This window comes from Mytilus trossulus, chromosome 14 (genome assembly GCF_036588685.1).
Source record: "Mytilus trossulus isolate FHL-02 chromosome 14, PNRI_Mtr1.1.1.hap1, whole genome shotgun sequence".
In the NCBI taxonomy this organism is placed as follows: domain Eukaryota; kingdom Metazoa; phylum Mollusca; class Bivalvia; order Mytilida; family Mytilidae; genus Mytilus; species Mytilus trossulus.
The window spans coordinates 31,158,496-31,407,808 of NC_086386.1; the positions used below are offsets into that span (position 1 = coordinate 31,158,496).

At 31.8% G+C, this 249,313-nt stretch overlaps 5 protein-coding genes across 9 annotated transcripts; 3 read left to right on the plus strand and 2 right to left on the minus strand.

Moving 5' to 3' along the window:
- Positions 1-39,079: 39,079 nt before the first annotated feature.
- On the minus strand, positions 39,080-52,321 carry LOC134696178 (delta(14)-sterol reductase LBR-like). The gene is made up of 8 exons (XM_063557837.1): positions 52,232-52,321; positions 48,155-48,276; positions 46,322-46,499; positions 44,753-44,953; positions 43,703-44,089; positions 42,260-42,340; positions 41,290-41,412; positions 39,080-39,404 (listed from the first exon to the last, which is right to left on the minus strand). Exons 2-8 carry the CDS (start codon positions 48,239-48,241, stop codon positions 39,244-39,246), a joined length of 1,218 nt encoding a protein of 405 aa, XP_063413907.1. The 5' UTR covers positions 48,242-48,276; positions 52,232-52,321; the 3' UTR covers positions 39,080-39,243.
- An 11,264-nt stretch (positions 52,322-63,585) lies between these two features.
- Positions 63,586-175,046, minus strand: LOC134697661 (arginine--tRNA ligase, cytoplasmic-like). Its single transcript, XM_063559945.1, has 15 exons — positions 175,005-175,046; positions 171,931-172,056; positions 170,585-170,773; positions 169,499-169,588; positions 168,148-168,326; positions 167,416-167,599; positions 165,525-165,654; positions 163,723-163,827; positions 162,795-162,973; positions 161,601-161,710; positions 81,734-81,839; positions 79,096-79,209; positions 78,142-78,200; positions 74,382-74,629; positions 63,586-63,816 (listed from the first exon to the last, which is right to left on the minus strand). The coding sequence occupies exons 1-15, from the start codon at positions 175,044-175,046 to the stop codon at positions 63,707-63,709; spliced, it is 1,971 nt and encodes a 656-aa protein (XP_063416015.1). The 3' UTR covers positions 63,586-63,706.
- On the plus strand, positions 92,085-134,212 carry LOC134695683 (uncharacterized). Of its 4 annotated transcripts, none has more exons than XM_063557032.1 (2): positions 92,085-92,188; positions 130,564-134,212. In XM_063557032.1, exon 2 carries the CDS (start codon positions 132,430-132,432, stop codon positions 134,179-134,181), a length of 1,752 nt encoding a protein of 583 aa, XP_063413102.1. In that variant the 5' UTR covers positions 92,085-92,188; positions 130,564-132,429; the 3' UTR covers positions 134,182-134,212. The 4 variants fall into 4 exon arrangements, with proteins under 4 accessions (XP_063413102.1, XP_063413101.1, XP_063413099.1 ...); XM_063557031.1 differs by lacking the exon at positions 92,085-92,188 and adding an exon at positions 96,804-96,940; XM_063557029.1 differs by lacking the exon at positions 92,085-92,188 and adding an exon at positions 106,415-106,519.
- A 297-nt stretch (positions 175,047-175,343) lies between the features above and the next one.
- Positions 175,344-187,429, plus strand: LOC134695636 (A-kinase anchor protein 17A-like). Of its 2 annotated transcripts, none has more exons than XM_063556951.1 (5): positions 175,344-175,458; positions 178,321-179,165; positions 181,571-181,719; positions 182,550-182,790; positions 185,309-187,429. In XM_063556951.1, the coding sequence occupies exons 2-5, from the start codon at positions 178,401-178,403 to the stop codon at positions 185,606-185,608; spliced, it is 1,455 nt and encodes a 484-aa protein (XP_063413021.1). In that variant the 5' UTR covers positions 175,344-175,458; positions 178,321-178,400; the 3' UTR covers positions 185,609-187,429. The 2 variants fall into 2 exon arrangements, with proteins under 2 accessions (XP_063413021.1, XP_063413022.1); XM_063556952.1 differs by having other exon boundaries at positions 175,361-175,450.
- Positions 187,430-228,387: 40,958 nt separating this feature from the next.
- LOC134696223 (uncharacterized) lies at positions 228,388-240,779 on the plus strand. Its single transcript, XM_063557900.1, has 7 exons — positions 228,388-229,345; positions 229,834-230,076; positions 230,748-230,867; positions 233,755-233,918; positions 234,766-235,202; positions 236,187-236,424; positions 240,330-240,779. Exons 1-7 carry the CDS (start codon positions 228,446-228,448, stop codon positions 240,715-240,717), a joined length of 2,490 nt encoding a protein of 829 aa, XP_063413970.1. The 5' UTR covers positions 228,388-228,445; the 3' UTR covers positions 240,718-240,779.
- The last annotated feature ends 8,534 nt before the right edge of the window (positions 240,780-249,313 follow it).

Sequence of the window (249,313 nt, forward strand, 5' to 3'; positions counted from 1 at the left end):
TTATGAAGAACATCAATTTCAACTCATCTATGACTTGCAAAACTTAAACAGAACTTTTCATGTCAAACCGTTTGAACAAACCACATCTTCCTATATCTTATTAAGGTACTTTGTGACAAGCAACATGATAATAACATTAAATGTAAGAATATGACTCATGATGCAGATCTTTGGATTGTGTTTGTCTTTAGTAGTCATAGTAAATGGCGTAGATACATATCTATTAGTGTTACTGTACTTATTCATCGTTAATCAACAGTGCAAACAGGTTCATTTTAAATCTGAAAATATGGAACATAGAACAGTGTAAAGGATTTCTTTGGGAGGATGTTTGTTATTTGTTACTCTTTTTGCATGTTTTCTACAACAGGTTGTATCTCATCGTCTAGGCTTTTTGGAATACACAAAGGACTTTCATTAAAAAAAAATTACCAACAAGATAAAGTTTTCATGAATAAAGCTTCATTAAAGCAGATACCATCAAAGCAGGAGAAGAAGCATCCGATTCAGGGCAATTTTATAGTCTTTGAGTTTGAGTTTGAGTTTGAGCATGGTATAATCGGTGTAAAAAATGAATGTAAGAAGAAGTTGACATAGATCCTACAGACCATGCAGACTATGGTTGGGAAATTTCCTAGGAAAACTTCGTCCAATTTTGATGCAACTTTACTCCTGCAACTGATAAAAGTTTTACCATTATGAGAGGCAACTGTAAGCGAAACTGCAACACCAAATGATGTGTTTAGACAAAATTGTCTTCAGAAGTGTTCGGTAGGTTGCGGTGGTTGTGGTTTGGATCGTTCTAATTCTGTTCTTATTGCCAAATCTGACTTCACTGGTGAAAAGATATTTGTTGTATACAGAAAACTATGGAATAATCTTTTAAAAAAATGTTTCCATGTATCTTGTCATTTACTTTTAAATCATTATCAGTTTTGGTTAATGAGACTTTTTACCTCTCATTATGCATGGTCAACACGCTGCTCAGTTTCAAAATAAATAGCTTTCAACAACACTAGTATATATTGATAGGGGATTAATTGAGGAATCAAAATAGCAAAAAAATAAAAAATAGGGGTCAATGTGGTTGTTTTTGAAATATTAGCCATTAGAATTTTGGCGGGACAATGTTCTCTCTTGATGTTTCATAGCTTTATCATTGGCCAGATAAAGTTCTCAAAAACTATTAAAAAATAAATAAGATTTTGTAAGACTTTTACAAATGGCTTATAATTATGCATGTAAATGATTTATAAAAAGAAAAATGGGGGTCGATGGGCATTTTTTTAAGGCATCTAATGGATAAAACCAGAGTTTTTCGAAATCTGACAAAAATTCCAAAACATGACAAGCAAACATCATTAAAATCACTTGTTGGTTAACATAGTATGAATTTAAGCATTGCACTTTTTCATATAAAGAATTTAAATTAATGTTCACTAACATCTTAATTGATTTCTGAAAGACTATGGATTTTATCAGTTTTTTCCAGTTTTTGACAATTCTGGGCCAAATTTAGCTTTTTTCACCCAAAATCAGCTATTTTCAAATTTGTTTAACTATGAATTTTGTTTGATATGATTATTATTCTATTAAGATTTGAATTTTCTATTTTTAGAGTGAATTAAAAACAGTTAGAATTCCAAATTGGTGTTTTTCCAATTTTTAACGATTTTTTGATGATTTTGCTATATTTTACCCAAAATCACCATTTACTAAAATAAGTATTGCTGTAAAGTTTTGGAATGGTTAGAATAAAGGTTTTTGTCTTTTTTAAACTATCAAATGAACCTCTTTTACCAATGTTTATATTTTTGCTGTCCTGTTTGTAATCAATTCAGGCTTTGTAAATCTCAAATTCCAACAAAAATCGGATGTTTTCACCTAAAAATTCATGCTTATTAAAAAAAACCTATTTTTTTATAATTTCATTTTATAAACACTGTATAACCTGTTGTAAAACTTTTTATTTGAAATGATTATCATCAATAATCAATGTTTACCCAGCTTTTCCCAGTTTTTCGCTATTTTTGTCAAATTTTGCTATTTTTAACCCAAAAAATCCATTTTCCCACTCAGATATTTTGGTAGACTTTTAGTATGTTACAAAGAAAGCCTTTTAGAATTGAAAAATACCAAAAATAATTCTGTTGCAATTTTTTTGAGGTTGGCCATATTTTTCATCTATTTTGACTAGACTATATGTTCCACATTCCATATGCACGAAGAACATACTAAGACTCGAATATCAAAGACTATAATGTACTTATGTACAGTCATGATACATATTCTACGCTTTCCATGTGTAGAAATAACTTATATCACAATACAAAAAGACAAAAAGACAATGCTCTCTCTCTCTCTCTCTCTCTCTCTCTCTCTCTCTCTCTCTCTCTCGCTGTCTTAGTCAGATTTGTTCATTGTTAAAAGGTTGAAAGAATCTTAAACATAAATACAATTTTATCTTTATGACTCATCTATTTTGTCCAAAAGCTATGTATAAGTTCCAATAATAGGTCGAATATGTCAATTTTTACACGTAAATTTCAGCATATTGACATTTAAATTGAACTTTCTGTACTTTTATATCTTGATATGCGGTATGGGTGAATTTTTGAAAGACTTACGGTTGCCTATAAATGATAACTTCTGCGTCATTCGATCTCTGGTGGATGTATACGCAAGGCAATTCTACCACATCTTTTTACATGTCTTACTTTCATATTATAAATTTGCAAATATAGAGAACACATTTTTAAAAACCGTTCATGATATTACAACTTTAAAACTCGTACATTTAAAGGATTTTACCATTCCCTCATTTTGTTATAAATTGAATTTCAATATTTTTCAACGAAACGCTGTGAAACGCAGGGAATTTACTTCAGCGTGATGTCTTGAAAAAATCCTTTTAACACTTTTTAAAACGAGTTTTAACCTTCTCAGACTTACCAAAACATTATGAAGGGTTCAAAAACATGAGGCTGTGTGTGATAAAAAAGGGAACTATACTTAGATATTTATTTTACAGACCAATTTTTTTTTCAAAGAATGTTCTCAATTTTTTTGGAAGTTGAATGTTGCCTACAGTGTTGTCAGTTATTAATTTTTGAAAATGATATGAAAGTTTTATAAACAGTGACTTGATTGTTAGTGTTGCTATCCACCAATTGCAACTCTTTCAAAATTTTGACCAAATTGCAATTTGTTTTATTAAACCAAATTGTTCAACTAGTCGGAATATTGAACAAATTGTTCATTCAGAATCTGAAAGTGCAAGATGATAAAATGAAACATCCTTACAATCCTATGAGACTTTAACTCCACTTTAATGATGTTGTGACAAATTCAGTCTATCAGTTTGTATAGGTAAATTATAGTCATTACCATGCTTAAGGTGAAATTTATTTAAAATGATATCTGGTTCTTATGAATATAGAATACTTTTAGAAAGAAAAACTATATGAAAGTTTATTTTGGACATTTTTTATAGCAATTCAAAATAACAAGTTCACCTTAAGCATGGTAATGACTATTATATACCTATACAAATTGATAGACAGAATTTGTCACAACATCATTAAAGAGGAGCTAAAGTCTCATAGGATTGTAATTATGTTTTATTTTATCACCTTGCACTTTCACGACTTAATTGTGGTATTTTTACAGCAGTTGGTTCAAATTTCTGACCAGTTGAACAATTTGGTTTAATAAAACAAATCGCAATTGGGTCAAAATTTTGAATGAGTTGCAATTGGTGGATAGCAAAACTAACAGTCAAGTCACTGTAAATTTAAGTGCACAAGTAGGCATGTTTACAATATAAATTAAAGCAAGAGGGCTTCAATATGCAAGTTAATAGCCATCTTTTTGGTAAATGTAGCCGGACAAAATGTTTTTTTGTGTGATTCATTTATAGGACAGGCCTTTTCGTCGTTTATATGTAGTATCCATCAACTTTCATGTGAATCAACTCAGTTAAAATGTAGTAATCGGTAATAGAAATCGGTAAACATAAGATTTCTATTCTTGTATATATATATATAAAATCTTCAACGTGCTTGAAAATATGCCGCTAGAATAATACAAGAAACTAATATAAAATTATTGATGATAGATTTTATATGGAAATAATAACATTTGGATTCATAGAATGTTCATCAATTGGTAAATTTCCTAATATTGCAAACCAACGGCGCCACATATGGTAAGAGTACTTTGCAAAAAAAATTACATTTGTAATGTACCAGATGAACGTTTGGATAATTTATGTATCTTTAGTGATGTTTTGGGCCAAAATATGTGAAAAATCAAACAACTTTAACAGCTGTATTCACTCTTTTTATCATATGTACACAGAAATAAGAGAAATATCATTTTTAAAACTAGTCTTGTTTGCACTCTAAAATCGATGTCTTCACTTCGGATCAATGTTCAGACAGCACAATACATCTTACATGAACACATAATTTGCTGCAGAACCAATAATATTTTTTTGAATGCAGAAATTTAAAAGAAAAAAACATTTATTGATTTTCCAAAACCACAATACAAAATCAGAAACATCTTGTATAATCCAGAATAAAATCTTTTTTTGTTTTATAGGTGATTACAAAAAAATATGAACCAATTATCATTACACAGCTCGTTCTAATTCCATATGCTGTGGTCTGATATTTTTCTCAATAATAGGGCTCTTCACGGTTAGTTCCGCCATATTGGATAGGGGGCAGATTTTCATAATAGAGGTAAAAATGGTGTAAAAAATACGGGAAAACATCATTAAAACAGACCTGTTGCTTGGAAACACACATAGGATTTCCCACACTTTCATACTATTTCCACCTTCTTCCAAAAAATCTGCCCCCTATCCAATATGGCCGAACTAACCGTGAAGAGCCCTATTATGAGTTTGACTGTCCCTCTGGTATCTTTAGTTCCTCTTTTATGTTGATCGTAAACAATGAATTTCTTTCAATTTGATGTAGCTATGAAAACACAAAAATAACATCATTTGAATTGCCAAAAAGTTACCAAAAATTTGAATATTTAAATTGAGGGAACTTTTTTTTATGTTTTTTCGATGGTGTTATTTTATCTATGATCTTGAAGTATTTAATATGTGTTTACTATTTGATATGTTTTTACTATAAAATATGTGTTTACTATTTATCCATTCGCTCTTTTTAAAACACTATCACAAGTTGATTGACCGTAAATCTCTATCAGTTTCACAGATACCGACGTATAATTTTCGTAAGCACAAATTCCTAGGACAAGTTGTTCTTACCCTTCCGAAACACATGAACATATTGCTTGTTTTTTTTTTTGGTTGGTTGGACAGGTGTTGCTCAGTGTATATGTCTATGTCGTGATTTGTAGACTATAATTGTTCGTCTTTTCGTCGTATATTTTCTGCCAATGCGTTCTTATTTTGTCTTCCACATATGAGTTTGAGTACCACTTAGATATCACGCTCAGCACAGTTTGAATTGTCATTGATATGGTTATATTTATAAATTTACTATTTAGGAATTTTGGTCGTCAATGCTCTTCAACTTCGTACTTTATTTGGCCTTTTGAACCTTTTTGGATTCGAGCGACACTGATGAGTCTTTTGTAGACGAAATGCGCGTCTGGCGTATATACTAAATTTAGTCCTGGTATCTATGATGAGTTTATTTATCATATACAGCATTCTTCTGCTTAGACTTGACAGTGAATGATCCCTTAACGCTTGGACATGTAACATTTCTTTAACTCGGTTCTAAACTTTACATCAAAATAACTGTATATAAATGGATTAACTATGTGGTTGAGAAAAACGAAATGTGCAAAATACGTCCAAGCAAATGTTTCGCTCTTCGTTAATTTTATGACATTAAAATCTCCTATTGCATAAGCAAGTATTAAAATACACAGAGAAGGTATATATGATAAAATATCGGCGATAATTATAGCAAAAAACATGATTGTTATTCTTTTTTTGACGAGATCTTTCCTTTTTTCTAAATATCCAACCGGTTTAACTTCATTGTTTGGAGACATTATTTCTTCAGTATTGGTGGTATTATACAAAGAAGTTTCAGTAATTGCACCATCTGGAGATTGCTTTCTATTAGAGCTAATGTTTGAGAGTTCCTTTATCTTGAACTTCGGCATTGTCATACCAATTCCGCTTGTTTTTATTTGTTTTGATACAGACTTTTGTGTATTGAAATCGATGGAACATGTCTCTGTTGACTGAGAAGTCGATTCTGTATTAGATGACGTATCTTGGTGTATGTTATATTTATTTTTCGACATCCTTCCAGAAAATGATACTTGTATTCTCCTTATAAGAGGAATGAGGAGCACTGCAGTTATTGTGATATTGACCAAACTGATCAATCCAAGAAGTCCAAAGTAAGCTGTTATGTTTGGTGAATTATCGACGGCATAATATTTACAAAGGGTCGTTTGAACAGTATGATTCAGAAATATATCATCCGTTGTTTTAATTCCTGATATTGCTAAAAGCGGTGCAGAATAAAGCAATGAAATAAAACCAGCAATTGCAAACCATACCTTTTTCCAAAATAATGTCATTTTTGGCCCGAAAGGTCTGCATACTAAAAGGTATCTTTGAATACAAATTACCAATAGAATGTGTCCTGAAAATCCTGCCATGAACGCTTGTAAAAAGGTGAGAATCTTACAAACTATGTCACTTGGATGATTAAAGTAGAATGTGTTGTCCATTATATAGAACGGACAACTTACAAAGCATGCAACCAAATCCACAATTGCCAATAGAGGAATAAAATAACGCTCACCTCGTTCCTTAATTCGACAAAGGTAGAAAAATATAACTACACTGTTCCCAAATATGCCTATAATCGTTCCAATGACGATGCAAATTGAATTGCTGACATAAATATCCGAATATCTATTCCGGAGGATCTCGCCATAATCAGTATCATTAATCATGCTTGCCTTCATGATTTCGTTTGTATTTGCATACACATGAAACTCTACGTCTAAATACTATACATGTTAGTGTTAATATGCACACCTTTCAGTGAAGACGTTTATAGACACTGCGTCATCAATTATGTAATTATTCGAGTTTTTTTGTTAAATCTTTCTCTTAAATTTCTGTTTCTCATTGTTCTATTTGACAGCGGTCTCAAAATAATAGCTACTAAAACAATTGTTGAAAGGTAATTTATGTAATTCACTAGCTTACAAAACAATAGCTCAACTAAACTTCCTGTTTTTTCAAAAATATCTCAAAATAGGTATACATGTATATAGAATGTTATAGTTGCTTCCTTATGCACATTTGTCGCCAGAGTATTCATTATCAATCCCCACATGAAATGGGATATTTAGAAATCTTAATCATATAAATACAATTGATTCAGATTTTTGTTTTGTTTTATTACGAATGGTTTCTTCTCATAACTATTAGTTTTTTTTGTCTGCAGTGTTGCTTATATAAAGATAAAATAATGAATATTCTTGACATAACTCTATATTTATAAATGAATAATCACACATATTTAATAAGGTATATGCATTAAAAAGAGTTGGACTATTTCTTTATACTGTTTACCGGATTTCTGAACTAAAGTTGAGGAATACTATCTTCATCAATGTATTACATGTATATCATTGTATGTGCTTGCGAATGCGAAATTATAAAACCACCGTGATTAATGAATCATTTCAATTGTCGTATATCTAAAATTGGGCTACTGTATTAGGTAAACAATTTGACGTCTAAAAAATGGAAAACAAATAAAAAACTAGATGCCACAATTACTAAAAAATGAGCGTAAACAAGCTGTTGGTATGGTCAGAGCTTGGATGACGCACGCTGATGTCTCAAATATTTTTGATGGGATAAGAATAACAAGATCAAGACTGATGATTTGTATAAGGCAAACTAGCTTAACGAATGCTGAACGACATGTCGACAGACCACTTGAGACATCAAAGCATGAAGACCGTGCGATACGATTTTTACACCTGCGCAATCGTATATTAAATGAATACAACCACGTTGGAGACTGCATACCTGATTGCATATCCTGTTTACAGATGAGTTCGTATTTGCTTTCTGTTGTAGTGATGGACGCATTAGAGTATTATCTTCAGCAAGATGGACATTTTCAGACCATTGTGTCATGGAAACTGTTCATTTCAAAGGCGGAAGTGTGATGGTATAGGCTGCAATATGTCAAATGAGTGTATTATTGTCACTTTATTTATTTTCTTTGGTTTCATCTTCTGACCTAAGACTCGGACTTCTCTTGAACTGAATTTTAAATGTGCATATTGTTCTGCGTTTACTTTTCTACATTGGCTAGAGGTATTGGGGGAGGGTTGAGATCTCATTAACATGTTTAACCCCGCCGCATTATGCGCCTGTCTCAAGTCAGGAGCCTCCGGCCTTTGTTAGTCTTGTATTATTTTAATTTTAGTTTCTTGTGTACAATTTGAAATAAGTATGGCGTTCATTATCACTGAACTAGTATATATTTGTTTAGTGGCCAGCTGAAGGACGCCATTGAGTGCGGGAATTTCTCGCTACATTGAAGACCTGTTGGAGACCTTCTACTGTTGTTTTTTTATATGGTCGGGTTGTTGTCTCTTTGACACATCCCCCATTTCCATTCTCAATTGTACACATAGTTAAAAGTCGTTTTGGAAAACTCTTTTGGAAATAGGAATGAAATTATTTGCCCTATTAGTCCATCAGCTGGTAGGGCAAAAATTCAATTCTGTGTTACACCCCGGGGTACCGCATTTTTTTGGTATAAATTTAAAGAGTAAAATATGAAGAAGGAAGAGGTGTTAGACTTTTGAAAAAGTGTCCAAAAGGGGTTAAAAGGGGAATTATTTAAGGGTATATCAAAAATTTTGTTTTGCACATATTTACAGAAAAATGTAAAACTAACCAATAATTCAGTACTATTCTTTTTATTAAATGGAACAAATCATATCTTATTAAAACGCAGGCTAATTTTCAATTAATTCTTAAATCGTAGAGGACCAAGAAAAAAGGGGGAGGGTAATTTCCAAAATTCATGATTTTGAATGAAAAGAAGCAAAAGTACTAATTTTCTTGATAAAATGGTATATTTTTTTATATTGAAACATAGTGCATAATGTAACTACAATGTAAAGGCTGTTGAAAAAAACATTTAAAGGTAAGAAACAATAACATAGAATCAACGACAGACACTAACATAGGCAACTAGAAATGCACGATTCTGTCACAAATTTATACATCATATTCATGAAATAACTTACATATTAAAACACACAAAACTGTCAGGGTTTCTATATCTCTATCTTTTAAAAAAAAATTGACAACCAAATCACTACATTTTAAGGTCACGCAGAAGGTCAATCCATAGAATCATCATCAGTTTGGTCACCTGCATCTACCGAATTATCATTATCACCATTTCCATCATATTCGTCTTCATCGTTAGCAATATCAACGTTTTGATAATCCTTATATCTACAAGCTTTCGAGCATTTACATACAGATATCTGTTCAGGATAAACCTTGTTGAACACTTGAACATCTGTTGTTGGCACAAACAGCTTTAAATGAACAGCACTTCAGAATTATTAAAGCATCTAACGCTGGTGGTTGGTCTAGCCAATTGATACTGATCAAATCGTTCTAAACAATACAACTATAGTTGTTTAGCAACAGACCAGTGTTGTGTTTAAGAGCAGATTTCCAAATCTTCGTCTGAAAGTTGGATGGTTTAATGTGCTTTAACATTGCATTTTTTTTGGGGGGGGGGGGGGGCAGTAGATGACAATAAATCTTTTTTGGTTGCATTTCAAAACGTTCTGATCTTTATTCATTGATATTTTTAATTTCGTAGCCATATATAGAACACGAAAACCTCTCGAGTGTTTTGCCAACTCTTCGTCAACCTCTTCAAAATTTCACCACGATGGAATAGACCTTCCAAAAACACATAACGTGTCAAAAAGCCGAATAACTTTGCTTTTTTTCCTTTACTTGACAACACACTTACAGAATCACAACCTGTACTGCCGTGAAATCCTGGCAGTTTTCTACCAACATTCTCACCAATCTAACAGTGTTAGAATTGATATGCAACTGTGAAAATAGTAAGCCAATACTTCCACATCAATGTCAGAAGGTTTTATAACAATGGAGTCGTAACTTTTGTCAGCTGCATATTTTTGCATTAAGAAACATTTTGTAATCGGCTTCTTCCTGTTTGATTTGAGATAAAATCATTCTACGCTATTTCATTTCCAACATTTATTTTGTGGCACATACTTCCATGTGATACAAATAAATCAATACATTCAAGTGTAAATCTATAGAATTATTTACTCTTTTCCGAACCAAAGAATTCAACAAGAGCAACTTTGTTTTCCCCAACTAACAAACATTTCTTCCATTCCATGCAAAAAGAAAACGAGTGTGATGGTCTAGAACTTATCTTAATGATTTGCCCCCCAAAGGACCTGCTGTTTTAGTTTTTTAATGGATATTGTTGGATACTAATCAGTGACAAAATCAATGCGGAACCTCTTTTCGAAACTAAAAGGATGGTTTTTAAAATAACAATTGCCAAATAAAAAAAGTGCTTGGTATCCTAGTAATGGGTTGAATAACTGCCATGTCATCAAATATCCACATGCTTTCCTAAGGAATGACCATTTTCTAAAAGACCATCCGGGACAGTTGTAATTTTCATTACATGTGTACCATCAAAGTTTGCAAGATTCATTGGAAGAGGACCTAATTCAAACTGGAGAGCCTTTTGCGCAACCAACTATCTTGTCTGGGCTATGACAAGCAGGCGACATTTTTTGCAGTGTCTGAAACAATTTTATAACATCAGTTTTGTCTCGCTTCATTCGAGTTTTTTTGAAGTTTTTTTTGTGCGGATGTTTCAGGGTTACCCATTCCTACTAAATCTCGAATTTTAAGGATATTGAAGCTCTTTCCACTGCTGGTGGAAGTTTCGTCCCCGAGGGTATCACCAGCCCAGTAGTCAACATCTGTGTTGACATAAATATCAATAATCTGGTCATTTATATAAATTTCCAGTTTATAAAACTTTGATTTGTTCGAAACACTAAGGATGATCTTATCCCAGACATAGACTACATTAGCCGTATTAGGCACAACTTTTTGGAATTTTGGATTCTCAATGCTCTTCAACTTTGTACTTGTTTGGCTTTACAAATATTTTGATATGAGCCTCACTGATGAGTCTTATGTAGACGAAACGCGCGTCTGGCATACTGAATTATAATTTTGATACCTCTGATAACAATTTCATTTACATTTAACAACCAACGCTTAACAGAATCTTTATTTAAACGGAAAACAACAAAGCCATTTTTTTGTATCTCTTAGAAACCTAAGAACATAAAAAGTATGGCCAATTCTCATAACTGACTATTTGACGTTCATTCAAAGCGACGTTTGTCGATTGAATGACTTAATAATTTTGAGTCAATCACTACATAGCTTAAACACAAAATGTAATCAAGCACACTTTTATTGAGTTCGATAGAGTGCACCTTTTCTGAACGCAAAAAAAAACCTACTTAATTTGTACTTTTTCAGTAATATTTTTTTATGCATTCACTTTATAAAATAATTTGTCTCACCAAAACATCATAAATCGACATTTAAATGTGTGTTTTCAGTTGCAAATTGATAATGCTTATGTGTGAATGCATTGTACATGTTGTATACTGAATCAAAGATGGTAATTTGATGATTTCCGTAATTAAACGAGTATTTGCACGTACATATATTTTATCAAATATTTCATATTTTAGACGATATATAAATACTGCAAATGATTGAAACATTACATTGTATAATGATTAATTCTAAAGTTTAATTAACTAAAACGGGTAAATGTATAACGAATTTCTTTATGAAAGGAAAAAATATGCCTTTATTTTAACCCAAATAATCGGATTGTTTGTAATGTAAAAAACTTTTTTTTAAAACAAAAAATCTTCAGAGTAACATTAAATATGATAGTTTTGTATCTGTTTTAGTTGTTTACACCTTTACTTTATTATTTTTTTAGTCGCTTTATATAAAAATATTTAATTAAAAATTACTTAGTCGTGATTGCTAAATGAGGGGACCATTGAAAGGGACGTTTTTAAACCTCTTTTGGACACTTTTTTTTAGTCTAACACCTTGTATTTTATCAATAAGATAATGAAGTTAAATTCTATCAAAAAAAATCGCGGTACCCTGGGGTGTAACACAAACTCCTTAACTAGAGCGCTTTTGAGAACTAGCTGATGGACTATATTGTTCTGTCTTTCATTCAACAACGCGATTTTAACCATGTTTACCAACAGGATAACGCTAGATATCACGTGAAATGGATATGTATGGATTGAAGAAAACCGTATTCGAGTTCTCTCTTGTCCAGCATTATCACATATTCTTTCTCACATAGAACATTTAAGATCAATTCGACAGACGAATTCGAGGACTGCAAAATGCCCCCGCATACGCTACCAGGTTTGCGTTTAGCTTGCATGCCGGAATGGAACTATATCCCCAAACATACACTATCACCTTGATTGTATCTATGTCGTCTTTTGTGTAAAGCTTGGGTTGCTGCGTGGTAGTCGCGTAATAATGTATACTGAAAACATGGCTGGTGTTTGATATTGATTATCTAAAACATCCTGATTAAAATAGTAGTTGTATATGAATACAGTTCATCAATTTATTTTTCATACAATATTGTTAAGTGCTAGGTTATGTAAGTCTAAACAAACATACGATACATACTTTATTAATATTTTTAGTGCAAAAATAGTATTACACTTAGAATATATATATCTGGAGGGGGACTTTGACATTACTTAAACTGTTTATTTGAAACGAAATTTAAATTTAATATATAATGAGAAATTTGGAAAAATAAATTTGTCGCTTTTCTTTTACGGTTGCGGAGGAGATCTGATAACAACAAAAGCAGTGTTTGGGGAGATAGCTCTTACAAAGAAAAGTGTTCAGTTAAACAGGGTCGGTTTCAAAAGCGTATAGGCTGTATGATATCATAAACAAAAAAACTAAGATACATCTTTTGAATCATTTTTATACCGCAAGAAAAAAATTAGGCGGAAGAAAAAAAAATAATCAAAACAAATTCAATAGGTCTTTCCGCAAGGAAAGGTGAAAAGACCTAATAATAATAATAATAATAATAATAATAATAATAATAATAATAATAATAATAATAATAATAATAATAATAATAATAATAATGATAATGATAATAATAATAATAATAATAATAATAATAATAATAATAATAATAATAATAATAATAATAATAATAATAATAATAATAATAATAATAATAAACATATATGCACAAAAAATATGGATTTGTTTAAAATTAAGGTTTATCTGCACTCTGAAATAAATTGGTTTCCGCAGTTCGGAGTAATCTGCAGACAGCAATGTCATTTATCTTACAGGAAAACATAACCTGTTGCAGAACCAAACGTATTTTGTTTTATTCAACATTTATGTGTTGAGTTTTAAAAATAAAAATAGATAAACAGCCCGTTATCAAATAGCTTGGTATATATTTTTTTATATAATTGTAATGATACATATGTCAGAATTAAAAATACTTGGAACCAACTTAAAATTATGAATTCGTTCCAATTCTTCATTTCTTCACCCCTAATAAATAGGTTGTTATGTCACATAATAATTTCGACGTACAAAATAGTGGTCTAAGTGCATGTGGCTAGGAACAAACATAAAAACCGACAAACTTTTCATTTACATTGTCACTGTGCTTAAACGGCCGTGGGTAACTTAAGTTACCCACAGCCCAAGATGGCGGACTCTAAACTTGTTGAGATGATAGTTGATACGAAATCTACTTTTGCAACGTTTTTCATGATCTATGTAAATATTGATAGGACTTTTGAATAAAGAAATCACTTACCATCACTTCAAATTTGTTAATTTTGACTTCATTTTAGCGCAAGGCTAACTTTTGAAAAATGCATAAGATGTCCGTAACTTATAAGTAAAAAATAATCAGACTGTCCGTAACTTTATTTTCGGATGTGGGTAACTTTTTTTCAAAATTGTAAAAATTAACAATTTCAACACTTAAAGGACAATAAACACTATCAAACCCCTTATATTATTACATAGATTTATACAATAACAATATGCTTCAAACTAAACAAGAGAAAAAGCAAACCAGAGTGTCGCGGATTTTCCGTTAAATTTTTAAAAAAATATTCCCGGGATAAAACGGGATCTTACGGTACGGCAAAATTTATCTAACATTCTTCTAGCTTTATAGATTGTTCACTAATGAGTCCTTGGTCGGTATAGCCGCGGAAAAAATGATATCCTTTCTGAATTGTTAGCCAAAAAAGTATGGTCTCTTCACTATATCTAGTGTGATGTGTTGTTGATTGTGAGAAAAAAAAAGTGCCAATATCTAGGAATAGATGGAAAGCTATATTGTTGAACAGGATTTAGTTTATTATAGCAAAAAAAGTAGATTAAAAATATTCTAAAAGTTTCACTGACCTCGGGGATTTAATAAGATAGGGTATCAAATCAAACACATCTTCTTGAGAGGTTTGGACTGATTCATCTATGTATTTCTGCTAAGGATTGACCTCCGAACTTGTTCTCCTAAGGTCATTTTCATATGTTCACTATTAATGTAATTTCTACAGTTGGAAATGGTGAGATTTATAACCTGCATGTCATGATTTATCATCTAAAACTTTTTATAAGGGACTTTCCTTTTTGTAATTTTACTTTTTAATGCCTGTACCAAGGCAGGAATATGACCGTTGTTTTCCATTCGTTTGGTGTGTTAACTTGAGCTTTTGGCTTTGCCATTCTCTAAAAGACTTCCCGTTTGAATATTCCTAGAAGTTCGATATTCTTTTTATAAATTCATCTACGAATAAAGATTCTTCGAAAGTTACCGACATCATGCTAAAGTTACGGACGTCCCTATTGGTACAAGGAAAAAAGTTACGGACAAAATGTTTTGAAGTTACGGACATCATAAGTGTTTTGGAAAATCGTGCTGTAATCGTTTATTTTGTAGTAAAAAACCACGTTTTACATTGCAAAGTTTCCCTAAAAGATTTATATAACTTTTTAATTACTGAACATTTCTTTTGTATGCATGGTATTGTAATTATATAGGAGCAAACTTCCTAACCGAAGCCAGGCGGCTCCATCTTGGGCTGTGGGTAACTTAAGTTACCCACGGCCGTTTAAGCACATTGATTGTATAATAATGAAACATTACAATAGCCAACAAAATAGTAAGGAAACGTATCAAGTGCATTCGAGGATGACATAACACCCTTGCTTTGCAGCTTTCAATAATGCGTTAAACAAATTTTCCTAATAAACATATTAGAGTATTTTTGAAAGGGTGTTTTTGCATACGTATCACGATTTGGTTGACCGTCATTACATATTTATTTCACAGATTCCGAAGGATGAGTTCAGATGTCGTCAGCACTATTCCGTAATATTATTAATTCGTATATTTCGTATAATTCGTATGAGGTCGATACAGGATATATCGACCCAAAGAAGTATATCGACCTCGGACTTCGTCCTCAGTCAATATACTTCTTTCAGGTCAAAATATCCTTGTATCGACCTCATACAAAGGCTGTATTTGTATAATGTTTTCTTTGAATATAATATCGCGAAAGGAGACTTATCATCGCACTAGTACTTATATCAGAAATACAACCGTGGTATCATGTTCGTCACGTTATTCGTGTCCTTACAGAACACATTATACCACTCCTTCTTATTTTGGTTGGGTTTGTGTTGCTCAATCCCTCGTTTATCGTGTTTTGTAGACTATCGTTTTCGGTATTTGCAAAAGCGTTGTCAGTTTGTTTCTCACTTATGAACGTGAATGTTTACGAATGTCCCTTTGGTATATTTCACCTTTTAAAATTTCTATTTTAAATAGATTGAATCCTACAAATAAAGTGTTGACTTTGAATGATCACTTAACGTTTGCACATGAAACATGTTTTCAGTTCAGTTCTAAACTTTACATCGAAATAACTATATATAAAGGGGTTAACGATGTAGTTGAGAAAAACAGTCCGGGAAAGATACGTCCAGGCAATTGTTTCACTCTCTGTACTCTCTGTTAATGTTATGTAATTAAAATCTCTTATAGCATAGGCAATTATTAAATAAACCAAAGAGGGTATATATGATAAAATATAGGCGAAAATTATGACAAAAAACATTACTATTATTCTTCTCTTTGCGGAGTCGTTTCTAGTCTTTGAAATGCTCTCCCGTTGGATTTCGTGGTTCGCAGCCATTGTTTCCGCAGTTTTAGTGGTATCATTGAAAGATGTATCATTTGTACCAGCATCTGTTTGGTTTGTTGACCGACATAAAGATTGAGTTTTAGATGATATTTTTCGGTTGCGGTTACTTTTTGCAACTTTTCGAGACAAAACGACTTGTATTCTGCTTATAACTGGAATATAGAGCGCAGCAGTAATTGTAATAATAGCCACTATGACTAAACCAAGAAGACCAAAGTAAACTAATATTTTTGTTGAAGAATCTCCGGCATAAAATTTACAAACTGTGGTTGCAACTGTGTGATTTAGAAAATGTTCATTTGTGGTTATATTTCCTGATATGAATAAACGAACGCAAACACACAAGCAAGTGCAAACGACATCTTTTTTCCAAAATACTGTCATTTTTGGACCGTAAGGTTTGCATACTACAATGTAAGATGTATCTCTGAAAACAAATTACCAATAGAATATGCCCAGACAATCCGGTAACGAACACTTGTAAAAATGATAGAATCCTGCAAACTATGTCACTTGGATAATTATAAAAGAATGTGTTGCACATGACCATGAACAGGGAACATACTAAGCATGCACACAAATCCACAATGGCCAACAGAGGAATAAAATAACGCTCACCACGCTCCTTAATTCGAACCAAGTAGAAATATATTACGGTAAGGTTTCAAAAAAATCCTATAATCGTGCCTATGACGATTAAAACTGCATTACTAAGATAAATTCCCGCATCTCTGTCACGGAGGACTTCACCATAATCTGTTTTATTAACCATATTTAACTTTATATATTATTGTTCTTTATGTAAACATGAAGTTGTATGTCTATATACTTTAAATTTTTATGTTAAAATACTTCATTTTTTCTGAACTGCTCATGGACACTGCTTCAACAAATTTGTAATCATTTGATGTTTTCTTTTCAACGCATTTTTTATATATATTCTGATTGTTCTTTCTATGAAACTTTCTAAAAGAGGGACGAAAGATACCAAAGGGACAGTCAAACTCATAAATCTAAAACAAACTGACAACGCCATGGCTAAAAATGAAAAAGACAAACAGAAAAACAATAGTACACATGACACAACATAGAAAACTAAAGAATAAACAACACGAACCCCACCAAAAACTAGGGGTGATCTCAGGTGCTCCGGAAGGGTAAGCAGATCCTGCTCCACATGCGGCACCAGTCGTGTTGCTTATGTGATTACAAATCCGGTAAATAGTCTAATTCGGTAGGTCAAATTCATGAAAGGGAAGGTGATTGTAGTTACGACGTAAGGAACATATTCGATATCATTTGTGAAATGGTTATTCCATAACGGTCAACCAACTCGTGATGGCGTCCGTAAAATTTACGAAGGGATGATTTCAACTTCACCATTTGGAACTCTTGATTTAATAGCTTCCTTGTGAGCAGTAACCCTCTATCAAGAAAATCATGATAGGAAATGCAAGCACGGGAATATCGTATCAATTGAGAGATATATACCCCGTATGCAGGTGCTGCTGGAATGTTGCTACTTAGAAATGGAAAGTTCACAATTGGAAAGCTGAAATCATCTCTTTTGTCGTAAAGTTTTGTCTTCAACCGACCCTCATTGTCAATTTCTAGATGTAAGTCAAGATATGAAGCTGACTTAACTGTATCTGTAGTATCCTTTATCTCCAATTCGATGGGATAGATGCGTTCCACATAGTCACCAAATTTTTTAGTGAAAGAACGTCATCTATATAGCGGAAAGTAGAGTTAAAGGATATCGCTAACTTCTTATCTTTCTCCCTAAGAAGTTCCTGCATGAAGTCAGCCTCATAATAATAAAGAAACAAGTCAGCAAGTAGAGGGGCACAGTTTGTTCCCATTGGGATGCTGACAGTCTGTTGAAAAACACGTCCTCCAAACGTAACAAATATGTTGTCAATCAAGAAATCAATCATCTTGATAATATCGGTTTCAGAGAATTTTTTGTTTGAATCAGAGTGATTCTTTACAAAGTAGGATTTATCCCTCCCTAAGACAAGATACTTGTATCTACGTTGGCCATTCTTTTTTATGAAGCAAAGTAATACCAACTCTTTTAATTTGTCTTTAAGTTTGGAATGTGGAATACTTGTGTAAAGAGTAGAGAAGTCAAATGTTTTAATACTGTTACAAGATGAAAGAGAGTTAGATTGTATGTACTCTAAAAGATCTTTGGAATTTTTAAGTATCCACATCTGATTCACGCCACCTCTAGAATAGGCAGTTTCACAATAACTTTGAAGCCCGTCTTTGATTGCTGATAAAATGGATGTTAATAATTTAGAAAGAGGTTTTGTGGAGCACTTGGAAGACCCAGCAATATACCGCTGTTTGTAAGGACACTTATGTAGTTTAGGTATCCAATACAGTGATGGAAGATCCAGTTCTTCATCTTTGGTTGAAATACCAAAGGAACAAAGAACAGACCTATGATTATCCAGGATTTCCTCTTTGGTAAGTGTCGTGAGGGTATATGTTGAGTTTCCAAGTGAATTGTCTATACCTAATTCGTTTATCAAGCAATTAATGTAATGACTTTTACAGACAAAAACGATGTTATTTGGGGCTTTGTCTGCGGGGACAACAACATATTTATCATGGAGGTCGGATAGGTGTTTAGCAACATTTGGGTCTTTAAAGATTGACGTAGCATGGGCATTGATGGACCCATTCAGTTTCTTAATTCTGATTTGTATTAAGGACCTCACTGCCTTTATCCATTCGGATAGAGTGTCTACGTCTTCCTTCTCGCGCTTAGCCCATTGCCTGGCATAATCCTCGACTGAATCCATCAAAATTTTAAAGTTGTATTTTCAATTGATGGATTTAAGCTCACGATATTTCGGACCTTTCGATAACACGTTTCGTAGAGAAGTGTTATTAACAATGTTAAGGTCACTGGTAATAACGTGGCCAGCAGGATTATATGTGAATTGGGAACTAGCACAAGTGCAATCAGGAGGTTTAGACTTGAAGTCGTCAATATCGAGATCCTGCAAAACGCGTTTGTAATTGAAAATTTTAGTTGCAATAGGTTTGGTATAGGTATAAGAAATTATTGGTACAGACTGGTCTTTAAAATAAGGAGGTATTTTCGATTGAATTAATTTATGATGAAGGATATTGCCAAGGTTGACGCCATCGAGACCTTTGTTGGCAAAGGAAAGATTTAGAAAAGATCTTTTCTCTTTTTCATCTTTTCCAATCCGAACTGGTTTGAAAAGTCTGTGACTTGCAATATCCGAAATTATAGCTTGAAGTTTGTATTGGTTTGAATGAGGGTTTGTAACAGTGGATTCCAAACATAAATTGAACAGAGAATGAAGTTTTGAAAGGTGTAATGAATAAAGTTTCGTGCGAATGTGATGAATACCTAACGGTTTTTGTGTGAATGGCAGCAAGTCATTAATAGAGACATCATGCAGAGAGGGTGATGTATAATGACGATGACCATGACTGCGTCTACGTCGAGGAGTCGAGTCGAAAATATTCATCATATTCACCGAGTTACACGAAGGACTAGATAGAATACCTCTACCATCAATTTTGTCATTGCAGCCATACGGTGTTGCAGTTCCCAATTGTCTAATCCAGTAGTCTTCTTTTTGTCTACGGAGAGTCGTTGAAAGATTAGGATTGTTAGAGCTATGGTATATCTTTTCGATAATGCGAACTGTCATAGAAACGATGGAATGATCGGGCTGATTGAAATGCTGGTATAGAATGTCGTTAGCATTGAGGTTAATGTCTGATCTATGACCGCACATCCGTTTGTTTAGCCTTCCTTTCGTTTCACCGACGTATACCAATCTGCAAAGGTTGCACTCTAATCCGTAGACGACATTTATCGATTTACAATTCAGATCATCGTAACTTCTGGTAAAATATGACTTCTTGGTCAAATTGCTAGTGAATTCAGCATCTGTAATTAAAATAGCACAAGTTTTGCAGCCTTTGGTCTCACATTTTGAAATGCGACAGTGTTGAACTGTGTCATCAAAAACCAAAATGTCTTTAAGGAGAACTGAACATGACTGTATATGTGTAATGTTGCTGTTGTCACTAGGACGATGATCTGAATGAGTCGTGTTTGGGATATTTGTCATGTCTGGTGATGAGGGGACACCTGCCGTATCAGACGACACCGTGTCCATGGTGACGTCTGTTTCGGACCTTTTTATACTGGGCGACGTCCGAGCCAGTTTCCTGTTAGTTCTTCGTAAGTTCATGCAATTGTAGTTTTGCTACTGGGCCGATGATGTCCTCGGGGACAAATTGTCCACCAGCAGAGACATCGACCCAGTGGTAATAAAAGAGGGACGAAAGATACCAAAGGGACAGTCAAACTCATAAATCTAAAACAAACTGACAATGCCATGGCTAAAAATGAAAAAAGACAAACAGAAAAACAATAGTACACATGACACAACATAGAAAACTAAAGAATAAACAACACGAACCCCACCAAAAACTAGGGGTGATCTCAGGTGCTCCGGAAGGGTAAGTGTTATCACGAACGAAACAATAATTTAATCAACTTCCCGTCATTCAACTACCAACAATATGGAGTGGGACTTCCGGTAGTACTAGTATTCATGAAGTGGTGATTTTCTACTCTCCGCCTTTTTTTTATTGGAAAAACAGTTAATAAGTTTATGTGAGTTGTAAGTAGGTCTTACAATAAAAACAATAGATGACACAGAAACAATTCTTTCTTTTTTAATAACATATATCTGATAAAAAGTCTTTTAGTGCCACAAACTTTTTTTTGAAAGATCATTCGAGTTGACTGAAATCTATTACTTGTGTAAACAGAGGTCAGTGATCGGAGTCAGAATCGAGAACCGATACTTGAAGTCTATTTTGACGATATTATACTGATATAGCTGAAAACCATGGACCCCAGGGAAAAAGAAAGGTATGAGACATAAATAAAATGTACAAATCAAAGTATGTGTCCGAATGCTTTGCCAGTTTGCTCCGTAAATTAGAGGGGAATATTGAAATTCTGAGAACAAAGTTCAAGGTACTAAGGGACAGTGTTGAAAACCTTGAGTCGCATGCTTAACTGATGGAGGATAGAATTAAAGATGTGCATGACACACTCTTACCTGAAATTGACAAAAAAATATCAACAGAAGAAACGGAACGGTTACACTTGAGTATTTTGACCGAAAATGAAACATTTTTGATAACTGGTGTGAGCGGAAAACCCTTGGCCGAGATGCATAAAGTCTTTGAAAAAACTTAAGAGATACCTAAAGAACGCATCGAAAAAATGCTATTTCAGGCCGTGCATAGGCTAAAAATGTACCAGGAAGAGGAAGACAAAGAGAAAGATCATTGGTCGCTTCAATAGTCTAATAGATCAAGACGAAGTTCTGGACACTGGGATGAAATCAAAATGTGGAAGTGGTTATAGTGTCGTGCCCGATGGGCTGCCGTCTGTTGCAGATCTTCGATTTAATTTTTTGAATAAAAGACGTGCGCTGCCTTCTTTTAATCAGAGGAAAGTTCATATAGTGTACATTAAAGAGCATTCGTTTGTCATACTGAAAAAGAAGAGATCATCATAAACTTTTCAGCAGACCTTCTGATGTAGAATAATTAACTTTAACTGAATTAAACCAAAAAAAATATGTAAAAAAACTCATTAGAATTCTCATAGTAACATTTTGTTTATTATTGTTGTATGTAATTACTTTATTTTTTTCTACGTTGATAAATTGTATGTCGCGGTTTATTCGCAAATGGCTAATTTGCATATTAGGTAACTGAGGTAGCATGTACAAACTGAACCTGATGTTTTGACTCAAGCAGACAAAAACACGCATAATACATTATTGTGATTAATATTACCCAATCTTAACTAAAGAAACACTTCATATGTGCCTTTCGAGAGAATTTGGATAAATGGTATTCAAAATACACACTCTTTTCGAACTCGTCTAGAAGGTGACAATAGTTTTTATAAATTTTTGAACGTGGTCACTGGCGGTTTATCATAAAACACATATGACATGATACATATTATCACATCTAGTAATACTGTTTCACTTTTATGAATTAAGAGCTCCACATGTAAGTATCAGGTCACTAAAGAGTCTTTCAAACCTGTATTATCTTTAAAGAAACATATCCACCTAAGAGACGAGTCATAATAAGCTAAATGCAGAGTTATCTGCTTTCAACTTGAAAGACAACAAACAAGGGGGAACCCCTGTTAACAAAAACAAACAGTTAAACTTCCGATCCTCAAAATTAAACATAAAACAACTTGAACTGGGAAATAGATTTAGAGATATCTACATCATACATAGGGTTACAAAACTTTCTGTTAGAGGCATGAAGAAAGAGAAAAAAATATTTTGATTAAAACTAGATTTTGTTTATACAAATAGCTGGGGAAGAAGGAATCCCTCTTTATTTTAGTTATCAAAAAAAAAGTTGTATTACCATGAAATGGGAGAACTTTGTTGGTTATTGTTTAAACGGTTGGGAAAACGCATTTTATTTCTTTTACATCTCTCTTTCCTATTTCTACTTTATTTTTTCTGTATTGCTCTGAATATGTTTATTGACTATAATTTTTAAACATATATCCTTCACAAATGTTAATGATATAAAATATGGGTAGTTTGAAAATTGGTTGCATATTTAAAATTGTAGGGACATGTTATCTAATAAAACAAAAAGAAGACATATATTTAGTAAATGTAGAGAAAATTAAGATTGGTTTTCTTGGTAGAAACTGATTGTAAACAAGGAACTTGAAAATTATTGAGTTGGGATATGAAATAAAATTTGGGTCGCATACCACGAGCAATAGGGGGTGTGGCTATCTCGTTTAGAAGATTTTTTTTGTGAAATTTTTGGCTAGAAAGAAGATATTGAAAATTTTGGTAATACTTCAGTAAAAGTGGGGGTTGATACGAAAATACCACAAAAATATGATATGGATACTTTTTTTTTATGTCTGGAACTACTTAGATCATCAATAAAATATGAAAACAACATTAATGGTATTAAGAATAAAAATTCTAAATTTTACTCAACCAGTTTGCTGATGATTCTATTTTAATCCTGGAAGATAATGCTGAATCTCTTAATGTTCTCTGAATAAGATAGAATTGATTTACTCATGTTCTGGTCTGAAGGCTAATTTCTAAAAAAAAACAAGTTATATAGATTGGGACAGAAAGGGGCTGTGGTGAGGAGCTAATCACAATTGAACAAATAATATGGAACCATTCAGGAAATTTCAAACTCCTAGGCATTATATACTGTTTGTCAAAAGTTGATATATGTGTTGATAATTATTAGATAAAAATCAAAAAGTAAAAAATCTCTTAAGTGATAGGCCATTTAGAAATATTACTATACATTGAAAAATTGTAGTTGTAAAACTCTTGCCATTCCAATTCTAATTCAATGTTTACACTGGTTTACCAGATCCATCCTAAGATAAATTAAAGCAGATACAAGCTATGCTTCACAGATTTGTGTTATGGTAGAGGGGACAAAATTAAAAGAAATATACTTATCTCAAATCACGAGGATGGCGGCGTAAAAAGCCACATACTGAATCCTTAATAAAATCACTTAAGCTATCCTGCGTTTAAATTTTTTTAACACCACATATTATTATTCATCATAGAAGGTGTTTTCAATAAAATTGAAAAGAATTTAAGTCTTTTAGACAAAATGTTATTTCATCATGGGCTCATTGTGTGAACCTGTGACCACATCCCCTAGTGACGTCTTGTCTCAACCATTATTTTAAAATGAAATTATTATGATTGATTTTTTTTTTATAATAGTTGGATAAAGAATAATATATCTTTCATAAATGATCTTATTAAGGAAAAAAGAGAAATTTACAATCTTGATGAATTTATTAAAAACTATAATATAAAAACAACTTTCCTAGAGTTCTATGACCTAATCTCTGCACTTCCAAAGGAATGAAAAAATGTTATTCATTCACAAGTATTTTCAAACTAAATACTTTCAGTCACAAAATTGTAACCGCCATAAAAACGATGGATAAAGTATCAAAACATTTTAATTTTCTATTATATAAAATAAAGAAAACCCCATCTCGTATACAAGAATGGTTTAATTTACCATTAGAACTTAGAAGCATTCACATATCATTCATGAAAGTACCAATGTAGGCCTATCGTTTGCCAAGATAAAAACATAGATTCGTGTGGCTCTTTTGGGTATGGCCAATCAAACACTGTAGATTCGCACTTAACTCCTCAACTGACCCCAAACACTTTTCAACCCTGAAGTTGACAAAAAATGTGCATTCAGCTTTCATTGTTTTTTTGCTCTAGTTTGTATCCATCTATCAAAAATTATTAATTACATAATTATCTTCCAATCAGAAACGCAGATGCTTTCAGTTTAATACAGAAAGCTCTTCTCCAAATAAGCGGACTCTGATGACGTATAACTATTTACTGAATTTGAAGTCTTATTAATATAATCCCATATCAAATCATGAAAATCCTGAAGATGCAGTGCACTTTGTGTTCAAAAGAGACTACATTGATCATAAGTTTAACCGAAGCTGTTTAATAATTATCACAAAATATCAATCGGACAAGAAAATTTATATAAATCTTCAAAGAAATATATTCATTTATTCCGGTCATGCTACCAAAGTAAGTATTTACTCTGATAGTATTGACAGTATTGAGTGTATTCTGGATGCAGACACTAATATCAATAAAGCATTGTTCTCAAAAATAAAGATAAGCTTTTGCAGTACCAACAGGTATTTATTTAACAAAAATTGAAGGTACAAACATGCAAAGAAAGTTAATAATTAACGCATATTTTTTTATATTTGAAACTTTTAAAGATAAAGTGACTATGATTGCTCATTAAAATTTGTCCATGCAACATATTTTCAATTCTGTTCTAAACTTTACATCAAAGTAACTATATATAAAGGGATTCACTATATGGTTTAGAAAAACGAAGCGTGAAAAATACGTCCACGCAAATGTTTCGCCCTCTGTTAATGTTATTACATTAAAATCTCCTAATGCATAAGCAAGTATTAAAATAAGCAAAGAGGGTATATATGATACAATATAGGTAATAATTATGACAAAATACATTATGGTTATTCTTCTTTTCACTACATCTTTTCTAGTCTTTGAATTTACTTCTGGGTTAATTTCATTGTTCGAAGGTACTTTATCCTCAGATTTCGTGGTATTATGAAAAAAAGTATCATTTTGTACATCATCCAGAGATGGCTCTTTATTGGCTCTTATGTTTAAAAATTTCTTCTTTTTATAATTCACATCAGAATTTGAAATGCACTTCGTTTCACCAATTCCACCTGGTTTAATTTGCTTTGGTACATAATTATGTGTACATGAATCAATTGCACAGGTCTTGTTTGACTGAGGAACCGATTCCGTGTTAGATGACGTATTGCTGTCTTGGTTTATGTGATAAACATCTTTCCACTTCTTCCTGGAAAAAGATATGTTTATTCTTCTTAATACAGGAATGAAGAGTGCAGCAGTAATAATGATATTTACCACACTGATCAAACCAAGAAATCCAAAATATGCTGTAATTGATGTTGAAGTATCTTCGGCATAGTATTTACAAAGCGTTGTTTGAACTGTATGATTCAGAAACAATTCATCCGTGGTTTTAATTCCTGATATTGCTAAAAGCGGAATAGTATAAACTAACGACAAAAACAAAGCAGTTGTAAACGATACCCTTTTCCGAAATAACGTCATTTTTGGCCCTAATGGTTTGCATACTAAAAGATATCGTTGGACACAAATTACTACTAAAACGTGTCCTGAAAATCCTGCCACGAACGCTTGTAAAAATGTAAAAATCCGACAAACTATGTCACTTGGATAATTATAGTAGAATGTGTTGTCCATGATATAAAACGGGCAACTTACAAAGCATCCAATCAAATCGACAATAGCCAACAGTGGAATGAAATAACGCTCACCTCGCTCTGGAATTCGAACCAAGTAAACAAATATAACGACACAGTTTCCAAAAATGCCTATCAGCGTTCCTATGACGATACAAATTGAGTTGCTAAGATAAATGCCAGAATATTTTTCTCGGAGGATCTCACCATAATCAGTATTATGCCTCATTCTGAACTTTATATATTTTTACGCCCTTCAACCAAAAATGCACCTGTACGTCTATAAACTATGCATGCCTGTGTTAACAAGCATCCTCTTTCTGGACGACTGCTTCAACAATTATGTAAGTTTTTGATGTTTTCTTTAAAATTTCCTTTTAAACTATTATTTCTTTAACTTCTTTACATGATTGAACAATATGAAATCATTCTCATTATGATAATAGGATTGTTACGCGAACTTCCTGTAATGCAACTCTACAATATGAGGACAGGTAAAAATCTATTATTCTAACGTTACTTCCTGATGAAAAGATGTCGTTAAATTTAATTCTTTCATATAATGGAAAGTTTAGAATGATTTAAATGACAATATAACTATATATCCCTTTAAAAGATTTCCAATTTGATGTTTTCTTATTTCAGTTCAACTTGAATAAAATTGAGTGCACAAACATATGTTATTCAACCTCTTCCTTTACTGCTTATATATGACATATATCTGTAGTCAGATGGTTAGTAAAGTTCGGAAGATAGATTCCTTTTCTAATGCTTTTAGAATAATGGCATTTTTTTATGTTGGCAGTGACTTATTTATCAGCAAGAAAACAAGGCGATCCCGAAAGGGCGAGCTGATATTCGAGCTGATGAAGTTATTATAAAAATACGGTCATAATTCTTCTGATCGGCAATTTATTTTAACTGTAGTTTATTTATTCATCGCATGTTTATTTTGTTTCAGAATGTTTCATTTTCATCAACTCTCCTGTATTTCAGGACGCAGAATAAGCTTTGTTAATCTGTCTTAAGTAAAATCATTTATTGTTTGCTCTTATGAGGTCAGGTTATTTATTCTCAAAATCTTCCTATCCAACCTCTGAATAATGAAATTGTCATTCGGAATTCTATTTTTTTTTTATGGAAATGAACCTTTATTTTAAGTTCGGCTATTGTCTTGTAGAAATGTATTCTATATATAACTACTAATATCTAAATCTACGTTTTTTATGGTGTGTACATTGTATGTCTTTATTTTCTCCTCTGAAACTGACACTAAATTTTGACTGTTCATTTTTTTTTCTTTTACACTTGACCTTTTAATAATTTTTCTATCCGTCCTCGAGTTTATTTTTATTTTGTTTGTTCATATTTTGTTTAGCAAATCTCTATGATTCACGTTTACAATATAATCGCATTGTCATAAGTTGATAAAACATTTTTCGGTTAAATTTGAATTTTAATTCTTCTTTAGAAAAGAAAACCGCAATAAGGAAATAAAAAGAAAATATAACAAAAATACAGAATTCTAAGGGAAATTCAAGATAGAAAGTTGTTTAAAATGATAAAATCAAAAGCTCATACATATATAACTAACTTGATAAAGGCATTTACTTATGTAGAAAATGGGGGATTAAATCTGGTTCTAAAGCTATCTAAACCTCTCACTTGTAGGGCAGACGCACAAATACACTTCTCATTGTTATTATCTAGATTTGACATTTGCTCACTTCAAGTGTCAAAATGGTTAGTGATAGACATGTTAATCCATTAATGCTCATTTCAAATTATGGTAAATTATACGAGGATTTGTGTGACATTCCCATATAATTCTATTATATTGACAACAATGTGTAAGTAAACAAACTAAAGATAATTGGTAAAAACGTCAAGAATTAGGGAACAGCAGTCAACATTGTAATACAATAGTAATTAGCATAAAAGAAAATAACTGTTTCAAAAAAGAAACACAAATTTACATATAGAGAAAGTACATAAGTAAAATGAAAGACGAAAAACTAAAAAATCACCCTAGCACAATATCACAATGGCGGGCTGTATAAGTACCAATCCACGTCATGATAAAGCACATGTGGAACAGGATCTGCCGATCCTTCCGAAGCACTTAAGATTCCCCCAGTTTCGTTCTCGGTCTTTATTTTTCTATGCTGTATTTTGTGTACTATTGTTTGTCTCTCTTTTTCTTTTTAGCCATAGTATTATCAGTTTTGTTTCGAGTTTGACTGTCTCTCTGGCATATTTCACCCCTCTTTTAAGCTGTGTATATGAAACATGCAGTACTGCACTATAATATGAACAGTAAATTTTTGAATCAGTTTCATAATGCAATGCACATTCAATACAGGAATATATTATCCTATCCAACTTCAGAAATATATTTTAAATAGAATTTAAATGCTAAAAATAAAAAAAAATAAAACATTTTAGGCCTTGGTTAACGTTTAGTGTTTTTGTAGAGAGAGAAAAAAAGATATGTAAAAGTCTACCCCTATAACTAATAATAGAACACTTGTAAAATCTGATATAATGTTAATTCTATAAATGTACGACATTTTAATTCTAACTACTACTGAAGTATATTTTGAAAGATCAGTTTCTTTTTGGTAAATTATAACGACTACGTTCCACTACGTTTACAAGTAAAAAATGTCTTTAACTTTCTTCTGAACTTGACATCGAAATAACTATATATAAAGGGATTGGCGATATGGTTAAGAAAAACGAAGCGTTCAAAATATATCCAAGCAATTGTTTCGCCATGTGTCAAGGAAATAAAATCTGAATCGTCAATCGCATAAGAAAGTATTACTATAGTCAAAGAGGGAATATATGATAAAATATAGACGAGAATTATGACAAAAAACATGACGGATAATCTTCTTTTTACGGATTCGCTTTTTCTTTTAGAATAGCCATCCAGTTTGATGTCTTTATCCTTGGACACTATTTCTTCAGATTTGATGTTTTTTCTGAGAGTGGTATCCATTACTACCTCATTCTGTGTTTGTTCTGTATTGGAGCATTTGTTTACACTTTTCTTTTTTCTACACTCGTTATTATGCTTTAATTCATTTTGCGTTGCCTCAATTGTGTTGTGTTGTGTTGGATTAGATACAGAATGTTGTAGATCGGAATCGATTGAACTTGTCTGTGTTGGTTGAGATGCCGATTCAATATTTGATGACGTATTTCCATCTTGAATGTTGTAAGATATACTTTTTGTCGTCTTCCTAGATAACGAAATGTGGATTGTTCGTAGAACTGGAACGTAGAGTGCTGCAGTTATTATGATATTGGCCACGATGATCAACCCTAGAAAACCAAAGTAAGCTGTGATTTTTGCAGAAGTGTCCACTGCAGAAAATTTACAAATCGTTGTTTGAACTGTATGATTCAGAAAGTTTTCATCGGCGGTTTTAATCCCTGATATTCCTAAAAATGGTGCTGAATAAACGAATGAAAATGAACAAGCAGCTGTAATAGATATTTTCTTCCAAAATAACGTCATATTCGGCCCAAAAGGTTTGCATACCAAAAGATATCTTTGAACACATATAACTAAAAGAACATGCGCTGAAAATCCCGTCCCAAATACTTGCAAAAATATCAAAATCCTACAGACTATGTCATTTGGATAATTGTAAAAGAAGGTGTTGTCCATTAAAATGAAAGCGGAACTTGATAAACATGCAAACAAATCCACTATAGCCAACAGAGGAATAAAATAACGCTCACCTCTCTCTCTTATTCGTACCAAGTAGTAAAATATAACGACACAGTTCCCAAGAATGCCTATAATCGTTCCAATGACGATAAAAATTGAGTTGCTGAGATAAATGTCCGAATATCTGTCTCGGAGAAGCTCGCCATGATTAGTACTATTCATCATGCTGAATTTTATTTATAAATATGCTCTTCAAGTAAATTAAATTTGAAGCTGAATGTCTCTATAATATGCATGCCGGTGTTCACAAACACCCTCTTTCAACGCTAAGGACACTGCTTCAATAATTGTGTTTTCTTTTCAACTATTCTGTCGTTTATTTCTATTCATAATTGTACTATATGAAACCGTTCTAAGTGGTATAGAGAATAAAACAATTGTAAAGGTAACTTCCTGATATAGACATTTCCTTATGCAAAGTATTCGTTACATCGAAAGTTAAGAACGATTCAAATGAACATACAAGTATTTATTAATTTACAAAAATATCTCATTTTATGTGAATTTTAATTAGTTCAATTTGAATAAACATTGAGTGACACACACATTAGGTTATCCAACTTTGTACTATTAATTCTAATATATCTGCAGTGAGTACATATGTAGTTGGTTGGTATTCTCTGTGAGGTTATATATTATTTTCTCATATGTACTGCATTACTTTAACAAGACAAGCTTTAAATATCATATAAATCCAATAGCCTATAAATTGCATTTCCATTAAATTCACCAGTGTAAAGATGGTATTGCGCATCAATAGCAAAGAAGCAAAGAAATTAAAAAACAAACAAGTATACAAAATTTTACAACATTTATCTATAAAAAGATATACTACGTAAAGCTGTGCATAGTTATACTTCATTTTAAATATGTACCAGATATATAAAAAAACAATATTCTAATGCAATTTGGATGTTACAATTTTTTTCATTGGCTACAAGTTGCCGTCAAATCCACAGTTGACCAGGCGTAACTAAGGAGGAACCCGCCATGTTGAATTGATTGACTCAACAAATGTTCGATTACTACTATATAATCGAAAATAGAACTAAACGTATCTCGAATTCGCCGTTTTAATGTAATTTTATCCGAATTTAAAGCGTGCAGGTAACGTAATAACCTCCAGTTTGTATGTTTTCATTTGTATGACGTCACGTGTAGCCATGACGTCTTTGTGCCAAAATCATTCATGAAGTTTTGCGGATTTTTATCTATTTGTCAAATTAAGACATTTTTTCAAGTTATATCGTATTTTTTCAAATTATTCGTACCTCAAACTTAACTCAAATCAATTAATAAAAAACATGTTTTTTAGTGTTCTTATTTAATTTGACACTCACGAATTATAAACACCTACTCCTTCTAGTAAGGCTCTTCCAGTAATCGATATAAGACCAGGGATGGGGTAATTCAAAATGTAATGGTAATTAAGTGTAATGCATAACAATTTTTCATGTAATTGAATGTAATGTGTAATTGAGCATTTTTTTAATTACATGTAATGGTAATATAATTAATTACAATGAAAAAAGCAAGTAATGCTCAATTACTTTTAAATTACATTTCAATTACATGCACTTTGATGGTATTGATGATAAGTATTTGTGTTATATTTTGTATAAATTATATTTATTTTTTGAATATTGATATCACATACTCTCTGAAATTTATTCTGAAGTTGTTATATTACTTATATGACAAACAGATTTTTTTCTGAATAGTCTTATAACTTGAAAAAATAAATATGTTTTTAAGAAAGATCTTTAACTATAAAGATTGAAAAGTAGTTCATCGCCTTGTTAAACAAAAAACCCAAAACTGTGTGAAAAATCTTTATGAGAGTTTATTAAGATTTTAAATTTACTGCACACAATCATTTTGTCAAATTAGTATACACAAAAGGATTAAGGAGATAAAAATTAACAGTTGTAAAACAAACAGCTATTAATCAGATTAAAATGTCCAGGGGCAATGCCAATATTACATTTATTTTATCTAATTAGCAAAATATTGCTAAGATTTAGACATTATATACTAAACATTATTTTCAATGTTGTGATAAGTATACCTTTTAATAATTATTAAGTTATTTTTTTTTAATTTCTTTTTTTCTTTATGTAATGTTTTATTTAAATAACTTCATTTCTGAGATATCAAAATACCCCTTAATGTATTGGCAAGTTAATTATGAACAAATTTCCTCTTCTATCAACAAATCTTCTGATTATTGAAGTATAATAGATTTTATATCTCCATGTTCTGATCAAGTAATATATGCCACATTAGCTCCTATAGAAGCTAGTACTTTTGAGAATTGCTGTCAAAGTGATCAGACCAGAGAGATGCAGACTAAATGACAAAACATTAAAATTACTCATGATTATCAAATACAACGCTTGAACTATGTTTACATGAATATTTTACACATGCATTATACACACATGTATAACATTGGTAAAAAGTTATTATGATGAAATGTAATGTGTAATTTAATTAATTACTTTAGTAAAGTAATTGTAATTTAATTAATTACATTTCAAAAACTGTGTAATGTGTAATTAGTGTAATTGACCATTTTTGCAATGTAATGTGTAATTTAGTTAATTACATTCCAATGTAATTGACCCCAAGTCTGTATAAGACAGCATAATAAATTATAGTTAACATCTCCTAAACAAGAAAAAAAACTTTCTTGATTACCGTTATACTTAAGATATTCCATCATTTAGCATTACTCTACTAAAATTCAGAAATTCTTTTTGTGAAACAGATTGCATCTGACGACAAGTTTGATATACAGAAAAAAAACAATCGTTATTCAACCGAGTAAAATGTTCCTCCCTTCCAAAACGATGTTTTTGTAACTCTAAGACAAGTCATATCTTCACATTCAGTATTATTTTGTTAAAATTTGAAATGTATTATCAATTTGATATTAGATAGCCTAACCTTGAAGACAAGACGCTTTGAAAATACAGCTAGCTGTAGGAGTCAAAGATCAAAAGACTCTTTTAAGTGAAAAGTGGCCACTATTTTCTCCTTCTATAAACGATTTCCTAATACTAGTCAGTTCAAATAAGTCATTCAATTAATTTTGAATGTACAAATGAGTGTTGATTCAGGAACATAATTATACATTTTTGATGCCTTGTTTTAAAAAACAAAGTACATATATAAGCTAATATAAACATATAAATTCGTGATTCCCTTTGTATTACCCACGAATTTCAAGAAAATCCAACGAATTATAATGAATCCACAGAAAAACAAACTGAAACAAAGAACGGAATATTAGTCGTTGTAAATGACGGTTGGTAAAAAGTAAAATCACAAAAATATATATTCCAGATATTTGAAATACTAAATAAATGTATAATGGGTGAGTGATTTAAAAAAAAAAAATTTTCGTTTGTTCACTTAGTGGTAGATTGTAGATAAGTTATCTAGAGGTTCAAGACAAAACATTTTGTTGATGTATTTCTTTCTTCCATACTATTTGTTAACCTTTTCACCCTTCCAGTTCACCTGGATTTATGGTGAGGTAAGTGGTGGTCAGTATTCAATGTAATAAATTGTTCGGGCTGTTTGCATTTTTCTTTTAATCGTTTTCCTTTTTGGAAACAGTTATGTCCTTCCCATTTGATTTCCAATTACCCCCTGAATCTCCTCTCGTATTTTGTGCAATGGAATAATCAGCATTTTTATCATCTTATTGGCATTTAAAACACCTTTTGAACTCTTCCTTGAATTTAAAATCAAAGTACCCGTAAATAAAGGGATTAGCAATATGACTTATCAGCACGAAGCGCGCGATAAAAAAAGCACACGTTTTACTCTTAGATAAAGTAACAAAATTAAAATCTGCAATAGCATATGATAAAATTAGCATGATGATTGACGGAATATAGGCCAAGACACAAGCAATGATTATGACGAAAAACATAATATCAATTCTTCTTTTAACTGAATCTCGTTTAACATTACAAGAGTCGGTATTGTAACGCTCTTTTGATTCTCCTTCATTCGATTAGCTATGTATAGTTTTCTCTGAAGATTGACTTGATTCGGCTATATCTTTTTGCTCGGTTTTGGTCATCAAATTATGCTCAAGCTTAAAAGGAGAATCATTATTTGTTTTTAAATTAGAATCTGTCATACATCTTTTATGTTCTTGAATATCAATTTCATCGATTAGACAGGATGATTCACCGATGTCTTTTTCGTTCCGTGCTTGCGTTACCTATATATTCGATTCGGTGTTTAATTCTGTTGTGCATGACTTCATCGAATTGGAAATCGATTCTTTATTGGACGTTAGGTTTTTTGCATTTATTTCTTTAGATATCTTCGATTTCACAGATGTCAGAGGAGTACTGTTGAACTTTTTAACACTGAACAATATTTGTATTCTCTTCAAGACCGGTATATATAGAGCAACAGTTATAACTATATTAGATATCATCAATAATGTAAGAAAACCGAAATAGGCGGTTATTTGTGCTGATGTTTCAACTGCTGAAAATTTACAAATATTAACTGGTACTGTGTGATTCATGAAAATCTCGTTAGATGTCTTTAATCCTGAAATGCCTTACAATGGTGCCAAATGAATTAAAGCAAATAGAGAAACAAATGCAAAAGACGTTCGTTTCCAAAACAATATCATCTTTGGCACAAAAGGTTTGCAGACTAAATGATATCGTTGAACGCATATAATTACCAGAAAATGAGCTGAAATTCCTGGAACAAATGTTTGTGAGAATGTTAAAATTCGACAAATGATATCACTTAGATAATTGAAAAAATATTTATAGTCCATTATATAAAACGCTGAACTTGTAAAACATGCTACAAAATTCACACTAGCCAACAATGGAATAAAATAGCTTTCGCCTTTTTGCTTTATTCGGAAGAAGTAAAACACGATTGTTATTCAATTTCCAAATATACCAATAACTGTTCCTAATATGATAAGTAGTGTACTACACAAATTCAGACCGCTGTACCTATTTCGGAGAATTGTACCAAAGTAAACGTTATCCTCCATTTTTAAGAATAAGGTAAAGATGAAGTGATATTCAAGCGTCTTTAAACTAATATAAAGTCTGAGTTGATTTTATGCAATTAGACTAATTTATACTGCGTAATTTTTAAGTTCAACGTTTACCACTTCCTGAATAACATAATGTAAAATACTTTGTGATTACAACTGATTGAAGTACATTGCACATTACTTCATTTCATTTACAAATGAGAATTTTATATATTTGTCAAGTAGTACAATATTCACATTTTGGTAGAAATAAAAAAGTTCAGTTTACTTATTCTGGTAGCTAAGGAAAATCGGTTTACAAAATGACAAATAATAGTTCATAAAAAAAATAAACATTTGACAGAAAATTGTAGATCAAACTGCAGATGTCTATGACAATTAAAACACACTCAAATCGTGCCTTAAAAGGATAACATTTTATAAATATTTTAGCATATATTTAAAAGCATCTGTGAACCATTACAAGGAAATATTTATTTCATACAAAAAAAAAACCCATTAAGGCATATCAAAATGTTGCTCTTATCTACATTCTGACTTGAAACATACACATGGAAATGTATAGTTTTGATGTGCGATGAAATTAAGCAGTCCTACACTCTAATATAAACGGTCGTTTTTATAAAATGGTAATGTTAAATCTATTCAAACTTAAGCTTGTTATTCTATCTTTCTTTGGTGCGAACTGATTCTTTTTTTACTAGTATTATGGTTGCCGTTGATTGTGTTTACAAATAAAGAATGTCTTCAATTCTGTTTTAAACTTAACATCAAAATAACTATATATAAAAGGATTCACTATATGGTTCAGGAAAACAAAGCGTGCAAGATATATCCAAGCAATTGTTTCGCTCTCAGTTAATGTAATGAAATTAAAATCATTAATCGCATAGGAAAGTATTAAAATTATCACAGCTGGAATATATGATATAATATAAGCAAGAATTATGACAAAAAACATGATGGTTATTCTTCTTTTTACGACGTCATTTCTTCTTTTCAAACTGCCATTATGTTTAATTTCATTGTCTATCTCCATTATTTCTTTCGGCTTGACGGCATTATTAATACGGTTGTTCTTTACTAAATCATTCTGAAATGACTCTTTATCAGAAGTCACATTTACGAATTTGTTTCTACACATCTCATTAGACTTAGAATCATATTCCGCCGCGTCAACTTTTATTTGGTCTGGTGGGTTCGAAACTGAAGGTTGTGTACCAAAATCGATTGAACTTGTCTGTGTTGGTCCAGTGGCCGATTCAATATTAGACGATGTATTTCCATCGTTGATTTTGTAAAAAACACTTTTCGTCGTCTTTTTAGATAAAGACGTGTGTATTTTTTGTAGAACTGGAATGTAGAGTGCTGCAGTTATTATGATATTGGCCACGATAATCAAACCAAGAAAACCGAAGTAAGCTGTAATTTTTGTAGAAGTGTCCACTGCAGAAAATTTACAAATCGTTGTTTGAACTGTGTGATTCAAAAACTGTTCATCACTGGTTTTTATCCCTGATATTCCTAAAAGGGGTGCAGAATAAAGTAACGGAAACAAACAAGCAGCTGCAAATGATATCTTTTTCCAAAATAATGTCATCTTTGGTCCGAAAGGTTTGCATACTAAAAGGTATCTTTGAACACAAACAATCAATAGAATATGCGCTGAAAAGCCTGGAACAAACACTTGCAAAAATGTCAAAATCCGACAAACTATGTCATTCGGATAGTTGTAAAAGAAGGTATTGTCCATTATATAGAACGAAGAACTTGTTAGGCATGCAACCAAATCCACAATTGCCAACAATGGTATAAAGTATCGCTCACCTCTCTCCTTTATTCTAGTAAAGTAGAAAAATATAACTGAACAGTTTCCCACGATACCAATAATTACTCCAATAACGATTAAAATGGTGCTGCTAAGGGATATATCATTATATCTGTTTCGGAGAACTTCGCCATAATCAGTATTATTATCATTCATGCTAATTCGATACGTATTTTTTATCCTTAAACGTAAAGATGTACATACATGTATAAGTCTATTTCACATATTAGTAAGTGTAATACGACTTCCTCTTTCCGCGTGATTGATTTTGAAACTGCGTCAAATATTTACTTTTCATTAATGATTCGATCTTCCTTTTATAGTTAAAATAATTATCAAATACATTCAATAAAAACGTAATTCAAAATATTATTACATTTCATTTTGATTTACAGGAAGACTTTTTTTATAACTATGGTGAAAGTATATGACTTCTTTTAAATAAGTTAGTAATATACATATCGTGAAGTATTGGCAAAATATTGAGAGCTTTTTTTTATTTTATCTATCTTAGGTTTAAGGTCAATAACTGGTGTTTTAAAACTATTTATTAGTAATAACTATATGAAATATATGAAGGCTTCAGAACAAGTACTATTGTAAGTCATATTCACAGGGCATAGATTGTTACAAAGATTCAGTCACTCTGAAAGTGTCGAAGACATTTGTAATATAAACCTCTGATATACGTTTTTTTTTTATGAAATTCTAGCAATAATGTACACATGAAAATACAGACAATGCAAATTTCAATATAATTATATGTTTCATAACAAATGAGAATTTGATAGCCTTAATATCAACCCTCGTTTCTCAATTTCTTATCAGCTGTTAAACCTATTTCTCTTATGATCAAAACTATAAATAAAAAATTCCACGTATCGTTGATCTAGTCTTTTGCATATTCCAGTATGACGTCATGTGACCATTTCAGGTGACACTTAAACATCGGACATTTCAAGACGTTTTTACACTTCTTAATGTAATAACATTTGATAAAGAGAAGATTGTCAGGTGACAAGTGCGAGTGTGCTGTATAACATTGAAAAACTCTCAAATGTTCTTTGCCATGGAAGAAATGCACATCGTCTTAACCTTTGAAACTCATCTATGACCTAGCGAATAGCCAATGAAAATTCCGTTAAAACGTAGTATGATGCTTGTTAAGCCAATAAAAAAATACAGATTTTCGTATCACTTTGTCGTTTCACACTTTGTATGTGTGATACGTGAAATATCTTTTCATGCAAGTTAATATATAACAGGCCAAAACCATAAGAGAATCAATATTTCAAAAGCGCTTAACTCATTTAAAAAAAGTAATTTGCACTTTAAGTTGTTATTGCAAATACGAACATATGATTTAAGTTTCATTAAATTCTAACAAAATTGTACACATTAGAGCGCTAACAATGCTACTTTACATATATTCAATGTTTTCAAGGAACATACTTATTTGATTAATTTTATATTTACATTGTGGTCATTTGTTCATCAATATATCATCGTCATTTTGCTTAGTATTGTTTGTTTTAATGTTACCTTTTATGACATCAGACTCGAACTCTGCGTATTGCGGCATGTTTGTTTTTTCTACATAAGCTAGAGGTATAGTTTGAGGGTTGAGATTTCGCAAAACTTGTTTAGCCCTGTCGTATTTTGTGTCTGTCAAAAGTGCGGGGCCTCAAAGTCTTTATTAGTCTTGCATGTTTTTGGGATGTTTTTTTTAGTTCATATATATGTTTTGTAGTTTAGTATGTCGTCAGTTTTCACTGAACTTGTTCGCATTTTTGTTTAGCCGAATTGGTGGTATTTGATAGTGGTCTTCTTTGGTCGGGTTATCATCCGTTTGATACATTCTCCATTCCCATTTTCAATTTTTATTTTTATAAACAGACAAGCATTTTTAGAAAAATGCATAAGTGACTTATTTTTATGTTTTGGAAATAATAAGAAATATCCTCTTCAATAAATTTTCCAGAATGTAATTCCTACATGTAGGTCTCAATAAGCGATCACCAAAATACTTAAAATAAAATACTGGATTTATCTACCCAGGAATACACTGGCTGTGTTTGGCATAACATATTCCAATTTATGGTTCTCAATGCTCTTTATATTCATTCTTTGTTTGACATATGCCATTTTTTTTATTCCTTTTTAAACGGAACTTGTGTCTTGCGTCAAAATTATAATCCTGATATTTACAATGCGTTTATTTACATCAAATTTTGTTCTCCAATCAAATGTTACATTCCTTAAAAGATATAAGGGATAACTCCCCATTTGACACGCTTGCAGTATCTTTCCCAATCATCGCCGTATTTGTTTTTACATTCCTCAAAGTCCAGTCGTTCTCGCTGCAACAACATTGATACAATCAAGAATGCGTTCAAGTGAGGAAGTACATTAGTGAAACCTGAAAAAGAAAATTTACAAAAAAATGTACGGGGCTGTTTTACTTTTAAATCTTAATCTTATCATGTTTCATATTCCATTTCTGTTTCAGCGTGTTTGAGTGTGAAAGGCAAGATCTTTCATTCATTTAGACATTATGGAATTTGTACCGTGGGGTACCAAATGTATAACAGTATTTACTATTTCTTCCAGAAAACCCTAGCTCACCCTGGATGTTGGTGAGATTCGTTTTGCAACTTCTTACGGGTTTTTATGGTGTGCTTTGTTTACTAATGTTTGTCCTTTTGTTTCATTTTAGTCATTTTCGCCCGTTACATTTTCGTCTCTTACATGATAAAACCAAATTTGTATATTCGTTCTGAAAATGTGCTGAGATGATTCAAGTTTATAATGTTATCTTTGGCAATGTCTTTGAACGAATAAAGGTTTATAGTATAATAAAAAGTTATATCAACGACTTTTTCAAAGTTGAATTATAAAGCCATGGCAACACACAAAATCATGTGAAAATAATTGCTATTTTCCTAATTTTGTAATTTTAGTTTCACAAAGAAAACTTATTTTGAATACCTACGAAAGAGACAATTATATAGTTTTCCTTTGAGTTGACGGTCATATTCATTAGGCAACTTCTTAGTTATCCACGATTCCAAACTATTCTGAAAGTTGGTATTGTGATTTGCTGAATTACTCAAAACCTTTATCTGAATTCATGGACTGTGTTCAGAAGTTTTGTTGCTCTTATTGAAATCATATTACAAAAGAATTTCACAATTCTCTACAGTTATTCTTCGATGGTATCAGGGTTATTATACTTTGATGCCAAAATGGCACAAAAGCTTGCTTCCTTCAGACTACTGATTTCGTATTTGCACATATTTTAGTAGGGATGTACAGAATAATATTATTTGCACCGGAGAACTTGGTTAGATTATCAGTTTAAATCGAACGTTGAAATTGATTTCAGTAGCTGTGAGTACACATCGATTGGTACTCTAATTAGTTATCAAAGGTACCAGGATTATAATTTAGTACGCCAGACGCGCGTTTCGTCTACATAAGACTCACTAGTGACGCTCATATCGAAATAGTTATAAACCAAACAAATACAAAGTTGAAGAGCATTGAGGATGCAAAATTCAAAAAGGTTGTGCCAAATACGGCTAAGACATTTCTATTTTTGTAAATTGATTTTATGATCAGCATGATCATACACTTCAACTGAATCTAGCAGTTTAATGTTTTTGTTGCTCTGTAACACCGTGATGCCCAAGTACAGTAGGGTAAACCTTCACAGGCACATTTAAGAAAGCCGTACTCTTTGTTCCTTACTGAGTGATTGCCGTTGATTCCTGTCGATCATAAGTTTTTTTCAGTATATAAAAAAAAAATCTTTTTGAAAGAATTTGATTTTTTTGTACTTGAGTTAATTGGTTTTACTTAGTGTTGAATTATGTGATGTGTCATGTAGTTTTTGACATCCTTTTCATTTGACCCCAGTAATTACGATATTGTTTTAATTGGTAATCATATCGCATCTCTTGTTTTTCTTGTACAACAAATTACTCATCACACAATATTCATGAGATAATATGTTGCTTAACTTATTCAGCGATGGACGAAATAAGGGACATAATTGATCGTACTGATAATAAAAAGTAAAATCACAAAAAACTCTGAGGAAAATTCAAAATGGAAAGTCCCTAATCAAATGGCAAAATTAAAAGCTTAAACACATCAAACGAACGGATAATAACTGTCATATTCCTAACTTGGTACAGGCATTGTCTTATGTAGCAAATGGTGGATTGAACCATTAATAATGTAAAACCATTTATTTCCCTACACAATCAATCACCGATAAGAATAAATAGATAAATACAAACCTGCAGCAAAACTCATAGCGACATGCATAATTATATCTCCAAGGTAGTTAGGGTGACGAGATATTCCCCACCATCCAGATACCAACAAGTTCGTTTTAGATGCAGTAGTAATAGTTTCATAATCTAAAAAAGTACAAATTTAACAACAAAGATAGGAATTAAAAACGAACAAATAACAGATTTTTTTTTTATAAAAATGCAATAGTTGTGATATATTCAGAAAAATAATTTTGCAGTTACTCATCCAAAGCTGTTTGCACATACATTGGTGTGCATTTTAGCAAAGTAAGAACATGTCTCAAACTGTTTCAGGTATGTTTTTTTCCTACATTTATGTAACTATATTCATATATAAGTTATTGAACGTTAAAATTAAAATATGATATAGTTACCTTTACCTTGTAATTTATGTCATTTGGTCTCGAGGAGGTATCTCATAGGCAATCATACCACATTTTCTTTTTTTTCTATTTACTGCAGGGGTTGTTACTCGTGCTGTGATGATACACTATAATGTGAACCCGTGTCTGTAGTGTATGTCCTTATATGTTTACAGTTATTTTCGCTTGTGAGAAAACTGCCAAACCCCGCCGCATTCTGTATGTGCCTGTATTGTTTCTTATTGTACGTGGGTAGACACTATTTATTACTATATCAATGGGATATGCTTATTTGTCAGGGAATAATTTTTAATTTAGCTATGATAATTTCACCTGCTGTATGCACTGGCATTATCAGGGTGTTTTTTTTACATATAGGTTTAATATCCCTTTGATATCGTTTGCCTCTCATGCGTAAATGCAAGTTTTGCATATCATTTTCTGCGCTTATAAAGTTGATTAACAGGTTAACATGACAACTCTATCAGAACAACAGCACATACTCATCTTGATAAGAATAAAGAAGTTGGGGGCTTGTAAAAAGCAAATTTTGCCTAAGCAGCTGTGATTATAACTAAGGTTTATTATACCTTTGAATCTTGGATCATTTGGATTTGCTCTGAACTGAGATTTCTCGTTGTTGCTGCTTCTATATGTCCAGTATCCTAATACTTAATAAATAATAAAATGAGGTGAATATTTTATTACCTAATCTTAAAGATTACAACTTTCAGTTACATATACGTTAACTTAAACATAGTTGTTGATAGTGAATTAGGATACAACTTATATTAATCCCTTTCCACTTTGCGGGTTCGAGTGCTCCCTTGTAGTCTCCTCTTTTTCGAAATCTACAAGGATGTATTTAAACGTGTAACAGATATGGCTCAAATATATTTTTGTACGTGTTAACAGTGTAATATAAAATACATTATTTTGTATATATAATTTACTTCTAATGAATAATGTTGCTTTCTTAAGAAATTGGCACATATTTACCTCATCATTTTAAGTCTTTTTTATACCAAGTTGTTGTATTTGCCAAGGTTAGGTTTAGAGTTCCCCTACTTCATTGTATAAACAATCAAGATAAGGCATTATTTTCGATTAATGAGTTTGACTGTCTCTCTGGTGTCTTTCGTCCCTCTTTTAAACCAATGAGATTTAGTACTTTGACACCCCCTACCAACCTTACCCATCCGTGTTATCCACAGGTTATTTTTCCATATAGCCCGAATACGATTTGGAATACCAGCCAGTTGTTTAAAGTATAATCACAAAAATACTGAACTCGGAGGAAAATTCAAAACGTAAAGTCCCTAATCAAATCGCAAAATCAAAAGGTCCAACACATCAAATGAATGTATAGCAACTGTATCATTCGTGACTTGGTAAAATAATTTTCTTAAGTACAAAATGGTGGTTAAACCTGTAATAAATGCTAGTATATAATGTGTATAACTTTATCAAATCCTTCAGTTGATATTATCACTGATGACTAAATATATAGCATCTCGTTTCAAAAGAGGAGGTAGGGTGTTTAATTCCTAATGACATAACTCTTTTTAAAAGATGTCACAGACGTCTGTAAGTCAATGTATATGTAATCCCCATTAAAAATTCAAAAAACAGATATCCTAACTGAAAAGCAAATCATTTTACAAATAAAACGCAAGAAAAAAATACCACCTTAATTAAATCTGGTCTCTTATTGATAAGTAACTAATACAAATAGTTCACTACGACGATCTTCCGTATTGAGTTTGGATTTTAACCCTCTTTCAATGGAAAACATAAATTCTCCCTTTTTTCTCACTATCACATGATATTAACAAAATAAAAAGATAGTGAATTTAAAGACATGTTATGTGTCGAATTATTGTTTCTAAAATAAAATTACACTGAAAACGGTATTAATCCCTACATTATTTATGATAAAAATACAACAAATCATATTAATACTTTAAAAAGTAAATAGTTATCAAAGGTCAAGGATTAAAATACGAACAACAATGACAATGGCATAAACTTACAAAAGAATACGGCAATACACAGCAAACAGTACCATGGAAGCTCAAATTTAGTTGTTCCAACATAGCTGACTACCAAACCATATTCAAGTGGAATTCCAATCAAATAGACTAGCAAAGTAATGCCACACCCATCTCGACTCATCTCTCGGATGTACACGATATTCGATTCATTGTACAGATTATCAGCCGTATATACAAGTACCATTGCAATAGCCAAGAGGAGTGTGTAGTTGGTCGTCTTGTTGTCCTCATAATACTTAGCCAAGACGGAAAAATTCAAAAGTGCTAATGCACTCATGCCTGTTCGGGCAAACACAAATTTCAAATCTAAGAAACCTATGCGAGGACTTATAGATTTTCCAACTAGCCAATCTTCGAGTATGTTTCCTGAAATGCAATAATTATTATTGATCTATGCATGGTTAATATATATATGAAAAGGTTTTTTTTCTACACATGCAATCCGATGATACATTCGACATAAAAAAAATGTTTAAACATTTCTACTTTCAGAAATATGAAAATAAGTTTGTCAGTACATCGAATTATACTGTTTACCGGGTTTGTAATAACATGAGCAACACGACGGTGTGACATGTAGAGCGGGATCTGCTCAACCTTCAAAAGTGCCTGGGATTACCCCAAGTTTTTGGTGGGGTTCCTGTTGCTTAGTCTTTAGTTCTGATTGACGGTCTTGTGTACTATCTCTAGTCTATCATATGTCTGTTTATCTTATTCTTTTTTGGTCATGACAGTTTATATAAGATCTATGAGTTTGAATGTCCCTCTAATATATTTCCCCCCTCTTTTAAATGTATCAAATCCCCTCGATTAAAAAAATAAGCACTTGCTCACAGAACATTTTACAGAAAATAAAATTTCAGTATTTTGTCTAAAAAAAATAATTTTCTACATACCTTTATCTAGAAATATTTCATCTGCACAAAGCTTAAGACTATGCATAACATGATTTTGAGAATAATGGTTTTAATAGAATGCATAAATGTTTTGTGAGAATGAAAATAATTATATGTTTAACTACAAACTTACCCCTATTCGCAACTGGGTTGATGCTGTATTCAGGCAAGTTTTCTGTTTTTTGTGTAAAAAGTAGTATAAAACTAATTAAAAACTGTACCAGACAGGCTATTGTCACAAGCTCTGTTATCTTCTCAAATATAACAGCAACTTTAAACCCACATAAAGTGGCAATTAGGAAACCTATTATATTGACCACCATCGAAAAGAAACCTGCATAATATAGAATAGATTTATATGTACATGTTATACAATGAGAACATGCAGGCTACACAGCTACTTTTGCATACTAGGTAATATTTCTGTACTAAAATTTGTAGTACTGGAAATCTACTTTTAATATTTAGTACTATTTCTCTACTTTAAAATTATTGTAATATTAAGGTTCTTGTATTTTCCTGCACTTGATTTGTACTTGAAATATTGGTACAAAAATAATACCAAAATTGATCACAGTATTCCATGTTTGAACATCATAACTTTATGAGATTTGAAGAAGACAAACTTTCAAAATGCTGAAAATGTAACCATGCAAAAAAAATCTGTAGTACTTAAATTTTAAGTACAAATCAAGTACTGTAAAATACAGGTACCTAAATATAACAATAATGTTAGAGTAGCAAAATAGTACTGAATATTAAAAGTAGATTTCCAGTACTACAGATTTTTGGTACAGAAATAGTACCTATGCAAAAGCAGCTGTGTATACCAAACAAAATCAACCGCGGAAATATATAATGTATCGTTCCCTTTTAAAAAGGGTTAAAGGTAGTACATGATAATATTTAATCCTAAAATTATACCGAATGTCAAGTTCGAAAAGCAAATGAAAAGACAGAAAAATCAAACAAAATTATTCAGCAAAAGCAAAGGAAACCCATTTAAGGTGTTAGACCTTGGTTCAGGGAGATAACTCTTTAAATCAGTTATGTCTTTGTAGAAGTACAGTTTCATCAACGTATTTTAAGCATTTACCTGAAACAGATTGAAAATAATCTATGTCACATAGAAGCTTAGATTATATTTATGAAAATGGTTGACACAAACGTACTGATGATTTTAAGAGTTATTTCCCTTAACCTAGTTCTACCTCCTTAAAACAAAGTTATACCTAGAGATAAACTCAGGCATTCATTGTGAACAGATCTCTAAACAATATTTGGATTCCATATCTAGATGCTACTTACAGCACCTACAGAGTAGTTTGTTCAAAGTAACAGGGAAGGTCGGTATTTGTTACCAATAAAAAAAAAGATGTAGTTCATACGGGAAAGTATTTCGTAAGTAAAATGGCTGTAGTAAATATATGAAAATCTTTCTCGGGTAAAATTACATAGTGCTCATAAATGGTCAGACAGGTGTGCTTAATGATAAATGTTTTTCTCTTATGTATCGATAGCATACTCCGTCAGGAAAGGTTTTGTTTTGTCTTCTTTTTCATCATTTATTTGTTGTCATAAATTGTAATTGAATCTTGAGTTCAATTCATATTGATAAAAGTTAAAGGAACAAATTTTAATACATTTAAGCAATGAACACGTGTATAAGTTATGGTCACTACATTTTGAAAATTCAACTGACCATTAAGTCGATAATTCAGTCGCTTTCCTTGTTTCAGCACGGGTCCCTGAATAACTTCTCCAACATTAACCAGATATAACATCCATTGACAAAGTAGCCATGCGATATATACAACAGAGACATACAGATCCAACCTTGGTCTCCAGTTTGTTGGAAATGATAGCAAAGTATAATTTTCCTAAAATACATGGTAAAAATCTGAATTATTTACATGTTAAAATAATAAATCCAGTTTTGTAAAAAAAAACACCACTAATTCAAACAAAATATATTTTCTGAAACTAACATTTTCTCCACGCTAGATTTGTTTATTGACAACATATTTGCAACGCTTGAATGGAAGATTATTAAAAAAAAAACAATCGGCATTCTAAGTTTGGAGCCTGTGCCACTCTTCTAGGCTCGTAACTTTTTTCAATGAGACTCACTTCATAGTATAATAGGAACATCGTGAGAAGTAAGCGGAGAAGTTATAGCAGTATACTTTAACTTTACCTTCCGCTATATAGATGATGTTCTATCACATAATAATCCACAATTTGGTTACTCTGCTGAACGCATCTATCCTATCGAACTCGAGATAAAAAATACAGCAGATACAGTCAAGTTTGTCAACTATCTTGACTTACATCTTGAAATGGACAATGAGGTTCGGTTGAAAACAAAACTGAACGACAAAAGAGATTATTTCAGCTACACAATTGTGAACTTTCCATTTCTATGTAGCAACATTCCGGCGTCGCCTGTATACGGAGTATATATCTCCAAGTCGATACGTTATTCCAGAGCTTGTACTTTCTATCATGATTTCCTTAATATAATATGTTGCAGCTCACAAGAAAGCTATTAAACCAAATGGTGAAATTGAAATCATCCCTGTGTCAGTTTAATTGTGCTATCATGATTTGGTTGATCGTTATAAGGTTATGATATCTGTTTCACAGATGATAACGAATATGTTACAAATGTTAAAGCTTCAATCCCGTACCATTTCCCCGAAAGCGACCTATACCGAATTAGACTAATTCACGGGTTTGTACTAACATGAGCAACACGACAGGTATCACATGTGGAACAGGAGCTATCTACTCTTTCGGAGCACTTGAGATCACTCCCTGTTTATTTTCGAATTATGGGTTTAGATGTTACATGGAATATTTCTTCTCTCTTTTGTAGCGATTTAATCCAAGTGCTTGTAAGCACTGAATGGATGGTAAAGATTACATCCAATTTGCAGTTGACGCTTAAAAATTATACGTTGTAAAGATGTCATTGATTTCAGACTTCGAAAACCATTTTATGGATTTAAGATATCGTTCTTGGTTTGTTGGTATTTTTAATTGGTGCAACAACAATTATGAACAAGGAAAGATAATTCCAATTCTAAAGATTTAATTTACTTAACTAACGGTATATATATGTCAACTATGCACACATTGTTTATAGTAACTTAAATGTCTCCAAGAATATATTTCATTGATTTTCTGAAAACGAACATGGATATGACGCTTACTCGGAGTGTCGTATGTGGTCAATACACGATTATTTGTTTCTCTCTCTTAAAAATAGTGGAAAGGGCTGGAAACTTTTAAAGTAACATATAGGGATTTTTATCGAATGATAACAAGATAACCGACTTCATAACGACAGATTGTTGGTTGACGTAATCCTACATTTGTAATAACAAAATGGATATAAGCATTTGATGCATTTTCCAGAAAATATCTTCCCTTAAAAGTTCTTTGGTATTTTTCAGCTAAGGAAACTTACAAATAATATTAAAATATCAGTTTGAATTAATTACATATATTGTATACACGGTTTGGTACTTACAGATTCCATTTTTGCAGCAATATAAAATGGAAGGACTAGTCCCATCAATAGCATTGGAACATTCTCTATTATGATTGAGGACACCATTCTCAGTATAATTGCGACACCAATAATTCAATAATCTAAAATACGAATGAAATGGTGTGCAGGTTAAAAGTCGTCTTTCATGCGGAAAATGCATCCGGGTGTCATTCATATTGATATTGTCGAGGAATAAATACTTTGATAACGTCGACAGAAAAAGTCACATCAAATAAAACTCTTTTTTATTTGTTGGGTTAATTAATGGAGAGAAATTCGTTAATATGGGTTTATAATGTTGGTCAATCTTTATTTTCTTTGCACAATCTTAAAACTGCCCTTGTCTTTGTCTGTTTTCCAATTGATTTACTCATGTGAAAATGTCCGACAAGTCAATCAAAATGTGTTTTTAGTATTTACAAATGTTCAAATATATGTATCGTTTATATGAATACAATATTAAAAAAGACTGGGATTCAAGAATATGACAATAAATTCCGTCTCATACATAGTACCTACAACCAGTTTTTCGGCTTTTGTAAGACCCACTATGCATCTGTAAGATCCTGTAATTGCGAAAGAGAAAGTCAAACGAATTCGAAAAGCTTATTAGTGTGAGGCAAAAATAGTTAAGAAATGGATGAACCAGGCTTTACCAGAGCAGATTTCTTGATCGAAAAGATAGTTTACCCGGAGGAAGCTTGATAAGATCGACTCAAAACTATACATATCCGCGTACACTTGTAAATAGTAAAAATAGTTACCACGTAGCACAATGTAGCATGATATCAAAGTTTTATTTTATATTGCTTAAATAGTCTAGTTAATGTCATCGTTAATAATTATTCTTACGTATTTAAAAGTATAAATCCTGTTAAAATCTTATACCTAAATTTTGATATATTTTAAAAATGTAACATAAATAGCCCCCACTAGAAATAAGCCGTATGGCTTTCGTCATATTCATGGGCAATCCAGATTTTGTATCAACAATTGTTTTAAGATGTTTTATGATTTTAGTATGTTTACATTTCTGCAATTGTTATATACTACTTATGTTATGTTTAATGCTGATATTTCAAATTGATAAAATAAATCTTACAATTGTCTACAAAAAACCTCATAAGTAAAATGACACCGGCTTCTATACTTTTCTACTTTAAAAATTGTATGTTGTCATTAACGGTTGAATTTTAATAAATTTGAGATAGAATGCAAGCTTAACGAGAATTGTGTTATAACGTTACAACTAAAATATTTCTACAAATATTTTAATTGCCAGCATGCATAAAAACCTATATCGACTCTTTTTTTTAAATTTTATTTGGAATATCATAATCTATTAATAAAGATGGTACAAAAAGGTATAATTATACTAAAGGCTGAGGTTCACAAAGTAGACTGTGCAGGGGACTTTCTCAAAAGATTGATTTTAGGTTTAAACCGGTAAAATTTAAACCCTAGGCTTTGTGTTGAGCACCCGCTGTCCTTCACTCGTGTTACAAATTGAAAAATGTTTTAATTTAGGATGTGGCAGTTAGTGAGCCATCGAAAGCAATTATCATTGTCTGAAAGCATTTCTTGTGAGTATAGGCTGTCATAGGCGAACCTCTGTGCGGGGTAGGATGTTTTTTGATATAACAAGTTTACGTTGTATGCCAGTTTAAATTTTCTTTTTTCCTTACACAGTTCTTTGAAAAGTTCGATCTGTCGCTCCATTTATCACGCACGTAGCCTACAGTTTGTTCTCTCTAATGCCTCAAAATGCTTCCAATGACTTTGATAATAGTCATTAACTTATATATGATAGTATGTTCTACATTGACTAGATACTCCAATAGTGGCTATTATATTAATTGTTAAATTATATTCTTTAAGCCTGTGTTTTAACTCGAAGGTTGTAAAATGAAAATGATAGGGTAAGTTTTCTGGTAATTTAAAACACCCACGCTCGTGGTGACCTAACCAAGTGTAACGGAACAGAGGAAAAGCCAGAAAAACGAAGCATTTGATAAGAAGAATGGGAATAATGATACAAACACAAACACAGGGACAAAACAAATCCACACTGAAACAAGAGAAAAACGAGGAACACGGACCACGAAAAAAAACTGAAGCAAGCATTAATTTGGGTTGTTGTCTCTTTGACACATTCCCCATTTACATTCTTAATTTTATTAATTCTAGTATCTTTTAAACTACAATGCAAAATGAGTGAAGTTGTCACTGGAAACAAAATGTTGATATTGAAGTTCCTTTAAAACAATCCCGGTTGAACAAAAAATACGAAGGCTTAAGCAAAGATAAAACGAAAAATTTAGCAATGTTTCCATTTGTTAACAGGTAATGTGTATAACTCCAGAACGGTTAAAGCTACACCAACAAAATTCGAACTTGATCTGTATTTTGTGTCAAATAAGTTTTACCGTGCCTTTACGTATAAGTTTCGGAACATTTGGTTGAGGCTAACTAAAGTTACCGTGAGAACTGAAACGAAAAATTCAGCAATTTTTATGTTAATAAAAGGGCATAACTCAAAATAGTAGATGTGATGCACCTAATTTCAAACCTGATCTGTATATTGTGGTATTAAGCATTGAATATATATGTTTCATAACCTTTTGTTGAGGCAAACTAAAGTTAGAGAACGGAAACGACAAATTCAGAAATTTTTCCATTTGTAAAGGGGCATAACTCTCGAAAGGTTCAAGGGAGGTCACCGAAACTCAAACTTGATCTAGTTGCGGCAAACTAAAAGTTAGAGAACGGAAACCAAATTTGGGACATACGTACAGACGAACACGGATAAAACTTAATGCTCCTCCGCTACTGTGATGGCATAAAAAAATAATTATTAAGTAATTCTGAAATTGATTAATGAAAAGTAAAATCTCACATTATTATATTTAATAGCTTCAAAGCTTTTCTCCTTTGTTGGTTGCTTCAAATGTATCATGCATGCATGACTTATTTTCCAAATGCATAAAATCATAAAATAATCGACGAAGTACATGTAAGTCATGCGAGTACAAACTAATAGTTCCAGAAAACTAAAATGGACACCGAAATGTTCTTTTCTTTTAGTCTGTCCACAGTAAGAAATAATACATGTATATAATTAGATAAATGATCATCACTTGCAGTTTGAAATCATTAAGAAAAAACAAATGTCATACAAGAACCAGAAAAGGGGGGTTTTGATGAGCATGGCTAGATCGATCTTGCAAATTCCGAAAATCTCATTTTTCACTTTGACCAAAATTGAGTACAGAAATTACATCGTTTCAATGATCGATGACCGGACAAATCTGAAGCAAAACATTTATATATATATAATATATATATATTATCCGGCGAGGGAAGAACCAAAAATTTGCGAAAGCAAATTTACAGATCTAACATTGTTGGGTTGATGTTTAGACGAGTTGAATATATATATATTATATATCCCAAAAGTTCGGTGCCGCACGGTTGCTTTAAAGTCGGTCGATGGTCGCTTCAAAATTGTTCGGTGGAATTACTTCAAAGTCGTTAACTAGGTGTCTTTAAAGTCACTCGCCAACAATTGATATAGCTTAAACAATACAAGGGTTTTAAAAGTTTAAAGAGCATACGGATATATAATAATCTTGAATACACACTGTTAACAAAATATAAAAATAGCCACGATTTAGGTTACCTGATTGTATACACTTTAAGATAAGTGTACATACAATGATACATGTGTTTGCAGACAAAATTTCTTATTGGTCAGCAAGAAAGTACGAAATGGATGTTTGCATGCTGATGGGAGTGAATTGTTTGGGAGGATGGCGTTAGAGTGAAGATAGGTCGTTGGAGGGTTTGGTTGACATTTGCTTTGTCTGTTTATACTTATCTCGAGTTGCGGTCTAATGCTTTTAAAAGCACTTGAACCAATTTGTGTGTGATAATCACATTACATTAATTGTCTTGTTAAATACTGCATGATAACGAATCTAAAACATGTGTAGACAGACATTCTGACAGATAAGAATGACAAACTTGTTGTACAAAAAGTAAATAAACTTCACTTACCGTATAAAAAATATTGAACTGACGCTTTAGCGTAGAAGGGTCATCTCAAAGTTGTTTAAAATAATTATTTAAAAGTAATACATACTTGAGATACTAGCTCGTGATTGGATAATTGGTTATTTGAGAACTATACAAAAGTATTTTTTTCAACGGTGAAATACATGAAAGAGTCCATATGTAGTTTGTATTCGGTCATATTCATTATAAAAATTTATTTGGACACAGCAAATTCTTTCAAGTGTTTATTCTATTGTGTTATACATGTTAATTGAAATAAACTAATTTATTTTATGAGTATTTGTATGTGATGATTTATCTGAATAATATAGTTTTAACTAGCGGATTGCTGAGTGTCTATGTTTTCCAAATCAAACATCACTAAATTCGTAATATCAGAAGTCCATTCTGGTAATATGTATATACATGATATATATATGTAAGTATTTCACCAATTAAAATGATGTCCAGGTCAAGTCCAGTTAGAGAGTGTTCATTTGGTTAAAATTATTTGACACTTAACATTGCATGAATCCAAATTCATCAATTTACATTGCTATAGTAAGGGTCGGGTTTGGGGTGGGTGGGTGGGATATGAGGAAAACAGTGGATCTTAATATCTGATATTTTCCATGTCCCTACCTTGAGGAAGGGATATAAAATTTATACCCACTTTAGGGGCGGATCAAGCGATTATGGGGTTTCAAACCCAGGATAAAAAGGGGTCCAACTTGTTAGTGATTTCCACGTGTATTTGGAGCATTCGGTTCCACTAAAAAAATAAAAATTCTTTCTATATTTATAATTTTCTACAATGTATACCATACATCAGGTCTTAACAATCCATAACTAGTCGATACCCTTTTGTACTATCCATACGAGCCCCAATTGAAAAAAGAAGTTGGCCCAAAGAAGGGGGTCCATGTCCCAAATACCTGTGGTAACTTTAGGGAAAATCTTTGGATACATATTACAACGAAGAGTATTGAAATAAATGCCAATGAGACAGATATCAAATAGGCCACCATATGACCTTCTTCAGAGATAATATTAAGTGGAAGTAAGCAATTATTTACCATCGTACAGCCAGCAACAACGAGCAAAACTCAAAATATATAGTCAGCCATAAAAGGACTGTCATAAAAGAATGTTCATAAACAGTTCAAACGAGAAAGCAGTCTAAATTATAACAAAACAATTTACGAAAAACAAATACATGTCGGACGGAAAATCCTTGGAGATTGCAGAAAAGCAGCAAACCCTGCAATGAGGTACAAACTTGTAAACATGTTGTAAAATTAATGTTCATCATGACAAAAGACACTCCCATTCCAGCAGACAATATCCCGTAATTTAAACAGCAACGGCTTCGAATTTCCAACACAAAGAACAGAAGTGAGGAATCCAACACAACAATTTGAAACAGTATTTCTGTTTGTTTATCCAGGGACATTCTATAGCATACACTGTCCAACATCCTGTTTAGTTTGGCTAATACTTTCTCACTAGTGGCTTTGAAGAATATGATTTTTATGCTTTGGTAAATTCATCATCGGACTTCTCTTGAATTGAATTTTAAATGTATGTATTGTTATGCGTTTACTTTTCTACATTGGCTAGAGGTATAGGAGGAGGGTTGAGATCTCATTAACATGTTTAACCCTGCCGCATTTTTGCGCCTGTCCCAAGTCAGGAGACTCTGGTCTTTGTAAGTCTTGTATTATTTTAATTCTAGTTTCTTGTGTACAATTTGAAAATTAGTATGGCGTTCATTATCACTGAACTAGTATATATTTGTTTAGGGGCCAGCTGAAGGCCGCCTCCGGATGTGGAAATTTCTTGCTACATTGAAGACCTGTTGGTGACCTTCTGCTGTTGTTTTTTTCTATGGTCGGGTTGTTGTCTCTTTGATACATTCCCCATTTCCATTCTCAATTTTATTTCATGAGAGGAAAAGAGCTTACATTTCTTGTGAGTTCGGTCATAATGAATTGCTTATAGATCTTTCAGATCATATTTGATTTTAAAAGTTTTCATCTAAATCAATGATAAATGTCTGACATTGCTGCGTTTGATTTAAATTATTCTTCACCAAGATTGCTCAGAACTAAAATTGGAAGAACAAAACTAAGTTGCCGTGAATGGCTAAATGACTAAAAATGAAACGATCAAAACTGTCTTATCATCTATGACTGATAAAAATGTAATTCATACATTTTTGTAAAATCTGTTTAAAATTAAAAAAAACTTTGCTAAGCAAATGATGCTCTTGTGACTTGCGAATAGTAATCTCAAATGAATATTCTCTCAATAAAATTCAGCACTGCAAATATAAGAAGCCAACCGTGTACAAATGCAATAACAGTAAACTAATAAATTAACTGTCCAGGAAAAAATAAAGTTGTCTTTCTTTGTACAAAAATACAAAGTACAGAATGAGGTATTACATATTTCTGGAACTGGCCAGGTCAGTAACTGCTAGTAGTTCTTTGTTAATATATGTAGCATTGTCATTTTGCTTAGTTTCTTTTGTTTCCTATTCTGTCATAGGCCTCAGAAGTCTTTAAAACTGTGCAGTTGTTTTCTTACATTGACTAGAGCTATAGGGGAGGGTTGAGATCTCGCTAAACATGTTGAACCCCACCACATTTTTGCACCTGTCCCAAGTCAGAAGCCTCTGGTATTGTAAGATTTTTAATCTTAATTCAGTTATATTTTTTTGAGTTTAGTATGACGTCCATTTTCACTGAACAAGCACTCATTTTTGTTTAGGGGCCAGCTGAAGCCAGCCCATGTAGGAATTTCTAGCTGTGTTAATGTTGAAGCCTTATTGATAGCATTCAGCTTTCAAAGGTTAATTAACATGTAGGGCTTGTGCCACATATTTTCAATATTTATATGCCTCATATTTATAAGTGTTTAAATATAGCTTATACTAAAATTATGTTTTTTCCCTCATTTCACTTCCTCAGAATACTTTTTGACTGCACCATAGTTGTGTTTCTATTTGATGAAGCATAGAGATTATATCTGGGAGAACCAGTAGGTAAATAAAACCAGATGCTCCGCAGGGCGTAGCTTTATACGACCGCAGAGGTTGAACCCTGAACGGTTGGGGCAAGTATGGACACAACATTCAAGCTGGAATCAGCTCTAAATTTGGATTGTGATTAAATAGTTGACACAGCATAGGTTTCTGACACAGAATGAATGTGTTCTAATGAAATTAATGTTTTTGTTTTCTCTTAGAGCAATTCACTATGCTGTTGAATATTATTCCTCTCAAAAAAATGTTTGAAGAAATTTTCTTTTTATTTATGAAATTTCAAATGAGAAAATTGAACCCAATTTTTTTTAATCACATCCCCCTTTCCCTTATTCCAAAACTAATCTCAATTAAAATTTCTAATGGAGTTTGCAACAATTACTACCCATTTAAATACATCATAAGATATTTTAAGATGTAAAAAAACTGCTTGTTATCACTGAATGGTAAAGATTATTTTAATTTATCAGTTGGTAGTAAAAAGTGAATATACATTGTATATTGTATATAACAAAGATTTAAGTTGATTCTGGACAAAGAAAGATAACTCCAAATAAAAAAAATTCTTACAATTAGATATTTCTTGCTTACTATTCTGGACAAAGAAAGATAACTCTAATTAAAAACAAAATTGCTATTTCACAATATTTTGCAATAAGATATTTCTTGCCATTGCGCAATACTGTGTAATTGAAAAGACTTGCTATTGCACAAAACTTAATATAATAATTTAAGATCCTGATTTGGACCAACTTGAAAACTGGGCCCATTATCAAAAATCTAAGTACATGTTTGGATTCAGCATATCAAAGAACCCTAAGATTTCAATTTTTGTTAAAATCAAACTAAGTTTAATTTTGGACCCTTTGGACTTTAATGTAGACCAATTTGAAAACAAGACCAAAAATGAGGAATCTACATACACAGTTAGATTTGGCATATCAAAGAACCCCATTTATTCAATTTTTGATGAAATCAAACAAAGTTTAATTTTGGACCCGGATTTGGACCAACTTGAAAACTGGGCCAATAATCAAGAATCTAAGTACATTTTTAGATTCAGCATATCAAAGAACCCAACTGATTAATTTTTTGTCAAAATCAAACGAAGTTTAATTTTGGACCCTTTGGACCTTAATGTAGACCAATTTGAAAACGGGTCCAAAAGTGAAAAATCTACATACACAGTTAGATTCTGCATATCGAAGAACCCCAATTATTCAATTTTGATGAAATCAAACAAAGTTTAATTTTGGACCCTTTGAGCCCCTTATTCCTAAACTGTTGGGACCAAAACTCCCAAAATCATTACCAACCTTCCTTTTATGGTCATAAACCTTGTGTTTAAATTTCATAGATTTCTATTTACTTATACTAAAGTTATGGTGCGAAAACCAAGAAAAATGCTTATTTGGGTCCCTTTTTGGCCCCTAATTCCTAAACTGTTGGGACCTAAACTCCCAAAATCAATACCAACCTTCCTTTTGTGGTCATTAACATTGTGTTTAAATTTCATTATGTTCTATTTACTTAAACTAAAGTTATTGTGCGAAAACCAAGAATAATGCTTATTTGGGCCCTTTTTTGGCCCCTAATTCCTACACTATTGAAACCAAAACTCCCAAAATCAATCCCAACCTTTCTTTTGTGGTCATAAACCTTGTGTCAAAATTTCATAGATTTCTATTAACTTAAACTAAAGTTATAGTGCGAAAACCAAGAAAATGCTTATTTGGGCCCTTTTTGGCCCCTAATTCCTAAAATGTTGGGACCAAAACTCCCAAAATCAATACCAACCTTCCTTTTGTGGTCATAAACCTTGTGATAAAATTTTATAGATTTATATTCACTTTTACTAAAGTTAGAGTGCGAAAACTAAAAGTATTCGGACGACGACGACGCAGACGACGACGCCAACGTGATAGCAATATACGACGAAATTTTTTTCAAAATTTGCGGTCGTATAAAAAAATCAATGAACATTAAATATCTCCTCAAAAGAGGTTTGATTTGTGCAGGAACATATATATTGATATATAGATATACTGTTCCCAGATTTGGGAGATTGCTGAATTATCAAAGTGTAACCTATAGACTTAGAGGAAAATTTGAACTGTGAAATTTGTTATTGTTATATTGGGATTTATTGCAAACTAAAAACTGTAAAATGTGTTTGTTAATGATAAAACTATTCTGGGATGCCTAGAGGAAACCCTAGAGGAAACCCTAGAGGAGGAAACCATTCTGGGAAGCCTAGAGGAGGAAACAATTCTGGAAAGCCCAGAGGAGAAAAGAGGAAACGTACACAACGAAATTCTAAAAAAACTGTGAGTGATTCTTCGTCATCAGACCAGACGAGTTTCCTCGATAAAAGAAAATGTACGAAGGTAAAAAACAATACACAGTCCTATTTGTCGTCAAATGAAAACAACTCAAGTAGTAGTTTCAATCAAAACTTTCCGATGAATAATTCCAATCAACAATACACAGGCCCAATGGCTAGTTCGCCGATAGGATACTCACCCTTCCAACCTTTCCAAACATATCAACCGTACCCCCCACCACCTTTAGCTCACGTTACGCCCCCGCCCAATATACAGGGGATAGAACTTACACTTCAAGAAATGTGTCAAAGGATGGCCAACATAGAAACAAAATTAACAACACTTGACAAAATAGAGTCTCGATTAAACAAAATGGATACAAAACGAAATTATAGACTGTAAAAAGCGCATTAGCACATTAGAACAAAGTGCACAATTCTTGTCAAATGCACACGACGATCTGAAAGGTTTGAAATTAAAAGTTGACACTATTAACTCTGGTGTAGAATTGACGAAAAATGAAAACAAAGAAGTTCGTGATAAACTGGTGGATATTGAATCCCAAAATCTAAAGCAAAATTTAGTATTTTTTGAACTTGAAGAACCTAGTGTAAACAACGAAGGAGCTGAGGGGGGTGCAACGGGCGATAAGGGGGGGTGCAACGGGATCAACATCTGATGAAAACTGTATAAACAAAATTTTGGATTTCTGTGAAAACAAACTGAAAATAGAAAACGCAAAAGACAAAATTACTTTGGAAAAAGCGTATCGATTAGGAAAAAGGAAAAATGGCGCAACAAAACCAAGACCAATTGTGGTGAAATTTAGAAAATTCGAGGATCGTGAAATGATTCGCAGTGTTTCAAACCGTTTAAAAAACACAAGTTATGGCATAAGCCCACAATATCCCAAAGAGGTTCTGGAAAGACGGAAAAAATTGGTACCCATCATGCTCAAAGAAAGGAAAAAAAACAAGAAGGCTTATATTGTCGGAGACAAATTGTATGTTAATGGTGAGCTATGGAAGGAATAGGAGGTAGCGGAGAATGATTGTGCTAAAAATAGTGGTTCCTTGAAAATTTGCTCTTGGAACATATCAAAAGGGTTAATCCGGAAATTATCAGATAGAAATTTCTTAAATTTAGTGAATAGATATGATATACTGTGTCTAAATGAATGCTGGCTTAAATGCCCCGATGAATTTGAAATGAAAGGCTACGAAAAAAATATTGTGTATAGAGAAAAATGTAAAGGGGGAGGTGTAGTTATTTTTTATAAGAAATAAGAAATGGTTAACCCCCCACACTACTTTATTGAAATGTTGTGCTGATAGTATGATCTGGTTAAAAATTGACAAAAATATATGTTTAAATGATTTAGATTTGTATATTTGTGCTATTTATATGCCGCCTGATAAAAATGTAGTTTACCGTAAATATGATATAGATGTCTTTGATATACTGCAAGAAAATATCGAACATTATAGTACATTAGGAACTGTGGCTGTGATAGGAGACTTGAATGGACGAGTAGGTTTAAAAGCAGACAATATAGTTAATGATACATTAGATAAAGAACTGATTAACAGTATTTCTTTTATTGACTATGTAAATGATAGTAATATTTGTAATAGGAAATCTGAAGACATTAAACCTCCAAATAGTTTTGGTCAGCGTATATTGCAGCTATGCCAGTCGTCCGGCCTACGGATATGTAACGGCAGATTCGGAACAGACAGTGGGAAAATAACATTTAATAATAAAAACGGTAGTAGCGTTATTGATTATTTATTGTTTACACATAGTGAAATGTTTAATTGTTTAAAATCGTTTTATGTTGAACCATTTAATATGTATTCATGTCATGCTCCAATAGTAGTTGAATTGTACCTTAAGGGTAATAATCAGTCTTACGGTCAATGTCATTGTAATAAAACTAAGTTCAATGTATTTAACTGGAATGAAGGGTCAGAAGATGATATCAGAAGTAAATTGATACTCAACACACAAAAGTTTGATGATCTACTGGTAAATTTTGACGAAAACAGCGATATTGATACGTGTGTAGAAAGACTTAATAATCTTTTAACTGATATATATGAACAGTATACGAAATCTGAAGTAACATTCAAAGAACAGTGTGAATCTTGTGAAAATGGCGATAAAGTTCATAAATCTAATGCAGACAAGCCTTGGTTTACTGATGAATGCAAAACATTATATATACAATATCAAAATGCATTAGACAGTTTCAACAAATACCGCTCGGATGAAAACAGAATTAACTTTAACCTTGCTAAACAAAAGTATAAGTGGTGCGAAACAAGACTTAAAAGACATTATAAGAACCAACGAGGAAATATGCTGTCGTCACTAAGGAAGAAAAATCCAAAACGCTTCAATAAGAATTTTAAAAAACGTAAAAAGCGCGTGATAAATAACATTTCATTGGATCAATTCGAGGAACATTTTAAAAAACTTATGTCTAAACCTCCTGATGTGAATGTTGGAACGAGTGACACCCCGGAAACAGTTTTTGAGGAACTAGATCTTCCGTTTACAGAAAAGGAACTTGATTCGTGCATCAAAAAGTTAAAAAGAGACAAGTCGACTGGTTATGATGATATAATGAATGAGTATATACTTTTCGGTAAAACTCTATTGAAACCTGTACTTTGTAAACTGTTCAACAACATTTTATGCTTTGGAAATTTCCCTGAAATATGGGTGAAATGTATTTTAATTCCTATTTTTAAGAAAGGAAACCCTGACGATCCTGGAAACTACAGAGGTATTTCGTTGGTGTCGCATTTAGGAAAACTATTTACGTCGTTGATTAATTCAAGACTTATAACATGGTGCAAGATTAACAACACTCTGACAGATGCACAATTTGGATTCCGTCCTGGATACGGCACTTCTGATGCCATCTTCTGTCTTCATTCCTTGATATCTAAGTCATTAAGAAAAGGCAAACGCTTATATTGTTGTTTCATTGATTATATTAAAGCCTTTGATAGTGTTTTTCATGTAAAATTGTGGTTGAGATTAGTTAGATGTGGCGTTACTGGTAAACTTCTTACTGTAATTAAATCTATGTATTCTAAATTGAAAACTTGTATAAAGTGTAATGGAAAAATTTCAGATTTTTTTAAATGTAATACTGGCTTGATGCAAGGGGAATCTTTATCCCCTTTATTATACTCGTTGTATGTCAATGATATGGAAGTAGACCTAATCAGTAATGGCTGTCAGTCATATGAATTGAAATCCTTAAATTTATTTTTACTTATGTACGCAGACGACACTGTTTTATTCAGTGAGAACATAGATGATCTGCAAAATATGATAAATACTGTAAATTCTTCGGCAGAGGAATATGGTTTATACATTAATATGTCTAAAACTAAAGTTGTAGTGTTTAGAAATAGAGGTAGTGTAAAAAGTCAAGAAAAATGGTTTTTGAATAACAACCAAATAGATATATGTGACAGTTTTGTATATTTGGGTATTCTTTTTAATTATAATGGCAGTTTTTTACATACTCAAAAAATGTTAGCAAATCAAGGAAGAAAAGCTGTTTTTGCATTATGTAGTAAAATTGTAGATGAATATTATAACTGTGAAACACTACTGTCCTTATTTGATACCTATGTATCTAGTATACTTAATTATAGCTGTGAAGTGTGGGGTAATCATAAAGCTGGTGATATAGAGAAAGTACATTTATGTTTTTTAAAACGAATTCTAAAGGTTAGAAAAACTGCTGTTAATAACATGGTTTACTGTGAATTGGGACGTTATCCAATGTATTATGAAAGACAAAGAAGAATGATTCAATTTTGGTTCAAATTATTAAATACTGATAACTGTATACTTAAAGCATGTTATGAAGATATGTTGGAGAGTTCATTTAAAAAACCCAATGACAAATCGAATTGGGCTTGTTCAGTCAAAGATATATTATGTAGTTATGGTTTTCATGATGTATGGCTAAAACAAAGTGTAAATAATGTTGATATATTCATACATGAGCTAAAACAAAGAATGAAAGATACCTTTATTGCTGATGCTAATTCTTTTTTTAATAATTCATCAAAATGTATACTTTATAGATATATATATGACACAGATATACTGCAGTTTTATTTAGATAGACCTGTTAATCAAATATATAAACCTTTTATATGTAAATATCGTATCTCCGCACATAGCCTCAATATAGAAACAGGCAGATATTACAATGTAGATAGAGAAAATAGATTTTGTACTATGTGCACTAACAATATTGTAGAAGATGAATACCATGTTATTCTAGAATGTAATAGATATAGTGATGTAAGAAAACTATACATTAAGAAATATTATTGGCAATATCCATCCACTTTTAAACTTATACAGTTGTTATCAGTTCACAATGTAAAAGAACTTAATAATTTAGGTAAATTTTTGTTTAATATTGAAAAAATTCGTAATATGTAGTTGTATTATTTATTTATCATATGAATTTTTGTCTCATTCTCCGCCATGCATGTATTGTGTATAATTGTTGTATTTATATTTCACTGATGCATTCAAAAAATATTGTAAAATTGTATATTCTATAAGCTGTATTGCTTCTGAATAAAGTATTATTATTATTATTAGTCTGTAAATTATCACCTTTATTAATTAACCAAAAATGACCTTTTAATCTATAGGCAAAATGAAAAAAACAAGTATGGAAAAATGTTGGAATACACAAAAATGGAATTAGGAGCAGCAATAACACTTTATGGTAGTTTTGGCATTACAAACTTTAAGGTTGTTTATCCCTATTTTCCTTCAATAGTAATACAAGTTATAAATATGCCCATGTTGAAAGCAATAAATTTGGTGAAAACAATATTTATTATGCTTGTATAATCAGTGGGTATAATCATCTCAGGATGTTACCCTTTCCAATGATTTCAACAGCAATTTACACTTTTGTGATGAAATTATGTTAGTGAGTTCAGGGTAATCATTTGTTTCAATTAACACAAAATACATGTAGTTAATGAAAAAATCATGTGTAAGTTATTGCTCTTTGAACTGTGGCAGAAAGTATAATTCCAGTGCACTTTGGATAATAAGGCGATTCAAGCAAATATGAAATAATGGATAAGATTGGTTACAACTTTACTACATTATATTGTGAATTCATTTATTTTTTGTGAGTTCAATTTTTGTTGATTGAGGAAAACTTCCATTTTTGTGGCTATTTGATTTCATGGTTTTGCCAATCTTGGCATACAAAGCCTACAGAAAATTTGTGATTTGTGGTTCACCAGTCCTCACAAAAATTGGTATCCAAAGGATATAATGAATCCACAGTATTGGTCTCATAAAAAAAGTAAAATAACCAAAAACACCAAACACCAAACGAAAAAAAATCAAAGGAAAGCCTTTAATCAAGTAGTAAAATTAAAACCTCAAACACAACAAATGAATGGAGAACTGGCATATTCGAGACTGGGTACAGGCATTTCTTTATATAGAAACTGAAAATGGTGGATTGAACCTGTTTTTATTACTAGCTTAAACTCTCATTTGTATAACAGTCGTACAATTTTTTAAAGATTTTTAAAAACAAGGTTAAAGACCAATGACAGAACAAAGCAGGAATTTACATAAGTGGTCTAAGTAATTCATATACTATATCACTAGTCTGTCAACACTGAGGTCCAGGGTTTGAACCAAACAATAGACAGGAGTGTCGGATTCCAATATTAATTGACTAGCATTGCCAGTTTCCGGTTGAATGTTGTGGTTCTCTCCATGCACTTCTGAAGACTACGCTTCCTCCACCAATAAAAACTAACAGCTTCATGCAATAATTTCAATAACTAAGCACCACAATCAATCAAAGACAATACACATTTGTTCTGAAGGATAACTGACAACTCAACCAAGACCATAAATAATATAACCAACATGTTCAAACTAAAATAATAAAAAGTCTTAAACAAATGTAAGCACATTTTACTGATATGTCATGCTTAACTGCACATTTTGACAAGAAAATTTTAATAATTTATCAGTTTAAAATCTGTTCATGGTTGGCAAATGTTTTGTACTGTACAGGAGTTACATCCTTTCTAGAGGTTTAATTCCTAGTAAGTGGAAACCTGCAGCAATAACATTAGCAGTAGCTTCACACAACAACAGACGATTCATGTTTACATTCACTATTTTACCTGCAAGAGAAAAATAAAATCTGGTAACACAAATGAAGCATGTTAACCTATAAAATGTAATATAAAGAAACAAGAGATTATAACTGTTCCCAGATGATATATTTTGTAATTTTGTGTTGATGAGTTGCTGTCTTATACAGTATACCCTGCATCTAATTCAATTACAAATGACTATAAATTTGAACAGTACATTGTTTTACATTGTCTTATCGGGGCCTTTTATAGCTGACTATGTGGTATGGGCTTCGCTCATTGTTGAAGGCCGTACGGTGACCTATAGTTGTTAATGTTTGTGTCATTTTGGTCTTTTGTGGATAGTTGTCTCATTGGCAATCATACCACATCTTCTTTTTTATATGTCAACATATAAAAGAAAATTCAGCCATTCTCAGTTGTAATTATCTCATACAATGTCGACATAAAGATATAATAAAACATTCAATGACACAGAGATATGTCCAATATGGCAGTAAAATGAAAGCAGCAATTTGATGAACTGTAACATCCTACCACCTTCATGTACTCAGTCTATTAACTTTAAAGTACATATGTACTTTTAAAGATTAAATATTAATAAAGTCAATACGAATCAACAAACAATTTACTTTAAATTCAAGAGAATAATGACCTTCAAATATCCTTGCAAATGAGGTACATCTGTTCAGATTTTAATCAAATAAAATTACAAAGTACTTTTAAAAGCATGTTCAGTAGAAAATCTAAACATTTCAATAATTCATTAGCATCATAAAAAATGTTACTACATGTAATAGAATTGGTATTTGTTAAGACCACATTTTATTAAAATAATACTTAACATTCAAATTTTAGAGTCACAGGAGCATGACTAGAATGAAGGCACCTAATTTACTGCAAGTAGATAGGATATATTCCAAATATGATGTATCATATGTACTTATCTATATCAGGATCTAATAATAAAACTTTGAATGAGAGTTGGCAAATATGCCACTAAATTGACAGCTATATCTGCCTTAAGGATATTCATTGGTAACAACTTATTAGCCTTGATACCAAAAAAAAAATGGAACTGGACAATATCCAAGGGAAATATATTTTGAAACTTAACATTGAAAATTTATTCAATCACTACACCATGTCTTAGAGTGCCTCAAAATGGTAGCCAAACTGAAATGTACTAATAGTGATGCAACTTTATACAAAATATCATTGATCTATAACAAGTTGTTTTGCTCAAATTGACTTTTAGCAAAAAACATATCATTGAAAATTGCTAATTAATTCAGTCATAGAATCAGGAACTAGGTAGAAGGGACTCAAAACAGTTGTCAAACTGATACATACTAATACAATGTAGTATGCAAATTTATATTTATAGTATATCAAGTACTTCTTATCATATTAAAATAATTTTAACAGCTTAGAAAACTAAACAATTGTTTGCTGTCATTGGAGAAGCAATCCAATGTAAGTTTTGCTTTCCACAACTTTCGTCATATGCAAGACAATAAACTGGCTATCACTTTCAGGCACATTTATCAAACGTATTCAAAAGAGAATATTCTTGCCAACACAAGTTCTTTTTGGTTAAATTTTTAATCAGATACATAAACTAGAGGCTCTAAAAAGCCTGTGTCGCTCACCTTGGTTTTTGTGAATATTAAACAAAGGAGGCAGATGGATTCATGACAAAATTGTGTTTTGGTGATGGTGATGTGTTTGTTCATCTTACTTTACTGAACATTCTAGCTGCTTACAATTATCTCTATCTATAATTAACTTGGCCCATTAGTTTCAGAGAAGATTTTTGTAATAGATTACTAAGATTATGAAACTAGAGGCTCTCAAGAGCCTGTGTCGCTCACCTTGGTCTATGTGCATATCAAACAAAGGACACAAATGGATTCATGACAAAATTGTATTTTGGTGATGGTGATGTGTTTGAAGTTCTTACTTTACTGAACGATTTTGCTTCTTACAATTATATCTATCATGAACTTTGCCCATTAGTAACAGAGAACTATATTTGGTAAAAATTTACATAAATTTACCAAATTAATAAAAATTGTTAAAAATTGACTATAAAGGGCAATAACTCCTTAAGGGGTCAATTGACCATTTAGGTCATGTTGACTTATTTGTAGATCTTACTTTGCTGAACATTATTGCTGTTTACAGTTTATCGCTATCTATAAAAGTATTCAAGATAACCAAAAACGGCAAAATTTCTTTAAAAATTACCAATTGGAGGGCAGCAACCCAACAACCAGTTGTCCAATTCATCTGAAAAATTCAGGGCAGATAGATATTGACTTGATTAACAATTTAACTTCTTGTCAGATTTGCTCTAGATGCTTTGGTTTCATAGTTATAAGCAAAAAACTGCATTTTACCCCTATGTTCTATTTTTAGCCGTGGCGGCCATCTTGGTTGAATGGCCAGGTCATCGGACACATTTTTCAAACTAGATACCCCAAAGATGATTGTGGCCTAGTAGTTTCAGTGGAGATTTTGTAAAAGATTACTTAGATTTATGAAAAATGGTTAAAGATTGACTATAAAGGGCAATAACTCCTAAAGGGTCAACTGACCATTTTGGTCATGTTGACTTATTTGTAGATCTTACTTTGCTGAACATTATTGCTGTTTACAATTTATCTCTATCTATAATAATATTCAAGATAATAACCAAAAACAGCAAAATTTCCTCAAAATTACCAATTCAGGGGCACAACCCAACAACCGATTGACCGATTCATCTGAAAATTTCAGGGCAGATAGTTCTTGACCTGATGAACATTTTTATCCATGTCAGATTTCCTCAAAATGCTTTGGTTTTTGAGTTATAAGCCAAAAACTGCATTTTACCCCTATGTTCTATTTTTAGCGGTGGCGGCCATCTTGGTTGGTTGACCAAGTCACGCCACACATTTTTTAAACTAGATACCCCAAAGATGATTGTGGCCAAGTTTGGATTAATTTGGCCAAGTAGTTTCAGAGGAGAAGATTTTTGTAAAAGATTACTTTAATTTACGAAAAATGGTTAAAAATTGACTATAAAGGGCAATAACTCCTAAACGGGTCAACTGACCATTTTGGTCATGTTGACTTATTTGTAGATCTTACTTTGCTGAACATTATTGCTGTTTACAGTTTATCTCTATCTATAATAATATTCAAGATAATAACCAAAAACAGCAAAATTTCCTCAAAATTACCAATTCAGGGGCAGCAACCCAACAACCGATTGACCGATTCATCTGAAAATTTTAGGGCAGATAGATCTTGACCTGATAAACATTTTTATCCCATGTCAGATTTCCTCAAAATGCTTTGGTTTTTGAGTTATAAGCCAAAAACTGCATTTTACCCCTTTGTTCTATTTTTAGCCGTGGCGGCCATCTTGGTTGATTGACCAGGTCACGCCACACATTTTTTAAACTAGATACCCCAAAGATGATTGTGGTCAAGTTTGGATTAATTTGGCCAAGTAGTTTCAGAGGAGAAGATTTTTGTAAAAGATTACTGTAATTAACTAAAAATGGTTAAAAATTGACTATAAAGGGCAATAACTCCTAAATGGGTCAATTGACCATTTAGGTCATGTTGACTAATTTGTAGATCTTACTTTGCTGAACATTATTGCTGTTTACAGTTTATCTCTAACTATAATAATATTCAAGATAATAACCAAAAACAGCAAAATTTCTTCAAAATTACCAATTCAGGGGCAGCAACCCAACAACCGATTGACCGATTCATCTGAAAATTTCAGGGCAGATAGATCTTGACCTGATAAACATTTTTACCCCATGTCAGATCTGCTCTAAATGCTTTGGTTTTTGAGTTATAAGCCAAAAACTGCATTTTACCCCTATGTTCTATTTTTAGCCGTGGCGGCCATCTTGGTTGGTTGACCGGGTCACGCCACACATTTTTTAAACTAGATACCCCAATGATGATTGTGGCCAAGTTTGGTTTGATTTGGCCCAGTAGTTTCAGAGGAGAAGATTTTTGTAAAAGTTAACGACGACGGACGACGACGACGACGACGGACGACGGACGCCAAGTGATGAGAAAAGCTCACTTGGCCCTTCGGGCCAGGTGAGCTAAAAATGGTTAAAACTTGACTATAAAGGGCAATAACTCTTAAAGGGGTCAACTGACCATTTCGGTCATGTTGACTTATTTATAGATCTTACTTTGCCAACATTTATTATTATACCTTACATATATTCTAAACAATTCTATTGGGTGAAACATTATCACGTGACATGGAATAGTTCAGTTGTATTTCAATCAATTGCAAGGAAAGACGAATAACCCTAAAAATTTCCACCATTCACCGGCGAATAACCTTTTGAGATTGTTGATTTGTACTTGAGTTATCTCCCATGATAATGACGTCACAGACGTAAATAAACAAAATGGCAGCGTTCACGTTACACTTGAAGCTCACCGAGAGAAGAAGAAGAAGAAGAGACGAGGAAGAAGAGACGAGAAAATAAGGCATTAGACATGAATAGAGTGCCAGCAGCTGATGATAGCTCTTCTGGAGTAACGGTCCTTTTCAGGGCCATCAATATTTTTTTACAAAAGATTTTACTTTTGTTGTACATTCTAGAAATTCTAGAACACAAATGTATTTTCAACTGACGTCAACTTGTCTTTGACTTTGTTATGTAAAACATATAGAAAGTGTTCGAAAGGCCTTTCTATTGTAAGTTTGGTATAATAAATCAATTGTGGCCCCTTAGAATCGATAAAATATCCAAAATTGTCAACCCTTGAAAGTTATTTCACTTCAGGCTGCGCCCTCATTGAAATAACCTTCTCGTGTTGACAATTTTGGATATCCACCTCTCCAACAGGCCATAATTGTATATAGTATTTTAAAGTTTATCTCTATCTATCATAATATTCAAGATAATAACCAAAAACAGCAAAATTTCCCTAAAATTACCAATTCAGGGGCAGCAACCCAACAACAGGTTGTCCGATTCTTCTGAAAATTTCAGGGCAGATAGATCTTGACCTGATAAACAATTTCACCCAGTCAGATTTGCTCTAAATGCTTTGGTTGTTGAGTTATAAGCCAAAAACTGCATTTTACCCTATGTTCTATTTTTAGCCATGACGGCCATCTTGGTTGGTTTGGCAGGTCACGCCACACATTTTTTAAACAAGATATCCCAATGATGGTTGTGGCCAAGTTTGGTTTAATTTGGCCAAGTATTTTCAGAGGGGAAGATTTTTGTAAAAGTTAACAACGACGCCAGATGCTAAGTGATGAGAAAAGCTCACTTGGCCCTTCGGGGCAGGTGAGCTAAAAACAGCAAAATTTCCTTTCATTACCAATTTAGGGACAGCAACCCAACACCAGTTTGTCTGATTCATCTGAAAATTTCTGGGCAGATAGATCTTCACCTGATGAACAATTTTACCCCATGTCAGATTTGCTCTAAATGCTTTGGTTTTTGAGTTATACGCCAAAAACTGCATTTTACCCCTATGTTCTATATTTAGCCGTGGCAGCCATCTTGTTTGGTTGGCCGGGTCACGCCACACAATTCTTAAACTAGATACCCAAATGATGATTATGGCCAAGTTTGGCTTAATTTGGCCCAGCAGTTTCAGAGGAGAAGATTTTTGTAAAAGTTAACGACGACGGATGAGCGACGCCAAATGATGAGAAAAGCTCACTTGGCCTTTTGGGGCAGGTGAGCTAAAAATGAAATCACTAAAATCATTGAAATCTTTGGAGAAGACGTTACAGTACTAAGTTGAAAAACTTTGAGTCTAATACATTTTCCATTTTTGAACAAAAAAATATGTTGAAATTGTTGAAATTTTGAATGCTTTTTTTCAAAATTACAAGGGGCAGACAACTCCCTTATATTTTAAAATAGATAAAAAACCTCAACTGTCATAAAAAATCTGTATCTGTGTTTCATTCCTGATGTTCAATTTTTAATAATGGCAGCAGCCAATGTTATTGGTGTTCAGGATACAATCATGACATACAACAGTCAAACAGGATTGAAACCATGTTTGTTTATAACTGGTACAATTATTTTCCATAAGTTATTTGACAAGAGCTCAGACTTATTGCTGAGAGCAAGTGGGTCAAGCATCATTGAAATACAAGCCAGTCTTTGTTTTGTTTCCAGGATTATTGAGTACAAAATTGATACAGATTTGTAATCTAGAAAAAATGTTATTAAATGAAAACCGAAGTGTTGGAAGTGTTGACCGGTGATGAAATATTGATTGACCCACACTTTTGTAACAGAAATTTGTCTACAGGGTAGTAAACTTTACACTAAATTAGTCACAATTCTTAGCATGTCAATCACATTTTTATGTCTAATCCAATATTTCTTTAGAATAAGGAAAATATGTGTCAACAGGTTTAGACTGCTTATACTTAAATCTGAACCAGCTTTATAATTACATATTCTATATAAAAATCTAATTTAAATACAATAAATTTGAGTCTTTATTTCTTATAAACCTGCTTCAAGCAAAAGATTTTCAACTGTGCCCTGAATAAATGCACTTCACTTCAATGTATATAATAAAATCAATGTCTATATCTAGGAAAATTTCTTTACTAAAATGTTAGCAATTATAATATAGAACCTTAAAGAGCTTTGATATTTTATCTTCTGTTTTCAATGTCTATATCTAGGAAAATTTCTTTACTAAAATGTTAGCAATTAGAATATAGAACCTTAAAGAGCTTTGATATTTTATCTTCTGTTTTCATATTTCTTAGCTGATTCATACTTTCCAAGGTTGGTTTGAGTATATGATTATAATTTTTATCTCAAGTTCTTTTTTGGCCGAAATTCTATTATGACGTCAATATTTTCTTGCTTTCAACTGAATTTCTGCTTATTTCATCACAATAAACAAAACCATGTCACAAAGAAAGATAAAATCTGCATTATATTGTTAGACAGAATTCCTCCATGAAGTCTTGTGCAATACCATATTGTTACACTTAAGGGTATTAAATTCATGTTTTAAATTTAAAATTGAACCGTTTGAAGTTGAGGATCTCTTTCAAACATATTTTTTGGCTCCTAAATGGACTACCATATAACACTTCTTTTCTAGACAACATGGAAAATAAGAACAATTTAACAGCTATTAGAATGCAACATCTTTGAACTGCAAAGAGCAATCAATGCTACAGGAAATGTTTAGAAGTTGAAGGGAAATATGCCATCTGACTTGAGATAAAATTAAAAAAAAATATTGTGAGATAGTTAACTTAAACAAATCTTGCTTTAGGGACATGTAGTTGTAACCTGATTACACCGTAGACAGTACAAATCTAATTGTTACCATTAAAGGGATATTTTCTGAAATATTCCATTATGAAACCTCTCAAAATCTGTCGTACTCATAATGGTAAGTGTACTTTAATGGAAACAAATCCTTTTGACAGGAATGACCACAGACAGTCTGTAACTCGTAAGATAAATACAATATGGCATCATTTTACCGATCGTCAGAACAACTGTAATATTTATCATCGAGGAATGAGGTCAACAAATAGATATATTTTATCTGCTGATTTTAATACATGAGCTGCATCCGATAGAACTGGAAGTGCAAGTGCAAGGATAGATGTACATAAGACTTTGATTGATTTTGGAACATTTAAATACGAAATAAAAGAATTTTAGTCTGTTTTATAGGTTGACTTTGCTTAAAAGATTGAAAACAAATTTAAGACTACAATAGATTAACATGTATTAATATTTGTTGGCTATCCAATGCAGTTCTCATGTAATAATCAAAATATTTAGAGCATTTTCGCTCTGATTTAATTATCCAAGCAATTTACAATGTCATGAGATCAACTCATACAACTAATGCAAAGATATTATGAAATAGATGACTAGCAATATAAACCTTCATCTGTTGAGCAAATAAATTAACACAAGTAAAACTGATCATGCTTAACTGTATTTCTTTTGACAATCTAGCTTAAGAAATGTCCAATTTGTTCAGCATTAAATGACAATTATGTAAATATAGATTCTTACATTGATACCAGTGGATTATCGGATTTATCCAATCGAGATAGTTAAATTATCAATTTTAAAGTCCGAGCCGCCTCGGCAAGGACTTTAAAATTTATAATTTAACTATCGAGATTGGATAAATCCGATAATCCACGAGTAACTATTTAAGAATCTGTTTCTCTAATGATTAAAAAGACATTTTCTTTTTTTGTTAACCGAAAATCCCCTTCGAGTGCCTTTCACATTGCACGAAGTTGTCAATTTCATTAACACCTGTTATCGTTTTTTGATTCATTCAGTTAGCTAAAAAGGTCATGACCCTCAAAATCATCCAATGATCTTTTGAGATCACCAGCAACCACACGTTGATTACATTTTTTTATACAATGGGTTCGGAAAGGGATAAATTTCCATAGAGTTAGAGAAACCAAATATAAATGTTTACCAATTGAAAAGTTAAAACGAATCAAAGAGAAGTAAGCTGATCATATAACTAATAGTTAAATTAGTCAACTTCCCTCATGTCAGTTTTATCATGCAGTATTAAAAGCTGTTGTTTTTATATTTTATTTTTATGAATGTAGAAAGATCGATAGGAAATTATTCCTTACTGATATTCAAACACATGCAATATTAAAACAGGTCTTTTATCATTTATTACGGAAGCAAGAAAAATGAGTTTTGTGATATATGAAACACATGCATCTTGTAACATTTGTTATTAGTAATCCAATTTTAAGTTTTTCCAACGATAACTTGTGAAATTATGTCAGCAGAAACAAAGATGTTTGAAAAATATTTACTTGGTATAAGACGGTGATGACATGATATTCAATAAACCTAATTACAAAAATATTTTCAACATCAATTTCCTAGAGTTCAAAATTTTTTGGATAAAAATTACGGAAAGTTGGGTTGATTATCATGTCAATGTTTTCTAAATAAATATCATCACAATTTTTCATTTACGTAAGCACTATTAAGTGCACAGCATGCATGTAAAAGATGATAATACATTTTAACACTTGACAAATATAACAGCACTGACAGCTTTTCTCCTCATCAGTAATAAAATTGTCTTTAGAAAAACCCCACAATGGTTGAACTATAAATGGTTGATTCTTTTTCAATTGTCTTATTAATGCCTTATATTGTACTATGCTCCTTGTGAGCCCTTTTAATGGAAATAGAACATCTTCTTCTAAATGAATCACCTATTAAGCAAATTGAGTAACTACGCATCACACGATATTGCAGGCTAATCCAAAAGGTAAAAAGGAAATATACTACTGAGCACTAACCTCAGAGAGTTATTTTTTATGAAATATTTATTTCTAATGTGTCTCACAGCAATTTTGAAAATCATAAAATTTTTGTTATATAAACACATGAAACAGGCAAATTTGAAAATTGCAGTATAGATGATGACGTCACTCATGCTAGTCCAGAAAATCATGACGCCTGTTGAGGGTGTTTAAAATAGTTGCAGGAAGGAGTCAATGCTAATGTTAAACACAAAATTACAGTCCAAAATCGTCTTTTGAAAAAACCCACCATAGTAAAACTGTAAAAGAATCAGCTATTATAATTAAGCAAATTAGATATAACTACACATCACATGGTATTTCTCATTCCAAAAAGGAGATATACAACTGTGAAACCCACTAACCTAAGAAAGTTATTTTTGATGAAATAATTATTTACTATGTGTCTAAAAGCAATTTGAAAACCTTAAAATTTGGTTCCATTAGCAGGCAAATATGATAATTGTAGAATAGATGATGACGTCACTCATGCTAGTCCAGATAATCATGATGCCTGTTGAGGCTTTTAAATTGTTGCAGGAAGGAGTCAACGCCAATGTCATAATCAAATTACAGTCTTAAGTTGTCTTCAGAAAAAAACAACACATTCAATAAGTGAAACTATAATGAATCAGCTATTAAAAAAATTAGGTAACTAAGCATAACACGACATTTCTCAATCCAAACGGTTATAAAGGAAATACACTACAGAGAAACCCACTAACCTCAGAAAGTTATTTTTGATGAAATAATCCTTTATTATATATGTCTCACAGCAATTTTGAAAATCATTTAACTTTTGTTCTATAAATGGGCAAATTTGGATATTTTAATATAGGAATTCAGTTGTTGATGATGTCACTTATGCTGAGCCCAAATAATTATGACGTCTGTGAAGAATGTCTCAAATAGTTGCAGGAAGGAGTCAACCTTAATGTCATACACCTAATTGCAGTCTTAACACAGTAGTGAAAATAGAAATGAATCAAGATATTAAGCAAATATTTAAGTGAAATTTTATGTGGAGAAAACTCCAAGCAGGATACGATTGGCAATAATCAGAAATCAAACTTCTAATTTCTTAAAGTATTATCTATATGCAGCTATTCCTTAAATTTTATGTATGAAACCATATTTTTTTCCCTTCCATAACTTAATCTGTAAATTAACAGCACACGCCATAACATGACGTTGTTTTTTTACAAGGTTGACAATAAACTTATCTATATCTCAAACAAACCTGTCTGTCTGTCCTTTTCTATGCAGTAGCAGACGTCATAAAATTCTGTAAATGTATTAGATGTTTCATACAAGTATTCACACAGTGTGTGTAACATGAGATCATCTAAACACTTCAGTATTATTTCTGGGAAACGTAGAAGACATTTAGCAAGTTTCCATTCCTTCTCATGGTCTAGTTGTATCTTATCCTTTATTGCAGCTTCCTTTAACTTTTGTTGACTGACATTGGCATTCCTGGCAATTGACCTTGAAATAAATGAGAAAGATAATTTAGAAAAAATTGGCTGTAGTTTTCAATTAGAACTGGATGCATCTTTTTAGTGATGTTTCCTTTACATGATGACAAGGACCTGTAAGTATAAATGTAAATGTATTTGGTTCACAAGTCAAAGGAGTATGTTCGATAAGGTCCTAAAATGGCCCACTTTTTTAGCGTAAATTTCAAATTCGGATTTATCGACCAATATTACGATAAAGTATAGCTAATACATTGACTAGCTACGATATAAACCTTTTTGTTGAAAATTTTACGTCTCTGCGTTTCACTATGACGTCACAAGTTGTACTAATGTTGATTTTTCAGGAAAAAATCAATGAAAATGGGTAAATTTCCATAGATTATTGGACAGGAACCATAGAGCGCATACGTCGACAACAAAGATCTTTTAAAACAATGTTTGTGAAGATATTTCACATGTCTTATTTGAATCTTAAGCTTGTCGACGCCTGCGCTCAATGTTTCCTGGTCCTTTATTTGGTTAAAATCCAGCTGATTTTGTCAAATTTCACCAAAATCCCTTATCTTGACCTTTTTTGGATGTAAAAATCAACGTGTTAGAATTAAACTTTGACAAAAACTGTTCTGTTTAACTTTCTAACATGTCTTAAAGGCAACTTAAAACATGTATTGTCTTGTTACTATGAACTTTATAATTGGGGCCAAATATGGCCCTTACCGAACTTACTCCTTTGATTTTAAAAAATGGCATAAAGTAGCCAAAAATAAATGAAACAAATAATGGTTGATCTTTTTTATCTTTCAAAGTTACACTACTTGTACAGAAGCACACATTACATTTCCAATTAAAAAGTTTTAAATAATAATATGAATGGTGTAAACTAAAAGGGTAAGCACCTCTGATATATACTTAAATATCATTTATCATAGAAGTTAAGAACTATAGGATATAAATGGAAATCATAGTTTACTGTCAGTCATAATACTGTGGATTCATTATTTTTTGTTAGATAAAAATATTCGTTGGTTTCATGGGTACAATTTAACCATTCATTCCAATGTTCAATGAATAACGTATTTTTAATAGGCTTTATATACTGAGATTTGCAAAACAACGAAATCAAATTTCCACAAAAATTAAAGTTTCCAGCAATCCACAAAAATAAATAAATCCATAGTTAACTGTAGTATACAATGGTCACCCACAGGACTGGACTAAACTGACCCTATAAGAGAGAGATGAATTGAGGTTTAAAATTCATAGGTATTAGAGGTCGATTTAGGAGGGGGGGGGGGCAGGGGCCCTTTTTTGGAAAAAAATTGGTTACTTTTATAGGGAATCACTGAAGCGTGACTGAAGCAGGCCCCCTCTTAGGCAGTCAGTAGGCCCCCACTTATGAAAGTTTCTGTATCCCCATTGGGTTTACCTATGGTATGGGTTTTTCTCATTGTTCAGGTGGTACTGAGTGAGTGACCTAGAGTTGTTTATTTGTGTGTCATTAATGTTCTTTAGTTATCTCATTGCATTTGCAATCATACCACATATTATTTTTATATCTACAGGGGGATAAGAAGAGAATGCTCTAAAAAGACATGTGTATGCTTAATAATTCTAAGGTGACCTTTATAGCAAGTAAGGCTGATTATTTTAAAAATAGCCCAAGGTTTCCTTAATGTTATGAGAAACTGTAAGAGTTTACTAAAAGTTATTCCCCTAATTAATGTACATGTAACTTTCTACATTACTGCAGTATCTGAGAAAAACTTTCCAAGCTCAGTTTCAAGATTATGCAAAATTAAGTCAATATTCATGGGCACCATGATCATACTATGTCAAATTTTCCAAACAACTTTTTTTTCTATAATTTTCTAATCAATATCTCTAAGCTGACTATGCGGTATGGGCTTTGCTCATTGTTGAAGGCCGTTAGGTGTCCTATAGTTGTTAATTTCTGTGTCATTTTGGTCTCTTGTGGAGAGTTGTCTCGTTGGCAATAATACCAATTTTCATAGATTTTGACTTTTAATGCCAATGTAATGGGAAATTCACTTCCTACTTTCATGTTATTTTAGTGGGGAAAAGATAAAATATCATTCCAGGCACAACAAGGGAATATATCAATATCCTTAAAACTGAATGGAAACACGGTTTTGTCCAGATTAAGAATTAACCAGTTTGGGAGACATCTTTGGACTAACATCTATACTCTCCTTCAGACAGTGTAAAACAATGACCCCCCAGGGTAAAGTGATCCTCTTGAATCCCTTTTAACAGTAATCAGACTATTTCCTACCTAGATAAGACATAATGGATACTTTAAGCTTGATATTGATGCATGACATTTACTGCTTGTAGAGCCAAATTCCATAAAAGACAATCCCAGATAGTTTATGTACATGGAAAATTAAAATGACATCTACAGCGTTATGATTTTGGGGTAGTGGGTCAATACAGAGCTTTGTGTACATATTGACATACTTATTAGTAAAATGAATATATGACCTTTTGCTTAAGATGATTTATGAGGGTTTGGGTGGGGTTAAATGATTAAAGATTAATGCCCTTAAAAAATGAAGATTAGAGAATAACGGGCAAAAAAAATAGAAGATTAGAGAAAAAAGGGGTTAATATTTTGAAGATTAGAGAAAAAAGGGGTTAAAATTAAATGTTTACAGAATAACAGACCCTCCATCCAGACCCTCAATTACATACACTGTGACCTCAATTTTCTTGGGAATGAATGAATACTAGGGATAGATCAAAGAATAAGGGACAATATCTTCCTAATAAATAATGATTTGTGAATTATACTTCCCAGTAATCAACTATCTACAACATTGAAATACTAATAAATTCAAATATTAATTAAAGCTATAAAAGGCCATCAGTCATTATATAATGTGAATCAGTTCAAAAGAAAATAGAGAAATTTTATTATGATTTTATATTTTTTTTTCCATACAGGTATTTATAAATCTGTTGGTTTTTCAGAGATTAAACAGGAAAAACACATTGCTTTGTCAGTAGAAAACTGGAAATTCCTGCCAACCAACCCACAATCATCTGAATGGAATAGCCCTCACCATTGTTTATTAATATTTGCAAATTTGAGAAAAAAATCCCAGAATTTACAATTGTTGATATCAGTTGTGCATTTATTTTTACAGTATGAATCTGCTTGAACGATATTGTTTTCATACTTGAACACATCGTTTATAGAGGAAAAAAACATTTGAAATTGTTGATAAACATTATACTGGGAGGATAACATCATTAGAAAATAAGGGCATTATCCCCACGGGCTTAGTATATATCTGGGATTTTGATTGGTTTACGCACGTCGTTACTAAACCCATAGCCCCAGGGTGTTGCTAACCCATATCCCTGGACGTTGCTTACCATTATCCCGGGGAACTTCAAGTCTCATGGTGTACTGGGGTACTTCAGGGTGTTAAAATATCCATATCTATGAATATGAACGTAGATAACTTATAATATCTTCCTAATAAATCCTCTCACCTTATTCTAACATAAGCATAAAGTAAATATGCAGCTGTGTTTCCTCGATCATCCAACATCTGTTAAAGTAAAAAAAAATATATAAATCCAAAAAATAACTTTTTTACTCTTTGCTCACAGCTAAGGGCCATAACAGAATTTTACCCATGGTAAGCATCATGGAAGCACTTTTGTTTAATTTTTACTTTGAATTTATAAATTTGTGTGCCTGGCATTTCACACACAACAATGTAATTTGTTTCTTTTTAGACAAAATCTTTTACAATAATACATGTTTAATATGAATTAGAGAATGTTCAGTATTCCCCAAAAACAGTATATTATTTCCCATGGTAATTTTTTCAACTGTTCATTAGTTTCAATATTTTAACTCAAGTGGTACTAGTAATCATGATTGTGGCCATGTTTGATAGAATTGGCAAAGTAGTATTACTATTACAAAAAGAGAATAATTCTAAACATTCAAAGATGAAAAAGATGAGACTGATATTTATGACGTTAGTGTTCAATAGTTGTCATTTGCCGGTGTGGTTCATTAGTGTTTCTTGGTTTTCCTGTTTGAATTGTTTTACACTTGAATTTTTTGGGACCCTTTATAGCTTGCCAAGGCTCAATATTTAAGGCTGTACATTGACCCATAATGGTTTACTTTATACAAATTGTGACTTGGATGGAGAATTGTATCATTGGCACTTATACCACTACTTTATATACTGTAAACCAACTTACTTTCACAGATACTTTATTTCACGTTTTACCCTTTCTTGACCACTTCGCGGATATTTAATTTCACGATTTTCTGATTAACTTGATGAAGTTTCATAAGGACAGATCCAAAGTTTACATATTGGCGACGGTTTATATTCGCGTTATTTTTCTACTCGCGAAAGTGTCGAAAATAAATCGCTCACGAAAATAAGTTGTTTTACAGTATCTAGATCCAGTGATACATACTTTGTCAAATGAGAATACATAGTCATTGGTTCGACTGTGTGATAGATCAGCGTATTTAATGCAACCATAAGCAACATTCTCCTTAGCTGCTTTAAACTGTTCTTTGGTTAACTCCTAAAAAAGAAACAAAAATTAACAGTACAAAACAAACAAATTTATCCAGAGCTTCTTAATTTTAAAGATAAAAGTTTGTTTTGAGAAGAATGGAGATGCTTATTATGAAGTCTTTGTTTATAAGTGTGTCAAGGTGCCCTTTAAAAATCTTAAAAGAGAAGTCATCAGCGGGTTGTTAGTCATTTTTTAGTTATTTTTTAAGTGGAAATGGAAATGACTATCAATCAAGGTGCCACCCACTTTTTAGACCTGACTTAAACTTAATGTCCTAAATAATCTTCCATGTTTTCCCCAGCATTGATAACCATCTAATAACCAATTAATCATCTAGAAACATGTTACCATTCTGTGTTGTTTCCTTAAAAATACCGCAAAACATGTAAATATTTAATCTGTTTACAGTGAAAATAGTAACTCCTTTGTCTTGTAGATGTGACATGATCAATGCATCAAGCCTTATAGTATGTAGCTTAGTTGCACTCAGAATCATAAATTTCTTTAAAACAAATTAAAGCTATCTGGTGTGAGGTTTTGTATTCATATTTTGAACAATAATTACATTAGATGTATGTTTCATTATAATACGTTATTCTGATTGGCTAATTGCACATCACATGTTAATTGCATGAAACAATAACATTTCATTCATTATGACAGGAGGTCCCACAATAAAGTGCACAGGTGAATTTAAAAATTAAACTTCATGAAAATTGTGTTTTTATAATCCTAGCTAAAAAATGTAATTATAAGAATTGAATGCTTCTTTTTGTAACTTTATAGGGTTGTAAAAGAGTTGACTGTGCATACATTTTTAGAATGAAGCGCTTCCGCGCTTCATGCAAAATGTACTTAGGTCAATGCTTTTACACCCAAATAAATTTACAAAGAGAAGCATTCAATTCTTAAATAAATTATCTTTTTTCTTTAATAAACTAAGGACACAGAGCTGTGTCTTACTGGTGTCATTTTGATGGTGAAATGTTAATGTGAAAATTAAACTAAGTAACTAGTTTGAAATGTCAATGAACTATATATGAAGGTACAAAGTCAAATAATTTGTGATGACATAACATAAGGCCTACACTAATACAACTGATTATCAAATATCATTAGCTTATCATAAGATTGGCTCCCCTTGAACTTGCCTTATTACAAACTATACATAGGTCTAGTCTAAAGTTTCAAGGTTAATAGACCATGTTGCAGAGAGCATATTTGCATGATGGTTGACAAAATTCTGACATTCACTTTATTTGAACTTTGATGGATAGTTGTCTTAAGTTCATTGGCAATCATGCCACATCCCCTCATTTTTATATAGCCAAATAATCTCGATGCATATCATTTATCATTGACTTTGTCCACTGTTAAGAAAGGTATTGAATTTCAAGGAAGTGTACTGTCTTTTTAAGCCAACAAAGGAAACTTTCCATCGATTGAATAAATACAAGAGTTCAAATGGAGGCCAACTTTAGGCTTTTTTGTATTTAATACAGTATTATCAGCAGCAAATACTAATATTGTCTCATTGGCACTCATACCACAATTTCTTGTATCTATTCAAGACTTTGGTTTGACCCAGCTTGGGATCAAATACAAGGCTGCTGGCACTTGTCAAACATACTACTAAGATACAACAAAGGCAGTATCAAATACTTAACAAATTTACATAAATATAGAATTGCTGCTAACTTTTAATAATAAATTTTTGGTTAACTTGTTGCTTATAAAGGTCTACTTTTAATGAAAATCAATTATAAAGTCAAACTCTCATGTTTTTCTACTGTATTGCCATGAGAAATTTGAACTTTGTATGCCTAATAATTTCACAAAAAACACAGAATTATTTTTCAACAGAAACAAATTGATATTTACATTTAACAAGACACTTCCTATAAATCAGACATACAGATACTATTATTATTTCATCTTTGGTCAAACATTATTTCACTCTTGTTTTGAGTGCAAAATGTGTTAAATCAATAGTAAATAATTTATTCTGAATGCAACTTGTGTTTTGATTGTCTGAAAGTTTTTTGTCTATCAGCTTATAGAAATAATTGTATCATGTGACAGTGATATCATCAATATTTTTTCCTGTTTTACTCACTTAAAATGGAATTCAAAATTAAATCATAAGAAATGACTGTAATATCTTTCCTTTTCATTTGCTATAATTGTCTCAAAAATGTGGTGCACTTTTAAATAAACATCTTTGCAGGTTATAATCCAGTGTGTAACACATTTTTTATGTCATTTCTTCATAAACAGAACAGATATCAGTTATACTTTTAAGACTGAATTACAGGGATAAATTTTTAATGTATCTTCATTTGGTATCATCACTTCTGGTTTTTCTATTTTTTATGTTTTGTTTTATGTTTTGTTGTTTGTCTGTCCATTATTTTTTTTTTTGTCATGGCCTTTTCTCAGTTTTTTCTTTTGAGTTTGAATATCCCTTTGGTATAACTTGTCCCCTATTTTCTATATCTTTTTATTTTGTTTATCAAATAAACATTTTCACCTTGTCTCTCCCTTTCTCTATCAACTTTTGTTCTGCCCTTTTCAGACCTTCATCCAATAAATCGACCAATCTGACTGTTTCTCCAGATCTTGTCTTTAATTTCTTTCTGAAAGTAAAAATCATCTCTCAATATCTTGCAATGTCTGAAAGGTCAATATGTTTTACATTCCTTGTGAAAGATTTTTGAATGGCAACATTGTTTTTTTTAAATTTTCATACGTTAATTATTTGATTGATGTCCTGAAATAACATACTGGTACACAATATCAGCTCATGCATCATATGAATTAAAAAGACAACATGAACTGGATGCTTTATACCATTAATAATCCAGTTTTCATTTGTTATAAAGGACAACGGAGCTTCATGTTTGAGGAAAAAACAACTGGTTTAGAACCAATGCTAATATTAAAACAAGATTGTATAGTTCTGTATATTGTATTGTATTGTATTATAAGTATTGTATATTGAAAAATTCAATGAATTCAATCCCAATCCATCTTTACAGAGCCTTCATTTTGATTAATCAGTTAGAAAATAATAGAAGAATCGTAGATAGAAACTCAGTTTATACCTAGAAGGCTAATTGTAATCCTTCTTATAAACTACTTTTATTAACCTCATAATCAGCAATAATTTTCAACTGTTGGAAAATCCAGAATAAAACAATTAGTCAACAATATATGATTGATTGATAGTTGGAGTTGAACACCACTATCAGCACAATTGGCTTGTAATGTGAGTTTACCTTTCATTTTACCAGTTATTATTGGTAAAGGAAACTTGAGTGCCCGGAGAGAACTACTTTAGAATCCTTCCACAGACAAACCGGCAATTCTCAAGTCTATTTAGATTGGAGTATTGAATACATCAGCCATCAAGGTTTGAACTGAGAACTGAGCCTCAGTTTTGAAAGCCTAGTGATTGCTGCTACTTAGAAAATTCAGTTATCAGCAATATATTATTCTGATTGAAAGATGCACTACAGGAAAATAATGACAGATTCCAAAATTCAGGGTCAGAATGGAAGCCTCAAAATAGTTCTTAAGAAACATTAAACACTTTGAAATTCCTACTACATTCCATTCTCAATTTTACAATGACATAAAAATTGTAGCAAATGATAAAACGGTGAGTCTTTTAATAATAGCTCTGTCAACATAAATTGTCACAGCAAAAAAAAAAAAAAGAAGCAATATACACTTCTATTTTCTGTAACTTGACATAATTTAGATATTAAAATAGTTTGCAATATTAATATGTTTTCAGTAACACAGAAAAGATCTGACATGAATTTTTACTCAGCCTTATTAGCTGCATGCACAGAATACATAAACAATCAGATTTATGGCATTCAGTTTGTCATATAATTCATGGACAGATTTTATCTGATGGGCTTTTGTTATCTTTAAATACTCACAACCAATATATAAATAAAATAACCACTTTTCTGTACATTAAAATACATTACTTAAGCATTTAGCATTTACAGACTGTCTGAACTTTCCATATGTTGTTGAGTAACTATATCCATTAATGCTAATACTATATTTTCTTGCTAATGGTGTCACTAGATTGGAAGCAATGTCTATATAACAATTCATCTGAATAAGACAGAGTTTTTACAATAAAATACTGTAGTCAGACAAAATTTCAGTTTAATATCTTTGCAGTACAAATGCGTTATAAAATTGAGTATGGAAATGGGGAATACATCAAAGAGAGAACAACCCCACCAAAGGGCAAAAAACAACCAAAGGCCACCAATGGGTCTTCAATGATAGGGAGAAAATCCAGCACCAAGAGGTTGGTCTCTGAGCTTGAGCTTGAACTTGATCGAATCAAACATCAAAATTTATACAATTAAACTCTTCCTTCATTCCAAACTCAAACATAACATTTGTTGATGCATACATCATGTGAAATTTGGACTTATATTCTTGAAGTTCCATGAAATCTTTAAAAGATCACTTTTAAAATTCATTTTTTTTTTGGCCTCCAGTCAGTTTTTCATTATCAGTTTCAAAAGTACAAAACTACTTTACCATTTATCAATGACAAAAATAGACAAATCTCATAAAAATTGAATTGTCTTCACAATGAAATCGTAAGTAAGATGATGGCTAACATCAAAGCAATTCCAGAATAAATGACACTCCAAGATAAATGTCCAGCTTAGACATGATTTATGCATAAACAAAAACTGATATTTACATTTTGATTGATAAACATTATCAGAAGTACTTCAGAAGAATATTAAGTAGAGCAATATGACTTCTATATAAACACATTTCCATCCCTGCATATAAAAATAACACTTCTATTTTCAGTCTATATCTCTCTCTCTCTATTCTCATCAAGCTCTTGGCCTTGACAATTGTGAACAGCTTTCAACTTCATGACTGTTGTGACACTATTATAGCATTTGATTTACTATTTATGTTCTACTCTTTGCAAATATCTGAGAGAAACTTACAATTTTCTAAGTTTGTAATTGAAGGATTTGATGATGATTGCTATAAATCCCAAAAGGAGTAGAAATTGGTACATGTAACGTTATTGTCCTATTGCAAAGTAGAAACAATCTAGTTTATTGTTTTTTTATCTCACATTTGAATTTAAATCTCTAAAAATTTTAAAAAATGTTTGACAATCTGTATTATCTACAAGTCTACATTAGCACAAAATAGAAGAATTACAACTTAAAGGGTGTTCTCAGTAATGACAGAAAGCTTTAGCAATTAGCATTTAATGCTGAAACAGACAAATATATCAGATGTGTCAATACAATATGCCAGAAAGTAACATGGATTTGTTTGCTAAAACATCTACCATGAAATATATTGAAGAACATCAATCGATATAAACTAGTTATTATAAGTACAAATATTTCATGTATACCGGTATTAAAGTCCTCTTTAAAATCAACATGGTAAACTGAAGATGCTTTAAAATTTGTAAATGATCATAAATATTTTATTTCTGTAAGTCTTTTTAACAACAACCAATTATTATCTTATATCAAGAGACTGTCAGAGAGACAGCAAACCAGATTTTCCTGCAGAGATCACACCCTAAACAGTTGAGCAAGAATAGACACAAAATTTAGGCTTAAAACAGCTCTCAATTTGAATTATGATTAAATATTTGATACAGCATGGGTTTTTTGTCTGTCTGTCCGTTGTCAACATGTCAGGTGATTAACACAAAAATACTTTTTTTGCATACAACTTTGATGAATTGTTTATATCTTTCGAGGTGAGCTCCCTTTTATTTATTTTTTATAAATTTAAGATTTTACGTTTCCAAAATTGTCATTATTGAACTTAACCTCCATTTTGTCATCAGTAGCACCATATTTCTATTTGAAAAGCTTTTGTTGAATGGTTCATGAGTAAATGCATGACACGACTCGGACTGGGAATGCTATTTTTAATTCTTTCAAGAACCATAACTCCTGAATGGTAAAATTCAAAATTGTCGTTATTGACCTCCATTTTGTTGTTGGTAACAACATAATAAAAGCTTTTGGTTGAACAGTTCATGATAAAATGAATGGACAACATTTGGATGCTGCCCGCTGTACATCCCCAAATAAATAATAGACATTTTCGTGGAAAGTAAATTGGTTAATAAAATGTATCTTCATAAGAAATTAAAAGTCAATTACATATTAAAATTTTTATTATCAAATGAACAAAAATTGGTGGTAATAGGTAAAACTAATCCCCTGAGTTCAGGTGAGCTACAGAAAAGTGGTGGTTATAGGTAAAATCATAGCCTGATTAAAGGTGAGCTATAGATGATATTCTAAACTTTTGTAATAACTGGTGAACAGAAAGAATTTTATTAGATTTCTCATATGTAGCGTACGTATGTCTTTATATTTCCTGAAGAAATAAATAATTCAAGTGTCCATCTTTAATACATATGGCTTGATGACTTTCATGGTCTTCTTTACAAAGAGAAAATAACCACTGGTCAGATTTCTTAGGATTGAACAGTTCTCTATTCTACAATAATAGTTTCTCCGTTGACAGCCGTAAATATAAAGATTATCCTTACAGCCACATATAACCACAAAGAACCTTATAGAAATCCTATTAAAAGTGTGATACGGTTATATTCTATGTAATAACGTCTAATTGTTGTTCCAAAGATCCTCAGGAAATTATCTTTCTGCAAGACAATCTCTTTGGTAAATCAATGTCTTCCAAGGTCAAAACACAGTTTCCCATATTGCAGTATTTTCAATTTATCTCCGACATTGCAGTATTTTCAATTTATCTGCGACATTGCAGTATTTTCAATTTATCTCCGACATTGCAGTATTTTCAATTTATCTCTCGCTGGAAAGTGCAGTAATAAGTGATATTAACAAGAAGTATTCTGACAGTTTTATTTTCATTGTCAAATTGCAATCTGTAAAGTTCAATAGCTTTAAGTGAAATTGGTCAACTACAACAGTTAAAATAGGTTAAAAATTTGGTTTCGTTATTTCGTCTAAAAATAGGAATCATCATCTGTCATGTACATTGTGTGCACTGCTGTCAAGTTCTGTTGAACATCTTTAATGCAATAAAAACACCAAAAAAAGTCTATTACCTAAGATCAATATAATCCTGAAAAAATATATTTCACTCAGATCTTTTTAGTGTTTAAACTTAGGGAACTTGTTTAAAATCAACATTTTTTAATTATAATTATACAAACAATGACTCTTCAATAGATTTCAAATAACACCATTAAAAATTAAACAAATTGCCAATAAATCATCGGAGCTCAATTTAGGCAAAACTTATATTCACTTACAGAAGCCAGTCGAAGTGTATCTAAGTTTTTCAAAGTCAATTAAACTATATTTTATCTTAATTTACCAAAACAAAAGACAATTATTGTTATATTTCGTATTCAGAGAAAACAATTATCTAGTAACAACTAAATATCAAAACCAATTGTGCGTCAAACATTTTCTCTTTACAAACATGTAAGTGCATATGACATTAAACCCAGTGCATATATCGATTACTAATCTTTATTCTTTATTATTGCACCTAATGGTGCATATCATTTGACACATAAATATCAATTTCATCCTTTTCATTAAAAAAAGGGGGAAAAAAGGGGGAGGGGTGTTTCCTAAATAATAATTTATAACAGGCAATTTACTCCTTATAAATTTATACATGTCAGTTCACTTTTAATTTTAACATGTCTTATTAAGGAGGTTATATGAACTCCTTAAGTCTTATGAATAATATTTATAATATTGTCTGTAACACAGTGGATGCTGGACATTGTCCATCATATGTCTAGACCATCACTGTCAAATTGTCAAACAATATCAAAGAGATGTCCATCTGGCATCACTTAATTAACTAGCCTACATTTGTATCATGTAGTGAGGGCTCTTTATAATCTGTCTTTGTCAGTATTACCTACAGTGTCTAGTGATGGACAAGGCTGCTCAATGGATGACATTATGTGTCCAGTGATGGACAAGTCTGCTTGGATGCCATTATGTGTCCAGTGATGGACAAGGCTGCTTGGATGCCATAATGTGTCCAGTGATGAACAAGTCACTTATCTGATTTTAAAATGTATGCAGTGATGGACCAGACTTATTAGATGTCATCAGGTTTCCTGTGATAGACCAGACTTATATGATATAAATAAGTGTCCAGTGATGGACAAGACTGATTTTTGTCTTTGTAAAATCCACTATATCTTTTTGTGTCTTTTTTATTGGTTTGCTTGATTATTTGGATTGCTGTCTAAAAATGACAGTCACGAACTCACCTCAACTTGATTGACGACTGTTTGCTCAATATCCAGTGGCAAATATCTCATGAATTCGTTACTGTTTATGTAAAAACTCGAGAAACCTTTGGATGTTTGTAAAATCTCAAGGCATGGATTTTTTTTTGTTATACTGGGCATTTAAATAATTTCATTCTATACCTTTTTGGTTATTATTATGCACAAAGAGACTATAAATAACATACAAAAGGATCCAACAGCCCCATAAATTCAAGTCCTGGACAAATGACCCAGTTAAAGAAAAAAAATCTTGATTAATATGTCATATGAATTTGTTAGATACAATTTAATACCACTACCATATGCCTGAATATTGACTTGATTTTCCGTTTTTCCCTAAACTCATAAATCTGTGATCAAATCTGAGCAACAGCTGCATGAATTTAACACTAGAACAAAGATGTCACTGTCTATATATGGCTTTGACTAAATATAGTGATAATAAATAAGACAAATATAGTTAAACCAGTATAAAAAGGCTAAAAGACTTCATAACTTGATAAAATACAGGAATCGGGGAATTCATGAGGAAAATTTTCTAATTTTTTCAAATAAATTTTGCCATAAGCACATTGAGTTCTCTTACTTTTTATTTCTCACATTGAATTGGTAACAATTGAACGAAAACCACATAACACAGTATGGTCATATACAATGATGGAAAACACACCAAAAATACCTTTTGTGGACTTCCTCACTAAACTTTTTACTTTCAAAGAACATTTTCCTCTGTCTCTCATTACCTGATGCAGCTTTTTCAAACAGAAAAAGCTTTCAAGGCTATTTGAACAGAGCAAACATGCGCGTAGCTACGTTTACGTCAAAACGCCCGGGCGTACACTTGAATTTGGTAAAAAAAATTATTTTCATATAAATAAAAATAAAAGAATTGGGTAACAGTACATCAATCTTTTAAGTCTCTCTCCAATGGCTTGCAAATGCGAATAAAAGTGACGAAAATTAGTATCATATTATTTCTGTCAAATTCTAAATCTACCGTTAATTCTATACTCTCGCTCCTTTAATTTTTTTTTACAGCAATTCATTATGAGCTAAGATTTGATATGTGGTTTTCATTTTTTGTCGAGCCATTGACATTTATATCGCGAAAGTGAGCTATTTTGATTGCAAATTTCGTCGGCGGTGCCAAAATGATAACTATGTACTATATACATGCAGGTTCATTATGTTGTTTTAGTTTTAAGATATCAATAACTTTGTCAAACATTTGTGAAATTTTACGGAAGCTGGACAAAAACTGTTTATGCCCAAACGAGTATCCAGAGCATAATGACGAAATTGTATATGATTAGTTTTCACATTTTTTATAGAAAAAAAATGATTACTTTTTGCACTTACAGTCTAACGTTAAAATCTATTACATATCAGTTACTTTGTTGAACCTTCGTCGAATTCAATTAAACTTCCTTAACGTGTTTTTTTTCATAGTCAATTTCAAAAGCCAATTTTTTTTCGTTCATTTTCAGATTTTACGCATTTAAGTCAGACGATCTGGCCACCGTTAAATAACATATTGCACAGAGAGGCAAGCTTTCAAATACTTGTAAGACCTTGTAACGTTTCTACATCATATGCAGAAGCCATCGCTGTGCTAGGTTCAATTTTCAGATGAAACCATTTTACGAAAGAAGTCGAGAACACTTTTCTTCGATTGATCCATCTTGTTTTCATAAAGTAAAATAATCCGCAATGAAAGACCACGTATACTGCTTCGGTAATGATTGAAGGTTATCCACGGCTCCCTTTAATCATATTTTAAGGTAAATGGTTTGGACGCGTTACGTTTACTCCAAATTAAGCCAAAGACCGTCATTGTATTCTAGATAGATTTTAAACACAATAAATAGATTAAACATAAAAAATAAATTACTTTGAATCTAAAAAATGTTGTTATTGATGAGTTTTCAATGACAGGAATTTTATGACATTCTCGATAATTCTAAAACTTCCAGAGGCTTGTCCCTGCTTATCAACTTCCAGCAGGTTCTTTGGCCTGGAACCGCTTGGGCCGTCAGGCCCTTTTCCGAGGTTCGGGCGTACACGTAAAAATGACCTAGCTACGCCACTGGCAAAGTAATGGTAATGATAAGCTCTAAATAAATATAAGAATATTAAGGGGTAATTCATTGATTGTCGATGTTGTAGTGCCATTTTTAAGAACCATGCACTTTTGGCTATTTTGTGGCGTTCAGTTTGTTATGGTGGATACCTGGAGTGACTGGAAAAAACACTGGTGCTCAATAGGAAAACTGACAATCTAAGTTAATTAACATTGGATATTTGTGCACCTGCAAAAGTGGGGTTCCAACTCACAACCTCGCAGTGTTGACTCAGGCCAAATATCCTCAATAGAAATTGAAAGTGACAAAGTTTATACAACTGCACACCAAATATCATTTACTGTTCACTAGTGTTCCTCAATAACTGCATGACCTAATCAAAAACTAATACCTGTAAACTAAGTTTCAGAGTCAATGGACCATGGCAAAGGGGGTGGGGCTAAATATTCTTGTAATGAGATATATAATACCTATGCTAACACAACTGCTTACCAAATATCATTGACCTCCCATAAACTAGACCTAATCACACAATCACAAACTACAATTTTGTAATACATTGTTGATGCTGACCATGCTGAAAAAACAACACAACTATATATATGCCTCTCTTTTTGACTCTGTCATCTTTGGCAATACGACAAAAATTCCAACAAATTTAATACAAATATTTTGTCCATCATTAACAGGGGTGGCTAGTGATTACAGTGGTCGAACTTCTTAGACCCTATTAAGGTGTAAGTGTGTATATATTATTAGTACTTTAATGGAGATTTTGGACATATGGCAATGGAAATAGATCATGTGGTAATTTGAACATAAATAAAATTAAAGCTAACACACATCAATTCTTTCATTACCATGAAGAAGCTGGCTGAGAGTCCATATGATCATCAATTCGATCATCATACCAAAACGAGTACGTTCCTCTCAGTTGTGATAAACCATTTTTTTTTTTTTTTAACCTATATATTTAAGCGTCTCATTTACATTTTTCCAATTATCATTCATGTGGTATTGACAAGTATTATATAACTGAAGTAGTCTACTAAGTCTTATTAACCAATTTTTATAACATACAAATTTTTAACCAATTCTGCTGCATCTGTGCTTTAAAAACTTAAAAAAAGATTGTCTATAGAATAAACATGCATACAATTATTATTTGACTGACTGAGTCTGTATGATGTTAACCTTCATTATAAATTCTACTCTTGTTATAAGACTCTAATATCTATCATAATAGAAATTGGTTCATGGTTAAGATGTATGTGACTAAATATATAAATAGCTATCTTGAAAACACTGCAGCAATTTGAAGCACTTTATAAATACTTGTAAATCACCCATGTTATTTATTTATATAGCAGTGTATATTTACACTTCACTTATTCTTTATTTATGTAGCAGATAAAACATAATAAGTAGGACTGATTCTGTGCTACTGGAGGTGAATGTAAACAATGGCAAAAGAACAGAACACAACCGTAGATCAAATTTTCATGTGCATATAATATTCAATACCAGTAGTTGGTATAGTTTTGAAAGAAATTGTTTTTTTAACAGTCAAAAATTAAAAAAAACAGACTAACAGACAAAACAATCAAAACACACTTACATAGCAAAACCAAAGACTAAGCAACTTAAACCCCACCAAAAACTTGGGGTAAACTAAGAGCTCGAGCTGAGTAGATGAAATGGTAAGCAAATCCTGGTCCACATGGGTTATATACATATACATGTAATTTTTCAAACTCCAATTGATGTTTTCATAAAAAAATCATTGAATATCATTTGTAAATGCTCGGTCAATGGCTATAAATTGATCGACTCTGCTTGGTTCTGGCTGAAGGTCAAATCAAAGATGTGGAAATTGGTATTTTTTCTGATTCTCTGCTGACCAACCAGGCTTTAGGAGCCAGAGAAAAATTTGATTGTCCTGGAGTCAAATCAATGTTTCCAGGTAGGGTGACAATTTCAAATTGTTTACTCGTAGACTGGTTAATTTATTGTGAACTTCACAGAATAAAAATCTCTACATGTTCAAAGCAGGATTTATAATCATATCAGTAACATCATCCTCTGAGTTCTAGTCCTGATATACTTGTAACATTATGTATGCAATTACAGTCTTTTGATGAGATACATATTTGGTTTAATTGATGTTTGAAAAAAAATCATATTAACCTCGGCCATTGGCCTCTGTGAATATCAGTTTTTCAAAAGCCAATACAACCAAATATATACTTCATCAAAAGACAGTAATTGTATAATGTTCATGTTGAAAAATTGTTGCATTCTTCCCTTCATCTCCTCTAAAATAATCCCCAATCATTTAACCTTTCAGAAAGGGACACCACCACTACATTAAAGCTATAAACTAAAGCAGATTGTCAGGCAAACTTATGGAATCTAAACAAATAACTTGATAATTCTCACTGTTAATGATAATCTCTTACTACTTAATGTGATTATAAGTGAGAGATAATTTAGCCTGTCAATCAATCAGTATTATCTCCATCTTAACTGAAGCTGTGAGATAGAACAATGAAAGGTAAGTTATTAATCAATTATTAAGACTTAGCAAGGTTAATTTATAAATCATATTTTTTTAATTGATTTGTGTAATTCTATATTTTGTTTGATGAAATTGTTGATTTTTTTACATTGATATCGTTTCAACAAAAGACTTCAGAAACATATCCTTAACAAAACTATTTTTTTGTTTGAAAATGGTTTTTAAAAATCAAAGAGTTATAACCTAGAAAAGATGATGAAGCTATGCTATTCTTGACAAATATAGTGGTGTGGGGTTTGCTCATTGTTGAAGGCCATACAGTGACCTATATATATAGTGGTTAATTTCTGTGTCATTGGGTCTCTAATGTGAAGAGATGTCTTCATTCAGAAAATTTACTGATAAAATTAAAGAGTGAGGGGAATAATTTGGAGATTGAATTTAAAAACAAGACCAATTCAAGCAAGCATTTCTTCTCTTTTGATAAAAATAATGAATAGATCTTTTAATATGAAAATTATTTTTTCTTTAAATTTCTGACAATAACTTTAAATAACTGTTATTTTTTTAATTTTTGGCCGACAAACTTATCAATCATGCGATCGTTCTGGTAAACCTAATGAGTATCATCACTCCAATAAACACAAAGCATTTAATGACAATCCAGAAATAGACTGTTCTGATGTTGTTAAATAATATATATAAATGATCACATTGTTATAAAACTGAACTTGAAACACAATTTTTTCAATATTTAAAACCCAATTCATTAACACAACTAAGGTGAATAAACCCTGAGGATCTGGTAGGCAATCAAACTTTATAACTTAATTTTCACTATTGCTCTGAAAAATGTCATTGGATCAGTGAAGCAATTGAATAAATACCACTAGAGATTCTACACAACATATTTCAAACAACCACTCTTTCTTCAAAAAGCATCAAGGTTCTAAAACACCACACCAAACATAAGAGTATTATATAAGGCTTTCCTTTCATTTTAATATTAAGAAATGTGGTATTAGAATCAATTTCCCAATGAGACAACCCCCAACAGATACCAAATGATGTAGAAGTTAGCAACCATAGGTCTACCATGTACTATGCTCCAATTTCTTTATAGGTCTTTTAAACTAAATATTACTATTTTGTCTAAAAAAAAATTTTTTAAAAAGTTTTGTATTTTTAAGCCGCAAAAGCGGGGGGAAAAAAATAGCACAACAAAACAACACACATACGCATAATACAGTACAGTCACATTTGCATATTATTTTGGTCAATTGTCCTCTTTTTTATTTATAGAAATTAGTTCAACAGACAAAAAGTTCTGCATTATTGAAAAACACAACAAAATGCAGACAAAATTTGTAAAAAAAAAAAGTATACAGGTACCTGTATTAGGATATTCAATTATTTAAAGTACACTCACATATTGTGTTTAGTTGTACAAATACTTTTATCATATGAAAAAGAAACCGATGAGTGTTGTGTTTGGCTGATCGCAATGAAGCAGATCATTCAATATTCCACAATCAACGCATTATTGAAAAACACAACAAAATGCAGACAAAATTTGTAAAAAAAAAAAGTATACAGGTACCTGTATTAGGATATTCAATTATTTAAAGTACACTCACATATTGTGTTTAGTTGTACAAATACTTTTATCATATGAAAAAGAAACCAATGAGTGTTGTGTTTGGCTGATCGCAATGAAGCAGATCATTCAATATTCCACAATCAACACAATCACAAGATTCAGATAAGGCTTAGAAGTTTCTGACATAAAAATGAAGAAGAAATTAAGGAGGTTAATTATGTTCAAATTTTTAGTAAATACCCAATTGAAAGATTCTTTATTCTAAATCAAATAAATAGATGGATTATAGCTATAGGGTTTTACTTCTACGTAAACCTCTTGAAAAAAATCTATATTATTTCCAGAATCTATCCCATTTTAAAATATTTTGTAACAAGAATGTGTCCAAAGTATACAGATGTCTCACTGACGCATTATCATTTTCCATGTTCAATGGACTATGAAATTGGATAAAAAATCTAATTTGGCCTTCAAAGTAAAAGATCAACCAATGGGGAACATGTGTACTAAGTTTCAAGTTGATTAGACTTTAACTTCATCAAAAACTACCTTGACCAAAAACTTTAACCTGAAACTCACACTTTTAATTTCTATGTGCAGTGGACCATGAGAATGGGGTCAAAAGTCTAATTTTGTTTTAAAATAAGAAAGATCATATCATAAGGAACATGTGTACTAAGTTGCAAGTTGATTGGACTTCAGCTTCACCAAAAACTACCTTGACCAAAAACTTTCACCTGAAGTGGGACGAACGGACGGACAGATAGACGAACGAATGGAAGGATGCACAGACCGGAAAACATAATGCCCCTCTACTATCGTAGGTGGGGCATAAAAACAAAAAATGATTATTAATGGAGACCAACTTAAATAGTTTATTACTAAAAGTTCTGCATCATCAGATTTTATTATAAAATAAAATAAGAATCCCTTGAATACCATTAAATAAAATATTTGACAATATGACAATGTTTGATTAATATTTGACAATATTTGATTAATATTTGACAATATTTGATTAATGCTAAGTTTGGGTCAAATTCAATGTCAGATTTCCTTATAAGGTTATTGACGGGTGAACTGTCTGTCTATTGCTATAAGAGGGCCAGATAAACATGTACTAAATAGTTATTTGTTATTGCCAAAAATGGATAGATAAATATAACTTTTTTAAACTTTAGAAGCATCACTATGACTGTTACACTTAAGGTCAAGGTCACTATAGGGATCAGAATTTTCACCTAAAATCAATAGGTCAGGAGTCATAGAAAAATTTAACATTTTGTAAAAACATATTTCCATACAGAACTCATAAGGAGTCTAAATTGAATGTAAATACATTTACTATGCAATCAGGGGAGAAGTGGACTATCCTAAAAAAGATTAAACTTTCAATAACAGGAAAATAAATCATTTCTAAAATAAAAATAATGTTGGTAATTTTGTATGAAGAGTTTCCTGCTCTTTATCTCAACATGTATGTTTTATAAATCATTAGTTATACCAAACAATTTAAAAATCAATTATAAATACATTAGCTTTTTATTATGGCACAGAATGAAATCATTTCTGCTATAAAATAGTTATATTTTATTGTAATGTCATAACAATCGGTTTCTGCCAGATGTACATTTCATACACAAATCTGTTGTATTCAAGCTAAAAAAATGTTTTATAGTAAGACTGGAAAATTTCCCTTGACACCTGACTTTTCATCTTTTTGGAAATTAATTACATTCATGGTTATCAGCTTGCATTATTCTTTATCACAATGTTTCCAGATTGCAATTTTTTTAAACTGGAATTCGTTCCATCAATATGATTGCACTAAATAGATTCTGTAGAAACTTAAAATAACAGAATTAATGGCATATCAATATATAAAGAGTTAAAGACATCCAATAGAGCTCACCAACTGGACACATTTTTTTGACTGACTTGACCATGTTGACCTGCTACTGAGCAGTCTTCTGTTGCACATACTTTGTTAAATCATGGTATTTGCAGAGAAGAAACAAATAAAGTCATTGCTCTTAAAGAGTTAAACTCAAGGGACTCTATCCTCATCTCCCAAAAATTAAGCAAAAATTAAATGGGATTGTGTTTATAGGACACCAATGAGTGCCCCCACTGATATCGAGGCACTTGCATTTAACATTATAATGGGAAATACCGGATGATAAGAATGGCAAAAGTGATATACTACCTAAATTCATACTTGATCTGATTTTGTTGAATAAATAAGCATTATAGTGTATACATAAGTTTCAAAATGTTTGGTTGAGGCTAACTTAAGTTGAAGAAAACAGAAACCAAAAAATCAATTATTTTTTTAATTTGTAAAGGGACATAACTCGAGAAAATAAAATTGATGCCACCAAAATTTAAAACTTGACTAGTGTTTTGTGGTATTATAGCTTTATATATAAGATTCAAAACATTCAGCAGAGGCAAGTTTTTGTTTGAAAATGGAAATGATTTGTAGAGGGGAATAACTCTAGAAAGGTAAAAGTGACGCCTGAGCTATCAAATTCAAAATGATCTGTGTTTTGTGGTTATAAGCAGTGTATAATTTTTGTAGGCAAGCTTAAGTTAGGGGGAAAGAAACCAACTTACCGGGACATACAGAAGAACATCATTATACAAACAGACAAGCCCTTTTAGACAAAATTACCACTACCCTAGAGAAAGCAGAAGAAAAAGTTCAAAATTGCTTTAATTTCATAATCTTTGAATAAATGATCAGATAATATTAATTGGTCTCTGAATGAAGTCCATTGATTTTTTTTTTTGTTCTCAGAAATGCTCCAGATTTTTGAGATGGTAATGTTGTCAAATATCAAGTGATATATTGCTTTTTACATGCAAGTGACAAAGTTTTTGTAAAAAAAAAATCTGAATATATTATAAAAGATGATAAAGATATATTCAACCAGTATTCTTTTCAATCATAGTGATGAAATTACGAATTAAACAAATATGTATCTATGAATAATAACCAAAAGGAAGCACTTAAGTTATAACAACTTGAGATGATGAGTGTTATACATACAATATAGCAGTATTTGTAAATGACATTAGAAGCTTTTAATTTTTATGGATTTGTGGTGAGTTTTTTTGAATTCTTATTGACAGAGCATATATGTAATGGGCCACCACTAAAACCCCATTATCTGATAAACACAAAGGTACGTATAATGGGGGTACCTTCATGTTGGAAATTGGTAAAATATCATGCAAAATGTTAAATTTTGTCCACAAAAAAACCTAACAGTACCCGAGTAAATATTTGAGACCTCTGACGAATCATAATAAAAATGCTTTGAAGACCCATTGGTGGCCTATGGCTGTCACGTCTGATCTATGGTCGGGTTGTTGTCACTTTGACACATTCCCCATTGCCATTCTCATTTTTTTTTTATGATTCCCAATAAAATTTTACTTGTAGCATTTCAAAATGTACCGTCATATTTGACTTAATAATTTTGTAAAATAAGATGGAACCAGATTTCTACCACACTGTGTCAAACATTTTTTTCTACAAAATAGACTTGTATAATTGTATAACTAAAATAGCATTGACACAATAATTTGTCAACACCTACCAATATTTTGAATTTTGAAACTTGTTAATCCCACGTAGATTCTATTCTATTGTGAACATTGTGTCAGACAGTGAGATACTTTGAGAATATAATGATGCAATTATTGAAATTCTATCTTCAAAGCTGCAAAGTCAGATGGACAGTCACACTTAAATATTCCTTGGAGGTTCTGTTAGATTATTGTAGTGTTATAAAAGGCTAATTATAATAGCAATTTATATTCTGAGCACAAACCTTTGTACACTGTGTGTTTGCTTAATTTTATGTTCTGTTTTGAGAGCTATTGTTGGTCTTATTGTAGTCATTTCTATGGCTATGATCTTTTGTCTGGCCTTTTTCAACTGAAGGATTATAATACACGGTCTGGATATCTTTTATCTTCAAAAAGGGGTCAAGCAGTATTCTCACTATCAAATTGAATATTAATGTTTTCAAAATCTGAAGGTGTTATACTCCATGACTAATAATAGCTGACATTAGTGGCAGAATTATATAAATTGTATATTGTGGATTCATTTATTTTTGTGGGTATCAATTTTCGTGGATTGAGGAAAACCAGCATTTTCGTTGGTATTTGATTTCGTGGTTTTGCAACGTCCTGCTTAAAATATCCTATAGATAATTTGCCATTCGTTAGACATTTGAATTTGTGGTCCCCGGGTATCCATGAAATCCCAGAAAATTGGTATCCAACATAAAATAATGAATCCACAGTCTGTATGAGTTTCAGTTGTGAATCATTGCAAAAGTAGCCAGATATAAAGTAAATAGGGTGGTGAGTGTTTAGGTTAGGGTTTTTGAATAATTAGTTCCATTTTGAACATTACTAAAACAAAACATTGTGTATAAGCTATTTGTTGAATATATAAGATTCTATGATGCTAAAAAACACAAAATATAGGAAAATTGCTACATTGATCTCTCAAATATAAATCAAACTTGATCTTCAAAATCAGCAACTCCCCCTCTAATAAAAATCTCCTCTCAATGTGCAATCCCCTGAAGAAAAAAATGTTTTGAAAGTCATCAAAGTAAACATATTTTGCCTTCAACTTAACTGTATCATAAATCTGCATGAATCAATCAATGTATGAACCATTCCCAATAATTAACAATATTTTATAAAGACTCTGATAATATCGGTTTGATAATTAGGCAATGAATTTAAGTGGTGTCTTAAAATATCCCAATTTATACCCCATGTCAATGTTTCTTGAAACAAAAATGCTGAGATGATTGTCCTTATTTAAATTAAGCTTAATCTGCATCTTATTGTGGAAACTAAAAACTGCATCCTTAACAGCATGACTCTCTGCATCTTACAGAATATAAGATTCATATGCCAGCACAGAGTATTGATTTTCTTTCAAACCCTATGAGAAAGATATAACATGCAGTTGTTATCGCCATGGTGAAATATAACATTTTTGAAAAATCAGATTAATATTTAAAATTAAAAAAAAATAAGTTATTATGAACATACTATCGATATATTAACCATAATGGAACTTTTAAAACCTTTTAATCTCCTTGATTAATTGGTTTAAAAGGAAATTCGATTACTACAGTTAATCTTGTTCTAGTTTAACTCTCAGGCATAGAGGCAGACAGAACCACTGAATAAGCTGTTAACAAATTTTTAAAGATAAGTTAGCATTGGGAGTAAATTGCTATAAAATGTCCATAAAATGCAGGAAAGCCTGAATCTGCTACTTTTTTTATTATAATTTTGGTCTACTAATTGACCAAAATTTGAAAAGTATGGAAAGGGGTCACTGGAAGTTCTAGTGAGACTAAATGAAGAGAATTCCATATCTAAATATTCAGTTTTTGACATTTAAAAAGTGAAATTTTATTAACTAGTGATGACCTTAATTGATCTTGGAAAAATAGAGCTCAGAAATAAAAAAAAACGCGACATTTTCAAAGTCCAAAGCCTAAAATCTGTACAATTCAGGGGAGAGGAACCCAGCGTTAGCTTGATCTGCTACTTATCCTTGTAGATGTCCCTTACTAGAAATCAGCTTATGCTTATTTGGTGGCAAATAATTCATTCATATTAAAGTCATATGAAACCTCAAATTAAACCAGATGCTCCGCAGGGCGTAGCTTTATACGACCGCAGAGGTTGAACCCTGAACGGTTGGGGCAAGTATGGACACAACATTCAAGCTGGATTCAGCTCTAAATTTGGATTGTGATTAAATAGTTGACACAGCATAGGTTTCTGACACAGAATGAATGTGTTCTAATGAACTTAAAATTTTTGTTTTCTCTTAGAGCAATTCACTATGCTGTTGAATATTAATCCTCTCAAAAAAATGTTTGAAGAAATTTTCTTTTTATTTATGAAATTTCAAATGAGAAAAATTGAACCCAATTTTTTTAATCACATCCCCCTTTCCCTTATTCCAAAACTAATCTAAATTAAAATTTCTAATGGAGTTTGCAACAATAACTACTCATTTAAATACATCATAATATATTAAGATGTAAAAAAAACTGCTTGTTATCACTGAATGGTAAAGATAATTTTAATTTATCAGTTGGTAGTAAAAAGTGAATATACATTGTATATTGTATATAACAAAGATTTGAGTTGATTCTGGACAAAGAAAGATAACTCCAATTAAAAAATATTCTTGCTATTGCACAATATTGTGAAATTAGATATTTCTTGTTGATTCTGGACAAAGAAAGATAACTCCCATGAAAAAAATTCTTGCTATTGCACAATATTGTGAAATTAGATATTTCTTGCAAACTATTCTGGACAAAGAAAGATAACTCTAATTAAAAAAAAAATTGCTATTTCACAATATTGTGCAATTAGATATTTCTTGCCATTGCGCAATACTGTGCAATTGAAAAGACTTGCTATTGCACAATACTTAATATAATAATTTAAGATCCTGATTTGGACCAACTTGAAAACTGGGCCCATAATCAAAAATCTAAGAACATGTTTGGATTCAGCATATCAAAGAACCCCAAGATTTCAATTTTTGTTAAAATCAAACTAAGTTTAATTTTGGACCCTTTGGACTTTAATGTAGACCAATTTGAAAACAGGACCAAAAATGAAGAATCTACATACACAATTAGATTTGGCATATCAAAGAACCCCATATATTCAATTTTTGATGAAATCAAACAAAGTTTAATTTTGGACCCCGATTTGGACCAACTTGAAAACGGGGCCAATAATCAAGAATCTAAGTACATTTTTAGATTCAGCATATCAAAGAACCCAACCGATTCATTTTTTGTCAAAATAAAACTAGTAAGTTTAATTTTGGACCCTTTGGACCTAAATGTAAACCAATTTGAAAACGGGACCAAAAGTTAAGAATTTACATACACAGTTAGATTCAGCATATCAAAGAACCCCAATTATTCAATTTTGATGAAATCAAACAAAGTTTAATTTTGGACCCTTTGGGCCCCTTATTTCTAAACTGTTGGGACCAAATCTCCCAAAATCAATACCAACCTTCCTTTTATGGTCATACACCTTGTGTTTAAATTTCATAGATTTCTATTTACTTATACTAACGTTATGGTGCAAAAAACAAGAAAAATGCTTATTTGGGCCCTTTTTTGGCCCCTAATTCCTAAACTGTTGAAATCAAAACTCCCAAAATCAATCCCAACCTTTCTTTTGTGGTCATAAACCTTGTGTCAAAATTTCATAGATTTCTATTAGCTTAAACTAAAGTTATAGTGCGAAAACCAAGAAAATGCTTATTTGGGCCCTTTTTGGCCCCTAATTCCTAAAATGTTGGGACCAAAACTACCAAAATCAATACCAACCTTCCTTTTGTGGTCATAAACCTTGTGTTAAAATTTCATAGATTTCTATTCACTTTTACTAAAGTTAGAGTGCGAAAACTAAAAGTATTCGGACAACGACGACGACGACGACGCCAGTATGATAGCAATATACGACGAAAATTTTTTCAATTTTGCGGTCGTATAAAAAAATGATGCATATGTTTTTCATAACTAAATGGATAGTATTGTCTGAAGATAATTAATTCTTTAATTTGTCCACATTTAGAAAAAAGTTAACGTTTTTTAATTGCTTCCAGGAAGCAATTTGCCAACATATTTTAGGAACGCAGGTGACCTTAGCTTGACCCTCTTGTAAAAATCTGGTGATCACAATATGCATGGATCTGTCATTGAAATAAACTATTACCAAATTGTACATGTTATACACATGCTCAATATCCATGCTTCTTTGTTGATTGTTTACTATAAGGTGACAATCTGTAAACTACGATTTCAAAACACGACAATTAAGTAGTGCCATATTTTCACATCATAACAGACAGAGAGAAAAAAAATAACGATTAAACGATACATGTATGTTTGCACAATAAATGATAAAATTGTGCACTGATTATATCAATTGGACTTAAAGTTTATGATATATACATGCATTGGTTCAAGAATTGGATAAACATTATTTTTCACCAGCCACTCTTTTCATAAGACTTTAAGCAAGAAAAACTATTATAAAATAAAGTATTTAGAATTTTTGTAAAAAGCTGCTGAGATCTGAAGAATAAGTGAGAAAGTGAGTCAGCTTCCAGTCTGCTAGACAAGATGAGTCAGAGCTATTTCAAGCCTTACAACAAGCTAACATAAATATGTTGAAAGGGTCTCCTCATGAAATGAAAGCATTGTGCTCCATAATGAGCTTTGAATGAAAAAATGCAGAAACTATCATTAAATGAAGAACTGAAGAATTTATAATTAAGTTATTGATATTGGTACATGTAATGAATACTAAAGACATACACCAAAACCAAACAAAAAAATCAATTCTCAACTGTTCCTACTCAAAGTAGCTAAAAGAAAAGAAAAAAAAAACAACCAAAATAAACAATATACCAAAAAGACTGAAGATGAAACATAATTATTATTAAGCTGTCATCAAAGGCTCTCAGGCAAACAACTTAAACAGAAACAAATATATCTATAATGCAGTTATGTAACCTCCTAATAATTGATAATAGACTAAAAAATCTAATAATTAAGTTCTGTCATCATTAACAAATGTGTTTCACATCTAAAAGAAACTGCTATGATCAGTAAAACAAGAGAAATGTTTACAAAGCTATGTACAAGCTGTTGCTTAGTATGATCTTAATTTAATTTCCACAATCACTGTTAAACATCCCACACAATAATGTCTCAAAAGATTTGAATCAAAAATAATGTCTTGAAAAAATGTGACTTTAATTATTATTAAGTTTCTCTGTCTTTTGGTCTTTTTCTTCATACACCAAATTGTATCAAACTTAAATTATATATAATCACTCACTCAGTTTTTCCACATTTAAACACAATCTCACAACTCTCAAATTATTTTCTATTCTTCAATATTTTTCTCTATCGGACCTTAAGGAGAAAATGCATTAATGCTATAATTACTATGAATCTTCAGGGATTTCAGTGTGGTTTCATGTTTAATATGTTAATGTGTAATTAAGTCCCCTTACATCTGAGTTATCTATCCTTATGTTGATAAGTTATTTTTGTAAAATACAACCGTAAAATATCATAAAACACATAGTGTTTTTGTAAAAACATAAAACATCTCACACATGATTATACTTAATCTGGAAATATGTGCCTTTCAATAAAGATCTCTGCAGACCCATTTCAAAATCCAAGATGATGGAAAACATCGTTAGCAGTACCTTAACATTGATATAAATGTTCACATTTAAGGGGAAATTAGACCTTGAAACTAATGATTCGTACAGTGTTGATTGTATTCAAACCAGTAATTTATATTTTAACAGTATAAAAGAAGTTCTGATACATGTATTATGAAAAATATTCCTTTGACAGTTCTAATATCCAGATCACAAGCCCCACAAGGTCATAAGAAATTCTAAAACCATACCTGTTACATATACTAGCTCAAATTTCATATCTAATCAACTATAATATCAATAAACTGGGGTGAGCAGCTGCTGTAAAAAGATTTTATCAAAAATCCTAGAAGTAATTATTACAAAGAGTTAGAGAAAAAATAGTAAATCAATGTAAATCTTACAAAAAACACGTTTTATACTATAAATAGACAAGGTAAAGATTCTCAAAACAAAAACTTGCATCGAAAAATTGAAAAAAATAATTGTATTAACAGAAATCATGTATAAAAGACAAACCTCATGTAGAAGTGTATGAATGAAAGACCTGAAAACACTGTCAATATTACAGCAGATTTCAATGAGTAGGTAGCTAAAGGTAATATCTTTAGTTCGCTTGCTTGCTAGTTGAACTTTGAAGTCATTGTTAGGAAAGGGATAATACCCTCCTTACACATTAGCATAGTTCTAAAGACAGATAGATTGGTTATCTGTCAGACTAGTCTACTTTTAAAGAAGGGTAGTTTACCTAACCTTATAATGACTTCATGGTTCAGCTAGAAAGCAAGTTAACTACCGGTAGAGATATTAATTCAACTACATACTCATTAAAATCAGCTGTAAAAGTATAGCTAAGTTTACTCATATCAAACTAGAACAGAGTTAACAGATAAAATCCCCCTACTTCCACTTTTTAATAGCTCTTTTAAAAAATATCTTTTTTATTGGATATATTTTTGCAGTAATGTCCTAGGCATGCCAATGAAGATTTCTATTCTTAAAATACTCAATACTGAGAAAAAATGTCCTATGTGCTGCAAAGTTAAAACACATAGTATGAATAATTGTAGTTCTTTAAAGTTGGTTTAAATGAAGGAAAAGAACTTAAAAGTTAGTTTTTATTTTTACATTTTAATGTTGACCTATACATTCGGTGTGAAGACTGTACTTTGACCTATAATGGTTTACTGTTACAAATTGTGACTTAAATGGAGAGTTGTCTCGATCATTGGCACTATTACCACATCTTCTTATATCTACCAACAAACTTTGTAGAGGGGGATACATATGTCTCCACAGTGTACTGTAAGTTCCGAAATTATTGTGAGCCTTTAAAATTGTGATATTGTCATTTCAAACTAAAATGCAATATAAATTTTTGCAATATTGAGATAAATCCTGTTTAAATTCATATAAAGTTTTTCAAAATGAGCTTAAATTATTACCATTTATAACCCTGTCTCATTTTTCGCAATAATAAAAACATAGCCATAATTTCTGAATGAACATTAAATAAAAAAATATGTGGTATGAGTGCCAATGAGACAACGAAGTACATCCAAGTCACAATTAAACGTATGCAGCCATGATTTATAATTCTGGTTTAATTTCAATAGTTATATGTGTGTGTCTGATGTATGGATATAGAAGGAGGTCAACCATCCATTATACCCTCCTCCTCTTTTGCCATGGGGATATCTAAATAAAGAAAAAGCACCCACCAGGGGCTTTATAACAATTTGATTATAATTATACTTGTTCGCTGACCTTCAGCAAATAACTACATCATTGGAACAATTGAATATTAAGGCAGTCTGATTTCCCACACAGAAGTAAATTTGTAATTAAGCAATATGATGCTAAATAATCAGCTTTTTGTATTGAATGTTAAATAATATATGGATTCTGCCACAATAATATAGCTATCAGCTTGAAACAATGTCCCTGGTGATTTTTATTATCAACTTTCTTCATACAAACAATGTTTTCAAGCTGTTTTAGAATACAAAAGCATTAAGAATCATCTTCAAATGTCAAAGACAGTTCAAAGTATTATAATCATAAGGAGCCATTAGTAGTTAGATTTCATATCTTAAACATTAAACCATTTCTATTGAATATAGGTATACATTAATTCACTTCATTATATTAATTAGAATGTGGTTCTCTTAGATCTTCAATAACTTTCAGAATCCTTAACTTTTGATATAAGATAGGTATGTCTTAGAGCAATCGTGAGGATAGATTGATTGATGTCCATTTAATACTCAGCATGCAATCTTTCAACCATATACAAGAATAGAAGGTGTATAAGAATATATACACCTCATGTTTTGAACAGGATTTTTCCTTGAGCAAGATATTCAATATATAAAAAAAGATGTGGTATGATTACTTTTTAATTTAGTTTAGGAGGTACCTTTGTTATTGCGGTTGTGCCATGGAGACTACAGTAAAAACTCAATCAACCTTCCCAAACATGACCACCATTGCTGTTTTTACGAATACTGTATTACTGTCTAATGGATGTCATGTTAATTAGTCCCCGTCTTAAATAATTTTTGACTCCTATCTACTGACAAAATATTGTTCATACACCTAATGTCACATGCTTAAGTTATTTGTAGCAAACACACCAGTATAATTACTGGTTCTACACTTTTTAGAAATTTTAGTTTTGAGACTCCATAACTATAAATAAACCATTTGGGGGTTCTATGATCACAACTGATATGATAGAAGAGGGAGGGTAGGAGGGGTCCTGATCCTGAAGTCCCAAGCTTATAAACACAAAATCCCGAAATCCTGGGCTTAAAAACAACATAATCCCAAGGTCCCGAAATTCAAAGAAAGAATTCCTGGATCCTGAAAGGATCAATCCCAAAATCCCAAGCTTAAAAACACTCGATTCCGGAGTCCTGATAAAGGTCCTATCCCCCCTCATAGAAGTGATAAAATGGCAGCCTATTTTAATTCTACTGGCCATGTATAAATAATATTGCTTAAAGCAAAGAAATAAAACAGCCAACTCAAGTTCAATAAAACTAAATAGCATTAAGGACTATAAATATTCCAAAACATTCTCTTCTACATATCAACAGCAGTGAATTCTATCTTAAAAACTTCATACAATATTGCATAACAGCTTTTACAACCTTTTTTAAATTCACGGTTCCTCTGATCCACCGATTAAAATGATTTAACAATACATTTCAATTATTAATAATACAGCCATCTTGTTCATTCTTCCCGACACAAAAACAGTGCTATACTCATGTGGCTAATAACTGCCACAACATTTTTTGAAAATAATACAACATTATAAAAACTAACTTTTGTAAACACATGGAGATAAATACGGAGAAATCCATTTAAGTTTGTCAGTTGTATTGATCATAAAATGCTATATAAGGCTTACAATGTTTAACTCGAGTCATCACAGCTAACAATACCATATCATCATATCTTCATGGAATAAAAAACATGCTTTAAGGTAAAATACATTTTATTAGCATCATATATGGGTATAGGTACATGATAATGACATGATTATATATCTTGATTATTATATCGTGATTATCTATCTTGATTATATGTAGTTATAATTACAGAAATAATGAATAATTTTATCCTTATAATAATAATGTTTAAAAATAATGTAACTGAATTATTTTAATGGAACCCAATGTAAATAAATTTCAAAACCAGAAACATAAAATAGTATTGTTAATTTTGTCTTGTTTCATTGTATCATCAGGTGTTGACCCTTAACCTATATTGAAAAGTCATTATTCCTGAAGGAGTTTTTTATCTGTACATAATAGTGTTTGTTATTAAAAGGCCCAAATTTGCAAGCAAGACAGTTAACAAGCTATTATTTGAACTTGGAATTATCATTAATTATGGAATTTGCATAATTTCTTGTGCTTGAAATTTTAAATGAATTCCATGTTTATTCTGTGTTTTAATGTTCCCTGCTGTGCACAACACTTTCTACTACAATTAAGATCGTATATTTTCAATAGAATGTATTGTGCAGCGCACAACACTATCTATACAAAATACCTTGTGTGGAAAGTTTTATGCACTGCTCAAAACATTATGCTACCAAATAAACATGGAATTTAACAAAAATTTCTAACACAAGAAATTATGCAAATTCCATAACTAAAAATAATAAGTTCAAATAATAGGTTGTTAGTTATATGGGCAGGAATTCGCTAGTGAAATTTTAGGGTCAATAGTGTTTATCCAATTAAAAAATAAAAAAATCATGCAAATTTGGAGAATAAACATTGTTTAAATATCAAAGTGGGTTAGTCTTTATTGCCAAATGCAAAAAAAATGGATCCAATTGAAAAAATCAACAAAAAATCAGCACTTGTTAAGTGCTGGCAGTTGAAAACTGTAGACAAAAAGTGTGACATTTCTGCAGTGGCAAAACCCCTAGCCATATTTAGAATATGCCTGAAGAATTGTTCTACTATAATAGTTGAAAATCAACTGCAAAATGATCGGTCTATCATTTAGAAACCCCATTTTGTACAGAATCCGATTATTGCTGCAAATAAAATACGTTTGAAAATGGACAAGTGCATGTAACTTTTCGGGTCAACAAATGTTACATGCACCTTTTAATTAGCTGATTAGCTTTGGAAACAAGTTATTGGTCCAGCATGGCAAATTTTGAAAGCTGTCAACAATGGGTACAATTTGGATTTCATGATTTTTATCAATCAACTGAAGTTTGAAAAATATAGAAGGTAAGAAAATTTATTTCATTTTCGTGTCAATACTACCCAATAATACTCATCTTTTTATAACAGTTGCATACTTTTTATAGTAAGCATTACCATAATTATTTTTTCACATTTCAACCTTCTGACAATTACATTAAAATGTGGCTTTGCCATCTTTCACACTTGGCATCTACCAGTGATCAAGCAGATGATAAGAGAGTGGGACCAGGTTAATTTGTCCTCACAATGAAGTGTTACATGCACTTTCTGTGTAAATTAGGTTCTTTGATAATGATGTGTGACTTGCTTTGCAATTTTGTCAAAAAATATAAGTTTATCTTGTATTTAAACAGGTTTGACCCTTACGATATCCATTTTATTGCTGGAGAGATTTCTGTACATAACATTGACACGAAAATATTTACCAAGGAAAGGTGTCTATGATACATGCAAAAGCTTTTTTTTGTACGGTTTGCCTTATCAATCTAATTTATTACATGAAATACCACAGATTAATTGCCAATTTGATTAACTAGTACTTGTATTCATTCTCAGCATTATAAAGATAACTGGCCACTTAATTTGAAAACATAAAATGTAACATTGACACCAGAATAAAAACAATATTACTTTATTACACTTAAAGCATAATTGGCCAGTGCATAATATTAAATCAAATGTAAATTTATGCTGAATTCTAAACAGAGAAGTTGTTGATCTTTCTTGATTTCTAGACTTTACAATATTTACTTGTAATTCTTATTGTTTAAAGGTATGTAACATTGACACATCTTCTGCGTCCAGGTTACATGCTACAACCTAATAAATGTGCATACAATTATTCAATCAATAAAATCTTGTTGAAATTTAAATTTGCTTCATTAAAATGATATTAAAGAAATAAATGAGTTTTAATTATTTGTGTTTATTTTTTTCCTGATTGACCAGCAATTTTTCCATCATTTGTTGGTGTTCCTGTCAATGTTACATACATAACCCAGAATTATAATGTTTTAAAAGCATTGATTTCCAAACCTCTGTTATGAGCTCTAAAATGAGTTTATCTGAGTTTATAAATGACTAACATCTGAAATATTGTCATCACACAATTTCTTTGATGCTCCTATGATAACTTTATGAGTAACATGGACTACGATTTTTGTATCAGGTCTTTTTTGTGTTACATGAGAAGATTTTACTGTGTTATAATCAACAGTTTATCTAATTCAAAGTTATTATTATGATACTTATTTTAAAAAATAATGTATAAAGTAAACCCAAATTAAACTTTTTTTTCATTAAGAAATTGTGTATGTAACATTGACAGAGTCTATTATTTAGACTTTTACATGTTCAGGCCAGTGTTACATGCGTAAACAAAACTTACTGCCATATGGAGCTATTATCTTATTTTTATTTTACAAAATTAAAGCGTTTTCATGTTTTCCTGTTTAATTTGTCTTTTAACACTAGTTAGTAACATTGACAACAATATTTTGTGTCAAGATTATTTTATGTTACATGCAAAGGTATTACTTCCTTAAAGTCAGACATTTATATAACATTTTATAACCTAAATGATTAATTAGATATTACCATATTACTGGGCAGCAATTATATTATTTCTCCAAAGTTGACTATTGGGCTTAAATTAAAATATTGTTTGTTTGCCCTTTACCGACCGACCCTATAAATTCGTTCCGCTAAAAAATATTTTATTTGTATTTACAAGTAAGATTTTATTTTAATTTATTTTGTCATTCCTACCAAAAATCTTATATTTGTATTTCCCGCTCAAATCCTTTTTACCAGAATCTTAGGGTTTTATCTTTCCTGTATAAGGTCAAGTCCGTTTGGTATCACTTGAGCGTTTGATATTAACACTTGCATTTAGAGTTTTAACTCGATGTTGAAAGCTGAAATCATGATATGACGAACGTTACTCTATGTCTTTTTACTTGAAGAGCAGGGTTCATTCAAAATGTTCGTCCAATACAAAATTGTCAACGTGTGCACAAAATATATGTATCCCGCTATGTTGGGATGGCCTTTGGTGATATGTAGATCAGGATGATTATGTTAACGATGCCTTCGACTAAACTGGTTAGCCTTTCCATCTATAGCTTAGCAAAAAATTTATATCTAAAAAAATAAAAAGTTCAATGCTTTTTTTTTAATAATAATTTCTAAAGTTTTCTTATCGCTAAATAGTCTTCTTTTCGCTTCTTGTCGCTTAATTTATTTTTCTTGTCGCTTCTTGATGCTTCTTGTCACTAATTAGTGAGACCCTCGCACCGAAGTCAGTGTAGCGATAAGTGAACACAACAGGGGTCCAGTTAAGCCTGCGACCAGCATATTATTTATATCTGACATGAACCAAAGGTCTGTAAAGTGGACAATATTTGGCAGTAAAATCGCCAAGTTTTTCCATACAGATCATTTATAAATGCAACGTAAAATACGTGACAATTGAGTTTCAAGTCTTGTAGCATTTTTATTGGAAACACAGGCACACACAAAAATTTAAACTCTCTAGGGACTTTTTCTACTAGTCATGCTAGTAATGTATGTCTGCCCGGACATATTTTACCAGGATAAAGTTATCTCTTACAGAAAACCTTTAGGTCAAGGTAAGCATACGACGGAAGTAGAATTTAAATCTCTTTAAAGCTCCAGGCATATAAACGTTGAAAATATGCCGCACAGCCCTATATTTTGATATTTGAAAACAAAATAGTAGTGCATATGAATTAACTTCACATTCTACAGGAAAAAAAAAATTCAAAACTTTCTGGGACTATTATACTTATAGTCCCAGAAACTTTTTAGCAAAAGCATGTACTTAAACAAAAGAAATACATTTGTACAAACAAAAATTACATCAGGCAGATTTTGTTTCTATAAAATAAAATATTATACCTACCTGCCTACCCATGACAAAAAATGTACCGAGCTAAGATATTTTTGGGGAAAGAAAAATAAAATATTTTACCTACCTACCTACCCTGTTTCAAAACATAGGGTCGGAAAAGGGCAAACAAACAATATTTTAATTTAGGCCTTAAGCACACCTCTTATATCTTCTGGTCTTCATGTATGTAACATTGACATACAACCTTTTACTTTTCTGTCAATGTTACACGCATGAACAGAACTGATAACATTTACTAACTCCTTTGCTCTATAAAGAGATTATTGATAATTTAACTTGTTTTACCACCATCAAACTTCATCTTTATTTCTAAATATAAATATTCTTTATAGAAGTGTATTTTCTTCATTGACAACAAAATTGGTGTCGGTCTTGAAAATTTACATGCTTTTTTTAATAAAAAAAATCTACAGGCAATATAAACCAAAGAAAGAAAAAGATGATCAGCAATAAATGTGATGAAGAAAACTCTCAGGAAGATGCTGCAAAAAGATACTGTCCCTGACAACCAGTCAGATGGTGATGTCCCTGGCAGCCAGACAGATGGTGATGTCCCTGTCAGCCTGGAAGATGGTGATGTACATATCAGTCAATCAGTTAGTTGGTGATGTTCCTGTCAGTCAGTCAGTCTGTGATGTTCTTGTAAGCCAGTCAGAGGGTAATATCCCTGTCAGCCAACAGATGGTGATGTCCTAGTCAACCTGGCAGATGGTGATGTTCATATTAGTCAGTCAGTTGGTGATGTTCCTGCCAGTCAGTCATATGGTGATGTTCCTGTCAGCCAATCAGATGGTGATGTCCCTGTCAGCCAGTCAGATGGTGATGTCCCTGTCAGCCAGTCAGATGGTGATATCCCTTTCAGCCTGTCAGATGGTGATAACCCTATCAGCCTGGCAGATTATGATGTCTGTGTAAGCCAGTCTGATAAGGTCCCTATTAGTGAGTCAGGTGGTGACGGTTCTTTCAGCCAGTCAGATAGTAGTGTTTTTCTGTGTCAGAAAACCAGATGATGGTGACTGTGCATGCAGACATACTAGTGATCTCCAATTTAACTATTCTACAGCAGTGTAGAAGATAGTTATTTCAAAATCTTGTTTATTTATCCCTTTTCAATCATCAGTCAACACATGTATCATGTGTATTTACTGATGCTCATTATAGAAATCATGAGGAATTCAATTTGTAGCATTTTTTTTAAATTGTTATGCCAATAATTGACATTCCAGAATATCTTTTGCATTATAAGAGGTTCAGGCTCCTTCTGATTTCAAAATAATAATTATAAACTCATCATGGATACCAGAATTGAAATTTTGTAGGCCAGAAACGCTTTTCGTTTACAAAAGACTCTTCAGTGATGCCAATGAAACAAAAAAGTAAAAGAAGGCCAAATAAAGTTGAAAACAGGACTATGGTCTAGTGGGTGTTGGTTTTCTCTTCTGAATTGTTTTACACTGGTCATTATGGGACCCTTTAAATTGTGGCTTCCTGTAGTTTAGGTAACAAGTTTTCAAGATGAAATGGCATTGAAAAATCGAAACAAGATATTTGAGAGTTTCTATATTATTGTAAATTTTATAATCTATGCATGGATTTTGGTTCTGTTTGAGGGTAGATTAATTGTAGTTTTGTTTTTTTCTTTTTTCAGATGGATAGTTGAAGATGTTGGAGACAGAAAACAAGAAACAAGAAACTTGTTTTGAATGTTTGAAATAAAATTATTGTTTAAACCTTAAAAAGTTATCATAAATGTAAGATTAACCAGCAGAAATAAAACGAGATATGGGGTAATATGTCTATCAGACAACAACCTCAAAGATGAAACCCAAATTGTTCTTTATAGAAGTTATGTAAACAATTGAAAATAAGATTCTCAATAAATGCAGCTGTATCAACCTCTTGTAGATTTGTCCATGTTTTGTCTTGGTTTTTCATACTATTAGTTTTAAGTGTAACTGTGTCACATGAATGAGGGATACATGTAATCATTTTGTACCCTTACTTTGTCAGTATTAGTTATTGAGTGAGAAACTTGTGGATGCTGATGGTTGTGTGGTTGTCTTCTTATCAATCTCATCCCTGTGCATAAAAAACCGGTTGCTTACTTACTGATATAAAAATGTTTCATGTTGTGGAAATTTTGGATGACTCCTTCATCAATTGATCTATCTTTGGTCTAAATTTTATTTTTCTGGTTATTTTGACATTTGAATATCTTTTAATTTAGCCTTCCATAGTGTACCACCATGAACAAGCATAACTTCTGGTATAGTTAAAAAATATGTCTGCTGTCTGAAATTTAGGTGAATGGTTTTGGTATTAACCACTATTTAAATAATATCATATATGAGAAATGTGGCAGTATTATTGTTTAATTTACATTCAGATGGTTGTTTGGAGGCTTTTTATATCTTTTAAGGTCAATTCTGGCATGGTTCATTATTCATATTTTTTGTGTCAACGTTACATGCAACATTTAAGTCACTATTTTATGACAGAAATGAGATAATTGCAAAAATATTAATACAATTTTTTAATGTGAGGGTAACACAATGAAAAAGAGCCTTTACATGTTCAGAAAGAAAATGATTCTTACTGTATTTTTTCTCTTAAACATTGCATGTAACATTGACAGAAAAGTAGAAGAAACTTGTTTTCACAAAATTTCTGAAAGAAATGAAAATATACATTTTAGAGTTTTGATGATAGACAATGTTTTGTGATCAATATATATGATATTGAATGTTGAATAAGTTAAGGAATCATTAATCTCAATTTGGAAAAAGTGTCCATGTTACATGCTCCAAATTCATTATTTGCTTTGGTTCCAAACTGACGCAAGTTTAAAAATGATTTTTTTGGTTACAAATAGAAGGACACCATTTGTAGCAATAATTTGTAAAAAATTTAGAAGCTTATAATGATTTTTATTTTTTTCTTACAATGTCACACTAAAGGAGCATTAGCGAATTCCTGCCCATATATATATTTAAATAGCGTGCCAGATCTAATGTTTCAAGAACTCCTTATTTATTTTTTGGTGGTCTTTTATTGACACAAGCCATACCCGTAGCCAGGGGGTTCGGAAGAACCCCCCCTTGAATACAAATAATGACTGTTAAAGTCAACGTTCTGTTTGAATTGTGACTGTTAAAGTCGAGTTTTTGAGGTCAAATATTGACACCCCCCTTTGGAAATTCCTGGCTACGGACATGCAAGCATCTAGAATCTGTTCAATTTCACAATTTATTTTCATTTGAAGGGTTGTATATCTTAATGATAGATTTGAAATAATATATAAGTTCCTATATAAGGAATTCTACAAAATATTGACCTGCAAATTTAAAATTTACTATTAAATGTGACCCAATTGTAGATTGATTGATTGATTGTTGATTGCTTTACGCCGCATTAGCACAAAAAGGCTATATCATGGCGAGAGCTAATTCGAATATTTTTTACAATTTAAAGCATATTTTTAAAATAAGACAAAAGGTCCTTCAATATACTAAAATTCTTGACTAAAGCAAATTTATTATATACAAATAAAAATCAACAGTAAAATAACGTGATAAAAATTAAAATCTATTTAAATATATTAACATTCTTATATTCTATAATAAATTCCAATTTCTTTTAAAAAAGCAACAATATTTGTAAATGGAACATTATTGAATAAATCATACATATTATTGACATTGAAATGCTTCTTATGAATATCAGCAAAGTCAATACAATTAATTAAAACATGTTTAATAGTATACTTGCAGTTGCAAGGTACACATTGTGGTTCATCTTCATTTTTTAAAAGATACTCGTGTGTTATTCTAGTATGACCAATACGACATCTAGTAATAACACACTGATCTTTTCTGGACATAATATTATTTAAAGGTTTGCCTAAGTTAGGTTTAATTTCATGCAGTTTATTATCATCTTTTTTACTCCATTTATTTTTCAATATATTAAAAACATATTCTCTAATATTAGATTTAAAATCAGTATATGTATATCACAGTTAGAAAGAGGGTCACCCAGGGCATTCTTTGCCTCAAGGTTTACAGCTGTGTTTCCAAGGATTCCAACATGACTCGGAACCCATAGAAAATTTATTTCTTTAAGAAGAATTTTTAAATTCCTCGATCATTACATATAAAATTTTGAGAATTGTTGGGTTTTTAATTTTAGTATTTCGTATAGCTTGTAAGCATGAAAGTGAATCCGAACATATAATTAATTTGGATTTATCTGAAGAAGCAATAAATTTCAAAGCCAAAGTTATTGCATCTGCTTCAGCAGTAAAGATGGATGCATCAGATGGCAAACGGAGGGTTGCAGCTCTGTCCCTGAAGACAGCAGCAGATGCAACTCTGTCACCATCTTTTGATCCATCAGTATAGACAGTTGAAAAATCTAGATAATCGGCTTTAATTTCAGCATAGTGTTGCTGAATTAAAAGAGGATTTGTTTTATTTTTATTGTGTTCACGGAGATCAAATATCATTTTTGGTTTGGGAAGTTCCCATGGAGGACCAATTGTAGAAGTGAGGCTTATAACTTAAGGGTCAGTTTGCTTCTCAGTTTCAAAATATTTAGCTTTTCAAAACATTAGTTTACATTGATAGGGGATTAATAATGGAATCAAAAGAGCAAAACAAATGTATAGGGCAATGTGCTTGTTTTCCAGATATTATAGCCATTGAAATTTTGGCAGGAAAATAATCTCTCTCGACTTTTCATAGCTTTATCATTTACAAGTTTAAGTTCTCAAAAACTATTCAAAAATAATTAAAATTGTATAAGACTTTTACAGATTGGCGTATTACTATACATGTAAAAGATTTATAAAAAGAACAAGAGGCTGTCACAACGACAGCAAACTGGATTTATTAACATTTATTTGTGTCCTGGCAATATCACAAGAACCATAACTGATAAACAGTGAAAGTGAAAATCGTCAATATCAAATTTGACCTCCATTTTGTCATCAGTATCAACAAATTAAAATTTGAAAGAGCTTAGGTTGAATGGTTCATGAATAATGCAACAACATGAATGGAAACGCCTTTTTTTTATCTTTCAAGAACCATAACTCCTGAACAGTAAAAGTCAAAATCCACATTATTAAACTAAACCTCCATTTTGTCATCAGCAACAACATACTAAAATTTGAAAAACTTTGGTTGAACAGTTCATGCGTAAATGCACGGTCACAACTGGGAACACCATTTTTCAATCTTTCAAGAACCATAACTCCTGAACGGTAAAAGTCAAAATCGCTGTTCTTGAACTTGACCTTCATTTTGTTGTCAGTAATAACATATTAAAATTTTAAAAGCTTTGGTGGAACAGTTCATGAGTAAATGCACGGACAACATTTGGTTGACGCCCGCCCGCCGTACATCCAGAAATAAATAACCGACATTTTTGTCACAAAAATCCTGTTAAAAATGGGGGTCAATGGGCATATTTTTTAACAGCATATTCAAATGGCTTTAAAAAAATCAGAGGATTCTGAAAATTTGACAAAAAACCAGAACATCATAAGACAAGGGAAGTTCCTTAAGGCATAATTAACACAGTATCTTGAAATTCATAACAATTGCATCTGCATGATGAAAGGAATAACTGATGAATTTACAATCTTGTTTACTAAACCTTTATGGTTATACTAAATGGTTTTGCATAATGTGCTTCTTTTGATGTTAAAAAGGATTTTACCTTGTGTGTTAAGAAGATTATGGTCTTCTTTGATAGTTTGTTGAAAATTAATAAAACTAATGTATCTCCTGGCTAATAGGATTTGAAAAAGATATCTGCAAAATCTGCATTTTTGAATTTGTACAGAAATGTTTTATAACTAATGCAATAATTATGTCATGACACATAAGAATACATTTAATTTAAATAAATAAATATAGCATGCTATTTTGTATGGATATTGCCCATTGTTGAAGGCTGCACAGTGACCTCTGCTATAACTTCTCCGTCATTCAATCTCTTTTGTCTCATTGGCAATTATATATACTACATCCTATTATTCTAATACAGTAATACCAGCCAGCCAACCCACACTTATAGATTGGTAGGTGTATATAGTTATTTACTTCATTTCAATATAATATTTTTTTTATAATTTTAACACAGATTGTGACTTAATCATATAATATTAACAAGGAAGTTAATAAATGACACTATTACAGCTGATTTCAATGAGTATGTGGCCAAAGTTAAATATCTTTGGTTAGGTTGCTTTAAGCTAACCAAACCGTGAAGTCATTGTTAGGTAAGGTATCATACCCTCCATACAAATTAGCCTAGTCCCTCAGACAGATAGATTGGTTATCTGTCGGAATAGTCTACTTTTAAAGAAGGGTAATTTACTTAACCTAGCTAACAATGACTTCATAGTGAAGCTAGCAAGCAAGCTAACCAAAGATATAACTAAGTACTTTAAAACTACAATAATTTACTCATTGAAATCAGCTTTAATACTCAAAACAGTATTGTGCTCTTAAATGACGGTCATGACCCTCAAAAAATTATTCAAGGTCATGACCCTCAAAGAACTATTCAAGGTCATGACACTCAAAGAATTGTTCAAGGTCATGACCCTCAAAGAATTATTATAGAAACTAGGGGGCAGCGCTAGAAGTATGTAAAAGGAACTGAAATTTTGCATTCTTATAGAGTAAATAAATTAATCATACAGACTAAGCTCTACAACAGCCCATTGGATGCTTAGTGGGGCCTTACTGGTACATAACCTCCATTTGTCTAGGAAAATAGAAATGGGAGAACATTTTATATTTCATAAGACACTTTGAAATTACAATAAATATATAATTTTGAAAGTTTATAACTAACATTCATTGGATTATTTCTTTCACTGAATTGCCATAGGGGTACGGTGAAGTTACAAAATAGTCATCAGAACACACTCCTTAACTAAATATCACTCAATGTCAGACAGCTGGATTATGGGAAAAAAAATAAATGTTTATAAAAAGCCATTGATTTGTGTTTTATTAAACTCTGTAACCAACAGTATACATCTGATTTCAATATGATAGACATAAGCTTCAGTCATTCAATACTTAAGTATACCTTGGTAGCTATAGCCTTTCATGGAGACGGAAATGTCAGACTTTCTGTGAATACAACCATCATCAGTCTGAAGAAACCTGATTAGACATATTAAAATTTAAGGGGATAAGTATAAAGTGAATAATCAGTATTTGCCCTTCACTATGAAATTTAGCCTTTAAATGTTGAGCTCTAAGCCATGTTAGTAATTATCAAGAACGTTGGAGTAAAGTGATTAAAATTGCATTTTGTCTTTAATCTAGCACAGTTTACCTTATAAAGAATCAATGACAAATTTTCTTCAAATCTTCATTAAGCTACCAATGAACTAGGAAAAAAAGTTCAAGTAATCTTTGTTCAAGTAAATTAATCTTGTGTTCATGGTTTTCTGTTCTATAACACACCTGAGCCTGGTCATTAAGAGATAAAATTTATTGCTATTTCGTTCAATAAAGACAGAACAATTCTTTTATATCAAATACTTCAGTAAAAAGTCTGTGTCATCCAGAGTCCATGCCATTTGTTTTATGTAGTAATTTACAGCTCCAAGTAATGAAATAAAGTACAAACAAACAAACTCAAACTATTGAAACTCTTTCCATTAGTTCCTCCACTAAATTTCAGCTTCTAGCTATCAAAGAAGTACCAATAAAACAGACATTTCCCATGTTTTATATGTAATTGAACTTAGAAGCCTTGCATCAAAAAAATATTCCAATTATTGAATGATTCCAAAACTAATTAAGTCATCTCAGCAGACCAAACAAAAATTGAATAATCTGTTGCAATAAACAGGTATGCTTGCATTCAATAAAAAAGTTAGGACAGACCAATTTCCTTGCTAACACTAAGAACCTAAGAACTTGAGGAATCCCATCCACCAACTTAAAACACAATTACAATAAAGAAACTTTTGGTACCACTACTTTTGTTATAACAAGCTCAGAACATTCAGAAAATCAACAACCTGAATTATACTATGGCACTTAACTAAAAAGTAAATATAGCAGACAGCCTCAATGACAACATCTGGATTAAAGTCATAAAGTTAGGTTTCTTGCTATGAAAAGGCACATATTGTGGCCATCTAGTTTTTTGCTTTGAAGTCTAAGGTACATAATGAGGCCATCTGGTTTCTTGCTTTAAAGAGGCACAAATAGTGGCCATCTGGTTTCTTGCTTTGAAGAAACACAAATAGTGGCCATCTGGTTTCTTGCTTTAAAGAGGCACAAATAGTGGCCATCTGGTTTCTTGCTTTGAAGAAACACAAATAGTGGTCATCTGGTTTCTTGCTTTAAAGAGGCACAAATAGTGGCCATCTGGTTTCTTGCTTTAAAGAGGCACAAATAGTGGCCATCTGGTTTCTTGCTTTAAAGAGGCACAAATAGTGGCCATCTGGTTTCTTGCTTTAAAGAGGCACAAATAGCAGCCATCTGGTTTCTTGCTTTAAAGAGGCACATACTGTGGGCATCTGGTTTCTTGCTTTAAAGAGGCACATAATGTGGCCATCTGGTTTCTTGCTTTAAAGAGGCCAATATGTGTCCATCTGAGTTCTTGCTTTAAAGAGGCACAAATAGTGGCCATCTGGTTTCTTGCTTTAAAGAGGCACAAATAGCAGCCATCTGGTTTCTTGCTTTAAAGAGGCACATACTGTGGGCATCTGGTTTCTTGCTTTAAAGAGGCACATAATGTGGCCATCTGGTTTCTTGCTTTAAAGAGGCCAATATGTGTCCATCTGAGTTCTTGCTTTAAAGAGGCACAAATAGTGGTCATCTGGTTTCTTGCGTTGAAGAGGTATATAATGGGGCTATCTGAGTTCTTGCTTTAAAGAGGCACATAATGTGGCCATCTGGTTTCTTGCGTTTAAGAGGCATATAATGGGGCTATCTGAGTTCTTGCTTTGAAGAGGCACATACTGTGGCCATCTGGGTTCTTGCTTTGCCATCTGGTAACTTGCTAGCATTTTTGTTCATTCTTCAACAATCCAAATAAACAAATTCATGTAATAATATCTGAATTAGATAGTAGCTTACTATCAAACATAAGTAGAATGCAAATGTTTAATTTTCTTAAAATGTTTGTGTTCGTTACTTATGACTTAAGCAAATGTGCTTGGATGATGAATCACTACAATATGTTGATGTTTTAATAGGTATATCCCACATCTTTTTTTATTAATTCTCATCAAGTTAATTGCTTCATGCAATGATAATCCTTAAGTTCTATCAAATATTTGCATTTGTCACAAAAATTACTTTCACAGTAGGCAGCTTTTTATCTTGTATTTCTAACTTTTTTATGTACTAAGACAATTCTGGATTAGACCTCACAACTATTTTGAGTTCAACAGCACTTAACACAAAAAAAGCAGTTTCTATTTTTTTCTTATAATTATACCCTTACACACACGAGATGATAATTTGGCCAATACCTTATACAAATGTTTCCTTAATTTGGATAGACTTGCTTTGACTCTATTCATTAGATCATGATGTCAACACGAATTGTCATATGCATGTAACACTCCTGACACCATTGTCATATTCCAAAGGTATAAATACAATTAAACAACTGAATGTACATTAATATAGCTCTATTTGGCAAAGCTTTTAGGAATTTCAGGTCTTCAATGTTCTTCGACTTAGTACTTTAGATGGCCTTAGATTCAAATTTAACAGATGAGTCTGCTGTAGACAAAACCAACACTTGGCTTACGAAATTTCAATCCTCTGGTATCTACGAAGGGTTGATTTACATCAGATGAATGCTTGAGTTATCAACTTGACATAATTAACATTGTGCTATTGGGAAATGTTCATAATTTTCAAATAGTAAAAATGAATATAATAATTCATCAAAGCATAAAGTTACTATGGAAGCGGAATGCACTGTACAAACTTTATCTCTTGATCTACAACAGATTTCTGTACTTTTATTATTTTAATAATTGAGAAAAATGTCCCCTGGGTTAAGTAATGCTAGATAATATTTAGAAGTATTATGGTCTCATTATCCAAAGGATTAAATGTTTTACATTTTTACGTACACTATACAGATTAGAAATCTGGGCAAAACATGAACATATTTGTAACTGAAGACTAGAGTGTTCAGTCAGACCATGAATGAAATCTAGTTTTGGACTCTGAAAAATGTTTAAGCGATGAATGAACATATAAGGTATATTAGCTTTGTCTTTTGATAACACTGATGCAGAAAGACTTTATATTTTCATGGATTATGAGTTCTTTAGAGCATGCAGGGGGATCTGTACTGTTAATCATGGATATTTTTTTTCAACTGATTTCATTTTTCTTTCTGACTCTTATAAAATGTTATTTTTATACCTTTTTTTAGCTTAACTTAATTAGCTGATTAAAATATTAGAAATAATTTTTGACAATAATCATGAAGATTCTCCCTTGAACTTTGACATGAGTGTCATGATTGTATTGTAGCACACTCCTTGAAATACTTCAAGATGTTTATATACAAACTCAGCATCAGATCCAGAAATGTTCATAAGTGGGAGCCCACTTAGGTCATGTCCCCCCTTAATCAGCCTCTGAAACTAAGGTAAATGACTTTATAATCTTCAAAGACATCTTTGTGTGTCACTGTCTTTAATCCTGGACAACTAATTATTGAATTTAAAACAAGCTAATTGATTTTTCTGTGACAACCACCATTGTTCTGCAGCATCATGATTCTTTTAATAAGTATAACAAGCCTTCCATAGACACTACAGGTACAGTAGTTAATACAATTCTTTCATGTACAATTTATGAGTAGTTATCTTATTATTACCAAAAATATCTGTCCACTTTTTATTTCTCAGTCGCATGTTCAAGATGAAATAAATGACTTCTAATTTATCAAAATAAGATGCATTTTGTCATAATCAATATATAAACATGATAGAAACACAAATTTGTCAACAAAGAGATTTTTCATTTCCTAAAGGCATCTATTTTGGCCAGAAATAGCAAACCAACTTCCTCAAATAGCAGCAAATAACCGTTAAATTATAGAATCAAAGAAAAAAGCGTAAATTTTTTTTTTAACGATGACAGAAATATAATGATATAGTACACTGATTACATTGTAAGGTATCGATGATGCCTTCTGAGGATTCTATGATTAATATTTACTCCCGCTAATATCATATATCCCTATTGTACGACGAACAATGTTACTAACTGTTGATAAGGTTTAAGTCACGTAAGTTCTGACTAACAAAAAAATATCACATTTTAAAATTAATTTAGTGTCATTTCTTGCATGTAATATTACTTTAAATCATAGAAACATTTGTGCTTAGGGATTTGGAAAATGAAATATTTCTCTGTAATTCTCCGAATTGTTTTCCATATATGCTAGTAAACAATTTCTCTTCAAGGTAATTTTAATTTGAACGCTGTGCTCTGAGACAATATAGTTCTGACAAATAGCAATTGTAATTTTTCTGTTAATTTTATATCTACACAATTATTTTTGAAAGCAGAAAACACATGTAATACAATTAATCCATTCTAACCTTTAAACAAAGAAACCAGAGACTAAGTGAAGGGTATAAAAGTCTATAACTAACCGGGGATCAAATGGTGATGCTTTAAGGAAGACGGTACCAGTGAAGCATCTAAAAAAGTGTTCTTTTGTATCTTTTTTTCATTTTTGATTGTAGTGTAAATCTGGCTGTTGTTTTTCTCTTTTGACCTTGGGTCATCATGGTCATTCATAGCTTTGTCTTCGACTTAATGGTAAAGTTTGTACAGTGACAGTGTACCTTGATAATACGCAGCATTCACTTTATATGAAGTGAAATGAGTCCATTTTTTTTATATTCACATCCTATCAGCACATCATTAGTGGTATAAATATCCTGCTTTTAAGTTTGTACCGTTTCATAAAAAATAAGGAGATAACAAAAGAGCAATTCAAAACACATAATTTGTTTAAAGATAGACAAAACAATTACTACAATCAGACATACAAAAACTAAGAAAACATTACACATAGAGAAAAAAATAAAAATTGAGCATCATCAACTCCACAAAAGACTAAGGGTAGAAACTAAATAATGTACAAAACAATTACAACAATCTAAAAGACAAAAACTAAGAAAACATTACACCAAAAAAATAGAGATTGAAAATGGAAATGAGGAAAATGTCATAAAGACAACAACCAGACCATGCAAAGAGACGAAACAACGTAGTTCACCAATGGGTTAACATAGCAAGAAAATCCCACACCCTGAGGTTTGTCCTCAGCTGGCCTCTAAATAAAAATGTGTCATAGTTCAAAATGCCTTTTCTTCCTCAATCTAATGCATTTATAAATATACTTATACATGATATTATATAACATGTAATTGATCCTAGCATATAATGTTTTCTCTGACATGCTCTTTTAAGAGAAACATGACTTTGGAAGCATCTTAATTACTTTCTATCAGAAACAAGAATCACGTTTCTGTCATGCTAATTACAAGTTATCAAATAAAAGACATACACAAAGGGATTTAAAATCCAATAAGAATTCCCAAGAAAACCAATTGACAACAAAAGTAAAGATATATTTTCTATAACTGCCATATTTTCTTTTATTCATGACTATTGGCATCCAGTACCAAAGTGAGGTACATATAATTAGAGTTAAATATGTCCATAGTCTACAGACCAGTACCAAAGTGAGGTACATATAATTAGAGTTAAATATGTCCATTCTCTACAGAGAAATAATCTTTCCATAGCAGACCTCTATAATGTTCTTATTTAGGCCTAAATTAAAGTATTGTTTGTTTCCCCAATCCGGACCCTGCCAAGCAAGGTGTGGGTAGGGAAATCATTTTATTGTTTCCAAAAAGCTTGAACAATATCAAAAGATGCGACAAGCTTAAAAAATCAGAAATGAATTAAATAATTTTCTACTTAGTTTCGAAAAATAAAATTTTATGAGTACCCGTAGCACCGTTTATGCAGGGTCGGTTGGGATTGGGGAAACAAACAATATTTTATTTTAGGCCTTACAAAAAAGTAACACTTATACCTGGCTGATATCAATGTCTGATTTAAAGGTAGGGGCACAGAGGACAGAGACACTATTAAAAAGAATTCTAACCATTATGTACAATTACCCAGCTCTCCCCCTTTTTTTTCCTCTCTCATACCCTGGGTCTGTTTCAAAGATATCTGTAAATAAATTCAATCTTTCCACCCTATTTAAAAACTAAAAACCAAATGACATACCAATTTGGATTTTTTTTTATGAATGTGTTAATTATGCCGGTTGAACCTAGGTCAATTGGTGAAAATAACATCTGAATGACCAATGGTCTCTATTAAACTGTGATGTGGTAAAGTAGGCATATGAATTGTGACATTTATTTGGTACAAGATGCTAGAAGTATAACGTACTTCATCAACTATATACTGAGTATATACTGATGTCAATTTAAACAATATGTTGATAAATACCCAAAGTAGTATGAATGACAAATATGTCTTGTCAACAACTATGCCTTATTTCCTGAAGTCATTTGAGTGGTACTAAAATAGATATGGTCTTTCCTTAAAAAGAACATATCAATAACATGTTTACAAATAACCATCAAATAATCAAAAAATTCTAATCGCTTTTTTTTTCTCTGACATGATGACAGTAATGACTATTTTCTATGGTAATTTAAAAGAATTTAGAAACCAAATTTTTAATGTCAATTTACACATGATCAACACATTAGATTACAGTTGCATGCAAAGCTTATGTCTTCCTTTTTATGTCCACATATTGTAGGCCGGGCACAACATATAATATGTAATATTTATTTCATTATCTATATCAGCTGCAGTAGTAATTTACCTCTCATTTTAGTTCTATTTGAAGCATATTTCTTTCAACATCAACATGAACTATCATATTTGGTTCAGATTGATGGAGCTTGCTGTGCATCAGGGTGCTTAACAGTGTTTGATGGGAAATTTATCTTTTATGTATTAGGTCCAAAATATTGTGAATAACCTTCGTTATATATATTATAAGTTCCTTCAAAATTACATCTGACTTCTAATAATATTTTAATTACCAGTTATTAAAATCCTCTTTTTAAATATTTATGCCCCCTAAAAAAGTATTTGTACCAAATACATGTAATTCTAATTTAAACAATGTGAACTTTTAAATCATCAAAAGTGTGAGTGGTAAATATTTACTCTTCGGTTTACCAAATCACATTGATTATTATCAATTTATAATTCACTTTCCCCACTGACATACGTCAATAATACATTCTACAAAGGGTAAAGTGACAACTAAAGTGTGACATTTAACAAGTATATTAACAAAGACAAGTGGTAGAAATTCCTGGAAATACAGAGAAAGGATAGCCTTGACAACCGGGTAATTACAATAATACAAGTGGACTCATTTAGGCTTTCTCCATGAATTCTGTTGAGAGCTGAACAAATAGGGATTTAGTTAATATTGAAAAAAAAATGATATTTATCAAAGCTAACAGATTCAGTACATCAGACCAAGTGTCTCAGATCAAGAAACTTTTATAAGTGGAGGCCCACTGACTGCATAAAAGGGGGTCATCCTGTCATGCTGCAGTGATTCCATATATAATCAATTTTTCCCAGAAAAGGGAAGGCCCTGGCCCACTGAGCCTCCATCTAAATCCACCTCTGCAGACTAACCCAAAACATGTGTTCCCTCCCCGTGGTTAACTCTTTGTGTCTTGTCTAAGAGCCTGACTCACCTTCAAACTGAGGGACCACAAGAATGTGTCCATAATTTAACAAGGATGCCCCACTTGCACTACCATTTTCTATGTTTAGTGGACCGTGAAATTGAGGTTAAAAAACTCAAAACACAACCATAGTAATCATGTGTATTGATTGGATTTTAACTTCATCAAAAATTACCTTGACCTTAATCTTTAACCAAATACTTTAACCTAAAGTGCGACAGACTGATATATGTAAGGACGGATGCACCAACCGCAAAACATGGGGCATAATAAAAACAAATCCAAAATTTTGTTTGACCTTTATTTGATCATTACCCCACTTGAGGGTAGCACACTACTTACATGTTGAATTGAAAAGCTATATGGTATCAGCAATTTTTGAAAAATCATTTAGACAAGTGATAAATTGATCTTTTATCCTTTATTCAACAGCTCGATGGATGATAGACAAGAAAAACCTTAATGAATCTTGATTTAGCAATTATTTCTGTCTCAAAGTATTTCAAACTTTATCAGACACTTATTACTTGAGCTTAGAACTGAAATCAATCATGAGCTTGCTTTGCTGTTTTCATATATTGTTCTTATTGGTCTAAATGACTTGTGGTTAACAATGTTGACATTCACCATTAATGATATTTTCCTCTTTAAAAAACCTTTTTCACATAGCGGAAACCAATAATTCTTCTATTTAATGGTATAAAATCTTTGCTTGTTCTTATCCTTACTAATGACTACTTCAAAACAGAATTATGTAATACTTGGAAAACTAGAAAATTTGAACCAATCATCATGGAAAATTACCAGGAAGGAAAAATGTAATTTTTTTCTGTTTAATGACAAAACATTCGAATGCAATGTTTGTTCAATATTGTTGTCAATAGTAATTATACATGTACATAGATATAGGAAGATGTGGTGTGAGTGCCAATGAGACAACATGTATTACCTTATTTTGAAAAACAACACAAATATAATCTATTGTTTAATTGTGTCTATGTTGTTTAAGGAAGCTGGCTTGTCATGTTTTGGATTTTTTGTCAGCTTTTCGGAATCCTCTGGTTTTATCCATTTAAATGCCTTGAAAAAATTTGCCCGGTGACCCCCATTTTTCTTGTTAAAATTCTTTAACATGTATAATGATAAGCCATCTTTAAAAGTCTTATAAAATTTTAAATACTTTTTAACAGTTTTTGAGAACTTTAACAGGTCAATGATAAAGCTATGAAAAGTCAAGAGAGAGTATATTCCCGCCAAAATTTCGATGGCTCATATCTCGAAAACAAGCACGGTGACCGATATATTTTTTTTGCTTTTTGGATTCCTTTATTAATTCCTTATCAATATAAACTAGTGTTTTGGAAAGTTAATTACTTTGAAACTGAGAAGCGAGCTCCCTTAAAAGAGCATACCTTTAGTTTTAAAGTCCAGACAAAACTTTGTATATGTATTCAGTTTTATATGGGAGTGTAAGGTTGAACTAAATTTTTTACTATGACCTTGCAGATGTTTTAATTCCAAAATGATTTAAAGAAATGTAAAGTTGAACTAAGTTTGTGACCCGATGGCCTTCTAGATGTGCAATGTGCATATGCTTTAAAGGCATCAATGGACTCAAAAGTTCTGAACTGGATTCAGATTTCAGGAAGTCAGTCTCAGACAATCAGAAAACACAATTCAAATTGATTCCCATCCCTGTACTCCTCATAAACACACCCTTACATAGAATATATTTTATTTTTTAGCCAAAACAACTGTTATATTGTGACTCACAGCTGATATTTTACAACCTCAATGTGAAAAAACCCAGATAACAAGTGCTAAGCGTCTATCTTTTCTAAACCGCAGTTTTGTTATTTAGATTAAAGAACAAATTTATTAGATACATCAATAAAAAACTTGAAAATATTCTCTCACTTTCAAAACTGTACCGCATAAAACACTCCATATTAATTCTGATGGCTTACTAATGAAATGAAAAAGCTCAATTTTATGCCTATAAATTGCTTAAATGTCAATCTGCTTAACGGTATAACCAACAATAATGCAGTATCTCCATTCCTGATAATAAACTCCATTAGGCATGCCATTATTTATTCGACTCGTGCCTGATCTAGTTCGTCACTGATCCTTCAAACGATTAGGAGATCCGATTAATACAATGTATGAAGTCAGTTTGTTGATGATTACATCTGAATGAAAAATAAATTGAATTTTTCTCATATTTCTGTCATATTCAGTAGGAACATGTTAAATTATGTCTTTGATAAATCACATTAGCTTTTTCTGAAGGATATTTCCAAGATCGCAATATTGTTTTGGGTTAAGTTACATTACAGTGTGGATTGATTGAAGTAAACATGAACTTCTATGCTCAGCTTCTATGGCATATAGTCTCTTTGATGGAGAGTTGTCTCATTGGCAATCATACCAAGTGACCTTGATATTTTTATATGGTAAATGTTCTTAAGAGGTGAATTATTACAGTAACATTCAAGGTGCTCGTTAAGGTCTTCTGTTCCATTATTATAACTTTGGTAAAGTGAATGCATTTCCATTGAAATAACTTATACGACAGACAGAGATGGGCAAACAGGCAAGCAGATGGACGGGCACTGCATGGGCTGAAGTAGTGACTATTATACACAGTGACATATTCTTTGTCTCTAAATGTGTTAACATTTGAAATGGTCAATTCTTCATATTATGAATCATATCTTTTTTAATAAAGTTATAAGTTATGCAGCTTCATGAAGCTTAGCTTGATCGGTTATCATGCACTTACTCATTGATTGATTGGTCATTAATGTCACTGTCAGCACTATTGGCTTTTTGGTTATCAGGTCAGTTTTTATCGGTGGGGGAGTTCTTTGTTGAACCAATGGAAGCTAGTATGAACATTTTCCCTGCATATAATTGCTATCAAACACTCCCCCTGTATTAGAGTGTTACCTATATATTTATAGATTATCCTTGATCATCTCAACGAGATTGATTTTCTCGCTTGAGCTGGAACAGCGAAAGTGAGAAAAGCAATCGAGTTGAGATGACCAATGATAATCTGTTTATCGCTATTTTACCTATGACGACGTTGTCAATTTCAATGTCAATTTCGTAAGCAACGCCTCATGGTCTCCTTAGTTTCTAGCGATAATTTTTCCATCTCAAGCGAGAAGCATGATATATATATGAAAATTATGACCAAAAAGATCAAAGGAAAAATGCACAAAATAGCGATAAATATATATATATATATATTGATCAGTCGCTATTACAGTTAACCCTGTATTAGAGTGTTACCTATATATATATATAGATCAGTCGCCACTACAGTTAAAGTTTTTTTATCTACTGTGGATTCATTATTTACCAATTTTCTTTGGTTTCGTGAATACAGCAGTGAACCACGAATTCAAATGCCCTACAAAAATTATATTTTTAATAGGTTTGTATAAAGAGATTGACAAAACTATGAAATCAAATATCAATGAATATGACAGTTTTCAGCTATCCACGAAAATTGATACCTGCGAAAATAAATGAATGCACAGTATACCAATGTTTTTGAAAACCATCTATTGTCAGGTTGCTATTTCATCAGCATTTCTACCAAATAACCATATTTCATCTTCTTATATACAAAAACAAGAAATCTACTATAATCAGATCATATTTAACAGTATGTAACTTATTACTTAGAGTGCTAATTCCCTGAATTAAACCGTCAGCCCACACTTAATATGTGTCAATACACTATGAACTTTACCCTCAGACTTTACTTAAACCTTCATTAAACATCCTGAGTCTCACAAATTCTATTCAAACAAACTGTGACATTTGAAACTGTCAGTTTTCATATATATATCTCCTAGTTTTTTCTAATGTTATGTTTAATTGTTAATGTTGTGATCTTTACCAACCTTATTGAGGTAAGAATTTAGTGGGAGTGAAAACTGAAGGTCAAACATTGTTTTTTTTTTCTTTTTCCATATTATTTTTGGGATTAACCAAGTTACATAAGTACATTGTCATTGTCAGACAAATGAAGCTAGTATGTACATGATGTATGTTTCTTTATGGTTAACAGTATTGACCTGGACTTTTCAAATGTATTTTTGTTTATTTATATAGAAAATAATTATAATGGATATTAATTACATTTGAGATGTTGCCTTAGTTTGATTTCTTTTTAACTATTGCCTGACAATTGAACAAGCATAAGTGATTCAACTTTGATGGTTAAGCGTATCTAGTACTGTTACCTCATATATTGCATATAAATAAGTGTCAACTGGTCTGACCCTGAGGAAAATTGCATTAAGGTGGTACCCAACACCTTGACTAAAAAACAATTTGGCTTGTTTAATTTACATAAATATCTTACAAAAATATTTACTTTGACCCTTTGACAAAAATTAAAAAAAACCCATTTAAACCAACGATTTCATCAGAAAAATTTCATTGGTTATATAGCAGTTTTACAAACACTAATTTTGATCATTCAGAAGCTTAATTATTTCCTTTACAATACAATGTGATTAAAACTATTTTACAGAGTTGTCTCCCTGTAGTGTTAGGTAACAAAAAATATGTAGGGTGTACCCAGTGAAATAAGTTTACTATGTATATATATGTTTTTTTATAAGCTTCAACTAATTTCTAGACATTCTACAGATCTACAATGTTCTACTGGCATTTGGTTTGTCTTGAAAAAAACTAGCAGGATATTACTGAAATTTCTTATGAATCGATTTCAACTCATGGTTTTGACATTATAAAAGCCATGTTAAATTGCTGCGTACGAAGATTATGTAACTTGCACTCTAACGTTAAAAACATTATTTACATCAATATGACAGACTGTATTGTTATCTAATGATATTGAAACTAATGTCTTAAAATTGTCAACCATGATCGCATAATGCCGACATGAAGACATTATATCTATATTCTAAGATCTATAGAAATGCCCCCAGTTGTAGACTATTTTATTCTATTACATTTCATCTCCATTTATTTTTATTTTACAGACGAGAGATTGTGAGGCATCAGCTATGGTTGTGACAAGTAATATGAAAACTAACTAATCTTGTCACCCAATGAAATCGGGAGATTTTTATCATGTTATCCATCAAGCTTCCCAAATGATCCATCATTTGTCTTTATTGATTTCATAAGAAGTTATCCAATGCTTGTGAAAACTGAGAATTGTTGAAGTATTGGGGAAATATACATGTTGTGAAAAGTAGTATAAGATATGACATATCGTCAACATGAACAAAGTATGCTATTAACTTTCATATACTACAGTAATAATATATACCTGGAAATATAAAAATCATCATTTAATCAGAGATGAAAGAGGACTATTGGAAAGTACAGCTCAGTTCTTTAATACCATCTAAGTAAATACAAGTCAGTTAGTAAAGATTTGAAAATCCATCAGGGATTTTATATTGTGAATGAAATTAACACATTTGATGCAAGTTATTGAATTTATTCAAATACTGATGGATAGCTTATGAAACTTGTGTCACATTGAACTACGCAAAGTTGTCAATGATTAATAAAAGAAATAACCTAAATTACATGGTTACAAGTTGATGACCAAGACAAAATCAATCATTTCTTTTGTAAAAAAGAAAGAAAAACGATTTTTAAATAATAATTGGGATTGTGGACCATTTCAACAATGTGGAGAGGATCAGAGACAGTTATGGTAGGTTCGTAACAGGTTTTGTCTTATTGAATTTGTCAACGTTGAAATCAATTACAGCTCAACCGATATTGAATTTGTATAGCAAGGACAGTATTTTAACTAATGATAGAACAGAAATCTACAAATAAAGAAAATGACAATCCAACTTATATCAATATTGTCAATGCATGTCCATATCGTCATAAATTTATAGATCATATCTTTTTTATAACAAAACTGGCTCCAAAAGAAACATTATATTACTGAACTGAAATTAACATTCAGCAGAAGCAGCAAATTAAGGAAAGAATAAAATTCAATTGGAGAAAACAAAAATGTGTAAATATAGAAATGGATATTTTAATGAACCATCTGTTAAAAGTTAAAATTGTGAAAACTGACGAATGACTACGTTGGACATCAGATATGATTATTGATCAAATTATTGACAAGTATTGAAGTAGCTATACGAGAGTCGAGAGTCGTTAAACTTGAACACAACTTATTTTAAAAATTTAACACTTCTCAAGGAGTTTAATGCTGTTATTGTGTATGCAGCTAGACATCTTTAACCTTTTCATAAGATTTAAATGCAATTTACCATAAAAAGACAAAAGTACAGGACATTATTCTACTTTATAAAAAATATAGCTGAATTATAGCAGTGCAGTGTTTACTGTGTTAACTAATGGATAGAATCTAGAAGTGTTCAACAGCTATATCTTCAAAATATTTGTAAGCACAAGGATAAACTTCTTTAAAAAGTAGTCTCAGAAGAATATGAAATAGTCTTGGAAGAATTTGAAATCTATGTTACATGGGAATATCTTCATCACTGTAAAGCATTATCATGGATTGCTTTGATAAATGTGTGTCTGGGAAATGTTGTTCTAACAGTAATCTTTTTTAAGTGTCTCATACCGTGATTACAGTTTCATTGTGACCAGGCAGTCAATCACATCGTCTGAACGGACTTGATTTCATTATTTCGTTTCTACCATTTCCGATAACTTTACAAATTCCAGATCGGTTCCATTTTTAACTTTTCTTTTCCATTATCAGCAGCTTAGCAAAGGATGAAAAAAGGAAATACAAGCTTTCCTAGATCAAAAGACATTATATGTTGAAATAAGCAAAATGCAATAAGCTTGACGATCAAGTAAAATTTATAGCATACAAAAAGAAACACTACAACAAAATGGCTGGTGCAGGGAATGTAACTAGTGTCACTCAAGTAAAGGACACTGAAATTGAACTTTATTCAGTGGTGCTATCGTCAACTACGTTGTGTCTTGCCTTATTTTTTGGAAGCGGTGGAAATATAACGATTTTGTTAGCAATGTGTTTTAATGGACTTATGTCACGACTACGATACATATTTTTGTCAATATTACTTATTGTTTGTACATTATATGATTTGTTGTGGTGTCCACTAGAAATATATCATCTTATTCATCATCATCATTCACCGTACGATGTCGGATCAAAGGTCAAGTTTGCAGGTCAGTGTCTATACATGTGTTTATTTACTGGATTATTCTGCAGTCTAGTTATGATCAGTGTTCATAGCTTGTGTGTACTGATGGACAAATTAGGACGGAAATATTTAAAGCTAATTATTCTAGTCAGTAGCGTTATTGCAATAGTATTGGTGACCGTAAATACAATTGGATATTCGGTTATATCTACAAAATATGAAATTTCCGACTCATTGTCTTACTTAATTCTTAATAGTAATTCCTACATATATCGTGTAACATGTTACAGTGTTTGTATAGCCTCTTCTATTATTGTTATGAGTATAATGATCGCCATGGTGGTTTATAAGCAAAATGTTCGGTCAGAAAAAATAAGTGAAGAATCTGACTACTCAGAGCCACCAACTCCTGAGAGACTAAATATAAACATACCGAGCTTACTCATTAAAGGTGCTGACGATGACAATGAAAGTGATAACGAAGAGAATGAAAACAACGAGAAAAAATCTATTCATGACTCTACAAAACATCTTGGTCCACAAGATGCTTCATCAATAAAAGATGACAATACTTCTACACTAGGGGAGCTACCCTCTCCTTCACGTACAAAAAATAATCACCTTAGTGTCAACATGGCAGCCATTTTAGGCAGACGTCGACATACAATCGGCCAAATAGGGTCTACAGGACTGGATGTTATGGAAAAGGCTAAACAATACAATTACGTAAGAAAATTCTCTGTAGATATTCAGGCCCTGCAAGCACAATTAGAAAATCCTAAAATTCATGGAGGAAACTTTCCCTTTAGATCTGATACTGAATTACAAAAGACTGCCCAGAATGACAGGAAAGAGTTTCTTATACGTAGACCACAGACTCCAACGTTGGATTCCAGAATGTGGGAGAAAGATTTCTCTGAAAGCCGAGAAGACATATCTAAAAGTAATGAAGAATGCTGTAGGACTTCAATTCATTCTCAAAAGTCAACAAAATCCAACAGATCTAATAGGTCATATAAATCGAGCAGGTCTAATAAATCGAGCAGATCAAATAAATCAAGCAGACGTAACTCTAGTCATGACACAGTCAGTCCTCCAATCATAACACTATCAGAAACAACGGCAGAAGAACAACATGTCCTTGACCTTCCAGAAGACAAAGGACCAACGTACATAAAACTTTGTTGTCTATTAATAGTAACATTTATTTGTTGTTTACTACCCATGTATATAACAGAGACTGTTCGTCATCGTTTATCATCTGCCGCGTACATAAACATTGTAACGTGTACAATGGCTCTGTCTGTTGTGCAGACAATTATATATCCACATGTTTTATTTTGTATGGATAACTTTATACATAATTCTGTACATAAGTTTTTTGGTAAGTTTCACAGTCAAGTTATGTTGGTTTGTTATGAACGACAAGCAGTACCTACGGACAACATTGATATTACAGTTACCCAAGTGTAGTCTATTTATAAATATATTATTTCTATTTCAATATCCTACTGAATTATATCATGTATATCTGTACTTTAGTCCATTTTATTGCCTTTTACCGAAGAAACCAACTTTTATACCACAAATGTATACCCAAAGCAAAGAATTCAATATAGATACATTGAGAACTGTCTCAGGTATGATTGCCAATAAGACATCTATCTATCAAAAATCAACATACATGAATGAGAATTGGACAATGTTACAACCTTCAACCAAAGAGTCAAACTCCATCAATATTGTTTTAGTTATAAAAGGCATCAATATGACAAATGAAAAATAATTCCACATTAAAAATGATGGCCTAATTTTTTATAACAAAATAAACTACATGACTATTGCTGACCTGATCCATATGATTGATTACATTAGGCTTCTGGCACATAACACATATGGTGGGGTTTTGTTTGTTTATGAAAGCTCAAATCGCTTTAACCTATTTTGATCTGAGCGTCACTGATGAGTCTTATGTAGATGAAACACGTGTCTGGCATATCAAATTATAAGTCTGGTACTTTTGACCTATAAAACCCCTTACCCTGTACAGTGGTCTATAACAGCACAAGATAAAAATATATATGTAACCAGATGCTCCGCAGGGCGAAGCTTTATACGACCGCAGAGGTTGAACCCTGAACGGTTGGGGCAAGTATGGACACAACATTCAAGCTGGATTCAGCTCTAAATTTGGATTGTGATTAAATAGTTGACACAGCATAGGTTTCTGACACAGAATGAATGTGTTCTAATGAACTTAAAATTTTTGTTTTCTCTTAGAGCAATTCACTATGCTGTTGAATATTAATACTCTCAAAAAAATGGTTGAAGAAATTTTCATTTTATTTATGAAATTTCATTTCAAATGAGAAAATTGAACCCATTTTTTTTAATCACATCCCCCTTTCCCTTATTCCAAATTAATCTCAATTAAATTTCTAATGGGGTTTGCAACAATAACTACTCATTTAAATACATCATAAAATATTAAGATGTAAAAAACTGCTTGTTATCACTGAATGGTAAAGATTATTTTAATTTATCAGTTGGTAGTAAAAAGTGAATATACATTGTATATAACAAAGATTTGAGTTGATTTTGGACAAAGAAAGATAACTCCAATTAAAAAAAAATATTGCTATTTCACAATATTGTGCAATTAGATATTTCTTGCTTGCTATTCTGGACAAAGAAAGATAACTCTAATTAAAAAAAAATATTGCTATTTCACAATATTGTGCAATTAGATATTTATTGCCATTGTGCAATACTGTGCAATTGAAAAGACTTGCTATTGGACAATACTTTTAAATATAATATTTTAGATCCTGATTTGGACCAACTTGAAAACTGGGCCCATAATCAAAAATCTAAGTACATGTTTGGATTCAGCATATCAAAGAACCCCAAGATTTCAATTTTTATACAACCGCAAATTTTGAAAAAATTTTCGTCGTATATTGCTATCACGTTGGCGTCGTCGTCGTCCGAATACTTTTAGTTTTCGCACTCTAACTTTAGTAAAAGTGAATAGAAATCTATGAAATTTTAACACAAGGTTTATGACCATAAAAGGAAGGTTGGTATTGATTTTGGGAGTTTTGGTCCCAACATTTTAGGAATTAGGGGCCAAAAAGGGCCCAAATAAGCATTTTCTTGGTTTTCGCACTATAACTTTAGTTTAAGTTAATAGAAATCTATGAAATTTTGACACAAGGTTGATGACCACAAAAGAAAGATTGGGATTGATTTTGGGAGTTTTGGTTTCAACAGTTTAGGAATTAGGGGCCAAAAAAGGGCCCAAATAAGCATTATTCTGGGTTTTCGCACAATAACTTTAGTTCAAGTAAATAGAAATCAATGAAATTTAAACATAATGTTTATGACCACAAAAGGAAGATTGGGATTGATTTTGGGAGTTTAGGTCCCAACAGTTTGGGAATTAGGGGCCAAAAAGGGACCCAAATAAGCATTTTTCTTGGTTTTCGCACCATAACGTTAGTATAAGTAAATAGAAATCTATGAAATTTAAACACAAGGTTAATGACCATAAAAGGAAAGTTGGTATTGATTTTGGGAGTTTTGGTCCCAACAGTTTAGGAAAAAGGGGCCCAAAGGGTCCAAAATTAAACTTTGTTTGATTTCATCAAAATTGAATAATTGGGGTTCTTTGATATGCCGAATCTAACTGTGTATGTAGATTCTTAACTTTTGGTCCCGTTTTCAAATTGGTCTACATTAAGGTCCAAAGGGTCCAAAATAAAACTTAGTTTGATTTTAACAAAAATTGAATCCTTGGGGTTCTTTGATATGCTGAATCTAAAAATGAACTTAGATTTTTTATTACTGGCCCAGTTTTCAAGTTGGCCCAAATCGGGGTCCAAAATTAAACTTTTTTGATTTCATCAAAAATTGAAAAAATGGGGTTCTTTGATATGCCAAATCTAACTGTGTATGTAGATTCTTCATTTTTGGTCCCGTTTTCAAATTGGCCTACATTAAGGTCCAAAGAGTCCAAAATTAAACTAAGTTTGATTTTAACAAAAATTAAATTTTTGGGCCTCTTTGATTTGCTGAATCTAAACATGTACTTAGATTTTTGATTATGGGCCCAGTTTTCAAGTTGGTCCAAATCAGGATCTAAAATTATTATATTAAGTATTGTGGAATAGCAAGTCTTTTCAATTGCACAGTATTGTGCAATGGCAAGAAATACCTAATTTCACAACATTGTGAAATAGCAAATTTTTTTTTAAATAGAGTTATCTTTCTTTGTCCAAAATAGTAAGCAAGAAATATCTTATTGCAAGATTTTTTTTTAATTGGAGTTATCTTTCTTTGTCCAGAATCAACTTAAATCTTTGTTAAATACAATATACAATGTATATTCACTTTTTACTACCAACTGATAAATTTAAATAATCTTTACCATTCAGTGATAACAAGCAGTTTTTTTACATCTTAATATTTCATGATGTATTTAAATGAGTAGTTATTGTTGCAAACTCCATTAGAATATTTTAATTGAGATAATAATTTGGAATAAGGGAAAGGGGGATGTGATTAAAAAATTGGGTTCAATTTTTCTCATTTGAAATATCATAAATAAAAAGAAAATTTCTTCAAACATTTTTTTGAGAGGATTAATATTGAACAGCATAGTGAATTGCTCTAAGAGAAAACAAAAATTTTAAGTTCATTAGAACACATTCATTCTGTGTCAGAAACCTATGCTGTGTCAACTATTTAATCACAATCCAAATTTAGAGCTGAATCCAGCTTGAATGTTGTGTCCATACTTGCCCCAACCGTTCAGGGTTCAACCTCTGCGGTCGTATAAAGCTACGCCCTGCGAAGCATCTGGTTGTTAAAATCAAACTAAGTTTAATTTTGGACCCTTTGGACTTTAATGTAGACCAATTTGAAAACAGGACCAAAAATGAAGAATCTACATACACAGTTAGATTTGGCATATCAAAGAACCCCATTTATTCAATTTTTAATGAAATCAAACAAAGTTTAATTTTGGACCACGATTTGGACCAACTTGAAAACTGGGCCAATAATCAAGAATCTAAATACATTTTTAGATTCAGCATATCAAAGAACCTAACCGATTAATTTTTTGTCAAAATCAAACTAAGTTTAATTTTGGACCCTTTGGACTTTAATGTAGACCAATTTGAAAACAGGACCAAAAATGAAGAATCTACATACACAGTTAGATTTGGCATATCAAAGAACCCCATTTATTCAATTCTTGATGAAATCAAACAAAGTTTAATTTTGGACCCTTTGGGCCCCTTTTTCCTAAACTGTTAGGACCAAAACTCCCAAAATCAATACCAACCTTCCTTTTATGGTCATAAACCTTGTGTTTAAATTTCATAGATTTTTATTTTCTTGTACTAAAGTTATGGTGCGAAAACCAAGAAAAATGCTTATTTGGGTCCCTTTTTGGCCCCTAATTCCTAAACTGTTGGGACCTAAACTCCCAAAATCAATACCAACCTTCCTTTTGTGGTCATAAACATTGGGTATAAATTTCATTGATTTCTATTAACTTAAACTAAAGTTATAGCGCGAAAACCAAGAAAATGCTTATTTGGGCCCTTTTTGGCCCCTAATTCCTAAAATGTTGGGACCAAAACTCCCAAAATCAATACCAACCTTCCTTTTGTGGTCATAAACCTTGTGTTAAAATTTCATAGATTTCTATTCACTTTCACTAAAGTTAGAGTGCGAAAACTAAAAGTATTTGCAAGAAAGTATTCGGACGACGACGACGACAACGACGCCAACGTGATAGCAATATACGACGAAAATTTTTTCAAAATTTGCGGTCGTATAAAAACTTGTTAGAAATGTCTTCACTCATGACAGATCAACAGGAAGCACATAAAACACAGGATAATAACAACTTTGTAGCATTAAACTAAAGAAATTTACACCCTAAAAATATCTCATTTTCTACAATGACATGTTGGCAATAAACGTTAAAGGATTTATTCTACAATGTATCAAAGCTATTTGTTAAATGTGTTAACATCACCTTCTACAAATTAGTTGATATCAACATGTAAAGTAACTCAATTCCATTAATTGTTTATAGGAGTACTCCATTTTTTTACAACCATGTTTTGGATTTTAGACTGCGAAAAACTTACATGTACATGGATAGTAAATTTCATGGTTTTGTCAAAGTCTGCATACAAGCCTACATAATAAATGTCATTTGTTGAACACTTAATGTTGTAGTTCACTTGTACCCTGGATTGGTACATGTATCTTATGAATAATATTGTCCTCACAGTATTCCAAATTTATAATATGTCAGATCAATGATTTTTTTCCCTCAATAATGAAATACGATTTAAATAGAAAATTATAACAAACAGAAAATAATAAAGGAAAATAACCTGGACAGACTCTTCAATATCATTACAGAATATTGAAAAATTGTATACACAATTAATTTGATTAAAAGTTCAGTGAAATTACATGGCATTTAAAGAATGGCAAACCAAAATGAAACATGAATACTAATAAGCTAAAACTTGGGCATAAACTGATAGACCACAATTAGTTCTACAATATAATCTAAATTCTAGTCATTTGTAGAAGTCGTTCAATTACTTCTGCTTCAACTTTAAATCTGACAGAGGTTGGTTAAATGTCCCTAATAATGCCATTTATCGTGACAACTTAAGAACACTGTTTGCTAACGTTCTCCTATAGAACTGAAAAAAAATCTTACTTGGCATTGTCTTTTGAGCTATCATTAACATCATGCACCAACTTATATTTTTGGCATTATTTACCATTGTAACAGACATGCTATGATATCTCCTTGCTTTAGTTCATAAAATAAAATATAAAATCTACTAAAACCAGCAATTTTGATAGTCATTAGAATTGTATTTTGCAAACAACCTAAACATGTAAGGGGGGATAACTGCCATTAAGACAGTAATCCAACAAACAATGTTACATTTTTGCAAGAATGTGAAAATAAACAAGAATTAGCATGGGTTGATATCAAATAAGTGTCATAACACCAAGGCAGTCATACAAAAGTCATACTGACAAATTCATGACCATTCATCAGGGGTTTAGTTTTCATTTGAAATAGATATAAGAAGATGTGGTACTTGAGTGCCAATGAGATACCTCTCCAAGTCACAATTTGTAAAAGCTTTTACCATCATAGGTATTATTCATAAGGTCAAAGTACATTCTTCAATCAACACATGCACTGAGAGCTTTGGCTCACACAAAACAGCAGCTATAAAGGGCCCCAAAAATGACAAATGAAAAAACATTCAAACCAGAAGAACAAAAGTCTAATCTATATAAAAAATGAGAAACAAGAAGCCATAATGAACCACATCAACAAACGACAACCACTGAACATCAGGTTCAAGACTTAGGATAAATGCAAACAAATGCAGCAGGTTCCTTATAATAGGTATCAACTTTCACCTTTACCAGAAACAATAGTGAAACATTTAACATAGAAAGACTTACTATAAAATATTTGCTTACTTACAAATTCAATCAAATCTTAAAACCAAAAAGATGCTAGCCTTGCCCTTCAACTAACTTCTAATAGATAGAAAAAGTCTTATTAGATTTAATTTGAAATTCTACCTTCTTCAGTCTTTTTCAAAATTCATCATTTTTGGTTATATAAAAACATCGGCAAAACAAGAGAATTGTGTGCATTAACAGCTTAGAACAGTGTGCCAGTCATTTATTGTAAAGATTTTTTTTGCGAAAAATATAAATCCGCTTATAGTTAGAGGAATATGATTCTACACATCTCTTTCTGTGAAATATAAATTCAATATAATAATAAACGTAATAAAGCCGTTATAAAGCCGTACTGAGGGATATATCATTGCAATCAGCAACACTGATCATATTTCTTTAATTTCAATACAAATATAGTCAGGTCTATAACAAGATACTTGGATAACATCATTGAAGGTGTGGTTAACATCCGTAATCTAATGCACTTATCACCACACGTCTATTATGATCAATCTCAATAGTAGCGGTTTGATTCATATCGGTTCCATAACAAGACAAAATTATATTTGATTCATATCATTCCATTACAAGACAGACTCTTTTAAATTACACCTATTTCTGACGTTATCTACATGTTTTATAGGCAAACTGGTTCCCTGCACCCTTTAACTGACATGTTCATTTTGCCTGTTTTAAAAAAAGTGTCTCTCTGTATTCTCATGTACTTAATTCAACCATGACTTAGAGTATACCAATTTTATCATTTAAATCATTTTATCTCAGTCCTGGAAATTATCCCAACAAAGATATTCGAAAACCCCTTAGTTTCATGTCTAAAAAATGCACAAAGATGTTATAAAATAAAACAAATAGTTTGATGTAAATTGGAGGATAAATAATGCATTTTTTACTCCTGCAGATATGCATTCCTTACAAAAATAAGGAGATGTGCTATAATTGCCAATGAGACAACTTATAACTTACCAGTGGTTAAACTACTGGATATAAGCAAGGAAAGGTCACCCTACCACCTTCAACAATGAGAAAAACCTTTTCTTTATAGTTATAAAATTCCCTGACATAAGAAACCTGAAACAATTCAAACTAAAATATTTTTTGCGGTCGTAAAAAAATAATGACCTTATTTATAAAAAACAATTTAAGAAAATCAAAAATGGAAGGCATGTACCAATGACAACTACAGGCTTGAGACTTGGGATTAGAGCACATAACAAATGTGGCAGGGTTTATCCTGTTTTAGAGACCTAAACCCCTCCTAGGACATTCATGTTGTGATAAAAACAAGCATTTATTTTCTAAGTTTCAAACATATTTCTCCTTTTGGTCTTCCTTATATAATAATATCAATTTTCTAGGGCAAGGTTCTCCGTCAAATAACATCTCAACGGAACATATATATGTCACAATGAATGGAGGTGTGAGTTTGGATCTGAATCATTTATGCCTTTCCTGTTACATGTGTTAGTGTTTTGAAAATTGAAGTGATTTATATATGAACTGAATCAATATTTCATTGTACTTATTACAACAAGTTGTATTTTAATGAAGACATGCATAATGTACATGTATTGACAATTTTCCTGTTTTTAATGACAAAAGATGTCAAAATATTATTTATAGATGCTTAGTGATAAATTCAATTAAACCTAAACGGACAAGAAAAAAAAAGTTGCAAAAGATTGATTTTTTTTTCAAAATAGTTAATAGTTTTTGTTTAAAATTGCATTTTAGTCTTCAACTCTGAATTGAAAAAGTATTTAACACACCAGATATTTATAAAAATTTTGGGGTTGTCTGATTTCTTGTTGGAAAATTGAGATGACAAATATTAGAGACTAATAAACCAATGCTAAACTGAGGGGGGGATAGGACCTTTATCGGGACTCCGGGATCGGCTGTTTTTAAGCCCGGGATTTCAGGATTGACCCTTTCAGGATCCAGGAATTTTTTATTTGAATTTCGGGACCTCAGGATTTTGTGTTTTTAAATCCGGGATGTGGGATTACATATTTTTAAGCCCGAGATTCCTGGATCAGGACCCCTCCTATCCCCCCTCTAAACTAAGTCAAAATAAGCTATGAAAATCTCCCACAGTAGTTACATCATGTGCTCTATTCCTTATTTTGACAATGCAAGCAAACATTGCAATGGCAAGAGAGTGCTAATTATGGTACATATAGATCAGTGTCAACCGCCTTACTTAGCCACTCATCAATAGAAGAGTCCTGAGGTACCGTTACATTAGTGTCAACCGCCTTACTTAGCCACTCATCAATAGAAGATTCCTGACAAGGCTAAGTCCATCAAAACTCGGAACAGCTGTTAACAGGATTAGTTATTTGTGTAGTAGTATAAACTGATTAGTTATTTGTGTAGTAGTATAAACTTATGAGACTAAGCTGTCTGTCGATTCAAAAGTTCATTGATCCAATTATATATGTAGTTTACAAGAAATCGAAAGTATTATTTTTATTTCCATTTTTATATTTAGCTGATTAAGTTTTTGAGGTTTCACTGTCTCATATACTTCAATCAAATAAACTAATTTGTCTCAGTTGCTACCAGTATCCTAACTATACAAAAACATAAAAGTATGAAAGGTAAATTAAAAGTACAGAGTTGTCTGATATTGTTTGCCCTACATAATCAGTATCATAATAAAACGTGATTCAGTGATTGGATATCATATGCTTAGTCTCACAAAAAGACTTATGTGGTTAGGAATGTATACTTCAAAATAGAAGACACTTCTTCAACTTAAAGATAAGGACCTTTTTTGGGACGTCAGGATCAGGTGTTTTTAAGCTCAGGATTTCCAGATTGACACTTTCAGGATCCGGGATTTCTTTTTTTTCAAATTTCGGAATGTCAGGATTTATTGATTTTTAAATTTGTGACCTCAGGATTGCATGTTTTTAAGACCCAGATTTTGGGATCAGGACCCCTCCGACACTCCCCCTTCCCTTTCCTATTGTATGTTCATTTGTGGTTGTTTTTTTTTTTTTTTTGTGTTGTTGGGCAGCTCATAGTCTCACAGACATTTTCCTAATATCTCTTTGTTCAGATAAAGTGTTGTAACTCAATCCATTAATGTACTGCAAGCATTTACTTCACTAAGTGCTTAGAAAATCTTATTTGTCAAATTTTGCAGAATATGTTCTTTTTTAACTGTATTCAGAAAAGATGGTAGAAAAAATTTTGATGCTACCAGATGTATTCAACACGATTTTAAATGCTCATGAGATATTGAATCCTAATCATTCCACCACACAAAAGCATCATTTTCTATTTTTGGAGTTAGTTTTTTCCCCTGATACAAAAGTATACAAAAGTACATATTTGTATATATCTATACAAAGAAAATTTGTTTGAACACTTAATAGCTGTCTGTATCTCCTCAATCATAATACAATAAACCACCAGATGGTGGTGACATCAGCAGATTTATTTTTGTAAAACAAACCGGCCATTTGTCACATACAAAATTTGAGTAATTACAAATCCATAAAAAAATCCACCTTTCTGTATCAAGCTATAGAAGTACACATAAAGTACTAGCCTATTGTGGTTAGCTTGACCTAATCACACTATCTAATTATGGTCATAATGAAGCAAATAATTGTCACTGGACACTTGAATGTACACTGACCCTGCAATACTAAAATCTGATTAACATATACAGAATCAGGTGACAATGTAATTAATCAATTATTACTCCACAATTACAGTCAAACTTTTTTGCTAAATAGAGCAATCACCTAAAAATCCTTTATGACAGGTTTGACTGTGAAAGATACCAAAGAGATAACCAAACTCATAAGTTGAAAATAAATTGACATTGTGCCATGGCAAAAACAAATACTGTAAATTCAGAAATTATTGTGTGCATTTTTTTTGGTGATTTTGTCATTTTAGACTTAAATGCGATTTTAATTTTAACGATTTTTAGGAAAATCATGTTTAAATTCATATTAATTATTTTCAAAATGTGAGTTTAAATTATTGCGTTTACATCTCTGTCGCATTTTTCGCAATCCAAATGACCTAGCAATAATTTCTGAATTTACAGAAACTGGGGAATGTATCCACATTACACAGATGATGACCCTGCTTCATATAACATTATAAAGAAATATATAACTCAAGAACAGTAAAAGTGATGCTTGACCCACATTCTTATTTGATCTCAGTTTTCTTGTAATAAGCATTGTGTATGTGGTTCCTAATATTTGGTTGAGGCAAACTTGAGTAAGAGTACAGAAACAGGATATCCAGCAAATTGTTGTCATTTGTAAAGGGGCATAACTCTAAAATGTGATGCAAACAAGTATTCAACAATAAGCAAAACCCAAACTACATACAGTAAGCTCTGCAATGTACAAGTGTTACAAAATGTAACACAATACTGTATACATCTTTAAAACAAACAACCTGATTAATTTACAATGCTAACTTTTAAAATGGCATTTTATAGTCGTTGAGGTTGTTATAAACTGTTAGATTATTTTTTCAATAATAATAAATGGAGTTTTAAAAGATATTGTAAATTTTCAAGTAAATACTGTTTTTATTGTCGAGTCTCCATCCTTTTTTTTTAATGAGTTTCATTTCTGCTACAGACAATCAGTGCAAATTAAAGGTAAATTGATATATCAGATGTCTGTCAACGGTAATAAAAATCACACAACCATATGGTGAATATTACTACATTTCCTACCAGTAACAATACCCAGATGACATTAGGAAATAATTTCCCCCTAGATGAATCTATCTCTTGCCTCGTCATGCAGCCATACAAGAGACATCCCCTAACAATTTCCTGCTTGTTTTCATCTCCGTTACAATTGGCTTGTCTTAACTATTTCTTGTAGGGATTGACGATGCTACGATCGGTAGCAATTGTCTGAGAAATTAGAGGCTCAGACAACATAATAAAACGATTTTAGCTATTGTATATAAATAAGCTAATTACCTGACAGACAATAAAAGAAGAATCGTAAATGAGCTACAACTAGTCTAATAACACAGAAATTAACAAATAAATGGTGAGCTCAGTTTCTGCCATTTTTTGTTTGTTTTAACAGATACAGAAAAAGAATTGTTTAGTAGCAATATTATGAACAAGTCTAGTTATTATTCCAATATATGCAAATGAATTTCTATTTTTACACTGATTATTCAAAACACAACTGAGTATACAGTTGTATATATTAATCATCTTTTAATATTTAAGTCAAGAATAGTTTATTTATACTATTTATCCAGAATTACAAATAAATGTGTCTGGGTCAGTTTCCCAATAATAAGAACTTGCATTTCAAATCTGACACATATACTAGTATGTAGCTTTTCTTGATTGCAATAATTATTCTCACACTTTTGTCTTTCATGTCATAACAAAATAATTTCAGAATTTACACTATTTATAACAATGCACAGAGGAAATAACATTCACAACTACCAACTAATTAAGCCACTAGTTTGCTGAGTTATCTAGAAAGAAACTTCATATCAGTGTGAAAATTAAGATCTTTACTTTTTTTGTCCAAGTTCACACTTCAATCAGTCTTTCTCTATGTCCAAGTTCACACTTCAATCAGCCTTTCTCTTTGCCCAAGTTCACACTTCAATCAGCCTTTCTCTTTGTCCAAGTTCACACTTCAATCAGCCTTTCTCTTTGTCCAAGTTCACACTTCAATCAGTCTTTCTCTTTGTCCAAGTTTATACTTCAGTCAGTCTTTCTCTTTGTCCAAGTTCACACTTCAATCAGTCTTTCTCTTTGTCCAAGTTCACACTTCAATCAGTCTTTACATTGATTTAATTTGAAATGATAACATGCAAGGATAGTATAATTATACAATGTTGAAGCTCTTCTTAAGGACAAACCGTTTTGATATAACTGGACCAATACATGAATAACTCAGTCTATCCCTTCCACAACTTCCTCTTAAAAGGACTAAAATTCATTAAATGCTGGATACAAATCTAACTCAACTTCTTGAAACTTGATTAATGTGTTTTTTTTATAAATTTCCTGTTTACAAAACTTTTAATTTTTGAAAAACTAAGGATTTTTTTTATCCCAGGCATAGATTACCGTAGCCCTATTTGGCACAACTTTTTTGGATTTCTGATCCTCAATGCTCTTCAACTTGTACTAGTTTGGCTTTATCAACATTTTGATATGAGTGTCATTGATGAGTTTTATGAAAGCGAAACGCGCGTCTAGCGTACTAAATTATAATCCTGGTACCTTTGATAACTAATTAAAAAAAGTTCACAGCTTTTATGATTTTATCTGAAAGCTTTTGGTACTGTACTCAGGGGTAGGTACAGCCATTTTAACTAGAGGCTCTAAAGAGCCTGTGTCGCTCACCTTGGTCTATGTGCATATTAAACAAAGGACACAAATGGATTCATGACAAAATTGTATTTTGGTGATGGTGATGTGTTTGAAGTTCTTACTTTACTGAACGATTTTGCTTCTTACAATTATATCTATCATGAACTTTGCCCATTAGTAACAGAGAACTATATTTGGTAAAAATTTACATAAATTTACCAAATTAATGAAAATTGTTAAAAATTGACTATAAAGGGCAATAACTCCTTAAGGGGTCAATTGACCATTTAGGTCATGTTGACTTATTTGTAGATCTTACTTTGCTGAACATTATTGCTGTTTACAGTTTATCGCTATTTATAATAGTATTCAAGATAACCAAAAACGGCAAAATTTCTTTAAAAATTACCAATTGGAGGGCAGCAACCCAACAACCAGTTGTCCAATTCATCTGAAAAATTCAGGGCAGATAGATATTGACTTGATTAACAATTTAACTTCTTGTCAGATTTGCTCTAGATGCTTTGGTTTCATAGTTATAAGCAAAAAACTGCATTTTACCCCTATGTTCTATTTTTAGCCGTGGCGGCCATCTTGGTTGAATGGCCAGGTCATCGGACACATTTTTCAAACTAGATACCCCAAAGATGATTGTGGCCTAGTAGTTTCAGTGGAGATTTTGTAAAAGATTACTTAGATTTATGAAAAATGGTTAAAGATTGACTATAAAGGGCAATAACTCCTAAAGGGGTCAACTGACCATTTTGGTCATGTTGACTTATTTGTAGATCTTACTTTGCTGAACATTATTGCTGTTAACAATTTATCTCTATCTATAATAATATTCAAGATAATAACCAAAAACAGCAAAATTTCCTCAAAATTACCAATTCAGGGGCAGCAACCCAACAACTGATTGACCGATTCATCTGAAAATTTCAGGGCAGATAGATCTTGACCTGATAAACATTTTTACCCCATGTCAGGTTTCCTCAAAATGCTTTGGTTTTTGAGTTATAAGCCAAAAACTGCATTTTACCCCTATGTTCTATTTTTAGCGGTGGCGGCCATCTTGGTTGGTTGACCAGGTCAAGCCACACATTTTTTAAACTAGATACCCCAAAGATGATTGTGGCCAAGTTTGGATTAATTTGGCCAAGTAGTTTCAGAGGAGAAGATTTTTGTAAAAGATTACTTTAATTTACGAAAAATGGTTAAAAATTGACTATAAAGGGCAATAACTCCTAAACGGGTCAACTGACCATTTTGGTAATGTTGACTTATTTGTAGATCTTACTTTGCTGAACGTTATTGCTGTTTACAGTTTATCTCTATCTATAATAATATTCAAGATAATAACTATAACAGCAAAATTTCCTCAAAATTACCAATTCAGGGGCAGCAACCCAACAACCGATTGACCGATTCATCTGAAAATTTTAGGGCAGATAGATCTTGACCTGATAAACATTTTTTACCATGTCAGATTCCCTCAAAATGCTTTGGTTTTTGAGTTTTAAGCCAAAAACTGCATTTTATCCCTTTGTTCTATTTTTAGCCGTGGCGGCCATCTTGGTTGGTTGACCAGGTCACATTTTTTAAACTAGATACCCCAAAGATGATTGTGGCCAAGTTTGGATTAATTTGGCCAAGTAGTTTCAGAGGAGAAGATTTTTGTAAAAGATTACTTTAATTAACGAAAAATGGTTAAAAATTGACTATAAAGGGCAATAATTTCGGGCCAGGTGAGCTAAAAAGGGGAAAGTCCCAATCCAGGATAAAAGGGGGGGGGGGGGGTCCAACTATATGTCCCCATTCAAATGCATTGAGCAGCCAAAATAAAGGGGGTTCTAACCCCCCAGAACCCACCCCTGGTCTGCCAATGCTGTACAGAGTTGAACAGAACAGAACATGGCAAAACACTTGTGTATTTTAGGAATTTGAACTGAAGATTTTTTCTCATTATAATTTTAGTTTTTCCCTGCTGGATTTTAATATACCTGAAACTTGATAAATATATTATAAAAAAAGCTTTCTTTTTATGTATATATTCCTTCAGAAAATATGCTTTTGATGTAAATCTAATCTGCTTTAAATTTTCTTGCTTTTTCATTACAAAAGATGATATATTGAGATTAGTCTTTCTGCTTAGGAAATTCACATTAACAAAGAAACTCCACCCACTCCTAGAACTATTGGTTTCTATCAGAACAAAGAAATATCGCAATCCCAACCACTGATGACAATATTTGATATTCAAAATTAAAGCCATGACTGTTTTTATTTCTACAAATACTAATATGAGACATTAATACTTGAGACTGAGTTAGGTTGGTTACAAATGTTTGTGTCAATATATGATACATCTCTATAAAATGACATATTAAGTGTTGTTATATAAAAGCCCCCACAATAGAAATTGAATTTCAAGGAAAAGGTCAGAATCGTAACAATAATTCTACATTTATTTATTCCTGTCAATAATTCTCTAAATCCTTCAAACAATATGAGTATGGAATGTTTCAGTGTAATATTGATAATCAAATAAACAGTTGCCACATTAAAATCCTACTAAAGCCATTTCTGGGAAACATTTGATAGTAATGGATCTTGATTAGTAATGTAATCACATTACAATTACAGCTAATAGGATTGATAGGGATGGCTGTCCAAATTAAATCATATTGCTAACTTTTACTGTAGATTTCTTTTCCGCTTCATTTCCAGTTTAATGTTTCATACTTTCTTTCATCTTTACCCTTATACAGAACAAAACAATTTTTAATTATAATTAATTCATTTTTCCCTAATTCTTTACTTTATTGAATTAATTTTGAATAGCATTTTTTTTAAGGGTGCTCATATAGATTTGGCTGACTTCAGAGGTTATACATGAATTCCTTAAATAAAAAGGTTTCTCAGAGTATTGCGTGACAACACACAGCACCTTTAACCAGTAAAAAATATATTGTTCAGGAACAAAGTGCTAAAATTATATACCAGATATCAAAGCAATTCCATCTAACATGATAAAAAAAGCATTGGTTTACACTTATTCAAAAAAAATTGTTTAATCATGTAGATGGTCAGTGAGCTCAACTTTAATCATAATTGACCTAACTTAAGAATTTTTATTTTTTTACCAAAAATTGGTTCTCTCTCTCTGGACACTCCACTTTCCACAAATAAAAACTGACCGCCACAAAATACAAGTTATGAATCAGTCACATTAATTCATATACATGTTCTGGAAAAAACTTGTCATTCGCCTAAGTTCATCTTAATGTCACAATTACTGTCCTTGAGGAAGAACACATCTATCTCCAATATTCTCCTTAATCTACTACCAATCTATTCATTAAGACAAGTCCATCAATTCCAGGGTTTATCATTTTATTTACAAGATTTAATCTAATTTATATGATGATGTAAAAGATACCTAATTAGAACTTTCATCCTGCAATCAACCAACATTTGTACAAATAACAAGAATACAAGTATTTTGCTTTATTTATTTAGTAAGTTTACAAGCAAAGTCTCCTAAAATCCTGCTTCTTTGTTGAGTAATGGGTAATATTCAAATTACTGTGCATACAGGGGTCCTCTTCAAAGTCAATATTAAAACTCTGTAAATTTCTAAAATAAACACAGAGATATGATGTCTCCCCTTTATATAATTTTGATAGTATAATTTAAATGAGAGGGAATGAATGAATGAATGAATATTTTGCTTGAAGTAAATGAAAAAGTTTAAATTATTTGGCCAAGAACAATAATATTTTGGCAAATGTTCTTGTCTAACAGTTCTGTAAGCTGGACATACAAGTATGAAGTGGTATTCATTTTCAATACAATCCATATTGCAGCATATACATAGACACATATGTCTAGGAATATTTTTATATCGCCCTAATTCCAAATTCAGTATCAAAGTACCACTTCTCAATTTTGTAAGTAAGTTACTATTAATAAAAAAATCTAAATAATTCTCTCATCATAAACAATAGGTGGCTTATTTACAATAATATGAAGCCAATATTTCAAAATAATTTGTTTTCTTGAGACATACATAGGCAAATGTCCAAGTTCACCACATAAAAAACTTAAAGAAACATTTTTACCTAGTTTTAAAACAAATCTACAGAAACGGTTGTGTATTTGCTTTCTATCATTTGCACGGTGAAAACCCCATATTTCAGATGCATAGTTCAATATGGAACCAACCATGCTATCGAAAGACACCAAAGGGATAATGCAACTCATATGTTCAAAACAAACTGATGATTACATAGAAAAAAACCTTAATTATTACCAAGACAAACAACAGTTCACAAAATAAAACATAGAAAACTCAAAATTTAGCAACATAAACCCAATCAAAATCTAGGAGTAATCTCAGGTGCTCTGGAATGGTATGCAGATTCTGCTCCAAATGTGGCACCTGGCCTTGAGGTCATAAAACTTTCAAGGCAGTTTTTGTACTCGTACTGGAAAATCAACCAATCAAAATGCTGAATTTCATGTTTCTAGCATGATTTTTGTGCTGTGAGCACTGAGCAAAGTTTTATGCCTGATGTGTGTTACTCATGCAAGTACAAAAACAAACAGTAATCATTTTAATTCTGTAGAGAACAATTGAGGAAAAGAGGACAGGATTATAATAACAACCCCAGCATCATCTGTGACACAGATAACCTATAACAGTTAACCAACTAAAATCCATCACTAATTTAATGAAAAAAAAATGTATTTTTGTAAAACAAAAACTAAAAAAATGGTTAAATATAAACATAAGGAGATATATTGCCAATGAGACAACTTTCCATTAGAGTCAAATGATGGAAGCCACTGTAAGTCACTGTACATCCTCCAATAATATGCAATATGCAAGGTATCAACCCACATAATTGTAGGCAGATAGTTTATATTAAAAAAGTATTTTTTTTATTACTAATAAAAATATCCTGTAGTACACAATCTAAAGACAACATACTAATAAAGACATTAGATATATTGGATCTACCACCTTCGTAAAAATTTCATGTGGTCTATCAAACAATATATCTTGTCTATAGGTAGGAAGATTACTCACAACAATTCTATATATTAATATTCAGTCATTACACTCCTTATAAAGACAATAATAGGTTCATTCTTGTCAACAATTTATATCTTTTAGTAACATTTATAAAATATTTATCACATATCCACCACAACATATTAATGTATCTGCTATAGGTTGAAAAGGTTGTCTAAGGACACTCTACTTCAATACTGGATATAATAACAGAGATTTGACAATACAATAAAAGATGGCTGATGCCAAAGAACAAAAACAATTATTGTATGGGGTTAGGAGGGGTCTTGATCCTGAAATCCTGAGCTTAAAAACACCCAATCCCAGAGTCCCGATAAAGGTCCTATCCCCCCTCATCATTGTGTGATCTCAAAGTGTTAAGTGTCTCAGAATCTCTAATCAAGTGTTGTAGAATCACAATCATTGATAAGGTCATTGGTGTTAACTTTCACATAGCAAGAGATTCAATTACTGATTTCTTTCTTTCAAGTTGTTCTGAAATTATCATCCAAGCCCACTGGTCAATCTATCTGTACAAAAATGAAAGATTACAGACTAAAACGGATATAAAATCAAATAAAAGGGGAGTATATAAGTATCCCTTCACAAATATTTAATAAAATGTTTGCTTTAAATGTTGATATTTGCAACATTTTCACTATGACCAAGAGGATACATTTTATATTTCATAGTAATGAGTCATTGTGGTCTGTCTGTATATACACTTCATTTCACCTTTCAGCACTTAAATTCTTAAATTGAAAGCACAAGTAAATTATGAAATTCTAAGCGCTTTTAAACCTTGTCATGAAGCTGCCTGTGTAGGCTGGCTGATGTTCAAGATAACTATGAACACAATTTCAAGGTCATACAAATCCACCATTTTTAATGCATACAAAATAAGATAAAAATGTTACATCACATTAATGGTAACATTTCAAAATATCAAGACATTTCTATTCACTTATGCCATTTAATGAAAAGCCAACTACACATTAGTATTAAACATATCTGATCTTTTAGCACCAATCAGTCTCTTCAATGATGTTTCTAAAGTTCTGTAAAGAGCCATGAAACACGTACAAATATAAAGAATTAAAGTGAGAATAACATTCATATCCACTTTTGATAATAAAAATTCATCAGAAATCAAAATTTAGAAAGGTCAATGAGGAATCATGTGGGCTAAATAAAATAAATCTTGTAATGAAGTAAACTTGTAACAACACTGATGAAATACTATTCTAAAATAGCATGCAAGTATACTGTAAATTCAAAAAATATTGCAATGTTTTTATTATTGCGAAAAATGTGACAGGTTATAATCGCAATAATTTAAACTCGCATTTTGGAATTTATGAGTTAAACAGGATTTTTTTCATTATCGCAAAAATCAAAACTGCGTATTAGACTTTTAAACAGACAAAATCACAATAATAAATGCGTGCAATAATTTCTGAATTTACAGTTGTATTTATTCCAACCAATTACTGTTCTACATCATACTCATTGCTTATTTATAAGGTAAAAGTTACTAAGAATGTTTATGATCTCAAAAGTTTACCATTTTGAAATCTCTAAATACATTTACTTAATTGATAGGGGGTACTGCTGGGGTTCTGTGACCATACCTCACTCACTAAGATTGTCTATCCACAGTCCCAAACTGATAGAATAACCTGTAGAGGAAAGGATGCTTCCAGCTTAACTCTTTAGCCCCCAATCCCCCCTGTCTGGAGTGATAGCGACAACCGTTCTTTGTATAACCCTCCATACTTTTTTTGAACTGCCCCAGCTGAACTGTCATGAAAGCAGGGACTTCAACCAGGCAGTTCATGGTCCATTTACTCTTCTCAGATGTCTATTCATGAGAATATGGCACTTTAATAGCTGTTTAAGAGTTCAAAATCAGAAAAACATGAAAAGTAGTCAAAATCAGTAGGGCAGGGCATCTTTTGATGGCCACAGTGGCACTAGGTGACTGGAAGTGACTGTCGGTATAAACTATTATCATAAATGCATGCATAGGTGGAACAGGAACAAAACGAGGTATAATATGGCCAATAGAAATCTAGTCTGTAAAATCTAGAACATTGTTTTGTCAAAAATCAGTAAAAACGGACATTCAGGCAGACCTGACATGACAATAATAATTCGCCAGCAAGACACTTAAGTCCCATATACTCCCAGTTAGCATGCATGGACTGCTGTAACTATAGGGTAATACTTGAATGACAAAGAAACACAGTCTTGTCAGTGTTCACCTCTCAAGGTCGTTTATAAATCAGAAAATAGACAAATTACCATTTTTCAGTCGGGGCGGGTTCAAACCCACGAGACAATGTCTATACAGGTGTTTAGAAAAAAGTCCATATACCGGTAACTGTGATTTTCAACAATTTATCAAAAGTCAAAAGCCCATAATTTAGGCAAAAATTAACCAAGTGGAACAAAACTGAAACTTGATCTGTAACTCATCCAGGTTAACTCACCTACTAAAAACAGCCCAATATATCTGAAAGCTTTAAGAAAAAAGTGAATATAACTGTGATTTTCAACAATTTATCAAAGTCCAAAGCCCGTAATTATGGCAAAAATTAGCCCAGCAGATCGAAACTTAAACTTGATCTGTACTCATTATGGTTAACTCACATACTAAATATCAGCCCAATCTCTGAAGGCGTTTAGAACAAAACTCTGTGTAAAGTTTGTTGCTGAATGACGGAATGACGGACAAGGGTCAAACTCTATGGCACCAACAACTTATTTGCTAGTCCATAAAAAGGTACAGGTTAAACAATCTATAAGCATAAAAAGAACAAGTTTTTGCTTGACCAATTAATATTCAACCTTACCCAAAACAGCCTTATACCCAATTAAATGTACAGTACAATTCTAGCATCAAATTACTAATATGGCCATAATCACTGTGTATTTATCTTGTAAAATATCATTAGCTTTACTCAGATAAAGATTACTACCCTTAATACACCCCCCATTCATAAAAATGACCACGCAGACATAATTACAGCCCACTGATTTTAACTCATTAGTTATGTATACAAAACATACTTTTCTGCTTCAATAAACCAATTTTCTATTTCCTTACTTACCCAAATTGCAGTACAGATTACTATAATTCTAAAGTCTGCTCTTTTATATTGAAAGCACTTTTAGACATGGTACAAAATATCCTCCAAAATTGTTTGTAAATTATGGTCATTATTCAGATCTACTAGGGTTTCATTGTATTCTACAAGATAAATATTAAGATTTTCTAGACATATTGAAGAATAATAATGACACACATTGTATCATTTTACTTAACAATACTCCTTCATGCATTCATAAGTGAAGAATACATTAGTACTTTTGTCTATATGCTGGTGACCAAGAACAGACATGAGAACCATTACACTTAAGTCATTATAAGAATAGAACATCTTTTTCGAGAGGCAACTGATGTGTATACTGAACAGCTGACTCTAAAACTTGAAGTATTTCTTTTAGATTTGTGGTGTGACATATTCTGCCACATTAATAAGCCTAAACAAATTTATATTTTGTTGATCTTTTTTTTTTTAAATCAAACTTAATCTGTGCTTTGTGGAAATAAGCATCGAGTAAAAGTTTCATAACATTTGATTGAGGCAAACTAAAGTTAGAGAACAGGAACTAACTTTGGATGGACAAGGGAAAAACTAAATGCCCCCTTAGCCATGCCGTGGGCATCATATGTTGTTCACATAGATACCCATGAAATATATGAAAATATGAAGAATCATCTACTAGCATGTACAGATTTGTGTTATCAAAACAGCAAATATTGGTGTTCCCATCTGTTGAAATATTAACTGCAAAATTCATGTTTTAACAGATGGAAACAGATATAATAGATTTCTTCATTATTTTGATAACAGAAATCTTTTAGTGTTGTAGAAAGTTACAGCACATTTCAAACAGAGATCTAATATGTTTCAAGGCTTTTGATGAGTTGAATATAATTTACAAATATCATAACTTCTTCTATTTTCTTTTACCCATCAATCCCAAAGCACAAATTCTATCATAATTTAAAATTAAACTTTTATTTTGTTGTCTATATATCCCTATTAATCTCTTTAACACATTCCCCATTTCCATTTAAATTAAATTGAGAATGGAAATGGGGAATGTATTTAAGAGATCACAACCCAAGTATAAAAGAGCAGAAAATAGACAAAGGCCACTAATGGGTCTTCAACACAGTGAGAAAATGGTAATTTTTGAAATCTCAAGAAGAGATATTCCTATAAAATACAGCATCAAGAGGCGGGCTTCAGCTGGAACCTAAACAAAAATGTGTGCTAACTTGTTTATTGAAAATAGATGACATACCTATACTTAAAATCAAAACTATTTGGTTTATGGATTCTGAATTTATTTACTTGACTAAAGCCATAAGTATCAAGTAATTCATTAACATTGTCAGGCGGGGTAAGGAGTACTATGATGTTGAACAAGGTTGTCAAAAAACAGATTTTCTTAACACTGTCATGAACAAAAATGCAGGTTAAAGCTTAAGCATTTGCCATGAAATATCTTCTAATAGTGATGAAAAACTTGCAAGAAAGATTCAAGCTATATTTCAATCAGAAAACACTTACAATGGAGACTGTAAAAGAAACACAATCTGTTGAAACAAAGATGGCAGATGAACGAACATGACAAAAGTAGCATGGCTAACAGTATGAATAAATACGGAGTAAAAGAATGTAAATTAGAGTTGGACATTAGCTGTCTGTCACAGTCACAAGATCAAACCAAACAGCAAAAGAAAATATACAAATGAAATTAATTAATCTTAGAAATGAAAATCTATGTTTAATCAATAACACACCATAAATTACAATTAATTCCAACTAAAATTTTCTACTTGAATTCTCTTTGAGTTGATATCTAACATTCTTAATTATTATTCGAAAATAGGCCTTAACGATATTCATACAAATTTCTTATCGTGACCAGCCAATTAAGGGGACATCTTTAATCAGTGGCGCACAAACGAAATTTAAATCAAGAATCGCTTGATAATGAGCCTCCCGTCTCTTTGCAACAGGTCAATATTTCTACGACTGTCAATTCTGATAAATCACATTCATTAGTCGGCAACGATAACACAATAGTTAGATATAGGTCCCCCTAATTACCTTATATGAGCTATAGAAAATGGAAAATGGAGATTTATATTGAATTTGATAGTAGGAAGTTGTCAGATAGAATACCACTAAAAGATCTGATATTGCTAGATTGTTGTTTCATTAATACTATAAAATTTCAGTGAAGATGGATTTAGTATTCCCAATTGTATCTTTAAGTATGTAAAAATCTTATTGTTCCCAGGAGGAGCGATCTCTATGATGTACTTAACTGACACTATATTTAAGAAAGAAAAAAATATCAAATGAGATAAAAAAAAATCTTCAACAGGAAATAAGACATGCATTGTTTTACACAGTCTATGTTTTACAACAGTAAATATCTATATCATTTGTCAAACTTAAAATCACCTGCAGGTGTCTATAAGTCAACAGAAACAACAAAAGATATTTCATTAAAACAAAATTCTTCAAAGGAAAATAAAAACATTTTTTCTTTTTACATTAGACAAACACTGACAAGGTTCCACAATAAAGACAAGTATGAATCATCTTTTCAAAAAGAATTGGTAATTTTAAGCATAGTGAAACCAACACATTTCTGAGTTATCTCCCTTAAACCCCCATTTCCTCCTTTTTTATATAACAAACATTTAAAGGTATTAAGTTTTTCATACAGTTAGTCTAACACATTTCGGCAGTTCTAATCTTAAAATGAACCCCAACTCTAAATGAAAAGCTCAAAAGTGCTCATGTATTAAAGTTTAATTTTAAGATGGTAAAACCAATACCTGAAGTTTTTTAAATAATTTTTTATAAGTAATTAAAATCCATACTGCAACAATTACTGTTTTGAAAAATACAATCTTTTACATATTTAAAATTAAAAGGTTTTAATCATGAAATCTATTGATTTTCAACATACCTTAATCAGTAAATGTAATTAAGGAAGAAATTCAAGAGGGACGATCAGATACAAAGTTCAAGGAATATTTTTTTAAATATTGAAATGCTCTCTACAGGAAAGATAATAATCACAAATGGTGGCATTGAACCATATCATTTTTGTTGATGATAACAGAAGAATGTAGATTGGTCCAAGGATAAACCAAAAGGAACCTTGGAATGGAAGACAATGGCCACAACAACAGATAATCAGCCATCATTTAAAAATCTATCATTTAATTAATAAGCAGCTTAATTTGCCAAAGAGGACATGTAAGCCCTTAATGTGTACATTGAAATTGTTGCATAAATAAAAAATAATATTTTATCAGAAGCAAATAAACTGGCTCCGTATAAAACATGCATGAGAAGACCCTTCCTTGTCTGTGTAGTAATTGTGTCAAAAATCTTAAATCGCTTTAAAAAGTCCAATCATACTAGACATGCTAAAGGTCATCTCTGAAATTTAAAAAAAGCTTTTTATTCAACTGAGCGTCCAAGTCCTATAACTCAGGAATGACATGTCAGATTTTATTTTTTGATTCGAAAGATGTCTTTACCAAATCCAACAACTATGCATATGTTCCAGTAAATCAATCCAAATAAACCAAGTTCTGGTACAACATGTGAAAAATTAACTTAAATATGACACTTATAGTCCTGTTACTCATTAAGCACAAATGATATAATTTTAAATCCCAAGGGAGCTTTCTTTGAGCATTCACAACAATAATGCAATAATATAAAGTTTGATGAAATCAATACAGGCTTAGTGCACAAAGTGAAAATAATTTGCTGAACTCAAAGGTTAAAGTCCAGGGACTCTGCAACAACAAAACTCAAAATTATCAAAATTCCAAAGTCTGGAGAGCTTTGTCTTGTAAAATCTAATGCTGTTATAAATAACATGAGAATTGGTTGAGCAAATTAGTTATCCAACAGAGTGTTGAAGGACTTGTGATCATTTGTAAACTATAAAACATGCATGTACATCCCATCTTTGACAAGCATATAATGAAACTCAAGTCACACATGTTCCTATTGATAGTTTTTTTTAATAACCATGCCCAATATTTCAATGCAATACATTTTACATAATCTAATCAGATACCATTCATTCAATGATTCACCTCATTTAACAATATCAAAGGACCAGACAACAAAAATAAAACAATAAATAACAATCGCTTATCAATAATTATAATATTCATTGACATTTAGCTAGTAGTGAAACAGATTGTGATCACAATTTACCGCCAATTTGTCACTGCAGATACGATGTTTACCTTAGATCAGAAAATCAACAATATTCTCTGAGCAGAACGTTAATTGACTCACAATTAATATTGATCAAAGATAAACAATTAACAAAAATAAACATCAATGAAAAAACATTACCAATCTGTTTAATCAATAGCTAATTTAGAAAACAGCGTTAATTTCTTTGTTACAAATAATGTTGTCAACCCCCTGTAATTAGAAATCGTCAACATGCAACATTTGTGTATTTAAAAGTACATATTGTGAGTCACTTTTTGTTCAATGAAATTTCACAATTTAAAATAATTCAATATTTTTAATCCATTTATTGAACAGAACATGAAATTTAAATATTAAAAGTCAAGTCTTACTACTTGTTTCATAAATAATGTTTGACTTAAACATGATGGTTAATTTCTTATTTAATATGCATGTGAAAGTATTACGAATAATGTCTCTACTTGTCAAAAGAATATCTTAAGATATGAATTTATTCTAAAATTATACTACAATAGGTACATGATATTTGTTTTGGGAAGACCTAATAAACTAGAATTCTGAAATCAGATGGGAATTTTATAATTAAAATTTAAAATCCTATTTAAATTGATCAAATGGAACAAAATTCATACTTCATCTGTTACTTAAAGTTTTATCTTTACAAAATACCCAAATCTCACGGTCATAAAACTTTCGAGTATGATTTTTGTACTGAGATTCTAAAATCAACCAACAAATTGCTGGATTTCATGTTTCGAGCAAGATTTTTGTGCTCCGAGCACTGAGCAAAGTTTTATGCCTTCAAGGTATTTATGTAACTGTAGCATTAACTAACAAGAATATTAATCCATAAGACACCATGCCACAATCACACTATCATACTCCATTGTTCAGAGAACATTGAAATCTGGAGTCGGTAACCTTCATTTAACAAAAACTTTAATCTGCCTCAAACCAGAACTTAGACTTCAGAAGAAAACCTTGAAATTTATAGATTATAACATTTATAATGAAAATGCATACTAAGTTTTATGTGACCTCAGTCTCATAGAAAACTACCATAAATGAAAAACATTAACCTGACATTAAACAGATGAAAGAAGGCATTGAAGTAAAAGACTGATGCATACAGTCACTTGGTACTTTAAAAAAAACCTTCAAAAATAAAGATTCTCAATTTCACTAATATTTTGTTAGTCAAAGGGGCATAATTCTATTCATAATTACTGAATAGTATTACTGGACCTCAGATACAGTGGAAAGCTGTTACATCAACAAGGCATGCTTTCAAATTATATAAATCATCAATTAAACTTCTTAGTTTGTAACTTCTTTTTTATATTGTTTGAATTAAAATAAGTGCTTTAACACGACATATGCAAATTTCAAACTGAAATATTTCATACTGAATATTTTGATAGTCCAAAATATTGAAATGTATCAAAATACATGTATCAAGGAAAATTCAGTCAGATATATAAAGTACCATATGCCTTTATATAATATAATGTCTATGACAACAACATATGATAAAGATACTCAAAAGACAACATATTATTTTCTTAAAACCAAATCTTGTTTAATGTAGTTTTTACCAAGTTTAATATTATAATAAACAACTACTGTTTCGACATTAATATAGAGCCTTCTAATTATAAAATTAGCATATATCTCAAAGTATAACTAAAGGAAGATATGTCCATAATATAAATCATTTATTATCCATGATTTTTTTTAATTTTGAAATCTAAAATGACTAAACAATGTTATTACTTATCATCTACACACTCATTTTTAAGACATGCAGGTACAGTGCAAAATATTGACACAAAATGTTTACCTTTCATAACTTATTCTAAAAGTTTTTAGCTCACTTTATTGATATTCTCTAACAACTTCAAGTGTTATTAATATTAATTACATCCAATTAAAACAAAAAACTAATAAGTTATCTCCCTTGCCTTTACCGTTGATTCAAGTTCATTGGTTTCATTGGTAAACTATCCTTATTTCTTTTTATAAAGACAGGTATTTACAAATTGAGAAAGAAGGTAATGAAGAAATGTTAACTAATTGATGCAATGCAAGATGAAAGTTGTTATAGGAAAGTTGTTGCAGATTATCTATTTGAATTTGTACTGGATTTATAAAAGTTGTTTGCTTGTTTATTAATATTTAATGAACCATGAATGTCTGGCATTTACTTACATATTAATAAACTTGTTACACTTATTTTTTAGTCTTCCTAAAGTTACTTGTCCCATAACTTAATTGACTATCAGTAATTATTATTTTTTCGATGGGTTCTGTAGTAAACAATGGTCATGGTGAGTAGATGGTATATATACCAGACAAGAAAACTAGACTTTACTATTCTTTTTACATGAAAAAGTAACTGTAAAAGGCAGTACACAATGTTTTAAAAACATAACAGCAGCAGTATGATGTCCAGTCAATAACAGTACTGAAACATACTTTATAAAGCTGTACATAAGCCAACTCCACAAAGCATATGATAATGATGGTTAAAGAAAGATAACTCTAACCCATTTTAGAGGGAAAAAAACTGACTTACTTGTCTTCACCAAGGACCACACCAAAACCAACATGCTCTACTCTTTTTAAATTAGGATTGTACCATCCAGTTTTCTGTGCCGCTGAGTATAATATATCAAAATGTGTACCCTGTAAAATATTGCTTTCACATGTATATACACAACATGTCTAGTATGATGTCCATTATCACTGAACTAGCATACATTTTTGTTTATGGGACAGCTGAAGCACACCTCCGGGTTGGGGATTTTCTCTCTGCATTGAAGACCCATTGGTGGCCTTTGGCTGTTATCTTCTCTTTGGTCTGGTTATTGTCTCTTTGACACATTCCCCATTTCCATTCTCAATTTAACACAACATGTTTACTATGTGGCAAACCAAAAAGACTTTTTATTGTACCACATATATTTTCTTTATCCTTTTAAACCTAAATAGTGCTTGAATGAAAGATGAAAATCAATAAATTAAGATGCTATATCAGAAATTAAGACCCATTTTTCAAACAAATTTACGGCTTGAACTGTTTAAAACATGAAGAAAAATGACTAAGAGGCAAGTACAACAGTATTATTTCATTGATAGATATATGAGATGTTGTATGAGTGCCAATTTGTTCACTCTTGATTTTAAAATTGAGAACTTGATATGACAAAAAAGGTATTCCCTATTGGCAAAAACAGTTAAAAGCTGAACAATGCATTTATGACTGGGGAATTAGACATACTTTACTATATAAAGAAATAATGCAATTTTTAAACTCATTTTAAAAGTTGAATTTATTGAATGAAGTACTATACCATAATGTTGGTGTCACAGATTATTCAATTTTATACTGCAACTAGTTGTGTTTATTTCCTAAATATAGTAACATAGCTATATTTTGTATAATGTCAATTTCATCATGGAACAATTTCTCCACAATCAGAGGTTCATTAAGGGATGAAAATAAGTTTGACATGCGTGTTACGATTGAAAAAGCTATTATTTTATTAATTTAAGTTGCAGTATAAAAACAATATTAGATCATTGTCATAAAAATATAAAATTTTTAGTAATCAGCGCAAAACTGGGGAAGGGCTCAGTAGACCTTCCCCAGTTTCTCAGCCTAATACAAAAAGTTTATATTTTCCTGACTTTGACCTAATATTCTATATGTGAAATTGAAAATTTAAATCAAATATTGGTATTGTTATATAACTGGATGCACACTAACCTGTCCTGCATCCACTACATAAATTAGCCAATCACCATTCTCATCAAACAGACGATTCTTTATAGCAGCCATGTCAGATGTGTCATATGTAAAGCCACCATCAGATTTCACTAATGTTAATGGCACAGAACAGCCAGGTGCAAACATGATTTTTCTTCCATCTTCAACAAGTGTCAAATCTAAAGTGAAAAAAGTTATTATTCTTATATGTTACAATTCTAGTGGGGATGTCATTTTCAGTGTTTATGCCAAATTATCTAAAGAGGAAAACATTATTTGAAACCCAAAGGTTTGCCTGGCATATAAAAATATTGTTAATCCTTGGCCTTCTTCTGAATTAGATCGACAATAAAACCAATCAAAGTGGGGCTTTTATTAGGGCTGTGGCAATTTTTATTAAATTTGATGCCTCATGGAGAAGGTTGTCACACTTTCTCCAAATTAAAGAACCCATATGCAACAACTCTTTCAAAGGTTTGTATGTGTCCTGTTGCATGAATAATTCAAGTCCCTATCCAGTAAACCCTCATTACAAATGTCATGCCCTTCATTCCTGTCAACATCTATAGCAGAACCTACCTATTTCATTTAATTTAAATATGTTCTCGTCTAAAACATGAATTTAATATTTGCCATTGGAAGTAAAGCAAATAAAAGTGAAATCGAACAGTTTAAAAACAATTTTGCAATCAAACTATTCTTAATTCTTAAAAAAAAAATCCATTTTAGTTTATGTTGTTAACCTTCAGGTACTAAAAATAACAATTTGGAGCAACAATAAGGTAATGGCCTCAACCAAACTGCCATAAAGTATAAATAACAGAAAGCTACCACCAATTAGGGATGACATAGTGTCAGCTTGATGGCTACAAACATACTTTGCTGATTCACAAAAGAAGGGAGTCCTGATTAATTAAAATGTACTTACTTTTGTCATCTAACTCCTGAACAATATTTGGCATCATTTTATGATAATAAGATTCTCCCCTTTCAACAATGGTTACTCCAAGTCGGTCATATACTTTCTTAAATTCTACAAAATAAAAATACTTGTAATATTTCAAAGGGCATGTAACAATAATCAATTCAAGCAAACAAGCTTTCAATATGTAAATGAGATGATACTGAAAGATTTTGACAAATATTCTGAAGTGGGGGCATTTGTCTTTTGATATACATTAAAGTACTGATACATGTGATACTTATTTCAATTTTGTTGTTGTTGATAATATATTTTCTTAGTATGCACTATGCAGGAGTTCATAAATTGGTCTGTCCATTTTGGAAAAGTACCAATATGAATCCTCCCTCCAAAAAACAAACAAAACTGACACTGACTTGGTACAGGCATTTTCAAATGTCATGAATGTAGAAAATGGTGGATTGAACCTGCTTTTATAGTGCTAAACCCATCAATTTTATGACAGTCTCATCAAATTCCATTATATGAATCAATCTGTAGGAAAGTAGACTATCAGAAGGATGACTGTGAACACAAATATATGCAGATCATATCATGGCTTTTTCATATAAGTGACTACATGGAGTATGTCAACTATTGGCAGTACTGGTCAGGAATTAGGAATCAACTTATAACATTGTGAAATCTAAATGCAATATCTTTAGTTATAAATTTAAGTAAACACTGACCCCATTTCAGAACAATCAGATTAATGGCTTGCCTTACAAAAAAAATGCCTTATGGTAATCACTGACAGTCAGGGGTACTACTTGTACAAGTTATTTGTATTTACTTGAAGAAGTATAAAAAACATACACATATAAGTAAATAAATAATGTTTAAATAATCTCCCCCTTCATTATTTATTTACTTATATGTGTATGTTTTTTTTACTTCTTCAAGTAAATACAAATAACTTGTACAAGTAGTACCCCTGACTGACTGACAAACAAACCAATAGAACAAATAAATTATTCCATGTTTGTGGAAGTCTAAAAAGAATATAAGTCAAGAATCTGATGTTCAGTAGTTTTCTTTTGTTGACGTTGTTCATAAGTGTTTATTGCTTCTTGTTGTTTTTTTTATATAGATTAGACCTTTGGTTTCCCTCTTGAATGATTTTACACTAGTCATGCTTGGGGTTCTTTATACATTGTTGTTTGGTATGAGCCAGGGCTTTGTATGAAACCGTACTTTGACCTATATGAGGCTATAATGATTTACTTTTACACATTGTGACTTGGATGGAGAGCTGTCTCATTGGCACTCATGCCACATCTTCTTATATCTACTAACTATTATATCGACTACAGTATTGAAAAGATAAAGTGATTTCTACTAGTCAGGTAGAAGTGATTTCTACCAGTCAGGTAGAAGTGATTTCTTCCAGTCAGGTAGAAGTGATTTCTACCAGTCAGGTAGAAGTGATTTCTTCCAGTCAGGTAGAAGTGATTTCTTCCAGTCAGGTAGAAGTGATTTCTTCCAGTCAGGTAGAAGTGATTTCTACCAGTCAGGTAGAAGTGATTTCTACCAGTCAGGTAGAAGTGATTTCTTCCAGTCAGGTAAAAGTGATTTCTTCCAGTCAGGTAGAAGTGATTTCTTCCAGTCAGGTAGAAGTGATTTCTTCCAGTCAGGTAGAAGTGATTTCTACCAGTCAGGTAGAAGTGATTCAAGTAAGACCACTTACAATCTAGAACTCAACATAAAATCAGTTTAAAATATAACTTTTGTCTCAAATTAATCATGTTCATCATTAAAGAAAACTTTACCAATTCTGGATACATCACAAATTAGGTTCCAAGCCTTGATATGACTATCCTCATAATTCTGTAGTTTAACAACAGCTTCATAAGCTCTCTTCTTGAAATCTTCATCATTATCAAACCTCACTTTGGATTCCTTTAAATGTTAAAATAAACTGTGAAATCTGATTTAACTTTAAGGCATTAGAGCATATAAAGTGACAAAGCCTTTTAAAGCTAGATGATATAAATGCAAGAAAAATTCCAGTTTTCATGGTCTTTCTTATTGAAATGGCTGTTTTAAGTCATTCAGATTACATATTTTTGAAGTACCTTTTTGCTATGTATATTTTTGTGGATGAGCCAACAGTCTAAAACATTGTCAAGCTGTTCTTTCTGTGAAATGTGCCAAATTATCAGATAATTGTGATGTTGTAAAATAGAAATTGAACTTTATGTAAAACTCCAAAGAATAGTATTACAACAGATGCAGCTGCTTCCAATTCTATTTTTCAGTTATGAACAAACCTTTTTAAAAAGTCCCAATACTGACAAATAAGGAATAAAATATAAAGCAATTAGAAATGAATATCATGACAAAAATTTACATGGACCAGGGCTCATGCTACCAGGCGACTTGGGCGAAGAAGTCGCTTTCCCGACCGTCACTTCGCTTTCCCCGACCCCCAAAAGTGAAGACAAGTCGCCCTGTTGTTTACGATACTCGCTTTCAGTCGCTTCCGCATCGGAGATTTTCAATTTTTACCAAGTTGATGAAACATCAACTTTTTAATGATAATTAAAGAAATTTAGACATAAACGATTAATTATCTTATGAAATGAGGTTGAAGCATAGTTTTTGCAGCGTGTAGCAAGTTATTTGATAAAAATACATCTTTTTATCACTTCGTGCACTTCCGAAAGTTCCGGTGCTTGTTACTCGAAAACGTACATCTACCTAACTTTCGGCTGCAAAATAAGTTTGTTACTTCATTTAAACTTGATAAAAGTTGCCTCCAGTAAATGTTCAATCCATTTATTGCATTAAAAACGTCATGATCCTTTCCAAACAACTTGTCAAACATTTTTTATTTTTGTAAATTTTCTTGCAACCATCCGCCATTGTCTGATTTCTAAAGTACGGATCGGAAACGGACCAACTATGACCGAAATCCGTATTTTTACAAAAATAACTACGGACGCACGGATGAAACAGCTGACAGAAGAATATTGATCCCAACACGCATTAAAAGACTTTTGGTTACATCTAAATAAACTCATCATTGATGAGTGTATATAATTCCCTATAGTTTATATGGATTGTTGTAAACTATTGTAAAGTTGTTTATTTCTTAGACTATTACACTAATATCAATATATTATGGCCCAGCTTATCTTTATATATCTTTTGATGAGAAACACTGATTTCATACACAAGATAGTTTTTAATTAAATTGTAATTGATATATTATAAATTCTTTACCTTTTAAAAAAAATAATATTTTTTTTTAGTGCTTGACATTTAGTTGGTAGTTTCTCACAAGGACCTTAGTAAAATTTAAACAACTTTTAATTTGAAATGTTACTTTTATTGAATACTCAGATATGAGTTGAACAATATAAAAAGAACATTATTTACAAATGACTGTTTATACTACAGTAAAATTCAAACATTGTAGCGCACCGCGCGAATGGGCACTTCTCTTTTAAATCTCACCACTTCTCCCTATCAGTTTCAAAAAGAGAAGTCACTTCTCCCTATAATTCTGAAGTAGTGTGAGCCCTGATGGACTCACTCACAGAAAATTACACCAAGAATTAAAAATAGACTAGATTTTAACCGGTACAAAATAAGAATACAAACCAGTATGAATGGATGGGTTTCACAAAATGATAAACTATGCAAGGTTTAATTTACCTTATAGAACTTCTGCAGATCACCTATAGGTGGCGACACTGTAGCATAATTTGGAAACTTGTCTTGTAAATGGGCAATCAACATTCCAAACTGTGTACCCCAGTCTCCAAGATGGTTTAATCTGAGCACATCATGCCCTACCCATTCTAATAGACGACAAATACTCTCTCCAATAATTGTGGATCTGAAATCAAATCAAAGGTGCCTACAATAATTCCTGTACATACAAAGCATCCTTGGCAATTATACCTTGCAATAAATTTTCAAATTATGCACATTAATTCCAAGATCTCAAATTTAACTTTGAAATTTGTTCCAGTATTATTCAAGACTCTTTGTTTACTTGGCTTTAACATGTTTTTTTCTTATGGTGTTTACACATTTATTCTTATAGCTGTTAACAAATTTTTTATCAGATCAAAAAATTTTTATGATGTTGTTCATTCTGTGGTTTCAACCTTTATGTGATACCAATTTCTTTCGATTTCATAGTCAAAGTTGAATGATGAATTCAAATGTTCAAAGAAATATAAAGTCTACTACCAATGAGTATTAGAGTTCTCATAAATAAATGAATCTAGAGAAGTCCATTTGTTGTTATTTTGAGCAGCAATTGTTTGCAAAATATCCAGAATTAAAATCAGTTTCATGAGTATTTACCTAGTAGGATAAATTACATTTTTTGATAGAAGCTAAAAATATTAAAACATGTACATGATGTAAAAGTGATACCTTAAATGGCCAACATGCATTTCTTTGGCAATATTTGGTGATGAAAAATCAACAATAGGATGTTTCTTTACTCGAATAAATGGTGGCCGGACTCCGTTGTTGAGCAACTCGCTCATTTGCTCTGCTACATAGGATTTGTTCAAATAGATATTTATAAATCCTGGTCCACACACTTCAAGCTATAATAATGAATAATGTATTTAATTACTGTAAACAAAGCTAAAATATATCAAAAGGTACCCTTTAAACATATATTTGTGTCACATAAAAATTGAACAACATTGAAATTTGATAGAATATCCATATTTTTATGCTTCCTTGCAATAAGCAACAATTAAAAATATGACAAATTTTTTTAAACATCTTTGGAAATGATCAGCAACGTACCTCTCCAGCGATTTAAACTTGTCATTCATGTCATTATTGATATTATCATATATTGTGTTGAGAAATATGAAGAAAAGCAACTTGTGGAATGTTAGGTCAACAGCAGTATTTAGAACTTGTTGGAACTGCTTGGCTAATTTTGAGTTTGTTTAAGAAATTTGAGTTTCAAATAATATTAGCACTTTCAAGAACCCCTTATGATAATTGGAAAGTCTTTCTTTTCATTATCAAAGGGGCTTCATATGTATTGGTGTTTACTGCAACATCCATTGTTGCTGAACTAGTTGATATTGAAAAAATAATTCATGGGAGATGGAATATATCGTGATTTAACCACGGGTTGGCCCTTTATGACAAATATTTTTACATATTTTACCCTGAGCAATAGCCATTCTAATAGGACAAATACGGCTATTGTTTTGGATCAAAGTGCTCAAGGTGGAGGCAAATATTTGCCATTCCCATAAATAAACGCACTATTAAATTGGCGTAAAAGAACGGAGCAAACTGAATAAGTGACATGCTTAAAGTTTTTACAATAATGTATTTAGATATGTTGGGGAGAATTTAAATTATTATTTACTTATAATGTCTTATATGTTTAAAAAAAAAATCAACTTATACCACATTTAGCATCGTTTGTTTACGTTTCCTTGTTGTGATGATTTTTGTTTTGGCAAGGTTGTATTTTCCCATAAAATACTCATATTCTTACGTCATCGTTCTATGAGGTCAGGTGTCTCATTCATAAAAAAGTATATGACGTGGGAGTCGATTGGAACAGCCTAACAATGTATTCATATTTTACCACAGGTGTGTACTCAAAGCGTTTAAAAGGACTTCATGTTAGAATCTTGTTTATAAAGTGGTTGTTGTCTTTTATAAAACACTCCCTGATTCTATTTTAAATTTTATTATACGACTATTATTAAATAATGTTTAAATATACATCTGTATTGCATACCTTTTCAAAGTACTGTGTTTCAGGCATATTTTGCATTATAGCCTCAGCAATTTGTTTTGGATTTGTGTTTTGTCCTTGACTTTTCAACATCTAAAATGAAATAAAACTTTTCTTTAATCTTTCAATTATCTTTTTTATGTAATACATGGTAATGCATTGCATGATAAGCTGAGTTTTAAATAACAGATTTATATGCTAACTATCTAACAATTGTTTTAAATCTCCCCTTTTTTTAAAATAACAGTGTATTCATATTGTGAATCATAGATGAAGTTCATTCCTTCAGTGTATGTTTACTTGTTTTTATAAATATGTCTCTTGATTGAATTAAGCCATTTCAATTGATATATTCTATTGTGTGTCTTACTATGTTGTAATGTTACAGAACTATTTCAGGTTAGGTGGTGAGGATAAGCGTATTAAAATGTGTAAATTGTCGCATTTGTTTGCACCTGTCTCAAGTCATGAATCTGTTGTTCAGTGTTTGTCTTTTGTTAATGTGGTTCATGAGTGTTTCTCGTTTCTTGTGTTCTGTACTTACTTTTGACAGTGTGAATTTTTACTGAATTATAAAGTGTGTGCTTTATTAATTTGAGTTTATTTTTACCCACTAATTTTCTGTGAACTGTACATATAGCTTACTGTGCAATGCTGGTTTTGGTCATAATTGAAGGATGTACAAGTACAGTTACCTATAGTTGCTAAATCTACATTGGTAGGTGTTGGTGGATTGTTGTCTCATTGGCAATCATACCATATCTTGTTTTATTTCAAATAAAGCTGACTGAATTTTACTGAATCATTTTTTGTAACTGTACATTAATTTTATACTGTAAAAGCGAAAGCTTTTGTGGAGTATTTAATTTCATTTATTTCTTGATAAGAGTATGTCCACGAAATTAAAAAAAACCTGAAAATTCAACTTTCATTTAATATTATTTCCAATTAATGGAAACCATGAAATTAAATCCCCATGAAATGTTATATAGAGACAAAATCCACGAAATTTTAACCCACTAAATTTCTACAGAACTTAAAAAAATTTAAGATTTTTTGACAAAATCTTCTTCAGTGATATGTACTTACTTGACTTATATTCATGGCAGCATTACATTGGTAGTCATTCTTCATGGTGTGTTTTCCTTTCTGGATTGCTACAGGTGGATTCTCTAGGTCAGGGAAGGTCTTACGTATAGCTAGGCCAAACACATCATCTATTATACCAATCAAACTAACCATGTTCTGTCTACCTTTAGTTTTCTCTCCATCAATATTCTATAATTAAATGAGCATCAATTCCAGTTTTTAATACAATAATACAATACTGTAGATTCATTATTATTCGTTGGATACCAATTTTTGTAAGTTTCGTGGGTACTGGTGAACCACGAATTCACATATTCAACAAATTTTTACAAATTTTCTATAGGCTTTATAGACAGAAATCAGCAATTTTATTTGAGTGGTGATAAATTGATACTTTTGATACATTTCCTGTGTTATGTGTCATGTGTGTGTAGGACATTATCAATGTATAATAACTATAGCACAATCCAAAACATTTAAATATAAATTATATATATATATATCAAATTAAATATATATGTTAAATGAGAAATAAAAGTTTAGATGTAAATAATACAGAATAAAGAATAAATTTAATTCATAGACTTTTGTTCACTGGTTGAATAACAATGTTAGATTTTCCAAATTTTTTGTTCTTCCCTCACTGGGATTTGAACTCATGCTACTGAGATATCGTGATACCAAATTGCCTGCACTTTATCTGACATGCTAGACCACTCAACCACCTTGGCATCATATATATATATTCACGTACATGATGTATGCTTTTATGTAATGAAAATGACAAGATACCTGGTGTGTACTATTTCTAAAGAATTATTGACCTTAAAATTGAGAATGAAAATGGGGAATGTGTCAAAGAGACAATAACCTGACCATAGAAAAAACAACAGCAGAAGGTCACCAACAAGTCATCAATGTAGCAAGAAATTCCCACACCCTGAGGCTTCCCTAGTTCAGTGATAATGAACGCCATACTAAACTCCAAATTGTACACAAGAAACTTAAATCAAAATAATACAAACCTAACAAAGGCAAGAGGCTCCTGACTTTGCATACATATATTTTTTGGCAGAAACACTTACTTTAAAACTTTGCTATCATCATGATCATGGTGTATCTAAAATTAACCAATACCACTTTTCGATTGATGCCCCATTTAAATAAAAGATGGGCAGACAATAAGAGAAAGAGGAATTTATTATTATGACTACAAATTCTACGTTGCATAAAATGTTAAAATGATAATAACATGTCTGCTAAAAACATAATCAAGCTTTTCTTATCTTTTAATTTGATTTATAATCATATCTCAATACAACATGCATACATCAATTGTAAGTTACCCTTTTAAGATGATTGATTTGATATCGCAGTTTAGCATTTTCTGATCTCAATTTCTCAAGTTCAGGGGAGATAACTCCAGCTGCTAATGCTTTTTGTGGGTCTTGTAGTCTAGATATTTCCGCTTCCTGTAAAATAAATAGAATTGATTGATTGATTAGTAGGAGTTTAATTCTACATTCAGCACTAATGCACTATTGTGTGGATGTCAGTTTTTATTGGTGGAGCATACCTGTCAACCTGTGACGATGAAAATGCAGGTCATGACCTGCATTGAAGAATCAAATCTCAGGTCATAACGCGTACAAACTTTTTCGAGTTGAATTTCAGAATTTATGGTACATTTTCTTATAATATATATCAAAGATACCAAAACATCAATGCATGTTCACTTGGTTAAGTCATTTAAATCCTATTAATTATTATTTCATTGCACTTTTAAAGATTTTTATGAATTTGTGTAACACAGTCTTATGTTCTGTACTTTTTGTCAACATCAAATACTACAATTTATTTTTCAAATGTAATTCTAAAATGTTTGAGACTACTGGCTATGTAGTCTTCAAACATACCATCAACCACAAACAAATGGAAGTTTTTAACGACCTTGACTGGCTATACAGCCCTTGCACGGTCGGTAGCATCAACCACATAGGGAGGAAATTAGAATATGATAAAATATAGTAATACTGTTAAAGGAAGTATAAAGGTATAAAATTATTGGAAAATTATTTTTAAATATGTATTTGAATTTCATATTTTCATGATTTAATCTTTTTCACCCATAAAACGTAACTATAATAAGAAATAATTTTGAATGGTGACAAATAAGGGGAAGTAACTCTCTGGTTGAAATATGTTTGTAAACCAAACAAACAATTATTTACGACCTAAAGCTAACATAATTGGTGTTAATTAACAGTGTGTTTGACACCAAAGCTGTCAAGTGAAGCCATGCACTGAATGGGTCACTTCATTTGACAGTTAACATAGCTAGATGAACTTCCTGTTCATGGAAGAATTACGAATTTGCCGGTATTTCAAAGGAATATTACTTATAAAATCAATCTCGAGGCTAAGAAATTGGGTCATTTTCGGAATTCCCGGGTTATTTCAATGACCCGGCTGGTGTCCCGGGTGATCCCTCAGAATTGTGAAAAACTCGGGTCACACCCGCAGAATACGGGTCAGTTGACAGGTATGGTGGAGGAACCTGGAGTGCCAAGAGAGAACCACGTCCTGCAGTGAAGAAAACTGATATTCTGCGTACGTGTTTTGAGAATACAGTTCACATGGTTAAGTCTGCCTCTTATCTTGACTTACATCTAGAAATTGACAATGAGGGTCAATTAAAAACAAAACTTTTCTACAAAAGAGATAATTTCAGCTTCAAAATTGTGAACTTTCCATTTGTATAAGCAGTATTCAAGCAGCACCTGAATATAGACCATATATCTCCCAATTGATACGATATTCCCAGGCTTGTATATCCTGTCATGATTTTCTTAAAAGAGGACGGCTGCTCACAAGGAAGCTACAAAAAATGTATTAAACCAAGAGTTCCAAATGGTAAAGTTGAAATCATCCCTTGGTAAATTTTACAGACGACATCACCTGTTGGTTGACCCACTGACCCTTATGATATATATATCAGTTTCACAGATGATAGTGGATATATATGTTCCTTATGTCATGTATGTCGTAAATACAATCCTGTCCCTTTTCCCAATTGTGACTGACACTATAAGAGTTGTAATGAATTTTTACTAAAATGAGCAACAGGAAAGGTGCCACAGGTGGACATGGTGGAGTAGGATCTGTTTACTCTAACTGAGCACTAGTCCAAATAATTATGACGTCTTGAAAGGTTTTTATATCATTTTTTTTTACGCCTTACTTTTCTTTTTTTTCTTTGACGCCTTACTTCAAAGTAATTAGGTGTCATCAAAGTAAAGCGTCTAAGAAAAAAAATTATAATAGCCTTTCAACAGGTTGGGGATAACCCACCAAATGGGGAACTATTCCCCAAATGATTAACAATCCCTCATTTGAGTAATCATTTCATAGTGCTGTTCAAGAGGTCATAATTATTTGGTCTATAAACTGAGGAATCCGGGTCCGTCCGCCCTGATTCTGGTTCGCCCTAGTTTCTGTTCGCCCTAACACCTGTTTGCCCCGAGTCTGTTCGCCCTGATTTTATTTTTTAGTATAGTGTTGCGTTGTATGTATTTAATTGAATGTGTTGAAGTCAGTCTACAATTTGGCCGAATATTTATGATGTAACATGTTGTTTATAAATAGCTAGCTGCTACTAGGACTAGGTTATAAGTTTCCTGCATTTTTTTTAGCTGTAATCTCTGTCCTGCATTTTTATTTTTCACTTTGTTCAGTCCTGCCTTTTTTTTGTTGTTAATCCTGACTTTTTTTTACCTAAATTGTCGTCCTAACTTCTTTTTTTTTTGCAAGTGTCTCATCCTGCCCCCCCCCCCCCCCCCCATAAAAATCAAATGGTAGCTCCCTTACAATCAGTGATATCAAAGATTTCAAATGATACCTTATAATCAGCAATCAAAATTCAATCAACAGTAATTTCAGGCTCAGGGGATATAAACTCTAAGCCGGGAATGTCACAGTATATACCCTGTCTGAGACCTGAATAACATATAATATTTCGTTTATTCATGTAACATATAGACACATATACATCATGTACATATCATAAATGAATAAAGGGCAAACGTTCGCCCTGGGTTCGTTCGCCCTATATTCATTTATGATATGTATATGTGTCTATATGTGTATATACTCAGTGCGAATGAACCTAGGGCGAACATGTAATCAGGGCGAACATCCCGATACCTAAACTGAGCACAGGAGATCATTCTTTAGTTTTTTGCTTTGTTTTGTGTACTTTTACTTGTCTCTTTTTTTTTAGACAGACATTGTTAGTACACTTTCTTAAGTTTGAATGTCACTCTGTCTCTGATATCTTTCGTCTCTCTTATTTTTTAATGTTTTTTTTAATATGTAAATGTCGGAGACCCTGTTTTCAGAATACTTTTAAGAGAAAACTCACAGCCTGTTCTGCATGAGCTGTTAAAATAGATAAATCTGACATTGTTTGTCTAGGAAGGTAGTTTACAGGCTGAGTACACTATTCTATATTCTGTAAAACTGACAGACGAATTTCACCACGTTGAAATTGCCGCTTCCGGTTGATGAAATTCATTGTAAACGATAATAGCTTATCCAAAGAAGTAAAATAATTCGAGATTTAAGTACATAAGAATGTACAATTATGATTTAAAATTTAGTTTTAAATCAATTTATCAAATGAGATTTCTATTTTTATCTCTTGTTTGAAGATAAATATAAATATTTTTGTTATCGTGTAGCTTAGTTTCCGGAAATTTATCCGACTTTTACTTGAAAATTAGACAAAGCACAAACAAAATTCGACTTTCATTTTCGAACGTTTTCAGACGATGTTAGGATCTGACGACTAAACTGCTGCCTTTTTTGGTAGAAAAGTAAATATAACACATTTTCAGACAGTTTGATTAAATATAAGACAGATGACACCTGTAAAAGAGGAAGGATAACTTATGTTTACATTGTGTAAAATAAGATTTTTATTCTTGTTCTTGTTCTTGTCTGTTCTTGATACATGTACAAAATGTACATGTATATCATTATGACCTATTATTATAACAAAACATAACTCATTTATAACCAACATTATGATCATTTATGCTAGGACTACATTTATTGATAACCTGTTCCCTGGTTATAGGGGGTCTCATTGGAATTTGGGGGGTTTCGATCCCGGATCCCGCTTACTGCTTTGTCAGAGATTCACTTATCCCGCTTACACTATATATATACGTAAGCAATTTTTTTTTTTGTCATTTCCCTGGTCCCGAAAGACCTCATTTCCTTTTTTCACGACACATTAATTTGACTTTCACGTGTCACGCTTACAAAAAAATCTGTAATCCCACTTCGCGCTTAGACCGCAATAAGACCTACATTATACCGACTAGTTCTTGATTTAGATTTTTCATATTTAAGCTTGAATAAGAGCCTTTTAATGACTAAATCAGTGAAAAACTTATTAACTAATTGAATCAATAGACCACTTTCGAGTTCATCCGTCACCGAAAAAAACTCGTCAATTATACGCGCCTTTATCACCGTCATTTGTGTGTTTAGGGGTGTCTTCACTTTCATTCCAATGCTGAGCGAGTGGTTGGAAAACTTTAGTTCTGTATTGTACGAATTATTCGGCAAGTTGAATTCTCAAAAATGATAATTAACACTGCTGTCATTAGGGAATTGTCAGTAAGTACCTACAGAGCAACCATAATTTCTAGTTTATCCTGCACAATGACGATCACTAAGACGCTTGATGAAAGTATATAGTGCAGGAATACAGAAGACCCCCTCTATCTGGTAAATGACGTCATAAAGGCGTATATAATTGATGAGTTTTTGCCGGTGACGGATGAACTCGAAAGTGGTCTATTGAAATAGACACCTAAGTGTTTAAAAGAGGGGGGATAGGACCTTTATCGGGACTCCGGGAACGGATGTTTTAAAGCTCAGGATTTCAGGATTGACCCTTTTGGGATCCGGGAATTCTTTTTTTGAATTTCGGGACCTTGGGATTTCGTATTTTTTAAGCCTGGGATTTCGGGATTTCGTGTTTTTAAGCTCGGGATTTCGGGATCAAGACCCCTCCTACCCCCACCCCCCTCTTAAAAAGTGTCAAAAAACTTTTGTCAGGCCAAAAAAAATATATGTCTGTTTCCTGTTTCCTGACTGATCCTGACTCAAACCCCCGACCCTAGATCTTTTTATTCAATTCAGGAAAACAATTGTTTCCGGTTCTGGAAAAATTTGTTTCCGATCCAGATCCGTATCTTACTATGCCCAAACAATCAAAATGGTCACAGCACAAATGTGCTACACTTTAGGTTTAAAAAATCTAGGCACTGGGAGGATTATTCATTTAAAGCTTGTTTAAGGAGATTAAATCATTTTGGGGTACAGGACCCTTGCCAAACATGATATTTAACCGACTGCAAATCTGACAGAGAGTGCAAAAATTAAAAAAATAAATAAAAATTTTAAAAAATTCCTGACCTACCGACCCTGATTTATTTGCCTTGTCAGCAGGAAACAGACATATATTTTTTTTTTGCCATAGATGAACCTGAAATTTGAGGCCAAAATGCCCTTACCAAACCTACTCCTTTCCTGCATACATGTACATTTGTACATGGTATATATCAATTTTCCCTTTTTCTTTGTATATTATTTTCACCAGTGCCCTTGGGCATTAAGTTAGTGATCTAAAGCTTTAAAAAGAACCCTTGGGAATTTTTCTGTATTCAAATATTCATTAAATACTCTATCTTACTATCAGTTAACAATATAAGGCAACACCTGAATGTTTTTCTTTAGAGTTAGAATAATCTACTTCAAGGTTATGACCTGTTTTAGGCAGCAACCATTTAATTTTCGGGGGGGGGGGGGGGGGGGGGGGGGGGGGGGGGACTATGTTTTTTTTTTTGGAAAAAAAGTTTGTTTCCAATCTTTGGTGAAAAAAATAATTTGTTTTGGACCCTGAGAAAAAAATTCACCTTCAGCTGCCACTATACATGTATGTTATGCTAAAATTGAAAGAAAAAAATTGTATTTGGTCGCCATAAAAATAGATTGTTCTTCGCTGAAGGTGGAAAAAAAAGTTTGCACAGAAAAAAAACACATAGCCCCCCCCCCCCCCCCCCCCAAATCAAATGGTTGCTGCCTTACAAATCATAACAGATTTTGTATATTTCTAAAATAAATGTAAAAGTGACAGGCTTATCAAACAAAAGACAATTTCTGAATGAACATAATTAATTTCAATGTAATTGTTGCCTTTTTACCAATAAAATTCAAGTTTGTGGGAAAAATATCAACTCATTTTGAAATCACTTGTTTAAGTAGTACCCCTGAATGTTAAATGACCTAAATATTATATTGATTAAACCTTTAAAATCCCTGTATAACATGTATAATATACATATATATATCATACTATTATATTAGTTAGGGGTCCTTATTGACCAAGTGGTCTGAGTAGTTCTTCTAAGTAAAAATGTACTGTAAAACTAACCAGTCAACACTGAGCTTGTGATTTCGAACCCAACCATTGCGGATGCATTCAACTCCATTGATTCACTTGGATTGTCAGTTTTCCTTTTGAAGGTGATTTAGGTCATGGATTTCTCTTGGCACTCCAACTTCCTCCACCAATAAAAATGGATGCCATGAAATAGCCCAAAAGTGGCATTAAGACAATCAATCAATTATATTAATTAATGTCTATATATGCTCTTTTTCAGATACATGTACATAAATTGGTGTAAGAGAGGTAGTGTCTAGTTGACCTTAGTCTTTTGCTTTACTAGTTTAAAGCAGCACAATGGCGGGAAATACAGCTGCTTGTAGTGACACTTCAGAAGCTATAGATTTATTCAAACCTCAGGGTCTTTATCTAAAACCAATAGCAAAAATTAATGTCTGTGTTCAACTCCCTGCATTGAAAGAACCAGGAAAGACTATTTCTAATTGGGAAGTCATGGAAAAAATCAAACACATGATTAAACCTCATGTATTCTTGTCTCTCAAAATAGTAAAAAGTACTCTAGAGTTCATTCGACTAGAAGGTGAATTGGAGAATAAATCTTTGATAAAAACCTTAATGCAGAGATTGGAAGGCAAGACCATAAAACTCAGTGGGTTTTCAGAAACATTGAAAGTCAAAGCTGGGGAAGCAAAAGTATCATTTCCTCTCAAACATGACTGGGATTCTTATTTTAGAGATGCAAAACACATGAATGAAATGAAACCAGGTGAAAGACCAGATACAATACACTTTAAAGATCTGCCTAGTCGATGGTTCGCGTCGTATCACAGTAAAACCAAAGACAAGCCATGTGAAATGGTTTTACGGAGAGTGTTTGAAGGGTTCGGTGAAATACGTTGTGTAGACATTCCAATGTTGGATCCATACAGAAAAGAAATTCTCCCTGGAATCCAGACATTTTCATTTGGACAAGATCTGACATTTGAATCTTATGTGCAGTTTAAAGAATATATTGGGTTTATGAAAGCAATGGATGCCTTGAGAGGAATGAAGTTTCTGTACATTGGAGAAGATGAAAAAGCCTACACTGCCAATGTGAAGGTATGAGCTGATAATCATGTACATGTATCATTTACTTCATGCAGTTGTGTACCATGATTAATATGTCAACAATACAAAAAAATATATTCTGTTTTGTATGTGTTATAATTTAGAGAATTTGTATTTTAAACTCTCACACATTTCCGTTCAAAGAATTGTATCTGTAATCTGTTAATAAAGCTTAAGGCATTAATACATGTAGTAAACTGCTGTTCAAAAGTCATTAAACAGTTGAAAGAAATCAAATTTGGTTACAAACTTAAATAAAAGGAAACACATCAACTATAAGATAAAAACATCTGAAAATCAGAAAATACAGAAGTGAACACAGAATCAGAAAATCTCCATGTATCATAATTTGATAACTTGTTTTTATACGACCGTAAATTTTGAAAAAAATTTTGTCGTATATTGCTATCACGTTGGCGTCGTCATCTGCCTCGTCGTTGTCGTCGTCCGAATACTTTTAGTTTTCGCACTCTAACTTTAGTAAAAGTGAATATAAATCTATAAAATTTTATCACAAGGTTTATGACCACAAAAGGAAGGTTGGTATTGATTTTGGGAGTTTTGGTCCCAACATTTTAGGAATAAGGGGCCAAAAAAGGGCCCAAATAAGCATTATTCTTGGTTTTTCGCACAATAAATTTAGTTTAAGTAAATAGAAAATAATGAAATTTAAACACAATGTTTATGACCACAAAAGGAAGGTTGGTATTGATTTTGGGAGTTTAGGTCCCAACAGTTTAGGAATTAGGGGCCAAAAAGGGACCCAAATACACATTTTCTTGGTTTTCGCACCAGTACTTTAGTATAAGTAAATAGAAATCTATGAAATTTAAACACAAGGTTTATGACCATAAAAGGAAGGTTGGTAATGATTTTGGGAGTTTTGGTCCCAACAGTTTAGGAATAAGGGGCCCAAAAGGTCCAAAATTAAACTTTGTTTGATGTCATCAAAATTGAATAATTGGGGTTCTTTGATATGCCGAATCTAACTGTATATGTAGATTTTTAACTTTTGGTCCCGTTTTCAAATTGGTCTACATTAAGGTCCAAAGGGTCCAAAATTAAACTTCGTTTGATTTTGACAAAAAATTAATCGGTTGGGTTCTTTGATATGCTGAATCTAAAAATGTACTTAGATTCTTGATTATCGGCCCAGTTTTCGAGTTGGTCCAAATCGGGGTCCAAAATTAAACTTTGTTTGATTTCATCAAAAAATGAATAAATGGGGTTCTTTGATATGCCAAATCTAACTGTGTATGTAGATTCCTCATTTTTGGTCTTGTTTTCAAATTGGTCTACATTAAAGTCCAAAGGGTCCAAAATTAAACTTAGTTTGATTTTAACAAAAATTGAAATCTTGGGGTTCTTTGATATGCTGAATCTAAACATGTACTTAGATTTTTGATTATGGGCCCAGTTTTCAAGTTGGTCCAAATCAGGATCTAAAATTATTATATTAAGTTTTGTGCAATAGCAAGTCTTTTCAATTGCACAGTATTGCGCAATGGCAAGAAATATCTTATTGCAAAATATTGTGAAATAGCAATTTTGTTTTTAATTCGAGTTATCTTTCTTTGTCCAGAATAGTATGCAAGAAATATCTAATTGTAAGAATTTTTTTTTTGGAGTTATCTTTCTTTGTCCAGAATCAACTTAAATCTTTGTTATATATACAATATACAATGTATATTCACTTTTTACTACCAACTGATAAATTAAAATAATCTTTACCATTCAGTGATAACAAGCAGTTTTTTTACATCTTAATATTTTATGATGTATTTAAATGAGTAGTAATTGTTGCAAACTCCATTCGAAATTTTAATTGAGATTAGTTTTGGAATAAGGGAAAGGGGGATGTGATTAAAAAAAATGGGTTCAATTTTCTCATTTGAAATTTCATAAATAAAAAGAAAATTTCTTCAAACATTTTTTTGAGAGGAATAATATTCAACAGCATAGTGAATTGCTCTAAGAGAAAACAAAAATTTTAATTTCATTAGAACACATTTATTCTGTGTCAGAAACCTATGCTGTGTCAACTATTTAATCACAATCCAAATTTAGAGCTGAATCCAGCTTGAATGTTATGTCCATACTTGCCCCAACCGTTCAGGGTTCAACCTCTGAGGTCGTATAAAGCTACGCCCTGCGGAGCATCTGGTTCTACTTTTTTATGCATTGCTGTGGCAAAGAAAAAAATTGAGCTATAAATGGATACTTGATATATATTATTATACCCTAACAGATAACATCTGCTTTAAGACATATTACATTTTCTATAAACATGATAAGGTTTACAAAACGCAGTGAAGCATTTCACCAAGAAATTTTACTATTTTACAAAATATGAACTCATTTCATTGCATATTTTATGTTTCTAATTTAACTTTCAGGTTGATTTTGATAAGTCAAAGCATTTATCAGATAAATGTATTAAGAAAAGAAGAATAGAAAGATGGAAGTTACAGTTACTTGAGAAAGAAAGAGAAGAAAAAGTGAAGAAGGAGAGAGAGGAAACAGAGAGAAAACAAGAGGAAGAAAGGTACATCTAACTCAATTAAACTCATAATGTAATATATGGCAATACTTCTGAGTTGTCATGTTGCCAATTTTACAATTTCTAATATCTGTATACCATGTACATTTAACATATATATATGATAAAACTTGTCATAATCGTGATAGTCTCTGGGGTTAAGCTGATGACGGTAATTCAAAGATGGCAGACACTGAATTGGGTTATACTCAATATTGTTTGTTAAAGTGATTCTATGATATATATTCTTTATAAAGTATACATTAGTTTGATATAAATTTATAAAAGGTTCTCTCATCAGAAAACACAAATTAAAACTGAGAAATGTATATGAAACAGGAAATTCAATTCAATAAAATCGCTAAACGGACTGTAATTCATCGTCATTATTTTTTAGATAAACAAGGATAAATGGTATTCCATAATCCTAGCAACAGACAATGTATGCTTTTTAAAGTAAAAACTAAGACAAGTGGGTTTTTTTCAATTTTCCTCTACATTTTTTATGTTATTTCTAATAGACAGAAATGCTATTACAGTCATTTCTTATAATTTAATCCTAAATTTCATTTTAAACCAGAGTAAACTATGAAAAAACATTGATGACATCACCGTCACATGACAAAACTATTTCTATGAGCTGATAAACAAAACTATGTCAGCCAATCAGAAGATGTGTTAAATCCAAGATTAAATTATTATAATTGTAAAGATAAAACAAAGTAGATCCAGTCCAGTAAAAGAACCTTTAAAACACTGTCATGACTATGTACAAGATGACTATGTAACATTGCTGCACATGTTTATATGACCCTTTGATTTCCTCTCCTGTCAAGGTTAAAAAAAGAAAATGATGAGAGAGAGAAAGAAAGAAGGAGAACAGAAAAAATTGAAAAGAAAGAACTAAGGAGAAAAGAAAGGGAAGAAAAGAGACGATTGCAAAGATTAGAAAAACGAAGACTAGAAGATGAAAAAAAATATCAGATTAAATTAGCATTAGAAGAAAGGAAGTTTTTAATAGCTCAGAGGAAGCTAGAGTCTATCAGATTGTTAACAGAATTGTTTGACAGAGTAAAGGTAAATAAATATCCTATGACAGAATTATTTATAGTCAAACAAAACTGAAAACACAGGAAAGGACTAAGGTCAAAGAAATCTGACAATAAATGAAAATAAAATGAAAATACAAAAAATTTAGATACAACTTTTACTCAAGTGAAAATATAAACAAAGCAATACATGAACTGGTATAGATATATATTTATTCTGAGAAAACCTTTGTTGATACAATGGTATACATAAAGACATAGACAACATTATAATATTATAAGACATATGATGAGGTAACAGCAAATAAAGACTTCTTAGAGATGAAAAGAGTATATAGGTTTGAATGCTTACATTTTATCAGAGACATTCCATTTTATTATTTGATTCTAATGAACTGACACAACTTTTAAAACGACTGCAAAATTTGAAAAAATTTCATCATATATTGCTATCACGTTGGCGTCGTCTTCATCGTCGTCCGAATACTTTTAGTTTTCGCACTCTAACTTTAGTAAAAGTGAATAGAAATCTATGAAATTTTATCACAAGGTTTATGACCACAAAAGGAAGGCTGGGATTGATTTTGGGAGTTTTGGTCCCAACATTTTAGGAATAAGGGGCCAAAAAGGGTCCAAATAAGCATTATTCTTGGTTTTAGCACAATAACTTTAGGTTAAGTGAATAGAAATCAATGAAATTTAAACACAATGTTCATGACCACAAAAGGAAGGTTGGTATTGATTTTGGGGGTTTAGGTCCCAACAGTTTAGGAATTAGGGGCCAAAAAGGGACCCAAATAAGCATTTTTCTTGGTTTTCGCACCAGTACTTTAGTATAAGTAAATAGAAATCTATGAAATTTAAACACAAGGTTTATGATCATAAAAGGAAGGTTGGTATTGATTTTGGGAGTTTTTGTCCCAACAGTTTAGGAATAAGGGGCCCAAAGGGTCCAAAATTAAACTTTGTTTGATTTCATCAAAAATGGAATAATTGGGGTTCTATGATATGCCGAATCTAACTTGTGTATGTAGATTCTTAATTTTTGGTCCCGTTTTCAAATTAGTCTACATTAAGGTTCAAAGGGTCCAAAATTAAACTTAGTTTGATTTTGACAAAAATTGAATCGGTTGGGTTCTTTGATATGCTGAATCTAAAAATGAACTTAGATTTTTGATTATTGGCCGAGTTTTCAAGTTGGTCCAAATCGGGGTCCAAAATTAAACTTTGTTTGATTTCATCAAAAATTGAATAAATGGGGTTCTTTGATATGCCAAATCAAACTGTGTATGTAGATTCTTAATTTTTGGCCCTGTTTTCAAATTGGTATACATTAAAGTCCAAAGGGTCCAAAATTAAACTTAGTTTGATTTTAACAAAAATTGAATTCTGGGGGTTCTTTGATATGCTGAATCCAAACATGTACCTAGATTTTTGATTATGGGCCCAGTTTTCAAGATGGTCCAAATCAGGATCTAAAATTATTATATTAAGTATTGTGCAATAGCAAGAAATTTTCAATTGCACAGTACTCAGCAATAACAAGAAATCTTCAATTGCACAGTATTGTGCAATAACAAGAAATTTTCAATTGCACAGTATTGCGCAATAGCAAGAAATCTTCAATTGCACAGTATTGTGCAATAGCAAGTATTTTCAATTGCACAGTATTGCGCAATAGCAAGAAATATCCAATTGCACAATATTTACAAGAAATTTCAATTGGAGTTATCTTTCTTTGTCCAGAATAGTAATTGAATCAACTTAAATCATTTTTATACAATATACAATGTATATTCACTTTTGCTACCAACTGATAAATTAAAACAATCTTTACCATTAAGTGATAACAAGCACTTTTTTTACATTTTGATATTTTATGATGTATTTAAATGAGTGATTATTGTTGCAAACTCCATTAGAAATTTGAATTGAGATCGGTTTTGGAATAAAGGATAGGGGGATGTGAAAAAAAAATTTGGGAGGGGGGGGGTTCAATTTTTCTCATTTGAAATTTCATGATTAAAGAGAAAAAATTTCAAACATTTTTTTGAGAGGATTAATATTCAACAGCATAGTGAATTGCTCAAAGGCAAAACAAAATTTTAAGTTCATTAGACCACATTCATTCTGTGTCAGAAACCTATGCTGTATCAACTATTTAATCACAATCCAAATTTAGAGCTGAATCCAGCTTGAATGTTGTGTCCATACTTGCCCCAACTGTTCAGGGTTCAACCTCTGAGGTCGTATAAAGCTGCGTCCTGCGGAGCATCTGGTTGTAGTTTTAAATTGTTTTGAAAATTCATAATGGGTTCAAACTTTCAGGTGTTAATGTTTGTACAGTAGTTTTTATCTGTACTTTCTTTCCTGTCATCTGAAAAATATGTACATTTTTGTACATTCCAAAATATAGTGAAATTCATCTCCCATTTCAATTCTATGACACAAGTTACATGCTAGATTTTCTCTGGGTATGTTTTTCCATCTACTCAAACGTATTGGTTTAATACACTGTAACAATTTAGTATTTTCTGTGATTCTAGGAAGAGAAAGTGAAAGAGGACTTAGAAAAGCGTGAAATAGAACTAGAAGATGAAAGGAAGAAACAAGTAGAAGCTGAGTCATTGAGAAAAGCAGAGGAAAAACAGAGAAAAGAAGAACAGAAAAGAAAAAGAAGGATGGATTTAGAACATCAAGAATATGAACTCAGACACAAAATACTCAAAAATGTTAAAGCCAAAGAAGAGAAAAAAGAGGAAGAAATAAGAGAACAGTTGAGAAAAAAGTTAGCTAAAAAGAAAGGAAAAGTGAAATTAAAAAGTGCTATTGTCCTGAAGAAATGACTTGCCATAAATCTCAATATTGGTGCTGTTAATAATGTAATGTCACCTGTTTAATCAGTTGACAAATATTTTGAATGTGTTTTTGACCTTCTAAGGGTTAATATAAGTGTGCAGTCAGATGACTCAGAAATAGGGATATCATGAAATACATGTTGTACTATTCTGTTGTCAGGGGAGGTCCCTTTGATTCTGACAGAACTAATGAAACAGCAGTTTGTAAGGCTTGGCCCAGAATGTTTAGACAAGCAATTGTTATGACTGGTAGATGGAATGTAAAAGTTTAATATGGAAAATATAGGTTTACATTTTATTGTGATTCGATCATGTTCAATCAATATTCTAAATGCCAAAATTATGAATGGTAAAAGTTATTGGGGTATTGTTATTTGATAATCAATGTTCTTTAAGTCAAAGTTATGAAAGGAAGAATAGTTTGAATGTAATTTTTTTAGCAAGGTACATTGTAACTCATTTATTTTTTCTTCTGTGTACATTTGTATATACATATTCAGCAAACTTACAGGTTTATTTGTACATACCTACTGATAAGAGAGACTGTTTTAACATGTCTTAGATGTTATCTTCTGCCTTCCAAGTTGTGATATTAAAATCAATACAGAGTAAATTGTTTCCTTTGATCATTTATTAGTCTAAGCACATTGCAGTTTTCTTTTGAAACAAAATGCAGATAAAGAACTCATTACCTAATGTATTCAAATCACTTCTAATGATAACCGAAAACACAGTTTACAGTTTTTTACATGTTAAAGTATCCACTTCATGTGAACAAAAAGAACACATTAAGGAAAAAATGAAAGTGATGTTTATTTATATAAACTTTCATGACTGTTTCAATGATAAACATGTTCAGTGGTTTATTAGTTTAATGCAGTTGCAACCCACTGTTCAATATAATGTATCATTTATCTTGTACATTATTTGTTATCCAATGTATCTTATTGTAATATTTTGATGACATGATCATTTACAAATAGTTTCTACTGCATTACATTTTTTGTCTTGGGTTGGATACATGTTAGTTTCAAATTTCTGTTTGTCTCACTCGTTATTTTGTTTTAATTATTCTAATGTTTTTCTCTTTTAAAATATTACAGTTACCAGAAATGGGACTAACAGATCTGATTTGGTTGGTGTATTTTATGTAAAGAAAAATCTTTATTTATCAAATGTAACAAATGCAAAATGTATAACATGTAGTTTTAAAACTTTTGTCTATTTTGAAATTGATTTTGAAATAACTTTTCCAATTTGAAATTTAGTTTTGGAAAGATTACAGGATTTGTCTAATTTGAAACTAGTTATGAAAACATATTTCTAATTAATTTCTAATTAGAAATCAGTTTTAGAGTTCTCATTGCAAAAAAACAATAGCCATTTCTTCTAAACATTATAAAGTTGTTTTGTATCCACAACCCCTTTCACTTAATTTAAGCTTGATTTCAGTTTTCATCTGCAGTGTTTGGGGTATGTCATATAAAACTATGATCTCCAACCTATCATTACTAATAGGCCGAAATATGAATATCTATGGGGATTCTGCTTTCAGTTTTCTGATTATAATTTCCTTCAGGTGTTAAGGTGAATAATCTTATATACAGTAAACTGTAATGTACAATTTCGTCAAAGATGATTGTAAAAGATGACTTAAAGTAAGTGTAGTATAACATTATGTGTTAATACTGAGACAGAGTTATTATTGTTATTATTATTGTGTTTTTGAAACTAGAAGTTACTAGTATTTTTATGTACACAAATTGTTTTATATTGAACTTTGAAGAATAAAGCCATGTTGATTTGTTATATATGCTACTGTTATATATAAATATGATGCCCTATAGCTAGAAGATATGTATATAAATCGCATTATACAAACTGCGTGAACAACTTGAAAACTCAACATATACAAAAGACACTCACCAAGGAAGAAATCCTGGACAACCATTAGTCTGTTCTAAGTTCATTTGGAATCTAGACTGAAGATGAAAGCTGGATATTCCATCATTGTTTTGAATACCTAAATTACATAAGTGTCCCTACGAAACAAATGCATCAATTAAAACAGAGATTTAAAGTTATAATGAAACTGCTAATTCTAGAGGAGGTGTGAATCAGATGTGGATACTAAAAATCTCTTAAGAGTTGATATAAAGGATACAACAACTAAATACCGCAAAGTCTACCTCGTATCTTGACTTTCATCTAAAAAATTATCAATAAGTGTCAGTAGATAACAAATCTTTAAGACAAGATTTCATCCTCCCACTTGTGATATTTATATTAATGTAGTCAGGAGCACCTATATATGAAGATTATATCTCCAAGATGATACGATATTTCAGAGCTTCCTTATCATGATTTTAGTGGTTAAATTTAAATCATCTTTTTGTCAAATTTTACAGACTCCATCACAAATTGGTTTCTCAGAAAACGAAATTTATATTTTAATTGTCGTAACCACAATCCTTTCCTCTTTTTCTGAAATGTGACCTATTAAATAAGAATCATCCCCGCGTTTGTACTTTCATAATTAAATTAACGGTACCAATTTTCTTGTACCAGATGAGCATTTCGACAATACATGTCTCTTCAGTGATGCTCGTGGCCAAAATATTTAAAATCCAAAGCTTATATAAAAGGGGAAGAGCTATAAACCAAAAGGTCCAAAAAGCATTGGCACATCTCATTTCATGAAGATTATTTGGCCCTGCCCCCTCAGTCTATTGATCTCGAAACCTTTGCTTACATTACATGTTTTAGTTTGTGATTGGGTGAGTATATTACATGTACAAACCACAAATGGTAGGTCAATGACATTTGGTATGCAGTTTGTATAAGCATTGGCATATCTCAAATCCAAGGAGATAACTTAGCTCCGCCTCTTTAGTCATGATCTATTGACTTTGATTTTTATTCTAAGTTATAATGTATTAGTTTGTGATTAGGTCAGTTCAAGGGGAACTATAAGGGGTAGGCCAATGTTAATTGGCATTCAGTTGTTTAAGCATTGGCACATCTTATTTCAATGGAGAATATTTGGCCTCGCCCCTCAGTTACAGTCTAATGACTTTGAAACTTATCTTAGTTTTATATGTATTAGTTTGTGATTAGATCAGTTTAAGATGAACTGCTACAGTTAAGTCAATGATATTTGGTATGCAAATTTATTGGCATTTGCAAATATTGTTTCCATGGAGATTATTTAGCTCCACCCCCTCTTATTGGCTTATATTTAACTTTCAATAGTTTACTAGTTAATGTTTGTATTTAGATTTGGGAACAAATTATGATAAGCCAATGGTCATGATGGTATTTGGTTTGAAGTTGTATAAGCATTGGCACATCTCATTTACACGGAGATTGTTTAGCCATGTAACTCAGACATGGTTCATTGACTTTGAATATTTTCATAACTAGTGTAATTTGTTAAAGTATTGCCAGTTTCATTTCAACATTTGCATAATCAAAAAGTAAAAACACAAAAATGTTGAACTCCGAGGAAAATTCAAAAAGCAAAGTCCCAAATCAAACGGCAAATTCAAAAGTTCAAACACATCAAACGAATGGAACACAACTGTCATATTCCTGACTTAGTACAGGCATTTTCTTATGTAGAAAATGGTGAATTGAACCTGGTTTTATAGCTAGCCAAACCTTTCACTTGTATGACAGTCGCATCAAATTCCATTATATTGTCAACGATGCGTGAACAAAACAAACAGACACAATAGGTAAAAATGTCAAAAATAGGGGTACAGCCGTCAACATTGTGTTATCATCTTAATCACTACAAAAACAACAAATGTAACAAAGAAGCACAAATTCAAAATTTCAAAAAGGTGAGACATATCTCTGTGATAACAGTTTATTGTTTTTGCCATGGACTTGTGTCAGTTTATTTTCGACTATGAGTTTGATTTTCCATTTGGTATCTCTTTCCTCTCATTTTTAATCGAGTGTTTTTGAGAATAGATTGAAAATTGTAAGAATGCACACATGGCCGTTGTAGATGATAGATGGGTCACACATGACCACGGATATGTTTTATTTGTCGTACCAAAAAATCACATTTTCTTTCTTTATTTTTTTGACCACACAATGTATATATAAGTATCCACTGTCAGGTTGCAATTATGATTTGTTCTGATTAGTATGCTGGGTGTAAAAGAGAGACGAAAGAAACCAGAGAGGACAGTCAAACTCATAAATCGAAAATAAACTGACAACGCCATGGCTAAATATGAAAACGACAAACAGACAAATAATACTACACATGACACAACATAGAAAACTATAGAATAAGCAACACGAACCCCATCAAAACTAGAGGTGGTCTCAGGTGCTCCGAAAGGGTAAGCAGATCCACATGTGACACCCGTCGTGTTGCTTATGTGATTACAAATCCGGTAAATAGTCTAATACGGGAGGTCACATTCATGAAAGGGAAGGGAATTGTAGTTACAACGTAAGGAACATATCCGATATCATTTGTGAAACGGTAATTACATAACGGTCAACCAACTCGTGATGGCGTCCGTGAAACTTACGAAGGGATGATTTCAACCTCACCATTTGGAACTTTTGGTTTAATAACTTCCTTGTAAGCAGAAATCATCTATCAAGAAAATCATGATTGGAAATGCAAACACGGGAATATCGTATCAATTCGGAGACATATACCCAATGCAGGTGCTGCTGGAACGTTGCTACTCAGAAATGGACAGTTCACAATTGGAAAGCTGAAATCATCTCTTTTGTCGTAATGCTTTGTTTTCAACTGACCCTCATTGTCAATTTCAAGATTTAAGTCAAGATATGAGGCCGACATAACTGTATCTGTAGTATCCTTTATCTCTAGTTCGATGGAATAGATGCGTTCAACATAGTCACCAAATTTTGAATTATTTAGTGAAAGAACATCATCTATATAGCGGAAAGTAGAGTTAAAGGATATTGCTAACTTCTTTATCTTTCTTCCTAAGAAGTTACTGTATGAAATCAGCCTCGTAATAATAAAGAAACAAGTCGGCAAGTAGAGAAACACAATTTGTTCCCTTTGGAATTTGACAAATGTAATGTTACGCGATTGATTTTAACAACAGTTTACTGATATTGGCAGTGATATTGGTAGTTTTGTCCATCAGTTCTCTGATTGGCGACCATTATTGTTAGAGATAATTGAAGTATATTAGACAACTTATTGAAGTATATTAGACAACTTTTGACCTTCTGTAAGAATTTAAAATTAATTAAAAATAAACTTGTATGCCGATATATTGTGTGCAAAAGTTATTTGTAAAAAGCACAATGGTTTTGCGGGTAGATATCAATCAATAAACTAAGCTACTGTCACGGTCATAACTGTGGATTCATTCTTTGGATCCCAATTGTCGTGGATTTGAACTACAAATTCAAATATGCAATGACAAATTTTCTATAGGCTTTGTATGCAGAGCAGTAATAAAACCCCGAAATCAAATACCCACGAAAACGCAAGTTTTCATCAATCCACGAAAATTGATACCCACGCAAAAAAAATGAACAATACTTACCATTAGGAGAATAGATATAACTTCCAGCCTTATGTCATGTTTTATTAAAGACAGCAACATGTTGAACTTTCTTATTTTGACCATATGTTAAACTTATTGGATTAAACGTTTATAAAAACTCACTTTTATTTGATTTACACAAAACATGTATCAATGAGGAATCTATCTCACGGGAATCATTCAATTTCTGATTTTAACTCATTTTTGTAAATATTGAAATAAGAGCTAAATATATCCCGTCTTCAAATACTTTTTGAAATTTAGCATTACAAGGTAGTGCAATTCGAAATGTAATGAAATAATCATGGTGTTTGAACCACTACTAGAACACACATTTGTTATTCATTTTTTCAACAGGGATCTTACATGTCAAAGGAATTAATCATAGAATCAATTATTGTGCATACGAAAACAAATCAATCTTCCAAAGGATTTTGCAGTAATAACTTTTTTGATGTATGCATCTCTTTTGCATCGTGTTTCCATTGAGAAATGACGATTGAAAAAATTTACAAAGGAACAAAAATAGATTGGTATGTCATATTGTTAATTGTTAATATCTAATTTCAACTATGTTTTTTTCCTATAAGAAATTACTAGAAAGATCTATTTACTTTTTCTGATCACCATTTCAGTTGGTAACCATTATTTTATTGAAGTTTAGCTATTTCCTTTACCTGTTTTTGTTTTATCTGCAATACATAGAGATCACAATCCAACAGCGGTAGATAACCTGTTCCATGATCGGTCTGTTTTAGTATACTATTAGCAATTGACCAACTATATTTTGAGAAAAGTATGATCGTTTAATAAGTGTAGATTGTCTGTCTGCTTTGGTTTATATGACATTTACCAATTCAATATCGTACAGCTGTGTTGTAAATTGAAAGTTAGACTTTTGACTGACTTGAACATGCTTATAAAATAGAAACATCAACTGTAGCACAAACACATTTCAAAAGTGTAATGTGTTCCTTCTTATAAAAACGTGTAATACGGTGCTTTCGGTCAGTCATTTGCGTTTTGTCCGATAATTTGGTTCACATTTGGATAACACTCTTAACCATTGTAGAGTCCTACCCTATTCCCACCGTTTTTATTGTCCAATATAGTTTGTTTGACAAGATACAAACGTTTGACAAGATACAAACGTTTGACATTGCTCCAGCTTATATGAGGTCAATGAAAGTGGTTGCTATGTTGTATTTATAAATTTACTGTTTACAAATTTTTGAATTTTTTGAAATACTAAGGCTTTTCTACCTCAGGCATATATTACCTTAGCTGTATTTGGAAAAACTTTTAGGAATTTTGGTCCTCAATGCTCTTCAACTTCGTAATCTGTTTGGGCTTTTTAAATTTTTGGAATTCGAGCGTCACTATTGAGTCTTTTGTAGACGAAACGCGCGTCTGGTGAATATACCAAATTTAGTCCTTGTATTTATGATGAGTTTATTAATAAGTATTGGAATGTGTATGTTTATTAAATGTAATATCAGTATTTAGTTCAAATGTAATCTTAAACCAATCCTAATTCTATTTTATTCATTCAAATGTGACGTCAATTTTCATTTTTTGATGTCCGTTTTACCAATTCAAATGTGACGTAATTTTTTTGTCATTTTAAAAAATTTCAAATATGACGTCACTTGGCGTTGAGGATACACTTATTCGGATGTGTAATACTTCAGTTTTTATTATGTACCTTTTGTATAGTCATTTCATAAAATTTACTGTTTGCAAATGTATAAATTATTCTCAATAATAGGGATGTTCTGGTACTTAACAGAAAACCCTGGCCTTTTTTGGCACAAACTTTTTTAACTTTTGGTCCTCGATGCTGTTCAACTTTGTACTTGTTTCGGCTTTCAAACGTTTGTATCTGGGCGTCATTAGTAAGTCTTGTGTGGACAAAATGCACTTCTGGCGTATTAACATTTTAAACTTGTTGCCTTTTGTTAGCTATTATTCGTGTGTTTCTTTGTCAATTGTGTTCTCCTATTTATTTATATTGTAGTCCTGTAATGTTGTGTTGTCATTTTAATGTTATATTTCACATGGTCATAACAGAGGGAGGTTTTAAAACCAGGTTCAACCCACCATTTTTTCCTTTAAAAATGTCCTGTACCAAGTCAGGAAGATGACCATTGTTATATTATAGTTCGTTTCTGTGTGTGCTACATTTTAACGTTGTATTTCCGTTGTGTCGTTTGTTTTCTCTTATTTTTTAGTGTGAATTCACATTACTATAAGACGTGTCACAGTACATATCCATCCGAAATTCATGTATTTGGTTTCGATGTTATATTAGTTATTCTCATAGGATTTTGTCTAAAGCTTTGTCCGTTTCTGTGTGTGTTACATTTTAATGTTGTGTCGTTGTTCTATTGTATTTGATACGTTTCCCTCAGTTTTGGTTTGTTACCCCGATTTTGTTTTTGTGTCCATGGATTTATGAGTTTTGAAGAACAGTATACTACTGTTTCCTTTATTTAGCTCTCTTATTTTATCTGTTCCTTAACAATATCATATTCAAATAATAAAGCCTTAGTCCATCATGATGGATTATATCCAGGTAGTATATAAATATTCATGTTTCTAAAGATGCTTAAGATGATTTCACAGAATAAATGATTAAACTTTGATTCTTTGTCCCTTCAGTTCAGTTATTATATATAATCCCGGACATTATTTCTAGTGATTATGCATAATTCCTGAAAATGATAATAATTGAATAGTAATTACTAAAGATATTGATCACTAATCATAATCCCTGAAAATTGCAAGGATTATACCTAATACCAAATCGTACCAATTTACTCTAACATACATATGATAACAGTGGTCATTCTAATCATATAAACCTTGCTGCTCTGAATTAAATTCAGAGAGTTTATGGGGATAATATAATATCGGATTTATTTCCCACGTCGCAAACACAGAAAACAAAACCGTGGAAGGACAAAGCATATGTACAAGGACGTTATATCCCCTGGCACTTATATAGCTTGTCTGTACGAAAATAGTGTTTGCCATATGGAAAAGCTTACTTTTAAGATGTTGTTTTAGATTTTTTGGATTTGTCATGGATCCACTTTGAAAAAAACTTTACTGGTAAGGTCACAATAAATTACACTGTTTAAAGGGTAAAATTGAAATCTCGAAAGCCTTTTCTAACATTGCTGCAGTCTTGAATTAAACAGAGGGTAAAAAACTGCCGCTATAATGGACTATAATAAGCTTTCTTTAGAATAATGAAATTTCATTTTTTTTTAATTGACCATTCATGAAAAAATAATGATGAACACCTTTTGCAAATTATACAGGCATGTTATAAATGGATAATAAGACAACATTTTTGTTCGACCTGCGTTTGCTTAGAAATAATATACCTTAACTTTTTCACAAAACATTTTCAAAACAGTTTTAATTTGTGTTAAGCACCTGGCTTTTAAGGAATATTATTATAACCTATTCTTTTCTCAATTTTATTATTTTGTATTGATCATCATCATTTGTTTGAAAAGATTTAACTTACGGACATTGCTCCAAACAGTGAACGTTCAATGAGTGAAGTGAACACTCCTATTTCAACTGTGCCCCAACAATAACTTATAAAGACTATATAAAGCCTAAGCCGCGCGTATTGTCCATAATTATCAATTTGAAGAGACTACACACACAAATAGTTAGGAAAGGTATCATAATTATAATGAAGTACGCCAGACTCGTGTTTCGTTTAAATAAGACTCATCAGATTAAAATAGTTATTAAGTCAAACAAGTACAAACAAGTACTAAGTTGAAGAGCATTGAGGACCCAAAATTCCAAAAAGTTGTGCCAAATACGGCTACGGTAAATAAACTCATCATAGATACCAGGACCAAAATTTTATATTTACGCCAGACCTGCATTTCGTCTAAAAAAGACTCATCTGCGCTGAAATAAAAAAAAATGTTTAAAAGGCCAAAAAGACTACAAAGTTGAAGAGCATTGAAAACCAAAAATTCCTAAAAGTTTTGCCAAATACAGCTAAGGTAATATATTCCAGAGGTACATATTTGTTTAGGGTCCAAATGAAGGACGTCTCCGGGTGCGAGAGTTTCACGCTACATTGAAGACCTATTGGTGGCCTTCGGCTGTTGTCTGTTCTATGGTCGGGTTCTGTTGTCGCTATGACACATTCCCCATTTCCATTCTCAATTTTACCCCTTGGATAAGTTAATCCTCAGTTTTTCGAAATTTATAAAAATGTAACATTCCTGTAACACATAACATTCACTAAGCAATTTACGATATTACTTTACCTATTTCCATAAACATAATAATAGTAAACAGAGTTCTTCCCAATGACATATAATTAATATTGATAGCCTACCATAGGAAATAACAGGAGTTAAACGAGTTGAAAGTCGTAAATATTTCTAAAATTAATTTAAAAAATTGAAGTTATATCATAAACGGTACCAATTTTAATGCACCAGATTCGCATTTCGACCATAAATGTCTCTCCAGTGATGCTCAGGGCAAACAATTTTGAAAATCTAAACTCTAGATAGTGTATTGATGGATGTAATGATAATTATTTACCATTAATTATAGTAAAAATCTTTCCGTTTACATTACAGCTTTTCTCGCGAGTCCTGTGATTATTGATTGTAAATAGTGAACATAAGATAAGGATTGTTCTGTTAAGGATTAAGTTTACGTTCAACAAAAAGGTAGGTTATTGTAAAATATTACATATATTTAGAGGGAAACAAAGTTCTTGCTGTTTTTCTTATAAAAAAAAAAAAAAACAAACTGTATAAACATTTGGATTGCAATCAAATCTAAATGTATATTCCTATTTCAGCAGAATAAATATAGTTTTCATATAAATAGAAAAGCTTGGAAAAAGGATAATTTGTATAAATCCAAATGATATTTACTTATTATGAAGAAATATGATTTGAATAAAAGGAGATGCTAGGTAAACTTATATTAATGATGTAGAAACCAAACGTACAAGTTGTCAAAAATAGATGTCTAAAGATTACACAATAATGGTTCTTTATACAAAGAAAAAAATACCTCATCGAATAGCAAGTCTTTATTTGTCTACTGTCTAAAAGAAAAAAATCAAGAATGTTTTCTTATGAGAAGACATAAGGATAGGCTCGGGACTATTCGACTGCGCATAACGCAAAAAGATACTAAACTTATAATTTTTAAAGCAAAACGCGCGGTTTGTGTATGTACGACTCATAGAAAATTGTATTTCTAACACAACCACAGAAAACATTCCTGTTACCAGATTAAAGAGGTTTTTTTTATCAACATCGTAAACATTTTGGACCATTTTAAAATATATAAAACGAAAGAAAATTATAAATTATATAAATAAATACTAATGAGAATTGCTTTATGTATCCTTTCATGAATGTGACCTACCGAATAAGACTATTTACGGGGTTTGTTATAACATGAGCAACACGACGGGTGCCACATATGGAGAAGGATCTGCTTGCCCTTCCGGAGCACCTGAGATCACCTCCAGGTTTTGATTGGGTTCGTGTTGCTCAATCTTTAGTGTTCTATGTTGTGTAATGCATACTATTGTTTGTCTGTTTTGTCTTTTTCATTTTTAGCCATGGCGTTGTCAGTTTATTTTTGAATTATGAGTTTGACTGTTCCTCTGGTATCTTTCGTCCCTTTTATATTTAAAGTTTACTACGCGCACAAGATATAATTTTACATGACACATTTCTGTGCTTCAAGATATAACAGCTTACTTTTTATTTCTTACTCACTGAGTCAATGTAAGAAATTTGTTGAAACGTACATTAATTTTAATGCTAGAGAGTTTCAGACGATTTTTTAACAATCTTTAATACATATTTATGTATCAACAAAGTTATAATGTCATTCAACAGTAGATCATTGTACGCTCATCTGTCGGATGCACTTTAAAAACAACAAATTTGAAAGTTTTGTTTTCTTCACAAATTGTATGAGGACATCCTTGTTGATATAAGTCATTTGTATCCTGAGCTTGAAACAGTTACATTTCTGATATAATTGTGTGTCCTCTATAAAAAGTTACTGTCATTATCTTATCTTTCATAACAAAGAGTGTACTTGAATTTCTCCATGTTTTTTATTTCAGACTGTTTGGATAGATTACCAATGAATACGATCAGTGAAACATCACCGAGTATCGTTTTTAGGAACACCAATGATAGTATTGACGCAAATATTTCAGAATACATCCAGAAAAGTTGGACAAGGGACGTACATAACAATATAATTGCAAATGCTGTCGTACTGTCGTTGTACTTTGTAATCGGTATAATTGGGAACGCATTAGTTCTGGTTGTATACAAAACGCAATTGAGACAGGCATCTGTCGAAAGATATTTTATTCCAGTACTGGCAATTTCAGATATGTTGTCAACGATTTGTGGAAGTATAAATAATATGGCGTGGGATTTAATGTCAAATAACTTCACAAACAATGCACTATGTAAATGCTTTCTATTTACCATTTCCAACACAGCATACATGTCCATTTTATTATTACTTTGTATCGCTTTCCAAAGGTATTTATTAATATGTCGACATCATTCACTGAGTCTGAAGCATCGTCATTTAATGATTGGTCTTTCTTTTGTATTTGCTAATGGTCTCGCTTTGCCATTTGCATTCTTTTATGGCGTTAATGACTTTTACAATGATGGTATATTAATAGGAACCAGATGCGGAAGACTGAAAACTGTTTTATACTTGCCTGGAGCAATTTATGCCATTTCGTTTGTTTCCTTAATGGTGCTGACAGTTCTTACACTTATTTTCTTCTACGGGCGTATTGCATGTACAGTATTTGAACATTTCAAATCTAAACGATCAAAGAAATGTTCACTCAATCCTTTGTCCACATGCTCTAATGATAAATACAGATTGGATATTAAAGATATAGTAGATCGACATTCGCATAGCACAAACGTCCACCAAGAAAACACTAGTAATATATGTGTAAAGGATAAAGAAATAAAAATAATACAACAATCAGAAACGACAACCTGTCCTGAACAAATTGATAGAACTAAATTAGGGGGTGATGCTTACAACATTGAAGGTCCATGCAATGAATTGCAAAGTAAATCAGAAATATCAATTCAAATTGATAGAACTAAATTAGGGGGTGATGCATACAACATTGAAGGTCCATGCAATGAATTGCAAAGTAAATCAGAAATATCAATTCAAGCTAATATAATAGAAATAATAAACGACGAAGAAGTGTTTATTGAATTAAAAAAGAGGAAAGTAATAGCTGAAAACAAACGCGTTGATATGGAATCACCCAGTTCTGAAATCGAAAAAGAAAGTGCAAATAACGGTACCGAAATTGTTAATGGAACGATAATATTTTCGGAAATACTAAATAATGTTGAAAATACTAATGGTGCCAGCAAATTATGGATCGAATTACCAGACTTTCAACAAAAATCCGAACATCTTACGCATACTGAAGCTAACTCATTTAAAACGGAGTACAAAATTGAAAATAATATAACTGAACAAACTACCATTGAAAAATCAAATATGAATCGAGATAACCAAATCCAGATATTCATAGAAGACATTGATGATCAATCTATAGATAACCCGAATGCAAATGGAATTACAGCACGTAATGAGATCAGAAAATGGAATTCAAATAACACAGAGCTTGAAATACACCCTAACATCGGTTTGAATCTGGGGGAGGACCAACCATCTGATAATTCATCAGGATCCGGATCACGTACTGATATAACAAATATCACTCCAAATGAAACACCAATGAAAAAGCTGTCGAATAACGACCATCGCAACAAACGAAATCGACAATTTAAAAATAAGTTCTCAATGATGTTTATAGTCATAACATCTGTGTCATTGTTCTGTTATATACCTGTAGGGGTAATTGTTCTTTTAGAAGGTGTTTTCCCGGATTTTTGGGATAAACTTTCCAGTACAGAATTTATTGTAGTCGCCTGGCTTTATCACACGTACATTATCAATAGCATTTCAAACCCAATAGTATATGCTTTTCTTGATACAGAATTTTATACAGGACTGAAGGCACTTTTTGCAAGATTCTGTAAATAGGGAAAATATATTTCAGCTACAAATTAAAACTGTGTTTCTGATTCATTGTGCACTAACCAATGACGTACAGAATAGAAGAGCATGAGAACTTATTTGGGCATCATGTTAGACTATACATTGATAGATATAGGAAGATGTGGTATGAGTGCAAATAAGACAACTTTCCATCCAAGTAACAATTTATAAAAGTAAACCATTATAGGTCAAGGTACTGCCTTCTACACGGAGCTTACGCTCACACTGAATAGCAAGCTATAAAGAGACCCAAAATTACTAGTGTAAAACCGTTCAAACGGGAAAACCAACGGTCTAATCTATATAAAAACGAGAAACGAGAAACACATTTGAACTACACAAACAGACGACAACTCCTGTACATAAGATTCCTTTGGACAGATGCAAACATTTGCAACAGGATTAAACGTTTAAATGGTACCAAACCGTCTCCCTTGTCTTAAACAACAGTATGACATCACAACATTATTGCATCGTACGACAGTTTATTCTAAATATTAATTAAAACAAATCATAGGATGTAATCCCCAATGATCCAAATCGTTACGAATAATATTAATATAAACGATAGCATAGTTTTGTACGTCATTGAGCACGTTATACAATGTAAGATGATTTAATATGAGTAACGATGAGCCAATGCTCCATCTAAATCACAATTTGTAAAATATACTCCATTACAGGTCACAATACGACTTTTAACACGGAGCCTTGTCTCGGACATAACAGTAAACTAAAAAGGGACTTCAAAATGACTATTGTAAATTCATTCAAACAGGAAAATGAACCGTCTAAGTTACATAAAATCCAAGAAACGAAAAATGCTTGTGAGCTATACATAAACGTCGACCACTGAATAATTCTAGACTTATGACAGTTGCAAACAATTGCAGCGGGTCTAAACGTTTAAACAACATTTACTATACGAACTTTTAGAGTGTCGAATGAGTTTTATTAATTGTCAAACCGTATACATTCTTGCAAATGACTGAAGATGAACACCAACCAAATATAATAATGAAACAATATTCATAGTCAATGGACATTTAATATTAATGATCCCTTACCCGTATACCGTTGGAAAAAAAATGAAAACCGTATTTTTTCAAAATTATATGTTCGTTAATGAGTAGCATGTCATCTATCTAAAGGAAAATAAAATAAGAAACACTCCAACAAAATTTAACCGATTTAGATATTTTAAGCTAGTCATATGAAGGGATCAGGTTGATTGTTGTATGGTTTTCTTTCTTTACTGCATCGTCGTATCTATAATACTAAAATTACGAGGTCAAATTAGTCAGCCGTCATCACGTAAAAACGACAAATCACAGAATTCAACTTTATATATAAATAATATAGTACAAAGGTGTAGATTAAAAATTACATCACTCCAGGCCCTTTTGTTTTCCACGTAATTAATATTGCCAATAATTAAGAAGTTCCGGGTCGAGTCCGATACCGATACCAATAGTATATTCACCTGTTACCTATTACCTTATCTGTACGTTCCGCATCTGACGGGCGCACCACCAAACGGTGTATTCAGGATTAATATGCTATATACACGGGTCAAAATCACAGGGTTGACACTACTAAATTGTCAAATTGTTACCTATTGTAGTATTTTAATCAGTAAGACTTTCTAAGATAACAATACGAATACTAAAAATCTGGACTAAAAATAAGGCGTATTGGTACAGTTTTCAGTTTGTTAGTGGGCATGACGTAAAACAGCGAATCAAAGAATTCAACTTTATTCACAACTTATATAGGACAATGCTGTTGATTAAAAAATACTTCATTCCAGGACCTTTTGTTTTCCAAATAATTAATATTATCAAAAATTGATAAGTTCCAGTTCGACGGGTTCAAACAGAAAGATTTGAAAGCAGAGAAAAACTATGTATCTTATTATCGGCATGACTTTATCAGATGACAATACTAATACTAAAATAAGGCTTGCGCATAGTTATATACTGTAATTCAGTCACAGACCCGTGATATCACGGGTGTGTTCTAGTATCACATAAGATTTAACTACTCAATCAAAAATGCTTTCTCGTTAAAACTATGTGTTTAGTTTTTTTTAGAGATTATTTCTAATATTTGCTTTTTTAGTCTTAAGAGTGCTATTTATACATTTAAGTGCGTGTTTTTAAACATTTCAATCAATATGTTTCTTTCTTGTTAGTAAAAATGACGAGATAGGCTTACAATCTCTTCATGAAAATGTCCATGAAAATACAATATATTGAAACAATGGCAGAAAATGTCTCCACTAACACTAAACTTGCTTACAAAGATACAAAGATAAAAAAACAAAAAATGCATGCTTTTCATTATTTTTTTATGAATGGTATTGTTTCAATATGTTTCTATGCAATATACCAAGCTCCAAATTATCCCGAACTAATGATATTAAAATGAATGTATCAGCACTATCAATCAAAGATCTACTTTTATTGTGAATTGACCATAATGATTAAATATGACATAAAACAAAACACAAACGAGGGTCATGACGTACACTAAAACCTTAGTATGTGACAGATTGAAACATGTTATTTATATCATGGCATGACTAGTTATATTAAAGTTTACAAAAAGTGAAGTTTAGAATTTAACGAATGTTTCAAGTAATTTGTGGTAACAAAATCCCAGACTATATACACTACCGTTCATACACTTATTACGTTCATTGAATATTTGACGTCACTAAAGACATATGGGAATTACAAACTAGTTGGTATTTAAAAACACAGTTTCATGCAGATCATCAGCATAAACGTCAATAAGATGATATGATAATATTATTTGTTTTTAGTTTTGTTTATTTTTTATTTTTCCATTAGTTGTACAGGACTACCTATATAGATATAGGAAGATGTGGTGTGAGTGCCAATGAGACAACTCGCCATCCAAGTAACAATTTAAAAAGTAAACCATTATAGGTTAAAGTACACACTTTTATTGTATCAGGTTCGCAATAAACTAAACCGTTCAAGACAAACCACGCAGAGAAAATATAAAACCGAAAAGGTCGAGAGCATTTAAACAGAAGGAATGACATACATATGAACCAGTCTGTACGCCATCACATATTGACGTTATAAAAGAGGGACGAAAGATACCAAAGAGACAATCAAACTCATAAATCTAAAACAAACTGACAACGCCATGGCTAAAAATAAAAAAGACAAACAGACAAACAATAGTGCACATGACACAACATAGAGAACCAAAGAATAAACAACACGAACCCCACCAAAAACTAGGGGTGATCTCAGGTGCCACATGTGGCACCCGTTGTGTTGCTTATGTGATATCAAATCCGGTAAATAGTCTTATTCGGTAGGTCACATTCATGAAAGGGAAGGGGATTGCAGTTACGACGTAAGGAACATATCCGATATCATTTGTGAAACGGTTATTCCATAACGGTCAACCAACTCGTGATGTCGTCCGTAAAATTTACGAAGGGATGATTTCAACTTCACCATTTGAAACTTTTGGTTTAATAGCTTCCTTGTGAGCAGCAACCCTCCATCAAGAAAATCATGATAGGAAATGCAAGCACGGGAATATCGTATCAATTGGGAAATATATACCCCGTATGCAGGTGCTGCTATTTCCGATGCATGGTTTATTTTGGAACCAATTGTAAAATTCTGAATACAATTTGAGAACATCTCTCAATATCTTTCAAGTCAAGTATTAGGTAAAAGTAATTTCTGTTGATAATAAGATGAGCTCTTAATACCTTAAAACAGTTTTGATGAGAAATGATAAATAGTAACGAGGGGAAACTTAACCCATGCTGAAAATCGAAATACGTACTAGTTCATAGATAAGATTGATGGAGAGCAATTCTTTTATAATATGAATAAGGATCGTTGATATTGTAGCTTATATAAAACAACGTAATCTTGTACATGCACTCTCTGATAAAATAACATGTACTTTATCAAAAGAGATGGTGTGAAAAGGCCAATGTTTTAAACCAGGTATAATCCACTATTTTCTACATATAAAATCGCCTGTACCAATTGGCCGTTTCAGAATCAAAAGGACTATGGGTAATTTCATTGTTCGTACCCCAAAAGCTAAAATAACGTCACTACATTGGTCGAATTTCCATTGTTTTGGACGTTTTCATCCAATCACGACGTTTCGGTGTAAATTTTTGAAAATATTACTCAGAATGCATTAGATTCTGAAACGGGCGAATTTTGGAATATGACAGTTGTTATCAATTTGTTTGATGAGTTTGAATTTTTATCAGAGTTCTGTATTTTTGTTAGTCTATCTTTGGCCCTCTAACAAATAACATAACTCAAGACGACATTAGTCTGTTATTCATTAAGGTATTTCTAATTTTAAATTTTGCCATATATATTTGCATTGTGTCTTCAAATCTCTTAGATTTTGTGAAAAAACAACAATAACTGCAAAAAATAGCCTCAGTTATAGATCTAACATTGAAATATTGAGATATAATACAACATCTCAAACCAAAAAGAATTTTGCCATACAAATGTATTATTCAAAATATAATGTGCATACATGTGTATATATATGTTACAGTGAATTTGTATAATCAGTGATTATGTAGAATCCCTGAAATTTTCAGGGATTATGTAGAATCACTGGCTAGTTTAGTGATTATGTAGAATCCCTGAAATTTTCAAGGATTATGTATACTCACTAGAAAAAACGTCAGGGATTCTACATAATTACTGAAATGAAGAAATATTTTTATTTATAAAGAAAATGAATAAAAGTAAAAAAAGTTATTCTATAAAATCACATAAACATCATAATAAAGTAACAAAAATTGTAAAATGTTAAGCTCAATATATGATAAACCCATTTTTTTTAAAAGTAGTTAGGCACACTATATTAAAATGTTAAACACAATATATTAAAATTATATGCTTCACATCTGTTTTTACCACAAAATCCACATTTTAAAAATCCTTTTCCTGTACATATCGAATCAGATTTTAACAACACGCCTAATAGAAATAAAAAATTCAATAAAAACATCCAATGGAACACCCCCCCCCCCAAAAAAAATAAAAAAAAATAAAAATTAATAAATGGGAATTTGCAACCTTGAACTGGTTCGAGCAAGAAAGATACCATTAATTTGTGGTCAGGAAATATCTTTCTTCAGACTTTTTTTGTAGCAATTGCCATTATGTTTTTTGGGGTTTCCCTTTTCTTTTTTATCCCGGTGAATTGCTATGAGAATATGCAAGCTTCCTCTCAAAGTTTGTTCTATTTGTCAATCCCAAGTTATGCCTGTTTTTCTATACATTTAGATGCCTAAGTTCTCAAAGTTTGAATTTCTTGCAAATTGTTCTTTGAACAAATAAAACCCACACAAAACAGTTGTTCCATAATCTACTTCACCATTTGCTTTATATTTATCACAAATAACATGCTTGTGGATTTACAAATAGAGCATGAATATCCATTTTGACGCTGGCTTTAAATAAACAAACAATACATGTAAAGCTATCGTTATAAAGGGAATGTTGATTTTAATAATTTTGAAGTCTTCAACTATATCTCGAAACCTTGTGTTGGTTTTAACTTTTAGATCATCCTCTGTGTTTAAAAGCAAATTATTTCATCTGGCAAGGAAAATGAAAGAAACTAAAAATTATAATTTGTCTAGATTAATTTTGTTTATCAAACAAAGGACCATTAAATTATTCATAATCCCTGAAATCATATTAGGGAATTTGTAGAATAATTATTACAATGTTCAGTGATTATGTAAAATCACTGGTCATTTTCAGGGATTATATATAATTACTAATGAGTTTAGTGATTTTACATATTCCCTGAAAAATCAGGGATTCTACATAATCCCTGATTATACAAATTCACTGTAACATATATATACAAATTAGAAGCTGAGGCTAGTGTATATTTGACAAACTGTTAAGGGGCCATTTTAAGTCAAGGACGTTTATTTTGAAATGTTTATAACGTCAAAGAGACACCGCAAGTAACCTTTCTGTACTATAATCGTGTCGATTATAGTTTATCAATAAAACTATGATAATTTTAGAAGGCTTGCATACATTTGATATTTTTGCAATTCATGGGGTCAACAACTCTTATTATGTTTCCCTCTAGTTACTGCAAATGACCTAAATCTATTATTTGATGTGTGTATACATGTATACAGCATGTACAAGAAATGAAATATCTTTAATCTCTATTAACAACAATAATCTGTGATATTTAAAAAAAAAAAAACATATATAACAAAATTCAAAACAGTTCTGAAAACAATATTGAATTTTTCCAGCAAAGTAATTATGTCTGTGGTTCGAAAAAAATATTACATTATTCTGATGTGTCTTGAGTCATGCCTTATAACAAAGATTAATGCTAAATAATAATATATTTCAGGATTATAACGGTATTAACAACAATTTTCCTCATATAGATACATAATTTTGTAAAGACTATCAAGATTGTGACAGAAATTTATAATCCTCTGATTATTATACTCTCATTATTTACATTTTTTAATCCCTGTAAAAGAAAATGATTTTGATAATAGCATATAGTCTAGTATTGCACACAACATTGGGATTGATCAAATGTTCTACAAGAGTCAGACTTATATGATGAATGTGGTCATCCTCTTACATCTTTGCGTTTTTTAAGTTATTGCGAGAGGAAAACGAAATGTAGTAGATTAAACACGAACCATGTAAGACGATGATAAACTATTGCATGCACTAAGAAGTTTTTTGCTTCTTATCTTATAAATGTCAGAATTGTAAGGCTACATATAACAGGAAAATGTCCACCATTACATTGTCTAGTCGTTCGTCAAGGCATCGATATTTAATGCAACCAATATGACATTTCTATGCATACACACTAGGGACACAAAAGTTTTGAAAAAAATATAAATCCAAAAGATTTTACCTTATAGATTTATGACCAACGAGGAATCTTTACATTATAAAACAATAGTGACTGTGACTTTAAAGGGTGCTGCCCTTTTGATGCTTCTACTGAAGAAACAAAGATATCAAATGCCTAGATATTTTAGCATGCTTGATGTTTACTTTTCATCTTGACAGTTTTAAACAGAACTACTAGATTACACTATTTTTTAGAAACCTAGATATTCCAAAGTAAACGACACACGGAACATATTTGGAAGACAATTTATCTGTATCAAAGAAATACCCCTTACAAAATTCCCCATCTAGCAATATTAAACATGTATAAACCTGCTTTTAAGCAGTAATTAACAATTAAATTTTAACGAGTTGTAAGGCTTCACTAGTCGTTAGCTTAACACGTTTGAACATTATTCAATAGGCTGGCAGTGGTTTCCTATTATCAGAAGCAACTTCACAGACAACGGAATAAAAGGAAATGTAATCTTGTAAAATTGTTAATTCCATGTCAGAAAGAATACATAAGGAACTCGTGTGTATAATAGATTGACTGGATTATTTTTCTTTATATTTTAATTTCAGCAAACATTCTTTTCAAGCATATGCATCTTTTGAAGATATAAACATGATTATTATTGAAAATGAAATATTATGAAAAGAGAATCTCCATCAAAAGGAAAATAATTAATATTTGAACAATTCATATAACAAAATTATTTACAATTATAAACCCGTGGTATGCTAAAAAGAAATGCAATTCTAATCCATATTTTAACTAATCAATATCTTGAATCCAAAGTTTTTTGCATTGCTGCTTATATTGCTCTTGTTATTTAGAATCCCAAGCCACTGAGGTATTGTGATAAATTGTATTATTATGTTATCCTGATATTATTTAAACCTTACGTCTACAAAGTTATTGGGTTGTTTTTTTCCATATGTGTCTCATACTAAGTGAAGATGGTCATATTATGCATTTTGATCATTTTGTCATTGCCTTGCAATCTGATGCACGTTTATCCAAATTCATTAAGAAACTTTAATTTGGAACATTGAAATGTTTTCAATAGTATAGTTATAGATAATGTTAATTACTAATTGTAAGTTAACATTTGTATTTGAGTCTGTACAATAAGTTAAAAGAAGAGTTGTATTCTAGCTTGATCAGATTTGCTATCGAGATGAACTATGAACACTTGATGCAGAATTCTTCAATTATTTTGGGGAAAATTTGCCAAAACATTAAGAGTAATATGTTAAAGAGGTAAATAGGGTGTGCGACTTCTAATAGTCTTTCTGTTTTAAGATACATTTTTTTCGAAAAACACTTTAACTCGTTTAAGATCATGTTGAGTGTGTGCCAACTAGGCAGCTTTCATAAAACATTAACAACTAACACATATACAATCTTTAAAGTCTTAATGTAGAATTTGTCATGCTCTTAACTGTCCCAAGTCTAAAAAGGTGAAATATGAATTTTACTTAAACGATCATTTATCTGTCAACAATACTATACTAACAAAAAGACAAAACATAAACCTAACAAAAGATGACAAATGACGGAGGTTCCTGACTTTAAACAGGTACAAGAACATTGGGTAAGAATTAGATTGAATGATTGTTGTTTGCTGACTCCACCCTCCTCCAGTGACCAAGGCATGTCTTGCATATTCAAATTGATAATAATTGATTACTAGAAAAGACATATTTCCATTTTGAAAGACCAGTAAAGATCATATTTGCGTAAAAGAATAAACAATTAACAATGCATGTACTCTATAATGAATCAGTCATTCATACATATTTAAGTCTGGACACCGTCTAATTTACTACCGAGATGACCTAAGAAGACTGCCGATGGTCATCGTACCCGAATAAGAAAATGTCAAAGTTTGAAAAAATTAAACATCGTTTTGAACCTGTATAAGCATGCTTTGTTTTGTGAATCGAATCATTTTTAGGAATTGCTAATTTTATTTCACCTTCACTGTTGACATTCCTTTCATTTGAATAGTTGAGCACGTCTATGCCTATGTCATCTCAATCTGAGGGTTTAAAAATAAACATAAATACGGATAGATTGAGGTTATATCATTGACTTGCAAAGCAATACTACAGCAACGATGTGTTTCATTTTACGCAGAAAACGACTGTGAATTACGAAATATTTTTCATGTGTACACCTGTAGAATTTCGTTGATAGAAATAAAGTACTGGTAGATTTTTTGAAATGCTACGGCTAAGATAAAGTCTTATGATACAATTGTCTATGCAGTATTGTTTCTGTATTGTCGTCAAAAACATCAGGTTGCGCTATAATACATTTTAATCTTATTGATTTATGTAAAATGTGGTATAAAATATTATAATGACACACTTGAATGTTCGAAGGTTCCATTTTTTTCAGTGTTGGACTTGCAGTTTGATAGATACATTTCACATGCAAAATTGGTCAATTCTCGATGTGACGAAAATTGTTCTATTATATTTCCAATAGTGAAAAACAGAACCATAAGTCATTTGTTTTGTATTGCAAAATGAATATGTGAATGAATAATGATTGTAAAGAAGAAACTGAATAAGATACATAAAAGGAATGCATTATGACCGTAGAAGAAAACAAAATATGGGGAGTTACACGGCAATTGTTTTTTCTACTTATACTATAGGGATATATGATGTGAATAAAGCATGCATTCTCAATTGAATCGTTTTATATTTTTCATGTCGGTGTCTTTGATATTCAACTATACGGTATGGGTTTATTTATGGATGACGTCTGCTGTATGGTTATCTACAATTTTAAACAAACACATTCGAACTTTAGTGTATTGTTGTCTCATTAGCAATACTACCACATATCTTTACCTTTATTTTATACTACTGAGGGACGCATTTGATTGTTCTGTTAGTACTGTTAATTCACCTGTAGCTGCGCAATTTTCCCTAGTGATTTTAACCTACATTCGCAAAAGGATGTTGAAAGGATGATGTAACAATACTAGTGCTCTATTTTAACATGGCCAGACGACATGTGACATTCACATAGGATTAAACTACGTGATTTCCGGTTTTTTTTTCCAGTGAAATTTAAAAATGTTCTAGAGGAAATGACCATGAGTTAAAAGTTATTAATATTTCTTAAATTAACTTTCGAATGCGGAATGAAATGCATTGAAGGAAAGAATGTAATATTTGTTCTGTCTATGAAGAAATTACATCAAAAATGGGACGCACACTGAATAAACGGCGTAGTGGGTTATTTTAAAGTGTTCACCACATGTTTTATGTTATTTCTTCAAAGACAGAAAAAATATTACAGTCATTCCTCAATGAAATTTTACATAGGACAATTGCATACTAGATTGAATAATTTGATATTAAACTAAGTGGTTGGTTGCAAGGTATTAATACAAAAAATTCCCCGGTAAGACCTTTCCATTTAATCTTAAAAACAAACAAATTACCGCGGCAATGACTCACTATTTGTTTTTAGAATTACTAAATCTTACAAATACACAGTTACATCACAAAAGAAATATTTTACAGCAGCTGGATTCTATATATGTTTAATACTTATATGATCTTAAAATGAGTTTATAAGTGGAACATCGTCTATCTTAAAAAAATGTCAATGATAGCTTTGACTAAAATAATATAGAATATCTCGAACTGGATTGGTTTGAAGACGTGCATAAAAACATAAGCACAAACCCCGTGGCTATGTCGCCAAGTCTTGTTATTAGTATAACTTTGAACAGTTTGGTTCTTGCTGTATACAAAATGCAGTTACAATATGCTTCTGTCGCAAGATAAATTTTTCCAGTACTGGCAGTGTCATATTTGTAAACAACGAGTTTTGTTTTTGGAATATTAACAGTATCGCGTGGGATTTGATGTCAGATAACTTCTCAAACAATGCATTGTGTAAATATTTACTATTTACTGTTTCAAACACAGCATACATGTCAATTTTATCATTGTTTTGTTTTACTATGAAAGGTATTTACTAATATGACGACACCATACACTACACGCCTGGAGCATTATCGCTCAATGATTGGCATTCTTTTGCATTTGCTAATGGTCTTGCTTTGCATTCTTTTATGTTGTTGATGACTTTTACAATGTTGATACACCCAATGTGGAATAATGAAGTATAAGTTTATATTTGCCTTGATCAATATAAGCAATTGCGTTTGTTTTTCTAATGGCTCGGACAGTATTTGCTTTAATTTCGTCTACGGATGAATCGCATGTACAGTTTTTAAACATTTCAAATTGAAACTTAATCTTTAGCCTCAAGGATAAAAAACCATATTGGATATAAAAGTTACTGCTGTAAAACTCATTTAAAAACCGTACATTAGGAAAACACTAGTAATATATGCGTAAAGGAAAATTAAATGAAAATACTAGAATTCGAAACTTCAACCTTGACTAAGCACATATTGATAGAACTAATTCAGGAGTTAAACAATATAGAGGATTTACGTATTGAATGCAAAGGAAACCAGAAATGTTCAATCAAGCTATTTGCAAACGACGAAGAACTGGTCTTCGAATTAAAATGAATGAAAGGATTCGTTATCATAGAATTACTTAGTTCCTAGATAAATAAAACATGTGTTAATGACAATTACGAATCAATTGATGGGAAGATAATTTTTTTATGAAATATCAAAACACTTTAAAAATGTCAATGGTGCATTAGCAAATTACGGATCGAATTGTTAGACTTGCAACACAAACAAAATGTAGTGAATTTATAACATTTGAAACAATCCCTCTGTAGATAATGACTGTGCGAATGGATTTGAGCACATAATGCTATCAGATAATTTGAGTTCCGATAAAACAAATGCAGAATTTAAAACCAAAACTACTCTCTGTTTAATTGTGCAGAAGGACCGATCTTCTGATATTTCATCAGGATCCGAATCACGTACTTAGATAACTAATATCTCTCCAATAAAGAATGAAAAACATGCATAAAATGATCATCGCAGCAAACTAAATCGGCATTTCAAAAATTATTTTTCGATGATGTATATTGTAATTTCGTCTGTGTCATTGTTCTGTGATATACCTTTAAAAGAACTTTTTCATATAGAAGGTGTTTTTCTAGATTTTCTGAAATTTGATTCCTTGCTGTCGCCTTGCTTTGTTATACGTATATTACCAAAACTATGGTTAACCCAATACCTTATGCCTTCCTTGATACAGAATTTTATTCGGGACTTCAGGTCTTTTATTTTGTTTGTGTGCTGCTTTTTTCATTTATGAGTGTCTTAATGCTATTTTGTTTTTCTTTATTAACAGTTATTCAATTTTATAGAAGTTAAGATTATTACAATATGTTGACGGCGGTGGCGGTTCCCAACTTTTGACATTTTTACCTGTTGTGTCTTTTTGTTTTGCTCACACTTTGTTGTCAATATGATGGATCTTACAAGTGAGAGTTTAACCTTGCTATACATCCAGTAAAACTAAGATGAATGATTTGGGTTTTTTGTTTGTTGTTATTGGTTTTAAACCAGCTGTCAATAAGTGCAAGTAGTCTCAGATAAGTACTTAGAGTGTTTTTGTTGCTTGGATGTACAAGTATCCGGCTATTTCCAGTGTGTTTTTCACAGATGTATGTCTCCTTGTATCCATCTGAGTTCAGCCTTTTTCAAAATGATTTTCATAGATTTTTCCTAGGTTGTTAGGGAGGATGTGGTCCCGCTAACATGGTTAACCCCACCACATTCCGAAATTGTGAATGAAAGTGGGGAATGTGTCAAAGAGACAACAACCCTGTTCTGTATGTATGTGTTTGTTCGATGGCATATAGCTGTCGATTTCTGTATCATTTGGTCTCTTGTGGAGATTGCCTCATTGGAAATTAAAGCACATCTTCTCTTTATATAATAGTTTAATGTAAAAAAAAAAGGGTTGCATCATTCAACATTGTGTTATAATCTTCATCACTATAAATAATATCCATTATATAAAAACTAAGAACCCATTGAACCAAATGTTTCAAGAATGCCAGTTGAACTCATCCATCTGCAAATTTTATCCACGGTATCAGGAATTGGTTGACCGTTATGGAATACTTTAGTATCTCTTTCCCGAAACAACGGATATCTTCCAATTGTCATAACTACAATCCTTTTTCCCCGAAGTTACATACTGATTTGAATTTGTCTTCGTTTTTGTACTAACATTACTAGTAGGGAGGTCGCCAATGCGATTATCGTAACGTAATAATTTCCTTGCGACGGCAAAAATGTCGGATTTTACCCAACTTCAGTTGCTTTGAAAAAGGTGAAAAATATATTGTATGGACAAACAATTGATATGGAAATAAAGTTCAGACATTTATCTTTCTAAATATATAAGTTTTATAGGTATTGCAGTGATTTTGTTCGATAAAAAAAAAGTTTGAAGTGGAGAAGCTTTGAAAAAAATGTCCACCGTGAAAACTATGTGTCAAAAGTACTACTGATTTTGAAATTAATTCCGCAAGCTGTTACTAGTCCGATTTTTTTTCATAAATGGCTTAAAATTTTGGAAATATATTCAAGTTTTATGATCCGGTTGTCAGTCATACCTAGGTATCGAATTTCAGAATAGAAAAAAAAAGATGTAAAAAAGATGTAAAAAAAAAATTGTTTTTCCTTTGTAAACACCACTGACATTCGGATTCGTAAATTCCAGAACTTTCTACTTCCATACGTATCCATGGTTTGACATGGAAAACAATTGCGGCTTGCGGAATTGATTGGATATTTGTATGATCAGGGCGTGGTTTTGACAAAAAATTTAGCGCCAAGAGTTATCTGTTCTTGCCTACTGGAAATTACTACCGGAGACAACGATGGACATAGGCCACGGAGGCCAATCACGTATGGTAAGTACATATATTATATCATAAATAATTAAATTGAACCGATTTCAGCGAGGGGAATTTCTTATTTCATAAAATTCCAAAGAAAAATCTTTAAACTGTTTCCAAATTGTTTTTTTTTTGTTTGCGTAATTGTTCATCTATAAAATGGGGACTTTCTACCAGCAATTTTTTTTAAATGCTCCCAATTGTCCATTATAAAAAATATGAATATGTAATGAGGTAAATTCTCCGAACGTTTTAATTTCATCCGTTCGGAATATCTCGGGTTTTATACATTCATAATTTTCGGAATTTTCGGTGCTCCACATCGCACAGTCCACAGTTGATTACTATTATTTATTTAAGACAAAAATATGTTGTTCCACCCACAGAATAATAAGTAACTGAGTATATATTTGTTCCTTACTTGTGGACCAGGCATAATGAACAATATTTTTATTTTTTTAAAGTAGTTTGCAGTCAAAACTGGCTATGATAGTTTTGGAGAATTTGCACACATTACATTTATTGTTTTGATCACACTACAGTAGGGTAAAATTGTTATTAAAACTATATCATAATATCATACAAATGTTTTATTTTTAAAACTTGTGTACTGGTCATAATACACACAGTTACTTTCTTTAAATATGATCACAGTTTGAAATGTGTGACACATTTCAGTGGCAAATCCAGAATATTTTATAAGTGGGGGCCCACTGACTGACCTAAGAGGGGGCCCGCTCCAGACAAGCACTGAATCTTGTTTAATTTCAAATTGTGACTTATACATTGGCAAACATATTGTTATCTCATTTTCATTTCAGTTTATTTTGTTGTGATTTTTTTTTGTTTTATCTTTATTTCATTTATTTTTTTTATTTACTTAAAACTTTTAGTTGATATTTACAGGTTTTATTTTTTGCTTTCAGCTTGGAGTTTTATATGTCACTTTGATTTTTTAATTTATATTGGAATTTAATATTTTTGCCTTTTCACTGATACATTAATGTTTAAACAAGATAACAGATGCTTTTTTTGCTCATAACTTATGTACTATTACTACTTAAATATATGATTATGATTAAATATAATATTTTTCCTTACACAAATTCTGTAATAACAAATCAGATCATTGGGGTGGGGTCCTGATCCTGAAATCCCAGGCTTAAAAACTTTAATACCAAATCTTAAAAAAAAGTTAAACACTAACATCCCGGAAGTATCATTACTAAAGATCTCCCCCCCCCCCCCCCGCACACATATCATTGGAGTAACCATAAAGGTTCATTAGCTAATAGACAGTTCGATCCTGCTTTCCCTTCCAAAGCACCGGAGATCATAATCAATTTTGTTGAGGTTCATGTTGCTCAGTCTATAGTTTTCAGTGTTGTGTTTTGTGTACTGGTGTTTGTCTATTTGTCTTCTTTGTTATTTTAGCAAAGGCATTGTCGGTTTATTGATAAACGTCATATTGATATCAATCGCCTGTCTTTTCCTGAGTCATGCATTGTTACGACAATTAATTGTAAGTTGTAATATATATATATTTATTAAGATTATTAAGGTATTACAAGCGCCTTTTTACGCACGAAGATACCGACAGGTTTACACAAGTAGTTTCGTTCGTGATAAAAGATTGTCGACAGAAATTTATAATCCTTGGCTTATCATACCTTAATCATTTTAATCTTTCTAACAAAGCGTACGTTATAAGATTTCAAAATTACAAGATTACGCCTCTTTCGATGCTGTGGTCTATGTAGATGTTGCCAATAATAGTTCCATGTATTGAAAACCTATGATTGTTAGCCAATAAAATAAGGATTGCTATCATGATTTCTTTTGAAGTGTTGAATGTTTGTATGAGAATAAAAAAAAAGAGGGACCAAAGATACCAGAGTTAAACTCGTAAGTTAAAAATAAACTAACAACACCATGGCTGAAAAGGGTACAGATTACGTCATATCATATCATGGAAGTAGTATGTTGACCTTTATCTTACTTTCATGGGTACTTTTGATGCTATTTACACCACTGGGTCGATGCCACTCCTGGTTGGCGTTTCGTCCCCGAAGGTTTCACCAGCCCAGTGGTAAGCACTTCAATGGTGTGAAGAATAAAAATTATGTGGTCATTTTTATCAATTTCCTATTACAAAACTTGGTGCAACCTTTTGGAATTTTCTATCTCAACGCTCTTCAACTTTGTACTTGTTTGGCTTTACCACTTTTTTGATATGAGCGTTACTGGTGAGTCTCATATAGTTGAAACGTGCGTCAGACGTACTAAATTATAATCCTGGTACCTTTGATAACTAATAATATACTACTAGTATAGCATGAATAATATTTCCACCTTATAATTCGTCGATATAAAAAGATTTATGTCTTTATTTCGAAATACGTGATCAGCCAAAGGTAAAAGACATGTACATTGCATATTCAGACAACAACACGTTCGTGTCGACAATACATTTTCGTATAATAGGATACCTTACAAATCTAGCAGATTTAAAATATTAACAGCTGAGTTCTTATTGTATGGTATAACAATGGTTTGCAAAACTTCATAACATATTCTAGGGAGCAGCTTCACAGACAGCAGCATCAAAAGGGTCTTAATTTTGTGAAGCGTGAAACCTTATGAAGTTAGTTTTGTCAGAAAGTATATATAAGGAACGCGTGTGTTTGATTATTGATAGGTTAATGAATTGTGTTCTAAAAATTAATTCAGGAAACATTGAGCTGAATACAATTAACATCTGATTATTGAAGAAAAACAAACCGTTTTGAAACGAGAATATCTAGATCCTTGTTAGTCAGAAAAATAAGGTAACAAATTTTAATAAATAAAAGTAGAGTATGCTTCCATCAGCAACTACATATACAACTAAAAGATTTCAATAGGTCTTTAAATGTAGATCAATGCCTTTTCAACATATCAAGCTCTTAATCGTCTTAAATTTACAGAGGCTAGTTTGAATTTAACAGGAACGATCGAAAATCTATTCAATAAAAATTTCCTAAACTACAGGAAAAACAAATTTGAGTATAACAAATAACAACCAATGCAGGAGAATTCGTGGACATGGGACATGCAGGTCAACATTTGGCCGCAGTGTCCTATAATACAGTAAGAAACACAGATAATACTGACTACTGGCAAATACATTCGTTTAGTCTATCGTTTGTGTCAACTAATTTAATCAGAGAATCAACTATCTTCCATAAATAAAGGCAACAGTAGTATACCGCTGTTCAAAACTCATAAATCAATGGACAAAAAACAAAATCGGGATAACAAACTAAAACTGAGGAAAACGCATTAAATATAAGAGGAGAACAACGATACAACACTACAATGTAACACACACAAAAACGGACCAAGCATCAGACAAAATCCCACGAGAATAACAAATATAACATCAAAACAAAATACATGAATTTGGAATAGACAAGTACCGTGACACGTATTATCGTAATGTGAATTTACACTCAAAAATAAGTGAAAACAAACGGCGCAACGTTAAAATGTAACACACATAGAAACGAACTATAAAACAACAATGGCCATATTCCTGGCTTGGTACAGGACATTTGTAAAGGAAAAAAAGGTGGATTGAACCTGGTTTTGTGGCATGCCAAACCTCCCTCTTTTATAGCCATGTGAAATATAACATCAAAATGACAAATCAACACCACAGGACTACAATATAAATAAATTGGAGAACACAATTTACAAAGAAACAAACGAACAACAGCCAACAAAAGGCAACAAGTTCAAAATTTTAATACGCCAGAAGTGCATGCTGTCCACACAAGACCAGATAAAAGTTTGAAAGCCGAAACAAGTACATAGTTAAACAGCATCGAGGACCAAAAGAACTAAAAAGTTGTGCCAAAAACGGCCAGGGTTTTCTGTTAGTTACCAGAACATCGATCCCTATTATTTAGAATAGTTTATACTTTTGCAAACAGTAAATTTTATAAAATGACTATACAAAAGATGTACATGATTGAGAATAACACAATAAAAGAACGATGATGTCTTCTTTTACAAAAAAGGTATGTTTCAATTGTATAATGACACACTTCATAAATTTGAATAGGAACAATACAAAAATAGACAGGTTTGTCTTTTTTAATGTTTTAATTAATGAGATGAGTTTTCCAAAATGCAATAACTATATGGAAGACTATCAACTCGGTATATCCATACTACCTTTTCTGGATTAACCTTCATCAGGAAGGCTCTAAGTTTTTTGAAAATAGAAATAGTATTTAAGCGACATAGTTTATAAGGAAATATCAAATTGTAATACACGTATATGTATATGCAACACAATGGAATATAATTAAAACCAATCGCTTTGTTATATTCTATGTAATACATAAATAATATCAGTTACATTATGTCTGGTTGATAATTCCCATCAAATTATTTCCGCCCCCTGGCATCAAGGCCACAGTAACTGATAAAGGACAATGATGCAATATCCTATCTAACATCCCACTTCAAAAAGCCACAAAATGACTATGAGAAAGACACGTATATCATATGTTTATCGCTGTCAAAACAAAACGTTGAAGGACGCTTGTGCTCTATGTCAATTGTGACAAAACAGTTCCTCGGTGTATCCATCTTTCTTCTTCGCTAAATCCTGTTAAATCTTACAAATACTTATGACTTATTATGCAAAGCGTGCGTGGCATCAGTAAATTGTCATTTTTGATGCACGATTATATGTTACGATATTTTGTTAAAATAGATAGAAGGACGGATGGTACCATGGGATGAAGGGAACTAACAATACCATGGCAAAAAAAAACTCCCAAAATAAGACCGACAAAGAAAGGTCTACAACTACACCATAAAAAGCTTAACTAAAGAATGAACAACACAAAACCCACCTAAACAAGATTGATATAGTTGGCTCATCTTATTGCAAACATGTGTTGTTTTATTGTCACTGTGATGTATATTGACTTTTTGCCTGAAATTAGTCATTAAACATCAGGTTTGTGACAAAAGAGGTATAAGCCAAAGCCTTATTAACATACATGTATTTTACCTACATTGACCAGTCACTTCGTATTCGATATGCTGCAGAAAAATACATTCAGATATGTCATGATAAGCAGGACTCATATCTAAAGATAGTAAGTGTATTGTCCGTCCCCTGAGATATAACTTCTCCTCAGCAGGGAGCTAGTTGCATCTCGGGGACTATGAACTCACTATTCCACTCATACCCAGTCAATTAGTATGCATTACTTGCAGATTTAAATTACTGTTGGATTTCGAATTCAAGGGCCGAGATACATTTCTTATAACAATGCCTTATTGTTTTTTTTGCAGTATTGTAACCTTTTAAAATGCAGCTTTTTTATCTTGACAATTTATATCCGTTAAAAAAAGGCTTTCAATGAAGATTTTAGATTTCATGTTTTGTGTTTGTATATGTGTGAGTCTTTGCTTTTTACAAAACATGTATTAAAAGCCACAACCTTATGTGTTCCGCTTACGTAAGGATTTTGTAATTTGCTGTGAAAATAATTTTAAGAGTTTAAAACATGAATTTTCTAGTAATTGAAGTGTTAATTGTTGGATTTTGTTTTAGACATGTATTATTGACGGATTCACGTCCTTGTTTATCCTTAGTGAGCCTCTGACATTCTTTATTGTTCTGTATAGCCTTTGACTACGTCACATAGTAGTATGTGTTATGATGACAATTTTTGAGGTTCCAATTTGGGATAAAAACGTCGTATATACCCTAGCAGTTTCCTCCTGAATATATACTGACATCTTCGTGTCGTTATCCAATCACAAAACTCGACACATTTGTTATCCGTAATATATATATATTCGTCATTCGCAATAGGATGTAGCTATGATGATGAAACAACACGGGTATTGTTCACTAACATAACCAGACGACACCTAATGTTCAAATATTAAAATGTTATGTAATTTTCATTTTTTTAATTCAGTAATTTTCGTTTCAGTGAAATGTAAATATTTGGACACATGCAAGTCATTAATTTTCAAAATTCTGAAAAGGATTTAGTTGATTGTCACCAAAAGGTATGTTATTGTAAACATGATTCCTTATATTTCGAACAAAAAAAGCTTGATAGTTTCTTCCTTGGAAAAAGAAAGAACAACATTTGAAATACAGGTGAATCTGGATTTTGTTTTGCTTTTGATGAACGTTATGAAAATAATTTTAAAGGCATGCAGTTGAAAACTCAAGGTTGACTCTTTAAATAATTATAATTTGTTAACAAATGATTAGATGGTTGATTGTATGGTGTATATTTTTTTTCTGGAATCAAGACACTTTCAATTTTAGTTTGTAAACACAATAGGTAGACACCATCGACATGATATTTTATATAAATCAAAAGGAAAATCAGAAAGAAATAATTTAAAACCGAGAAGGAACTGACTAAACAGCAACAAGACGCACACGAATTTTATACATCTTAAACTTTTATGATATAGAATGGTTATCAAATGATATGTCATATGGCTTGTACGTACATGATGAGGAAAAGCCATGGTTTAGTGTTGTTGTGTGTCTTAATATCTGATAAAAACAATCCTATCGAATAGCCATCAATTTAAAACACACATCTTTCACGCATCTTTCATCCTCTATTTCAGTGTACCTGTAAATAGTTGCCAATGAATTTTGAAAGTGGAGCACCACCGAGATTCGATTTACAAAATGCAAGTGACAACATTGCCTCAAGTATTCACGAATCTCTCGATCAGGATTGGGCAAATAACGTGCATAAGAACATTATCACGAATGCCGTGGTACTATCTTTGTATCTTGTTATTGGTGTAGCTGGGAACAGTTTAGTTGTTGCCGTGTATAAAAATCAGTTAAAACATGCATCCGCCGAAAGGTATTTTATTCCAGTATTGGCAATTTCTGATACGTTGGCAACGATGTTTGGAAGTATTAATAATATTGCGTGGGATTTAATGTTTGATAACTTCACAAATAATGCATTGTGCAAATATTTTCTATTTACAATTTCAAACACAGGATTCATGTCCCTCTTTTTATTACTTTGTATCGCTTTCCAGAGGTATTTACTAATATGTCGACACTATTCATTGAGCCTGAAGCATCGCCGCTTAATGGTAGGTCTGTCTTTTGTATTTTCTAATGGAATTGCGTTGCCATTTGTATTCCTTTATGGCGTGAACAAGTTTTACAATGATGATAAATTGATAGGAACACGATGTGGAAGGCTAAAAACTAGTTTATATTTGCCTGGGGCGATATATGCAATTTTCTTTGTTTCTCTAAGTGTTCTAACAGTGCTCGCATTAGTTTTCTTTTACGGACGAGTTGCATGTACAATATTTAAACATTTCCAAGCCAATCCGTCAAGAATATACTCAACCAATCCAATACCAAAAGAATCAAATGGACCAGGGAGTAAAGCTAATGAAACGGAGTATCAGACAGAAGATTGTAACATACATAACACCGAGATGGAAAATATCAGAAAAGATAACAAGACCCATATTTTCGTTGTAGGTTTAGATAATCAATTAATGGATGCTGTAACGGACAATACAATTCAAGTAGAAGATAGCAAAATTACTAATTCAGACATAGCAAATGCACAGCTTAAATCAAATTCTATTCTGAGTGTTAAAGTAGGGGAGGACCAATCATGTGTTTCTTCTGGATACGAACTGCATACTGATATGGCTAACATCACCTCAAGTGATACATCATTGAAGAAAATGTCCGCTAAAAAGTCAAAACATAATTTTCGCAACAAACGAAATCGAAAAGTTAAAAATAAGTTTTCAATGATGTTTATTGCCATTACCTCTGTTTCATTGTTCTGTTATATACCTATTGGAGTAATTATTCTTTTAGAAGGAATTTTCCCAGATTTTTGGGACAACCTCTCTAGTACAGAATTTATTGTGGTCGCCTGGCTGTATCATACACATATTATCAATAGTATTATTAACCCAATCATATATGCCTTTCTCGATACCGAATTTTATACAGGACTAAAGGCACTTTTTGCAAATTGTTGTATATTGTGAAAGTATACTAAAGGTACAGATTCATTTTACAGTTAGCAATGGCGTTTTTACGAGATTGAATATGATTATGATTGTGATACATGTTCTGTATTAATTAACAAATAATATTTTTCGAAATAATAACTACAGATTCATAGCAAACATTTTCAAATGATGTCAACGTTCAAAAAGGTACCCATCAAATATGAACTGTATTAATTGATCGTCTGTCAACGAACTTTATTATGTTCAAAAAGGTCAAATGGTTTGATTTACTGTATAATGATGCGTTTTCTCACCATCAAATGTTAAACTCCTGTTTATGGGTTATAAGTAACTAGTGTTGATGTGGTCAGTGTCATGTTGTCGCTTTCGTCAATTTTATTGGTCTCCTTTAGAGGATCGAGGATTGGGGATCTTCGCATCAAGTCAGATACTTCTTTTTCAGAAAATCATAATATTAGAAGACTCAATGATTCTTAGCTGATCTTCTGATCAACGTCAATTAGACGGCAACACACACAAAAAGCACATTGCCTAACGTACAATTCAAACAATAGACAAGTACCTTTTCAAAAGGTCAATATCTAAATCAACATGAGTCTAGAAAGGTAGTGAAACGATTCTAAAAATACGTTCATAAGCCATTGACATCAAGTTCACAAAAATATTTTAAAAAAAACAACATTATATTAAGGTTTTTATTAAAGACAACCCCTGACAAGATTCCTGACTTGGAACAAACGCGTGAACATGTGGAGGATTCTTTTTGTACATTAGCTCCCTCTTATTTTTAAATTTGCTATGAATAAAAATACGAATTAACAAAATGCAACATTATATTGTCCGGTCGAGCATATGTGATATCACACTTTGTTTCTTTAATGTTGGTAGTGTGAGTGTATATATACATGTAATTGTAAAAGAATGAACCCTCCTCAATTGATAATTGACTTAATGTGTGACAATGTAGTATGCTATTTCATTAGGGTTGAATCAAAACCATTCCTAGAACTAGTATGTACAACATATAATGTATGATAAGAGCCATTATTCAAGACGTTTGAAGGCCTTAACAAATATGCTACACAAACAACCCTGGTATCTGAAAGACGTATCTCGTTTGAACATATAAAAATATTTCCTAATAGCAATTTAAGCAGGGGTTCTTATATAAGCATTACTATAAAAGATTATTTATATTTAAATGTATGTATGGTGAACCAACACCTGAAGTAATATAAATCGTGCGGTTGAGTACCACACTGTAAGTAATAGGTGTTGTGGTTTTTATTGTCAATCATAAAAGGTTATAGAACAAAGTGACCTGTAGAAGACAAGAACAAAGAATGTGTCCAAATTACACGGATGCCCCACTCCCATTAACATTTTCCATGTTCAATGGACCGTGAAATTGGGTAAAAAATCTAATTCATTTGTCATTAAAATTAGAAAAATTATATCATAGGGAACATGTGTTCTAAGTTTCAGGTTGATTGGACTTCAACTTCATTAAAAACTACCTCGACCAAAAACTTTAACCTGAAACTGGACAGATGAACGAACGACCGGTACGACTGAAGAACGGACGGATCGACGCACGGAAGCACAGACCAGAAAACATAATGCCCCTATACTATTGTAAATGGGGCATAAAAATAAGTTATGTCAATTTGAGAGTCTTCCTTCACATTCCAATCTGTGTTGACATCATTGATATGCTCATGGTGACACAACGGGCGTCTGGCTTACAACATTATAACACTGGTATTCGGCTTTGATGAGTTTTTCACCAATTATTTCTGTCTTTGGTTTTGGTTTGTTTTTGTTGTTCTGCTTGAAGTTAAACATATCATCCGATTTGCATGCAGGCATCATGGGTTTCAGGCATAAAATTAGTCAATTATAATCCGGTTGAACAGACTGAATATGGAAAGCAAACATCGAGAGATTTAACATCAAAACGTACTTAAACAGAACAACTTCATTAAGGCGAGAATAGTTTACATGTACCGATTAAAATCTGGATAACTGATTTAGAAGACAATATAAGGTAACAAATAAAGATATTGGAATCGCATAAACTCAGAATAGAGCATTAAACTTTCGAGCATGATTGTTGTACTCAGACTCGAAAATCAACCAATCAAATTGATGGATTTCATGTTTCGAGCATGATTTTTGTGCTCCGAGTACTGAGCAAAGTTTTATGCCTTCAAGGCCAGGTGCGTGGACAGGGTAAGCGTCTCCTGTTAGTGTTATGCATGGGTCACGCACAACAAAATCCATAACAGTCGAAAGGTCACAACCGAGAATAGTACAGTAGAATTTAAAGCGCGAAAACATGTCACTATGGAGTTGAGACAAAGACAGTCAACAATTATGTGATGGTGACCATAAATCGTATATAGTGCCGGTTAAAATTATCTCCATCGGAGTAGTTTGTATGTTAGGAACACACCTCTGCTAATAATATGCGTATAGTATGAACATACAAATTCGAGCGTAATGCATTAAATTCGTGTTAGGTGTTCTTTCCCCTTTCGGAGATGACACCTTAGCACCTTTGCCTAAATGAATAGAATTACACAAATGATGATCTGGAAAACTGGAAATTAAGAAAATGGTATTTTCATTTCCGAACACAATGTCGATACTGCTGATGATGGGCTGCAAGTTCCCGAGCGCATTATTTTACGGGCGCCAAATAGGATGCATGTGGTTTGCACTTGAAATTAAGTTTTGTACGGACAAAAGTGAGTTTAATTTAATAAACTTTGCAGCATACTGCAAATTCTTTGTCATACAAATTTATCTTTAAGTGGACAAAAGTTATTTTTGTCTTGGCAAAATTCATTTCTGTATCACAGACTTTTATTTTGTTACCTCATTTGAAAATTGGGCGACAAAAGTCAATTTTGTATACAAATCAGTTTAGTTTGGATTCCGTGAATTGTTTGCAAACAGAATTGAATTTTGTGACACACAATTAACTTTTGTGATAAGAATTACTTTTGTGACAAGAACTACTTTTGTGACACAAAATTTACTTTTATTTTGCCTCACAAACGAAATTGAAAATTGTCTCACAAACAAAATTGAATATTTGTCTCACAAAATTGAATTTTGTCCTAATGAATTGAACTTTGTGTCAATAAATTGAATTTTATGTCAATAAATTGAATATTATGTCAATAAATTTAATTTTGTGTCAATATATTGAATTTGTACACCAAATAGAATTTTGTCTTGCAAAATTAAGGAAGCTGGCTTGCCATGTTTTGGATTTTTTGTTAGATTTTCGGAATCCTCTGGTTTTATCCATTTGAATGCCTTGAAAAAATTTGCCCTGTGACCCCCATTTTTCTTTTAGAAAATCTTTTACATGTACAATAATAAACCATCTGTAAAAGTCTTATATAATTTTAATTACTTTTTAACAGTTTTTGTGATAAAGCTATATAAAGTCAATAGAGAATATTTTTCCGCCAAAATTTCAATGGCTAATACTTCAAAAATAAGCCGTCGTCGTCGTCTATGATCGTCTGTCGTCGTTAACAATTTTTCAAACATCTTCTCATCTGAAACTACTGAATGGATTTGGATAAAACTTAGCATGATTGTTCCTTATATTATCCTGCACAAAGTTTGTGCTTCGATTTTTGATCCGTCAAAAAACATGGCCGCCGTTACGAATAGAACATAAGGGTCAAATGCAAAAATATGGCTTATATCTACCTGTCCTGAAATTTTCAGCCGAATTGGGTAACTGTTTTTTCAGGTATAATGCCCCTGAGTTGATGATTTTAAAGAAATTTTGCAGTTTTTGGTTAGTATCTTGAATATTATTATAGATACAGATAAACTGTTTTAAAATAGCAAAAATGTTAAGCAAAGTAAGATCTACAAATAAGTCACCGTTGGTTTTCCCGTTTGAATGGTTTTACAAGTAATTTTGGGGCCCTTTATAGCTTGTTGTTCGGTGTGAGCCAAGGCTCCGTGTTGAAGGCCGTACTTTAACCTATAATGGTTTACTTTTTAAATTGTTATTTGGATGGAGAGTTGTCTCATTGGCACTCACACCACATCTTCCTATATCAATATGACCAAAATTGTCAATTGACCCCTTAAGGAGTTATTGCCCTTTAAAAACTTTTTTCACAATTTGTTCATCATGTTGACTTACTTTAAAAAATCTTCTCCTTTGAAACTGCTGTATCAATTTCAGCCAAACTTAGGCTAAATGAGTTTCAGAGTATCTAGTATAAATTTTATATTTTATTTCCTTGTATGTCAAGAAACATAGCTCCTATGGCTAAAATAGAACATAGGAGAAAATGATTATTTTTTTTGGCTTTTGAAGAAAATAGGACGATTCAAAAAACATTTAAATAAATTGAAAAGCCAAAATAATCATTGATGAGAGATTTAACCAAAAAATTAAGGTGAGCGATTCAGGCTCTTGAGAGCCTCTTGTTTAATTCCCTGTCAATATTAACTAGTGTTTTGAAAAGTTAATTACTTTGAAACTTAGAAGCGAACTCCCTTTAATTTTGTCTCAATAAATTGAATTTTGTCTAAAAAAATTGACCTTCGTGTTATAATTTCCATATCAGGTAACAAAAGTCAATTGTGTATGTAAATAAATTTATTTGCAAACCTTTTTGACAAAATGAATTTTATCTACAAAAATGAATTTTGTCGTTACAAAATTGAAGTGCTCATAAAACAAATCTGTATTTAAACACAGTGTATGTTTTATGTTTTATGTTTTTGTCTTTGATTTGTTTTAATTACCATGCTGAATCTACAGCGCATTAGATTATTTTTTATTTTTTATATAGGACGCTTTATAAATATCATTATTATAATAATCACATAGTTTTGTAAGACAAAAATGATTTTTTTTATGACAGAATGGAATTTTATGTACACAAAATTGATTTTGATTGCAAAACGTGCAAGACCCATTCATCGCCCCGTATTAATTCAGTACAGCCTTTTTTTCAATAGTTTACGTAGATAAATTTAAAAATGATTAATAAGCTAAGGTTCCGACTCTCCAATGCAAAGAACACCTGCGATGGTTTTTGCTGTCTGTGTTTGTATCTATATCTGAATCCAAATCTAACAAATTTCACCATAAAGGAATAGATCTAAGCAGTATCATCAGTTGACTATATATATCTAGTAGTACTACATGTACATCGATTTTAAGGCTCAGGATACGAGGCGCCGAATGGGACTCTTGTGGTTTTGTACAAAAATCAATTCAGTCATAACAGTTATGACTGAATTGATTTTTGTACAAAACCACATAACAAAATCATTTTTGTCTTACAAAACTATGTGATACAGACTTGTTTTATGAGAACTTTAATTTTGTGATGACAAAATTAATTTTTGACACAAAGCTCATTTTTGTCATGACAAAAGTCAGTTTTGTCTAAAAGGTATGCAAATATAAACTTATTTGCATACAAAATTGACTTTTGTTTTCTGATATGGAAATTTAAACACAAAAGTCAATTGTGTGAGATAAGATTCAATTTTGTGATACAAAATTCAAGTTTGTCAATTTTGTGACGAAAAAATTCATTTTTGTGACGACAAAATTCAATTTTTGTGAGCCAAAATTCAATTTTGTATGCAAATTAGTTCACAGAATCCAAACTAAACTAATTTGCATAAAAAAATGACTTTTTTCGCCAAATTTTCAAATTAGGTAAAACAAGTCAAGTCTGTGTAACACAAATGAATTTTGTCAGGACAAAAGTAGAGGACAAAAGTAGTGACTTTAGTCCACTAAAAGATAATTTTGTATGACCAAATATTCAATTTGTAGTATGCTACAAATTTTGTTAAACTGAACTCATTTTTGTTGAACAAAAGCCACTTTTGTCCGTACAAAATTGAATTTCGAGTACAAAAAACATATGAGTCCCATTCGGCGCCCCGTGCAGGAACCTATTGGTAATCAAAATACATTATGTGGCGGGGTTAAACATGTTAGTAGGGACCCCAGCCCTCCCCTAACCTATCCGTAGAACATAAGAACGACTCATGAAAATCAGTTGAAAAGGCTTAACTCATCAGATGGACAAAAATACAAGTGGACGTGGCCGGGTAAATGTACACCCTAACAGAAACTAGTCCATTATGGTTCATTTTGGCGTGGCTCAGTACTTATCTATCCCGTCTAAGAGTTTTTATGCTGTTGTCATTTTTGTATTCGTGTCTTTCATTTTTTATGTGCTTTGTTTATATGTCATTTAGCTTTTCTTTGTTGACATATTTGTTTGTTTTTTGTGATGAAGATCCTAACGTAATGTTGGCTGCTTTACCTGTAATTTTAGAACTATTGCCTATTATGTCTGTTTGTTTAAAGATTTGAGAAAAGAGGGGTTAATTTTTTAAAGATTAGAGAAAAAGGGGTGAAAATTAAATGTTTACAGAATAACAGACCATCCCCCACCCAGACCGGCCCTCTATTATGTAAAACTGATGTCTTGCCATGAAACCTATGTCATAGTAATGATTATTCTAACAGAACATTGTATTTTCCCAGACATGTTAACTTTGATTTAATGCATTAGTTTTTAGCTCTTTTTTTACGAATCAGTTATGTTAGCATCTTTTACAGAAGTAACTATTTCTTTGTCGTTGAATCAATTTCTGTCATAATAAACTTTTTAATTAATATTTGTCAGTATTTTTACTAGTTATTCTTTTTTTCAAAGTTGATATTCATAATTTGGACAATTGCTTATATTTCCGATTATTTTTTTATATTTTTAGAACTTTACTTCAAGAATTCATGACAATGAGTTCTTAATATAATTTATCGTTGTGTCCGTGTTTTCAGCTACAAAATGCAATTCAAGTATAATTTGCACCAGAACCTCGCCACAAATGAGATTTCTTACTATACAAATCCTTGCTCACTTTTTTCTATATATTAATCTTTAAACTTATGTTGTTTTACTGTTACAGTAATATAATTTGTTTTAAATCTTTATCCTGCACTTTTCTGGTCCTAAAATGTTGGTCCAGAACGTTTATACGAAGAAAGTCCGAAAACGTAGGTACGAGTCCATTTGATACGAGTTATTTGGGACGAGTTTGTATATTCCATAGTTGATTTTCATTGGATAAAGTTTTCGCGGAATATTTATTTACAAATGTCTAGTTTCACTTTGCATTTTGAACCATCAAATAAAAACTTGTAATGGATGTTCATCACAATGGTAATGGAAAAATTCTACACATCATTCAGGATGAAAAACACAAACTAAACTCAAAGTTTACACTGCATGAAAAATCATATGACTGTGGAACATATTCTTTTACAAACAAAGGAGAAGTGGAATTTTCGTGTCCTAATTCGTGTGGTATTTCCTTCACATCATGTTTAGAAATATTGACAGACACTGTTATACCTCTGTTACTGATTGAAAAATCAAGTGGTAACACGTTTGAATATTATTTTCTTGGATATTCATTCACGAACTCCAAATTTATTCCTCTTAGAAAACTGCAGCTGAGACAAAAAATCTGTGATTTCCAAACAGTAGATGGACCTACAGTAATCTGGAATGATCAAGGTTCATTAAATATTGGTATACAGTCAAAGCAAAGTTCAAGTTCTTTATTAGAACATGAGATTGACCCAGAGTTAGGAAAAACCCATTTATTGTCAGTAAAATATTGCATAGAACACTATTTGATTATTGGGACAAGCACAAAGAACTCTAACAGCTCCACACAGTTGTTTTGCTGTATTTTCTCTCCAGCACAGTCCAACATTTCCTTGCCAAGAACAACAAACATTGAAATTTGGCGGGTTCTACCATCTTTATACACAAACATTTGCAAGGTTGTTATTGAAGATTGTGTGATAAGTTGCTTAGAAGATAAATTTAACATTGAATGTACTTTGTATGCTGTGACTGATGATGGATATATCTTAAAATTCACTAATGGAAGACTTTTGTTTGCTGTACCAACACATATTCAGTGCACTTTTGATCTCAGACTTGACCTTATTGAGTGTGTTCCACTGCAGAGATGCTACTTGAGTCTTTTCACAAATGAAACTTTAAAGGTCATCTGTATTGGTGATGAAAAGGTACATTGTATTCATAGAAAGTTAAATAATTTTAGGTTAGAATAATGTTAATATAATTATTTGTCACATGTTTGAAGTGTATCTTGATAAACTTAAGTTAATATTGGTCATGTACATGTTCACCTATTTGCTATCATGTCTACTATAAAAAGTAAAAAACATGTCAAAAAAATTCTCTGTCATGTCTGTAAGTTGGTCAGAAGTTACAAATGATTTACTTGTGTATAAAAGTAAATACATCTAATTTTTAATTTTCTTTTCAAGTTTTGAATACTTGTCATCTCCCTTTGTCTAAGAAAATACTTACCAGTATACCATGTATAAGTACATGAGCATGATGAATGCAATCTTTCTTTTAATAAATATTTTGATAATCATTGATTTAAGTCATTTAAACATAGAAGTTGTAAAAAAAAATGACACAAAATAAAGGGGAAAACCGTAGTATGGTTATTTATAATAATTCCAGATCAAATGTTCATTTTCAGATCACTCAAACATGGTCAGATGTTAAGCAGGTCCTGTGTGATGATTTTGTTAAAAATGGAGGACAACAGTTACTGATATTAAAGAAGGAGTTTGACGGGGAAAAAGGATTCCTTTTGACAGATTTTAATATTGTCCATGAAGATACATGTACAACAACAGAACATGAAGAAAATGGAAAAAATACAGAAGAGAAAAAGTCCAGCACTTCAACAGCATTATTTGCATTACAGTCAAGACTAAGGGTAAACAAGTGTTGATCTCAAAGATTAGGGTCACTAAGTTCTAGTGATTTTGTTTGCCTTAAATTACTGGAGAATACAGGCTTTTCCCCCTGGAGAAGAATCCCAATTAAAAAAAAAGTGGCTTAAAATCATTCCCAAAAGGACAACTTTTTCCCCAAACAGTGCAGTCTCAGTAGTAATTGTGAATGAATACAAACTGAAAATGTTTGTGCAGATTTGAGAGTCTATGTATGTTTCAATACTGACAATAAGGGGTCTTAATTCAAATGAGTGTTTACCTCTTGAATGGGGGTCTGAAATTGAAGTTCCAGTCAAATTCATGGTTTATTATGAATTTCCCAATTTGATAAAAAAATTCTCCTGAAACAAGTGAGACAAATTTAACAAAACTTGGCCACACACAAACATGATTAGGGATTTATAAAAAAGAAGATGTGGTATGATTGCCAATGAGACAACTGTCCACAAGAGATCAAAATGACACAAAAATTAACAACTAAAGGTCAAAGTATTTAGTTCATAAAAATGTGGTAAATGACCTTACCTGCCAACCAGGGTAGGAAATGTAGTTTTAGTGCAAACAACCACCTTCTTTTTATAGCCTTATTGACAACATTCCTGACCTTCATTATTGCAGTATTTTCGTTTAATTAACATATTTTATGTTACAGAATGAAGTGGTATCATTGAATGAGCTCCAGTCAGAGATAGACAAAAGAAGAACCCACATCACAGAGTTATGGAGGAGTACAGAATTACTGAACCAGGGAAAAACTGCTGGTTCTACAAATGTAATTATTGTTTTGGATCTGACGTTTAATAAAAAAAAATCCTTGAACAGCAGTTCATTGGTGAGGTCAGTTTTCTTGTCCACTGTCGGTGGTTTTCTCTGAATGGCTTCCTTCACCAATAAAAAACTGGCCCAAAAGAGGTGCTTAAAAATGGTGTAATAAAAAAAGAAGAGAGTGATTTAATTTGATTAATTGTTTGGTTGCATAGCATTCAACATGCTGGTGTTTAACATAGGCATTTATATTCATAGCTTGTACACATTACCCTTTGAAATGCTACTCAATTGTAGTTAAAAAATTTCAAACAAATTGTATATATTTTTTATGCCATCACTTGGCGTCTGTCGTCGTCTGTCCTCTGTCGTCATCTGTCGTCATCGTAAACTATTTCAAGAATCTTCTCCTCTGAAACTATTGGGCCAAATACTTCCAAACTTTAACTGAATGTTCCTTAGGGTCTCTAGTTTATAAATTGTATCCGAAGTTTTGATATATCAACAAACATGGTCGCCATTGCTAAAAATAGAAAATAGGGGTCAAATGCAGTTTTTGGCTTATAACTCAAAAAACCAAAGCATTTAGAGCAAATCTGACAGGGGTAATATTGTTTATCAGGTCAAGATCTATCTGCCCTGAAATTTTCAGATGAATCAGACAACCCGTTGTTGGGTTGCTGCCCCTGAATTGGTAATTTTAAGGAAATTTTGCTGTTTTTGGTTATTATCTTGAATATTATTATAGATAGAGATAAACTTAAAATAGCAATAATGTTCAGCAAAGTAAGATCTACAAATGAGTCAACATGACTGAAATGGTCAGTTGCCCCCTTTAGGAGTTATTGCCCTTTATAGTCAATTTTTAACCATTTTTCGTAAATCTTAGTAATCTTTTACAAAAATCTTCTTCTCTGTAACTACTGGGCCAAATACTTCCAAATTTTAACTGAATGTTCCTTAGAGTATCTAGTTTATAAATTGTATCCGAAGTTTTGATCTATCAACAAACATGGTCGCCATTGCTAAAAATAGAACATAGGGGTCAAATGCAGTTTTTGGCTTATAACTCAAAAACCAAAGCATTTAGAGCAAATCTGACATGGGGGTAATATTGCTTATCAGGTGAAGATCTATCTGCCCTGAAATTTTCAGATGAATCAGACATTCTGTTGTTGAGTTGCTGCCCCTGAATTGATAATTTTAAGGAATTTTTGCTGTTTTTGGTTATTATCTTGAATATTATTTTAGATAGAGATAAACTTTAAACAGCAATAATGTTCAGCAAAGTAAGATCTACAAATAAGTCAATTTGACCAAAATTGTCAGTTGATCCCTTGAGGAGTTATTGCAGTTTAAAGACTATTTTAACAATTTGTTCATCATGTTGACTTACTTTAAAAAATCTTTACCTTTGAAACTACTGTATCAATTTCAGCCAAACTTAGGCCGAATGAGTTTCAGAGTATCTAGTATAAATTTTATATTTTATTTCCTTGTATGTAAAGAAACATAGCTCCTATGGCTAAAATAGAAAATAGGAGAAAATGATTTTTTTTTGCTTTTGAAGAAAATAGGACGATCCAAAGAACATTTAAATAAATTGAAAAGCCAAAATAATCATTGATGAGAGATTTAACCAAAAGAATTAAGGTGAGCGATTCAGGCTCTTGAGAGCCTCTTGTTTAATTTTATGTGCACTGATTTTAATTTACAACATGTTTATAATAAAAAGTTCAACTGCTCTTACATAAGGAAGCTGGCTTGTCATGTTCTGGATTTTTTGTCAGATTGTCGGAATCCTCTGGTTTTATTCATTTAAGTGCCTTGAAAAAATTTGCCGGGTGACCCCCATTTTTCTTTTAAAAATTCTTCAACATGTATAGAGAAGCCATCTGTAAAAGTCTTATAAAATTCTAATTACTTTTTTACAGTTTTTGAGAACTTTAACTTGTCAATGATAAAGCTATGAAAAGTCAAGAGAGAATAATTTCCTGCCAAAATTTCAATGGCTTATATCTCGAAAAATTGATTTTGCCAATGCCTTTAAAAGTTAAATTAAGTTTAAGTTATTGATAAGGTGATGGGATTTTTATTGTTAGTTTACAGATCCCCAAAACAATATATTTCATTCAGAAAAAGGAAAAGAGAATGTAACTTCATGGTTTTTTTATTCCTGTCTAATCTACCAAGTGCATAATAATGGAATAGAGAATGGAAACAAGTGAATGTTTCAAAGGGACAACAACCTGACCAAAGAGCAGAAAACAGCAGAAAACAATAATAATGTAGACTAATTAAGTGGGTTAGACACCACACTAAACTCTAAAACAAACAAATGAACTAAAAAAAAAATACACAGCATAATATGAAAAGGGAAGAGGTTCCTGGCTTTCTGTAGAAATCTAGCAATGTAGAATAAACACTGTGAGCAAAAGGCACAGTGACAATAAAATTCAGTAGTATTTACCTCAAATTATGTGAATTATTTATCATGTTTATATGTAAAGATAAGCTGTTGTGATTGTGTTTAAAGATCGAAAGAACAATCTTAAAACTTACAAAGATGATAAATAGGATGATAGAAACCATAAAACTTGCAAAGCTGTTATTCCACAGTTATATTTTCAACAGAATAATAGGAAATATGTATAGAAGTCAAGAAAAGTTATTACTTTGTACATGTATACAGTGACTATCAAAAGGTCTGCTACCAACACCAAATCCTACAAAAAGAAAAAAACTTAAAGATTGAAATTAGACAATATAAAAAAGAAGATGTGGTATGATTGCCAATGAGACAACTATCCACAAAAGACTAAAATGACACAAACATTAACAATTGTAGGTCACCGTACAGCCTTCAACAATGAACAAGGTTATTTTTATTTCAGACATCGATGTTGATCAGTTTGATTGGAACCGAGAATGGTTCTGAAATTTTCACACATCCAAAGAAGGAAGACGGCTCACCAGTCCTTAAAGTACCTGCTGTATGGAAGAGAATAGTGCAAAATATTCTTGTTGTAGGTGCTGAGGTCGTCAACTCTTCAAAAAGGTTGGTACAATATTGTTTTGAAATTATGTGAAGTGCAAAATTTTGCAATTGGTTTATTTTTACTAACTTGAGATAAGAATGGCAGAAAAGAATACATGAAAAAAATAAAATCTTAAGGAATATGTTGAGCTCAAGTAATAGATATATTAGCATTTTATATGAATAATGTCTGACTCAGTTTAAGTTTTTATAGCAAAATTGTGAGTTTAAGAATTGTGTTTGATAGAGAATTTACATTCTTTCTTCTGGTATTATATAAAATTGAGAATGGAAATGGGGAATGTGACTAAGAGACAACAACCCGACCATAGAGCATACAATAGCAGAAGGTCATCAACAGGTTTTCAATGCAGCGAGAAATTCCTGCACCTGGAGGCGTCCTTCAGCTGGCCCCTAAACAAATATATATTCTAGTTCAGTGATAATAAACGCCATGCTAAACTCCAAATTGTACATAAGAAACTTAAAGTTAAAATAATACAAGACTAACAAAGGCCAGAGGCTCATGACTTTGAACAGGCCAAAAATGCGGCAGGGTTAAACATGTATATGAGATCTCAACCCTCCCCTATACCTCTAGCCAATGCAGAAAAGTAAACTCATAACAATATGCACATTAAAGTCATTCAATTTTACATATATTGTTATGTTGGAAAAGCGCAGTTTACATTCAGGGGACTTTTTTTAACTACCCAGATACACACATCACCTAATACTGCATTCAACAGCAATTTTAGATGTCATTACATTTATTATACAAGAAATGATGAAGTCCTAAAACTCAAGTAAACTACAACTGAAGTCATTAAATTTATTATATGACTACATGTCGGTTATTATATTTTAGTGATTTTGCCTATGTAACCATGACTATGGTACAACCTGATTGTAATGACAGTCAAGTACTGACCTTCACCTCAGAATGTTATGACCTTGGGAACACATCAAGAGATAATTCATGTCATGATGTAGCAAAAAGAAGGAGAGTTTCAGCTGCATCCCTTTCCAATTTTAAAGGCACAGAATGTTTCAAGGTTAAATCGGGCCAGTCAGTCACTATTCTGTGCAAAACTAGTATACCAAGTTTTAGATTAATGAGTGATGTAAAGTATGAAATGTTTATCAATGTGACTGACAGTACAAGCCACGAAGAACATAGAAATAAGAAAGTAGTGTATGCAGGGGAGATTACTCTATCACCCTTAGACATATTGCAAGGAAAACATACAGTTTCTGTAAAGAAAAACTTGAATGAGGATAATTCTGGAACAGAACCTTTTACAGGTAACTTAACAAAACATAAGAAAAATGTTTTGATTTAATGAATAGATGTTTTACTGAGGAAATACTGTTAGAATTTACTGTAACACTGAAACAATACATGATTTAAGTGTACATTTAAATTTGTAATTTTTAGTTGCATTTGAACAAGGCTGGAGACCAAAGTTGACATTTATGTAGGATTTACCTGCTATTTTTGTCCATCTGATGAGTTAAGTCTTTTTCAACTGATTTTTATAGTTTGTTCTTATGTTGTACTGTGATACCACTGTCCCAGGTTAGGCGAAGGATTGGGATCCCGCTAACATGTTTAACCCCGCCACATTATTATGTATGTGCCTGTCCCAAGTCAGGAGCCTGTAAATTCAGTGGTTGTTGTTTGTTTAAGTGTTACATATTTGTTTTTCTTTCATTTGTTTACATAAATAAGGCCGTTAGTTTTCTGGTTTGAATTGTTTTACATCGTCTTATATGGCCTTTTATAGCTGACTTATGCGGTATGGGCTTTGCTCATTGTTGAAGGTCGTAAGGTGACCTATAGTTGTTAATGTCAGTGTCATTTTGGTCTTTTGTGGATAGTTGTCTCATTGGCAATCATACCACATCTTCTTTTTTAATATGGAAGTCAATTAAATCTTTTAGAAAGTAAGGTTATATGTATTAACCTAATATAATTGTTTAAATTAGGAAAAATTGTTTACAAATGTCTTTTCTTCTGGCAGCAAATCTTAATTGCTGCTGTTCTGTCAATGTGTTTTTTTTTGGTTGTTTTTAGGTCTATATCAAATAAAAAAGGTTTTAATTTTTATATTGTAATCAAAATAATCTCTGTGCTCATCTCAATATGGGTAGGCTCTATATTTGTAAATATATTGCACCCTGTTAATGGTTGTTTTATAAAGGTAAAGCCTAGTTAACTTGTTTATAGAATGAGCATAGAGCCTGACATGAACAAAATATTTATTTATTTTATGTTTTACTTTGCAGAAATCCAGAGAGACATACTTGCCTTGAATTCTGTCCAAGTTAGTACACCTCTTGGTGTAAGATCAACAAGATTTCCCTTGTCTCAGCTGCAATCAAGGCTGCAGAAGAAGGCTGGTTTAGTCTCGCTTGAAAAATATGAATGTATGGTATTTGATAATATTCAGCCATTGGTAGATGTACGATTATACATAGATGAATGTGGCGATGAGAAGGAACTCAAGTTAACTGTTTATACCAGGTAAGAATAAGTGGCTACACCACATTTATAAATATATCTTTTTGAAATTTTATTAAATATCAACATCTAAAGATTGTACTTTTAACCAAATACCTTTAATGGGATTAAACAATTTTCTGTGGTTTTTAATTGATTTCATTTGGACATCTCCCAAACTATTTCAGATAATTAATATATATGGGCAGGAATTCGCTAATGTTACTTTTGTGTGACATGGTAAGAAAAAAATAAAAATTGTTATAAGCTTCCAAATTTTTTATAAATTATTGCTGCAAATGGCGTCCATCTATTTGTAACAAAAAAAAATCATTTTTAAACTTGCGTCAGTTTGGTACCAAAGCAATTAATGAATTTGGAGCATGTAACATGGACACTTTTTCCAAATTGAGATTAATGATTCCTTAACTCATTTAACATTCAATATCATATTTTTTTTTATCACAAAACATTGTCTATCATCTTAACTCTATTCTAAAATGTGTATTATTTTCTTTTCTTTCAGAAATTTTGTAAAAACAGGGTTCCTCTACTTTTCTGTCAATGTAACATGCAATGTTTAAGAGATAAATACAGTAAGAATCATTTTCTTTTTGAACATGAAAAGGCTCTTTTATTCAAACTTAACTTTATTAGAGGTTCAGAACATTACAACCCCAAACAAACAATCTGTAACCAAATAATGAACTTGGAATTTAATTTTTATGCACTGTAAAAGAGGATGCTGTATACTTGAAAATGTCTATTGGTTTTTATTTTTTTTAGATTTTTCGTTTCTGAGTTATTGGTTTTTAGTCATTAAAAAAGGGGGATTATCCAGTTTTTAACAATCATTTGAAATTGCTTTGAGCTGTTTGTTTGATACTCTGATGAATTTTTAATATCTTTTAGTTTAAGCTCCTTTTTGATTTTAATAAATTTTATAATTTTCGTTTTCCAGTTATGGGGATTTTATTCATAAGAGGGGGGATTTTTCAGTTTTGGGACCATAACTTAAAAGTGTTTTGCACTGTTTTCATGAAACTTTGGTGAATTGTTTATATCTTTTACAATACCTATATAGAACCTCTCTTTAGTTTTTTTTTTTATCAATCTAGGAATAATGGAACTTTATTCTTTGAAAAAGCAATGGCACAACTTTTCATTATCTATATTATATATTTTTTTCTGCAATAATGGACTGTTATTTCATATATTTTGAAACTCCTGTATGTTATAGAAGTGTGGGTTATAGGACAACTTATGACAGTATTTGAAGATAAACTGTATTAGTTGTTTCTCATTTTGTATCTATTAAATGTAGTAGGAAGAAAAATCATCATCATGTCTGTCTTTTTCTAGCAGACTATACGTTTTTCTCATTATTGAAGACCCTTTAGTGTCAATAATTGCTCAAATCGTTTAGGTCGATCTTGTAGATAGTTGTCTTATTGGTTATCATGATAATGATAGGTTTTAACGGCCGCCTATCCTTCTGGATATCACATTTCCTCATTTTTACATTTATATTGATTAAATCATCCAATTTTTCTCAACATACCCTAATGTTTGAGGTTAGAAATACATGTAGCTATTGCTTTTTAGACAGCTTTTTGTCAATCGGGTCATCATTACCTTAGTATTAAATCTTCTAACTAATTTTTGTCTTTTTTTTTTACATTCATCAACATCTAAGTATTAGTTGCCTAACTGTATTTTATTCTAAAATATATGACCGTAACAGGTCATTGTTGACATCAGTTATGCTAATCCTAATGTTCTTTAAATAAGGGAAAATAACAAACTAAACGTAACATATTATGCCATCGGCTTAAATTAGTATAGCTTCAATTTCCTGTCTCCTTGGGATAACAATAAAAGCATGGTGGTTTGACCTTATTCTTATACCATAAAACATTTTTGTCTTTCTTGATTAGATCACACTAACTTTCCATTAATCAAAGGAAAAACAGTACAAAAATGCAACTAAGTATTGACTTATATGTTAGAAACAACAACATTGTAAATAATATAAAACCATATGAGTTACTTGAATAGACAAGATTGTTCTGTATTTGTGGTTATTTTGGATCTTATTTAACATGATTAATCAGCCACTTAATAATTAATTAACTTTTTGTCGTTGCATTATGATGAGTGAGCAGAGCTATTAATTGGCTGTTATTTTTTTTTTAATTCACTTATTTTACTTTGTCTAGAACATATAAATTTCAACATTAAGTATATGGTAACATTTTACTGATGGTTGTCCTTATCAAAAATTGGCCTCACAGACAAGTCATATATAAACTTAAGTGAAAAAAATATACATTCTGGGTAAGGACAATTTAGCTCTATATAGGCATGGCAGAGCAGGGATGGATCCAGCCATTTTAAAAAGGGGGGTTCCAACTATATGTCCCCATTCAAATACATTAATTGGCCAAAAAAAGGGGGGTTCCAACCCCTTGACGCCCTGCCCCCTGGATCCACCAATAAAGAGTTTGCCACATTGTATAGTCATTGTCTGTCCATTGTCCAAGGTTATCTTGACCTCTGCATGTATTTTGGTTATTTGCGCATTGAGTTATTGTCTCTGGCATTTAACCACGTCTTGTTTTACTCATAGTTTTCAATTTGCTGTCTGAAAATTTTTCAGTTATTATAAAACATGTGTGAAAATTGATCCTTCTGTTGATCTTACTCAGTTACTTTTGATTAGAACTTGAGCACACAAGACTTGTCATTCATCCCATTGGCAGTTTCTCTTATTTACACATTCTATAATTATCTCAGTTTCTGTCCTTTTCTCAACATGATTAGTTAATTTCATATCTTTTGTTGTACATTTTAGTCACCTGTAAATTATCGTGTCAAGACTTTTTTCTAAATAAATAGTGAGATTTAAATTGATTTTAATAGCTTTAAATGAAGCTGTGTATTTGTTCCGGAGGTTTAACGAAATCTTCTATATACTTGCTATTTATATTACATTTAATGATCATTGTTGTAGTCTATTTACAGTTAAAGACCTATTGATTCACCAATGTGGTCACTGGCGGCCTCATTCAGTCGTCAAATCATATCCTTTCAGTTTTGTATTTAAAGAAGATTAGAAAATGTCAAGATATTTAAAATTAATTTAGGGCTTCTTTGAATATCATGTTTTAACAACATTTAAAACTAATAGTGTTATTTGAAACTATGTTAGGAATTTTTATAATAATGTTGGTTAAACCGCATGCTACAGGACATAAAAGATTAACATACAGGGATCTGTTCTGTAAATGTAGTATACAATCAGCTTTGTTCCTATAAAAGCTTAGGTCATGATGGTTGCCTTACATTGTACATAAGTACCACAATTATATGATTTTCTTTGTTCAACAAAAATCCCAGGTGGAACTTTTTTGCCTGATATAATGAATGATCAGTGATAGATGTGGTCAGTAATATAGGGCCAATATGTTTTTTAATTGGCAATTTGTAAAATTTCTACAAGCCTTCACATATTGAGCCGTGCCATTTATACATCTTGTTTTATGAAATGTTTAAGTTTGATCATTAGACTTGTTTTAGAATGCAATTAAGTTGAAGATGCTTAATATTTGTTTATTTCTTATCCTCTGTTTTCAATTAGTTTGAATGATATAACCAGTCATTGTATATCAAATATAATGTGTGCTGTTATATTCTCTAATAATCTGTTCCTGATTCAAGTTCATATTCCATTCTTGTTCATTTGGACTGGACCATCTGGCTACTTATACAGATTAAATCAAAGCTTCTCGATTTGCACCTTCATTTTTAATTTGATGCGAATATGTTATGCGGTTTCTATCAGCATCTTTTAATGAAGTTAGTGTTGTAATCTTTGAGGTCTTCTTTTAATCTTAAATGTATTTTGATGAACTTTTATTCTGTTTTAGCTGTGGAGATCAACTGTACTTGTTACTCCATCATTTATATTCATTGCTTCCTGATGATGTTTTATTTATACCAGCCAATCAATTTCAACATGACATCACCAAATTACTGAACAGCTTACAAGAGGAAATAAATGAAACATGTTCAGAAATCAGTAAAGTTTATCAACTAAGCCAACAAACTGAAGATGTAGAGATGACGGAAGAACATGACAGTAATGGAAAACTTCTTTTTGAAAATGTTCGCCAAAACTTTGCACAGAGAAAACTTATAGCTCAGAGCAAGTCTAAGCTAGCTTTAAGTGGGGATAAATTCAAAAGATTATGTGAAAAGATTGAGAAAAATCAGAGAAAATCAGATATTAATTTAATCAAATTAGCAACTAAATGATAGTAATATATTTAATAAATTTTTATTACAATGATTAGTAGTTACTTAATCATTATACTATTCTAATTATTTTGTTTTTGTCAAAGAATTTAGTGTTTCTGTTGGTAGGGTCAACAATGTATTAAGTTATGTTTATGTCAGTGTAATGAGAACCACAAGTCGTAGGTCAACTGTATATTGAGTATGCAGTACACATCTCATTTCATGAATTTGATGAGACTGTTATTAAAGAGAGAGGGTTAGTGCTATAGAACCAGGTTTAATCCACCATTTTCTACATTTGAAAATGCCTGTACCAAGTCAGGAATATGACAGTTCTTGTCTATTCGTTTTTGGTGCATTTGTTATTTGATTTTGCCATGTAATTATGGACTTTCCGAATTGATTTTCCTCTGAGTTCAGTATTTTTGTGATTTTACTTTTTTCAATGGAAATAATACAATTTGTTCCCACCCCTTCAGTCATGGTCTATTGACTTTGAAACTTTTGTATATTTTGCATGTTATAGTTTGTGATTAGGTCTGTTAAGATTAACCCGTAAGGGTAATATATGAGGATTTTAAGTATGACATGTTTGCATGGTTTACATCAACAAAATAAGTCCATTGTGTTTTGGGTACAGCTGTATTAAACCTTGGCATATTGATTTAAACAGAGATTTTTTGGCCCTGCACTTTCAGTTGTGTTTTGGGTACATCAGTATTAAGCCCTGGCATATTGAATTCAACAGAGATTGTTGGGCCCTACAATTTTAGTTGTGTTTTGGGTACAGCAGTATTAAACCTTGGCATATTGACTTCAACAGAGATTGTTTGGCCCTGCAATTTCAGTTGTGTTTTGGATACAGCAGTATTAAGCCTTGGCATATTGAATTCAACAGAGATTATTTGGCCCTACAATTTCAGTTGTGTTTTGGGTACAGCAGTATTAAGCTTTGGCATATTGAATTCAACAGAGATTGTTTGGCCCTACAATTTCAGTTGTGTTTTGGGTACATCAGTATTAAGCCTTAGCATATTGAATTTAACAGAGATTGTTTTGCCCTACAATTTCAGTTGTGTTTTGGGTACAGCAGTATTGAGCCTTGGCATATTGAATTCAACAGAGATTGTTTGGCCCTACAATTTCAGTTGTGTTTTGGGTACAGCATTATTGCCCTTGGCATATTGAATTCAACAGAGATTGTTTGGCCCTACAATTTTAGTTGTGTTTTGGGTACAGCAGTATTAAGTCTTGGGATCTTGAATTCAACAGAGATTGTTTGGCCCTACAATTTCAGTCATTGGTAATTAACTGAATGTTTTGCATAATAGTAGTTTACCTGTTACAGAATTACCATGAATGTATTTCAACCTTGGCTTTATAGCATCAGATCACATGAAAGGATAACTGTCTCTGGGTCATTATTTTTTTATGTAATTTCATTGTGGGAGTTTGAAGAATAATGATTTACATTTGACAGCATTGTTATATAACGGGAGCATGTGGTGTTTTCAAGTGACCAATGCTACAATTGGTCATTCCTAGGAATAAAAGTGTCTGTGGGATGTATGTCATTCAGACAGAAATCAACAACACAGAATTAAGATCAACATACAGTTTTTCAAAAAATTAAATGGAACTCACCAAGATTCATCCTTTTGTACATGTTATATTATGATGTGGTTGAACTAAATAAACTCATCAAAAATACCAGGATAAGATTTTGTATTTAGACAAGACGCTGGTTCAATCTACAAAATACTCATCAATGATGCCTGAATCCAAAAAAGTTTAAAGGGCCAAAATAAAGTACGAAGTTGAAGGGCATTGAGGACCAAAATTCCTTAACGTATTGCCAAATACAGCTAAGGTAATCTATTCCTGAGGTAGAAAAGGCGTAGTATTTCAAAAATTCGAAAGTTTTGTAAACAGCTAATTTATAAATATGACCATATCAATGATAATTCATGTCAGCACAGAAGTGCTAAGTAATGTTGTATTTGAAATTTAAGTAGGATGTATGATTTAACAGAAGTCAGCAAAAGGATAGTGAGTCTGACTTACTCTTTGAGGGAGGATGCTGTAGTCTCAAAACTGAAACAAACTGAGTAACATTATTCAAACTTGACATTTAAGTGTACATATTGGTGATGATGATGGGTTTCTTGTTAATATTCAGATGCAAATTAAATGGATATTCAGGACCAAAATACGAAAAGGAACCGTACTCTATTAAACCGACACACTGAACATAATGTCAACATGCTGATTCACAAGGTAAATGTCATTTGAAAGACATGCCGATGTACCCTTTCACGTATGTCTATCTGTATTAGTACGTGTAGAATCATGTAAAGACTTTTATACACGGTGACTAGCGCTTTTGTTTTGGACGGTGTATTTGTAGAGCGGTCTTGAATGCCTGTACAGTATCTGTATGTTCTTTATCTGGTAGATGTGTTCCAGTGCATAGTTGTTCCACAAATAATGCATGCGTATATTTTGGCTTATTGCTGTTTGGCACTTTAGGCCCTCTTGTTTTATATATTATATTTTGTTCAATACTAGTAATATTGTCTGTATCACAGTTTGAATATATTTTGGCTTTGATTGTTCTTTTCGTGCTTGCTGGTGTGACAAAATTGTCGTCTGGTAGAGGCGGCATCAGACCCTCAATCACCTTGTATATATCAGGATCAGACGAAGGCTGTGTTCTTTCCTCTGGTGTCTCATTTAAGTAAGGGACCTTGTTTTTTAAATCCTAGAGTTTTTCTTAATAAAACTTATACCTCTGTTTTGGATACATTTTAATGTGTCCTCTTTCATGTATGGGATCCTGATGCGCAATACTCCATTGTAGATCTTACTAGGGATATGTATGTTTCTGGTACGTTTCTCAAGTCCCCCCTAAGCAAGCACAGGATGGCGTTGGCTTTTATGTTGATGTTGTTTTTGTGGATACTCCATTTCAGGTCGTTTGATATTGTCATAAATGTTTGTAGTCCTAGGTATCAGTTCACTTGTACTTCTTGTAGGATATGCTTATTAAGCGTGTAGAATCCAAATCTGATAGCAGTTTGTGTTGGTCACGACAGTCAGTTTAAATTTAAACTGTTCTGTACAATAGCCTTATGGGCAATCGTCTGCAAAAAATATTACTGATGATGTTATGCTGTCTGACAGGTCGTTTTACATTAGGTGGCATAGAAACCAGATTGGTCCTGAGACGGCACACTGGAGTACCCCAGAGTCATCTGTTGTTTCCTCGGACATTTCTTCTTTCACGATGGTGCGCAGTTGATACGTTTGATGGGCATTTCTGTGTATTAAATTTGATAAAATAATGATCTAGTATTGGAGTAATTTGTTGCGTGGTACTGTATCAAGTGTAGTATCGCTACGTCCATTTGGTGTTCCTTAGCATGCTCTTGTAGGAAGTCATTGGTTGTAGTTATGAGTTTCCCATGAGTATCCTAACCTGAATCCGTGGTTTAAGTTGTTTATGATCTTGTTATTTTCCAGCTGTTTTAAGATTTGCTTGCATATGATACGGTATGCTCTAGAATTTTTGGTGACATGTTAAGGAAATAGATCTGTAGATTTCTTCAAGATGTGGGTTTCCCTGTTGATTTTTTTTAAGATACTGGATATATTTGCATCCCTCCAATCTTTTGGAAGTTAACCTATATCGAGCGAGCAATGCATTATGATTTGCAGAATTGGTGCTAGTTGTTCCTTGAGTATGCGGTGTGGTATGTTGTATGGAGGTCTTATTAGGAATGGTGTTTTACAGTAGTTTGTAAAGTCCCTTTTGGTCAATCGTTATTGATTTTATATTGATGTAAGCTCTTATTCTTGTTGTGTGTAGGTTAATGTCTGATTTTGTTGTGAGGCTGCCTTTAATTGTTCTAGTAAGAGGTCAGCTTTGGGAAATGACGTGTTACAGTCTGCTTTTATTTCTATTTGCTGATTGAATAGTGACGTAGCAGACAATTATTTATACTGGCTTGATTCGGTCGTAGAACGAACCAACCACCTCCCGGAACTCGATCGAAACAAACACGAAGCAGTTTCACAGAGCATTCATGCCGTTTTTAGGCAGTTAAGCTGCCTTATGCGACCACCCTAGATTTGTGTTCTACCCAATAAATGCTGAAATATATGCAATTGTTATTTTCTAGCTGGATGTTATGCTATTTTTACTAATTGGACAGTTTTTTCATACTTTTAATTCTTGATTACAAAAAATATGACCAGAAAAACCTGACATGATCGTCGATTTATCCCAAAGTTTTGAAGTTGCACATAGGCAGAAGGGCACATTAGCCCTAAGGAATCTTTATGTGGTTTATTATCAAGATTTTGGATAAGCTGTCAAAGAACAAACGTATGAAATGTTTAATCGCCGAAAATCTCTAAAGACAAGTAGTTTAGATTTCCCAAATGGCAAAAGTCGTAGGAATATTGTTTGTCGTCAATACGTAATAAACTACGTTAGTAGTCTTAAAATAAGTTCCACTGTCCATGCTGTTTGCGGCATTTTTAAATTATAAGACGAAATCTTTGTATCTTTTTCAATTTGGAGGCAAGGTCAAATTAGCGGTCGTCCGAGGTCTGCGACCTTCCACTTTTACAGTCGGACTTTCGACTTGGTTACTAGCTACGCTCGACATGTCCGACTTCAGAGAAAATAAAAAATAACATTTCAAACTTTTTTACCAAAGTCTCCTAATAAACGATCTCAACTTTTGTTCAACCGTAGAAAATCGCCAAACATAATGTTTAAATTCGAATTAAATCGTATACGTATCTGACAAAAACAACATTGAAAACAAAATGGCTGACAATGAGAAGAAAATTACTATATCGGATCCGATTCTGGAAGCGATGATGGGTAATTCCGGGATTTGGCGATCAACTTTTTAAAAATCAGACAGATGACAAAATACATCTTTGCATGGTAAATAAATATAAACACTAAAATTGAAAACCAAAAGATATATATCAAAGAATGTAAAAACAAAAAATATTTGGTACTAAAACTCAAAATTATATACTTTTTGACAAATTTGTCAAAATCCAATACAATGTGAGTATTTGTGACAGCTTTGAACAGTATATCTAACAATATATATGGTCCTGTTGACAGTATAAATTTTCTTTTTCTGTAATAAATGTTGGTAAAGCAAGTTAGATGTTTTAAAGTGTAAACATATTACTGCAATTTCAATGGGTATTTTTTCTCTCTCAATTTTGATGGGCCAGTTAAAATAGCTGGAAGTTTCTTATTTTACACATATAGTTCAACTAGATTATATGATACCTGGATGTAAGCATATCATATGACATGTATGTGGAGTCCTTTGTGGCACTCTACCCCCTCCTGTTTGCAAACTTTGAAACGGATGAGATCCCCACCTCTCAACCATATACATTCATGTATGAGACTATATACCTAATCAAATGAAATATAGGTAAGGTCACTAGGGTCACTTACCACCTCCTGCTTTAGAACTTGGAAACAGTCGAGATCCCCACCCCTCAATCATTTTAATTGATGTATGGGACAGTATAACCAATCAAATGAAAAATAGTGGGAGTCCCTGCGGTCACCCACTCCTCCTGTTTGGGAACTTAAACAGTCGAGATCCCCATCCCTAAACCATATATATTCATGTATGGGACAATATTATAAATCAAATGAAATATGAGGAGTCCCCCCTGTGGGTCATCCCAGCGCTCCTGTTTGAGAACTTGGAAAAGGTCGAGATCCCCACCCCTAAACCATATACATTCATGTATCGGACAATATAACAAATCATACGAAATATAGGTGGAGTTCGTGGGGCCACTCTACACCTTCCTGTTTGAGAATTTGAAAACGGTTGAGATCCCAACCCATAAACCATATATATTCATGTATTGGACAATATAACAAATCAAATGAATTATAGGGGAGTCCCTAGGGTCACTGCACCTTCCTGTTTGAGAACATGGAAACAGTCGAGATCCTCACCCCTTAACCATATAAACTCATGTATGGGACTAAAAAACAAATCAAATACAATATAAGGGGAGTCCCTGCTGTCACCCCACCTTTAAATAAAACCATATATATTCATGTATGGGACAAAAGGACTATCTAATTGAAAGATAGGGTCATCCTACCCAATCCTGTTTGATAACTTGGAAACAGATGAGATCCCCACCCCTCAACCATATAAATTCTTGCATTGGACAATATAACAAATCAAATGAAATATAGGGGAAGTCACTGGGGTCCCCCACCCCCTTCTGTTTGAAAACTTAATAACGGTCGAGAGCCCCACCACTAAACCATCTATATTAATGTATGGGACAATATAAAAAATGAAAAATAGGGGAAGGATCACCCCACACCCTCTTGTATGTGTTAAGAACTGTAAACGTAAAAGATTGAGATACCAACTCCTAAACCATATTCATTCCTGTTTGTCATTTCAAAAAGATTGAATGACATACAAGGTCAATCTCATAGGCGTCACATATGCATATCACTTCGCTAGACCTAACACCTGTCATTTTATTCCAAACTCAGATATCATGGCATTGGGGTGAAGGTGGGAGTCATTTATAGATTACCTTAGCTGTATTTGGCAAAACGTTTAGGAATTTTGGTCCTCAATGCTCTTCAACTTCGTACTTTATTTGGCCTTTTTAACTTTTTTGGATTCGAGCGTCACTGATGAGTCTTTTGTAGACGAAACGCGCGTCTGGCGTATACTAAATTTAGTCCTGATATCTACGATGAGTTTATTTACTATGGACAGGTCAGTCAGACCTCACCATTGATCTCTGTAGTAGTAAACATTTGTCTTATTTGTGTCTCATAACTTTTGTACTGTAGAACACACATACTGTACCATGTGTTGACCACTGTTCGTATACAAGAAACGATAACACAATTTTGAAATAAACTTTCTTATATTTCGTGTAGTGTTATGACATGGTCCCAACATTCAAATTTACAGTTGTTTCTTTTGGCGTATTACACTATATGTTATAATTCCGATTTTGTTTTTTGAAGATCTGTTGTCTTGGTTTTTCGTTCGTCAAATATGGAAGTTTGCTATATTTCTCTGAACACATATTTACGATCATGTATGGTGTATTTGTACCAACAATGGGCCATTTGCTATCCGTTTGATGTACAACCATATATTTGTCTCTGGTACAACTAATGAAAACTTGCCTGATCTATGAACATTGAAAATAAGAGAACCGGCTGTTCGTGATATAACTATATAATTTGTTTAGCATTTTGCAATAGACTGTCTTTCGTGTTAAGTAATTGATATAAAATATTGCTTTTACTACAAGTTATGTGTTAGAACTCATTAGGAAAAGGAATTTATGGGTTGTTTTTGTATTTTGTAGACGAGTATTATTTTATTAGACTAAAAACAAAGTTTTCCAAAGCATTAAACCAGTAATTGACTAAGGAAAAAAAACAGCAATTGATTTTCTGAAGTCGCATTCAGCCTTCATACAATAGACAGAACGAGTTAACTAGAACAATTTTATGCCTACGCTTTTATTTAACAATAGACATAGAACATTATATTCCATTATATTCCAGGATTAAGAAAAAGATATTGTAAATACGAAAATTCATAACTGGTCATTTGGTTCTTCGTTATGTTTGGAACAATGCCACACAGAAGAACCTTATATATATCTCTGGCCTTTTTAAATGCATCCTATGCCCAACAATTTTCATACTCTGGCTTATTCTTGAATTCTTTTTTTTATCTTAAAATTTCAAGTCAAGTATATGTCAGTTGTTATTAAATAGTTCGTTTCTTTGTATGCTGCATTGTCGTTGGTTTTTGTTGCACTCCCGTGTTTTGTTGTTTCGTTGTTTTCCTCTTATAGTTGATGTGTTTCCCTCGGTTTTAGTTTGTAACTCGATTTTTCTCTCTCTCGATATATTTATTAATTTTGAACAGCGGTATACTACTGTTGCCTTTTTTAAATGCTTTATTTTTTAAAATTTGGTTTGCGAAATGCTGAATATTTGAAAACATTCTAGACGGATGTTACCCAATATCATATACTAGATATAAAACAGTAAAATCAAAGACATTCTCTAACGGTTGGCGCTTTCTTTTAAACTGTACTCCTCCATTGCAAAGTACGTCAGAATTTAGTTTACAATTAAATGTAGGAATTCATTTTTCATAGACTATTTTTGGGGTATTTTCGTTTGATTTCATCAGAGACATATATAAAAAATACACATGTGTGTATATGTCTCTGATTTCATTAATAGTTTTAATATCTAGTCTGTGAAAGATTGAGTGCTTAACATTCCCTTGATATATCACTTGTTGGCATCTAACTATGTTTTCATATACAACGATGGAAAAAAACGTGCATTATGAGTGTAATTGTATAACGTCTGAAGCAAACGTACAGACAAATAATGACACCATAACCCATTGCTTGCAACTTGAATTGCCTAAAAAATATCAGTGAAAAACCTGCGGACTAAAAATCACAACATCGATATCTTTAGTTTTTGCTGTTATGCATCGTCCCTTATACAAATCCACAAAATCAAATCACAAAAATA

Coding starts and splice junctions, on each gene's coding strand:
- LOC134696223 (XM_063557900.1), top strand. CDS start 228,446: ATGGATGTTCATCACAATGGTAATGGAAAAATTCTACACATCATTCAG. Junction 230,077..230,747: donor CATTACAGTCAAGACTAAGG/GTAAACAAGTGT, acceptor TTTATGTTACAG/AATGAAGTGGTATCATTGAA. Junction 236,425..240,329: donor AAGTTAACTGTTTATACCAG/GTAAGAATAAGT, acceptor ATTCTGTTTTAG/CTGTGGAGATCAACTGTACT.
- LOC134695683 (XM_063557032.1), top strand. CDS start 132,430: ATGGCTGGTGCAGGGAATGTAACTAGTGTCACTCAAGTAAAGGACACT.
- LOC134697661 (XM_063559945.1), bottom strand. CDS start 175,046: ATGTCAGATTTATCTATTTTAACAGCTCATGCAGAACAGGCT. Junction 169,589..170,584: donor CTGCCATGAATATAAGTCAA/GTAAGTACATAT, acceptor ATTTCATTTTAG/ATGTTGAAAAGTCAAGGACA. Junction 161,711..162,794: donor ATGTAGTGGATGCAGGACAG/GTTAGTGTGCAT, acceptor AATATTTTACAG/GGTACACATTTTGATATATT.
- LOC134696178 (XM_063557837.1), bottom strand. CDS start 48,241: ATGGTGTCCTCAATCATAATAGAGAATGTTCCAATGCTATTGATGGGA. Junction 46,500..48,154: donor TTGCTGCAAAAATGGAATCT/GTAAGTACCAAA, acceptor CATGTATTTTAG/GAAAATTATACTTTGCTATC. Junction 42,341..43,702: donor GTGTATTGCCGTATTCTTTT/GTAAGTTTATGC, acceptor TTATTTATTAAG/TATTAGGATACTGGACATAT.
- LOC134695636 (XM_063556951.1), top strand. CDS start 178,401: ATGGCGGGAAATACAGCTGCTTGTAGTGACACTTCAGAAGCTATAGAT. Junction 179,166..181,570: donor CCTACACTGCCAATGTGAAG/GTATGAGCTGAT, acceptor TTTAACTTTCAG/GTTGATTTTGATAAGTCAAA. Junction 182,791..185,308: donor AATTGTTTGACAGAGTAAAG/GTAAATAAATAT, acceptor CTGTGATTCTAG/GAAGAGAAAGTGAAAGAGGA.